At 38.3% G+C, this 288,358-nt stretch overlaps 1 protein-coding gene across 6 annotated transcripts; it reads left to right on the plus strand.

The window, feature by feature from the left end:
* The first annotated feature begins 35,659 nt into the window (after positions 1 to 35,659).
* Positions 35,660 to 222,998, plus strand: MBD5 (methyl-CpG binding domain protein 5). 6 transcript variants are annotated; one of them, XM_060106166.1, is made up of 13 exons: positions 35,660 to 35,724; positions 76,199 to 76,319; positions 158,642 to 158,816; positions 167,754 to 168,426; positions 171,897 to 171,999; positions 173,060 to 173,240; positions 178,068 to 180,203; positions 192,660 to 193,685; positions 195,304 to 195,512; positions 198,806 to 200,014; positions 210,563 to 210,636; positions 219,494 to 219,569; positions 222,551 to 222,998. In XM_060106166.1, the coding sequence occupies exons 4-13, from the start codon at positions 168,314 to 168,316 to the stop codon at positions 222,620 to 222,622; spliced, it is 5,199 nt and encodes a 1,732-aa protein (XP_059962149.1). In that variant the 5' UTR covers positions 35,660 to 35,724; positions 76,199 to 76,319; positions 158,642 to 158,816; positions 167,754 to 168,313; the 3' UTR covers positions 222,623 to 222,998. The 6 variants fall into 6 exon arrangements, with proteins under 6 accessions (XP_059962149.1, XP_059962150.1, XP_059962153.1 ...); XM_060106167.1 differs by having other exon boundaries at positions 158,645 to 158,816; XM_060106170.1 differs by having other exon boundaries at positions 192,660 to 192,986; positions 210,524 to 210,636; positions 222,551 to 222,995.
* The last annotated feature ends 65,360 nt before the right edge of the window (positions 222,999 to 288,358 follow it).

Below are 288,358 nucleotides of genomic sequence, written 5' to 3' on the forward strand. Positions count from 1 at the left end.
AACCCATCAGGCATGTAAACTTAGGGCTAGATTCTGATCTCTAATGCATAGCATGAATTGCCACATATTTTTTTCTACCAAAAAAAAAAATCCTTAGTAGCATCTGAGATTAAAATCTGTCCTTTCAAATTGATTTTATTTTTATCTAGACTAAAAAGCAAAATGCAGTGTCAGAAGAGGAAATAAAATAATTCCTGTCAAGCTGTGGGTTCTTTTTTTATATATGATTCTTGTGAAATCAAGTATTCATATATTTCTGTAATCATAATAATGGCTCTGAGAAAAAATAGAAAAAATTTTATTTATTCCTTTTAAAATAGAATCTTTTTATCGTTTTGAAATTATATGCACAAAATTAGATTGTAGGGAAAGGCCATATTATAAAAGGAACATCACCTAAGATTATAATATATGAAAAGCAAGCAAAGCCTGTTTACATAGAACATGAGATTTATAAGAATAGATTTTATATTTATTTCTATGAAAATTTAACAATGTTATTAAAACTCACCGATAAAATATTTTTTTAAAAAAACTGTCTCATTTGGGGCATTTATATATATTTTTAAGTATAGAATAATTGCATGGAAGATTTGAAGATAAAATCTTCATCTACATTTTTTCTCAGCCCAGGAAATTTAGTTCAAACTATGTTTATTGAGAACTTTTTATAACATCACACTGTGCCTAGGCATTTTTAGGGAATACAAGAAAATGAATCTGGTGCCACTATGCCTCAAAGAAGTATGTAGCTAGCAGGACAGACAGAAGCACACATGTTACACCTGGATATGAACAGAGTGGGGAAACTTTCAAAGTATAGTTTTCAACAGTAAGGTCTCAGAGAGCAATGTTGTTGTATGCCACTTATTTCAGAATTACAAGTGATCTTTAAGATTGCCCAGCATAGTGCCTGGAGCATAATAGGTATTCAATAAATGTTGAAAGAGTAGATGAACATTCTCTCATGCTTGCGGTTGGGTAGCAGGCTAGATGTATTGTGAGTCTGTGTGTGTGTGTGTGTGTATGTCAACTATCTCTGTGATTAAACTTTATTTTAGAATTAGTAATTTTATATGGATTTTACTATCTTTGTGACCTTGGACACCTCCATTTTAAACTCTGTTTTCTTCATCTGTCAAATGTGGTGATAATATCTGTCTCATAAATTTGTTGTAAAGAGTGAATGAGCTAATATATGTCAGGCCTATTTATAGTGGCTATAATAGTTTAGGTTAGAAAAAATTGTTAGATACTCTTACTGTTCTCATTATTTTTACAAATAAAGGATGGGTGAAAGTACCTCATTATGAAACAGAAGTAGTTAAACCATAACATTGACATTGCATTTTATAAGTAGCAGAATTTTAATTCCAAATGGATAGCACTTCATTTTATCTATATTAGTTGATTTTTAATTAAGGAAAAATATGTCATGAGTTATAAATAAAATAAGTTTATTATTGGATTTTATACTTAGTAATTTTGTCTTTGCAGAGTGAAAACTCAATCACTTAGGAATGATTATTTACTCTTTCATCCATTCCACAAATGTCAGCTGAGCATCTAGTGTTCGCAAGGCATTCGTAAGGTAGGCACTGTTGATAGAGCAGTGAACAAGACTAACTCCCTGCTTTCAAGAAGTTTACATTTAGTTGGAGTTCTAGTTCATTGTTCACAGACGTGGATTTACAAGTCCAGCCCTTCAGAGGTGGTTCACAGGTGGTGAGCAGTGTACTAGGCATAGATGGCATATGAATGAGGGTTTCTTTTTTTGACTCCATGAATTATAACAAGGCCAGACACCATCAGGCTTGAAAAATTACATTATAGCCCACATTCCATAAAGTTATATTTAATTGTTCTCCTCGGTCATTTTAAGGGAAAGATAAATTTTTTAGCATACTTTAAGAAATTATGAGGGCTTAGGTACAAATGAATAACAAAGTTAGGTCAGGAAGTACATGATCCCAGTTGACTCTAACTCTACTATTAGAGTTCTATTAATTCTATTATCTAGGCTACATTAAGTAAAAATAATTAAATTTCTCTCTCTGTCTTTTGAATATTAGAAAACTTTGGGCCTTGGACTGATACCTAGATTCATAGCTATTTTCTGTTTAGAACTTTTCTTCTCTTTTCCCCACCATTAATCACCTTATTGCTAACTATGATAAAAGAACTTATTTATGATTAATGATTTCATCATTATGTATGATGAAAACAGTGTACTAAACCTCAGAAAAGGCTATATGTCCTTGCCTTCTCTGCTTTTCTGTTTATTGTTTGAATGAGACAGAACTATTTTTGAGACAGACTGAGCAAACTAAGCATTTGTAATTTTGTTTCAAGTTTAATTTCTTACCAGTAGGAGGATTTGGGCAAATAGGCTTGTCCTTTTTTTTTTTTTTTTTTTTGCGGTATGCGGGCCTCTCACTGTTGTGGCCTCCCCCGTTGCGGAGCACAGGCTCCGGACGCGCAGGCTCAGCGGCCATGGCTCACGGGCCCAGCCGCTCCGCGGCATATGGGATCCTCCCAGACCGGGGCACGAACCCGTATCCCCTGCATCGGCAGGCGGACTCTCAACCACTTGCGCCACCAGGGAGGCCCTAGGCTTGTCCTTTTTGCTCAGCTGTAAAGTGCAGATGATAAAGCTCGCCAGAGAGTTATGTGATTCAGATTTCAAAATAAGAATGAGGCTTTAGAAAGTATGCATAAACTTTGATATAGCTAGCTATTGTTTTTATTGGCAAGAAATAATGAATAATTATAGCAGCAACTATTAATTAAGCATTTTCTAGGTGCCATATGCTTCATATAGATTGTTGGTAGTCCTCACAGTAACTCTGCATGATAGGAATAATTATTGCCTAATTATATATAAAAGAATATGGTCTTCAAAAACATTAACTGGCTTTCCCGCAGGTATTTGAAATAGTCAGTTACACAGCCAGAATTCAAATGCATGTTTGTGCCGATCTGAATCCAATGCTTGTTGCACCATATTGCCTCACTATTGCATGCTAAAACGCAGAAGTGGAGTGAGAAAACATATGCCTTCAATTCCCTGTTATGGCCTTACTCTTTTTACTTCTTTTTTAAAAAATTGACTCGTTATAGGCACATGTTAAATCAAATAGTATTGAGTGTCCCCTCCATAGGAATCCACCTGAAGATAACTGCTTTTAGTTTTTAATTACTTTAAATGTTCTCAAGTATTTAGCCACCTAATTGTAAATAATGCTATGTCTAGGTTTACCAATATTAGACATTATTTATAGATAGAAATTATAGATAATTTATTTATCATAGGTGATGACTTAGCTCACTTATACCACCTGGTAGCTCTGTGTCCCCCTATCTTACCAATATACTTTTAAAAATTAATGTTTACCTTATTGATGTTATATAAATATTGTTCACTGCAAAACCAAGTAATATATTGTAATTACATTTCCTTTCTTGTACAACGATTTTTATTGCCTAGGGTTTTTCTCTCTCTGTTACAAGCTTTTTACAATCAGAAAGAAACTTTCTTTTCACCTGTTTCTTTTCCTATCTCTGTCACTATTCTTTGAAGCCATGATTGATGTAAATGTTAACTTTTATCCAGTTAGTTTCTTTATTAAACTTGCAACAGGTTTTCTTGTAGACTCTGCAACCCATCCCTGCCAGAAATTCATTTTAATTCTCAAAGAGCCAATGCATTTGATTCCAAAGTTTGCCAAAATCCACATTTAAAACATCTTTTGATAGACAAAATTTAAACAGAGATCTTTGCTCTTTTTCTCACAATAAATAACTTCTATGGTAGGAGCAGTATTTTATTTTAATCAGTAAGTACTTTAAGTAAATTAGAATGGGTTTTCAGCACAGCTTAAAAATATGTGTACTGGGGCTTCCCTGGTGGTACACTGGTTGAGAGTCCGCCTGCCGATGTAGGGGACACATGTTCGTTCCCTGGTCCGGGAAGATCCCACATGCCACGGAGCAGCTGGGCCCGTGAGCCATGGCCGCTGAGCCTGCACATCCAGAGCCTGTGCTCCTCAACGGGAGAGGCCACAACAGTGAGAGGCCCGCATACCACAAAAAAAAAAAAAAAAAAAAAAATGTGTATTGATACCCTCTTGGTTAGTGGACCTCCAAAATACTGAAATGGTAGATGTCATTAACTGGTCATTTGATCCCTCAAAAGAGGTATGCTTTTGCAGCATATAGGAGCAACCAGAGAAGATGGTAGCTCAGTGAGAGTACTCAGTGAGAGTACTGAGTCCCTTTCAGGAATATAACAGCTACTTTAAATCTACTTAGTATCATTTGAAGTAAAATTTATGTAGTATATTGAGCATATTTAAAATATTTTGTAATCCCACTATACCTAATGACTTACAAAATCCTAATCCAGGGATGGAATTTTATAAAAAGAAATGAGAATGTCAAGCCTTGAAAATATGTCATGTTGAGTCTATTTAAATTATTTACTAATAAATAGCATAAAGTGAATTGCTGAGTGTGGGTCTCCAAGCAAACATTGCATCTTCAATAAAGTATGTTAAAATATACTTTCAGAGTGTCTTTCAGAAAGTAGGATTCTAAATTGAACGAAAGAGAAATAAATTCAAGATTTGCAAGACAGTGTTTTCTTTTGAAAAGGTTCATGAAGAAGAGCTATAATTAATGTGTTAAATTCTACCTGATACAGTGTTTCTTTTTTTAAAACCATGTTAAAGAACAATAGGGAAATATGAGTAGGTATACTATTTTGTATAACAAAATATATAAAATAAAAATATATATCATATGAGAGCAAAGTATTAACAGTGTCTTTGCAATAGGGTTATGTGGAGGTGGGGTGGGGGGCTGTAACTTTTATACTTCCATATCATTTGAGGTTCTTCAAGATGAGTATCTGAGTTTTTGAAAGCAGAAAAATAGAAAAATAGAGACATCTTAAAGAAATAAGTAAAGGGTAGATAAATCTGAAGGAAAAAAATAAAATGTAGCCTTTATGTCTTGTTAGTATGGTGAACTACATACCCGAATGTCTCAGGGTAAACAACTAAAAATGATGTGATAGATATAAAAATAGTGTTTGCATGCAACTGTGAACTGGAAAGGCAGAGTGGAAGATGGTGATGGTTTGTTTAGCCAAAGAGGTTAAAACAAACAAAAACAAATAACAAAAAACCTAGGTAAAAATGTGATCCAGAGAGGTATGCCTTAGAGTATTTGTTGAACCTGGTAAACCCTGGGCTAGGGTTTTCACATGCTCATTCCTTTTTTTTTTTTTTTTTTTTTTTTTTTTTTTTGCGGTACGCAGGCCTCTCACTGTTGCGGCCTCTTCTGTTGTGGAGCACAGGCTCCGGCCGCGCACGCTCAACGGCCATGGCTCACGGGCCCAGCCGCTCCGCGGCATGTGGGATCTTCCAGGACCGGGACACAAACCCGTGTCCCCTGCATCAGCAGGTGGACTCTCAACCACTGCGCCACCAGGGAAGCCCACTCATTCCTTAGTGAAAGAGGAACAGGAAGCAGTCAAACTCTAGGTTCTTCTTTGGTGGAGAGTTTAAACTTCAGGTCCCCTCAGCATAGACTTCCAAATCTCTGCACCTTCATTGTAAGAGTGCATAATAAAATCAGCCTGTCACCTTCCACAGCACTGCAAAAAAAAACTGATTGGCTCAAACCTCAGCACTGAATATAGTGAAAAGAATATCTCCCTGATCACTTGTAGCCACAAGCTGGTCTTGTGGGTTTGCTACTGAAATTCACACTACATGGTGTTATAAAAAAGAAAATTAATGCAAGAATTTACGGTGGTCCTAAGTTTAAAATCCCCCCAAGTACCTGGCAGAAGCAAACAAAAATCCCCTCTGAAGGACTCTACCTTCAATGCAGGACTCAAAAAATCCCCACAGGTAAATTTTTTTAAAAAAAACAAGTTTGCAATCAAAAATTACAAAACAAGTTGTCATAAATGAGTATCAGAAACAGTATTCAGGAGAATAAGATTAGTAAACATTTCAGATATTAAAATTGTCAAACAATATAAAACAAATGTGTTTAATAAAGAAATAATAGAAGGGATTAAGGTCACAAAAGAAGAATAATAAGGTGGGGAGACTTGACCTACCACATATAAAGATTTGGTATAAAGCTTTACTAATTAATACAGCAATATACTGGTGCAAAGGTAACTGGATTGGCCAGTGAAACAAAATAACCCAGGAATATCTATGTGGGTGGAAACTTACTATATAACAGAGCTAGTGTTATGATAAGGATTGACTTTTCAGTAAATGATATTGGGCTCATTGATTATTCATTATGGGAAAACAAACAGAAAAATGGGCCAAAGAGTTACTACATTTTAATCTGATTTTGCTTTCAGATGATCTTTTATTTCTGATCCTCTTACTTGTCTATCCACCTGCCCACTTATCTAAAGGGGCAAAATCCACTATTGTGTGTTCCTCAGTTACTGTTTTGGCAAAAAAATTAAGGAGAAAATTTAAATTGTTACACTGGAAAAGTTACCTCTAAGCTGACTCACTCTCACATCTTTGTCTACCCCCACCCAATTCATTGATCCCTTCTCTCAGCTTCTGACCTTTGACACAGTCATTACATTACATTCATTCTTCTTCTGTAGTATCAAATAGATACTACATTATCTACTTAAGAGTTACTGCTGATAGTTTTCCCCAGACATGATTCATATAAACATATCATTTTTGTGTTCATAAATCTTTTTAAATTGTACCTTTTTTCAACTGTGAATCTTTTGGACAGTATTACTAGTTATCTCACTCTTTTTGTCCCTACCACTGTTACCATCTAAATCAGTGTTTCTCACCAACGGTGCAAGGGGGTTCCCTTTTCTCCACACACAATCCAGCATTTATTATTTGTAGATTTTTTGATGCTGGCCATTCTTTTTTTTTTTTTTTTTTTTTGCGGTATGCGGGCCTCTCACTGTTGTGGCCTCTCCCGCTACGGAGCACAGGCTCCGGACGCGCAGGCTCAGCGGCCATGGCTCACAGGCCCAGCCGCTCCGCGGCATGTGGGATATTCCCGGACCAGGGCACAAACCTGTGTCCCCTGCATCGGCAGGCGGACTCTCAATCACTGCGCCACCAGGGAAGCCCCGATGCTGGCCATTCTGACCAGTGCAAGATGATATCTCAGTGTAGTTTTGATTTACATTTCTCTAATGATTAATGATGTTGAGCATTCTTTCATGTGTTTGTTGGCAATCTGGATATCTTCTTTGGAGAAATGTCTGTTTAGGTCTTCTGCCCATTTTTGGATTGGGTTGTTTGTTTTTTTGATATTGAGCTGCATGAGCTGCAAGTAAATTTTGGAGATTAATCTTTTGTCAGTTACTTCATTTGCAAATATTTTCTCCCATTCTGAGGGTTCTCTTTTCATCTTGTTTATGGTTTCCTTAGCTGTGCAATAGCTTTTAAATTTTGTTAGCTCCCATTTCTTTATTTTTGTTTTTATTTCCATTTCTCTAGGAGGTGGGTCAAAAAGGATCTTGCCAGCAGTGAGAGGCCCGCGTACAGCAAAAAAAAAAAAAAAAAAGATCTTGCTGTGATTTATGTCACAGAGTGTTCTGCCTATGTTTTCCTCTAAGAGTTTGATGTAAATTGATACAGCCACTATGGAGAACAGTATGGAGGTTCCTTATAAAACTAAAAATAGAACTACCATACGACCCAGCAATCCCACTACTGGGCATATACCCTGAGAAAACCATAATTCAAAAAGGCATTACCACAATGTTCATTGTAGCTCTCTTTACAATAACCAGGACATGGAAGCAACCTAGGTGTCCATCGACAGATGAATGGATACAGAAGATGTGGCACATATATACAATGGAGTATTACTCAGCCATAACAAGAAACGAAATTGAGTTATTTGTAGTGAGGTGGATGGACCTAGAGTCTGTCATACAGAGTGAAGTAAGTCAGAAAGAGAAAAACAAATACCATATGCTAACACATATATATGGAATCTAAAAAAAAAAAATGGTCATGAAGAACCTAGGGGCAAGACAGGAATAAAGACGCAGACCTACTAGAGAACGGACTTGAGTATACGGGGTGGGGGAAGGGTAACCTGGGACAAAGTGAGAGAGTGGCATGGACATATATACACTACCAAATGTAAAACCGATAGCTAGTGGGAAGCAGCCACACAGCACAGGGAGATCAGCTCGGTGCTTTGTGACAAACTAGAGGGGTGGGAGGGAGGGAGACACAAGAGGGAAGAGATATGGGGATATATGTATATGTGTAACTGATTCACTTTGTTATAAAGCAGAAACTAACACATCATTGTAAAGCAATTATAGTCCAATAAAGATGTTTAAAATAAATAAATAAATAAATAATAAATCAGTGTTTCTCAACCAAGGGTAGTTTTTCTCCCTAAAGAAACATTTGGCAATGTCTGGTGACATTTTGGGTTGTTATGGGTGCAGTGTAATATGAGGCCAGGGATGATGCTATGCATCCAACAATGCACTGGACAGCCTCCCATAACAAATAATTACCTCACCCAAAATGTAAATAGTGCCAATTTGAGAAGCCCTGCCCCATATAACTGCCTTTTGAGCTAATTTCTTATCATGCTTCTTTCTAATTTTGACTCTTCTGGATGTACCTGCTCTCCTAGGCCACCTTCCTAATGTAATAAAACACTCTGTTCTGAATTCTGTTACTGCAACTAATATCTAGCCATAAGATAGCCTTTTTCTTCACTGAGTCCCACAAAATAGTACAGAAAGTGGAGAATGGAGTGGCAGAAATAGGTCTGAATCAAGATAGCTAGGGCTTCCCTGCTCTCCTATATCAGTGTTTTCCCTGCTCTCCTGTATCAGTGTTTTTTCCCCTATAGATTATGAACTTAGGCAAATTAATAAAACACAGATAGTGATCCTGCCTTAGTTTCATTCCCAGACTATATGGAAGAGAAGCATTTACTGGGTGGCTAGTTATGTGTGCCAATCATTATACTAAGCCAGTGCTTTCAGAGATTTAGCTCAGTGATTCTCAAAACAACTCTAAGAGAAATCTTATTATTCTTAATTTACAGAAGAGAAAACTGGGACTTAGAAAAAGTAAACATAAATGCCTTTCCCAGTTTCACACAGAAATTGGGATTTGATCCCAAGTTTTCTAATTCAGGATTAGTGTTCTTTCTACTATCCCACTCAACCACTTTAGACTTTATTACTTGCAGAATGCCTGTTTTATCTAGTCCTTTTTAAAGACTTTATTCTGTTATCCAGAAAAGTACTGGATAATAGAATGCTATTTGAAAAATACTGTGACTTTTTAAAAAATAGGTCCTCTTTTTTTGTTTTCCTTCATTTTTTTAAAAGACTATTTTTTAGAGCAGTTTTACATTCACAACAAAATTAAGAGGAAGGTATAGAGATTTCTCATATACTCCTCAACCCCACACATGTGTAACCTCCTCGATGATCAATATCACTAATCTGAATGGTACATTTTTTACCAAGGCTGAACCTACAGTGACACAGCATAATCACTCAGAGTCCTTAGCCTTTACTCTTGGTGCTGTACATTCTGTAGGTTTGACAAAAGTATAATGACATATATCCATCATTATAATATCATACTGTTTTCACTGCCCTAAAAATTGTATGTTCTCTGTTTATTCATCCCTACACCCACCTCCCCCCTGGCAACCACTGATCTTTTTACTGTCTCCATAGTTTTGCCTTTTCCAGATATCATATAGTTAGAATCATACAGTATGTAGCCTTTCTGATCGGCTACTTTTACTTAATACGTATCTAAGATTCCTCTATGTCATTTCATGACTTAATAGCTCATTTTTTTTTAGCACTGGTTAATATTCTATTGTCCGGATATACCATACTTTATCTGTTCATCTACTAAGGGACATCTTGGTTGCCCCCAAACTTTGACAATTACAAATAAAGCTGCTATAAACGTCCATGTCCAGATTTTTCTGTGAATGTAAGTTTCAACTCCTTGGGTAAATACCAAGGATTTGCTGGGTCATGTGATAAGAGTATGTTTAGTTTTGTAAGAAACCACCAAACTGTCTTCCAAAGTGGCTGTACCATTTTCGATGCCCAGCAGCAATGTATGAGAGTTCCCTTTGCTCTACATCCTCCCCAGCATTTGATGTCAGTGTTCAGATTTTGGCCATTCTAATAGTGTAGTGGTATCTCGTTGTTGTTTTAATTTGCATTTCCCCTTTTCTTCCTTTTCCACCCTGCCATAATTCAGAGTGCCTTGTATAGTGCTATGGGTACAAAAATGCTCAATAAATATTCTTTAAAAAGAAAAAAGATACAGGTGGGGGGCAGATGGGTATAAAGAAGAAAGGTAGGAATGCCTGATTTCTTCAAAACAATGTAAGAAACCTGCCAGAGCAGTTATTTCAAAACAGAAAAGGCTAGGTTTACATTATAAATTAGGACTTTGTTTATATTTCCTTTTGACTCAAGAAGTACTGTACTTCAGAAGCCCTTATTGCTTGATGTCTTTGAATCATTTATCTTACTGGTTTTTATCTTCTTGTTGCAGTGAGGTTAAGTGTCATGATGAGTAAAGAAAGGCGAGACCTCCCATGCATTATGGACTTCCTTGTGACTCAGCATTCTTGTTATCATCACAATAAAAAATGATTGGGCTTCACTTTCATAACATTTTTTGTTTGTATGACCATTTTAATGAAAATGACAACAGTCATTTGAAAATATTCAATGCCTATGCATAATATTTTTAAAAGTTTTCAGTAGCTTACTATAGCTAATAAGATAGAGGTGTAATTGTCTATATTAATTGATTTAAAGCATACATTTTACATAATTTCTCTTCAATTTAAAGTACCTGTTAGTCATGGTTTTTTAAGAGTTGTGGTCATTTTTCAGAAGAATTATTTCCTAATTTTAATAGGGAGTGCCAAGTTCTGTATGTTTAACTTAAAACTGAGTAAATGTAAAAACATTTCAAAGGTAATATTTTTTAAATGTATACATATTCAACAATTAATACAAATGTTGATTTCTCTTAACGTTTTACTTGTATATGTCAAGAGTACAGGTCATTTTGAGAGGGGAAATACGTAATCATAACCTTCACAACTCCTGCCTTGCTTTCATCAATAGGAAATCAGGGACAAAGTATGTATTAAGTATATTAGAGAAATGAATATATTTTAGAGGTTATGTGAATGATCTTACTGAAAATGATTCTCAACTAAGTGTGATCATTTTCATTCCCCCTCACCCATGCCAGAAAGAGTTTGGATAGGTCTGGAGGCACTGTTGACTCTCACAGTGGTTGGAGGGAGCTGAGCACGACTGGAAGGCTCCAGTAGTGTTAAATTACTTGCAGAGCGTGAAACAGTCCCCGCTAACAAAGATTTTTCTTATCCAACATATCAGATGTCTGCATTAAGAAACACTGAAAGATACTGATTCATATTCTACTTTTATCACCAAGTATAAGACACTAGGCACCTTTATGAGGAATCTCTGAGAGTTAAGGCATCTCCAAGGCAAAATCTTTAAACTGAACAAACCTCTTCCACTCATGAAGATGTTTGTTGTAAAAATAACGTTTATCCATGTCACATGGCATTAGGTGTTTGAAGAATGTATCCTGAACTGTTCTTAGAAGCATTTTTCTCCAGTGTTAGCCCTTCAGAAAAAGGCCCAGAAATGAAAATAGAGACTTAATCTCTTATTATGAGGAGATTATTAAGGTTGGGATACTGAAGCTCAGCAATGACAGTTGGTTTAGATTCAGGTAAAAGGGCTCACTAAATGGCCTGGTACTTTATCTGGTAAAGGTCAAGATTCAAAGCAGAGAGAACCCAAGTAGGAGACTGTCATACTACCATCCCCACCATAGACTGAGAAAATTGATAAAGGGAATTTACATATATTGACCACCTACTATTTGCTAGACATTGGGAAAGGCGCTATGTATATATTCATTCATTTGTACAATTAAATTTTGCTATGATATACAGTAGGAAAACTGTTGGGGGATATATAGCTCCTGCAATTCAAGAACATCCAGTATGATGAGGAAGACACAGAAGCAGTCAACTGTAACTACATATGATAAGTGCTATGATATGGAGTACCTACTGGTACAGTGGAGGCATATACGTTTATTCCTGACTTGGAGAATTGTGAGGTCTGAAAGTGCTTTAACAGAGGATGTGGCATCTGGTATGAGTCTCTTTATATCATCTAATATCAAAAAAACTATGTTGTACATATTATTTCTATTTATAGATGAGACTGAAGTTACAAAAAGGCAATCTAATCTATATAAGGCCATATAATAATAATAACAATTTTTCATATAGCACTTAATCTGCAAGAGTGTTATACTAATTATTGTAATCCTCACAACCACTCTATAATATAGATGCTTTTGTTATTTCAATTTTACAATTAAGAAAACTAAGCCCAACAAGGCTGAGTAATTGTTCCAAGATCACGTATTCATAAATGTTGGGATTTGAACCAAAGCAGACAAACCATAGTGTCTGTGTGCTTAACCACTGTAGCATACACTCTCTCTCCTACTTGATCATTAAACCAGGGTTCAGAACTCAGCAGTCAGACTCCAGAACCCAGGCTGTTAAGTGATAGAATGAGATTGGCATTTTAGAAAGGTTGTTTTGACAATAGTATAAACAGTGAACTGAAATGAGACAGATTTGGAGACAGGAAGGTGAAATAGAAGAAAGAATGGCTGCTGGTCTGATCTTGGGTAGTGGCAGCTAATGTGTACAGATTCAAGAGATTTTAACAATTGGAAAGATCAGGACTTGGTGATTAATTAACATGGAATATGAAGGAAATAGGAAAGTCAGGGATCACACGAGGGCTTTTTGTTTGACTAAGTGAGAAGTTGGTAGTTGGGATGGAGAATACAGGAGGGAAAAGAAGATTTGGAGAGAAAGTTGTTAAGTTTTTCCATTCTCTTTAAATTTTATGTTGGGAATGCTCTAAGACACCCAAATGAAGATATCCAAAAAGCAGAGGCATTTTTGAATCTGGAATTCAGGAGAAAGGCCTGGGCTGTAAATAGAGAAAAGGACCAAGCAGGGAAATGTAGGATTGCCAAGCATTTTTAAAGACACAGTTGAGGTTTTTAGGTCGAAATATGTCATGGCCCAAATCTATAAAATTGTGGGGGGTGTGTGTGTGAGAGAGAGAGAGGGGAGAATGGGGAGGGAGAGAGAGAGAGAAATGGTGGTGGGGGGAAGATAGAGGGAGAGGAGAAGAAAAAGGAGAAATCTTGGAAGGCATTGGGGAGGATAAAAGATTGTAAATACTTAAAAGTTAATAAATCTTTTCCTGTTTGCCTGCTCAGCTTCGGGGTCAATTCTTGGGCTGTTTTATAATGTTGGAAGGGAGGAGAATTGAAAGAAGCTGAGAAAGCTTGATTGATTTACACTAGGAAGTTAGAAGGAGAAAATAATCAATCCAGAAAGACTGGAGGAGGATATATATTGGAGGAAAATGTCATATTGGGTGGGGCTTGGAGAGATAGTTTGAGGAATATTTGCGGGTATGAGATGAGATTCTGGGGCAGCCGTGCTGCTCTGGACAAAAGAGAATTTTAAAATCTTTTACTATGCATTAGCAATGAAATCCTACATTAGTGCTTGTTCATGAGAGTTTAGTAATGATTTAAAATCTCTTTCTGCTTTTCAGTGCTTTTTGGATATAGACTGCTGTTTTGTTTGTTTTTATCTGAACATGGTACTATGAGTCTGGCCAAAAGGTAGCTTGGCTATATATAGGTTACTTCTAATTTCTCTCCCAGAACTCCAGCAACTTCACAATTTCTACTGAACATCTTACATGACAGTTTTAGAAGTACATACAGTTCCATTGTATAGATGTATCATAATTTATTCAAATCTTTGAACACTTAGGTTGTTTACAGTTTTTTATCATAAACAATGCTTTAATAAAAAATGTTTTTCATTAGATTAGATTACTTTTTAAAAAATGTTAGAAATACACTTACTTGGTCAAAAGGTATCACATTTTAAAGACTTCTGGTTGTTATCTTCAAATTAGTCTTCCGAAAAGTTATCTCAATATATGCATATAAATGTGTGTTCATTTTTCCCCAAAGTCCCAATATGGATATTTCAAGCTTTTTGTCTTTGCTAATCTGATTGATGAAAAGTAGGATTTTTTTTTTTCATTTTAACATATTTTTGAGCCCCTGCTGTATAGATTTGACACAGGCCTAATTTCTGGGAAGAGACAAGTTCCTTATTCTTGTGGAGGTTACATTTTAGAGCGTGTGTGAGGTGGTAAGCTGAGGGTAAGAAAAATGGTTTGGGAAAGAGAAAAAATAAATACTTAAATATATTTGAAAAAAAGGGAGGATTAGAGGATAATCCAGTTGGTGGCTTGGACTAGGGTGGAGGAGGAAAGAAGGGTTTCAAGAAAAGTGAGAAAGCTTTTCTCTTTGATTTTTATATCAGAATCAGGCAAAGATAAGTCGGAAAAGTTATAGACCAGTCTCACATGAACACTATGATGCAAAAATCCTAAATAAAATATTGGTAAACTGAGGTGAGTAATGTTTTATGTGAGTGTTAGTATCTCTGGACCATTAGGCTTTATGGAAGGAATTCAAGAATGGCTCAGTTTTTTTAAAAAATCTATCAGTGTTATCTATTACATTGAACAAATTAAAGCGGAAAATTATATGATCATCGCAATAGATGTGTAAAAAGCATTCAATAAAATTCAACAATAATTATAAGAAAAACTTAGCAAATTAGAAATAGAAGGAAAATTCCTTAACCTGATAAATGTTATCTACAGAAATTAAATAAGTAAAACCAAAAACAGCAAGCATGCCATTTGAAAGTCTGAATAAAAGAAAAGGTTGCCTATTCTTCCAACTTCTCAACATACTAGAAGTTCTACCCAATAAAAAAAGGAAAGAGAAATATACAGATTAGCTAGCAAAACACAATGTCATTATTTGCAGATGGTACTGTTATCTATGTAGAATTAAAAGACCCCAGCAAGTTTGCTGGATAAAAAATAAACTCACAAAAATCAGTAACTCTCTTATCTACTAATGATCAGTCTTTTAAAAGAATCATGATGTCATGTAGCTGTCTTTGAAGCTTGTTATATATTATGTGTGATTAATAAATAACCTTAATATTGAAACAAAAAAAGATTAAAATGCTATCAGTAATAACAAAAATTATACCAAGAATAAACATAAAAGGAATGTCCTGAACAGTTTATCTGAAGAAAGTTATAAAATTATAAAGCTTTGTTGAGACATTTAAAAACACATTAACAAATAGATATATGTTGGTTTGACTAAATACAAAAAAGGTGCAAATTTTCCTCCACGTTAGTCTGTAAATATAATGTGAATCTAGTTTGTCAGGGTTTTTCATGTTTTGGGTTTGTTTTTTTTTTTTTAGGGAAAATGAATGAATTTACTGAACAGATGCTTATTCAGGGACTACCTTGTATCAAAATCTGTGGAAGCTATTGGGATACAGCAAAAAACAAAACAGGGAAATCCCTGTATTCATGGAGCTGACATAAATAGTTCCAAGCTTCACAGCTCTTCCAACATTTACTTTGAATGCTATGAGGAACAGTAAAGGAAGTACAAGGCTAATGCTGATTTGAGAGAGTAGGAAGGGTTGTGAAGAGAGGGAGGAGTAATGCAGGCTGGGCTGTCTGTATATTTTCAACTTGATTATAAAGATTTTTTTAAATTGAGGTGTAATTGATATAACACATTAAGTTAGTTTCAGGTATACAATGTAATGATTTGATATTTGTATATATTGCAGAATGATCACCACAGAAGTCTAGTTAACATCTGTCACCATACACAGTTATAGAAATTTTTTCTTCTTGTGATGAGAACTTTTAAGATTTACTCTCTTAGCAACTTTGAAATATGCAATACAGTGTTAAGTTTAGTCACCATGCTTTACATTACATCCCCATGATATTTATTTTATAACTGGAACTTTGTACCTTTTGACTCCTTTACCAGTTTTGCCCATCTCCACACACCCTGCCTCTGGCAAACACCTATCCATTCTCCGTATCTATAAGCTTGGGGGGGGGGGGTTGTTTGTTGTTTTTTCTTTTATTTTTTAGATTCCATATATAAGTGAGACCATATGGTATTTCTCTTTGTCTAACTTATTTCACTTAGCATTATGCCCTCGAGGTCCATCATGTTGTCACAAATGGCAAGATTTCATTCTTTTTTATGGCTGAATAATAGTCCATTATATATTCTTTATCCATTCATTTGTCAATGAACATTTAGGTTGTTTCAATGTCTTGGCTTTTTAAAATAATGCTGCAATGAACATACAAAAAAGAAAGAAATAGGCCCAAGTGTAAAAAATTTACAACATGATACAGGTGGCATTTCAAATTAAAATGGGAAAATTATGGATTATGCAATAAATAGTGTTGTGGCAATTTGGAATGAAATTAATACACTAGTCTCATAATTTACACCAAAATAAAGATCAGGTGGGTTAAAAATGTTGCAATTTTTCTCACCTTATTTTTCGCTATGAAATATTTCAAATATACTGAAAACTACAGGGTAATTAAGTAACTTTCAATCAAATCAAATTACATTTAATTTTGATTTCTCTCTCATTTAAGAAAAAAAATAGTATGTTACTGACAAAGCTAAAGCCCACTTTCCATCCCTTCTCCAGTCCTCCCTTTACAGAGGTAACCACTATTCTGAAATTAACATATTCAAATGCATGGATGTTTTTATGTACTTTTGAAATATATGTTGATAAACAATAGTATTCATTAATTTTTTTAAATCTTATGTTTAAATCTGCAGTTCATGTGTAGGGCTTAAATCCACCTGGAACTTGCCTTACATATGATTTAAGGTAGGGATCTAATTTTTCAATATAAATAACCTATTGTCCAGAAGAGCCCATCCTATTCCTACTGATTTTAATAGTATAGTTTCTGTGAGGTTTATTACCATTACGAAGTGTGTATGCTTTTTTGTTTCTCTTGTGAACTCTTTTTCCTATTACATTTTCAACTGTGTTTCTATTTATATGAAACTCTTCTTGTTCTTATTTTTATTGTACAATTTAATATTTAACAGACCACCTTCATGAACTATTGTATTAGTTTAATTGGTACACTGGGGTTTTTTATGTAAATAATTTTATCATTAGCAAATAATGGTAATTTCAAATCTTTTCTAATATTTGTATCTCAATTTTCTTACTTGGTTGCATTGGCTAATTCTTACAATATAATGTTGGTAAGTGTACCGCTTCTAATTTACTTAGGGTATTTAAAATAGAAGTAAAGAGTGAACTTTATCAAATAACTTGAGTCATTTATGGTAATAATCATATGGGGGGGTTAACCTATTAATTTAATAATGTATTTTATTAAATTTCCCAACATAGATATCTCATATTCCCCATGTAAACTCTCTTTGGTCATATATTTAACTTGCTTATTTTTAAAATCAAATTTCTGTGGAGGAAGAATAGGGATTTATCTTTTTGTTTACTGGTTTTTTTTATTAGTTTATGCTTTATAACAAAGTGAATCAGTCATACATATACATCTGTTCCCACATCCCTTCCCTCATGCATCTCCCTCCCTCCCACCCTCCCCATCCCACCCCTCCAGGTGGTCACAAAGCACCGAGCTGATCTCCCTGTGCTCTGCGGCTGCTTCCCACTATCTATCTACCTTACGTTTGGTAGTGTATATATGTCCATGCCTCTCTTTCGCTTTGTCACAGCTTACCCTTCCCCCTCCCCATATCCTCAAGTCCATTCTCAAGTAGGTCTGTGTCTTTATTCCCGTTTTACCCCTAGGCTCTTCATGACATTTTTTTTTAATTCCGTATATATGTGTTACCATACGGTATTTGTCTTTCTCTTTCTGACTTACTTCACTCTGTATGACAGACTCTAGGTCTATCCACCTCATTACAAATAGCTCAGTTTCGTTTCTTTTTATGGCTGAGTAATATTCCATTGTATATATGTGCCACATCTTCTTTATCCATTCATCTGATGATGGACACTTAGGTTGTTTCCAGCTCCGGGCTATTGTGAATAGAGCTGCAATGAACATTTTGGTACGTGTCTCTTTTTGAATTATGGTTTTCTCAGGGTATATGCCTAGTAGTGGGATTGCTGGGTCATATGGTAGTTCTATTTTTAGTTTTTTAAGGAACCTCCATACTGTTCTCCATAGTGGCTGTACCAATTCACATTCCCACCAGCAGTGCAAGAGTGTTCCCTTTTCTCCACACCCTCTCCAGCATTTATTGTTTCTAGATTTCTTGATGATGGCCATTCTGACTGGTGTGAGATGATATCTCATTGTAGTTTTGATTTGCATTTCTCTAATGATTAATGATGTTGAGCATTCTTTCATGTGTTTGTTGGCAGTCTGTATATCTTCTTTGGAGAAATGCCTATTTAAGTCTTCTGCCCATTTTTGGATTGGGTTGTTTGTTTTTTTGCTATTGAGCTGCATGAGCTGTTTATAAATTTTGGAGATTAATCCTTTGTCAGTTGCTTCATTTGCAAATATTTTCTCCCATTCTGAGGGTTGTCTTTTGGTCTTGTTTATGGTTTCCTTTGCTGTGCAAAAGCTTTGAAGTTTCATTAGGTCCCATTTGTTTATCTTTGTTTTTATTTCCATTTCTCTAGGAGGTGGGTCCAAAAGGATCTTGCTGTGATTTATGTCATAGAGTGTTCTGCCTATGTTTTCCTCTAAGAGTTTGATAGTTTCTGGCCTTACATTTAGGTCTTTAATCCATTTTGAGCTTATTTTTGTGTATGGTGTTAGGGAATGATCTAATCTCAAACTTTTACATGTCCCTATCCAGTTTTCCCAGCACCACTTATTGAAGAGGTTGTCCTTTCTCCACTGTACATTCCTGCCTCCTTTATCAAAGATAAGTTGGCCATATGTGCGTGGGTTTATCTCTGGGCTTTCTATCCTGATCCACTGATCTATCTTTCTGTTTTTATGCCAGTACCAGACTATCTTAATTACTGTAGCTTTGTAGTATAGTCTGAAGTCAGGGAGCCTGATTCCTCCAGCTCCGTTTTTCGTTCTCAAGATTGCTTTGGCTATTCGGGGTCTTTTGTTTTTCCAAACAGATTTTGAAATTTTTTGTTCTAGTTCTGTGAAAAATGCCAGTGGTAGTTTGATAGGGATTGCATTGAATCTGTAGATTGCTTTGGGTAGTAGAGTCATTTTCACAATATTGATTCTTCCAATCCAGGAGCATGGTATATCTCTCCATCTATTTGTATCATCTTTAATTTCTTTCATCAGTGTCTTATAATTTTCTGCATACAGGTCTTTTGTCTCCTTAGGTAGGTTTATTCCTAGATATTTTATTCTTTTTGTTGCAATGGTAAATGGGAGTGTTTTCTTGATTTCATTTTCAGATTTTTCATCATTAGTGTACAGGAATGCCAGAGATTTCTGTGCATTAATTTTGTATCCTGCTACTTTACCAAATTCATTGATTAGCTCTAGTAGTTTTTCGGTAGCATCTTTAGGATTCTCTATGTATAGTATCATGTCATCTGCAAACAGTGACAGCTTTACTTCTTCTTTTCCAATTTGGATTCCTTTTATTTCCTTTTCTTCTCTGATTGCTGTGGCTAAAACTTCCAAAACTATGTTGAATAAGAGTGGTGAGAGTGGGCAGCCTTGTCTTGCTCCTGATCTTAGTGGAAATGGTTTCAGTTTTTCACCATTGAGGACAATGTTGGCTGTGGGTTTGTCATATATGGCCTTTATTATGTTGAGGAAAGTTCCCTCTATGCCTACCTTCTGCAGGGTTTTTATCATAAATGGGTGTTGAATTTTGTCGAAAGCTTTCTCTGCATCTATTGAGATGCTCATATTTGTTTACTGTTTTTTCCTTATTTCCTGGTACATTGCCTGGCATAGAGTAGATACTCTGGAAATATTTACTAAATTAAAGAATAAGTGAGATTAGTTTTCAGTTTCTCTCATTGACTTGTCATTGTCGTATTTTATAGCACAGTATAATAGTTTCATAAAGTGAATTTAAAGACTTTTCTTCTTTCTCTAAGATCATTCAACTTATTGAAATAGCACTAGAGCTATCTGTTTTAAAAAGAGCTAGTTTTTGTTGTGATTGTTCAAGTCTAACTTTTGGGGGGTTTATTTCTTTTTTTTCTATTTTTATCACTATCTTTTTTCTCTTTAGGTTTATATTATTGTTCTTTTCTGGCTTTTTGAATTAAATGCTTGGTATATATATTTCAAACTTTATTTGTTTTTTAATAAATGGATTTAAAGCTCCACGTTTTCTTCTGAGGTCAATTGTTTCTAAACAGTCTACAATTTATTTTTTATTTCCTCCTTAATACAGGCATTATTTAGGAAAATGCTTTTTCTATTTTTTTTTTTAAGTTCTAAGGGGATATGGTTTTAACTATTCTTTTGTTGTGGATTTAGTTTTATTTCTTAATTTAGATAATGTGGTCTGCATAATTTCTACTTGAGGAATTTATTAAAACTTTCCTTATGACCTAATAATATAATCACTTTCTATGGACATCTAAATATAATACATATTCTCTGTTGATACAGCTTGGTTTTTCTGCCATGTATTTTTGACTACTTGATTGTTGATTTATGAGAGCACTCTATTCAGTTTCCCATTATGGTTGTAAATATGACTATTTCTGCTGTATTATTAAACAGTATTTGTGTGTGTGTATGTGTGTATGCACATACATATATTGTTAATAGTAAATATATGTGTGTATAGAGAGAGAACATATTTTTCTAAGTATTACTAATGTGTGAAGATTATTATGTATTTTTGGTTAGAATTTGACTTTTATCAATTGATATATCCTTCTTGTCCCAGTTAATGAATTTTGTCTTCAATTTAACAACTTTATTCTGGTATCTGCATACTTTTGTTGGCATTTTCATGGTATATCTTTTTTACTCTTTGATTTTCAGCATCTCCATCATATTGATTTAACTGTGTCTTTTTTAACTAGTATGGCCCTGGGTTTTCTTTCTTTCTTTCTTTCTTTTTTTTTTTTTTTTTTTTGCCAGAGTCTTTATCTTTTAATGGAGGAATAAAATTCGTTATTATGCATTATGACTATTGATATACTTGCATAGTTTATACTTTTTCCTACCCCATAATTGTTTAGTTTTCTACTTATTACTTTTTTGTGTATTTATTCATCTTATATTTTTCCCTGCTTTCTGTTGAACTGATCTAACTTTTCTTCTTTATTTTGGTTTTTCTTTTGATGGTTTGGAAATTTTGTATTCTGTTTTCATTTTTGCCTATGCCCATATGTGTAAACTTTTGTTTACTAATAAAGTATAGAGGTAATCAGCATATTCTACCAAAACAAACCCTTAACATGCTTGGATTTTCCTTGCATTCTCTCCACCCTCAACCATTATACATTATAACTAAATTTCATTTTGCCAATGTACAACTGTAAGTTTGCATGTAGTTTTGCTCAATATTCTTCCTTGACACTCATCTTTCCTTCAGTCTCTCCATTTTTTTCCATTTGCTAGAGTATATTTTAGTCTGACACTTAAACATCTGAGTGTCTAATCAACTCTCCTGAGTGGGATCTGCCATTTCTTACACTCCCTAGTTTTCCTCTTTCTTGATTCCCTCTCTATTGCTAGATGCTCAAGCTCAAATAATCATCCAAGAAAGGGTAATAGGAAATTCTTGTATGCCTGAAAGTCTTTTTATTCGACTTTTCATATTTGAAAACTGCGTTTGTGGTCCAGTGGTTGGGAATCTCACTTCCAATGCTGGGAGCCTGGGTTCAGTCCTCAGTCGGGGAACTAAGATCCTATAAGCTGTGTGGCACAGCCAAAAAGAAAAAAAGAAAAGATCGAAAACTGCGTTTGTTAGATATCTGATTTCAAAATCATCTTCTCACAAATTTAAGATATTGCTCCATTTCTTTCAGTGTTGCTTATCAGATGATTGATCTGTGACTTGTTTCTTCCTTCTGGAAGCCTGTAAGAGATCTTTATCTGGTGGTCCAAATTTTCATAAAGATATGTCTAATTATAGGTATTTCTTAAATCTATTGTACTTGGCATACAGGTCTCCTTAAATCTGAGGTCTTATATCCTTTTTGTCTCTGGCATTCTACCTTCTGTTATTTCTATGATTATTTTTTTCATTTCTATGTCCTTATTTTTTTCTCATTCTGAGACTTAGTTGAATGTTAACCCTTTAGAATCAGTCCTTTGTAACTCTTAACTTACTATATCCTTCCTTGTGCTTGTAATTCTACTTTTTAAAGACTTTTCTCAACTTTACTTTCTAAGCTCTGCTTTATCATTTACCACTCCTTCTACTTTCATTCTTTCCAAAGTTATTAAGCTCCCTTTTCTACAGATAGATGGCTTTCATTTTCTTTCCTTATTGTATGTTTTTCCATTTAAAAAAGTATTTCATTACTAGTATATTAAGGAAATCTCAAGAGAGAGGAAATGGAAATATGAGTTCAACCTATCATCTCATAGCAGAAACACATCTTAAGAGTTTTTGACTGCCTTTATTGTTCTTTATAAAGCATAGAATCTGCAATTTATGTTTTTATTTCCTCTTTGGAGAATGATTTTTAGTCTCTAGATAGTATTATTTATACTCTTTATCTTTAGTCAGTAGTTTCCAGTTTTATTGCCCTGTGATTAGTGGCTGGCTTATAAATTTTTTTATTTTTGGAGTTCAGTGAAGTTTTCTATGTAGTACAGAATATAATCAGTTTTGATAAACACTACATGGACGTTTGAAGAAAATGTGTTTCTGTTATATACAAAGTTATGTGCATCCATTATGTTGGTTAATCCTTTAATTTACTTCTAGATGCTTGATTTGTAAATGACTGTGTTAGAGAAGCTGTTTTCCCAAAACAATTACTTCCATCTTTTCTTGTTTTCCTTGAATTTCAAATAGCTTTCTTTTGTTTCCTTTTTAAGTGCTATGTTATTTGTAGTATAAAACTTCATAAAATATATATATATATCCTTATTGTAGATCTACACTTCTGATCAGTTTTTTTTAATTCACTTTGTCGGTGAATGTGCATTTGCTTTGATTTCCCCAAATGTACTGTTAATGTTGCCCCTCTTCCTTTTTTTGTTCGTATTTGCTTGATATATCTTTATCTTTTCCTTTAATTTTAACCTTTGCTTAGAAATTTTTAACATGTGAATCTTACAGCATATAATTTCTTATATAGCATAGAATTGCTTTCTTATAGCATAGAAAGCAGCATAGAAATCAATTTTGTTGTTTAGACTAGCCTAAGAGTCTTATTTTTCTAGACAAAGAACTGAATGATCTCACTGTTACTATGAGAAGAAATATGTTTGTTTCCATGTTCTCTATTTTTTACACTTATTTTTAGAAAACATTTCTCTTTTTTTCTTTTGTTATATCTCTCATATGTGCCCTGGGAAGTGACAGTGCTAGAATTCGCCTCTGTCCCTTACAAATATGAGCAGTTCACTGTCATCACATATACTTATCAGTGTTGGACTGTTTTTTTCTTCCAGTTTTATTTAGATATAATTGACATACAACCCTGAATAAGTTTAAGGTGTATAGCATAATGGTTTGACTTACATACATCATGAAATGATTATCACACTAAGTTTAGTGAACATCTATCATCTCATATAGATACAAAATTAAAGAAATAGAAGAAAAAAATATTTTTCTTTGTGATGAGAACTCTTAGGATTTACTCTCTTAACAACTTTCATATATAACATATAGCAGTGTTAATTATATGTTTATCTTGTTGTACATTACAGCCCTAGTACTTAGCAGGGAGGTTATACCTTTTGACTGCCTTCATCCAATTCCCCCTACCCCCGCCTCTATTAAACACAAATCTGATTTCTTTTTCTATGAGTTTGGTTTTTTATTTATTTGATTTTTGAAGTGTCATTGACCTACAACACTGTTAGTTCCTGTTATACAACATAGTGATTTGATACTCCTATACATTACAAAATGATCACAATAAGTCTAAGTTACCATATGTCACCATACAAAGATATTTCATAGTTGTTGATTATATTCCCCACACCGTACACTTCATATCCATGACTGATTTATTTTGCAACTGGACGTTTGCTTAATCTCCCTCACCTATTTCTTCTGCACCACCCCCACCTCCCCTCTGGCAACCACCTGATTGTTCTCTGTATCTATAACTGTTTATCTTTTGTTATGTTTGCTCATTTGTTTTTCAGATTTCACATATAAGTGTGCCCATCCATGTGGTTGCAAATGGCAAAATTTCATTGCTTTTATGGCTAAATAATAGTCCATTATATATTCTTTATCCATTCATCTGTCAGTGGACACTTAGGTTGCTTCCATATCTTGGCTTTTGTAAATAATGCTGCAGTGAACATTGGGATGCATGTACTTTTTGGATTAGTGTTTTTGTTTTCTTTGGATATATAACCAAAAGTGGAATTGCTGGATCAATATGGTAGTTCCATTTTTAGTTTTTTTGAGGAACCTCCATACTATTTTTCATAGTGGCTGCACCAATTTACATTCCCACCAACAGAACATGAGAGTTCCCTTTTCTCCACATTCTTGACAATTCTTATTTGCTGTCTTTTTGAAAATAGCCATTCTAACAGGTGTGAGGTGATGTTTTATTGTGCTTTTGATTTTCATTTCCCTAACGATTAGTGATGGTGAGCATCTTTTCCTGTGCCTATTGGCCATCTGTATGTCTTTGGAAAGATGTCTGTTCAGGTCCTCTGCCCATTTTGTAATTGGGTGGTTTGTTTTTCTGATGTTGACTGGTATGAGTTTTTTGTATATTTTGGATATTAACTCTTCATCAGATATATTGTTTGCAAATACATTCTTCCATTTACTAGGTGGCCTTTTCATTTTGTTGATACTTTCCTTCACTGTGCAAAAGCTTTTTTGTTTGATGTATTCCTGCTTGTTTATTTTTGCTCTTATTTCCCTTGCCTGAGAAGACATATCCAAAAAATATTACTAAGACTGATGTCAAAGAGCTTACTGCCTATAATTTTTTGGAGAGGCTATCTTTTCCCTAATGTATATTCTTGCTCCCTCTGTCATAGATTCATTGACCATAAGTGTGTGGGTTTATTTCTGGGCTCTCTCTTCTGTTCCATTTATCTCTGTGTCTGTTTTTGTGCCAGTACCATACTGTTTTGATGGCTGTAGCTTTGTAGTGTCGTTGAAATCAGGGAGCATGATACATCCAGCTTTGTTCTTCTTTCTCAAGATTCTTTTGGCTATTCAGGGTCTTTTGTGTTGTTTTCATACAAAGTTTAAAATTATTTCTTCTGTGAAAAATGCCATTGGTATTTTTAAAGAAATTGCATTGAATCTGTAGATTGCCTTGGGTAGTTATGGACACTTTAACAATATTGATTCTTCCAATCTATGAACACAGTATATCTTCCCATCTGTTTTTGTCATCTTCAATTTCTTTCATCAGTGTCTTGTAGTTTTCCAAGTACAGGTCTTTTACCTCTTTAGTCAGATTTATTCCTAGGTATTTTATTCTTTTTGATGCAGTTGTAAATGGAATTGTTTCCTTAATTTCTCTTTCCAATAGTTCGTTGTTAGTGTATAGAAATGCAACAGGTTTCTGCATATTAATTTTGTATTCTGCAACTTTACCAAATCCATTGATTAGCTCTAGTAGATTTTTGGTGGCATCTTTAGGATTTTCTATGTATAGTATCATGTCATCTGCAAACAGTGACAGTTTTACTTCTTCCTTTCCATTTTGGATTATTTCTATTTCTTATCTGATTGCTGTGACTAGGACTTCCAATACTTTTGAGATGCTGAATAATGTGTCTAGGGTGAGTATCCTTGTCTTGTTCCTGCTCTTGGTGGAAATACTTTCAGCTTTTGACCATTGAGTATGGAGTTAGCTGTGGGCTGTCATATATGACCTTTACTATGTTGAGGTAGATTTCCCTCAACACCCACTTTGTTGAGAGTTTTTATCATAAATGGATATTGAATTTTTCAGAACTTTTTTCTACATCTATTGAGATAATCATATGATATTTATTCTTCAGTTTGTTATTGTGGTGTATCACATTGATTGACTTGAGGATATTGAACCATTCTTGCATTCCTAGGATAAATTCCACTTGATCATGGTATATTACCCTTTTAATGTATTATTGAATTTGGTTTGGTGATATTTTGTTGAGGATTTTTGCATCTCTTTTTGGATTGTATTTTTATAGTTTGCTCTTTTCTTTTTCTCTTCCTATATTCTGCTATATCTGCTGAGTTTTTCTTGATCTTTTTTTATTCTAGTTCCCACTTGGAAGTTTTACATTATATTTTTACTCTACTAATGCTTTTTTCTTCTTTCAAGGTCATGAATAAAATTATGTAATAGTACCCCTCATGTACAATGAGAGATTTAACATTTTACTTACTCCCATTCTTACCCTCACCACAAACACACACACAAGTGTGTGTGCGCATGCACACATACCACTTTTTTGTTGTGATAATCTTGACTTTTAGCTTTAGATCAACATTATCTTTTTTACATTACTTAAATTTTGTTAAATGATTATTTTAACATGTTCTTTGGCTTAGACCCATGTTAACTTGGGCATATAATCCAAAGCTTTAATAGTTTTTTGGTGATACTTCTTCATTATTAAATATTTTGCATTTCTTAAATTCATTTGTTTTTTGTTTTTGTTTTTGTTTTTGTCTTGCGATACGTGGGCCTCTCACTGTTGTGGCCTCTCCCATTGCGGAGCACAGGCTCCGGACGCACAGGCTCAGCGACCATGGCCCATGGGCCCAGCCACTCCGTGGCATGTGGGATCCTCCCGGACTGGGGCACAAGCCCGTGTCCCCTGCATCGGCAGGCGGACTCTCAACCACTGCACCACCAGGGAAGCCCCAAATTCATTTTTTTTTATGATGGATGGTAAGTTTCTGAGTCCTTGCATGACTGCAATACTTTTGTGTCTTTGAAAGTGAACAGTAGCGCTAGGCTAGTTTTAGATTCTTGGGCAGAAATCTTTTACTTTTAAAAATTAATTGATTATGGTCCACTGCCTTCTATTACATATGGTATGAGAGAAGTCTAGTGTCAATCTGATGTATTTCATTTTAGATGACATGTTTTTTCTGCTTGAAACCCATATAGGGTTTTGTCTTTCCTTTATTATTTAAATTCTTTAGATTTAAATGTATCACCAGAGTTTTTTATGAGTAAGACTTCTTTGTGTAAGTTTGAGTAAGCCCTTTTATTGTGAAAATTCATATTTTCCTTTATCTCGGGAAAGTTTCTAGTATTATTTATTTGATTGCTCCCCTCCCATCTACTATCTTTTCTCCCACTCAAATTCTTATTATATTGGACCTCCTGGATTTGTCCTCTGTATGCGGGTTCTCCAGAGAACCAATGGAATATATGTATGTGTATACATACCATATGTATGAATGTATACATATTTGTATATATAAAGAGATTTTTTTATGTATATAAAGAGATTTATTTTAAGGAATTGGTTTGTGCAGTTGTGGCAGCTGGCAGGCAAGTCTGAAATATGTAGGCAGATTTCAGTCTGAAAATTCCAGCAGGAGTTGATGTTGCAGTCTTGCATCCCAAGGCAGTCTGTAAACAGAATTCATTTCTACTTGGAGGACCTCAGTCTTTCCTCTAAATGCCTTCAAGTTATTCGATGAGACCCACCCACATTACCAGTTAACTGCTTTACTCGACGTCTATTGATTTTTTTCCATTAATTAATTAATTAATTTGGCTGTGTCGGGTCTTAGTTGTGGCACATGGGATCCTTCATTGCGGCACGCGGGCTTCTCTTTAGTTGCGGCACATGGGGTCCAGAGTGTGCGGGCTCAGTAGTTGCAGCGCAGGGGCTCTCTAGTTGTGGCGTGCAGGCTCTAGAGTGAGTGGGCCCTGTAGTTGTGGTGCATGGGTTAGTTGCCCCATGGGACGTGGGATCTTAGTTCCCCCACCAGAGACCGAACGCACGTCCCCAGCATTAGATGGCGGATTCTTAACCACTGGACCACCAGGGAAGTCCAGTATCTATTGATTTTACATGTTGATTACATCTAAAAATTAGCTTCACAGGAATATCTAGACTGGTGTTTGATCAGACCACTGTGCACTAGAGTGCAACCAAGTTGACATAAAATTAACCATCATATCCTCAGAATCACTTTCTCTTTGCTTTTTATTTCTTTTCCCTTTTAGTTTGAATTCTAGGAGAATAGTCTTCTAAAACAGTCTTCTAAATTCACCTACTTGCTGCTTGCAGCATTTATTGCTTTTTAAAAATTTGGTGATCATGTTTTTATTTAAAAGCAATATTTACTGATTTCATATTTTTCATGGTTATAAACTTTCTATTTTATTTATTTATTTATTTATTTATTACGGTACATGGGCCTCTCACTGTTGTGGCCTCTCCCGTTGCGGAGCACAGGCTCCGGACGTGCAGGCTCCGGACGTGCAGGCTCAACGGCCATGGCTCACGGGCCCAGCTGCTCCGCGTCATGTGGGATCTTCCCGGACCGGGGCATGAACCCGTGTCCCCTGTATCGGCAGGCGGACTCTTAACCACTGTGCCACCAGGGAAGCCCTAAACTTTCTATTTTAATTTGAAATATTTCTTGGATAGTTATATGTTTGTTTTTAAACAAATTAGAAATTTTTTTTAATTTTTGAAAAATTGTTATTTTGTAACTATTTATTATCTGAGTATTTTTTAAAATTTTATTTTGAAAAATCTCAAAGCTACAGAAAATTTGGAAGAATAGTTTAATTAATATCATTATACTCTTCACCTAGATCAATGTGTTTTCACATTTGCCATATTTGGTCTATGTCTTATCATATCCATAAATCACTTATCATTATTTGGCTAAACTATTTGAGATTAAATTACAGACCTTGACTTTTGTCTAAATAGTTACTTCAGTAATATCTCCTAAAGTAGGGACATTCTTTTACATGACTTAAAATAGTTATTGAAATCAAAAAATTTAAATTTAACATTGATGCAGTACTGTTATCTAAGTATACAGTCTATATTCAAATTTTGCCAGTTATTTCAATACTGTCCTATTATAGTAATTTTTTTCTCCAGTCCAGTTTCCAGTCGAGAATTATGCATTGACTTTAGTTACCATCTAGGAGATTTTTTTGAAATGATATGCTCTTTCTTGACATAAATCTGTTTTACAGGGAAATATTTAGTGTGCCTCTTCAGAACAAACACCTTCTTTTCATATATATGACTTTTTTTGTTTGTTTTCTTATCATAAAGAGCAGTTGTATATGTATCCAGTGTCAGGAGTTCAGAATTTGATAAAGCTTATATTAGTCCTTTCAAAAACTTCAAACCCAGGGAAAAGGAAAGGGAAAGTTTGTCTTTTTCTAGTTTTAATATACTCAGTTGATTTACTCTTGGCTCTATAACTTCAGAAAACAATTGTGTCTTCCTTTCTTCAACATCATTCTTCAGGAACAATTTTCAGTTGTTATTCACAGTATTTATAGAGCATTTTGTTAAGCCCATCTGAGAATACAAAGTAAGTGTAAAGTCTGGTTGAATGGACAATAATCATGTAGAGAAGGCAATTAGCAGCTATGAGAAATGGGAAGAACTTATGGAAAGTTCAGAGCCTTGGGACTGAAAAGATGCATAAGATTTGCGTAATAGGGAAGAGATTCCTAGTGAGACCTCAGGAGGAATATAGATCGTTAAAGTTTGATTTTAGTATGCCACTATGAAGCATTTTGTAAAACCTACCCCTTTACTTGAATTCTATCAGATTAAAAAAACAGGCAAACAGGCATAAATTGTTCAGTTCCTCCACACTAGCAAATATGTCCTAAGGTTTTTAATATTTTGTTATTTTTCATACCTTATCTGTGGTAGTGTCCCCTTCTCATTCATAATGTCTTTTGTTTGCTCTATTCATCAGTCTGGCTAGAGATTGGTTTACATTGTTATTTTTATCATTTCCCTCCTTCTTTTTTCCTCTTTTTTTAAGGCCGTGCCATGTGGCATGCAGAACCCTAGTTCCCTGACCAGTGATCAGACCCGTGCCCCCTACATTGGAAGCGCAGGGTCTTAACCACTGGACCTCCATGAAAGTCCCCTTCTTACTTATATTTACTCTTTTTTTCACCCTTCTTTGATTGAAACATTTTATTGATTTTTAAGCATTTTCTAATTTAATAAATGCATCTGAAGTGATACCTTTATTACTGTTTTAATTAATTAAGCAGGGTTTCAAAATCAGGTTAATTAGGGTATAAGTTGCACAAAGTAAAATTACCTTTTTAGTGTACAGTTCTGAGCTTTGGTAAATGTATATATTCATTTACCCACCACCATAGTGAAGTTATAGAACCTCCATCACCCACAAGAATTTCTTTGTGCCCTTTTGTAGTCTATGCCTCTCCTCAACTCCAGTCCTTGGAAACCAATGGTTTGTTTTCTGTCCCTATAGTGTGTCTCTTCCAGATTGTCATATAAATATAATCATACCATGTGTACCTTTTGATTTTGTCTTCTTTCACTTAGTGTAATACACTTGAAATTTATCTGTATTTTTACATGGAAATTTATCTGTATTATGATCAGACTACTGGTCTGTATGAGTCTGAATCTTTGATACTTATTGAGGCTTATTTTGAAGTTTATTTTGTCCTCATTTTTCATCAATGGTCTCATATGTACTTGAAAGGAATTCTCTATTTTTTGGTGCTGTGTTCTATATACAGCTGCTAGAAAAACTTATTAATTCTGTTGTTCAAATCTTCTACATTCTTACCTCTTAGCCAAAAGAAGTACTAGTACTGCCTGGAATATCTTTTCCATTTTTCTTTGTTTTTATACCACTGAATCATTTGGTTCTAGGTGTGTCTCATCTGAGCATCATAAAGCTGGATTCATTTCCCTAATTCCAGTCTCATATTTTTTAAGGAGTTAGTTTAACGCATTTGTATTTATTGTAGACATAGACACATTTGATTCATTTTTACCATTTTATTTTGGTTTTGTTTAATTTTTCTTTCCTTTTTTCCTCCTTTCATGCTATCTGTTGAACTTATATTCTTTTCTGCTTTTTTTTTCTCCTCTGCTGGTTTGGAAGCTGTAACTTTATATTTTGATCATTTTAATCATTACCCATAAATTTTAATATACGTAAGTACTATCATATTTTCTCATAAATTTTAAAATCATTTATTCTATCCTCTACCTAAGCAATCTTTGCATGGTTTATCTCCCACCTTTGTTAATAATTTTTTCTAGAATTGTAATAACGCCTTTGTGTTTTGTTGGTTTTACTTTTTAAAAGATTAATTTGATTTCTGTGCTCAGAGTTATGTCTTATGTCCCATGCTTTCCCTCAGTGTTCAGTGTTTTCCTTGCTTTAAGAAGTAGCTATTTCAACAAACATGTCTAGCAGGTAAACTAGATCTTATAGGCCTAGAAATACCTTTATTTTGGCCTTACTACTTAATGGTAGGTAGTTTTAAATGTTTGGGTTGCAGTTGTTTTTCCCTCAGTACTTTGAAGATATTCCTCTAATATCTTTAGCATTTGGATACAATAAGAAGTCTGCTATATAATTATTATTACTTTACAGCTAATCTTTTTTTCTCTCTAACAGTATTAAGATTTTCTTATCCACCTTGATTTTTACATTTGCTCTATGTGGGGGTTGAGGTGTGGATTTATTTTCATGTATCTTTCTGTAGATTTAATGGTGATGTTGCTTTCGATCTTAGATATCACATTGATCTTTAGTACCAGAAATATCTCAGGCACGTGTCTAAACATTGCTTATCTGCCATGCCTTTTATATTCTATTTCTGAAATATCTGTTTTGATATATGTTAAAGCCTGTTCCCTCCATGACTGTTAGTCGCTGTTTCACAATTTTCACCTCTCTGTATCTCACTCTTTGTGAATTCCTTAATCCTGTTTTCTAGTTTACTGTCTTTTCTACTGTATTCAGTCTAGAATTTCTACTGTATGCTAGGATTTTCTTTTTCAACTAACATATTTTCATCTCCAAGAATTTTTGTTGTATTTTTCCATATACATCTACTCGTCTTTTCTTTTGATTTTGTTTTGTATTTTCTTTTTATTTTTATAGATGTTGTTTATTCAGTATTTCTTTGTGAATTTTAAACTCTTATTTTTAAGATGTTTTCTGATTCCTCCAAGTGTATATTTGTTCTTGCATACTTGTTTTCTTTTTTTAACTTTACATACTCTTTTTAAATTTTTATTTTATATTGGACCATAGTTGATTTACAATGTTGTGTTAGTTTCAGGTGTACAGCAAAGTCATTCAGTTATACATATACATATATTATTCTTTTTCAAATTATTTTCCCATTTAGGTTACTCCAGAATATTATAGAGTTCCCTGTGCTATACAGTATGTCCTTGTTGGTTATCTGTTTTACATATAGTAGTGTGTATATGTCAATCCCAAACTCCCAATTTATCCCCCCCACCCCACCTTTCCCCTTTTGTAACCATAAGTTTGTCTTCGAAGTCTCTGAGTCTGTTTCTGTTCTCTAAATAAGTTCATTTGTATCATTTTTTTAGACTCTGCATATAAGCGATATCATATGATATTTGTCTTTCTCTGTCTGACTTACTTCACTTAGTATGATAATCTCCAGGTCCATCCATGTTGCTGCAAATGGCATTATTTCATTCTTTTTAATGGGTGAGTACTATTCCATTGTGTATATGTAACACATCTTCTTTATCCATTCATCTGTCAATGGACATTTTGGTTGCTTCTGTGTCTTGGCTATTGTAAACAGCTCTGCAGTGAACACTGAGGTGCATGTGTTTTGTCCAGATATATGCCCAGGAGTGGGATTGCTGGATCATATGGTAGCTCTATTTTGTTCTTTAAGGAATCTCCATACTGTTCTCCATAGTGGCTGTACCAATTTACATTCCCACCAACAGTGTAGGACGGTTCCCTTTTCTACACACCCTCTCCAGCATTTATCATTTGTAGACTTTTTGATGATGGCCATTCTGACTGGTGTGAGGTGATATCTCATTGTAGTTTTGATTTGCATTAGCAGTGTTGAGCATCTTTTCATGTGCCTGTCAGCCATCTGTGTGTCTTCTTTGGATAAATATCTATGGACCTGGAGGAATCGGGCTCCCTGACTTAAGACTGTACTACAAAACTACAGTAATCAAAACAGTATGATACTGGCACAAAAACAGAAATATAGAACAATGGAACAGAATAGAAAGCCCAGAAATAAACCCACATACCTATGGTCAATTAATGTATGACAAAGGAAGCAAGACATACAATGGAGAAATGACAGTCTCTTGAGTAAGTGGTGCTGGGAAGACTGGACAGCTACATGTAAAAGAATGAAATTAGGTGGTCCAGTGGTAAGGAATCCGCCTTCCAAGGCACGGGACACGGGTTCAATCCCTGGTTGGGGAACTAAGATCCCTCATGCTGCAGTGTAACTAAGCCCACACACCACAACTATTGAGCTCACGCACTTCAACGAGAGAGCCCGCATGCTGCAAACTATAGAACCCACACACTCTGGAGCCTGCATGCCACAACTACAGAGCCCACACACCCTGGAGTCCTGCATGCCACAACTCGAGAGAGAAAACCCACACACCACAACTCGAGAGAAGCCCAAGCACTACACCTAGAGAGAAACCCTAACAGACCACACACCATAACGAAAAGATCCCACATGCCTCAACAAAGATCCCGTGTGCCGCAACTAAGACCTGGTGCAGCCCCCCCAAAAAAATAATTAATTAAAAAAATAAGGAAAATAAAGGAATAAAATAAATAATTTTTTTAAAAAAAGAATGAAATTAGAACACGTCCTAACACCATACACAAAAATGAACTCAAAATGGGTTAAAGACCTAAATGTAAGGCCAGACACTATAAAACTCTTAGAGGAAAACATAGGCAGAACACTCTTTGACATAAATCACAGCAAGATCTTTTTTGATCCACCTCCTAGAGTAATGAAAATAAAAACAAAAATAAACAAATGGGACCTAATTAAACTCAAAAGCTTTTGTACAGCAAAGGAAATCATAAACAAAGCAAAAAGACAATCCACAGAATGGGAGAAAATATTTGCAAACAATGCGACTGACAAGGGATTAATCTCCAAAATTTACAAACAGCTCATTCAGTTCAATATCAAAAAAACAACCCAATCAAAAAATGGGCAGAAGACCTAAATAGACATTTCTCCAAAGAAGACATACATACTCTCCTAATTGTTGAGGTTGTTGACTTTTTTTCTTGGCTTTAATTTGCCTCATGTACTTTGGAAATTATTTTGCAGGTTCATATTGAAGGGAAACTTTTTTCTCTATCTCTATCTTTTTCTGCTTTATCACTGAGTCAGTATGTGGCTTGGCCTGTGTTTTAGGAAGTAGACTTAGTGTCCTCTGGACTCCTGCATTTTTATAACCTTTAGTTCTAAGAACTTTTTTCAGCCTCTTTTCGTAGTTTGGGGAGTCATTCCTCAGTATAGGTATCATGCACTGAGACTGGCGCAAGTCTTTTGCTGGGTAGTTATTTTTATCCCCACCCCCATGCAGTATCCAACCCCTGGTGCCTCTGACTGCTACCAAACCTGGAACCAAACAAGTCTATGCTGTCAACCTTGCTTACTACTTTGTGTTCTGTTACATGTCAATTTTTATTTTTATACAATTATATTTTTTACTATTTTCTCTTATCTGTTATTACTAAGTATCTGAAACAGAGAAGTCTCTAAAATGTGTACTCCCACTGCCATCTTGACCAGAAGTCCTATCAATATAGTTTTTATGTAAGAATTTGGAAGTTAGGATATGAATCTTTGTCAAACCCTTCATCTTTGATATATATATAAGATTCATTCTGCTGCCTTATTTAATGCCATAGATTTGGTGCATCAGAACAAGAAAATGAACACCAATTCATATTCTATGGGCATAATTTCTAGACTCAGAGTGAATGGTTTCAAATCATGGCAATTGGTATTCACTCCCTGTGTGACTCAACCTTTCCAAGACTTTTGTTTCTTCATCTGTATTTATGAGTTTGTATCTACTTCATAGACATGTAAAGGATTAAATATGGTAATATATAAAACATTAGTATAATATATGACTTGTAGTAAGCCCTCAATGAATGTTAGCTATTATTTTTACAGTGAAGTTCATAATATGCACATTAAATTATGTAAATTCACCTAGAGCCATTCTCTTTTGTGAAATATATGTAAATAACACATGTATAAAATTATATTTAGGTATATACCCTAGTAAATGTGATTTATTGATTTGTACTTTGAAATTAAGTATTACCAAGATTGTTAACCCCCCATATTATCTTTATACCTTATGGGTGATTTAAATTAGCTTCAAAGGTAATTTTGACTACTGGATATTTTTTCCTTACAGACCGACTTTAAGACTTAATCGTCTCATCAGATATAACTATCACTAGTTATATCTAAACTAATCAGGTGGGTATTTATGACAGGCATTGATAATTATATATAACTGTGTGATAATAGAAAATCATTTGAGCTCAGAATCAGAAGATCTAGGTACACATCTGGACTCTGCCAGTCCCTGGAGGTGGGATTTTATCCAACAACATCACCTCTCTGAACCTCAGTTTCTTAATTTCTTAAACAGAGATAATAATACCCACATACCAGAGTGTTTGCAAAGGTTAAATAAGTTATGAGAATGCAATCTGTAAACTGTAAATCACTGTAGAAATATAAGCTGTGATTGCTTGCCTTCATTACAGTGGCTTTATGGAGCTCATATGGAAACCAGGTTACCCTGAGCCTATAAAGTTTGTTTCATTTGCAGTCCATCCTGTACTTTTGTAATAAGGATAAACTCTCAGAGAGGAGTCTATGAAGAATGATTGTTAGGGGATGGTAGTGATATACATTATCTAGTGTTTATATTTGACAGTTTAACTGCTGAGACCGAAGTTTTAGAATCCTTTGCTCTTTCAAACACAGCATACAATATTTAGTTCTTAGCAATTTGGAAAAGCAATAAAGGAATCCTAATTTTAGTTCTGGAGTCAGCTGAGCAGGCATTTCCTTCCCTATTTGGATAAAATTACTACATACCTTTAGTGGACTATGCCAAACTCTAAGAAGTGAGGTTTATCCTTAGTTGATGTCTCTCTCTTTTTTTTTTTTTTTGGCCTCATTGGGTCTTCGTTGTTATGTGTGGGCTTCCTCTAGTTGAGGTGAGCAGGGGCTACTCTTCGTTGCGGTGTGTGGGCTTCTCATTGAGGTGGCTTCTCGTTGCAGAACACAGGCTCTTGGTGCATGGGCTTCAGTAGTTGTGGCATGCAGGCTAAGTAGTTGTGACTCATGGGCTGTAGTGTGCAGGATCAGTAACTGTGACGCACGGGCTTAGTTGCTCTGCAGCACATGGGATCTTCCCAGACAAGGGCTCGAACCCGTGTCCCCTGCATTGGCAGGCAGATTCTTAACCACTGCACCACCAAGGATGTCCCAATGGCTCTATTTTAAGTCACAAGAAATGTGTTCCCCACCTAAGTCTCCAATACAGCTTTTCCCTTCCTTCTCCAGACTCAAATGTAACAGAAACTACTCTAAGTGGAACATGCTTTGTCGTTACCAGAGCAGGGTAAATGTTAAACTAAAATTTTAGTTCCTGGAAGCCCAGTAAAAGGTTAGCACGTAAACTTGTAGTTCCACTCAGCTCCTTTTAACCCCTTTCTTAACTGTCTTCTTAACTTTCCATGTATGGTTCAAAAAACAAAGCAGTATGAAAAAGTATTCACTGAGAATCTTACTTTGAGTCCTGTTCCCATCTGCTCCCACCATCACCCCCTTCTGGTCAAAGCTATTACTGGTTTCTTATGTATCCTGGTATCTGTTTATACACACAAACACAACAACATAGACAGAAAGATTCTTACCTTTCTTACACAAATCATAGCATACTACGTATACTGTTTTGTGCTTTGCTTTTTTTACTGAACAGTTTATCTTGGAGTTTTATTTTGTTTTCGTTTTTGTTTTCTTATCAGTACATGGAGAGCTTCTTCATTCTTTTTTAGAATACCATTCATGGTATTCTATTGGAAGTGCTTGCCATAGTTCATTTAGTTAGCCCTTCATAGAGGAACATTTGAGTTGTATTCAGTCTTTTGCTGATATAACCATTGCTACAGTTTTTAAAAATGTGAATATTATTATTTTGTACATGTGTAGGGTATCTATAGGATAAATTTCCAAAGTAGGATTTACAGGGTGAAAGAATAAGTGCATTCTTTTAAAAATAAGTTTATTGTTTCAACCACCACAAAAAAACAGAGTAGAGGCATCAGGGATGGAGCCTGTTGGAGTTGTGCAGACAGCCTGGATTTGGTCCAGGCTTCTTTACTCCCTGGCCATGTGGGTTTGGGCAAGTCATTTCCCCTCTCACGGAGCCTTGGTGTACTCCTCGGCAAAAATTGGAGACCAGGCTGTCTTAATTGGGTGATTATGAAATTAGATGAGATAATGGATGAGAATTGTCAGCATTGCCCACCTTTAAGGTCCTATGATTATCAACCTGAAAATGTCTACAACCCTGATGCCCACGTGCTATACTCACTTGCTTTGTTTTCTTATTATCATACAGTGAAACTGACTTTTTTCTTTCTGATGTCCCATACTATAAATTTTTAACACATATGTAGATTTGTGTCACAACCACCATAATCAGGATACAAAATAGTAAGTACATTTTTATTTTATTAAATAAAATAAAATGGCTAGTTGCTCTCCACAATGAAGCTTTTACACCTTCACTGGACTCCCCCCAACAATATATGAATGAGTTTTTCTCATAGCTTTGACAAAAGATAGAGTTGATTGTTTGCTGTGACTGTTGTTATAGCATTCTCCTGGCAGAGACATAAGCAGTGGACTAAGGCTGCAGCAGCTGTCTGGTCCTTCTTCTCTTGATTAAAGTTGCTTCAGCCCGGGCCTCCCTGGTGGCGCAAGTGGTTGAGAGTCCGCCTGCCGATGCAGGGGATACGGGTTCGTGCCCCGGTCTGGGAGGATCCCATATGCCGCGGAGCGGCTGGGCCCATGAGCCATGGCCGCTGAGCCTGCGCGTCCGGAGCCTGCGCTCCGCAACGGGGGAGGCCACAACAGTGAGAGGCCCGCATACCGCAAAAAAAAAAAAAAAAAAAAAAAGTTGCTTCAGCCCAAAATCTGAAGCTTAAAAAGAAAAATAAATACTAAATGGAGGCCTCACATTTTAATCACATTTGAGAGTAGCTACTTTTCCCATCTGCTCTTGAAACAAATAGACAGCTCAGTTTTCAGCACTCTGTCTTTCTGAATAACTAAGAGAAACCTAAAGGAAAGCAGAAAAAGTAGTCTGGATTGCAGTTGTGTATCTTTGAGATGATAACGGTTCTTCAGTAAATATTGCCAAGCTCAGATGCACATATATCTTCTCTTTTCTCTTCTGCCTCTTATCCAGTGTCAAAACATTTAGAAATGGATAAAATGATATTACAATTTTATATTTTCATTTGTAAATTTACTTTAAAAAAAGAATGGTATTAATAGGATTGACATGAGAAAATTGGACTAAAGTGTTTGAAACATTTTCTTTCTGCACTAAAAATGTAAATCAGCCATAGATAACCAAAATAACATTCCTTTATACTTGGTTTGCAAACGACTGTCCTACAGGCCAGATTCAGCCAGCAGGCTTGTATCATCTGTATCACATAATCTTTCAAAATGGGGAGATTTTGCATTAAAATCCAAATCTCTGGTTTCTCTTGAATAATCAGACTATCTGGCCACAGTTACACAAATTATTGCACTGCCACTGTTGATTGGGGCATGCACTCTAATTCACTACATTTCTGTATATGACTACTTCCCTTATTTTTTTCCTACATCCTCTTCAGGATACTATATAATTTAGTTAAAATTTTAACAAGTTTTAATATCAGCAAACACTTGTTTTTATTACCAGTATTTTTAGGTTTCCATAGAGTATTTAGCAGTAATATTTCAGCAAAAAAATGTAGTTATCATGATTAAACTATTTGTGCTTACAAACATGAAATCTGACATTTGGTTTAGTAGTTGGACTACTTACCATAGAAATTTCTTTTCTTCCTAATAAATGAACGTATTTTCTTAGCATCTTGGAAAACATTCATTGATTTTTATCACTTTCCAAATGATTTTTGCCTTTTTTCCACCTGATAAATTATTCCATATCCATATCATTTGACTTCTAAAGATACATATTGTAACTTTAAAATACTTTAGTTGCTGAGAAATGATACAGCAAAGTTATGATCAGAATTACGATCATATTTCTTCTGCATTTCGATCCCTGAGCTGATGAGCTGACTTACCATATAACTTCTCATTGATTTTAATCTTCCAGAATTTGCACACTTCTTTTCTATTGGGGTAAGCTTTAATCACTTGCTCACCTAACACCCTACACTCTTATTTTATTTTTTATTTTTTTTACATCTTTATTGGAGTGTAATTGCTTTACAATGGTGTGTTAGTTTCTGCTTTATAACAAAGTGAATCAGTTATACATATACATATATCCCCATATCACTTCCCTCTTGCATCTCCCTCCCTCCTACCCTCCCTATCCCACCCCTCTAGGTGGTCACAAAGCACGGAGCTGATCTCCCTGTGCTATGCGGCTGCTTCCCACTAGCTATCAGTTTTACATTTGGTAGTGTATATATGTCGATGCCACTCTCTCACTTTCTCCCAGCTTACCCTTCCCCCTCCCTGTGTCCTCAAGTCCATTCTCTATTAGGTCTGCATCTTTGTTCCCATCTTGCCCCTAGGTTCTTCATGACCATTTTTTTAAATTTTAGAATCCATATATATGTGTTAGCATACGGTATTTGTTTTACTCTTTCTGACTTACTTCACTCTGTATGACAGACTCTAGGTCCATCCACCTCACTACAAATAGTTCAATTTCGTTTCTTTTTATGGCTGAGTAATATTCCATTGTATATATGTGCCACATCTTCTTTATCCATTCATCTGTTGATGAACACTTAGGCTGCTTCCATGTCCTGGCTATTGTAAAAAGACCTGCAATGAACATTGTGGTACATGACTCTTTTTGAATTATGGTTTTCTCAGGGTATATGCCCAGTAGTGGGATTGCTGGGTCGTATGGTAGTTCTACTTTTAGTTTTTTAAGGAACCTCCATACTGTTCTCCATAGTGGCTGTATCAATTTACATTCCCACCAACAGTGCAAGAGGGTTCCCTTTTCTCCACAACCTCTCCGACATTTATTGTTTGTAGATTTTTTGATGCTGGCCATTCTGACCGGTGTGAGATGATATCTCATTGTAGTTTTGATTTGCATTTCTCTGATGATTAATGATGTGGAGCACCCTTTCATGTGTTTGTTGGCAATCTGTATATCTCATTTGTAGAAATGTCTATTTAGGTCTTTTGCCTATTTTTGGATTGGGTTGTTTGTTTTTTAGATATTGAGCTGCATGAGCTGCTTGTAAATTTTGGAGATTAATCCTTTGTCAGTTGCTTCATTTGCAAATATTTTCTCCCATTCTGAGGGTTCTCTTTTCATCTTGTTTATGGTTTCCTTTGCTGTGCAGAAGCTTTTAAGTTTCATTAGGTCCCATTTGTTTATTTTTCTTTTTATTTCCATTTCTCTAGGAGGTGGGTCAAAACGGCTCTTGCTGTGACTTATGTCCATAGAGTGTTCTGCCTATATTTTCCTCTAATAGTTTTATAGTGTCTGCCCTTACATTTAGGTCTTTAACCCATTTTGAGTTTCTTTTTGTGTATGGTGTTAGGGAGTGTTCTAATTTCATTCTTTTACATGTAGCTGTCCAGTTTTCCCAGCACCACTTATCGAAGAGGCTGTGTTTTCTCCATTGTACATTCTTGCCTTCTTTATCAAAGATAAGGTGTCCATATCTGCGTGGGTTTATCTCTGGGCTTTCTATCCTCTTCCATTGATCTATATTCCTGTTTTTGTGCCAGTACCATACTGTCTTCATTACTGTAGCTTTGTGGTATAGTCTGAAGTCAGGGAGCCTAATTCCTCAAGCTCCGTTTTTCTTTCTCAAGATTGCTTTGGCTATTTGGCGTCTTTTGTGTTTCCATACAAATTGTGAATTTTTTGTCCTAGTTCTGTGAAAACTGCCATTGGTAATTTGATAGGGATTGCATTGAATCTGTAGATTGCTTTGGGTAGTATAGTCATTTTCACAGTGTTGATTATTCCAATCCAATAACATGGTATATCTCTCCATCTATTTGTATCATTTTTAATTTCTTTCATCAGTATCTTATAATTTATAGCATACAGGTCTTTTGTCTCCTTAGTTAGGTTTATTCCTAGGTATTTTATTCTTTTTGTTACAATGGTAAATGGGAGTGTTTTCTTAATTACACTTTCAGATTTTTCATCATTAGTGTATAGGAATGCAAGGGATTTCTGTGCATTAATTTTGTATCCTGCTACTTTAACATATTCATTATTTGGCTCTAGTAGTTTTCTGGTAGCATCTTTAGAATTTTCTATGTATAGTATCATGTCATCTACAAACAGTGACAGCTTTACTTCTTCTTTTCTGATTTGGATTCCTTTTATTTCTTTTTCTTCTCTGATTGCTGTGGCTAAGACTTCCAAAACTATGTTGAATAATAGTGGTGAGAGTGGGCAACCTTGTCTTTTTCCTGCTCTTACTGGAAATGGTTTCACTTTTTCACCATTGAGGACAGTGTTGTCTGTGGGTTTGTCATATGTGGGCTTTATCATGTTGAGGTAAGTTCCCTCTACACCTACTTTCTGGAGGGTTTTTTTCATAAATGGGTGTTGAATTTTGTCTAAAGCTTTCTCTGCATCTGTTGAGATGATCATATGTTTTTTCTCCTTCAATTTGTTAATATGGTGTATCACATTGATTGATTTGCATATATTGAAGAATCCTTGCATTCCTGGGATAAACCCCACTTGATCATGGTGTATGATCCTTTTAATGTGCTGTTGGATTCGGTTTGCTAGTTTTTTGTTGAGGATTTTTGCATGTATGTTCATCAGTGATATTGGCCTGTAGTTTTCTTTCTTTCTGACATCTTCGTCTGGTTTTAGTATCAGGGTGATGGTGGCCTCGTAGAATGAGTTTGGGAGTGTTCCTCCCTCTGCTATATTTTGGAAGAGTTTGAGAAGGATAGGTGTTAGCTCTTCTGTAAATGCTTGATAGAATTCGCCTGTGAAGCCATCTGGTCCTGGGCTTTAGTTTAGTGGAAAAAAAATTTTTTTTTTCTTTTTGCGGTATGTGGGCCTCTCACTGCCGTGGCCTCTCCCGTTGCGGAGCACAGGCTCCGGATGCGCAGGCCCAGCGGCCATGGCTCACGGGCCCAGCCACTCCGCAGCATATGGGATCCTCCCAGACCGGGGCACGAACCCGTATCCCCTGCATCGGCAGGCGGACTCTTAACCACTTGCGCCACCAGGGAGGCCCAGTGGAAAATTTTTAATCTGAGTTTCAATTTCAGTGCTTGTGATTGGTTTGTTCATATTTTCTATTTCTTCCTGGTACAGTCTCGGAATGTTGTGCATTTCTAAGAATTTGTCCATTTCTTCCAGGTTTTCCATTTTATTGGCATACAGTTGCTTATAGTAGTCTCTTTTGATGCTTTGTATTTCTGTGGTGTCAGTTGTAACTTCTCCTTTTTCATTTCTAATTTTATTGATTGGAGTCCTCTCCCTTTTTTTGCTGATGAGTCTGCCATAAGGTTTATCAATATTGTTTATCTTCTCAAAGAACCAGCTTTTAGTTTTATTGATCTTTGCTATTGTTTTCTTAATTTCTTTTTCATTTATTTCTGATCTCATCTTTATTATTTCTTTCCTTCTAACTTTGGGTTTTGTTTGTTCTTCTTTCTCTAGTTGCTTTAGGTGTAAGTTTAGGTTGTTTATTTGAGGTGTTTCTTGTTTCTTAAGGTAGGATTGTATTTCTATAAACTTCCCTCTTAGAACTGCTTTTGCTGCATCCCATAGGTTTTGGGTCATTGTGTTTTCATTTTTATTTGTTTCTAGGTAGTTATTGATTTCCTCTTTGATTTCTTCAGTGACCTCTTGGTTATTAGGTAGTGTATTGTTGGGTTTTTTTTTGCGGTACGCAGGCCTCTCACTGTTGTGGCCTCTCCCATTGCAAAGCACAGACTCCGGACGCACAGGCTCACCAGCCATGGCTCACGGGCCCAGCCACTCCGCGGCATGTTGGATCTTCCCAGACCGGGGCATGAACCCATGTCCCCTGCATCGGCAGGCAGATTCTTAACCACTGCACCACCAGGGAAGCTCAGTAGTGTATTGTTTAGCCTCCACGAGTTTGTGGGTTTTTTTCACAGATTTTTTCCTGTAGTTGATATCTAGTCTCATAGCGTTGTGGTCAGAAAAGATACTTAATACGATTTCAATTTTCTTAAATTTACCAAGGCTTGATTTGTGACCCAAGATATGATGTATCCTGGAGAATGTTCCATGAGCACTAGAGAAGAAAGTGTATTCTGTTGTTTTTGAATGGAATGTCCTATAAATATCAATTAAGTCCATCTTGTTTAATGTGTCATTTGAAGCTTGTGTTTCCTTATTTATTTTCATTTTGGATATCTGTCCATTGGTGAAAGTGGGGTGTTAAAGTCCCCTACTATGATTGTGTTACTGTCGATTTCCCCTTTTATGGCTGTTAGCATTTCCCTTATGTATTGAGCTGCTCCTATGTTGGGTGCATAAATATTTACAATTGTTATATCTTCTTCTTGGATTGATCCCTTGATCATTAGGTACTGTCTTTTGTCTCTTGTAATAGTCTTTGTTTTAAAGTGTATTTTGTCTGATATGAGAATTCCTACTCCAACTTACTTTTGATTTCCATTTGCATGGAATATCTTTTTACATCCCTTCACTTTCAGTCTGTATGTGTCCCTAGGTCTGAAGTGGGTCTCTTGTAGACAGCATATATATGGATCTTGTTTTTCTATCCATTCAGCCCCCCTATGTCTTTTGGTTGGAGCATTTAATCCATTTACATTTAAGGTAATTATCGGTACGTATGTTCCTATTACCATTTTCTTAATGGTTTTGCATTTGTTATTGTAGATCTTTTCGTTCCCTCGTGTTTCCTGCCTAGAGAAGTTCCTTTATCATTTGTTGTAAAGCTGGTTTGGTGGTGCTGAATTCTCTTGGCTTTTCCTTGTCTGTAAAGCTTTTGATTTTTCTATCAAATTTGAATGAGACCCTTGCCGGCTAGAGTAATCTTGGTTGTAGGTTCTTCCCTTTCATCACTTTAAGTATAGTAATCTTGGTTGTAGATTCTTCCCTTTCATCACTTTAAGTATATCATGCCATTCCCTTCTGCCTTGCAGAGTTTCTGCTGAAAGAGCAGCTGTTAACTTTATGGGGATTCCCTTGTATGTTATTTGTTGTTTTTCCCTTGTTGCTTTTAATATGTTTTCTTTGTATTTAATTTTTGATAGTTTGATTAATATGTGTCATGGCATGTTTCTCCTTGGATTTATCCTGTATGGGACTCTCTGTGTTTCCTGGACTTGATTAACTATTTCCTTTCCCATATTAGGGAAGTATTCAACTATAATCTCTTCAAATGTTTTCTCAGTCCCTTTCTTTATCTCTTCTTCTTCTGGGACCCCTATAATTCGAATGTTGGTGCGTTTAATGTTGTCCCAGAGGTCTCTGAGGCTGTCCTCAATTCTTTTCATTCTTTTTTCTTTATTCTGCTCTGCAGTAGTTATTTCCACTATTTTATCTTCCAGGTCACTTATCCATTCTTCTGCCTCAGTTATTCTGCTATTGATCCCTTCTAGAGAATTTTTAATTTCATTTATTGTGTTGTTCATCACTGTTTGTTTGCTCTTTAGTTCTTCTAGGTCCTTGTTAAACATTTCTTGCATTTTCTCCGTTCTATTTCCAAGATTTTGGATCATCTTTACTATCATTATTCTGAATTCTTTTTCAGGTAGACTGCCTATTTCCTCTTCATTTTTTAGGTCTGGTGGGTTTTTACCTTGCTCCTGCATCTGCTGTGTGTTTCTCTGTCTTCTCATTTTGCTTAACTTACTGTTTTGAGGGTCTCCTTTTTGCAGGCTACAGGTTTGTGGTTCCCGCTGTTTTTGGTGTCTGCCCCCTGTGGCTAAGGTTGGTTCAGTGGGTTGTGTAGGCTTCCTGGTGGAGGGCACTAGTGCCTGTGTTCTGGTGGATGGGGCTGGATCTTGTCTTTCTGGTGGGCAGGTCCACGTCTGGTGGTGTGTTTTGGGGTGTCTGTGACCTTATTATGATTTTAGGCAGCCTCTTTGCTAATGGGTGGGGCTTTGTTCCCCTCTTGCTAGTTGTTTGGCATAGGGTGCCCAGCACTGTAGCTTGCTGGTCGTTAAGTGGAGCTGGGTCTTGGCATTGAGATGGAGATCTCTGGGAGGTTTTTACCATTTGATATTACATGGAGTTGGGAGGTCTCTTGTGGACAAGTGTCCTGAACTTGGCTCTCCCACCTCAGAGGCACAGCCCTTACACCTGGCTGGAGCACCAAGAGCCTGTCATCCCCACAGCTCAGAATACAAGGCAGAAAAAAAGAGAGAAAGAAGGAAGATAAAATTAAATAAGATAAAATAGTTATTAAAATAAAAAATAATTGTTAAAAAAAATGTTTTAAGTAATAAAAAGAAAAAAGATAGAAAGAAAAAAGCGATCAACCAAACCAAAAAACAAATCCACCAATGATAACAAGCACTAAAAAGTATACTAACAAAAAACAAACAAACAAAAAAAACGGACAGACCATAGGACAAATGGTAAAAGCAAAGCTATACAGACATAATCACACACAGAAGCATACACATACACACTCACAAAAAGAGAAAAAGGGAAAAATATATATATATCGTTGCTCACAAAGTCCACCTCCTCGATTTGGGATGATTCATTGTCTATTCAGGTATTCCACAGATGCAGGGTACATCAAGTTGATTGTGGAGATTTAATCCCCTGCTCCTGAAGCTGCTGGGAGAGATTTCCCTTTCTCTTCTTTGTTCGCACAGCTTCTGGGGTTCAGCTTTGGATTTGGCCCCGCCTGTGCATGTAGGTCACCTGAGGGTGTCTGTTCTCCGCTCAGACAGGACGGGGTTAAAGGAGCAGCTGATTAGGGGGCTCTGGCTCACTCAGGCCGGGGGGAGGGAGGGTTACGGATGCGGGGAGAGCCTGTGGCAGCAGAGGCCAGCATAACGTTGCATCAGCGTGAGGCACACCATGCATTCTCCCAGGGAAGTTGTCCCTGGATCATGGGACCCTGGCAGTGACGGGCTGCACAGGCTCCCGGGAGGGGAGGTGTGGATAGTGACCTTTGTTGCACACAGACTTCTTGGTGGTGGCAGCAGCAGCCTTAGCTTCTCATACCCGTTTCTAGGGTCCGCGCTGATACCCGTGGCTCGCGCCCATCTCTGGAGCTCCTTTAAGCAGCGCTCTTAATCCCCTCTCCTTGCGCACCGGGAAACAAAGAGGCAATAAAAAGTCTTTTGCCTCTTCAGCAGCTCCAGCCTTTTTCCCAGACTCCCTCCCGGCTAGCTGTGGTCCACTAGCCCCTTCAGGCTGTGTTCACACAGCCAACCCCAGTCCTCTCCCTGGGGTGTGACCTTCAAGCCTGAGCCTCAGCTCCCAACCCCCACCCGCTCCGCCGGGTGAGCAGACAAGCCTCTTGGGCTGGTGAGTGCTGGTCGGTACCGATCCTCTGTGCGGCAGTCTCTCCACTTTGCCCTCTCCACCCCGATTGCTGTGCTCTCTTCTACTACTCCGAAGCTTTCCCCCTCCACCACGCGCAGTCTCCGCCCACGAAGGGGCTTCTAGTGTGTAGAAACCTTTCCTCCTTCACACCTCCCTCCCATTGGTGCAGGTCCCGTCCCTATTCTTTTGTCTGTTTTTTCTTTTTTTTTTTTTTTTTTTGCCCTATCCAGGTACGTGGGGGGTTTCTTGCCTTTTGGGAGGTCTGAGGTCTTCTGCCAGCGTTCAGTAGGTGCTCTGTAGGAGTTGTTCCACATGTAGATGTATTTCTGATGTATTTGTGCAGAAGAAGGTGATCTCCATGCCTTACTCTTCTGCCATCTTGAAGCTCCTCCTCCTCGCACTCTTAAAATGGCTCATTTTTAAATGGTATAAGCAAAGATTGAAGATGATGGACATTGCTTTCTTTGCACTGTACCAGAACTGTGGAATGCTTTGTTTATTAGCACACTTAATTAAGGTTCACATCTCTGTTAAAAAGAAATTCACTTAAATCTGGTTTTATTCATTTTTAAAAATCAAAATTATTTTCATGACTTGTATTATTATTGTTATCTAAGAATAATTGGTACCAGGATGAGAAATTTAAATGAAATAGGAACTAAAGATTTATGGTAGCAGGCTTTCCTGGTGGCGTAGTGGTTGAGAGTCTGCCTGCTGATGCAGGGGACACGGGTTCGTGCCCCAGTCCGGGAAGATCCCACATGCTGCAGAGTGGCTGGTCCCGTGAGCCATGGCCCCTGAGCCTGCGTGTCTGGAGCCTTTGCTCCACAACGGGAGAGGCCACAATATTGAGAGGTCCGTGTACAAAAAAAAAAAAGATTTATGGTAAATAGTACGGGCATAGGAGTGAAGAGGGAAGGTTTAGTAAGACTTTATTATGAAAAATATTAAACCAAAGGCTATTTAAAGACAGGTTATAATTTTAACTGTGGGAATAACAAAAATCAACAAAGAGTGAATAACATTTTTTTCTGATGTCTAACACAGTTGATAACACAATATGACATTCTGTCCTTAACGTTTAACTTCCTAGCATGCTTTTTAAAAGATTCCTTTCTTACAAAAATATTCAGAGCGTTTTTTCAATTTTCCCAATACCCTCTCCAATCCTTTGATATTCAAATTATTCTCCTTTGTAGCACCCATTGAATCATCATCCATTTTCTCTATTTCATTTTAACTGGTATAACTGGCTTTATGTATGATCTGAGTAGTATTTAAATATCACTTTCATTAACCTCATGAAATTCTGCATTTTTTCCAGTATTGACTTGGAGTCAATTTGGATTACATTATTTGTAGCCATAAATAGCATCCCAAAAAACATATACATTTACATCATCCAGTGATTAAGGAAAGATTGACCAGCAGAACTTTGGTCATGACGGGTAAGGACAGGCTCTTTAGTGTTGAGCTGGGAAGAATATTTGAGTAGGGAACAATTAGTGAGTGATGCATACATTAGTCAGTATTTTATGGTGTGAGAACTTTTGCTTGCGTGATGAATATTCAGATAATGGGAACTCTGTTGGGTCTTTAGTCTTCTGGATATGGAACTGTGCCTTTCTGGGTGGCAGATTCTGAAGTTTTTCGAGTTTAATGTAAAAGCTTCCTATCTGACATAAACTTATCAACTATGTATTTCTTTAAGTACCATAAAAATGTGTGTGTGTGTGTGTGTAACCTTTAGACTTTGAGAAAAGTGAACTGATTTCTTCAAAGTAATAAGATGGAAATTCATTCATAGCATTGGTTAAACTAGGCTGCCAGTGTTGATACTGATATTCATTTAGCATGAATAATATTCTACCAGCCAAGAAAGATAATTTTCTATGTAATAGATATTAGACAAAAGAGCATAGCACCAGGTGACTCACTACTGCATTACAGTAGATGCTCCAAGGACAAATCCATACCAAGGAAAAGAAAGCCCTGATGACAGAACTAGATGAACCACACGTGCAGTTAACCACTCACTGCAAGGATGAATTTAGTTAATCTGTCACAACCTAATTTGTTAGAAGTGAGTCTTAAAGTAGAAATTTAAAAAATGAAATAACAGTAGTCTAGAAACGGGGGATATAATGGCCATATGTTATAAAACTCTAATTAAACAGAACTTTAAAAATTCTGACATTTATTGTTCAAAGACTTTTGAATAATGTTAAGACGAAGACTTTTCTAGGTTTCCTATATATGTAGTAAGTTCTTTGATTAGCAAATAAATCTCATTCTAACCTTAAGTGATTTCTCTTTCCTGTGAACTTCTAGAAGTTTCTTTCTCCATATTGCTCCTTTGACAGATAATTTTATGCCAACCATGAACAACTCTTCTGCTATTTTCTGAAACTTATTTAAATCTTACATTGTTACTGAACTGTTTTTGTGCTTATACCTTTCCAACCAAACTCTAAGCTTCTTATAATCCATCATACTCTCCAATTTCTATTATTACACCTTGTTAATGGTAGACACAGCCAAAATATTTATTTGATTTGGCTGATACAAACCCATTCCTTTCCAGAATAAGAAAAATTAACTTGATTCCTATTTAATGTATGGGTACAATACTTTCACGAAACTACAAAAAGCCTTTATAGCAAATTTTAACCAATACCCCATTACTAAACTTGTAATGAATTCTTCTAATATGCATTGTGAGTACAATTGCAGATTCATGCCCTAAAGACTTTCTAAGAGGATAGCATTTATGAGGGTGAGATGACGTGTTCGTGAAGGTGTTCAGAAACAAGTATTTTCTGACACTGCTGGTGGATGTAAATTGGTACAACTCTTGGAAAGCAATTAAGATATATATGTATACCAGAAGCCAAAAGATATTATTATCCCTTGACCCAATTTCTAAAAATCTATTCTAGAGAAGTATAGAAAAAGCATTATTCTAAGGAAACTGCAATATTATTTATAATAATCAACTTTGGGAAAAACCTAAATAATAAGAGTGAATGGTAATAGGCACATTACAGTACAATAATATGATGTTATTATAAATAATGTTTGCAAGGAATTTGAAACATTGACTTTTTTGTTAAAAAATGTGTAAAATTTAGGTATCCTATTATCACTGCTTTACAAAAGAAATGCATAGGGAAAAATGTCTGGAAGAAGCTATGCAAAAAAAACTAACTATTTAACAGTGATTTGTCTTTGAGTGGTAGAACTGTTTCTTTCTTACACTTATTTGTATTCTCTAATAATCCTATAAAAATCATGTATTATTTTTAGAATGCAAAAACAAGCTGCCTTTTTTTTTTTTTTTGGCGGTACTTGGGCCTCTCACTGTTGTGGCCTCTCCCGTTGTGGAGCACAGGCTCCGGACGCACAGGCTCAGCGGCCATGGCTAACGGGCTTAGTTGCTCCGCAGCATGTGGGATCTTCCCGGACCGGGGCACGAACCCATGTCCCCTGCATCAGCAGGCAGACCCTCAACCACTACGCCACCAGGGAAGCCCTGCCTTTTTTTTTTTTTAATCTATGAAGCAAAACTTAAATCATATCTCTTTGGGGAAAGACATACTTATAAAAAATGAGAACCTGGGCTTCCCTGGTGGCGCAGTGGTTGAGAGCCCGCCTGCCGATGCAGGAGACGTGGGTCCGTGCCCCAGTCCGGGAAGATCCCACATGCCGCAGAGCAACTAGGCCCGTGAGCCATGGCCGCTGAACCTGTGTGTCCGGAGCCTGTGCTCCGCAATGGGAGAGGCCACAACAGTGAGAGGCCCAAGTACCGCCAAAAAAAAAAAAAAAAAAATGAGTACCCTGTGTTTTAATAGTTTTTAGGAACTTCAAAATAAAAAAGGAAAACTAGAACTACTTTAAAACACTGAGGACCTGATCAAATTCACAGTCATTCCGCCATGACTGTTCCTCCTTCCAAGAGGCCTCAATGCAACTCATCAGACTCCTTTTCTCATCTGGCCTTTTCTCTCTCATATATTTATATTTATAATTTTATTTAATTTTTATTTTTATTTATATTTGTGTACATTCATTTATATATATCTTATATGTATATAAATTTTTATTGGAGTATAGTTGATTTACAATGTTGTGTTAGTTTCTGCTGTACAGCAAAGTGAATCATTTATACATATAGATCATTACAGAGTATTGAGTAGAGTTCCCTGTCCTATACAGTGGGTACTTACAGGCCTTCTTTTGACTTACCAGAGAGTAAGCCAAATGCCTGCCCCTTTCAATGTGGCAACTTCCAGACTCCTGCCCTTACTACCCATTATTTACTCTTCATTTCCTTCTTATGAAACCAGATAGAATTGGCCCTTGTAGCTTTCATCTAATTATGTGTGCTGAGTCCAACCTCATGTTTTAAGAAACAGACTAGTGAACTACCGAAGGAAAGCCTTACCTCTATTTGAGATGGACTACTCTTAATCTTTCTCGTGTATTGTTTAATGTCACTGACATGGGTGGTTCAAATCGCAGACACAAAACTTCGTTTTCTGAAACTCAATTCATATCAGAGTTCTAGTTCAGGCATTGTTGTTTATAATTTGCACATACTAGTATAGTTGGGCCATTAACTTTTTAAAATATATGTAACAGCTTTATTGACCTGTAATTCATATATTATACAATCCACCCAATTAAATTATGTAATTCAGTGTTTTAGTATGTTATAGCTTTATTGACATATAATTCATATCTAATACAATCAACCCAATTAAATTATATAATTCAGTGTTTTTTAGTATATTCACACAGTTGTGCAACCTTCACTACAATGAATTTTAGAACATTTTCCTCACTCCAAGAAGAAATCTATACCCATTAGCAATAACTCCTCATTTCCCCCAAGTTGTGTTCCCCACTTTGGCACACCCTAGGCAACCAGTAATCTGCTTTTTGTCTCCATAGATTTTCCTATTCTGGAATTTCTTAAAAATGGAATCATACTATATGTGGTCTTTTGTGACTGGTTTCTTTCACTAGGCACAATATTTTTAATGTTCATTTTGTAGCATATATCATTAATTTGTTCCTTTTCATTACTGAGTAATATTCCATTTATGGATATACCCATTTTTATTTATCCAGTCATCAGTTGATGAACATTTAGGTAGTTTCTACTTTTTAGCTATTATGAATAATGCTGCTTTGATCCTTTATGTACAAGTGTTCGTGTGACCATATGTTCTTATTGCTCTTTGGTATATTACTGAGTCATATGGTATCTCTATTTTTAACATTTGAGGAACTATGAGGCTGTTTTCCAAAGTGGCTGCACCATTTTGTAGCCTACCAAGGGTGTATGAGGCTTTCACTTTCTTCATATCTTTGTCAGTGCTTGCTAGTATCTTTTTTTATTTTGTTATTACCATCCTAATGGATGTAAAGTGGTACCTGATTGTGGTGTTGTGTATTTCCCTAATGTCAAGTGATGTTGAGAATCTTTTCTTGTGCTTATTGACCATTTGTTTATTTTCTTAAAGAAATGTCTATTCAGATGCTTTACCTGCTTTCAAGTTGTCTTTATTATTGTTTTAAGAGTTCTTTATATATTCTAAATATAAATTCATTCTTGAGAAGCACAGAAGTTTTCATTTTGATCATGTACAATTTATTCTTTCTTTATCACTTGTGATTTTGATATCCTATCTAAGAAGACTGCCTAACCAAAGATCACAAAAATTTATTCCTATATTTTTTTCTAAGAGTTTTATACTTTTAGCTTGTACATTTAGGTCTAAGATCTATTTTGAGTTAATTTTTTTGTGTATGGTATAAGAAACATACCCAACTTCATTTATTTTTTTAATGTGAGTATCCAGTTGTCATAGCACCATTTCTTTTTTTAAATACTATAGTTTTGTGATGTTTGAAATAAGAAAGTATGAGTCCTCCAACTTTGTTCTTGTTTTTCTTTATTCTAGCTATTCTGGTTCCCTTGAATTTCCATATGAATTTTAAGTTCAGCTTATGAATTTCTATAAAGAAGCCAGCTGTAATTTTGATAGAGATTAATCTAGAGATCAATTTGGGGAATATTGGCATCCTAAAAATATTAAGTCTCATGTTCATCCATGAACATGAGATGTCTTTCCATTTATTTGTCTTCTTTAATTTTTTCAACAATGTCTTATACTTTTGAGAATGTAGGTTTACACTTCTTTTAATAAATGTATTTCTAAATATTTTATTCTTTTGATATGTAGATGGAATTTTTTCTTCCTTTCATTTTATATTGTTCATGGCCAGTATTGGGAAATATGGCTGATTTTTGTATATTGATCTTGCATCCTGCAACCTTGCTGAACTTGTTTATTAATTTCTATTGTTCCTTAGGGAATTTATTTTGATTTTCTTTATAAAAGATCATATCTTCTGAAACACAAATAGTTTTACTTTTTACCAATACAGATGCCTTTTATTACATTTACTTGCCTAGTTTCCTTGGCAAGAAACTCTAGTACAATGTTGAGTAAAAGTAGTGAGAGTGGACATCCTTTGTCTTCTTCCTGATCTAAGGGGAAAGGACTCATTCTTACTTCATTAGGTATGATGTAAGCTGTGGGTTTTTCATAGATGCCTTTTATTAGTTAAAGAAGTTCCCTTCTTATCCTAATTTATTGGATACTTTTATTATGAAGAGATGTTAGATTTTGTCAAATTCTTATTCTGCATCTATTGAGATGATTGCCTGATTTTTGTCTTTATTCTATTGATATGATGTATTACACTAATTAATTTTTGGATGTTCAACAAACCCTACATTCCTGAGATAAATTCCACCTAGTCATGGTGTATGATCCTTTTCATATGTTGCTGGATTTAGTTTGGTACTATTTAGTTGAGGATGTCTGTGTCTGTATTCATAAGAGATATTGTTCTATAGTTTTCTTTACTTGTGATGTCTTTGTCTAATTTTTGTATCAGGGTAATAATGGCTTCAGAATGAAAGGAGAAGTGCTCTCTTCTCCTGTTTTTTAGGAACAATTTGTGAAGAATTGGTATTGATTGTTCTTTAAATGTTTGAAAGAATTCACCAGCGAATCCATCTAGGCCTAGGCTTTTATATATGGGAAGGTTTTTTTTTTTAAGACTTTTTTAGAGCAGTTTTAGTTTCACAGAAAAATTGAGGGGAAGATACAGTGATTTCCCATAAAACCTCCTGTCCCTATACGTGTGTGAATCTTTCATTATCAACATCCCCCACCAGAGTGGTACACTTGTTATATTGATGAATCTACATTAACACATTGTGGGAAATTTTTATATTACTGATTCAATCACTTTACTTGTTACAGGTCTATTCAGATTTTATATTTCTTCTTCAGTCAGTTGTAGTAGTTTATATCTCAGGAATTGCCTATTTCACCTAAGTTATCTAATTTATTGATTTTGTATTCCCTTATATTCTTTTTTTTTCTACAAGTCAGTAATATCCTCTCTTTCATTTCTGATATTGGCAATTTGTGCCTTCTCTGTCTTTTTTTTTTTTTTTTGTCTTGATTAATCTAGCTAAAGGTTTGTCAATTTGGTTGATCTTTTCAAAGAACCAAATTTTGGTTTTATTTGTTCTTCTCTACTTTTTCTAGTCTCCATTTTATTTATTTCCACTATAATTTTTATTATTTCCTTCCTTCTACTTTCTTTCAGTTTAATTTCTCTTATTGGTGTCTTAAGGTGGAAAGTTAGGTTACTGATTTGAGATCTTTCTTCTTTTTTAATATAGGTGCTTATAATTTTCCTCTAAGCACTTTAGCTTCATGAAGCTTTAGCTTCATCCCATATGTTTTGGTACATTATATCTTGTTTTCATTCATCTTAAAATATTTTCTAATATCTCTTTTATTTCTTTCTTGATCCACTGATTATTGAAGAATGTGTTGTTTAATATCTACATATTTTTTAATTTCCCAAATTTCTTTCTGGTGCTGATTTTTTATTTCATTCTGTTGCGATTGGAGAACATACTTTGATTCAATCCTTTTAGATTTATTGAGGCTTTTTTTTTTATTCACAAGATATGGTCTAGCCAGGAGAATGTTCTGTGTCCAATTAGAAGAATGTGTATTCTGATATTCTTGAGTAGAATATTTTATGAATGTCTATTGAATCTAACTGATTGGTTTATAGTGTTATTCAAGTCTTTTGTTTCCTTGCTGACCTTGTGCCTAGTTGTTCCTTCCATTAATGAAAGTGGGATATTAAAGACTCCGACTATTATTGTTGAATTGTATATTTCTCCCTTCAGTTCTGTCAGTTTTGCCTCATGTAATTTGAGGCTCTGTTGTTAGATACATATGTGTTTATAATTATTATATCTTCCAATGGTTCTACTTTTTATCATAAAATGTCCTTTATCTTTCATAATAATTTTGTTTTAAAACCTATTTTATCCAGTTTCCTTCGGTTGCCATTTGCATGAGCTGTGTTTTTCCATTTAAAAAATTTCAACCTATTTGTGTCTTTGAATCTAAACTGTCTCACCTATAGCATATAGTTAGATTTTGTTTTTTTAATCCAATTTGACAGTCTCTGCTTTTTGATAGATTGTTTAATCCATTTGCATTTAATGTTATTAATACATTTAAATTTATGTCTGAAATTTCATTCTTTGTTTTCAGTATGTCTCACATCTTTTTTTGTTCCTCTATTCCTCCTTTACTGCTTTCTTTTCAATTAAGTGAATATTTTCTCATGTAATATTTTAGTTCCCTTAATGATTTTTCATTATATTTTAAAGTTATTTTCTGACTGATTTCTCTTGGACTTACCGTGTACACCTTAACTTATCAGATTCTACTTCAGATTTTACTAACTTAATTCCAATGAGATAATTTTATTTCTATATAGCCCTATTTCCTCTTCTGCCTTTTTGTGCTGTATAAGTGTTATGCACTTAAATGTATATGTGTTACAAACATAACAACACTTTGTATAATTTTATGTCTTTTAAGAAGCTAAGAGAAGAAAAGAAAACAAGTGTGTATTTATAGTTTGTTACATTAACCTTCTTATTTACCATTTCTTTTTCTCTTTGTTTGTTCTTGTGGATTTGAGTTACAATCTGGTGTCACTTCCTTACTGCAATACAGCTTTGCTCCCTCCCTCCTCCTTACTGAGCTGGTGGGCACAGATGAGGGAGTGAGTGGGTCATGATTCAAGTGCCAGTGACTCTCACTGTTCTTACCAAGAGGTACTAAATTGTCTTGTATAATGTTTCTTCATTTACTTTGTACCCTTAGGACAATTTCCATAAATTTTCAGTGACTTTGTTTTTATAATTTCTACCAGTTATGATTGTTTTACTGGTGAGCTCCTCATCCATTTCACAAGTGGATCTTGGTCATTAACTTTTGGATGGTATCCTATCAACCTCTCTGTTCTTCACAGAGGACCTTTATTACTGTGTGAGTTATAATTTATTAATATATTGGTATAGCTCTAGAAATCAACGTCATCATGCCATAAATCACTTTATACATTACATGTCAATGAATTAAAGCATCTCCAAATATCAATAATACATGTGTAGACTTATGGCCAACAGTGTGAATAGATACTCAACCTAACTAAAATCACCTGTTTATGTAGATGACACTTTGTAAGTCATATACAAGGAAAGGAAATAAGCAATTCTGGGTCACAGCCAATCTTAGTTTTTGTCATGTTATTGTCTTCATCCATACGCAATGTAACAAAGCCAAAGGGGAAACTTTCTGCTTTCTCTGAGAGAAGATGATTCCCTAGTTAACCCAGGCTGTGCCAGCCAGGATGGGACAGGCCCTCCTTCCTTCTCCAGCAGCCATTCTCTTCCCAGAGCCTCCCTGGCAAAAGGTGATCTTTGCTCTGTACTCTGTTTAAAGAACTTTGTCTCAAGTTCTTTAGAATTTTAAGAGTTCTGAAGTTAAATTTTAACAGTTTGACTCTAAGGAGTTAAAGAATTTGAAGAGTTCTCACTTCTCCCCACTCAGTCTGCATTGGCTACTAATCCTCCACTCTAATTCACCCAAGAAAACTAGAGTAAAAGATCTTCTGGATCTATTGCTTGATTAAGCCTTCAGGCACCTGCATACAATATGTAAAAAAGGCTCAGTTTTATTCCATTTTCTTGGTAATAATTTTTCTGTTTTGTTTAATAATTGATATCTAGTCATTTCCTATTGTTCACTGAAGTGTTAATATTTCACCCACATGCAGGGTTAACAGGTTTCTCTGTTGTGTTATTCCAATTTTCAAAAATGTCTGGTGGCCTGTAGAATAAACTTAAGACTGCTCAGGAAGTCTTTTATAACGTTTCCTGTTTGGCCATAGTTTACTGATCTTGCCTCATCTCTGATCTTCTGCCTGTGCTTTACTTATACTGGGCCAGCAACTTACTACTTTCTCCGAACGTATCATTTACTTCACATGTTCATGCCTTTCCTTTCAGAGATGCTAAACCAAGTGATTGCAAAAATATCCTGAAAATAATGTGAGGTGGTAGGGCCCCAGTCCACATCTACTGAATCAGATTCTTTACAGATGATGAGTTTTTTAAAAGCTCCTTAGTTGATCATAAAGCTACTTAGGAACCATTGCTGCTCTCATTTCTCTCTTTGCAGCATCTTCCCTTTCACTTGCTTTCACATTTCCTGACAAAATCTTGTTCAACAGAAACAAGAGACAGAGACCCAACTAAAATATTACTTTCTCTGAAAAATTTTTGTCAATTCTGTCTCCATTCTTAATCTAATGGATATATGTTGTTGCTCTTGGCTAATTAGCAGTAGGGTCCTCTTTCTGTGCTCAGAGAGTTCCCTACATTCTGAATTAGAGATAGTTCCTACCTAAAAGACTTAAAATACCAACTGTTGACTTTCTCAGCCTTCCTCACATATCGAGTGCGACTCCACAAACAAGACTCTCAATCACGCATACACACAACATCTTTGAAGCAAAACCTAGAGACATTTAAAAACAGACCACAGACTCCATTTACAGAGAAGGTAGTACTAGCAGTGGCAGCTACTTCCAGTGTCCAATATAACAGAAAAGTCATTCTAGTGGCAGCATCCAGCTTGCAGCTCCCAAGCAGGAGCATTGTACACTGCTGCCTCTTTTCTGGCTGGGTCACCTCCAAAGTTGATTGTACGACTCCCTGGAGAATTCTGTGAGATGCTTCCTATCTTTTAATAATTTTTTCAGCTGAAATTACACTGAATTGGTTTCTATTGCTGGTAACTAAGATACAGGGACACCTAATAGAATAACCACCCCATTACACTTCATTCACAGGCCAATATAATAATGAATTATATTGTCTTATAGTTAATTGCCAGTAGAATATGGGTTAACTGTGTCAAGAGGGAAGGAGAGAGCATTTTAGGCAGAAGGCATAGCAGGAAGCCATATGGCTGGAAGGAACATAGAGAATACCAGCCACTGAAGGGACAGTGTGTCCAGAAGATGAAGTGAACTAATTGGTGAAAGATGTCAATGGATAGAAAGTTGTTAGAGGAATTAAGTAACTGGATCACAGTAACTCTACAAGACCATCTGAAGACACTTTTATTTTAAGTTCATTAACAATGTAAAGCTATTGAAGGTTTTTAACTGGCAGATGTTATGCTCAGATTTATATTTTGAAAAAAAATTACTCTGTCACATAAAGAATAAATTGGGGGTGGGGAAATGCTGGTTGGAATTCGCTTGTATTTGAGCTTTGCTCATAGTATTATGAGGTTCTACATTGTTCCAAGTTAATCACTGCTTTCTAGCTATGTCTTTCTACTAATTCTAAAATTTTCCTTTTGGAGTAATCCAGGGTGAAATCCTCCCTCTCCTGTCAGAGAGCCCTTTAACCTTTAAAGCTAACTAAACATGCAGAGCAGTCTGGGGCAATATTTTCTCCAAGTTTCTTTCTGTTTATAAATAGCTATTGCTAATAAAGATACTTAAACTTTTATCAAGTCCATTTAACTTCATATAGATGTATAACTTAGATTGGATTCTTTTGATATCCAGGAATTAAAGCAGTTCTGGTTTGTTTGGTTTTTAAGAGCCAGGGTACATTTCATCTTACTCTTTTAAAACTAAAAATGAAAGTATCACACTAAAACATATGCTAATAATGTGTCTTTATATTATTTTATGTATTGTTATGTATACTATGGCTATATTACAAGAGCTATTCAAAACTAAAATTAAATCTGAAGATACTATTTATATTTTTAGTTGGTCTCAGAGAATGAAACAATGATTGCACATGGCCAGATTGCACATGGCCAGCCAAATAATTACAGCTGCTACTGATTTTAATAAGTATGACCTTCTGAATTTTAGTATATCCCCCAAAACATTACAAAAGACATTCAGTGAAAGTCAACAATTTGGTTTTTCATTCATTAGTATAGTCAAAAACCTTTCAGTTTCTGAAGAATAATGTTACCATTCTAGAAAATCTTTCCAAGCAATATCCCATGAGTTTGTTTCTAAGTCTATGAGTCTGTTTCTGTTTTGTATATAGATTCATTTGTATTTTTTTTAGATTCCACATGTAAGTGATATCATACCAAAGGGGAAAGGAGGGGATAAATTAGGAGCATGGAACTAACAGATACACACTACTCTATATAAAATAGATAAGCAACAGTGATTTACTGTATAACACAGGGAACTATATTCAATATCTTGTAATAACCTATAATGGAAAATAATCTGAAAAATATGTGTACATATATATATATATATAAAACTGAATCACTTTGCTGTACACCTAAAACTAACACAATATTGTAAATCAACTATACTTCAATAATAATTTTTTAAAAAGCAATATTAAGAACAAAGGCAAGGCATTTGGTGACTAATACATGCAAAGTTGGTAGGGCGATATCTCTTAGGCCAGCCTGCTCACAACAGCACTGCAGAAACTAGGGGAGGAATCAGAGGTTAAAGGTCGAGACAGAGGAGTTTTGCAAGTTCCAGACTGGTATCTTACATAAGAGTGATTTTGTTTGCTATTGTTGACCTTGTTTGTTCAAATCATTCTGTGCTTTTTTTTGGCTGTGTTGGGTCTTCATTGCTGCACGTGGGCTTTCTCTAGTTGCTGCAAGCGGGGGCTACTCCTGTTGCAGTGCGTGGGTTTCTCATTTTGGTGGCTTCTCTTGTTGCAGAGCACAGGCTCTAGGTGCCTGGACTTCAGTAGTTGTGGCACGCAGGCTCAGTAGTTGTGGCTCGTGGGCTCTAGAGCACAGGCTTAGTAGTTGTGGCACACGGGCTTAGTTGCTCCATGGCATGTGGGATCTTCCCAGACCAGGGCTCGAACCTGTGTCCCCTGCACTGGCAGGCGGATTCTTAACCACTGCACCACCAGGGAAGTCCCATTCCATGCTTATTTTAACAAACAAAGAAAAGTGTAGAATTTGCTTAAGAAAAGTAGAAGTATATATTATTTGTCCAAAGTACGTTTAAGGTAATATGAAGCTGAACCATATGAATTTGTAATTTTTGTAAGTCAAAAATGATTGAATATGACAATTTTATGTGGTCCAACCTAATAAAACCTACCAGTGCACTATAACATACCATAACATATAGCAAATCATTGAGTTTGTCCATTCTGAGAAGATAGATATACATCTTTCTCCATTTTTTAGTATCAACAATTATATTCTATCAAAAAAATTTAGTCTTACTAGATGCCAAAAACACTTGCTGTGGACATTTTTAAAATACGTTATCAAATTTGTAAGAATTTGATGGTAATATTTTTAATGGTAACGAAGGGGCAACAGGGTATAAAATGTACTGATGAACTGGCTTAACCTATAATGTTTTTAAAGCCCTCATTGATCTCTGGGCTGATATTCTAGGATTCAGGGATTTTTCCAGAGCCGTCACAGAATTAGAGAAGATATACTCACACTGTAGATCTCCCTAGTTCCTTGGAACTTAAAATCTCAGGAAAGTTGAGGGTTAATATAAATAGTTTTTTTTTTAAGTAATTGTGGCAGCTAACACTTAAATAGTGTTTATTGTGCCAGGCACTGTTCTAGGTGCTTTACATGTATTAACTCATTTAGTCCTCACAGCAATACAGTGAAGTAGGTAGTACTGTCATTATTCCCATTACACAGATGAGGAAGTAGAGATACAGAACAGTTTGTACAAAGTTATACAGCATGTAAGTGCCTGAGCTGAAATTTAACCCTAAGAATTCTGGCACCAGAGTTGGTACTTAACCAACAGTAAACTGCCTCTCAATATAAAGAAGGTCTAGTATCATTCAGTCAATTCTAATATACTGCAAGGTTGCTATATTAATTGAAATACTAAGTTCCTTAATGGAGCTTGTCAAGTTTCTTTCCATTTTAATAGCTGCTATTCTGGACTGTTGCAATAGTTCTTTAGCCAGGATACAGATTTCTAATCTTCTCCCCCATTTCTAGGCCAGCCTGCATCCTGCTGCTAGATTAATACAAGTAAATCATCACTTCAGTCCTGTTACTACCTTGCTCAAATTGCTTTCATGACTATATTTCCACTGCCAGGAAAGGATGTAAATGAGAGCACCCACTAGGATCTGGTAGCATAGCTCACCACAAGCTCAGTATTTCTTGGAGGTTTCCTGTTTTATCTTAAAAATTTGCACAAATTTTACATCCCACTCCATAGTAAATCTGTTTGTTTTAATATAAAAATAATGTATTAAATTTAAATAAATGTTTTTAAATAGTGTTTTAAATTTAAATTAAAACTTAAATTACTTAATTCTGCAAATTTTCAAATAAAATTGATGAGCCAGAAAGGTGCTTTATATTTATTCTGGGCCTTCTAGTGTCACATGAGGTTTACATTCTCCTATTTGAAGAGCCTGGGTGTATTCAGGATAGATTTTAGGTGCCTTTGCTTCTTATTTATTTATTTATTTTTGGCTGCATTGGGTCTTTGTTGCTGTGCACGGGCTTTCTCTAGCTGTGGAGAGCGGGGGGCTACTCTTCGTTGTGGTACGCGGGCTTCTCATTGTGGTGGCTTCTCTTGTTGCAGAGCACGGGCTCTAGGCACACAGGATTCTGTAATTGTGGCTCGCAGGCTCTAGAACTCGAGTTCAGTAATTGTGGTGCACTGGCTTAGTTGCTCCACAGCATGTGGGATCTTCCCAGACCAGGGATGGAACCCATGTCCCCTGCATTGGCAGGCAGATTCTTAACCACTGAGCCATCAGGGAAACCCTGCTTCATATTTTAGAGTCTAAGTTATCTGGCCATATTCCAACCTTCCCATCTTATGACTTGCTGTTTCCCTGTATTAATCCTCTGATAAATCTATCTACCCATCCATAAGTATTTACCACATACCCTCCTAAAGATGTCATGTACTGTATACCACCTATATATATTGGCTTTTGTCCTTTCTCCCCACTTGTAATACAGGCATACCTCATTTTATTGGACTTTGCTTTATTGCACTTCACAGATATTGCATTTTTTACATATTGAAAGTTTGTGGCAACCCTGCGTTAAGCAAGTCTTTTGGCGCTATTTTTTTTTTTTTTTTTTTTTGCGGTACGCGGGCCTCTCACTGTTGTGGCCTCTCCCGTTGCGGAGCACAGGCTCCGGACGCGCAGGCTCAGCGGCCATGGCTCACGGGCCCAGCTGCTCTGCGGCATGTGGGATCTTCCCAGACCGGGGCACGAACCCGCGTCCCCTGCATTGGCAGGCAGACTCTCAACCACTGCGCCACCAGGGAAGCCCTGGCGCTATTTTTCCAACAGCATTTGCTCACTTCATGTCTCTGTGTCAAGCTTTTGTAGTAATTCTTGCAATATTTCAAACTTTTTAATTATTATTGTATTTTTTATGGTGATCTGTAATCGGTGATCTTTGATGTTACTGGTGTAATTGTTTGGGGGCACCAGGAACTACACCCATATAAGACATGGAACTCAATCAGTATTGTGTGTGTTCTGACTGCTTCACTAACTGGCTGTTCCCCCATCTCTCTCCCTCTCCTTGGGTCTCCCTGTTCAATATTGAAATTAGGCCAAATTTAGGTCAATTAATAACCCTACAGTGGCCCCTAAGTGTTCAAGTGAAAGGAAGAGTTGCACATCTCTCACTTTATATCAAAAGCTAGAAATTATTAAGCTCAGTGAGCAAGGCATGTAGAAAGTTAAAGCAGGTCGAAAGCTAGGCCTCTTGTGCCAGACAGTTAGCCAAGTTGTGAATACAAAGGAAGAGTTCTTAAAGGAAATTAAAAGTGTGAGTCCAGTGAATATACAAATGACAAGAAAGCAAAACAGCCTTATTGCTGATATGAAGAAAGTTTTAGTGGTCTTGGATAGAAGATCAAACCAGCCACAACATTCTCTTAATCCAAAGCCTAATCCAGAGCAAGGCCTTAATGCTCTTCATTTCTGTGAAGGCTGAGAGAGTTGAGGACTCTGCAAAAAAAAAGTTTAAAGCTAGCAGAGGTTGGTTCATGAGGTTTAAGAAAAGAAGCCACCTCCATAGCATCAAAGTGCAAGGTAAAGCAGCAAGTGCTGATGTAGAAGCTGCAGCAAGTTACCCAGAAGATCTAGCTAAGATAATGAAGGTTAAGAAAGAGAAAAACAAATACTGTATGCTAACACATATATATGGAATCTAAAAAAAAAAAAAAATGGTTATGAAGAACCTAGGGGCAGGACAGGAATAAAGATGCAGACGTTGAGAATGGACTTGAGGACACGGGGAGGTGGAAGGGTAAGCTGGGATGAAGTGAGAGAGTGACATGGATTTATATATACTACCAAATGTAAAATAGATAGCTAGTGGGAAGCAGCCGCATAGCACAGGGAGATCAGCTTGGAGCTTTGTGATCACCTAGAAGGGTGGGAGAGGGAGGATGGGAGGGAGACGCAAGAGGGAGGAGATATGGGGATATATGTATATGTATAGCTGATTCACTTTGTTATAAAGCAGAAACTAACACATCATTGTAAAGCAATTATACTCCAATAAAGATGTTAAAAAAAAAAGATAATGAAGATTGGTACACTCTACAACAGATTTTCAGTATAGCCCTATGTTGGAAGAAGATGCCGTCTAGGACTTTCTTAGGTAGACAGGAGAAGTCAGTGCCTGGCTTCAAAGCATCAAAGGATAGGCTGACTGTCTTGTTGGGGCTAATGCAGCTGGTGAAGTTGAAGCCAGTGACCATTTACCATTCTGAAAATCCTAAGGCCCTTAAGAATTATGCTAAATCTACTCTGCCTGTGCTCTATAAATGGAACAACAAAGCCTGGGAGACAGCACATCTGTTGACAACATGGTTTACTCAATATTTTAAGCCCACTGATGAGACCTACTGCTCAGAAAAGAGATTCCTTTCGAAATATTACTGCTCATTAACAATGTACCTGTCACCCAAGAGCTTTGATGGAGATGTACAATGAGATTCATGTTGTTTTCATGCCTGCTAACACAACATCCATTCTGCAGTCCATGGATCAAGGAGTAATTTCAACTTTCAAGCCCTATTCTTTAAGAAATACGTTTAATAAGGCTATAGCTGCCATAGATAGTGATTCCTCTGATGGATCTGGGCAAAGTAAATTGCAAACCTTCTGGAAAGGATTCACCATTCCAAATGCCATTAAGAATATTTGTGATTCATGGCAAGAGGTCAAAATATCAACATAAATAGGAGTTTACAAAAAATCGATTGCAACCCTCATGGATGACTTTGAGGGGTTCAAGATTTCAGTGGAGAAAGTAACTGTGGATGTGGTGGAAACAGCAAAAAAACTAAAATTAGAAGTGGAGCCTGAAGATGTGACTGAATTGCTACAATCTCATGATGAAACTTGAATGGATGAGGAGTTGCTTCTTATGGATAAGCAAAAAAAGTGGTTTCTTGAGGTGGAATCTACTGAAGATGCTGTGAAGATTGTTGAAATGACAATAACTTAGTTGATAAAGCAGCAGCAGGGTTTGAGAGGATTGAGTCCAGTTTTGAAAGAAGTTCTGCTGTGGGTATGGGTAAAATGCTATCAAACAACATTGCATGCTACAGAGAAATTGTTTGTGAGAGCAAGAGTCGATCAATGCACCAAACGTCACTGTTGTCTTATTTTAAGAAATTCTCACAGCCACCCCAGCCTTCAGCAACCACCACCCTGATCAGTCAGCAGCCATCAGCATCGAGGCAGGACCTTCCACCCGGGAAAATATTATGACTCACTGAAGGCTCAGATGTTTGTTAGCATTTTTTAGCAATAAAGTTTTTTAATGAAGGTATGTACATCGTTTTTTAGACATAATGCTATTGCACAATTAATAGACAACAGTAGAGGGTAAACATAGCTTTTATATGCGCTGGGAAACCAAAAAATTTGTGTGAGTTGCTTTTTGAGAATAATATTTGCTTTATTGCAGTGGTCTGGAACTGAACCTGCAATATCTCCGAGGTTTGCCTGCACCCTCTCTCCTCACTTCTGTTAAAGTGCTAATCTTTCAAGACCTAATTCATTTACTAGCTTTTCCTGACTACTCCAGTCAGGACTTTGAATTCCTGTAATACTTACTCAATGCTTATTATACAACAGGTTGCATTTTTAATATTTGTTTGACTAAGTCTTACACATAAACTTTTTAAGAGTTCAACATGCAGAGAAGCAAAAAAAAAGACATTTCTTGCAGTGGACACGGTATGTACAAAGGCACAGGATTATGAAGTAGCACAGAGTATCCCAGTAAATGCTAGGTTGTTTACTGTAGCTGGAATGTAGAATATATACTGGGAATGTGAGAAAAGTAGGAATCAAACCATGAAAGAATATATAACTCATGCTACGAAATGTACATCTCACCTGTCCCAGCCCCTACCATGATTAATGGGAATTCATTAAAGAAATCAAATAGGAAACATTTATTGTATTAGTTTTAATCAACTTTGATGTAATTTCTCTAGGTTTTAATATTCTTCATTTTCTTAGATCTTATTTTTATTTTATATACCAGTAAAGTTATTATCATATTTTTATGCAGTCTTTTTTCTTAATCTAGTATATATCCTCCATATACTCAATGTGTATACACATATATATATAGACACATATAGAGAGAGGAATTGTTCATTGCTTAAAAGATGGGATTACACACACACATACACACACACACCTGCACGTTGCATTTCTCACTCTACAGTGCTTTGTAGAAATAGCTCTATTTTTTTAATGACTGCAATATTGTGTAGTATGGAGGTACCAAAATTTTTTTAACTATTCCGCTATTTGTAGACATTCATCTTGTTTCCAGTTTCTTTATATTTTTTAAGGAGATATAGCTAAATCAAACCTTATGTTTATCTGACTAAATTTCACTGTAGTCTATGATTAATTCACCATAAACTATTAAATAATCCATGTAGGTTTGGGTATATAAGATGAAGTAAACTTATATTGATAATTTATTATCATGATACTGTCTCATATCCTCTGCTACCAAATTGGTGGATATTTAGTAGGAGTTGTTCCCCGTAGTACTATAACATCATAATGCCTGAAATAGACCCATTTGATAACTCAAATTTTAAAGTATAGTGATACCTTATATATTAAAAATAGGGAAATTACAATAATATTTTCCAAACTGAGATGTTAACAGGAATTTTATGACAAAAATGTTCCATGGTCAAATTATTTGGGAAAATACACTGAATTGAACTGGGTTCTGCACGTGTTTGCATTTCTCTAAGAGTGTATTATTCCATGAAATGCCATTTGGTAAGGAGTGCTCTACATTATTCTAAAATAATATAGACATCTGAATTGTGTTCAGACATATGAATAGATTTTCAAAGGCCATTTTTTTGTGGCACCATTTTGATAGACCTGTACTGTTGGTCCCCCGGTAGTAAAGGTCTGGGAAAGATGACCCACTCAGATCGCTGCTAATTTGTCTAAGTGTTATTCCCAGTACCCCTCCCTATAGTTAATACATCTATCAATCAATCACAAAAGCTTGGAATTCTAGTGATACTGGATTATGAAGATTTTAAAGCATACTCAGTACCTTCCTTACCTTCAGAGTTTTGCAGACTTTTCCTGTTCCATCTGCCCATAATCCTCTCTCTCTTGTTATGTTTCTGTATATTAAGATCTCAGTTTTCTTTAAATGCTCCCTTGTTTTTGAAGCTGTCTCCAGTGGGAATTAAAACCATTCCTTTTCTGATTTTCTCATACCGCTTTGCCTTTCTTTCAGTAATTTAACTTCCTGCCTTATGATTCACACAGTTGTTGTTCATGTACATTACAGTAGATGTTGTGCCATGACCTCTAGTTCATGTGGAGGAGCTCATAGACCAGCTGAGGGAGCAGACATATAAATAAGTTTATACAATGTGATGTGATATGTATTTATAATGGTACACAATGCTAGTGGTAAAAGGAATGACATGAGAAACTATGGACTAAAACGTTTGAATGTAAATTAGCTTATATAACTAAGATTTTAGCTTTATTTAGAATGTTTAAGTCTAGAACCGAAGTAGAATGTTGTACTGGTTATTGTACGTAACTTTCTCTTCCACTTAGCTTATAATTGCTCTGAACACCTGGCCTGTGTATTATTTATTTTGCTGTTTTCTATTGTATCTAGCACTCCTATAGATATATAGAATACATTCAATAAATGTTAAATTGAATTAATTTTTAGAAGCTGCTATTTTAAAAAAATTTATTCTCACAATCTGAAATTTGATATTTTATGTCTGCATATTCAGACTGCTATTTTATTCTTAATTTAAGACATAGTTATAGGGGAGGCGACAAACAACATTTTAAAATCTTTATTATTTTTTGACTCTCAGAAGCACTTTTGGAAACTGTAGACTTACTCCATGGATACTGCCTTTGCACAAAATATTTATGGAATTGCTTTTGTTCCTTAACATACTATTTTGCATGCACATACTAGTTTCATCTGAATTCTTAAACCAATTAAATGTCATGTCAAACTAAGCTTAGTGGGTCAAAAGTTATGTATGCCTTTTGGGGTCAGAAACAACAAGGAATCTTGTGTGGTACAAAAGTTAACTGTAGAGGCAATTACAAAAGAGAAATTCCAGAAATATTTTTCACAATCCTGGCATTTCTGGGCTTGGTTTACAGCCTCCGAAGATAACCATTTTGAAGGACAAAACTGACTTAAAGTATATTTATTAAAATACCACATTCTTCATAGTCCAGTTTATTAAGAAGAGTTCTTGGTTTTGTTGGACTGGAATTTAAGCATTTTATTATGTTTCCTGACTAATTATCTGTCTAATACTATTTTTAATTGGTATTAAACTTTTACCAGTGACCCTGATATTATAACTTTTTTTAATTAAAGAACAGCATTCTTAACTCATCATTTTCTTTCTTTAAAAAAATGCCATTACAGCCCAGTTTTTTTTTTTTTCATTTTGTATTGGATATTTTCCATCATGAAAAAAATGTATACATTCATGCTCATGATTTTCTCATTATTATATTCATTGTTATCATTAGGTATTGATAATGGAAGATGAGACCAAAGTCATCCTTATTACCTGATTATCTGATCCTTTACCTAAAGGAGCACAATCTAGAGATAAGACCTAGGAGATATCAGATGAAGCAAATACTATAAAGCAGCATTTATTTCAATTGCACTTATTTCGTTTCTGAGAAATTAAACAGGAGTTGAGCTAAAGTTTACTTTTGCTTTAGCCAGAAAGAAAAGAATCATCAGTCAGACTAATCCTGTAGACATGAAGAGATGAATCTATTTAAGAAAACAAGTGCCTTTTTAGAGCCTTTGAGGTCATTTGGGGTATCATTTATTTCTAATTTTTATTCTGACTTCAGAGTATTTTATTTCATACATTTATAAAATCAGCTTTTATAGGGACTAGGTACCATTTTTCAATTTCTCTCTAATTCATGTTTTACTTATAAATAATAAAATAATTGTTCTACTCTAGACTTTACTAATTAAGTCTGATAAAATTCACTTATAAGTAATTAGTACAGAATACATATTTTCAAAAGGATTCAAATAGGTTTATGGAGCATACAACTTTAAATATCAAAGGGTAAAATAGAGATTTAGGGTGTACTAGCCTAACCTTTTAAATCTGGTAGATAAGGAAGCCGTCTGAGCTGCTGTCACATGCATGACCTGGAATAATTTGGACAATTGTGCATTCTTATATTTTTTATGCAAAATATATATTTACAAATACTATCCATCATGTCCAGATTTTTAATAAGGTACTTTGATTTTTGTGAAAATAAGTTATAACTATTACAAGGATAGTATACTTTGTGAAGAAATTGGGCTTATGTTATTACAATTTTTAACAATTAACATTTGCATACTCTTTTACATTTATCCAAGATTTTTATATTTATTATCTCAGTTGATCTTAGAAACAGTAGAGATAATACTTACATGGTTGGTAGGAGTTAAGACTCATTTAGCTGAAGAAGCACTCGCCCTCTCTGCCCTCCCCTCCCCCCCTCCCCTCCCTCCCCACTCCACACACACAAGCTTAGGCTAAAAGGAGATATTGTGGTTTATAGGAAAGAATGGTCTCCAGAAAGACTAATCTGAGGCTCCCAGTTCTTATCCCCTGAATTGGCTTCATTGTCAGCTCCACACTTGGTGTCACTGACATTTTTGAGTGTCAGTGGTCCTGATCTGATTAAGTATCCATCCTTGGAAACCTCACTGTGGACAGAGGGATAGGGGGCTATGCAGACTGGCTTTGGCAGTTAGGCCCACCTCTAAAGCTGTCAAACAGGTGAGTTGGGCCTCCCTGGTGGCGCAAGTGGTTGAGAGTCCGCCTGCCGATGCAGGGGATGCGGGTTCGTGCCCCGGTCTGGGAGGATCCCATGTGCCGCGGAGCGGCTGGGCCCGTGAGCCATGGCCGCTGAGCCTGCGCGTCCGGAGCCTGTGCTCCGCAACGGGGGAGGCCACAACAGTGAGAGGCCCGCATACCGAAAAAAAAAAAAAAAAAAAAAAAAAAAAAAAAACAGGTGAGTTGTCAAAAGGAAAATTGGTATACAGTTAGCAGAAATAGCAGGAAAGCATGGTGGAGAGACAAACTTCAAGTATCCACTCCAGCAGGTATTATCATCTCCACTTAACAGATGAGAAAATGGATAGTCAGAGAGGCTAAATGACCTGCCCAAACTTAGGTCCTCTACTTACAAATCCTGCTCCAGGCTGCCTTAAAGGAAAAGGAAAGTAAGAATGGATAAGACAAAAGAGGTGGTTCCAGGTATTTATTTCTAGTTTGTGTTTTGAAGTGAACCAGGCAATATTGATTTTAGGGTGATGGTTAGGGTTAGAGTTGTTGAACAAGACATTTGTGGGAAATAAAATGTCGTAAGGTCTGTGCAAGGGAGTAGTAGGAGGTACAGTAGACATGATCCTTAACATCCAGAGTTAGGATTTGGGGATAAAAATTAAAATAGCTAGCATTTATTAACCATTCCTTATGCCTCAGGCACTGTGCTAAACACTCTTCCTATAATATATGTTAACACTCACAACATTCCTATGAAATGAGGATTTTACAGATAAGGAAGCATAAACAAAAAGATTTAATATCTTGTCCAAGACTAGATAACTAGAAAGGGTTAGAGTCAAGATTTGAACCCAGGAGGTCTAGAACCCACCACAGTGCCTGTTTTTGTTTTTCATTGTTACCAGTTAAAGTAGCAATGTTTAGTTACCTGCCACGTGCTGGCTGCCATAGCAGATATTTGTCTGGTGTAACACCTGTTTTCTAGAAACTTACCCTTTAAGGTTGGACAATACAGCAGTTCATACGCAGCCACATTTAAGAATTTAAATTTGAATTGCTAAGTTCCTACAGATCATTGTTAATGTTAATTTTATACTGTTTTGTTCTATATTTATCAGAGTTACACATGCACATAGTTTAAAAAATCAAGTAGTCCTACAAGACTTATTTTTTAAAGAACTTAGCAGTTTCCTGTTCTACACCTCTTCACCATTTTTCCAATTGCCAGAAGCAATCACTTTCGGTTCTTTTTAGGTGTTTCTTTTGGTGTTTATGAAGAACAGTATCTCTAAATAAATGATTATATTCCTACTTCTTGATTTTTTTTTCAGCTTCACATTTAATCGATTAATTTCCCACTGCTCATGTTTAAGGTGATAAGAAAGGGGGATATCTAGATAATACATAATTGGGGCTTGATGACTGTGGATTCCATAGATCTGACCATGCTGTTTTGTTCAGGAACTCCCGGTGTCAATTTATTGAGAACTTTAATCCAGTTTTTAAGCCAGTTAGATTCTCTTTAATCCAGTTAGATTCTCCAAAGAAGAATCATTCAATCTCCTACCTAGAGGTTATAAGATGCGCTGCTAGCATTTTACAAACTAAGTAGAAGAGGACTTGGGATGTCATATTCAAAGTATAAAATTTCATTCAGTTCTGTTTTCAGTAGAGTACTCTGCTGACCAGAATTCTCCAAATTTCCCAGTTTGGGAACCTTCTGTTTTACCACTCCAAAGAATAAACATTGTCTTCTGCTAGGATGATAGAGGGAGGGGTACTTGTCCAGTTGCAGATGGTAGAGAGGGAATGCAAGAGACTAATTCTTAAACAGACTTCCAACCAGCCTTGCTCTTATTTCTACCTTTTACCTACTTCCATAAGTCTGGGTGCTACCAATTACTAAGTTTCTTGGAAACTGTAATGCAAATAAAATTTTTTCCTGGCTTTATCTCCTACTAGTTTAAGATTTAGTTTGTTTGCATTTGCTAAGTCAGTTAGCTGTAGTCCTTCTGCCGTCTAGTTTCCAAATTTTGGTACTGTCATTCATCCCTCATTCTCTTTTTCTTTCTTGTTTCATGCTTTTTAGTGAAATATTTAATATTATACTGTATTTTAATGTGGTTTTGAAAGGGGATGGAATTAAGTATATGTTCAATCTACCATCCTTAACCAGAAATCAACATTATTATCTACTGAGTAGTTTTTCTTTCTAACGTGTTAGATTTGAGATAAATACCTTTTTTTTTTAATATCTTTTTCAAAAAGACAATTTCTATTTTAAGAAAATGGGAAATTACCATATCCAATCCCTATACTCAGTCTCAGAGTAAGATTTGAAGAGATTGCTGTTTATGTATCATATATTTTATATTGAATGCTTTTATTATGACACAGGCCTGCTTTCTTCACAGTGTGTGGGGATGTTTAGTACTCCATTGCCCTGGGAACAATAACTAAGAGCCATATATTACAGAGCTCAATATATTAGAGTCAGGACATGGACAAGATTATCAAAATTTCCAAATCAAAAACTGGGCAACATTGTTTAACCTTTAGAGGAAGTAATTGTTCTTTTCATTATCTTAATATATGTATACAGTGATTTTTGGTTATTAAAGACAGTGTCATGTGTACATTTCAATGTTTCACTTAATACAGTATAACAGAATTTTTGGTTGTCACACTATGTTTTATGAATAAAGATTCAGAGACTCAGAGAAGTTAAGTTACTTCCCCAGATTCTTACAGCTAGTGGGTGACAGAGGTAGAATTTGAACTGAGGATTCACTTACTTCAAAACCAATACTCTTTGGAAGTGGGCGTGTATAATAAAATCTGGAATTATGGGACCACAGTAAAGTTCCCCGGAACTTGGGGGGGAAGTCACAGAAAGGTTGCCACTGTAACCAGCAGAAACTGACGCAACATTGTAAAGCAATTATACTCCAATAAAGATATAAAAAAAAAATTGTAACCAGAAAATCACACCATTTATTCTTTGTACATTTTCACACAACCATTTCATTGAATCCTTGTAACAGCCTTATGAGCTATGTAGGTTTAAATTTTATTAAGTGTGTAAAATACCATTTGCCTATGTGTGAAACAGAATTAACTCACAAACCTCTTCTCCTGGTCCCCCCACCCCATCACTTCCATAGATAAAGGAAAACTTAATCTTACCAACTGGTACTAACTTGGTCACTTCTGAGTTAAAATTGAGTCAATTTAGGCTTTAAACTAAGATTCTTCTTCTGATCCTCTCCTTCCCTTCTGCTCTTCCCCAAGTTCCTGGGGAGACTCATATCGTCCTGATATCAGCGGATAAGCATGGGCTTTCACATTCTTCTCTCTGCTTGCTGGTCTCTGCTGAGTTACTCAGGGCCCTTGGCATTTGGGCACCATGTGCCGTCATCCGCTGAGATGTGTTTCCTCTTGCTGGGCCTCTGGACTTCGTATACTTAGTCTACTGCTGCGGTTCTTGCTGTGGTCTCCAGTTGTGAGGACCAGGTACTCTTCACCCTGTTTCCTCAAACCCCAGTCTCTTTAATGTCTGCCAGATTAGTCTTAGCCACTTTTGCACCCCTCTCATGGCAAAGGCTTCAGTAACTTTTCAGATGTTCTGCCACAATGCACTGGTACTCTCTGAATCCAAAGATGTCTTCAGATAAATCCTCCCAGCTACCTTTCTCAGTCGTCATCTTCAGTACTCTACACTCAGATACCTCAATGCTCTTTTTGTCTGGTGGCCAGTATTTTTTTCCTTTCCATGGGAAAACACCTGTTGTGTCCTCTTGCGTTCTTATCTACTCTATAGTTTTTACAGTATAAGCTTTATGAAAATAATATATAATAATGCAGCTCTCTATGTACTGAAGTGATCAATTGACAAAACATATTACATAAAGAAAGCAAGGTATAAAACAGAGTATATAACCTGCTCCATTTCTGTAAATGCATGTATAGATAAGGCAATGCATTAAACATTTCTGGAAGAATACATGAGCGGTAGCAGGGATTGCCTCTGGCGGTTGGGGGGGGGTGAGGAATAGATGTCTGGGGAACAAGACTGGATGGGAAATTTTTCACTGCCTTTTTATATCTCTCAAATTCTATATCATGCAAATAACCTATTCAAAAATAAATAAAAGATAATTATAAAACATTTATAATTTGGCTTCTTCAGTCCTACCAAGCTCCAGATCATCTGATTCTCAGCCACAGACAGAAAGTAGCTCTTTTGGCAAAGCTATCTTTTTTTCCCTTCTCTGCTTCCTGATGTGCCACTCTTTCTTGTAGAACTTTATTGAAGGCTGCATGAAGCAGCAGCCTGCTTCAACATTCTGAATTTTTCCCCTTCATTAGAAGGGAAAACACTTCAATAGGAAGATGGCCTGAGTCCCAAATATATCAGACGGTGGTTTAGCCACTTTGCTAACTTGCCAGACTAAGATAGAGGGGTCTGCACTACCCTTCACCTGACCTCTTTGGCCAGGCCAAGACTGAATTTTAGGGTCTGTTACTTGCAAGAATTTTTATTATCTGCAGGCCTATCACACTGAATAGATATTTAATTAATTATGACGCATATAAACGCATGAATGAATAATTTTTATTTACAGGAATAATCCACCTAATTTTAAATGTATTAACTAATAAGGATTTTAAAAGTCTGTATTTTAAATTTCCCAACTGTTCAGTAATTATAGCTGTCTTCTTTTCCCCTGATTTCAAGATCCAGTCAAGGATCATGCATTGTATTCAGTTGTCATATCCATTTAATCTCCTTTAAACTTAAAAAAAAGAAAAATTCCCAGCCTTTTTTGTGTCATGTTGTTGACATGTTTTAAAAGTCTGGGCAAATTGTTTGCAAGATGTCCCTTAATTTAGATTTTTCTGATTTTTTTTGATTATTAGATTGAGATTAAACATTCGTGGCAAGAATATTCCATTGGTGATGTTGTGCTTTCTCAAGGTATCATATCAAGTGTAAGAGGAGATTAGTAACACAGTAGAAAAACACACTACTATGGTTTGATGGAAGGTCCAGTTTGAGTTTTCCAATTCTACTTGCTTTAACTTTACACTAAACAGGTAATTTCTAAGTGGTTTGTACTTAAATAGACCAGGTAGCAGGAAATAGTATTATATGCAGTCCATTTGCTATCATTTTGGAACAACAAAAAGTTGCCTTTTTAAATTTATCAGGTCTTGTGAGTCTGTAACAGTTTGGGGAGCTCTGATAAAATCAACTTTCTAATTTGCAAAGCTGAGGGCCAGGTGGTAATAATATCCATTCATAGCACTGAAGTGAGAATTACTTGAGATGTTAACAGAAGTAAAATATCACTGAAAGTAATATGCTCTGTGAAGAGTCTCTATTAATATAATCAACCCCACTCAGGTATTTATCTTTAAAAACCACATATATGGCATACACTGTTGTTATTGTATCTGACACTGTTGTACTTTATGAATATTAATCTTTATAATAACCCTTCTACTTGGGTACTGTTATTATCCCTATTTACAGATGAGGAAACTAAGGCACAGAGAGGATAAGTAATGTTCCCAAGGTTATATAACAAATAAGTGGTAATGGGGGACTTCCCTGGTGGTCCAGTGGTTAAGACTCCACGCTTCCAATGCAGAGGGCATGGATTCAATCCCTGGTCGGGGAACTAGATCCTGCATGCATGGTGCAACTAAGAAGCCCACATAGCACAACAAAGGTCCCTCATGCCGCAACTAACCCGATACAGTCAAAAGTAAATAAATAAAATGTTTAAAATGGTAAATTTAAAAAAAATAGGACTTCTCTGGTGACACAGAGGTTAAGAATCCACCTGCCAATTCAGGGGACATGGCTTGGATCCCTGGTCCATGAAGATCCCACATGCCGCGGAGCAACTAAGCCCATCCTCCACAACTACTGAGCCTGCACTCTACAGCCCGCAAACCACAACTACTGAGCCCGCTTGCCACAGCTACTGAAGCCTGCACGCCTAGAGCCCATGCTCTGCAACAAGAGAAGCCACCACAATGAGAAGCCCACATACCGCAATGAAGAGTAGCCCCCGCACACCGCAACTAGAGAAAGCTTGCACACAGCAACAAAGACCCAATGCAGCCAAAAATAAATAAATAAATAAATTTATTTTTTTTTAAGTGGTAATATTTCCAACTGTTTTTCTGTGAGACCCCACTTGAAAACAGGCAGCAGCCTATATAGCTCCAGTGTATACTTAAGGATACTTTTCATTCAGCCTGTCCTTTAAATAAATATGTGTGTCTATGTTATTTCTGTTACAGAGAGAAGAGGTACTCCTTTATAGGGACTCGTAAAGGCATAGAGCATCTAGAGATTTACTGCCTCCATTACGCTGCTGGGTCTCACAGCACATGTTATGTTTTTACAGTTTCTCTCCAGAAGGTAGGAGTTGTTTTCTCTCCATGAATTCTTCATATAATTATAGTTTTCTTGTCTGTGAACTTAATATCTATTGAATATGAAAAACATCTGACATCTATAGATTAAAATGCCAATTGGGAGATTGGGATTTACATATATACACTAATATGTATAAAATGGATAACTAATAAGAACCTGCTGTATAAAATAATAAATAAAATTCTAAAATTCAAAAAATAAATAAATAAAAATAAATAAAATGCCAGACTTCTCGAAATAGTTAAGACATACAAGCACCTCTAAAGAATATTTCTATTATAAAATTAATACATGTTCATTGTAAAAAAAAGAAAAGAAGACAATATGGAAAAGTATAGTAATCTTACCACCTTGAGATAAGTACTTTTTATATGTTGTCATATGTCTTTCTGAATTTATTGATATATGTCTATATGATGCATAATAATACATATATAATTATGCATTATATTATTATATACATATGTACATATGACTAGAAATGATAGAATATAAATGCTCCTTGGCTAGAATGCTTCTTATTTAATTTTTTTAAATTTAATTTAATTTTATATTGGAGTGTAGTTGATTTATAATGTTGTGTTCATTTCAGGTGTACAGCAAAGTGATTCAGTTATACATATACCTATATCCATTCTTTTTCAGATTCTTTTCCCATATAGGTTATCACAGAATATTGAGTAGACTTCCTTGTGCTATACAGTAGATCCTTGTTGATTGTCTATTTTATTTATAGTACTGTGTATATATCAATCCCAATCTCCCAATTAATCCCTCCCTGCCACTTTCCCCCTTGGTAACCATAAGTTTATTTTCTACATCTGTAACTGTTTCTATTTTGTAAATAAGTTCATTTGTATCATTTTTTCAGATACCATATATAAGTGATATTATACGATACTTGTCCTTCTCTGTCTGACTTACTTCACTCAGTACGACAATCTCTGGGTCCATCCATGTTGCTGCAAATGGCATTATTTTGTTCTTTTTTATGGCTGAGTAATATTCCATTGTATATATGTACCACATCTTCTTTATTCATTCCTCTGTCGATGGACATTTAGGCTGCTTCCATGTCTTGGCTATTGTAAATAGAGTGGCAGTGAACATTGGGGTGCATGTATCTTTTTGAATTATGGTTTTGTCCAGATATATGCCCAGGAGTGGGATTGCTGGATTGTATGGTACTAATATTTTTAGTTTTTTAAGGAACCTCCATACTGTTCTCCATAGTGGCTGTAGCAATTTACATTCCCACCAACAGTGTAGGAGGGTTCCCTTTTCTCCACACCCTCTCCAGCATTTATTGTTTGTAGACTTTTTGATGATGGCCATTCTGACTGGTGTGAGGTGATAACTCATTGTAATTTTGATTTGCTTTTCTCTAATAATTAGTGATGTTGAGCATCTTTTCTTGTGTTTGTTGGCCATCTGTATGCCTTCTTTGGATAAATGTCTATTTAGGTCTTCTGCTCATTTTTTGATTGGGTTGTTTGTTTTTTTGTTATTGAGCTGCATGAACTGTTTATATATATTGGAGATGAATCCCTCCCTGGTCACTTCATTTGCAAATATTTTTTTCCCATTCTGTGGGTTGTCTTTTCATTTTGTTTATGGTTTCCTTTGCTGTGCAAAAGCTTTTAAGTTTCATTAGGTCCCATTTGTTTATTTTTGTTTTTGTTTTCATTCCTCTAGGAGGTGGGTCAGAAAAGATCTTTCTGCAATTTATGTCAGAGAATGTTCTGCCTATGTTTTCCTCTAAGAGTTTTATACTTTGCCACCTTACATTTAGGTCTTTAATCCATTTTGAGTTTATTTTGTGTACGATGTTAGGGAGCGTTCTAATTTTATTCTTTTACATGTAGCTGTCCAGTTTTCCCCACACTACTTATTGAAGAGACCATCTTTTCTCCATTGTATATTCTTGCCTCCTTTGTCATAGATTAGTTGAGATAGGTGTGTGGGTTTATCTCTGGACTTTCTATCCTGTTTTATTTTTTTTATTATTATTATTTTTTTTTGTGGTACGCGGGCCTCTCACTGTTGTGGCCTCTCCCGTTGCGGAGCACAGGCTCCGGATGCGCAGGCTCAGCGGCCATGGCTCACGGGCCCAGCCGCTCCGCGGCATATGGGATCCTCCCGGACCGGGGCACGAACCCGTATCCCCTGCATCGGCAGGCGGACTCTCAACCACTGCGCCACCAGGGAGGCCCTATCCTGTTTTATTGATCTATATTTCTGTTTTTGTGCCATTGCCATATGGTTTTGATTACTGTAGCTTTGTAGAATAGTCTGAAGTCAGGGAGCCTGGTTCCTCCAGCTCTGTTTTTCTTTCTCAGGATGCTTTGGCTATTCAGGGTCTTTTGTGTTGTAAAATTGTAAAAAAAAATTTTCGAGTTCTGTGAAAAATGCCATTGTTAGTTTAATAGGGATTCCATTAAATCTGTAGATTGCCTTGGGTAGTATAGTCATTTTGATAATATTGATTCTTCCAATCCAAGAACATGGCATATCTTTCCATTTGTTTGTGTCATCTTTGATTTCTTTCATCAGTATCTTATAGTTTTCAGAGTACAGGTCTTTTGCCTCCTTAAGTAGATTTATTCCTAGGTATTTTATTCTTTTTGATGTGATGGTAAATGGGATTGTTTCCTTAATTTCTCTTTCTGAACTTTCGTTGTTAGTGTGTAGGAATGCGAGAGATTTCTGTGAATTAATTATATATCCTGCAACTTTAGCAAACTCATTGATGATCTCTAGTAGTTTTCTGGTAGCATCTTTAGGATTTTCTATGTATAGTATCATGTCATCTGCAAACAGTTTCAGTTTTACTTCTTCTTTTACAATTTGGATTCCTTTTATTTCTTTTTCTTCTCTGATTGCTGTGGCTAGGACTTACAAAACTATGTTGAACAAAAGTGGCTAGAGTGGACATCCTTGTCTTGTTCCTGATCTTTGAGAAAATGCTTTCAGTTTTTCACCATTGAGAATAATGTTTGCTGTGGGTGTGTTGTATATGGCCTTTATTATGTTGAGGTATGTTACCTCCATGTCCACTGTCTGGAGAGTTTTTATCATAAATAGGTGTTGAGTTTTGTGAAAAGCTTTTTCTGCATCTATTGAGATGATCATATGTTTTATTTTCTTCAGTTTGTTAATGTGGTGTATAAATTGATTGATTTGTGTATGTTGAAGAATCCTTGCGTCCCTGGGATATATTCCACTTGATCATGGTGTGTGATCTTTTTAATGTGCTGTTGGATTCGGTTTGCTAGTCTTTTGCTGAGGATTTTTGCATCTATGTTCATCAGTGATATTGGCCTATAGTTTTCTTTCTTTGTGACATCTTTCTCTGGTTTTGGTATCAGGGTGATGGTGGCCTCGTAGAATGAGTTTGGGAGTGTTCCTCCCTCTGCTATATTTTGGAAGAGTTTGAGAAGAATAAATGTTAGCTCTTCTCTAAATGTTTGATAGAATTCGCCTGTGAAGCCATCTGGTCCTGGGCTTTTGTTTATTGGAAGAGTTTTAATCACAGTCTCAATTTCAGTGCTTGTGATTGGTCTGTTTATATTTTCTATTTCTTCCTGGTTCAGTCTCGGAAGGTTGTGCTTTTCCAAGAATTTGTCCATTTCTTCCAGGTTGTCCATTTTATTGGTATATAGTTGCTGGTAGTAATCTCTCATGATCCTTTGTATTTCTGCAGTGTCAGTTGTTACTTCTCCGTTTTCATTTCTAATTTTATTGATTTGAGTCTTCTCCCTTTTTTTCTTGATGAGCCTGGCTAATGGTTTATCAATTTTGTTTATCTTCTCAAAGAACCAGCTTTTAGTTTTATTGATCTTTGCTATTGTTTTCTTCATTTCTTTTTCATTTATTTCTGATCTGATCTTTATGATTTCTTTACTTCTGCTATCTTTGAGGTTTTTTTATTCTTTCTCTAATTGCTTTAGGTGTAGGTTAGGTTGTTTATTTGAGATGTTTCTTGTTTCCTGAGGTAAGATTGTACTGTTATAAACCTCCCTTTTAGAACTGCTTTTGCTGCGTCCCATAGGTTTTGGATCATTGTGTCTTCATTGTTGTTTGCCTCTAGGTATTTTTTTATTTCTTCTTTAATTTCTTCAGTGATCCATTGGTTGTTTAGTAACATTGTTTAACCTCCATGTGTTTGTGTTTTTTACAGTATTTTTCATATAATTGATTTCTAATCTCATTGCATTGTGGTCAGAAAAGATGCTTGATATGATTTCAATTTTCTTAAATTTACCAAACCTTGATTTGTGGACCAGGATGTGAACTCTCCTGGAGAATATTCCATGCGCACTTGAGAAGAAAGTGTATTCTGCTGCTTTTGAATGGAATGTCCTATAAATATCAATTAAGTCTCTCTCGTCTAATGTGTCATTTAAGGCTTGTGTTTCCTTATTGGTCTTCTGTGTTGATGATCTGTCCATTGGGGTAATTGGGGTGTTAAAGACCCCCCACTATTATTGTGTTACTGTCAGTTTCTCGTTTTATGGCTGTTAGCATTTGCCTTATATATTGAGATGCTCCTATGTTGGGTGCATATATATTTACAATTGTTATGTCTTCTTCTTGGATTGGTCCCTTCATCATTATGTAGTGTCCTTCCTTGTGTCTTGTAACAGTCTTTATTTTAAAGTTTATTTTGTCTAATTAAAAAGCTGCTACTCCAGCTTTCTTTTGGTTTCTATTTGTATGGAATTCCTTTTTCTATCCCCTCATTTTCAGTCTGTATGTGTCCCTAAAGCTGAAGTGGTTCTCTTTTAGACAGCATATACATGGGTCTTGTTTTTGTATCCATTCAGCCAGTCTTTTTCTTTTGGTTGGAGCATTTAATCCATTTACATTTAAGATAATTATTGATATGATTGTTCCTATTGACATTTTCTTAATTGTTTTGGATTTATTTTTGTAGGTCTTTCTTCTTCCCTTTCTCTTTTGTTCTCTTATCTTGTGGTTTGATAACTATCTTTGGTGTTGTGTTTGGGTTGCTTTTTCTTTTTGTGTGTGTATGTATTGTAATTTTTTGGTTTGCTGTTCCCATGAGGTTTTGATATAGCAGTCTATATGTATACAAGGTTGTTTTACGTTGCTGGTCTCTTTCCCACCTAGGGAAGTTCCTTTAACATTTGTTGTAAAGCTGGTTGTTTTTGTTTTATGTACTTACTTTTTGCCATATAAAGTTAGCATTTTTATGAGGTTAAATCTATAATCTTCCTCATGGGTTCTGGTTTTGGTGTCTGCTAGTACATTGGCTTTTTTTGGGGGGGGGGGAACTGTGTATATTATGGACGGTTTTAAACACAGAGTATTTGGCAGAATAGTATAATGAACCCCCATGTACCTCAGTCTGGCTTCAGTAATTAAGAACTCACAGCTAATCTTGTTTCACTTATACCATCTGTATTATTTTGAAGCAAATTCAGATATTAAATCATTAAATACTTCAGTATGCACACTGACTTTAAAGGTATTTTTAACTAACCTGTATTTTACATCTGCCATAGTTTGTCTTGCTGGAATCACTGACTTTCACTACAAGATATTTATAATGTTAAACCAAACGTCAGCATTAGTTAAGTTTATTGTTACATAATTTAGGATTTTAAAATAGCCTTTATGAGAATTTAATTATACTAAATATTTATGTTACTCCTCTCTCATTGATTAAATATACATATCTGTATGATATCTGTATAACTTTTTTGTTACTAAAGTTATATCTTAATAAAAAAACTTCAGCTTCCTTTTTTACTAAAGTTATGCCTTATTAGAATCTATAACACTTCTTATACCATGATATAAAATTTTATTTTCCTGGGCCTCCCTGGTGGCGCAGGTGGTTGGGAGTCCGCCTGCCGATGCAGGGGATGCGGGTTCGTGCCCCGGTCTGGGAGGATCCCATGTGCCGCGGAGCGGCTGGGCCCGTGGGCCGTGGCCGCTGAGCCTGCGCGTCCGGAGCCTGCGCGTCCGGAGCCTGTGCTCCGCAACGGGGGAGGCCACAACGGTGAGAGGCCCGCATACTGCAAAAAAAAAAAAAAAAAAAAAAAAAAAAAAAAAAAATTTATTTTCCTGTCCTCAGAAGGCACTATCCTAAATTGTGAATTATGTTACTATATTAAAAAGACTTTCCAAGCCTTTTGAGTAAAACTTTGTATACGCCTCTCCAGAAACATAACAGGGTTTGTTTTTTTAAAATCCTTGGATTAGATAGAATTTCATTTGTTATATGTGGTTAATATCTGATTAGTTTTTGAGCTATCAGTTCAGAAGAAAGCAATATCATCTTAGCGTCTTCTTCGGGGTTTGATACTGAATGTAAAAGTTCATCATAAGAAGTTAAGAAAGTATCTCATGATTACTAATGCCAGAAAGAGTACAGAATATCATTAGACATGATTCTTATTCAAAGAAGAAAGCTAAAAAAAACCAGAGTTAGTCTCAACTGGAAATAAGATTGTCAATACATATCAAACGCAGAGAAGGAAAATAAATCTGAACCTTCGTCATAGCTAAGTAATATCGTGTAAGTTTTTATAGTTAAGAGAGTACTTTGGGTTAATATTGCCAGATTATTTCATTTTATAAACGAGAAAATAGAAGAGCAGAGAGCTTAACTGAAGCTTATCCAAAGTCACAAGAATTTTTTTATCCAGTTTTCTCAGAAGCTATTTAAGAAGTATTATAAATAAAAGGTTCTAAAAAGTTATTATTAGCAACAATAACAATTATTCAGTGCTTACTATATAGCAATCAATCTACTAAATACTTTGAATTATTTGTCTCATTTAATCCTTACGGTGTGCTTTGAGGTAAAATCTTTTATTATCCCCTTTTATAGAGGTAAGGAATCTGACTCTAACCCAGGCAGCCCGAGACACATAGCCCTCACTCTTTTTATTTTTTATTTTTTTTCCCCCCGTACGCGGGCCTCTCACTGTTGTGGCCTCTCCCGTTGCGGAGCACAGGCTCCGGACGCGCAGGCTCAGCGGCCATGGCTCACGGGCCCAGCCACCCCGCGGCACGTGGGATCTTCCCGGACCGGGGCATGAACCCGTGTCCCCTGCATCGGCAGGCGGACTCTCAACCGCTGCGCCACCAGGGAAGCCCAGCCCTCACTCTTAATTGCTGTTATTCAGAGAAGAGACTCTTAAATCTTATAATCAGTAAGAAATTGTATTTCTCTATCAACTAAAGTAGACAGAGTTACTGGAAGAACAGAGAGAGGATTCCAGCAGTCAATCCTAGAGATAAAGCAGGAATGGAAAGTTTTGGCAAGATAGATGGCAAGAAATAACATCCTAAGGAAAAAAAAATGTGAAAGGTCTAATTAAAGAAATTTGTGGCATGATTTGACTCTAGATTATTCCCTTATTTTCAGGGAATACTGCATCCCTCAATTCATTTTTGCATTTATAAAAGTTATTTTGGTTTTCAAATAAAAAGATGGCTTATCTTTTTCATAAATTAATGAAGAAAGCAACACTCAAAACATGTTGACTGTTGCTCTAGGTTTTAATGTTTGCTGCAGTTCATGTCTAAAGGTGCACATGAATTAAACAAAAAAATGAAATCATGAAAGAAGATTTTTTTTAATGAATTTTCAAGTTTAGTTCTAAGTAGCAATCACAGTTTTAACTTGAGGCTTTTCTGGGTCATTGTGAGTAATGATTAGGTGGGATTACACACCCCAGGCAAAGCCCGAGGACATTAATCCTCCTAGACAGTCATTTATCCTCGAAATAAATGGTCCTTAGTTTGTGGAGTATTGTTTAAATTACCAGAAGGAATCAAGACTTGAGTCTGTCATTTTATCCCAAGGGTCATCTCAGGAGTCTGAAGCTTAAATATTAAGATAACTGTTTACCAAAATGAAAACCGTTGGCCGGCTTTTCATTTACTGTTGCTTTATTTTATTTTTACTGCTTTGGGGGTATTTATTTTTATTTACCCTCAGATGGAATTATGTATAAAAAATTGTAACCCCAAGAAAGTAATATCACTATTGAAAATTGTGTTCAACTGTGTAGAGCATCTATTCAGGGGAAATGGGTAAGATTTTTTTAAAAAAGATAATAAATTCCACCTCTCATTTTTGTTAGATTTTCATGGAAATTTATGTTTGAGAGAATTCTGATTTACTACTCTTTGCTAAAAACATTCTTCTAGCCCGATCTTATCATGTAAAATTATGAACTGGTTAGTGTGGCTATCTTGAAAGCCCTGAAGTTTTAAATTCGTGGATAATTATGTATTTTCAATTACCAAAATCTCCATTTCCTTCCATCCTTATAGCTCTTTGCTCTAACTCTTCTCTAAAAACTTTGTGACTTAAGTTCTTAAAATGACTCCACCCTCTTTTAAAACATATTTACATAATAGATAGTAAGAGGGAGGAAATTAACAAACTAAAACATTTACTTAACTCACACAATGTATGGAATAATAATGATGATAATACTAATAAAAAGGGTAGTGTTCTTGTAATCATCTAATAAAAGGGTAACGAGGCTTTATATAGGGTTTACTATATGCCAGTCACTATTCTAATTCACATTCTAACTCAAAACTCCATTATCATCCCCAATTTTAAATGAGGAAACTGAGTCAATAAGAGCTTAAATAGTAAGTAGTAAATTTGGGATCAGAAACCTGAACCAGGGCTTGAGGGAACCACAGTAGAAAATTCTCAGTGCTACATGGTCTCACATCAATACATATAAGGCTTTGTACTGGGAACATAGTGGTAAATGAGGTAGGCACAGTTCCTGATTTCATTAAACAGAAAATTACACAATTTATTTCATTTCCACATTATAAGGTAATGCAAGAACATATGTAGGGACCTCATATAGTCTGGGAAAATCAGGCAAAGGATCTCTGAAGAAGGGGCATTTTGGCTGAGATCTGAGGGATGAGTAGGATCCACAAGGTCAGGTGGAAATGGGGAGTAGGATAGGCAGGGACCACAGTGTGACTTTTATGGGCCCTAGACACTTTTGCCTTCATGGGCCCCTTCCTCCATAAGAATATTAAAAATTGTATTTTGTGATTATACTGGTATGAAAACAAATATGTTAGTATTGTATACTAAAACATTTTCTTTCAACGAAAAGTGTTTTTTTTTCCATATTTTAATAGAAAGTAAAACATTTTCATGGACTCCTAAAAGTATTTTGGGCCCTAGGCACTTGTGCCCGCTGTGCCTAATGGATAAGTCAGCCTGGAGGTAAATATTCGGCCAAACATTTCAGATAGAAGGAACAGCATAGGGACTTGCTTGCTCAGGAAACTGAAAGGGGGCCAGTGTAGTCAGAGCAGAGAGTGCAGGGGAGGGAGGCATGAAGTGAGGCTTGTGAGTCAGTCAGGGCCCTGTAGGCAGTGTTATTTATCCTAAGAGCTTCCAAAGGGTGTGTGTGTGTGTGTGTGTGTGTGTGTGTGTGTGTGTGTGTGTGTAGGTAGGTGGGTGTGCTTAAGTCAAATTAATATATGCACATGGTTAAAATCAATAGTTCTTTGGTTCCCCTTTTCCCACTGACGCCTCACTTCTCTTTCCACTTTTCCTTCTGATATTTATCTTCATTTATCCAGGTAAAAGTAATTTGCTTCCACCTCAAATTTTTTAATTTATCACTTTCAGGCATCATATAGTAACGCGCACACACATACACACACACACAAATAAAGGAGGCATTATAAATTCACTCACTTAACCCTACCCCACCTCTACCTTTTCTCTATCATTCTTCATTTGGTTTTATCTCTATTTTTGGTTTCTCTGTTGTAACTGTGGATACAACAGTATACCTTTATAATACCTTTATTTCTTATCCCATTAACTATAGGTGCTGCTTTGGGATCGTCCCCTCTAGCAGATGAGGACAAGTGTGTCCACATTCTCCGTGGTTCTGTTCTCAGTTCTTTCATCTTTGTATTTCTAAAATTGATGCCATTTACATCTACTTTATAACCATAATTAAGCATTTATATATTATTGTGTGAAAAGTGCCTTTGCATTTTCTGTTCCCACCACCTGGAACATCCATTCACCCACAGGACCACATTGACTGTTCCTGCCCTTCCTTAAGCTCTTGACCCAAGTGGCAGCTGCTCAGTAGGGCTGTTCCTGACCATCTTATCGGAAATAGCAACTCCCCTACCTAGGATTCTTGCTTTACTGTCTGTTGTATTTTTCGCTGTAGCACTTATTGTTAATACAAATCATATATTGTATTTCACTTAATTTTTAAAATTATTGTCACTCTCCCCATCCTTGACTACAGCTTCAAGGAGACAAGGATTATCTACTTCAATTTCTTTGATTTTTTTGGTTTACTATTTTCCCCCTCACTTTTATAATCTCAGTGGCTAAAATAGTGCCAGATACAGTATCATTTAAATTAATGATTAATTATAGTCCCAAGTAGTCTTTTTTGGTTATATTCCCTTACTTAGGCCATTTTTCAGTTTTCTTAAAATTTCTAATTGCCTATTTTTGTTTTTCTTGCATTGTTTTTCTTTGTCATATTCCCAATTCTTTCCGACTCTTCATTATGTGAAACATTCTGGGCATCTCTTTTTGCTTTTGTTGTTTTCCCTGGGAACTGCTCTTCTAGATCCTTACATCCTTTGGCCACACAACTGTCATCCTAAGGCTTCCCTTTCCTCCTCAACCCACATTTTTTCTCTTTTTCGTTGTACATCCTCCTTTAATGAAGCATATCCCTTAGCAACTTTCTAAGAAAGAATATATGGATGATAAATTTTTTGAACTTTCAAATGTTTGAATGTTCTTTATTTTATTCTCACTAGGAGTGTATCCAGGTTCTAACATCAGAAGGTGCAAGCGTGGGAACAGGGTCTGACTGGGGGAAAGGGGAGAAGTGGGGTTTGTGCATCAGTATTGGAGAGGGAGAAAAAGCATTAAAAGGTGCCACGTTCGACTACTTGCTCTACATGAGACACAGTCTAAAAACTGACATTTTGTACCACTTCTACAACTGACTGTTTTTATAATAGTCTTTTTTTTTTTTTTTTTTTGCCATACACGGGCCTCTCACTGTTGTGGCCTCTCCCATTACGGAGCGCAGGCTCTGGATGCACAGGCTCAGCAGCCATGGCTCACGGGCCTAGCCGCTCCGCGTCATGTGGGATGTGGGATCTTCCCGGACCGGGGCACGAACCCGCATCCCCTGCATCGGCAGGCGGACTTTCAACCACTGCGCCACCAGGGAAGCCCTATAATAGTCTTAACAATCATTGTGTTAAAAATTGTAGAAAGAGCCTTTGAAGCCTTTGAAGAATGTGCTGAGGATAAGCAGTTGCTGCCTATCTAACTGCTTGCCATCTGAATTGTAGGTTGTCTGGGATTCTAGGGTACAAATCATTTTCCCACTGAACTTGGATGGTGATGCTCCACAATCTTTTAAAATTTATTTGCACCAGCCTGAGTTGGTCCTTTGTAGCTCATCTATTCTTTCCTTCTGGTAACTTTTGGGGTCCATTCTTGTTTTTCTTGGTGTTTTCAGTTCCCAATGATGTGCGTGTTATAGGCTTTTTTGTGTTCATGTTGTATTCAGTGAGCACTTTCATCTGAGGAGTTTAATCCCTAGAAAATCATCTTGTATTTCTTTAGTAGTGTCCTTCCTTTTTTTCTTTTTTCTTTTTTCTTTTTTTCTTCTTGTTCTTTCCTTCTGTAACTGTTGCTATTCTATGAAGGACCACATGAGCTGAACATCTACCGTCTCTTCTTTATAATAATATTTTCTATTTCTTTTTAAATCTATTTCCAGGCAATGCTCTCAATTCCTAAAACCAAACCCAAAAAAGAGATTCATAGGAGGGTTGAAATATAAAATTAAGTTTTCATTTTCCAAGAGTCTTTCATATTCTCTTGGAGTTTTGTTTGTTTGTCTTTGTTTGTTAAAGATGAAGAGGGTAGTGATTAAGAGCACAGATTTTGGACCCAGACTGAGCTTGAATCCCTATCTCCCACTTAGTAACTCTGTGACCTTGAGCAATTTTAAATTCTCTGTCTCTGTCCTAATCTGAAATGGGGATAATAATAGTCTACTTATCTCAGAGTTCTGAGGATTAAATGAGTTTGTAAACATAAAACGTTAAGAATAAAATCTGGAATGCAGTAAGCCTTATATGTATTTGCTATTGTCATTACTATTATAATCATCACTAATACTATTTTGTGTATGATGTCTGCTCACTGTCCCTGAGGATGCTAGCTAGAGTTCTTTTTAAAATTCATCTTTTTTTCCCTAAGTTACCCATTTCCTCCAATTCAGCTTCATTTTTCTGTTTGCTTTTTTTTTTTCCTCTTTTTTATGCAGGAAGCTTTCTTTAAATATCTGGTAATTCTTGGATACAGGTTCATATATAACAGTGAGGAAATAAACAGCTGATTGGGAGTTTTGCATACAAAGGCAGCTTTTCCTGATTTCAGGTGTTTAGGGTGGCTAGGACAGGACCCATTCATTACAATCAAGAGTCCCTAAATGCCAGAGATAAAAACTATTCATAGGATTGATTTTCCCCAAGAGGAGCCCTTTGATTATTTCTTTAGGAATGCCTTGCTTCAGTGGATGTGGGTGCCAGCTGTTCCTTATACAAACCTTAAATTAACCCCGCCGTTTTCAGCCCAACCTCTCACTGCTGCTCTCATTGCTGCCCTCTCACTGGGCATCTGCGAGCCTTTGGACCTCTCTGTAGTTCCGCAGATTGATGGGTCCGATCTTAGCTTTTGCCACTCCATGTCTACTGTAGGCTGAGGTTTCCTGTGCTCCATCGCAGCATTTTTCTCTCTGTATTTTCCTGTTCACATTAATTTTTTGAAATCTCTCATCTGTTGATGGTCTGTCCCCCATACATTGTGGTGTCACTTATTTTTTATTCCTTTACTATCATTTTAGTAGGTCTTAAAAGAAGTAAAAACAAGTATGGTCTACCTCCCATCTTTAACTAGAAGTCATTGAATGTTTGTAAGTAGAAAAATGACCAGATCAAATGTCATTTGAAGTATAGCAGCATAAACTAACTGACTAGGTTTTCCTGGATATAATTATGTGATGCTTATAGGACCTAGCTTGTGATATAGATAATAAAACTAGTTATTAAAATAATGACATAAATATATGTTCTTAGACATAAATAGATCAATATTTAATGAAATAAATATTAAGCAAAATATATTTATTGTCATATTACGTAAAATATTAATATGTTATATAATATATTATTCCCCAGGCTAAAACAGAAGTAACTTTCTTCAGAAATCATCTAATCTCTACCTACTCTAGCAGTGCTTTCCATCTATTGCTGAATACCAACCTATCTCTTTTATTATTGAATATAAACTTGATTTTGCATAGAATAGCAGTAAATTGGTCTTAAACCAGCCTTTGACTTCTAGAAGCTTGTAATCCTTTTTTTGCAGTAAGATGACAGCTATGGGGATCAAAATACTATCTCATAGGGTGGCAATAATGGTTAAATGAGATAAAATATATAATTTCATTTTCTCCTTCTTCATACTGTGGACCCATTTTTAAACCACCTCTAGAATATTTCCATAACTAGAGTAAATTTGCTAATCCAAATCCCCTAACCTGTATCTATATGAAAATTTTGGTACTTTAAAGAGGATTGTTGCCAGCTCATGGAATGTTACATCTAAAAAGTGCTTTTCCTGCTTCCTTGTTGTCTTAAGCAGCTCCTTTGGGTACTCGATTAAAAGATACTTGTAAGCTTTAGTGCTGTTAAAGACATATACATTGATTATAGCCAAGTCTTTATACTATGAATCATTTCTTTATCAAAGTTCTATCTTTATAAATTCTAGTCACTTAAATGCAGTTTTTTAGTATTTCCCATCTAATTTGTTGCGCTGTCATGTGTGATTTCTCTTTAATGTTATTGAATAGATTAAGAAAAGTGCACTTAGACAAGTTGCTTTCATTTGACTCTCCCTTAAAAAGAAATATACATACATAAAAATTATAAGTGGTAGCAGAGTTTTGTTATAGATTATTAGGGTCTCTCATTTACTTCCTGTCTTTCACATAACCTGGGGAAGGGGAAAGGAGAAATTTTAAATCCAAAACCTAATAAATTCAGTAGATTTCAAGGAAAATAATAAAAATTACAGTAAAGAAGATTCCAGACTCCAGATATCTACAACTATGTGATTGTGGCTTAAAGAAATTGCAAAACCACTATGCATTTTTCATAGTTAAAATATATTGTCCACCCTTCGAGTTTCTTTATATAAATAAAAAGATTGTAATTTCAGATATCATTATTGTCATACCTATTCGCCTTTATTGTAACTGGAAATTTTCAGTATCTTCTTCTTGTCTCTTTCTGACTGTTCAGTGCTCACACACACACATACAGTGTGTGCATGTACACACACACACACATCTGAGGGAGTAGTAAAACCACAAGGCATTTTATTAAGTAATGCTCCTCAATGGTTTTATTCATTTTAAATAATAGATCAGAAGTTCATTTTTAGGGCACTACCTTCTGTTTTTATATAGGAATTATTTTTAAAACCATACTATGCTATTTTCTTTCATAATTTGAATGTTGTTATGATTTCTTGGTAGCACTACAGAAATCTTCCTGCTTGTTTTTTTTTCTATTCACAGTATTCAAAGTGAGTCATGTGACCTAGATATTGAAAATTGAGGTAGAGTGTGCTGCATTGCTGATATTTACTGTGAAACCTCAGACACTGCTTCCACAGGCTAGAATTACAGGGTGCACACCATTTAATATTGCTGCACAATCATTTTTAAAGCTGGCATTAAAATATTGTTTTAAAATATGCAATTAATAGAACATAATGCTTTTATATTCCAGTTTAAAATGCACAAATAATGATTGTTCATTTTAAAGTTTTAGATCATGCTAGATAAGACTCATTATGGATTTTTCCCCATTATTTACCTGTGTTTAGAATTACAGTAATCTACTTGTTTTGAAATCTAACCCCAATAAGGTGCAATTAGTCTGTTGCTATTTCCTAACTTGGGGTGAACTCTGTTAAATTATTAAAAATAAAATAGTATCTAGAGTCTGCAGTATAAAATTGTGCTCATCAAGAGAAGTTATTTTACCATCTGTCAGATTGGTGTAGAGCATCTCTTTCAAGAAGTCAGCTTTTACATTCAGGAAGCCATATTCTCCCAGTGTGAAAAGCTCTTTCACCGTTTAATACTTTTGTGTAAAAAATAAAACCCAGAAAGGAAAGCACTGAATGAATTAAAGCATCTGAACAGGTGACTGACTTTCAAGTCATGTATGTACTGAAAGAATCTGATTTGTTTTCTCTTTACTCACTGCAAAAATATTATAAAATAGAGGAAATAACAGATTACGTAACAACTCTCAGCTAAGAAAATTAAAGCACAAATGTGCTAAGGATCAGCTTTGTAGTTTTGTTTGTCCTCCTTTTTTTTTTTTTTTTGCGGTACGCGGGTCTCTCACTGTTGTGGCCTCTCCCGTTGCGGAGCACAGGCTCTGGACGCGCAGGCTCAGTCACGGGCCCAGCCGCTCCTCAGCATGTGGGATCTTCCCGGACCAGGGCATGAACCCGTGTCCCCTGCATCAGCAGGCAGACTCTCAACCACTGCGCCACCAGGGAAGCCCTGTTTGTCCTCTTGATGACAGAGAGATTAGCTTACCAAACTAATTCATAGGTTTCTTTATATAGCCAGGGAAAACTACAGAGTACCAGGGCAGATGACCAGAATCCGTATTGAGAAGTCTAAGACCATAAGCTGGAAACTCAGTGCCTAGAATCCAATCTGAAGTACAAGGAGAGGCAGAAATAAGTAAGAAATACAACCAGGTTTGGCCAAAGCTGGGTAGAATGAGATGCAGTAAACAAATAAACAATAAGCAAATAAAGAGAGTGGCCCGGAACCAGGACTCTAACAGAAAGTGTGGGCACAGCATATTAATACCTTTTGGGGGAGTGAGAATGGGAGGCATATCAGGACTAGAAACTTATTATAATTGAACAGTACACCTAGCTCTGATTTGTCTCCAGCTCCTGGATGAATTTACTCATCCTTTTTCCCGAATCAGTATTTCCCAAAATGGTGTTTCATGGAACAGTCTTCTAAAAGCTGTATCATGAAGGCCGGGAGAAAATATCAGTTGTCAAGTAAATCTGGAAAATGAAAATACACACACACACACACACACACACACATATATACTCTTCATATTTTTCTTTCTTGAAAATGCATAATGCCCTTATCATGTAAAAGTTTCTTAGTAGTCCTGGAAAAAAGAAATCTGTAAACCCAACCATTCCCAAACATGTTTGACCTGGAACACTATTTTGCATCATATCAAGTTCCATCTTTTAGAGCTGTGTTCTTCAGGACACCAGTTTGGGAAACTAACTGTCTTTTTTTTATAACTATTTTAATAAGCTGTTGCAAAGCCATTTTTAAAAGGTAGGATATATGCTGAATAAATGAATGAATTTGTCCAATATTTACTAATATAGTTGTTTCAACTTCACACAAGATCCAGTCTTTGATACAAGAAGGGCTCACATTATTATTTGTATAGTCAGACAAATAGGAAATCACTATAGCTACTTATTTTTAAAGGTCACTTAGTGTGTTGAGTTATATAAGCTAGACTCTACCACACAGAACCACTGATCCCATATTTGGGGCAGCAATCACTATTCATTAATAAGAGCATCAAAGCATGTTTCACAACGATTATATTGTGCTCTTAGTAATTCTTGGTAAAGAGGACTCCAACTAAAAGGGTCCTGAAGTGGTCTTGTGTTAACAAGACACACAGAACTGCCAGTAGCCAGGAGATTTATACTTTCTGTTCTGGATCTGCCATCAGCTGTCTATGAGACATTATAAAAGATATTTCTCTTCTGAAAAATGAGGAGATTACTACTTCCCAGCTAGATATTAAGAATGAACTTCTTAAAAATTCTAAGTTCTATGCTCATTCTCTACCCAATATTAATGTGAATTTCCAAAAGACAGATGTAGTATTAAAAGTTTCTGTTACGCTCTATTTTAAGTGATCTTCCAAACATAGTTTGGGAAATACAGGACTAAATATATTCCAAAATTCCTTGTAATTCTGAAATGTTATATTCAATTATTCTAAATTATATATTTACATTTTTCTCCTTACAAGAAAGAGGACGGTATAAGTTCTTTATAAGCAAAGAACTTTACCATGTGCTTGTGAGGGACCAGAGCTATTTGAAAAATGTCCTAGGTTACAGCATTATCTTATAACAACTCAACATTTAATTAGATCTTTTTAATTTTTAATTAATTAAAAATAATATATGCATGATTTTAGAGTGTTAAAGGTTTTTAAAGTTGTTTTATAGTATTGGTCTTTATGATTTCTAGATAAAATACTCTAAAATCATGAACATATTATTTTTTACTTTAAAAAATTGCATGTTACAACTCTAAGGAAATAATAGCTAAAGAAGAAATAGTTTTTCCAAAATAGAAACCGTGTTGGTTTTTGTCACTTAATTTAGTAATTCATCAGTGTCATGTGTCATCACATATTCTTCTAAAACATTTTTGAATATGACATTATAGTAACTTTCTGCTATTAAAAAAAACAAAAATAGGGCCTCCCTGGTGGCGCAGTGGTTGAGAGTCTGCCTGCCGATGCAGGGGATGTGGGTTCGTGCCCCGGTCTGGGAGGATCCCATATGCCGCGGAGCGGCTGGGCCCGTGAGCCATGGCCGCTGGGCCTGCGCATCCGGAGCCTGTGCTCCGCAGCGGGAGAGGCCACAGCAGTGAGAGGCCCGCATACCGCAAAAAAATAAATAAATAAATAAATAAAAATAAAGGGAAAATATTTTATTTCTTTGGAGGTAGAGTGGAACGTAGAATGGTTGGGATTTTCTTAAGGAAAATTTAGTTGCAAAAAATATTTGGGACAGGAGACCGTTTGAAAAGATTCTCACTGGCCAAATTTGAGACAGTTTGAGTATCAAAATAAATAATGATGATAATGAATTATAACACACTGAATAAAATAAGAATCTAACCATTAAATGAATAAATAAATAAATGAGAGAGAAAAGAAAGCTCTTTCTTAAATTAGAACGACAACTAATACAAGAGTTCAGATCGTGGAGTTAGAAAACCATCAATGGGATGCTAAAATTAGTGGGTCAAATTTTACGTAAAATACTTCCAAAATATTTCCCCACGAATAACTTTTTAACTATAAAGGAAACAATAATTTGACAGTGGAGAAACCGGTGGACATCACATTAACAAACTGATCAAATTTAACACCATCAATATTGTATTAAACTGACATTTCATGTGCCTCCTGATATGATGCACTTGAAAAGCACACAGCATTACCTCTGTAGTATTCCGCCAAAATGCATAACGCAAAGCTAATTATGAGGAAACGTCAGACAGACTCAGAATGAGGGACATTTAACAAAATACCTGGCCTGCATTCTTCAAAAATGTCAACATCAAGAAAGACAAAGAGAGGCCAAGTGAAAGGTCCATTTTAAAGGAAACTAAGAATCTTTAACAACTAAATGTAATGTGTGATAATGGAACCTGGCCCAGGGGATTTTTTAAAAAGTATAAAATGCTAAAAGGGAATTATTTAATAGTTATCAAAAATTTAATATGAACTGTGAGTTACATATATTAAATTTCTTGATTTCAAAAATTGTATTGTGGTTATATAAGAGAATGCCCATGTTCTAAGGAAATGCTTACTGAAGTTTTCAGAAGTAAATTGGCACATTGCTCCAATTTACTCTCAAAATAAGAAATTAGATAAATAAATAAGATACTTAGATGACAAAACAAATGGGGCAAAATGTAAACAATTGAGGAATCTAGATAATGTTTCTGGAGAGTTCCTTATCCTATTCTTGCAACATTTCTCTAAGTTTGAATTTATACCAAAATAAAAAGTTTTAATACTTCTTTGAACTCGAGTATGCCACTGAGAGTTAAAACCTGTTTCATTATCATGGGTCAAATTGTTCCAACTATCTAAGAAAAAAGGCCAAACCTTAGAAATGTATTCCTTGCTCTTTGTCCAAATTGATAAAATTATAAAGCTAAATTAATATGGTGATTAATCCACCTCCCTCAAGAAAAGGTAATTTATAGTGTATTTGTGAGCCATGTTAAATTCTTTTTTTTTAAGATTTATTTATTTATTTTATTTATTTATTTTTGGCTGCATCGGGTCTCAGTTGTGGCCCGCGGGATCTTCATTGAGGCATGCAGGATCTTTCCTTGCGGAGCGTGGGCTTCTCTCTAGTTGTGGTGGGAGAGTTTTCTCTTCTCTAGTTGTGGCGTGCGGGTTCCGGAGCTCGTGGGCTCTGTAGTTTGTGGCACACAGGCTCTCTAGTTGAGGCGCATGAGCTCAGTAATTGTGGCATGCGGACTTAGTTGCCCTGCGGCATGTGGGATCCTAGTTCCCTGACCAGGAATCAAACCCGTGTCCCCTGCATTATAAGGTGGGCTCTTTACCCCTGGACCACCAGGGAAGTCCCTCATGTTAAATTCTTTATGTTATATGTACCATATGAATTCAGGGTATTAATATTTTAAGTGAATGCACTTGGAGAATGTACAACAGACAGCTGTTTCAAGATACACATAAAACTTAGACTACATCCATTCTTCCCAACCTCCACCCCACGTGCCACACGCTTGTTTATTCCTCATCCTCCACTTTATGTGGCTAATTCAAGTGTAACAAGAGCTTTGTCCGGTAATCTTTTTTGCCTTCTATATTTTGTAATTATTGTCACCGCTCTATAAAGGTGATAGTTTATGTATTAAATTAAGAAAGGTTTTTTTAAAAAGACTTTCTCCTTAAAAAATTACCTAGTTTTTGATATTTTCTTTGTGTCATATATTACTATGTTTTATTTTTTAAGTGGGATAATCATTAAATTATCCTTTTAAATATTTTGAGTGCATTGCCATTTTTTAAAACCTGGCACAATATGTATATTTACATTATGTATGTTATTTACAGGTATTATATATATATTTACATAAAGGAAGTAAAAATATGTTTTACTTCTTTTACCCTTCTCAAAGTATAAATCTTGCCTTCTTTTTTTTTTTGCGGTATGCGGGCCTCCCACTGTTGTGGCCTCTCCCGTTGAGGAGCACAGGCTCCGGACGTGCAGGCTCAGCAGCCATGGCTCACAGGCCTAGCCGCTCCGCGGCATGTGGGATCTTCCCAGACCAGGGCACGAACCCGTGTTCCCTGCATCAGCAGGCGGACTCTCAACCACTGCACCACTAGAGAAGCCCCAAATCTTGCCTTCTTTGGACACATAAGCTATATAGTCTTTATACACTAATTAATATTTGTTTTCTTTTCAGAAGTTACATTTGCGACATTGCGAGTTGGCAAGTCAGAATAAAATCCAGAGGACTAAATTGTACTGTGGTTTAATTTTTTTAAGATATTTTCCGTTTAATAGATAATCAGGAGACAAAGACTGTAATAGATTCAGATATCAGCTGGTATAATTTTTGAATCCAAGAGTCTAGACCAAAAACAAATGTGTAAGAGGGGTAAACTAAGAGCAACAAAGTATGTGTGAATATATGAGTATGTTTGAAGCAGGATTTTTAAATTGTTTTGATGTTTCTGTGTAAGAAAGAATATTATTATTATTATTATTAGGCCATACCGCATGGCATGTGGGATCTTAGTTCCCTGACCAGGGATTGAACCCATGCCCCCTGCAGCGGAAGCTCAGAGTCTTAACCGCTGGACCACCAGGGAAGTCTCAAGAAGACATATTCTTATTCTTAACGTTATAAATATTGAGAGAGATGAAGGATTGTTTTCTCACAGAACATTTAATGGCTTTCTAAGTAAAGGTAAATATATAAGCATTTCAGCAAATGATTTTTTTTTCTGTTGAATCTTATTTTTTTAATTCCACCAAGAATTTTATAGTCTACATTCAAAATGTGTTGAATAAAACATGTCAGCAATATTCTTGCCCTTTTAACAACCATATAATTTCTCTGAGAAAATGGTCCTGTGTCATCATGTAAAATTATTTTATAGAGTTAAATCTTGGCACTCTTATCTACATAAGAAAGGATTCAACACCAATGTTGACCTACTTTTTTTTCTCATTCAGATTTTTTTAGCAAGAGAATAACTGTCTCACACCAAGATTTGAAACCAGAATTTTATCGTAACGTATTTAAAAAGAGAAACTCATTCTTCTTGTGTTTCTGTAATCTGAATATCAGGTTATACCATATCAACAGCCAGCAGATGGAGAAAAAAAAAATGCTGTGGGAAGCTAGGCTATAAATACTAGGTTAATTCCAGAACTTCAAGATTTTCAAAATTTTGCTAAAGCTTCTCTAAACTCTCTGATCTTTTAGTAAGAAATTCATAGTTTCGAGTGGGAAAGAAAGGCACAGAATCTCAAGTTGAGGTCTGTATACTTCAGGTGGTTTCATCATCCTCTTATACTTCCTGTGAAAGCCATTTTTGGTTTTCTAATCTCCTCATTGGTGTCAGTTCAAAAAAATCGTTCAATTGGGAATAGAAAAGTGATTTTTTCCCCCATAATACCAGTGTTGTGACTCTCTTATACATCTAGTGACTTTCCTATTTAAAAAAATCAATGTATTAAATTTACCCTTAGTAATTGAATGCCCAGTTGGAAAAGCTGCTTTGGCTTTCATTCATTAAGTATAATTCATGCACATGTGTGCCAGGTTCTGTAGTTGGATTAATGTTGCAGACATAGAAGATATAGTTCCCATTCTCAAGTTGCTTAAGACAAGCCGACTGAACCATAACAATGCAATATAATAAATATGATATAAGTAAGCACAATGTGCTATGGAGGTATGTAGTAATAGCTCCTAACCCAAAGCGGGTAGCTGTAGAAGTCAGTGATTTTGACTACCAAAGATGGGGTTAGTAAAATATGAGGTGAATTTTGTGATCCAAATCAGCTTTTTTCAAGACAAACATTAGTCTTATTAACATTACCAATGTATTGAATGTCTATGATATGTTAAATGTTACAACAAATGCAGTCTTATCATCTATATTAGATATCTTAATAATAATGAGAATTTTCCCTAAATATTTTCCCTAAATATTCCCTAATGAATATTTTCCCTAAGAAAATATTTGTCTTATTTCTTCTGATTGTTGGGCTCTTTATAACCATAAAGAGTGGTATCAGGCTTCCCTGGTGGCGCAGTGGTTGAGAGTCCGCCTGCCGATGCAGGGGACACAGGTTCGTGCCCCGGTCCGGGAGGATCCCACATGCCGCGGAGCGGCTGAGCCCGTGAGCCATGGCCGTTGAGCCTGCGCATCCGGAGCCTGTGCTTCGCAATGGGAGAGGCCACAACAGTGAGAGGCCCGCGTACCGCAAAAAAAAAAAAAAGAGTGGTATAAACCATAAAGACTGGTATATGCCAATTCAGGGCACACAGCTCTCACGTACTGTTGGCTTTCAGAGATACCCAAGGAAAACTATGGATTCATTAGTAAAAATTCATCCTTTACTACTATAAACCCAGCTCAAACTCATGTCATACTAATGATTGTTGGATCATTCCCTTCATCCTAGTGTGTGAAGGACAATAAATCATGATTACATTGTGAGCCCTCAGTGGTAGGAAAAAGCATTGTGATGTAGTGTTTCTGAAAAGTAGTAGTAACGAATTTGGAGAAACAGCCTTGAACAGAGAGGGAGATTTCCAAACACAAGAAAAAGGGAATACAGAAATTAAGATGAAAGATAAGAAGGTGAGAAAGGTTAGCAAAGAGAAAATGAGTTTAAGTGAAGTAAGGTAAGTGGAAGAAAATGTAATAGGCTCAAGAAGTTTGAGGACATTAATAGTTAAATATCATACAGAAAGACTTAATGGAAACTCACTTGTACTTGAAGTTGGGATGTTGGGCCGTCTTTCTTATTTTCTACAATTCTGTCTCTGATTTTTACCAACTCTGCTACCACGGTAACTGAGGGAAATTACTTTAGCCTTTGATCAGTTCTAATTAGCTCTCTATAGTGTAATGAAGACCTATATCTTATCTTTAGTTGCGTACTGCAGTAAACACATAGTTTAGTCGTATATAGTCATCTAATTTTTAAAAGAACTATGTGTTGATATGGCTACAGAATTAATTTTTAACTTTGGTAAGAACAGACTTTAGTGGTAAATGAAAAATTTGTTCTGTAATATCACAGGAAAGCAAGCAGGCCCAATTTTTGAATAAGCTGAACCATTCAACGTTTTCAGGAAGCAGAGAGAGAGAATATCTTTGAGAAGGTTATGTTTACTTATTTTTTATTTCCACTCATGATTTTAGTAGATCTCAGTCAATTGGGGGAACAATACCTCTTGTTCAGTGATACCATTTCATTCCAGTGAGAAGTACAAAGTGAATAACCGGATAATGACCTAACACAGTAATGATTCTTGTTGATTTATATCTCATATGGGGAAAAATAAAAACTTGTTCATCTGTATTTGCTGTTGAAAGGAGAGGTTTTACAAATACCATTTTTGCTTTCACTTATCATGCATTACATCTATTATCTTTTCAATAATTGATAAATCATAAGACTTTTTGGACCAAAGTATATTGGAACCTTTAGGATTTTGAAAATTTCAAACTGATGGTATTCATATGACATAAATGTTGATGATGGCTTAAATTTTAAAACGGACAAGCTTCTGTCTACCTGCAAGTCACCTTTTTAGGAGATTCTGAAACCAGTTACATTTACTGAAAACTCCCCAATTAAAATGTGAAGCAAGTAAAATACTCTCAATAGTCATTAGGTTACTATAATCCTTTTTTTGTGTGTTTACCAATTAGAATTATTCTTAATACTGTAATTGGCTTTCCACACCCTCCTTTTTCAGCACAGTCCTTTTAAGTGTTGAATATAGCCTTACCTAATGACATTACTGATATAATATATTGAGATACTTCATTGGGTTGGAGTGACTTACTAGATGCCAATTTGCCACACCCAGAATGTTGCAAAGCTTAGAACATGGCACACAGGCCTATTTACTTGTTCCAGACTAAATAAGTATCTTTGTGTATGTGTGTGTATATATACATATGCCCATGTATTCCTTTATTTCAATGATCTTTATTACAGCGATAGAGGGCAGAACAATTCTGAATGTATACATAGGTGTTTAACAATCCTCAGTCATCTTATTATCTTTTACAGTGTAAAAGACCCTTGAGCAACATTAAGCAATATAAGACCATATTCTGTATTTCTTGTTATGGGTCTAAGGTATCCTAATTTATTTCTCAATAAATTAGTTAGTTAACAGGTGTTTGTTGAACACTTTCTAAGTGTAACCTAAAGTTTAAAGTAATATTAAAGAAAATAAAGTGAAACCGTGGCCCCTGTTGACCTTCCATTTAAGTGTTTCCCCATAGTAGAAGAATCTGCAGGTGACCAGTCTGCTCCCTTGCCCTTGGGTTGAGGTGTGGAGGACAGAGTACATCCTCTCAGGACCCTGGGATACTGAAGAAAATGATCTTTCAGACAGATGTACAAATTGGTGCCACAGATACAAAGTAATAATAATACAGATTGTACTGTCCTCCTGAATTGTCATATCTAGCCTCCTTTCTGCCACACATACATATGACTATACTTATATTTTAGAGCATTTCTTTTTTTTACTCCTAAGTGTGCTTTTTTCTTAACATTAAAAAACAATACTATTTTAAATACTTGATCACTATTCCAGTATAATGATTTTATTTTGGATTCAAGTTAACTTCTTAGCTAACATTATTTAATGCCTGTTGTATACAAATATTATGTTAAACATTGATCCTGAATGCCACAGCCCTGGACTTTTATTTTAGCATCCTTTCCAAAGTATAATACATGTAATTAATGAAAATTCTATAAGCACCCGCTCCAAAACACCATGGTTTAATAGTATATCTTAGGCCTACTGCTGAATCTTTACTTTATTAGTAAAAAGAGAGTTTAGGGAAGAAATATTTTTAAATCTTATATTTTTGTATCGGTCAAGATTCTTTATTACAAATAACATAATTCTCTTTGACTAGTTTAACATCAAAGGAAACACAATAAAAGGTATTAAGTAGCTAACAGACTCCAGCAGGACCAGAGAACTGGCTCTGAAGTTAATAACATTTTCCAAGCATCTTTCAGGAGCTCCTCTAGCGAAAAACACTCTTTTCACTGGCACCCAGCACTTATGATGCATCCGTCTGAACACCACTACTGTCCCAGAAGAATATCCCAAAGAAATACCTGATATTTCTACCAACAAATCAAGTTATCCAAGAAGAGTTGTATCCTCAGGTTGTTTGCTTCCAGTGTCAAATCACGCTCTGTGAATTTGATTGCTGGAACCAAAGATACTTGCCTAGCTGCAAGACAGTCTCAGAATGCTAGTTTTCTGATCTCTGCCTTAAGAAGATTGGTATCATATTGTAGAAAGTTAACAAAATATAAAGGAAGTATGCAAAACGTTGTGGCAGCCAGGGTGACCAATGACACAGACAACAGTGACCTAGATTAATTTTCATGTTAAATCTTTGCAGCATTTTATATTTTTAGGGGTCAGATATAGGTCATTGTCTTTCTCTGGGAAATTTATTCCAATCTTTGCCTTCAGTAACCATCCAAATTATTTTCTCAGTAAATCACCCACCATATATTAACTTCTCTAACCACCATTCATTGTTGAACTGAACAAGAGGAGCACATCTGTGGTGTAAGGCAAGATTTCTTGCCCTTAGCACTATTGACATTTCAGATGGATAATTCTTTGTTGCTGGGGACTGTCCTGTGCATTATGGGACCTTTAGCAGCATCTCTAGCCTCTACTCATTAGGTGCCAGTAGCATACACACACACACACACACACACACACACACACACACAATGATAATTAAAATTGTCTTCAGAAATTGACAAATGTCCCCTGGGGTGCAAAATCACTGCCAGCACTGAGCTCTGCCCACCAAAGCAACACCCAGCTCTACCCACCACCAGTCCCTCCCATCAGGAAACTTCCACAAGCCTCTTAGATAGCCTCATCAACCAGAAGTCAGACAGCAGAAGCAAGAAAAACTACAGTCCTGCAGCCTGTGGAACAAAAACCACATTCACAGAAAGATACACAAGACAAGAAGGCAGAGGGCTATATACCAGATGAAAGAACAAGATAAAACCCCAGAAAAACAACTAAATGAAGTGGAGATAGGCAACCTTCCAGAAAAAGAATTCAGAATAATGATAGTCAACATGATCCAGGACCTCAGAAAAAGAATGGAGGCAAAGATTGAAAAGTTGCAAGAAATGTTTAACAAAGACCTAGAAGAATTAAAGAACAAACAAACAGATGAACAGTACAATAACTGAAATGAAAACTACACTAGAAGGAATCAATAGCAGAATAACTGAGGCAGAAGAACGGATAAGTGACCTGGAGGACAGAATGGTGGAATTCACTGCTGCAGAACAGAATAAAGAAAAAAGAATGAAAAGAAATGAAGACAGCCTAAGAGACCTCTGGGACAACATTAAACACAACGACATTCGCATTATAGGGGTCCCAGAAGGAGAAGAGAGAGAGAAAGGGCCCGAGAACGTATTTGAAGAGATTATAGTCAAAAAATTCCCTAACATGGGAAATAGCCACACAAGTCCAGGAAGCGCAGAGATTCCCATACAGGATAAACCCAAGGAGAAACATGCCGAGACACATAGTAATCAAATTGGCACAAATTAAAGACAAAGAAAAATTATTGAAAGCAGCAAAGGAAAAACGACAAATAACATACGAGGGAACTCCCATAAGGTTAACAGCTGATTTCGCAGCAGAAACTCTACAAGCCAGAAGGGAGTGGCATGATATACTTAAAGTGATGAAAGGGAAGAACCTACAATCAAGATTACTCTAGCCAGCAACGATGATCTCCTTCAGATTCGATGGAGAAATCAAAAGCTTTACAGACAAGCAAAAGCTAAGAGAATTCAGCACCACCAAACCAGCTCTACAGCAAATGATAAAGGAACTCCTCTAAGTGGGAAACACAAGAGAAGAAAAGGACCTACAAAAACAAGCCCAAAACAATTAACAAAATGGTCAAAGGATCATACATATCAATAATTACCTTAAACGTGAATGGATTAAATGCTCGAACCAAAAGACACAGGCTTGCTGAATGGATGCAAAAACAAGACCCATCTATATGCAGTCTACAAGAGACCCACTTCAGACCTAGGGACACATAAAGACTGAAAGTGAGGGGTTGGAAAAAGATATTCAATGCAAATGGAAATCAAAAGAAAGCTGGAGTAGCAATACTTAGATCAGATAAAATAGACTTTAAAACAAAGAAAGTTACAAGACACAAGGAAGGACACTACATAATAATCAAGGGATCAATCCAAGAAGAAGATATAACAATTGTAAATATATATGCACACAACATAAGAGCACCTCAATACATAAGGCAACTGCTAACAGCTATAAAAGAGGAAATTGACAGTAACACAATATTAGTGGGGGACTTTAACACCTCACTTACACTAATGTACAGATCATCCAGACAGAAAATTAATAAAGAAACACAGCTTTAAATGGCACAATAGACCAGATAGATTTAATTGATATTTATAGGACATTCCATCCAAAAACGGCAGATTACATTTTCTTCTCAAGTGCACACAGAACATTCTCCACGATACATCACATCTTGGGTCACAAATCAAGCCTCAGTAAATTTCAGAAAATTGAAATTATATTGAGCATCTTTTCTAACCACAACGCTATGAGATTAGAAATCAGTTACAGGGGAAAAAACATAAAAAACACAAACACATGGAGGCTAAACAATAGGTTATTAAGTAACTAAGAGATCACTGAAGAAATCAAGGAGGAAATCAAAAAATACCTAGAGACAAATGACAATCAAAACACGATGATCCAAAACCTATGGGATGCAGCAAAAGCAGTTCTAAGAGGGAAATTTATAGCTATACAAGCCTACCTCAAGAAACAAGAAAAATCTCAAACAATCTAATGTTACACCTAAAGGAACTAGAGAAAGAAGAACAAACAAGACCCAAAGTTAGCAGAAGGAAAGAAATCATAAAGATCAGAGCAGAATTAAATGAAATAGAAACAAAACAATAGCAAACATCAATAAAACTAGAAGCTTGTTCTTTGAGAAGATAAACAAAATTGAATAACCATTAGCCAGACTCATCAAGACAAAGAGGGAGGGGCTTCCCTGGTGGTGCAGTGGTTGAGGGTCTGCCTGCCAGTGCAGGGGACATGGGTTCGAGCCCTGGTCTGGGAGGATCCCACATGCCGCGGAGCAACTGGGCCCGTGAGCCACGGCTGCTGAGCTTGCACATCTGGAGCTTGTGCTCTGCAACAAGAGAGGCCATAGCATTGAGAGGCCCATGCACCATGATGAGGAGTGGCCCCCCGCTCACCGCGGCTGCAGAAAGCCCTCGCACAGAAACGAAGACCCAACACAGCCAAAAATAGATAATAAATAAATTTAAAAATTAAAAAAAAAAGAAAAGAAAAGGAGAAGACTCAAATCAATAAAATTAGAAATGAAAAAGAAGTTACAGCAGACACTGCAGAAACACAAAGCATCCAAGAGACTACTACAAACAACGCTATGCCTATAAAAGGACAACCTGGAAGAAATGGACAAATTCTTAGAAAGGTATAACCTTCCACGACTGAACCAGGAAGAAATAGAAAATATGAACAGCCCAATCACAAGTAATGAAATTGAAACGGTGATTAAAAACTTCCAGCAAACAAAAGTCCAGGACCAGATGGCTTCACAGGTGAATTCTATCAAACATTTAGAGAAGAGCTAACACCCATCCTTTTCAAACTCTTCCAAAAAATTACAGAGGAAGGAAAACTCCCAAACGCATTCCATTAGGCCACCATCACACTGATACCAAAACCAGACAAAGATACTACAAAAAAAAGAAAATTACAGACAAATAACACTGATTAATGTACATGCAAAAATCCTCAGCAAAATACTAGCAAACAGAATCCAACAGCACATTAAAAGGATCATACACCATGATCAAGTGGGATTTATCCCAGAGATGCAAGGATTCTTCGATATACGCAAATCAATCAATGTGATACACCATATTAACAAACTGAAGAATAAAAACCATATGATCATTGCAATAGATGCAGAAAAAGCTTTTGACAAAATTCAACAGCAATTTATGATAAAAACTCTCCAGAAAGTGGGCATGGAGGGAACCTACATCAACATAATAAAGGCCATATATGACAAACCCACAGCAAACATCATTCTCAATGGTAAAAAACTGAAAGTGTTTCGTCTAAGATCAGGAGCAAGAGAAGGATGTCCACTCTCACCACTATTATTCAACATAGTTTTGGAAGTCCTAGCTACAGCAATCAGAGAAGAAAAATAAAAGGAATACAAACTGGAAAAGAAGAAGTAAAACTGTCACTGTTTGCAGATGACATACCCTACATATGGAATCCTAAAGATGCCACCAGAAAACTACTAAACCTAATCAATGAATTTGGTAAAGTTGCAGGATACAGAATTAATGCACAGAAATCTCTTGCATTCCTATACACTAATGATGAAAAATCTGAAAGAGAAATTAAGGAAGCACTCCCATTTACCATTGCAACAAAAAGAATAAAATACCTAGGAATAAACCTACCTAGGGAGACAAAAGACCTGTATGCAGAAAACTATAAGACACTGATGAAAGAAATTAAAGATGATACAAACAGATGAAGAGATATACCATGTTCTTGGATTGGAAGAATAAATATTGTGAAAATGACTATACTACCCAAAGCCATGCAATCTGTACTAGTCAGATCCAATGCAATCCCTATCAAATTACCAATGGCATTTTTTAAAGAACTAGAACAAAAAATCTTAAAATTTGTATGGAGATACAAAAGACCTCGAATACCCAAAGCAGTCCTGAGGGAAAAAAACGGAGCTGGAGGAATCAGACTTCCTGACTTCAGACTATATTACAAAGCTACAGTAATCAAGACAGTATGGTACTGGCACAAAAACAGGAATATAGATCAATGGAACAAGATAGAAAGCCCAGAGATAAACCCACGCACCTATGGTCAACTAATCTATGACAAAGGAGGGAAAGATATGCAATGGAGAAAAGACAGTCTCCTCAACAAGTGGTGCTGGGAAAACTGGACAGCTACATGTAAAAGAATGAAATTAGAACACTCCCTAACACCATACACAAAAATAAACTCAAAATGGATTAAAGCCCTGAAATTTAAGGCTAGACACTATAAAACTCCTAGAGGAAAACATAGGCAGAACACACTATGATATAAATCACAGCAAGATCCCTTTTGACCCACCTCCTACAGAAATGGAAATAAAAACAAAGATAAACAAATGGGACCTAATGAAACTTCAAAGCTTTTGCACAGCAAAGGAAACCATAAACAAGATGAAAAAAACCCTCAGAATGGGAGAAAATATTTGCAAATGAAGCAACTGACAAAGGATTAATCTCCAAAATTTACAAACAGCTCATTCATTTCAATATCAAAGAAACAAACAGTGCAATCCAAAAATGGGCAGAAGACCTAAATAGACATTTCTGCAAAGAAGACATACAGATGGCCAAGAAACACATGAAAAGCTGCTCAACATCACTAATTATTAGAGAAATGCAAATCAAAACTACAATGAGGTATCACCTTACACCAGTTAGAATGGGCATCATCAGAAAATCTACAAACAACAAATGCTGGAGAGGGTGTGGAGAAAAGGGAACCCTCTTGCACTGTTGGTGGGAATGTAAATTGATATAGCCACTATGGAGAACAATATGGAGGTTCCTTAAAGAACTAAAAATAGAACTACCATATGACCCAACAATCCCACTACTGGGCATGTACCCTGAGAAAACCATAATTCAAAAAGAGACATGTACCAAAATGTTCATAGCAGCCCTATTTACAATAGCCCAGAAATGGAAACAACCTAAGTGTCCATCATCGGATGAATGGGTAAAGAAAATGTGGCACATATATACAATGGAATATTACTCAGCCATAAAAAGAAACGAAATTGAGCTATTTGTAATGAGGTGGATGGACCTAGAGCCTGTCATACAGAGTGAAGTAAGTCAGAAAGAGAAAGACAAATACTGTATGCTGACACATATATATGCAGCACTGTTTACAGTAACCAGGTCATGGAAGGAACCTAAATGCCCATCGACATTTGAATGGATAAAGAAGATGTGGTACATATATATAATGGAATGTTACTCAGCCGTAAAAAGGAACGAAACTGGGTTATTTGTAGAGACGTGAATGCATCTACAGACTATCATACAGAGTGAAGTAAGTCAGAAAGAGAAAAACAAATATATATTAACGCATATATGTAGAACCTAGAAAATGGTACAGACGAACCAGTTTGCAGAGCAGAAATTGAGAAACAGAAGTAGAGAAAAAACGTATGGACACCATTGGGGGAAAGCCACGAGGGGGCATGGGGGTGGTGGTGTGATGAATTGGGAGATTGGAATTGACATGTATACACTGATGTGTATAAAATGGATGACTGGGCTTCCCTGGTGGCGCAGTGGTTGAGAGTCTGCCTGCCGATGCAGGGAACACGGGTTCATACCCCGGTCCGGGAAGATCCCACATGCCGCAGAATGGCTGGGCCTGTGAGCCATGGCCGCTGAGCCTGCACGTCCGGAGCCTGTGCTCCTCAACGAGAGAGGCCACAACAGTGAGAGGCCCGCGTACCGCACAAAAAAAAAAAAAAAAAAAAGAGGGTGACTAATAAGAAAAATAATTAATTAAAGAAAAAAAAGACAGGCAAGGCTCCTGATCTCGTGTAGCTCATATTCTAAAACAGTGGAGGGTGGGAAGGAGGCAGACAATAAACAAGTAAATAATAAATGAACAGAATATTTTAAAAAAAAATCACTGCCAGTTGAGAGCCACTAAGTTACAGCTGTGTTTTTGCTTAGTGGATAGCTTACACAAATAAATGGAAGCCACCTTTGACTACTTTATCTGTGTTTCTCACCATTGATGTTGTAGTTATATGTCTCTCACTGCTTCCCCTAAACTCTTTTCATCAAAATGTAAGGAATTGTATAAATCTATAAAGGAGGTTGAAAAATTATCTCTTCTGTGTAGCTTCCTCCAGTACTTCCCTTTTGCTTTGTCTTCTGTCCCTTCTGCACAGTATAACTATTCTACATCCTCTCCCTTCTTCAAGGGTAGTCTTGACATTGGATACTTATAGGAAGGAAGGGAGAAGAAAAGGTAGTTCATATTTTCAGTTTAAACTTTGTGCCCCAGAAATTTGGTTGATTGAGTGAGTACATATTTCTTAAGCTTATCATTGGAACAAATGAAATACAAGTTTCCATTTTGTCATTACATTAAATTTACTTGAAAAGATGTTCCCAGGATACAGAAATTAGCTGTTATGTAGTCAAGATTTGGGATAGAGCCTGGAAAGCCTCTTTAAAAAATCTTCCGATGTTTCCTTTTGTAATTCAGAGCATGCACAGGGAAATATAGGTGAGCCACATGAATTGCCTTTTTCTTTTCATGCTTATTGCAGTATTCATTAATTTATATATATTATCACTCCTTAAAAAATAGTTTATATGAGTAAGATGGTTTTATATATTAATCCTTAACTATCCTAAGCAAAAATAAAATAGTAAAAGAAAATCAGTTTAATGACATTTGGTTTCCTGATAAATTTCAAAGTTGACATGAATCATATTGCTACTTTTTCAAATTAACTTGCAAAATTGCTAACCTGCTTTAAGAATTTAGGAGCGTGCTTTTCCAAAATTGAAAAGTGACATCTAATTTCCTTATTTTATGCATTTCTTTTACTGCTTAATAAGTTGTAGCTTTGCAAGTATAAGAACATTATTAAGTTTCTTTTTGTATTGCTTTTAAATAGAATGAATAATTCAGATTTTTATAAGAATAGTTTCAGTTTTTATACTGTATCATAAATAGCTCATCAGCAGTGTGAAAGAGATTTTTTTCTCCTTGCCAGAAATACTTAAGTTTTTTCTATTGTTAAAAAAGAAAGAGAAATGTTGATGTTATTCTGTCTTGAAATAATTCACTAATTCTAAACAATACATTTTTATTTATTAATTTTGGCTAACTTTAGCTTAATGTATCTCCAGAGTGTTTATTATCCTAATTTCATTTAGAATTTGTTATAGCTCAGATATGTTTTAACAGTATATATAGGAAAAATACTTATTTACAAATGTGTGATTAGGTAATCACAAACATATAATTTTTTGCTATCCGTTGACCTATTTGGAAAGTAACAAATATTTTGTGGCTTACATCTTCCTATTTTTAATATTAGCGAGGCTAGAATTTTACATAATGCATCAAATGAAAAGAATTTGGAGAGTCTGAGGTATACTGTATAAAATATAATTACACATAAGAAATTGATATTCATGTTTTATTATTTATGGTTAAAATTAAAGAAAATATTTAATTGGAAAGAGAAGATAATACATTCTTGCTCAAGTCTGAATTATCATTAAATTTTTTAGAAACTATTAATTTTTTTTTTTTTTTTTTTTTTTTTTTTTTTTTTTTTTTGCTGTACGCGGGCCTCTCACTGCTGTGGCCTCTCCCGTTGCGGAGCACAGGCTCCGGACACACAGGCTCCGCGGCCATGGCTCGCGGGCCCAGCCACTCCGCGGCATGTGGGATCTTCCGGGATTGGGGCATGAACCCGTGTCCCCTGCATCGGCAGGCGGACTCTCAACCACTGCGCCACCAGGGAAGCCCGAAACTATTAATTTTTATTATAAAATAATACTATTTTGAAAATAGTGGAATAAGAAAATCAGAATGAAGACCTCCATTTCTAGCAGTGTAACAGATTGCTCTGAAGGGCTGTCTTAATTGTAAACAACCAAATCTTGCATAAAACTTAATATTATTTCATTGTTATGTTCCACAAGTTGAAGTAAAACCTCAACAAGCAAGGAAAAATAAAAACTTGGGCTGAAACTAAAGCATGAGCAGTAAACATACAAGACAGGTGGATTGTCTTAATGGCAAATGAAAGTAAAAACACTTAATCCAGAAAGAAACCTATAGGCCAACAACAAGATAAAGAAGCTGGAAGAAATTCTCACTTAAAGCCCCCAGGTGGGGTTTTTTTCCTCCTGTTTTACTTACAGATTATGTCAACCATATATGTGTTCATGATCAAAGTCCAGCAAACACAAGGAAATAACCCATTGTGAGTGAGATTTAGCAGTATTGACCTAAAACAAATAGACTGCCAGTTATTTCTCCAGGGAAAAAAACGGGGGTTAATTTGGGATCAGCAGAGAAGTGCAATTCGGAGTCTGCATCCATGGTGAGCCACATGCAAGTCTCCACAAAACAAGGAAAGGAGAACTCCTTTATAGAAGAGAAAAAGAAGTTGGAAGGGCTATAGTAAACTAAGAGTTTATGATTGGCAGAATTGTTGCCAGGAAAGAAGAGAAGTCTTTCTTCTTCCTCTAGGCTCTGCCGTCATCTCAGAGCATGAGAGCTCCCTCTTCTGGTATCACGACTCTGTTTAATTGAGGTTTCTGTTTATTAATTTTGACAGTAGAAATGACAAATTACAAATTTAGATCCCCAAGGACTGCAGATACTGAAATTATCTGATGTAGAATATGTAAAAGCAAACCTGAAATACTTTTAAAAATAAGCTAACAGAATTGAACTTACAAGTGGAAAATTTAATTGTCGAAATGAAAAAGAAATCCTCAATGGATAGGTGTATTAGTCAGTATCTAGTCAGAAAAACAAAAACCATTCTAATTATTTTATACAGAGACGATTTAATACAAGGAATTGGTTACACAGGTTATTAGAAAGGACCAGGAAGGCAAAGAGAGGATGACTGGCAGAGCAAATAAAAAGGAAAAAGGAGTAATAGCCAGAGCTCAGAAGCTGCTAACATTTCTTGGTTGGAGCCTGTGATCCTAGATTCACTGAGATGCTGTTGCAGTCACTTTTGGATCCACCAAAGTGGTGTCATCTCAGCCAGAATTAGCAAAAAGTCACACTGCCTCTTCTCAAAATGCTGGGTTCCAGAATCACCTCTTCCCTGTTTCCCAAATAGCAACGCTTTCTTTATAATCTGCAACTGGTGTCTTTTACTGGAAGAATTCAATAGGAAACTTGTCAGGGGAACCAGGCATTTTCAAACTCCTCACCTCATACAATACTAAGCAGAGCATAGAACAGTGGAAACAATGAGGTCTTTAAGAGTCAACAGACAAATAGTTGGCAGAATGGGTTATGTATCAGTTTGAACACAGCTGAAGGGAGAATTGGTGGGTTAGATGGGATGTTTTAAAATGACAGAATATATGAGAAAAACAAATACATTGAAAACATGAAACAAAGGTAGAGATTTGTAGGCTTAAATGGGAAATTCTGAGACTAATCAAAGCTTCCCACAGAAAACATAGAGGAAATGAAGGATAGACAGTATTTAAAGAGCTAATAACTGATAATTTTCCGGAAATGGTGAAGAATAGAGTCTACAAATAGCAGAAGCACAAGATGTAACAAGCAAGAAAAATAAAAATAAATCCATATCTTGAGATTGTATGGTAAAACTGTAGGACATCAGACAAGAAAAGGTAGTAAAAGCAGCCTGAGGGAAACAATGAAATGGACAGCAGACCCCTCAAAAGCAACAATGGAAGCTAGAAATCAATGGAATATCTTTAAAGTGCAGAGAGAAAACACTTGTCAACCTAAAATTGTGTGCCTAGCAAGTCGTTTTTTCAAGCCAAAGTTCTAAAAACTGTGAACAACCAAAAACAGTTTACCAGGAACAGACATAAACTAAAGGAACTTCTAAAAGTAAATGATTAATTAAGAAAAATATCATTAAAATGACAGAAAAAGAAATAATTTCAAAGTCAAATATATGATGCTAGAAGTAATGATGAGTGAAAAAGTTAGCAGATAAAATAAATCCACTAAAATCTATATAAAAACCATTACTACTAGTAGTAATAATAGATATTATTATTTAACATTTCAGGGGTTGAAGAAAATGGAAAGAATGTAATGTTAGACATCAACAGCATGAAAGCCTGGGGAGGGATACAGCAGAGATTATCAGTACGCATAGTAAAATTTCCAAGGAAATTAAAAGAGTATAAAAGGAGTGTATGAGGGCAATTCCATGGCAGTCCAGTGGTTAGGACTCAGCTCTTTCACTGCTGGGCCTGGAGTTTGATCCCTGGTTGGGGAATTACGGTCTCACAAGCCACACAGTGCAGGAAAAAAAAGAGAGAGAGAGAGAGAGGGTATGATATCCAGTCCAATAGAAGGGAGAAAATGGAATAAGTTCCAAACAAATAAAAATTATGCCAATCAATTTTTAAGGCAAGAACAGAGTTTGTATTTTAAGCATAGAAAAGTGGAGCCAATAGAAAGCAAAAGGTGTAAAATAATTGAAACAAGTCTAAATACATTAGCAATTACAAACAGTGACACTCTGAAAACAAAGACATGAAAAAGTTAAAAATAAAAGGTAGTAGAAAGTTATACTTGGCAAACACCAAACAAACAAAAGCTGGGGCATCAATCTTTTTTTTTTTTTTTTACGGTACATGGGCCTATAACTGTTGTGGCCTCTCCCGTTATGGAGCACAGGCTCCGGACGTGCAGGCTCAGTGGCCATGGCTCACAGGCCCAGCCGCTCCGCGGCATGTGGGCTCTTCCCCGACCGGGGCACGAACCCGTGTCCCCTGCATAGGCAGGTGGACTCTCAACCACTGTGCCACCAGGGAAGCCCTGGGGTGTCAATCTTAATGTGACAAGCATGACTAGAGATAAAAAGAGTCACCACATAATAATGAAAAGTTGAGTTCACTAGAAAGATATAATATATAACATGCTCCCTGGTTTCAAACTATATTACAAAGCTATAGTAATCAAAACAATATGGTATTAGCGTAAAAACAGGCATGTAGGTCAATGGAACAGAATAGAGATCCCAGAAATAAACCCATGCATGTATAGTCAATTAATTTACAACAAAGGAGCCAGGAATATGCAATGGGTAAAGGATAGTCTCTTTGATAAATGGTGTTGGGAAAATTAGACAGTCTCATTCATGAAGAAGAATGAAACTGGACTGCTTACATCATACACAAAAATTAACTCAAAATAGGTTAAAGATGGGCTTCCCTGGTGGTGCAGTGGTTGAGAGTCCACCTGCTGATGCAGGGGACGCGGGTTCGTGCCCTGGTCTGGGAAGATCCCACATGCCGCGGAGTGGCTGGGCCCGTGAGCCATGGCCGCGGAGCCTGTGCTCCGCAACGGGAGAGGCCACAACAGTGAGAGGCCTGCGTACGGCAAAAAAAAAAAAAAAAAAAATAGGTTAAAGACTTGAACACAAGACTTGACACCATAAAAATTCCTGGAAGAAAACATAGACAGTAAGCTACTTGACATAAGTCTTGGCAATAATTTGTTGAATTTGACACCAAAAACAAAACAACAAAAGCAAAAATAAACAAGGGGGACTGCATAAAACTAAAAAGCTTCTGTACAGCAAAAGAAACTGTCAACAAAGTGAAAACACAACCTACTGAATGGGAGAAAATAATTGCAAATCTTACATCTGATAAGGAACAAATATCCAAAATGTACAAAAAATAAAATTTAAAAATAAAAATTGGGCAGAAGATCTCAATAGATACTTTTTCCCAGGAAGACATACAGATGGCCAACAGGTACATGAAAAGATGCTCAACATCATTAATATACAAGGAAATGAAAATCAGACCACAATGAGATATCACCTTACAGTTGTTAGAATGGCTGTCATCAAAGAGTAAAAAAATAATAAGTGTTGGCGAGCATGTTGAAAATGGAACCCTTGTGCACTGTTGGTAGGAATGTAAATTGATGCAGCCACTATGGAAAACAGTATGGAAGTTCCTCAAAAAAATTAAAAACAGAATTACTATATGATCCAGCAGTTCCACTTCTGAATATTTATCTGAAGAAAGTGAAAACATTAATTTGAAAAGATATATGCACCCCCATGTTCATTGCAGCATTATTTACAATAGCCAAGAGATGGAAACAACCTAAGTGTCCATCAGTGGATGAATGGATAAAGAAAATGTTGTGTACATGTACAGTGGAATATTATTCAGCCATAAAAAAGACTGAAATCTTGCCATTAGAGACAATTTGGATGGAACTCAAGGGCATAATGCTAAGTGAAATAAGTCAGAGAAAGACAAATACTGTATGATTTCACTTATATATGGAATCAAAAAAGAAACAGAAATCAAGCTCATAGATACAGAGAACAGATTGGTGCTTGCAAGAGGTAGGGTTTGGGGGGTGAGAGAAATGGGTGAAATTTAAACAGAACAAAAACAAGTGTTAGAGAACTGACATGCCTAAACTTCCCAACGGTCAAGCCAACTGAAGAGTTAAAAGGATATATATATAACAATATTAAGCCTCTATGCCCATAAAAACATGACTTCAAAATATATTAAAATATTAAAATTCAATAAACTTGAAGAAAGTGATAAATTCAATACCATAATAAATGTTAACATAGATTTGTCTGAACTATGTACCCAACAATTAGACAGTATGCATTCTTCTCAAGTGATTACTCATTTATAAAAATTCACCATATTTTTTAACCACAAAATGTCAATAAGTTTCAGAGAATTATCTTGCAGACCATATCTTCTGACATATAAATAAAAGTCAATGGCTAAAAGATAAATTTTTAAATGACTATACATTTGGAAATTTAAAGAAAAAAGACTTTTGAATAACTCATGAACCAGAAAGGAAATACTTCTAACTGGACAAAAACTAAACATTTCAAATGTATAGGGTACATAACCTTAAATGCTTACATTAGAAAAGAAGGGAGGCTGAAAGTCAATGACCTAGGGTTCCAATTTAATGACTTAGAAAATGAACAATAGCTTTAAAAACAAAAAGTAAGAATGAGATAACAAAGAGCAGAAACAAATGAAACAGAAAACATTTAGCAGGTGGGATCAACAAAGCCTGAAATTCCTTCTTTTAAAACACCTATGAAATAGATAAACCTCTGGAAGTTTAATCAGTTAAAAATTAAAGAGAAAAAACAGAAATAAATGATATTATCAGTTTTTTTAAAAGGTACACACCTACAAATCAAGTAGAGATTAAAGGATAAGAGGATACTCTTAACAACTTGATACTAATAAATTTTGAAAACTTAGGTAAAATATACAAACTCCTAAGAATTATCACTTACCAGAAGTGACTCAAGAACCAGATGAAAACCAAAATAACTCTGTAATCATTAAAGAATTAAATACTTTGTCAAAACCTTCTCATTTAAAAAAAAAAAAAAAAAAACCACTTCTGGCAGAGTTACAACTGACCTCTGACATTTCAAATAAAAATTCTTTCAAACTTAAATACTCTTCCAGAGAAGAGAAGAAGAATAAATATCCCCAAATTCAGCAAATACATCTATATCAAAACCTTAATATCCAAACCAGACAAGGACAGCAAGAGAAAATAAAAGTATGATTCATTCTCACTCACAAATGTTAATATCAAATCCTAAACAAAACATTAGCAAACTGAATACAACAATGAATAAAAGGAGAAAATACATCAGGACTAAGAAGGGCATCAAAAGAATGCAAATGTGGTTTGACATTGGGGGGGGGCATCTGTATGTGTCATTTAGCATATTTACAGGAGAAAAAACGTGGTCATCTCAATAGATTTTTTAATAATTTAGTTGACTCATTCAACTAAATTGGAGGAGGAATAAAACCTCTTAGCAAAAGTGGGAAAAAAGGGAAGATTCCCTAACTTCATAAAGGGTATCTATCAAGAATATGTAGCAAATATTATTCTTACCAATGTAATACAGACATTTTCTTTAAAACTGGAACAAGACAATTTAACATTGTAGTGGAGGTCAGAGTCCCCACAGCAAGAACAGAAAAGAAATATCAAGTATAAGCATTTGAAAGGAAAAAATAAAACTGCCTTCATTTGTAGATGACATGATTGTCTACATGGAAAACTCAAAATAATGAACAGGTAAACTGTTAGAAATAATATGAGAATTTAGCGAGTTGACTGACTATAAAATCAATAGACAAAGATAAGTTGAATTTCTAATGTTAAAAAAGTTAGAAAACATGCTGTTTACTACAGCCACAAAGACTTAAAGTACATAGAAATAAAATGAACAAAAGTACACAAGATCTCTATGGAAAAACTATAAACTTTATTGAGCAACAGTAAAGATCTAAATGGAGAGTTGCACTAATATATTAGATTCAGTATACTCAGTTTTTTCCAAATTGATTTATAGATCAATGTGATGCCAGTGAAAAATTGTAACAGGATTTTTTTTTTTTTTTTTTGCGGTACATGGGCCTCTCACTGTTGTGGCCTCTCCCGTTGCGGAGCACAGGCTCCGAATGCGCAGGCTCAGTGGCCATGGCTCACGGGCCCAGCCAATCCGCGGTGTGTGGGATCCTCCCAGTCCGGGGCACGAACCCGTGTCCCCTGCATCGGCAGGCGGACTCTCAACCACTGCGCCACCAGGGAAGCCCATAACAGGATTTTTAAGGAATTCTACTTCGGAATATCTACTTGATATTAACCTCTCTTGGAATTCCTTTTTATATTTCTATAAGAAAAGCAAGAAAAGGGTCCTGAATAGGAAACAGACATAGTCATAAATCACATAAGTCTGTAAAGTCTGCATTTCAAGCCAGTAAGTTGAAACTCCCAGGACTCTTTAAAAACCTAATAATGGAAGAGACCAAAGAAAACATTCCAAGGTTTCTGAATATTTAATCTTAGATAGTTGCAAGTTATATTTCAAGGTATTTTTTATCTTCTATAAAGGACTTGGAGAAATGTTGATTATTTTTTAGATGTTTAAGAAAACAATGTTAAGGAACAATACTTACTAGGAAAAACATCTGTATCTAAAAACAGTTTTATCACATGAGTTTATATTTCAGCACACAAACAAAAAAAATTTACAGGTTTAATTTGCAGCCAGCTATATTTTTGACATATTTTTGCTTTACTAGACTGAATGACTAAATGACTTAATATTTCTCTCTGCACTGAATGCAAGGAATTTTACCAACTACCCAATAATTTAATGTAATTTATACTGTTTAAATCTCTTTTTCCTGCCTGAAAGTAAATTTTGACTCTAGAATGCTTTTCTTTTGACATCACATATTTCACAAGTAATGGACTTTGGGGGTCACCTAAAACAAAAAATGGGTTTCTTACCAGCAGATACCATTCCCATCTAATATGTTCAGTCTGCCTGATTTTTAGTAAGCATGTAAGAATTAATGGAAGTGCCCAGATATTTTTACAATAGGCTTCAATTATTCTGTATTTTTTCAAAGCTTAATAGCCTGAAACCTGATAGATTGATAAAGTTGTGGGATAAAAGCAAATATTTACAAATCATTATTCTGAAAGATGATATTCATTTGTTTCAGGTTTTGCATTTCTTCCTCAAGGGATGTAGATATATAACATGTATTCTCTAAGGGAATGTTTCTGTTGACCTTTATATGTATCTATTTTTTTCAGTTCTCTCTGAAGTATTGAACTGTTGAAAAACAAATAGAACATTTAAAAATTTTTTCCTGTAGCATCCCTCAATTTGGTGTACTATGTTATATAAATTTCTGTTTTACTTTTTTATCATAAAGTAGAAATTACTTCATTGGTTTTTTTTTCTGAATATAAAAGTGGTGCTACTTATTGCAGATGTCTTTTTCTAATAATGTAGAAAAAGTTTATATTAGAACGGGTTTTCTGGAAGATGTAATATCACATTTTATTATTGCCATAGATATTTCTGTAATAAGAGCAATGTAGACAACACACAGTAACATAACATAATTCCAAATTCCAAATCTTTGTTATGGGATTTGATTGGTTTTTATTAACAAAATCAACTGGGGAACTGCCAAATACTCTATTTCTTTTTTATATTTTAGACCAGTGTTCTTCAATATGTGGCATTTAGACTTCCACTTCTATCAAAATTACCTGGAAGTGCTTGTTAAAAAGTACAGATGCCTAAATGCTACCCTATAGTTTCTCAGTTAGAATACTGTCAGTCTGGCCTGCACATATGCATTTTAACAAGCAGCACTGGGGATTCTTAAGCACTCTACAGTTCCAGAACCACTAATGCCCACTATAGCCTGAAAACTGAAGAAACTTTATTCTCTGCCTTTTTTGGTATACTTCATCTTCCAAGTTACTACTTTTTTTTTTTTTTTTTTTTTTTGTGGTATGCGGGCCTCTCACTGTTGTGGCCTCTCCCGTTGCGGAGCACAGGCTCCGGATGCGCAGGCCCAGCGGCCATGGCTCACGGGCCCAGCCGCTCCGCGGCATATGGGATCCTCCCAGACCGGGGCACGAACCCGTATCCCCTGCATCGGCAGGCGGACTCTCAACCACTGCGCCACCAGGGAGGCCCACTACTTTTTTATTGAGGTATAATTGATATATTTTATATTAGTTTCAGGTATACAACATAATGATTCAATATTTCTATATATTACAAAATGATCATCACAATAAGTCACGTTAACTTCTATTACCATACATAGTTACAAAAAATTTTTTTTTCCTTGTGATGAGCAGTTTTGAGATCTACTCTTTTAGCAACTTTCAAGTATGTAACACAGTATTAACAACTGTAGTCAGCATGTTGTACATTACATCCCCACGACTTATTTATCTTATAACTGGAAGATTGTACCTTTTGACTCTCTTCATCCATTTCACCCACTACTGACTCCCCACCTCTGGCAACCAGCAATCTGTTCTCTGTATCTATAAGCTTGATTTTTGTTTTGCTTTGTTTTGTTTTGTTTAAATTCCACATGTAGGGAATTCCCTGGCAGTCCAGTGGTTAGGTCTCTGCACTCCCACTGCAGGGGGCACGGGTTCGATCCCTGGTCGGGGAACTAAGATCCCACAAGCCGAGTGGCATGGCAAAAAAAAAAAAATTCCACATGTAAGTGAGGTCATATGGTATTAGCCTTTGTCTGACTTATTTCATATAACATAATGCCCTCACATTCCATCTATGTTGCCTCAAATGGCAAGAATTTTTTTTTTTTACAGCTGAATAATATCCCGTTGTATCTTTATACCACATCTTCTTTATCCATTCATTATCTATTGATGGACGCTTGGGTTGTTTCTATCTCTTGTCTATTGTAAATAATGCTGCAATGAACATGAGAGTGCATATGTCATTTCAAATTAGTGTTTTCACTTTCTTCAGATAAATACTCAGAAGTAGAGCTGCTGGATTATATGGTAATTCTATTTTAAAATTTAAATTCTATTTAAAAATTTTTGAGGAACCTGCATGCTGTTTTCCATAGTGTCTGCACCAATTTATATTCCCACCAACAGTGCCCAAGTGTTCCCTTTTCTCCACATCCTTGCCAGTACTGTTTTTTTGGGGGGGGGCGGGCAGTGTATGTGTGTGTGGTTTTGGTTGGTTTTTTTTTTTTTTTGTCTTTTTGATGATAACCATTCTGACAGGTGTGAGGAGATATCTCATTGTGCTTTTTATTTGCATTTCTTTGATGATAGTGATGTTGCACACCTTTCCAAGTTACTTCTTAATGCTATTATATCTGCATTATAGCCCTTAAACAGCAACTCAAACCAAGGAGAAGCAGCCTCAGCTCCAACTCTCAGCTAAATGGTCTTCCCTACACTAGTTTACCTGAGGAACTCCTCTTCATCCTTTACAGCCTATGGCTGCCCAGTGTTTGTCTGTCAGGTCTGGAGTACAGATAGCATTTGTAAAAATCTGTCCCATTCTTTCTTGTTACAAAGAGTTTAGGAATTATTATCTCTTGATTTATTTAAAGAAATATTTTAGTCCAGTATTAACTTAGGGGATAATGTTTACAGTGAAAGATTTGCTTTCATTCTTTAATTCAGTGTAACTGCAAATTGGAGCAGCTTTTAACTAAGTTAAAAAAAAATTCACTGCCCTTCAGCCTCTTAAATACAGCTTGTAATTCTCTACCAGGGGTTATGGTATATTTCTAAATTTTAGCTCTACATTACTAGGATTTAGTTAGTTCCAGAAACCTTATAGGCTATAGGCCTTTTGATATCCTTTTTGTTATGTAGAGACCAAGGGAGGTAAAGATAAAGACCTTCCAGCAGGGGCTTCCCTGGTGGCGGAGTGGTTGAGAGTCCGCCTGCCGATGCAGGGGACACGGGTTCATGCCCCAGTCCGGGAAGATCCCACATGCCACGGAGCGGCTAGGCCTGTGAGCCATGGCCGCTGAGCCTGCGTGTCCGGAGCCTGTGTCTGCAACGGGAGAGGCCACGACGGTGAGAGGCCCACGTACCGCCAAAAAAAAAAAAAGACCTTCCAGCAAATTATTCAACTCTCACTCCTGTAAGAGTTTCTGGATAAAAGAAGGAAACTGTCAGCATGTTTTAGAGAATTGAGAAGTTTGACAATCCTGTGGGAAGTATTCCTATCTAATCTTTTAAATGTATGTCCATCTATGTTTTCCATAGTTTTCGGAATCTCCTCTTTAATTCCTGTGATACTACAATAAAGAAATAAATCACCTCCAGAGTCAAAAATCTGAAATTAAGGAAAGTAAACAGTACACTACTCAAGCTTTTCTCTTCCCCTACCCAGTTAAAATAACAAAATAGAAAAGCAACATGGTCTGTAATTAACATCTCCCTTTTCCAAAGGCATTGCTAGCCTTATGTCATCCTCACAGGTTAGCAGGGAGTATACGTTGAAGCCATGAGAAACAGATTGTGTACCCCCAGCAGTCAAAACAACGAACTGCTAATTTCATTGGTTCCTATGCATTATAAACCAGTGCTTCTAAGTTATCCTAACAGGTTAACCAGACATACCAGATTTGGGGGACCAATGGCAGACATCTCCTTGTCCAGGACTCCATTCTCTTCTCACTTTTATCCTGATTTGGGAGGTCTGATTTTCCTAGCCTGAGAAGTTCACCAACTTTGAAAGAAAAAGTTCAGCCTCCTCTAAGATGAACTGGAGATAAAGCAGATGTTCTTAAGTTTCTGTTCAACCCTAACACACCTGAGGGATTAATAGCAGTGACAAAGTACAGTGGCAGAGGAGGGGAGGTTGGCAGATTTGGAGTAAGAAAAGGAGTTGTTGAGACCGCTGAGGATTCACTGTAGTTTTGAATTGCAAGGAAAAGGTCATGCTTATAACTTTAAGGTAGATATTTAGGCAATATTAACTTATTACTGTCTAGTATATTATTTACACTTTTTACTGCTTTATGTCAGAAATCTTCTGACTTAAGATTTTACAAATAGCAAATGCATTTTTGCATTAACAAACATATGAGGTCATATTTTTGCTTTTCTTCCATACTAAATTCACCGTGGAGCTGGATTGTTTTTTGCAGTGTTATTTCTATCTGACTAGCTAAAATTATATTAGCTTCATAAATAACTTGGGTAGATTTTATTCTTTTTGTATTTTTCTGGATCAAATTACATGAAATAAGAGTTCTATATGTCGTAAAATTTGGTCGAACCTACCAGCATAGCCATCTGGTCCTGGGGTTTCTTCACAGGTGTGGTCTTTGACTGTTACTTCAATTTCTATATTACTTATTCAAGTTCTTTATTTTTTCTTGTAATAGTTGTGATATCTTACATTTTCCTGGGAATTTATTTATTTATAAATTTATTTATTTCATCTCTATTTTCAAATACTTTAATATATAGTTGTTCATAATACCCATTCTCCTTTTTTATTTTTATTTATTTTTTTTTTTTCTTTTTGCGGTATGCGGGCCTCTCACTGTTGTGGCCTCCCCCGTTGCGGAGCACAGGCTCCGGACGCGCAGGCCCAGCGGCCATGGCTCACGGGCCCAGCCGCTCCACGGCATATGGGATCCTCCCAGACCGGGGCACGAACCCGTATCCCCTGCATCGGCAGGCGGACTCTCAACCACTGCGCCACCAGGGAGGCCCCATTCTCCTTTTTTAATCTTTTGGTGTCTGTAGTTATTTCCTTTTTTTAATTCTGTATTTTGTTTGTTTGTACATTCTCTTATCTTTTTTCAGTCTTGCCTGAAGTCTGCTTATTTTATTAATCTTTTCAGATAATCAGCTTTTGGGTTGCTATTCTTGTTTATTACTATTGTGGAGGTTGTTGATGTTGTTCTCTACATCACCTGCCCCTATATTTATATTTCCTTCCTTCTTGTTTCTTTGGGCTTGCTCTGTGGCTCTTTTCCAACTTCTTTAGCTGGATGCTTAACTTCATTTAGTTTTTTTGTTTTTGTTTTTGTTTTGCAGTATGTGGGCCTCTCACTTTTGTGGCCTCTCTCATTGCAGAGCACAGGCTCCAGACGCACAGGCTCAGCGGCCATGGCTCACGGGCCTATCCACTCCATGGCATGTGGGATCTTCCTGGACTGGGGCACAAATCCGTGTCCCCTGCATCAGCAGGCAGACTCTCAACCACCGTGCCACCAGGGAAACCCAACTTCATTTAGTTTTAATCTTTTTTTTTTTTTTTTTGATAAATGTTTGAGCTATGGACTTCCTCCAGCTCCTTCATCAACACGTGTCCTTTCTTTCTTAGGATCACTGAGTATTAGATTTTCAGTTCTGTTCAAAGCAACCCTTTTCACTTGACTTTTCCTTTCCTGACTCCTCCGCAGCTTTGCTTTTAGTCCTTGTCTTAGTGTTGGAGTTTGGGATTCGAGGAACAGAAACTCATTCACATTAAGAGAAAAGATGAGTTAATGTAAGGGTACCAGTGAACCGTAACTGGAAAGTTATCAGATACCAAAGCAGTTCTCTGTGTCACTCCTTTAGAGGGACATGGCCTCTCTTGGAGCCTCCACCTCTCCCCCCACACATCTCTGTTCTCTTCTGTTTCTCTAAGATCTAACTTCCTTATGCTCTACCTAACAGATGATTCCATCATCCACTCATGGTTTTTATTTTGTCTGACTTCAGCTTTAACATTGCTCATCACTGCTGCACTATGCCTTCTTTTTTTTAATCATTACTCTTTCCTCTGAGTTTCCACTGCTAATCAGCCAATTATTTCCATATTTCTTAGTTCATACTCCTAACAAAGAGAATCCATTTGGCTCAATTCATCTTTTCTTAATAGATCATTAACCAATTTATATGCCTACTATAGTCAATCACCTGTATTGAGGGGTGTGAGCAAGACACTTTCCCTTAGGGAACAGGCTCCAGCTGTCTCTGATAGTTCTCTCGTTCTTATTTATTCAGTTTCACTCCATTAGCTCCTTCTCCTCATACTTTAATTTTGTTTTGTCACTCTAAAAAAATACTCTTTTGATCCTGTTTTTGTCTGGCTACCATCAACTCATTCTTTTTTTCATCTCATCCATTGTATTCAAAAGAACAATATTTGCAGTGTTCATATCCTTGTCTCTCATTAACTTCTCATCCCACTGAAATTGGGCTTCCTCTTTTTTTTTTTGTTTTTTTTTTTAGCTTGAAACAACATTCATTTATTATCTCACAGTTCTATAATTCAGAAGTCTCGTATGGTATGGTTGGATTCTCTTTTTTGTTTGTTTGTTTGTTTTTTGGGTTTTTTTTTGCTAGATTACCATTTTTTAATTTTTTAATTTTTATTTTTTTTATTAGTTTCTGCTTTATAACAAAGTGAATCAGTCATACATATACATCTGTTCCCACATCCCTTCCCTCATGCATCTCCCTCCCTCCCACCCTCCCCATCCCACCCCTCCAGGCGGTCACAAAGCACCGAGCTGATCTCCCTGTGCTCTGCGGCTGCTTCCCACTATCTATCTACCTTACGTTTGGTAGTGTATATATGTCCATGCCTCTCTTTCGCTTTGTCACAGCTTACCCTTCCCCCTCCCCATATCCTCAAGTCCATTCTCAAGTAGGTCTGTGTCTTTATTCCCGTTTTACCCCTAGGTTCTTCATGACATTTTTTTTAAAATTCCATATATATGTGTTAGCATACAGTATTTGTCTTTCTCTTTCTGACTTACTTCACTCTGTATGACAGACTCTAGGTCTATCCACCTCATTACAAATAGCTCAGTTTCGTTTCTTTTTATGGCTGAGTAATATTCCATTGCATATATGTGCCACATCTTCTTTATCCATTCATCTGATGATGGACACTTAGGTTGTTTCCAGCTCCGGGCTATTGTGAATAGAGCTGCAATGAACATTTTGGTACGTGTCTCTTTTTGAATTATGGTTTTCTCAGGGTATATGCCTAGTAGTGGGATTGCTGGGTCATATGGTAGTTCTATTTTTAGTTTTTTAAGGAACCTCCATACTGTTCTCCATAGTGGCTGTACCAATTCACATTCCCACCAGCAGTGCAAGAGTGTTCCCTTTTCTCCACACCCTCTCCAGCATTTATTGTTTCTAGATTTCTTGATGATGGCCATTCTGACTGGTGTGAGATGATATCTCATTGTAGTTTTGATTTGCATTTCTCTAATGATCAATGATGTTGAGCATTCTTTCATATGTTTGTTGGCAGTCTGTATATCTTCTTTGGAGAAATGCCTATTTAAGTCTTCTGCCCATTTTTGGATTGGGTTGTTTGTTTTTTTGCTATTGAGCTGCATGAGCTGTTTATAAATTTTGGAGATTAATCCTTTGTCAGTTGCTTCATTTGCAAATATTTTCTCCCATTCTGAGGGTTGTCTTTTGGTCTTCTTTATGGTTTCCTTTGCTGTGCAAAAGCTTTGAAGTTTCATTAGGTCCCATTTGTTTATCTTTGTTTTTATTTCCATTTCTCTAGGAGGTGGGTCCAAAAGGATCTTGCTGTGATTTATGTCATAGAGTGTTCTGCCTATGTTTTCCTCTAAGAGTTTGATAGTGTCTGGCCTTACATTTAGGTCTTTAATCCATTTTGAGCTTATTTTTGTGTATGGTGTTAGGGAATGATCTAATCTCATACTTTTACATGTCCCTGTCCAGTTTTCCCAGCACCACTTATTGAAGAGGCTGTCTCTTCTCCATTGTATATTCTTCCCTCTTTATCAAAGATAGGGTAACCATATGTGCGTGGGTTTATCTCTGGGCTTTCTATCCTGTTCCATTGATCTATCTTTCTGTTTTTGTGCCAGTACCATACTGTCTTGATGACTGTAGCTTTGTAATATAGTCTGAAGTCAGGGAGCCTGATTCCTCCAGCTCCGTTTTTCGTTCTCAAGATTGCTTTGGCTATTCGGGGTCTTTTGTTTTTCCAAACAAATTTTGAAATTTTTTGTTCTAGTTCTGTGAAAAATTGGGCTTCCTCTTTTATTATATTCCTGGAACTGCTCTCATCAAGGGCACCAGTAATCTCCTAATTGTCATATCCAGTGGAAATTTTTCAGTCCTTATTTCATGGCTGTTCTTCAACACTTGACATTCACGGCAACTTTCTTCTACAAATATTCTACTCCCTTGGTTTCTGTGAGTCTGCATTCCATGGTGCTGCTTGTAACCTTCTGACTATTCTTGCTCTTTTTCTTTTTGCAGGTTTTTCCTATGCCCTCCACTTAAAATGTTGATATTCCCCAGTATTCATACTTACCCATGACTCTTTTTCTCTGTGTTCTTTCTATTTTTATGGTTTCAACTATCATATATAAACTATTGATTCCAAAACTCCCATTTCCAGGCTAGACTTCCCCACTGAACTTCAGATTCATATATCCAGGGATGATCTTTGGGCATCTCCAAGTCAACATAACCTATACTGAATTTATCATCCCTGCTCCCTAATATGTTCCTCTTGTATTTTTTGTTTCATTTGTTGGTATAGCTATTTATCATCCAGACAAACTAGAAGTATGAAAGTCTTCATAGTCCAGGGTTGGGAAACATAAGACACACATGCTTATTACAGGCATAGGATTCATGAGCATATGCTGACACTGCCTCACCCCATTCTCATAATAGGTATATGGCTCTCATGGTTGTTTATCCTAATGAGGTTGGATGACATCACAGAATCCTTTTCTACATGGTGTTGTAGGCAACTACTGTCAATCAGTTACGCTTAGTATCCGGCTTATTCTTCACCCAGCTCTTTGTGCAGTCACCTTTAGGACTACATCAGGAGCTTTCTTGTCCTGTGTCTTCTGGGTGGGTTTGCTGGGAGGCATCCACAGAAGATCAAAAAGTGGAAGAAGAGTGATACTGATATTTATTTTTATAGGTGTCGTCACAGTGAAGGACATAACTCCTGTCAATACCCTCTTCAATTCCAGAAACTTCTCTTTTCTGACTTAGGGGTGTAATGGGTCTTTGGTATTGCCAGCCCTGGGGTCATATACTATCCCTTGCCAGTTCCCCTAAATCTACCCCACATCTTTGCAGGTAAAGTTTTTCACAAATTACCCAATTTGAGTGTACTGTTGTCCTATTTTCTGCTGAAATCCATGCTATATCAGATAGCATGTGAATTAAAACATTTGCCATCCCTTTCCTAGACTTCTTACATCATCCTCAGGCCCCACACATCCATATAATAACTAAGATTTGCTTATTTCAGAACCCAAATATTGCTCAGTTGTATTCCTTCTCTCTAGTCTCATTCTCAGAATCCTAGTTCAGGCCCACAGTATCTCTCTATGAGATAAAAATGTATGAAATGGAAAAGGATTGATATTGAGGCGAACTATTTAACAAAGGTTGCCAACCCCTGGAAAACTGATTACATGGCCTACTTGATTATATTTGGTTTTATTATTCTCTGGTTAATTCACGAGTGTGTATTCTGTGGCCCCTATACTTTTGCCTTCTGCTCCTTATATTTTAAAAGATCATTGTTTGGGGGCAGGGGGTTGTTTTACTTATAAATGTAGGAATCTTTTGTCTAATAGAATCCTCTTATATAAAATAAAAGTGGAGCTGGTTCTTGTTAAAGTAAGGTTAGTACTTCAGACACAATAGGAAAATTACTGCTCAGCATCTATTACCAGTGCTTAATAATTATTTTTCTCCTATTTCCTCCAGCTCTAACTCTACTGCCATCCTGGCCCTGTGCCAAATTAGCATGTATAAATATTCTCACCTGACCTTAGCCATGATACATTAATAAATAGGCTGTTCCATTTTGCTAACTGAGAGTTCTACCTGTATTCACCAGGGTAATCAGAAACTGGTTAAAATGAGATCCTGGCTCTCATTCTATCTGGGGGAGATGATTTCTCAAGAAAGATTCTCATTTCAAAGGCATTTGGAAAGTCTATCTATCATAAGAATTTACTTATTCTCATTTTTCTATGAATTAAAGAAATTTGATGAGTGAAATATGGAAAATTTTACAGTTTGTCAGAATTCCCCATTCTTTTTCTTTATAACCTTTTTTTTTTTTTTAATTTTTGGCTGCATTGGGTCTTCGTTGCTGTGTGCGGGCTTTCTCTAGTTGCGGCGAGCGGGAGCTACTCTTTGTTGCGGTGTGCGGGCTTCTCACTTCAATGGCTTCTCCCGCTGCAGAACGTGGGCCCTAGGTGAGCGGGCTTCAATAGTTGTGGCGGGCGGGCTCTAGAGCGCAGGCTCAGTAGTTGTGGCTCACGGGCTTAGTTGCTCCACTGTATGTGGGATCTTCCCGGATCAGAGATCAAACCCATGTCCCCTGCATTGGCAGGAGGATTCTCAACCACTGCACCACCAGGGAAGTCCACAGAATTCCCCATTCCAATGTAGGCTGAATATCACTCTCTGATAAGTATGATCCCGTTGGCCCTTCTACCAACTATATTGTACAGCAAGATTTTATATCATATACTGTAAATTATATCTCCTCCATCTTCCACTTGATCTTATTTTTTAAGGTGGTTTTTTTAAAATCCCTTTAAGGATATTAGGATCCTAATTCTGTTCTGCAACCATCAACCATTCTTCCATCTCAGAGTTTCTTCATCCTAGTTAATGGAAAATGGTTATTTGGATAGGATTGCAGAGAAGAAGCCTTTCGATCTGCCAATAGAGAATTCTAATAGATTGAACTTGGACATTGAGTCATAAATCTGTAGTCATTCAGTCAATAAGAATATATACGACTTTTGAAATGTCATCTAGCTCTTATTTTAGCATCTGGTGCACAAGCTTTCTAATGACTTTTCCAAATACCTTCTTAAAATCAAATTTACTAGGGCTAGAGTATTTTTCAGATCTGCCAAGCAAGCGATACTTTCAGGAAATGACTGAGGTTAGTCTAACATGACTTGTTCTTGGTAAAGATGAACTAGCTCATAGTTATCACTGTCTTCCTTTCTAAACACATGTAAAGCTATCTGTTCATTAGTTCCTTCCAGAACCTTGCAGAGCTTAAAAAGCACGATTTAAAGCCTGACTGGTTTATAATTTGAGATCTCCACATTCTTTTCCTTTTCAAAAAAATTAGAGTTTCATTATCTAGTCTCTTATCATCTCTTCTAGTCTCTGTAGTTCTTCAAAGATTACCATCATCCAGGGCTTCCCTCGTGGTGCAGTGGTTAAGAATCTGCCTGCCAATGCAGGGGACATGGGTTTGAGCCCTGGTCCGGGAAGATCCCACATGCCACAGAGCAGCTAAGCCCGTGCGCCACAACTACTGAAGCCCACATGCCTAGAGCCCATGCTCTGCAACAAGACAAGCCACCGCAATGAGAAGCCCATGTGCCACAACGAAGGCTAGCCCCAACACGCTGCAACTAGAGAAAGACCGCATGCAGCAACGAAGACCCAACACAGCCAAAAATAAAATAAATTAATTTTAACAATATATTTTTTAAAAAAGGATTACCATCATCCATCCAGTCATTTCATCTCCAGGTTCTATCATTCATTTCTTTCAGGCAATCATGTAGGTCAAACCCGTGCCCCCTGTAGCGGAAGCACATAGCCTTAAGCACTGGACCGCCAGGGAAATCCCTGTGATTTATTCTGTAAAAAAATTTTTTTTGTTTTGAAATAATTTTAGACTAAAAAGAGAGTTATAAAAATTGTGCAGAGCATTTCCATGTAGGCTTTACCTACCCTACCATAATGTTAACATCTTGCATAGGGCATAATCAAGTGATCAAAGCTAAGAAATTAATATTGATGCAATATTATTAACTGAACTGTAGACTTTATTCTGATTTCACCAGTTTTTCCATTAATGTACTTTTTCTTTTCAAGATACAGTTCAGGGACCGACATTACACTTTATTTTCATGTCTCCTTAGTCTCCTCCAATTTGTTAGAGTTCCTCAGTCTCTCCTTACCCTTCATGCCCTTGACCCTTTGAGTACCAGCTACTCAGGCATTTTCTTTAATGTCCCTCAGTTTGGGTTTATCTGAAGTTTTGTCTGATTAGATTGCCATTATGCATTTGTGGGACAAATATTTGGAAATGATGTCCCCTTCTCAGTGCATTCTAGCAGGTGGCGCATTATGTTGATATGTCTTTCTACTGATGATGTTAACCTTGATCACTTGGCTTAGTGGGTGTCTGTCAGGTTTCTCCACTGTAAAGTTACTATTTTCCCCCTTTGTAATTAATAAATATTTGGAAGGAAATACTTTTATGCTATGCAAATATCCTGTTTCTTCTTATACACTCGTCCTATTTTTAGCATTCATTGATCACGCCTGCCAGAGTTATTACTGTGGTGTTCAAATAGTGATTTTCTGTCTTCCTCATTTCTTCTGGATTTATTGACTTATTCTGTAAGGAAGAGCTGTTCCTTTTATTTATTTTTAATGGTTTTATTGTGATATAGTTGACATACAATAAACATATTTAAGGAGTACAGTTTGATGTTTTAACATATGTGAAACCATCCCCACAATTAAGATAACTAACATATCCATATCCACCAAAAGTTTTCTTATATTTCTTTATAATTTCTACCTCCCTTATCTCCGCACCCTCTTGATGTCCTCAAGCAATCACTGATTTGTTTTCTGTCACTGTAGATTAGTTTTCATTTTCTAGAATTTTATATAAATGGGATAATGCAGTATATACTCTTTTTCATTAGGCACTTTTCGCTCAAGATGATGACTTTGAGTTTTATTCTTGCTGTTACATGAGTCAATAGTTTTTCGTTTGTTTTTCTGAGTTATATTCCACTATATGGATATACCACGGTTAGGTTATCTATATGTTCACCTGTGATGGATATTTGGTTTTTTTCACTTTGGGCTATCACAAATGCCCCTTCTACCTTTCTTTTGATTAGTGTTAATAGAATTTATCTTTGTCATTTCTTTGCTATCTTTAAAGTATGATTTTTGTAGGCAGCATTACTTTTTATTTTTTACAAAGTCTGACAACCTCTGCCTTTTTTTTTAAACATCTTTATTAGAGTATAATTGCTTTACAATGCTGTGTTAGTTTCTACTTTATAACAAAGTGATTCAGCTATACATATACATATGTCCCCATATCCACTCCCTCTTGTGTCTCCCTCCCACCTTCCCTATCCCACCCTTCTAGGTAGACACAAAGCACCGAGCTGATCTCCCTGTGCCATGCAGCTGCTTCCCACTACATATCTACTTTACGTTTGGTAGGGTATATATGTCCATGCCACTCTCTCACTTCGTCCCAGCTTACCCTTCCTCCTTGCTGTGTCCTCAAGTCCATTCTCTATGTCTGCATCTTTATTCCTGTCCTGCCCCTAGGTTCTTCAGAACCATTTTTTTTTCTTTTTTAGATTCCATATATATGTGCTAGCATATGATATTTGTTTTTCTCTTTCTGACTTACTTCACTCTGTATGACAGTCTCTAGGTCCATCCACCTCACTTCAAATAACTCAATTTCCTTTATTTTTATGGCTGAGTAATATTCCACTGTATATATGTGCCACATCTTTATCCATTCATCTGTCAGTGGACACTTAGGTTCCTTCCATGTCCTGGCTATTGTAAATAGTGCTGCAGTGAACATTGTGATACATGACTCTTTTGAAATTACGGTTATCTCAGGGTATATGCCCAGTAGTGGGATTGCTGGGTCATATGGCAGTTCTAATTTTAGTTTTTTCAGGAACCTCCATACTGTTCTCCATAGTGGCTGTATCAATTTACATTCCCACCAACAGTGCAAGAGGGTTCCCTTTTCTCCACACCCTCTACAGCATTTATTGTTTGTAGATTTTTTGATGATGGCCATTCTAACTGGTGTGAGGTGATACCTCATTGTAGTTTTGATTTGCATTTCTCTAATGATTAGCGATGTTGAGCATCCTTTCATGTGTTTGTTGGCAATCTGTGTATCTTCTTTGGAGAAATGTCTATTTAGGTCTTCTGCCCATTTTTGGATTGGGTTGTTTGCTTTCTTGATATTGAGCTGCATAAGCTGCATAATTTTGGAGATTAATCCTTTGTCAGTTGCTTCATTTGCAAATATTTTCTCCCATTCTGAGGGTTGTCTTTTCATCCTGTTTATGGTTTCCTTAGCTGTGCAAAAGCTTTTACGTTTCATTAGGTCCCATTTGTTTACTTTTGTTTTTATTTCCATTTCTCTAGGAGGTGAGTCAAAAAGGATCTTGCTGTGATTTATGTCATACTGCGTTCTGCCTATGTTTTCCTCTAAGAGTTTTATAGTGTCTAGCCTTACATTTCAGGGCTTTAATCCACTTTGAGTTTATTTTTCTGTATGGTGTTAGGGAGTGTTCTAATTTCATTCTTTTACATGTAGCTGTCCAGTTTCCCCAGCACCACTTATTGAAGAGGCTGTCTCTTCTCCATTGTATATTCTTCCCTCTTTATCAAAGATAGGGTAACCATATGTGCGTGGGTTTATCTCTGGGCTTTCTATCCTGTTCCATTGATCTATCTTTCTGTTTTTGTGCCAGTACCATACTGTCTTGATGACTGTAGCTTTGTAATATAGTCTGAAGTCAGGGAGCCTGATTCCTCCAGCTCCATTTTTTTTTCCTCAAGATTGCTTTGGCTATTCGGAGTCATTTGTGTTTCCATACAAATTGTGAAGTTTTTTGTTCTAGTTCTGTGAAAAATGCCATTGTTAGTTTGATAGGGACTGCAATGAATCTGTAGATTGCTTTCGGTAGTATAGTCATTTTCACAGTATTGATTCTTCCAATCCAAAAACATGGTATATCTCTCCATCTGTTTGTATCATCTTTTTCTTTGAATTTTTGAATTTTATTTATTTTTTATACAGCAGGTTCTTATTAGTTATCCATTTTATACATATTAGTGTATATATGTCGATCTCAATCTCCCCATTCATCACAGCACCACCACCACCCCCCGCTGCTTTCTCCCCTTGATGTCCATATATTTGTTCTTTACATCTGTGTCTCAAATTCTGCCCTGCAAACTGGTTCATCTGTACCATTTTTCTAGGTTGCACATATATGCATTAACATATGATACTTGTTTTTCTCTTTCTGACTTACTTCACCCTGTATGACAGTCTCTAGGTGCATCCACATCTCTACAAATGACCCATTTTCGTTCCTTTTTATGGCTGAGTAATATTGCATTGTATATATGTACCACACCTTCTTTATCCATTTGTCTCTCAACAGGCATTTAGGTTGTTCCCATGACCTGGCTATTGTAAATAGTGCTGCAATGAACATTGGGGTGCATGTGTCTTTTTTTTTTTTTTTTTTTTTTTTTTTTGCGGTACGCGGGCCTCTCACTGTTGTGGCCTCTCCCGTTGCGGAGCACAGGCTCCGGATGCACAGGCTCAGCGGCCATGGCTCACGGGCCCAGGCGCTCCGCGGCATGTGGGATCTTCCCAGACCGGGGCACGAACACGTGTCCCCTGCATCAGCAGGCAGACTCTCAACCACTGCACCACCAGGGAAGCCCGCATGTGTCTTTTTGAATTACGGTTTTCTCTGGGTATGTGCCCAGTAGTGGGATTGCTGGGTCATATGGTAATTCTGTTTTTAGTTTCTTAAGGAACCTCCATACTGTTCTCCAGAGTGGCTGTATCAATTTACACTCCCACCAACAGTGCAAGAGGGTTCCCTTTTCTCCACACCCTCTGCAGCATTAGTTGTTTGTAGATTTTCTGATGATGCCCATTCTAACTGGTGTGAGGTGATACCTCATTGTAGTTTTGATTTGCATTCTCTAATAATTAGTGATCTTAAGCAGCTTTTCATGTGGTTCTTGACCATCTGTATGACTTCTTTGGAGAAGTGTCTATTTAGGTCTTCTGCCCGTTTTTGGATTGGGTTGTTTGTTTTTTGAATATTGAGCTACATTAGCTGTTTATATATTTTGGAGATTAATCTTTTGTCTGCTGATTCATTTGCAAATATTTTCTCCCATTCTGAGGGTTGTCTTTTCATCTTGTTTGTAGTTTCCTTTGCTTTGCAAAAGCTTTTAAGTTTTATTAGGTCCCATTTGTTTATTTTTGTTTTATTTCCATTTCTCTAGGATGTGGGTCAAAAAGGATCTTGCTGTGATTTATGTCATGGAGTGTTCTGCCTATGTTTTCTTCCAAGAGTTTTATAGTGTCTAGCCTTACATTTAGGTGTTTAATCCATTTTGAGTTTATTTTTGTGTATGGTGTTAGGGAGTGTTCTAATTTCATTCTTTTTTATGTAGCTGGCCAGTTTTCCCAGTACCACTTATTGAAGAGACTGTCTTTTCTGCATTGTATATCCTTGCCTCCTTTGTCATAGATTAGTTGACCATAGGTACGTGGGTTTATCTCTGGGCTTTCTATCATATTCCATTGATCTATATTTCCATTTTTGTGCCAGTACCATATTGTCTTGATTATTGTAGCTTTGTAATATAATCTGAAGTCAGGGAGGCTGATTCCTCCAGCTCCATTTTTTTCCCTAGAGACTGCTTTGGCTATTCGGGGTCTTCTGTGTCTCCATACAAATTTTAAGATATTTTGTTCTCATTCTTTAAAAAATGCCATTGGTAATTTGATACGGATTGCATTGGATCTGGGTAGTATAGATTGCATGGCTTTGGGTAGTATAGTCATTTTCACAATATTGATTCTTCCAATCCAAGAACATGGTATATCTCTCCATCTGTTTGTATCATCTTTAATTTCTTTCATCAGTGTCTTATAGTCTTCTGCATACAGGTCTTCTGTCTCCCTAGGTAGGTTTATTCCTAGATATTTTATTCTTTTTGTTGCAATGGTAAATGAGAGTGTTTCCTTAATTTCTCTTTCAGATTTTTCATCATTAGTGTATAGGAATGCAACAGATTTCTGTGCATTAATTTTGTATCCTGTAACTTTACCAAATTCATTGATTAGATCCTGTAGTTTTCTGGTGGCATCTTTAGGATTCTTTATATATAGTATCATGTCATCTGCCAACAGTGAGAGTTATACTTCTTCTTTTCCAGTTTGTATTCCTTTTATTTGTTTTTCTTCTCTGATTGCTATAGCTAGGACTTCCAAAACTATGTAGAGTAATAGTGGTAAGAGTGGACACCGTTGTCTTGTTCCTGATCTTAGAGGAAATGCTTTCAGTTTTTCACCATTGAGAATGATGTTTGCTGTGGGTTTGTCATATATGGCCTTTATTATGTTGAGGTAGGCTCCCTCTATGCCCACTTTCTAGAGAGTTTTTATCATTAATAGTTTTGAATTTTGTCAAAAGCTTTTTCTGCATCTATTGAGACAGTAATATGGTTTTTTTTCTTCAGTTTGTTAATATGGTGTATCACAATGATTGATTTCCATATATTGAAGAATCCTTGCATCCCTGGGATAAATCCCACTTGATCATGGTGTATGATCCTTTTAATGTATTGTTGGATTCTGTTTGCTAATATTTTGCTGAGGATTTTTGCATCTACATTCATCAGTGATATTGGTCTGTAATTTTTTTTTGTAGTATCTTTGTCTGGTTCTGGTATCAGGGTGATGGTGGCCTCATAGAATGAGTTTGGGAGTGTTCCTTCCTCTGCAATTTTTTGGTAGATTTTGTGAAGGATGGGTGTTAGCTCTTTAAACGTTTGATAGAATTCACCTGTGAAGCCATCTGGTCCTGGACTTTTGTTTGTTGGAAGATTTTTAATCACAGTTTCAATTTCATTACTTGTGATTGGTCTGTTCATATTTTCTATTTCTTCCTGGTTCAGTTTTGGAACATTATACCTTTCTAGGAATTTGTCCATTTCTTCTAGGTTGTCCATTTTATTGGCAGTTGCTTATAGTAGTCTCTAAGGATGCTTTGTATTTCTGCAGTGTCTGTTGTAACTTCTCCTTTCTCATTTCTAATTTTATTGATCTCAGTCCTCTCCCTCTTTTTCCTGATGAGTCTGGCTAATGGTTTATCAATTTTGTTTATCTTCTCAAAGAACCAGCTTTTAGTCTTATTGATCTTTGCTATTGTTTTCTTCGTTTCTGTTTTACTTATTTCTGCTCTGATCTTTATGATTTCTTTCCTTGTGCTAACTATGGGTTTTGTTTGTTCTTCTTTCTCGAGGCATAAGGTTAAATTGTTTATTTGAGATTTTTCTTGTATCTTTAGGTAGCCTTGTAGTGCTATAAGCTTCCATCTTAGAACTGCTTTTGCTGCATCTCATAGGTTTTGGATCATTGTGTTTTCATTGTCATTTGTCTCTAGGTATATTTTTATTTCCTCTTTGATTGCTTCAGTGATCTCTTGGTTATTTAGTAACATAATTTTAGCCTCCATGTGTTTGTGTTTTTATGTTTTTTTCCCTGTAATTCATTACTAATCTCATAGCATTGTGGTCAGAAAAGATGTTTGATATGATTTCAGTTTTCTTAACTTTACTGAGGCTTGATTTGTGACCCAAGATGTGATCTATCCTGGAGAATGTTCTGTGCACACTTGAGAAGAAAGTGTAATGTGCTGGTTTTGGATGGAATGTCCTATAAATATCAATTAAATCTATCTGGTCTGTTGTGTCATTTAAAGCTTCTGTTTCCTTATTTATTTTCATTTTGCATGATCTGTCCATTGGTATAAGTGAGATGTTAAAGTCCCCCACTATTATTGTGTTACCGACGATTTCCTCTTTTACAGCTGTTAGCAGTTGCCTTATATATTGAGGTGCTCCTATGTTGGGTGCATATATATTTATAATTGTTATATCTTCTTCTTGGATTGATCCCTTGATCATTATGTAGTGTCCTTTCTTGTCTCTTGTAACATTCTGTATTTTAAAGTCTACTTTATCTGATATGAGTGTAGCTACTCCAGCTTTCTTGTGATTTCCATTTGCATGGAATATCTTTTTCCATCCCCTCACTTTCAGTCTGTATGTGTCCCTAGGTCTGAAGTGGGTCTCTTGTAGACTGCATATGGATGGGTCTTGTTTTTGTATCCATTCAGCAAGCCTGTGTCTTTTGGTTGGAGCATTTAATCCATTCACATTTAAGGTAATTGTCGATATGTATGTTCCTATGACCATTTTCTTAATTGTTTTGGGTTTGTTTTTGTATGTCCGTTTCTTCTCTTGTGTTTCCCACTTAGAGAAGTTCCTTTATCATTTGTTGTAGAGATGGTTTGGTGGTGCTGAATTCTCTTAGCTTTTGCTTGTCTGTAAAGCTTTTGATTTCTCCATCGAATCTGAATAAGATCCTTGCCAGTAGAATAATCTTGACTGTAGGTTCTTCCCTTTCATCACTTTAAGTATATCATGCCACTCCCTTCTGGCTTGTAGAGTTTCTGCTGAGAAATCAGCTGTTAACTTTATGGGAGTTCCCTTGTATGTTATTTGTCATTTTTCCCTTGCTGCTTTCAATAATTTTTCTTTGTCTTTAATTTTTGCCAATTTGATTACTATGTGTCTCGGCGTGTTTCTCCTTGTGTTTATCCTGTGTGGGACTCTCTGCACTTCCTGGACTTGGGTGACTATTTCCTTTCCCATGTTAGGGAAGTTTTTGACTATAATCTCTTGAAATATTTTCTTGGGTCCTTTCTCTCTCTCTTCTCCTTCTGGGACCCCTATAATGAGAATGTTGTTGTGTTTAATGTTGTCCCAGAGGTCTTAGGCTGTCTTCATTTCTTTTCATTCTTTTTTTCTTTATTCTATTCCGCAGCAGTGAATTCCACCATTCTTCCAGGTCACTTATCCGTTCTTCTGCCTCAGTTATTCTGCTATTGATTCCTTCTAGTGTAGTTTTCATTTCAGTTATTGTATTGTTCATCTCTGTTTGTTTTTTCTTTAATTCTTCTAGGTCTTTGTTAAACATAAACATTCTTGCATCTTCTCGATCTTTGCTTCCATTCTTTTTCCGAAGTCCTAGATCATCCTCACTCTCATTATTCTGAATTCTTTTTCTGGAAGCTTGCCTATCTCCACTTCATTTAGTTGTTTTTCTGGGGTTTTATCTTGTTCCTTCTTCTGGTACATAGCCATCTGCCTTTTCATCTTGTGTATCTTTCTGTGAATGTGGTTTTTGTTCCACAGGCTGCAGGATTGTTCTTCTTGCTTCTGCTATGTGTGCCCTCTGGTGGATTAGGCTATCTAAGATGCTTGTGGAAGTTTCCTAATAGGAGGAACTGGTGGTGGGTAGAGCTGGCTGTTGCTCTGGTAGGCAGAGCTCAGTGAAACTTTAATCCTCTTGTCTGCTGATGGGTAGGGCTAGGTTTCTTCCCTGTTGGTTGTTCAGCCTGAGGCGACCCAACACTGGAACCTACACAGGCTCTTTGGTGGGGCTAATGACATACTCTGGGAGGGCTCATGCCAAGGAGTACTTTCCGGAACTTCCACTGCCAGTGTCCTTGTCCTCATGGTGAGACACAGCCACCCCCCGCCTCTGAAGGAGACCCTCCAACACTAGCAGGTAGGTCTGGTCCAGCCTCCTGTGGGGTCACTGCTCCTTCCCCTGGTTCCCGATGCACACACTACTTTGTGTGTGCCCTCCAAGAGTGGAGTCTGTTTCCCCCAGTCCTGTTGAAGTCCTGCAATCAAATCCTGCTAGCTTTCAAAGTCTGATTCTCTAGGAATTCCTCCTCTCGTTGCTGGACCCCCAAGTTTGGAAGCCTGATGTGGGGCTCAGAACCTTTACTCCAGTGGGTGGACTTCTGTGGTATCAGTGTTCTCCAGTTTGTGAGTCATCCACCCAGCCATTATGGGATTTGACTTTATTGTGATTGCGCCCCTCCTACCATCTCACTGTGGCTTCTCCTTTGTCTTTGGATGTGCGGTATCTTTTTTGGTGAATTCCAGTGTCTTCCTGTTGATGATTGTTCAGCAGTTATTTGTGATTCCAGTGCTGTCACAAGAGGGAGTTTCCATCTGTTTGTATCATCTTTAATTTCTTTCATAAGTGTCTTGTAGTTTTCTGCATACAGATCTTTTCTCTCCTTAGGTAGGTTTATTCCTAGGTATTTTATTCTTATTGTTGCAATGGTAAAGGGAGTGTTTCCTTCATTTCTCTTTCAGATTTTTCATTATTAGTGTATAGAAATGCAAGAGATTTTTCTGTATTAATTTTGTATCCTGCTGCTTTATCAGATGCATTGATTAGCTCTAGTAGTTTTCTGGTGGCATCTTTAGGATCTTCTATGTATAGTATCATGTTCTCTGCAAACAGTGACCGTTTTACTTCTTCTTTTCCTATTTGGATTCCTTTTATTTCTTTTTCTTCTCTGATTGCTGTGGCTAAAACTTCCAAAATTGTGTTTAATAATAGTGGTGAGAGTGCAACCCCTGCCTTTTAATTGGGGTATTTAGACCATTTATGTTTGATATGGTAATTGATTTGGTTAGGTTTGTCTATCATTTTGCTGTTTGTCCCATGTTTTTTATTTTGTATTTATCCCATTTGATCTTTGTTCTTTTCCCCTTCTCCTTCTATTTTCCTTTTTTGTGTAGTATAAACTTCATGTTACATTTTTTAAAATTTAAATTGTTAATTATCTTTAAAGATATTTAAATGCAAGAAAAAGATTTGAAATATTTAGCCAAATAATTTCTATTTCTGGTGCTCTACAGTCCCTTTGTCTTAGATCCAGATTTCAATCTGGTATTATTTTGCTTCTTCCTGAGGGACTTTCTTTATCATTACTTAAATTCTTTCAGCTTTGTATATCTGAAAAAGTCTTTATATCACCTTCTTTTTTTTTTTTTTTTTTTCCCGGTACGCAGGCCTCTCACTGTTGTGGCCTCTCCCATTGCAGAGCGCATGCTCCAGATGCGCAGGCTCAGCGGCCTTGGCTCACGGGCCTAGCCGCTCTGCAGCATGTGGGATCTTCCCGGACTGGGGCATGAACCCGCGTCTCCTGCATCGGCAGGCGGACTCTCAACCACTGCGTCACCAGGGAAGCCCTCACCTTCATTTTTGAAAGATACTTTTGCTGTCTGTAGAACTCCAGGTTGACAGATTTGGGGGGATTTTTTAGTACTTTAAAGATGAGAGCTCACAGTCTTCTCACATGCATTCTTTTCAGTGAGGAATCTGCTGTCATCCTTAACTTTGGTCTTCTGTACATAACACATTCCCCCATCCCTCAGCTGCTTTTCAGACTCTTATTTCAAGCAATTTGATTATGATGTGCCTTAGGGTAGTTTTCTTCATACTTTTTGTGTTTGGGATTTATTTTGTTTCTTAGGTCTCTGGGCTTATAATTATCACTAAATCCAAGAAAATTTTAGCCATTGTTTCTTTAAATTTTTTTGTTCCTGCTTTCTTCTTTCCTTCAGGAATTCCAGTTACACATTTGAATTACACTTGAATCACCCCACATGTCACTGACACTGTCCTTTTTTTTTTTTCAGTCTCTTTTCTTTGTCCATTTCATTTTGGATAGTTTCTATTCTTATGTCTTCACATTTACTAATCTTTTCTGCAGTGTCTAATCCACTGTTAATCCCATTCAGTGTATTTTTCACCTCATAGTTTTTGTCTCTAGAAGTTCAATTTGGGTTGTTTTTTTGTTTTGTTTTGCTTTACTATCTTGCATATTTCTTTATATTTTTCTATCTTGCATATCTCTTTTACAGTTACAGTAACTCTGCCAATGTTACAGTTACAGTAACTCTGCCAATGTTCTTATCTGCTAATTCTAAAATCTGTGAGTCTGGATCAGTTTCAATTGATTGATTTTTTTAATTGAAATTTTTATTCATTTAATTGTAGGTTCACCTGCAATTGTAATAAATAATACAGAGAAATCCCATGTACTCTTTACCCATTTTCTGCCAATGGTAACATCTTGTAAAACCAGTGTAATATCATAACCAGAATATACTGATACAAAGCACTGACCTTGTTCAGATTTCCTTGATTTTACTAGTACTCGTTCATGTGCGTGTATGTGTATTCAGTTCTGTACAGTTCTATCCCGTGTGTGCAGTTCTGTCCCATGTGTAAGTTCTGTTCTCTGTTTCTAAAATTTTGTCACTTCAAAAATGTTAAATAATGGAATTATATAGTATATAACCTTTGGGGATTGGCTCTTTTCACTCAGCATAATTCCCTGGAATTTCATTAAAGATTGACTGGTTTTATGCCTCACCACATGTTTTATTTTCCTGCTTTTTCCATGTCTGATCATTTTTACTTCATGTTAGACACTGAATTTTTCCTTCTTGAGTCCTGGGTATTTTTATATGCCTTTAAATATTCTTCAGCTTTGCTTTGGAGTGCACTTAAGCTACTTGGAAATAACAGTTTGATCCTTTTAAGTCTTGCTTTTAAAACTCATTAGGTGGGACCAGAACAATGTTTAGTCTAAGTCTACGTATTCCCCACTATTAAGCAAGACACTTCTGAGTATGCTACTCTGTACCTAATGAATTATGAAGTATTCTAGTTCCCAGCCCAGTGTGAATGCCAAGTGCTATCCTCTCTATCCTTTCAGAGAATTATTTCCTCAGCCTCAGTTATTTTCCTCACATGCATGCATTTATCAGTGCTCTGAGGGATGCTCAAAGGGAGCCTTCCACAGATATCTGCATTTCTCTCCCTGTGGCTCTCTCTTCTCTGGCATTCTGTCCTGCAAATTCACACTGCCTTGATCTCCCCTGACTCTTCAGCCACATCTCCTCAACTTAGTCTGCTGAGCTCCAACTGGGTTCACCCTCTTTGCACACAGAATAGAAACTCACTCAAGGCAATAAGCTAGGGCATTTCTAGGGCTCATCTCCTTTGTTTCCTATTTCTGAAAGATCACTGGCCTTGATTGACTGATGTCTAATGTCTTAAAAACCATTGTTTCATATATTTTGTCTGGGCTTTTTTTTGTTATTTCAAGCAAGTGGGCAAATATGACCCCTGTTATTCCATCTTGGCTGGAAGCCAGAGTCCTCTATGATTTATTCTTAATCAAATTTATTTTTTCATTTTGATATAAGATTTATTCTCTTTGATCAAGAAAACAGAAACAAAATTGAAATTTAATTGTATTTTAATTTCATTTTATTATTTCAGTGTTTATCCAAATGAAAGTCTTTCCCTGAATCTTCTTCTTGTTCCAATCATAACTTTAAAAGTTCCTTTTATATCTTTAGGATTTTTCTAAAGCCCAATTCATTCTGTACTTGGTAAAAGTTTTTATATTTTTCTTGCATGCCTTTTCATTTTTCCCTTCTTTTCTTTCTACTTTTCTTCCTTCTTTCCATTCAGTAAGTATTTATTGAAAGCCTATAACGTGCCAGATGCTGTGTTAAGCACTGAGGATAACTTATGGAAAGGATAGACAAAGTCCTTACTCTGTTGTTTAAATTCTAGTGATGAGAGAAAGACAATAAACATAAACAGATTATTTTAGTTAGGAACATGTACTATGAAGAAGATAAACAAGATGGCATTTTGAGGTGATGTTTGAGCTCAGATATTAGAAGAGTTTAGGAGAGGGTACAGCAACTGCAAAAGCCCAAAGTCAAGAATAAGTGTGACATATTCAATAAACTGAAAAAGGACACAACTGGAGAGTCATTTGCAAAGAAGAGACTGGTACAAAATGTAGTCAGGTAAATATCAAGAAGTCAAATCACATAAAGTCTTAAAGGCTTAATCTTCGGTTTATATGACTTTTCTTTTGCTTTTGAAACATACCTCTTTATACCTAAGCCACATGGAAAGCTCCCTGTTCAACCCCTTGAGCCTCTACATAACTCTCTGGTTTCTTCATCTTTGGGCTTAGGCTGGTTGTATGGTCATGGTCAGAGTGTCCTTTTTTTTTTTTTTTTTTAAACTTTCTTTGCGTTCCTTATAATAGATGCTGACAGTGCACTTTTGTCTGTCTTTGAATACTTTGAAATATGCTTTCCCAAAGTGTAATACACCTTTGTGACCACACCCAGTGTGCACTTCCTAGGCTATTACAATCTCCAAGAGAACATGACCGATCTCTCCAATTATATTTCAATTATACCTATTATTATTATTCACAGTTAAACACAAAGAAGTACTTTAAAGAGATAGTTGTGAACAGGCATCCAAAATTTTGTCAGGCTCTCAGCCTTTATCACAAAAACTTCTATCAGATTGCTTCTCCCAATCCATTCTTCTTTTTTTAATTTTTTAAAATTTTTTTTTTTTTTTTTTTTTTTTTTTGCGATACGCAGGCCTCTCACTGTTGTGGCCTCTCCCGTTGCAGAGCACAGGCTCCGGACACGCAGGCTCAGCAGCCATGGCTCATGGGCCCAGCCGCTCTGCAGCATGTGGGATTCTCCTGGACCAGGGCACAAACCCGTGTCCCCTGCATCCGCAGGCGGACTCTCATCCACTGCGCCACCAGGGAAGCCCCTAAAGTTAATTTTTATTGGAGTGTAGTTGATTTACAATGTGTGTTACTTTCTGCTGTACAGCAGAATGAATGAGTTATACATATACATATATTCACTCTTTTTTAGATTCTATTCCCATATAGGTCATTACAGAGTATTGAGTAGAGTTACCTGTGCTATACACTAGGTTCTTATTAGTTATCTATTTTATATATAGTATCGTGTATATGTCAATCCCAGTCTCCCAATTTATCTCTCCCTGCTCCTTCCCCCTTGATAACCATAAGTTTGTTTTCTACATCTGTGGCTCTATTTCTGTTTTGTTCCTAGGTTCATTTGTACTATTTTTTTGGATTCCACATATAAGCGGTATCATATTTGTCTTTCTCTGTCTGACTTAACTTCACTCAGTATGACAAACTCTGGGTGCATCCATGTTGCTGCAAATGGCATTATTTTGTTCTTTTTTATGGCTGAGTAATATTCCAATATTCCATTGTATATATGTACCACATCTTCTTTATCCATTCCTCCATCGATGGACATTTAGGTTGCTTCCATGTCCTGGCTATTGTAAATAGTGCTGCAATGAACATTGAGGTTCATGTATCTTTTCAAATTATGGTTTTCTCCAGGTATATGCCCAGGAGTGGGATTGCTGGATCATATGGCCCAATCCATTCTCTTTTTTTTTTATGTTTATTTATTTGGTTGCACCGGATCTTAGTTGCAGCAGGCAGGCTCCTTAGTTGCGGCATGCATGTGGGACCTAGTTCCCAGGCCCCCTGCATTGGGAGCATGGAGTCTTAACCATTAAACCACCAGGGAAGTCCCCTGGTCCAATCCATTCGTAACACAGCAAAAAAGAGATACCTTCCTAAAGTGCAATTAAAGTCTTGTCAATCCTATGCTTATACTCTTGAAAGCTTCCCGTTGCAATTAAAAAAAAATTCACAACATGATTATGAATAATGATGCCCTACATTATTCCCTCCCAACCTATTTCTCCAGCCTCATCTCATGCCACTCCCCACTTTCCTCATTACATTTCAGCAACGTGGATCTTCCTTCAGTTTCTGGATCACACCCAACTCTTTTCCAGCTCTGGAATTTTGCACATGCTCTTTCCTTTGCCTAGAATACTCTTGCCCATATTCCTTTCTCATGGCCAGTTTCTCTCTCATCTTTCAGGTCTCACTTAAATTTCATCTCCTCAGGGAGGACTTCCCATCTCTCTAAGGGAGATCTTTCCTATTCCTCACCCTTGTTCTCCCTTAGGTCCTTATTTATTTCTTTCATAGCATTTAACATGGCTGCCAGTTATTTTATTTATATATTCACTTCTTGATTTTTGGTCTGTCTCCACCACTGCATTGTAAGCCTCCCAATTGTAGGATTCCCAGTGCCTACAACTATGTCTGATATGTAGTAGGCCATAATGAAGGATTTAAATAATTTCATTTGATTTTATACCTAGTTCATATACTTTGGAATGAATGAATGAATAACCATATTATAAACAAATCATAAAACTTAGAATAAAACTGACTTTTCAACAAAGATTTTCTTTAATACTGAAGTATTAAAAAGTCCAATGAGGGAAAGGACATATAGGTATTGTAAAATTCTCATTATCTGAATTACTGGTTCAGTGTGATGACCCAATTACTCTAAACACATCTATAGCTGAACAAATGAAAAAGATTAAGAACAGTATCATCTCACAAAATGCATTTTTACTAAATATAATTTCATTTTTAATTGTTAATGGCAAGTCTTCTTTTTGTATTTTATAAGAGTAATCAAGACTTGGTATATGAAATTTCCCTGTGGCTTTCTGGTATTTTATATATATATGTGTGTGTGTATGAATATTTATATATTTATATGTATAGTCATATATATATGAAGTAGATTGAAGCTACCAAAAATTTTCCTAGAAAAATAGAATTTATACAGTAGTGAGCTGTTTGTGATGTCTGATATAACACCAAAGTTGAAAATATGAAATAGTATGGGATTTTATCTCTTTATTATTCAGCATTATTTGCATAATACAGTTAAAGCACTTGTATTACAATATCCTGGTGTTTTTTTCAAACAGAATATTTTTGTCTGTTGAAAAAAAAAAGGGGGTGGGGGGGTGTGGAATTCCTTGGCAGTCCAGTGGTTAGGACTCGGAGCTTTCACAGCCGTGGCCCGAGTTTGATCCCTGGTCAGGGAACTAAGATCCCACAAGCCACACAATGTGGCCACAAAAGAAAAAGATATTGTCTGTTGAAGTGTTCATACTTAAAATATAGAAATTATTGCTGCAGTCGTCTTTTGAAATGTTCATACCTGAAACATTAAAACTATCATTGCAGTCTCATCTTCGGATTTATTTATTGTTTATTACTAGTAACAAATGACCTGATAATATAAATTTGAAATTTACTTGAGGGTTTCAGGATTATTTTCTTATAAATTTGGTAAATTCCTTTTACTTGTCCCTCTTGTTTTCAGTGTAAAAATTCATAGCTATGTTTTGTTGTTACCTGCTGTGTTTAATAGATGACTTATATGTCAGCATCTGTTTTTTTTGTTTGTTTGTTTTTTTGCGGTATGCAGGCCTATCACTGTTGTGGCCTCTCCCGTTGCGGAGCACAGGCTCCGGATGCGCAGGCTCAGCGGCCATGGCGCACAGGCCCAGCCGCTCCGCGGCATGTGGGATCTTCCCGGACCGGGGCACAAACCCGTGTCCCCTGCATCGGCAGGCGGACTCTCAACCACTGCGCCACCAGGGAAGCCCCCAGCATCTGTTTTCTGATTCTAATTTGGATATCTTTCTGACAAAAATAATGAATCAATAAATAGTATTGCTGCTCAGCTATGAACTAGAATTAGTAAATGCTCCTAAAAGTTACATAACTTATTCCAGAAACTTTGGCTCTCTAGATCACTAGAGACTAGTTTATTAGTTTACAGGTTAATCTGAGTCATCAATATCCTTCTTGAAAACTATAAAAATAAAAATATTAAAACATATCCCTGTTGAAGGTTAGAAACAAAAAACTTCAATAAAGAGTAAAGTTTTCAAACAGTACCTATAGTTAGAACTAAAAAAATCTTTATCTTTTTATTCTGCACCTTTGCTTCTGTCTCAGGTTGCCATGGAAATTTTTTCATTAACATTAGATTGATTTTTCCAGAGATGAAATTGCTTACATAATCTCATCTCCTAATATTCCTAAAGCCTCCTAAGCCAACTTCAGTGGTTTAACCTCCAAGTTCCAGATTCCTAAGAATTTCTGCCGTGCTGAGTATTCTTGAAACTCAAATGTAACACACTGATGTGTTCAATGTTAATATCAAGGTTACTGCCATGTTTTCATTCTTGGTCCAAAAAAAGTGTTTTAAACATTTTAAGTCATCAAGGAAAAACTTTGAATTGTAAGCTGAAGCATTTCAAGGATGTTTACCTAATAAAAATAAAGAAACAAAATCAGATGCTTTTATAGAGGCTTATACGTAGTATTCTAGGCTTTTTTGCTATAAAATATTAAAGTTCAAGTTAATAAACAAAGAAAACAGTATTTGATTTGAGTAATTGGACCTTATACACCTCTACGTAATATGTTAAAATTCGTACCTGAGTCAGTTCTTAAAAGTAGAACTTCACCTTGTGTAGACTGCCAAAAATAAACATAATTTTGTCCTAAGTACTTGATTGCTTCATGCCTCTTGAGTGAAGATCCCAAGTGGTTTCCGAAAGTTATTCCTCAGGTTTTGAGGGAACATACCTTGTGTTACTTGTTTTTGAGCACCTAGATTTTTAGTAGATACTCAGTACATGTTTCTTACTAACATGTAATTTTAGTCTAAGATAAGATACAAAAGGCACCCAAGGAAGAAAAGGTTGAAAATTCATGGCATTTGATGTGAAAAGGAACCCAATTTCACCATCAATAGATACAAAAAATACTATTATACATCCTTCTGTATGATATTTTAATGTAGCTTAAATGTTTCTACTTTTTTTTAGGAAGTAACTTTTTATTTTTCTTTATACAAATACAATTTTTTAAAATTCTGCATCTTTTTTTTTTAAGCCCAAATTTTATTATAAGATTCAGTGAACATAACTCTGTTAAATTGCTAGCACAGTTTCTCACTCTGTCACACACTGTTCTTACAGACTGACAGTGCTCTCTAGACCTCACTTTGAATAGCACTTAGTAGTTAAGTGATCATTTAAAGTTAGGGACGGTACCTAACTTTTGAGCCTTACTTTCTTTATTTGTCCAGTGGAACCAATAACACTTACCCTGGCATTGTCAGAATTAAATGAAATCATTGAAGTGTCTGTCATTGCCTGGCAGATACTGTATGTCTATTAAATAGTAGTTCATTAATTACCCTCCAATGCCTAGGGAAATTCATAGGAATTTGATTTCTTTTCTTTCCTGCCTTTAGCAAGTCTGTGCATCACAGCCAACTGGAGATCTGGTTTCTTTCAGTCCGACCATGGTGTTTAGAGTCCTTAGGCTTAGCCTGGGAATGTTCATTGTTACTGGCTGGCCTTTGCTTCTACGCCTTTTCAGTAAACAGCATTCTATCCTGATGATCTCTCCATAGCAGTACATTAGTGATCATCTCCATTCTAAATGTTTTTACTTTTAGAATATGTTCTTCAATTCATTTTTCCTCACTTGACAGTATGTCTTAGAAAATTTTCCATATCACTGTAGAACTACCTCTTTTAACTGTTGTATTATCTTCCATATTATGAACGTTTTATTATTTACCCATTCCCTAGTTAATAGGCATTTAGGTTGTTTTGTATTTTTCATTCTAATGATCATGGCTAGTGATCATTTTACATAATTCTTTGTGCACATATTTTACTATTTTTCCAAGCGTGATAAAGAAGAGGAGCTACTGTTTCAAAGAATATGCATATCTTAAGTTAATATTGATGCTGATATATATATCTCCTAAAAGGAGGTAAATGGTCCTTCTACCAGTAGTTTGACACTAGCTGTTACACCATACTCTTGACTGAACTTGCTATTACCAGTCTTTTAAAAATGTTTACACATCTTAGGAGTGAAAAGTGATACTTTCTTATTGCTTTATTTTGCATTTTCTGATTACTATGAAGATCGAACATCTTTTCTTAAGCTTACAGGCCTTTTGGCATTTCCTCTTCTCAGCCTATCCATATTTATGGTCCATTTTTCTTTTGGGCTTTATATCTTTTTTTTTTTCTTTTCTTTTTTTTTCCTTTTTTTTTTTGCTGTACGCGGGCCTCTCACTGCTGTGGCCTCTCCCGTTGCGGAGCACAGGCTCCGGACACACAGGCTCCGCGGCCATGGCTCGCGGGCCCAGCCGCTCCGCGGCATGTGGGATCCTCCGGGATCGGGGCACGAACCCGCGTCCCCTGCATTGGCAGGCGGACTCTCAACCACTGCGCCACCAGGGAGGCCCTATATCTTTTTTAAATTGACTTTTGGAAGTTACTTATACCTTCCAGATACTAATTTACTAATTTACTGTTATATATGTTGCAAATATTTTCCCCCTATCATTTGTCTTTTAAGTTTTTTGGTGATTCTTTTGCTGAACAGAAGTTTTAAATTTTGATGTAGTCAAATGTAACAGTCTTTTTCATTATTGCATTTGCTTTTTGGATCTCCTTTAGAAGGCTTTCATAAATATAGTTTAAATAAACATATTCTTTTATATTGTCTTACTGCATTTATGTTTTAGCTTGATTTAGTTTTTGTTTTTGACTTATGTCTTGAATCATCTGGAATGCATTTTTGTAAATTATATGAGTTATGAAAGTAACTCATTTTTTCCCCAAGTGAGTATACAGTTGTCCCAATGCCATATATTGAACTGGCCATCCCTTTCCTACTGATTTAAGATACCACCTCATAAAAAAAAATAAAATAAAATGCCACCTCTATCATCAACTAAATTTGCATATCTATGGGTTTATTTGTGGCCAGTCTCTTCTATTATACTACTTGCCTATTCTTGTACCAATACTACAACTTTTTAATATGTTTTCCTATTTGATAGCACAATTATCCCTTTCTTGTTTTTGTATGTTAATTTCATACTTAGCTACCTTCTAAATACCTTTGTCCTTGGTTCTAATAATTTTCCAGTTTGGGTTCTTTAGGAAAATGATCATGTTGACTTCAAGTACTGACAGTTTTATTTCTTTATTTCTATTAATCATACCTCATTTAATAGTTATAAGTCTTACTAAATATTCAAGACCAAGCCAATTCCACATAAACACCTAAGAAGGGACACATTTTTATCAACTTCTCCAGAAGGTTTTATCCTTCTCTCCCTATCCCTCTCCCAAATTTTGTCCTCCATTCACGCAAGATGGATTGGAGTTTTCTTTCTTTCTTTCTTCCTTCCTTTTTTTTCTTTCTTTATTTTATTTTCTTTTTTTTAAATGAACAGTTCTTTAAGCTTGAGTTACTCCAACCAATATATGGGGCTAGGGGAATTAACAAGGTAGAGAAGCGATTCGAAAGTAGAATAGCCCATTATATTAATCTTTTCTGACCTGAAGTCGAATTTTTCTTTCTCTTTTATTTATTGGGGCATTTAATCACTTTGCCTTATAATCTTCAGAAGTCTATGTTTTGTCTCCCCAACATTTTAACTCCTTCTGATTAGACTATTTCTCCTGCCTCATATACTCACAGTTCCTTTCCTCCTCCCCTGATACCTGTACTGCATGTCCTTTAACTTCATATAAACCTGTATTCCAGCTTAGATTCTGTGTTCCATATTTCAGTCACACAAGTGCCATATCTCAGACTTCATTGCCCCTCTATCTTTTGCCCACCCCTCTTCAAAACCATGGTCCTATTTTATTTTTGTTTGATTTTCTTACATTTTTTGAAATAATTTCAAACTTACCGAGAAGTTGCAATAGTGCAAAGAACTCTATTCGCACAAATTCAGCAATTAACATTTTGCCATATTTCCTTTATCATTCTCTCTTGCCCCACTCTGAGTGTTTGTGTATATTTTTAGAATAGTTTGATATTAAATTGCAAAACTCATATAATCTGTTTTGTTTTTATTTTTTCTGTGCCTATACTCAATAAGCCAGAAGTCCAGCTCTGTCCATACTGCTGTCTTGTCTGATAAGTCATGTTCTGGTGAATAAGTTCACCTTTTGGATTCTGCCATAAATTCATGATCATTGACCTCAAATTGGCTTTCACCGCTACCTTTATATGAGTGACTGTTTTTAAATTTACAAATACAGGGATGTTTGGGGATATCATTTTGTTATGACGTTCTGTATGGAAATTTGATCAGATGATACATTGTGTGTGATTTCATTTGTCTGGAGTCACTGAGATTTCCTTTATGGCCAGCTATTTTTACTTATTTACCAAATATTTACATAACGCTTACTATGGGCCAGGAGCTAAGTACTTTACAAATCTTCACTTATTCAATTTGCTCAACACTGTGTGGTAGATATTAGTATTATCTTCATTTTGCAGATGAGAAAACTGAAGAACAGAGATGTAACTTACCCTAAGTCACACACCAAGAGGTAGAGTTGAAATTTTACTTTCAGCAGTCTGGGTCCAGAATTTGTGCTCTTAACCACAATTTTTAGGGATTTCCCCCCAAGATTCTGCTCTTTTCCATCTTGTTCAACCTCACTTTTTAAGAGGCGGGTATTAAAAGTTCTGCTTTCAACTTAATTTTCATGGAAACAGTCATTCTCTTTTTATATTTATCTTTCATTTGTTTACAAAATATTTTATTAAATTCCTAAATGACACCAGCAAGTGTTATTGACTCAGACAGCATTGGAAACAACACAACTGATATTCAAAAGCATATAATTCAGGTGGTAAGAGCAGAAGTAAGCTTTTGCCTGTTTTCAAATGGAAATGCTGTTTTGATTAATTCAGTGATTTGTTTATGTGGAGGTCAGTTTAGAGACTTTCCTCTGTAGTTCAAATCAGAATATGTTCTTTAAGTAAATAGAGGCAAAATCACTGAAAAGTTATTTTCCATCTGACAGATGTCATTATCAGAAAATAAGTACATAGGAATGAAATTGCATTTGTAAATTAAGATACTTGTAGACCAGCAATGCTTATATTAGAAATGTCATGGATCTATGATACCAAAGCTGTTTTTAGCTTTATGTGCATAGAGATTCATCCTATGGTAGGAAGACTGACATGTTTTTTTAAAGCCGTATTTCTGATACTCCCTAGCACAAGTTCTTCACTTCAATCTGGTCAGGCTCTTCCCCCATCCCACGGGTATCTAATCTCAGTAAACATATATAAGATTGAGCTGAAAACATTGAAGTCATCTTTATAAAATATTTCTTACTTTTCTAGCTTATGTAGAAACGATAGCATTGGAATGACCAGGAGAACATCTAGCTCAGAGGAGGTTCTTTGGAGTTTTCCAAACGTTGGACACAAATTTACATTTTTAAATTATATTAAGTATTTTAACACAGTCATAAAAATAACATGCCCACTCACATGTGTTATACCAAATTGTAACACATGAACATATCATGAAACAAAAATAAACTGTGCTGCTAGTTTATATTTTTATGAACTGCTGACTAAAGCCTTGCCACCAATTTCCCTGTAGATATTTGAACTTCTTATGAGTATGCATTTTTATTTTTGTTTTTAGTTGGCCTTTTTTTTAAAACTTGAGTCCATTATTATATCTCCAAATCAAATTATGCAAGCAAGAGAATAGCTGCAGCATATGTATGCTCCATTAAATAAATATAAATACGACATAGAGGAGTCTTCCTGCCATGTATCCTTATCACTCCTTAACAATTCTGCAATGGCAAATTAATGTGATAATATTGTATTAACGAAAGTCTTCTTGCTTAATTTAAGTTTTTGGTAGTTCTTACCCATATTTTGTATTCATGACCAAAGACATGAGTAATTATTAGATATAGTCATTCAATTTTGGAAACAGGATTTTCTTTACTTCCCTTCAAGCTTCTAGACCATTTTGATTGCAGCAATTTTAATATTGCCAAAGCCAAATTTGCTATTTTTCAAAAAAGTTGCCATTTACAATAGCTTTTATGTGGTAATCAGAATTGTCTCAATATTATAAAACCAAAACAAAGTACAGAAATCAACTTGTTGATGAAGATTACTTAAATTGCAACTGTCACCAATATCCCTTGGTTTCATATGTTTTATTAATCAAAATAGCCCATTATTCTTATTGATGGATTTTAATAAGTAATATTATAAGTTGGTCTTCCAAAATCAATTATTACCAACAAATCTTTTTCTGCTTTTTATAATGGAAGTTCCATTTAGATTTTATTAGACAAAAGAGATCTACGGCTAAAATAATTTGAAAACTACTGATCTAGTTCAGTCCATTAATCTTAACAAATTGAAAAATTAAAGCTCAGGTTACATATCTTGCTCAAAGTTATAAGCTGGAAAATTGTAGATACCAAACTTCCTGTTTGTTCACTGTTCTTTCTATTATGTGTTATCTCATCTCTGAGGTCCTATAGTACATTTAGTTTATGCCATGCCATTTAGCATTTAATGCCATGGTTTGTATACAGGCATTCATTTATTTATTCAACAAGTAATCTTCTGTGCGCCAGATACTCTTTTTTTTAATAAATTTATATATTTGTTTATTTTATTTTTGGCTGCATTGGGTCTTCACTGCCGCACGCGGGCTTTCTCTCGCTGCGGTGAGCGGGGGCTACTCTTCGTTGTGGTGCGCAGGCTTCTTATTGCGGTGGCTTCTCTTGTTGCGGGGCACGGGCTCTAGGCGCGCGGGCTTCAGTAGTTGTAGCACGCGGCCTTCAGTAGTTGTGGCTCGCGGGCTCTAGAGCGCAGGCTCAGTAGTTGTGGTGCATGGGCTTAGTCGCTCCGCGACATGTGGGATCCTCCTGGACCAGGGCACGAACCCGTGTCCCCTGCATCAGCAGGCGGATTCTTAACCACTGCACCACCAGGGAAGCCCATGCCAGATACTCTTTTCGACACTGGAAATAGTCTCTGAATCTAAAAGTTGAGCTGAAAATAAAATAAGAAAAGTAGATTCTACTCAGCCTTCATTTGATTTTGGTTAAATAAATACACACCTACAATTAATCACCTCGTGTATCACTGATTGGTTTTAGCATATCATTAAGAACTTTTCTATTTGTGATTGTATTTTAGGGGAGTAAAAAAAAGTTCTCTAGGTGAGAAAAACAAATAATTCAACTCAAAGCACACTGTTTTCATACCCAGTACCTGATAATGTAAGTACATAAAACAGAATATGGTGGGGCTTCCCTGGTGACGCAGTGGTTGACAGTCCACCTGCTGATGCAGGGGACACGGTTTTGTGCCCCGGTCCGGGAGGATCCCACATGCCACGGATCGGCTGGGCCCTTGGGCCATGGCCGCTGGGCCTGCGTGTCTGGAGCCTGTGCTCCGCAACGGGAGAGGCCGCAGTGGAGAGAGGCCCGTGTACCAAAAAAAAAAAAAAAAAAAACAGGATATGATAAGGGCTGTTACATGCATGTAAGCAATACTGTAGAATGAGATAATAACTCTAAGCAGGAGACTGGAAGAGGCTTCATGGAGGAGTTGACCCTGGAATTTAGTTAAAGGACAGAAGGTTGCTTTAAGAAAGTGAGAGGAAATCTTTCTATGCCCAGGGAACAACACGTGCATAGGCATAGAGTTGTGAACAGTTGTGGCATTTCCAAGAAAGATTAATGCATTAGAATACTAGGATGTCTTGAGAGAAGTGGTGAATAAGCATTTTTAGGCATCATTATATGTTTGAACAACGGAAGTAATGAAATATGAGGAATTTTTATATTGTACACCAGGTATTCCTCATGCGTCTACCTGTTTCTATTCCTAAGTTCTTTAAGAACACTGATGGTATTTTGTACTTGCCCATTTATGGTGACAAGTGCAGCGCCATACATGGCAAGGGCTCTGTATATCCTTACTGATTAATTACACTCATCATTCACTCAACAAATATTTTTGGCTCCAGCCTGTGTAAGATTCTATACTTTGTGCTATGAGAAGTAAAAAAAAGTTGCAATACAAAGCCAGCCTTCAAGAAGCTATTGAGCCCAAAGCACAAATTAGTCTGGGATAAACCATAATGGGAAAGAATATTAAAAAAAGGATGTCTATATGTGTAAAACTGAGTCACTTTGCTGTACAGCAGAGATTGGCACTACACTGTAAATCAACTATACTTCAATTTTAAAAAGTTTTTTTAATTAGCAAGGGTTTTTGTCAGTTATGGTAACTAATACATCCATATGTTCACAGAGCTTATGTTCTTATCAGAGGAGACAGACAATAATAGGATAAATAGTAAAATACAGTATGTTAGATAGTGGTGAATACTAAGAAGAAAAGTAAAGTAGGAAAAGAGAGAAATTGATTATCAGACAGGAAAAGGGAAGGTAAAATTATTTAATTTCTCTTGCCTCAGTTTCCTCAACTCTAGAAAAGAAAAGGTAGTTGTACTTACTTACAGGGCTGTGACAAGGCTAAGTCCCAGAAGATGGTAGGATGTCAGCCAGTATTATTTATACATTTGGCCAGAATAACTTTAGCACAACAGTCATCTTATTTTCATCATTTATGGACTTGTTTTATTTTAAGACATACTTTTATTAAAGGATATACTTCCAAACAGTTTTGAACTACTTTATCTATAGAGGAAGGCTCCCTCATCCATATCTTGTTTGTTTTAGCTTCTGCTTCCAATGCAGTCACATCTAATATCACTTTCTTACTGAAGTGAATCATCATTCTTTCTTAGTATTTCTTCTACAGAACAATATTTGCTTATCTGGATGTCAGGGCATCATTTTCTATTTAAGGCATCAGGCAGGCATCAAGATCTTCCTGTGGAAAATATTCATTAATGTCTCATCGCTTATCACATCTCAAGGTTAACAGGTCTAACAAAATGAGACCTTTATGCTTGCTTACCAGCTAAAAATGAGTACCATAATGGGATTATTATTGCCAGATAAATATAAAATCTTCAATATTAATCTTTTGGAACTAAGATCATTTGCTTGGATTTGGTAAGGTTTCAGGTCTCCTACTAACCTTTCTTTACCTGTGTAACCTCTGCACATCCTTGGATGTATCCTGCTTCCCCCTTTCTTTGATCCCTGAAAACTGGACTAGCTCTTTCTTTGTGTTCATTTAGCGCTCCGTACTTATCCCTAGCACAGCTGGTGTCACTCAGTGTTGTAAGTAATCACCTGTTTACCTGACTGCCCAACTCCCTACCCTCCACCTCTCAGACAGTAAGCTCCTTGAGCTAGGGGGATGATGTTCTCTTTATGTCTGGGCCCCAAGTATCTGTTACAGTGCTTCACATGTAGTTGATTCCCAATAAACTTAAAACATTAAATATAATGCCAGGAGTACCTTTAGTACATAAGGATTATAGAAACGTAGTTATTTAACCTTGGTCCCACATCCCTTAGTTGTTTCTTTGTCTTTCTTGGCTGCTTTCTGAGGAATAGCATTGCTCAAGCATGCTGCTACGCCCTGTCCTACACAGTCCCCTGTCCTGCTTTGGCCCAAAATCAAAAAGAAAAAGAAAAAGGCCAGATATCTGGAAAGACCTCAAAGGTAGAGAAGCACCCCATGGAGTACTGTGGTCCAGGATGTGATCCCTACTCTTGCAATTTAAAAAAATTGACTTCGCCATTCCTCTCAAGGGTGATGGGCCTCTAGGGTCTGACACAGACCATCTAAAATTTTTTTTTAACATCTTTATTGGAGTATAATTGCTTTACAATGGTGTGTTAGTTTCTGCTGTATAACAAAGTGAATCAGCTATACATATACATATATCCCCATATCTCCCCCCTCTTGCGTCTCCCTCCCACCCTCCCTATCCCACCCCTCTAGGTGGTCACAAGGCACTGAGGTGATCTCCCTGTGCTATGCAACTGCTTCCCACTAGCTATCTGTTTTACATTTGGTAGTGTATTTATGTCCATGCCACTCTCTCACTTCATCCCAGCTTACCCTTCCCCTTCCCCGTGTCCTCAAGTCCATTCTCTACATCTGCGTCTTTATTCCTGTCCTGCCCCTAGGTTCTTCAGAACTTTTTTTTTTTAGATTCCATATATGTGTTAGCATACGATATTTGTTTTTCTCTTTCTGACTTACTTCACTCTGTATGACAGTCTCTAGGTCCATCCACCTCACTACAAATAACAATTTTGTTTCTTTTTATGGCTGAGTAATATTCCATTGCATATATGTGCCACATCTTCTTTATCCATTGATCTGTCAATGGACACTTAGGTTGCTTCCATGTCCTGGCTATTGTACATAGTGCTGCAATGAACATTGTGGTACATGACTCTTTTTGAATTATGTTTTTCTAAGAGTATATGCCCAGTAGTGGGATTGCTGGGTCATATGGCAGTTCTAATTTTAGTTTTTTCAGGAACCTCCATACTGTTCTCCATAGTGGCTGTATCAATTTACATTCCCACCAACAGTGCAAGAGGGTTCCCTTTTCTCCACACCCTCTACAGCATTTATTGTTTAGATTTTTGATGATGGCCATTCTGACTGGTGTGAGGTGATACCTTATTGTAGTTTTGATTTACATTTCTCTAATGATTAGTGATGTTGAGCATCCTTTCATGTGTTTGTTGGCAATCTGTATATATCTTCTTTGGAGAAGTGTCTGTTTAGGTCTTCTGCCCATTTTTGGATTGGGTTGTTTGTTTTTTTGATATTGAGCTGCATGAGCTGCTTGTAAATTTTGGAAGATTAATCCTTTGTCAGTTGCTTCATTTGCAAATATTTTCTCCCATTCTGAGGGTTGTCTTTTCATCTTGTTTATGGTTTCCTTTTCTGTGCAAAAGCTTTGAAGTTTCATTAGGTCCCATTTGTTTATTTTTGTTTTTATTTCCATTTCTCTAGGATGTGGGTCAAAAAGGATCTTGCTGTGATTTATGTCATGGAGTGTTCTGCCTATGTTTTCCTCTAAGGGTTTGATAGTGTCTAGACTTACATTTAGGTGTTTAATCCATTTTGAGTTTATTTTTGTGTATGGTGTTAGGGAGTGTTCTAATTTCATTCTTTTACACGTAGCTGTCCAGTTTTCCCAGCACCACTTATTGAGGTGAATGTCTTTTCTCCATTGTATATCCTTCCCTCCTTTGTCATAGATTAGTTGACCATATGTGCATGGGTTTACCTCTGGGCTTTCTATCCTGTTCCACTGATCTATATTTCTGTTTTTGTGCCAGTACCATACTGTCTTGATTACTGTAGCTTTGTAATATAATCTGAAATCAGGGAGCCTGATTCCTCCAGCTCTGTTTTTCTTTCTCAAGATTGTTTTGGCTATTCAGAGTCTTTCGTATTTCCATACAAATTGTGAAAAATTTTGTTCTAGTTCTATGAAAAATGCCATTGTTAGTTTGATAGGGACTACATTGAATCTGTAGATTGCTTTGGGTAGTACAGTCATTTTTACAATGTTGATTCGATATTTGCAAGAATTTAATTTATAAACCAGGTGACCTGTTTGTTGGTTGGTTTGTTTTCATTGTTTGAAATACCTGTATCTGATATCTAAGTCACTAACTTAATGATATCAAAGCCCCTATGAAATCCTTCAAATAATCAGAGGGTTGTTCAATGCCTGTGGAAACAGAGCAAAATGAGTTAAACTGCACCAAGGATTATTTTACCCACGCTGAGGAGCAACCTTGTCCTTGTCTTCCTGATGGCTAGGAGAAAATTAAGTAAGGGGTAATAAGGTCTCAAGTATACTTTTGAAAGTCCTTATAAATTTTTTCCTTATTTGCTAAAAGGAAGCAGTTTTAAAAGTCAGGGGAAAATGTCTTTTTGTAACTCAATAATGGTAATGTACAATTTGGTTTCATAATTCTTTGATCCCAACATTAGGTTCCTAAAATAATGATAATGTGGTATTGCTGACAATGGTGCTAAGAAAGAAGGAAAGATAGAGAATTAAAGTTGGATGAGCATTCTCTGTACCCTCTGACTCCTCTAATTCAACGATCACCAGAGTCTCAGGGTCAAATCAATTTCATTAAGAAGGTTGACTGTGTGTGCTTGTGGTTTTAGCTGGCTTACTGGTTGGTATTCCTTCATATACTAACAATGAGTGAAGATCCACTACAGAGTAGAGAGTTCATCCTCTACCCTTGTGAAGAAACAATGAAGTATAGGTTAAATGGTCATTAAGAGAAATAAGTTGTACCTCTTGTCAAGGTCTACAGTCTGTCCTTCAAGCCTTACCTCAAGGTCCTTTCTATTCCAGAAGGTTGGAAACCCAAGTGCCTACAGAGGCCAGGCTGGTGGGAATGAAGCAGGAAGCCACTGCAGTGTACTGGAGAGCCAAGTCCTTTCTGAAGGAGCAGCCACTGCTCCGATCCAGATAATTGTTGCAAGGCAGGAATGCTGACCTAGTGTTACCACATTGTCCAGTTTCTCAGGTAAAGCAGGAAATGCAAATTTTCATGTGACATCTTTTGATTTAAATATTGTCAACTAATTCACTTGTATTATTATTCTCAAACTGTACACGTGCCAGATACTTCCACAGGTGGGATTTGGCCCAGAGCCCTCGTGTTTGTAATTTGGTTTTATATTTTGCTTACCTTTTTGTTAAATTGAAGACTTTATTTTCTACAGGTTTTGCTTTTCTTCAGCATGTTCTCTAAAATATTCTATGCCTTGTTTTGTGCTATTGAAACTACCTTCCTCTCCAACCTGAACATTTTGTGCATAAGCTTTCTTTGGCTGCTATATTTTCTCTGCCACCATCAGCATTCCACTGAGCAGTCAAATGCTAGATGGAGTCTCCTTGAGACACTTTTCTTATGCCACCACTAAACATCTACAGGTATTACTACTTACTCATTTCCTTCCCGATGTGTAAGCTAAATAAACACAGTAAAAGATCATGGGACTTAGAGATTGTATGCTTTGGGCTCCCCCTTCTAGAATTTACACAGAGACTGTCTTCTTTCTCTTGCATCTTGAGAACCTTATCAGATAATTAATTAGACTATGGTTATCCTTTACATTTAATTATGTTTGCTGGAGATGTTGATTAGACTTAAGTGTTCCTAGATATTTATGCATATAAAGAGACAATGTATTTGTTTCTTCAATGGCTGAGGAATCTTCCTATTTTCACTTTGAGTAACTTGATTGTCAGTGTTACAGGGGGTGGGTGGGAATCATTACCTCTGTGTGGAACTAATTACTCCAGGTAGGAACTTGGCATCCATTGCCAGGTGAATTGAAGAATGCTAAAACATTTTTTAAGTAAAAGAGTACATAAACATTAGTTGTTTCAATATGTTGTACAACCCCCAGATGAACAAAAATCATGATTGTTTTATTCTTAGTACAGTTTTGATTTTAAAAAATTGATATGCATTCTTTTTTTAACAATGATTTGACCTATTGAGCTGCCTTGAATAGCCAAAACACTAGTAATTCACAGACAAAATGTGAAAATAACCCCTTAAACTTGCTTAATGCACTCTTAAAAAGATTATGTAAATGTAAGCAAGTATTTTTTATAAATAATCTTTATGAGAAATTTTACTATACCATAGAAAAGCAAAAATAGCCAACTATGGGGCTTTCCTGGTGGCGCAGTGGTTGGGAGTCCGCCTGCCGATGCAGGGGACATGGGTTCGTGCCCCGGTCCGGGAGGATCCCACATGCCGCGGAGCGGCTGGGCCCTTGAGCCATGGCCGCTGAGCCTGCACGTCCGGAGCCTGTGCCCCGCGGCGGGGAAGGCCACAGCGGTGAGAGGCCCACATACCGCAAAAAAAAAAAAAAAAAAAAAAAAAAAATAGCCAACTATGTTGATGCCAAATATACAGAAATATATCATAAATCAATTTTCCCTCAGAGTTATCGTGAGTTTATTAATTAGTTTATAAATGTTCTGGTGTGACCTGTTATTACACTTTAAAACAGTTCTCTGAATTTTTTTTAAAGAATATGTACTTGGGAGCTGTGATTGTTCACTTTTTGGCTTTTAAGGAAGTAAAATGCATCATAAGCATTTTCTACATGTACATACAAACCCTCACTTTCCTTCTATATATATTTTTGTTTGTTTGTTTTTGTTTGTTTGTTTTTGCGGTACACAGGCCTCTCACTGTTGTGGCCTCTCCCGTTGCGGAGCACAGGCTTCGGATGTGCAGGCTCAGCGGCCATGGCTCACGGGCCCAGCCGCTCCATGGCATGTGGAATCCTCCCGGACCGGGGCACGAACCCGTATCCCCTGCATAGGCAGGCAGACTCTCAACCACTGCGCCACCAGAGAAGCCCCCTTCTATATTTTTAAAGGCACAAGGGAAGCTGTAACTTGAAGTTAGGTGCCTCAATTGCTTTTTCTTTGTAGTCATGTAGAATGACGAGCGCAAAGAAAAAGCTCAGTTATGTGTAGTAATGCATGTGAATTCCTGAATATTATAAGGGGGAGTTATAAAGAGAACTAAATTTAGACCTGGAAAACCAAATAATGACTGGAGAAACCAGGGAAGGCCTCTCTGAGGAAGTGACATGTAAACTGAGATAAACAGTAGTTGGTTTAATGAAAAACATGGGGATGGCAGATGACATTGCAAGCAGAAAAGTAAGGGTGATAGCCTGAGGCATTTTAGAACCAATCAAAGGGATAGCCTTAATTTTTCTTTCTACTATTTAGGTCATTCAGTTTAATGTGGTATTCTTTCTGACTCTCCCTATCTTTTTCTCCACTTAGCTAAAACAGAAAGAGAAATAATAGCATAATACTAGGCACAAAGCTTGTGACTATTTCCAATAAAAATCTTCCCTAATGCTTTTAAGTATTGGGGAAACATTAATTAGCTGTTCTATGGATATAACATTTAATTTTCTTGGAAATAATAGTTTTCCTAATTACAGATCCAACACATTTTTATTATAAAAAATTTTTTGAAAATATAGAAAAGCAATGAAGAAAATAAAAGTCACTCATGTTCCTGCTATCCAGGGACAAGCACGGGGAAGATAGTACTGTTCTATTCCTATATCTACATAAACAGTAGCATTTTTGTAAATGAAGATTTATAACTATACATGCAACTTTGTCATGTGTTTTTTCACCTGACAATGTCATGGACCTTTTCGATAACATGATTTTAATAGCTATGTATAAATAATAACAACTTAGATATTTATTATGTGCTAGGTACTAGTTTAAGACTTTTAACTTACTGTATCCCCAGAACAGAACAGTTCTATAAAATCTCCATTTTATAAGGAAAGAATTTTTTTTAAACTTTTCCAAGGTCACAAGCAATTAAAATGTACAGCTACATAGCATCTCAGTACTGTACTTAATTTAAATAAAACCCTATTTTAGACTTCTAGATCATTTCCAGTATAGTGTTTGGCTATTTGAAATAATACTCATGATTCTGTGGGTTGGAAGTCTAGGCTTGGCTTAACTGGGACAGCTCATCCCTGTTCCACATGGTGCTGGCTGGGCTCAGTTACATGTTTGGGGCGTCAGCTGGACTAGCTGGACCAGCTGGACTTTTCTCTCTCCACAGAGTAATAAATCCCAATTCCTGATGGAAGGAACTACAAAATATTTGTGGCCAATTGCAATCTACTGCATTCAGCACTTAATCCTCCAAAGGCTTCTATGTGCCGAGAATGTGTAAGTTGCTGAACGTTGGTAACATGAAATGGCCTGTGTAAGTAATCCTCCTGACCATAGATGGACATAGGTCAGGATGCTTGTTACCTTGACTCTGAAGACTGGCCTCATTCTCAGGAGCCTATCCCTATACCTTCAGAGTTTGTGAAAAAATGTAACCTTCCACGTGAATGTGATCCTCATGCACAGTTTTTGAATGTTTACACTCTTCTGCACTGAAAGGGCAAGGACGTTTGAAACTAGAGAGTTTTAGTGATCAGAGCAGGAAAGATGTGCATGCGGTATCCTGATACAACTGTATAAAGCAGGTGTAAATGTACTGGGGTACTTTGGGGTGAGTAAGTAGAGCCTGGCAGAGGCATTAGGTCTCTTACAAAAGATGTATCTGAGAGGTATGTTTTGGAAGAGGTGGCTGCACAGTGAATATAAGAACCAAATGAAAATAATAACCAGAGTTAAAATGAGGCTACTTTTTGGAAGGTTTTTTTTTTTAATGAAAGAAGATATAACTGTAAGATAAGTGTGCTCATAAAAGTGCATAGCTTGAGTAAGTAGGTGAAAGGTGAAACAAATGGGAAGGTTGAATGGGAAGGCTGGTTAAATACTTTTAAGGAACTGTTTAAATAATTGATATGAGGATGAAAGATCACTGAAAAGGGAAATGTCATTCAGGGTTACCCTAACAAGCATAATTTAACTTAATAATGATGGAAAGATGATGAGTATATCCATTCATTACCCAATCAAATGATAACGTTGTAGCCAGTCAGACATTACTCTTCAAAATGCTAATGCTTATGTTATTTCTTAATCCAATTATACCTGTTGTTGCGTGTACATACTGTTTTGGAATTTAAGTATAGAGGTAGGTTTTATGTGAGCCTTTTTTCTCAATTGGAGAACATGAGGCATTCACCCTTGCAAATGTCAGAATGGAGGAGACTTCTTTTTTCTATTTTTTTAAATTTTTTTATTGAAGTATACAGTTGATTTACTGGAAGAGACTTCTTAACTTTGAATATTTCCTGAGTTAAGTTTATAATCATTGTATAAAAAGTACAAAAGATAACTTATATAACATTAAATATTGGTGTTTTACCTAATTTACATCGTCTCACCTTGGTAAATCAATAGCTCATTCAGGATTCATTCTGTCCTACTGTGTATCCAAGTAATGAGCACAAGATTAATGCGTGATGTCATTATAAGCATTTTAATAGAATTTACTCATAATATCACATGACTTAAAAATCAATTCATTATTTTTACCATTAATCAAGTTTGTGTGACATTATTCAGAAGAATGTATGGTTTGGTGTTATTCAGAAAGATTTATGAAGATTACCTACTTATTTTCATGATGTCATATTCTCTGATATTTAGTCTTCATGGTGTTTTGGGTGTAACTTTTAAAATATACACTTATCACTGCATAACATAGTGAATTTATTCTTAGGTTGACAAGAATGTCAGTAAAGCAGATAGAGAAAAAAGGTCTATTGCATTAATTATCATCCTGTTGAAATACAAGTTTCATTTTTATATGGTTGCATTCATCTATTTTAGTGGTTCCATTATTAATCCAATTAAAGTGTATATATAAACCATTTAAATAAAACTCTGATGCACTTTACAAATAAAGTATAAAGTTAGCATATTGTTTTTTATGCTGTGGCCCCTCCCATTGCGGAGCACAGGCTCCGGAGGCGCAGGCTCAGCGGCCATGGCTCACGGGCTTAGCCGCTCCGCGGCATGTGGGATCCTCCCGGTCTGGGGCACGAACCCATGCCCCCTGCATCGGCAGGCGGACTCTCAACCACTGCGCCACCAGGGAAGCCCAGCATATTATTTTTTTTAGAAGCCCTATCATACTTTTGCTACACAGAAGTTATTACTCAGAGATTTTGAGATCATTAGGGACAAATCTAGAGCAAAAAATATCCTTTGTATTTTTTGTCAACATGCATAGTCACCGGCTTCTATTGACTTCTTTTAAAAACTTTTCTTTCATTTTAGACGCCTGTGTTGCTAAAACTTTACAGGTCTACGTCGTAAAAATCAAAATATAAAGCTGTATTGGCTAACTAGAATGTAACCATTGTAGTAACTTGTAACTAGTCTTCATCAAGTATTTAAGCACCTCCTGTAGGCCAGGGGTACTACACCAGGAAGTGGGACTATTGGAGGAACCTAGAGAAACAAGTCCCTGCTGTGAGGAGTTTACATTCCTGTGGAGAGAGATAGGCAATAAACAAACAAAAAATGATAAGAAAAAAAATCGGGTAATAAGAGGTATCAGTGAATTAACAAAGTTTCAGAGAATACCTAGGATTTACAGTGTGGTCTCCTTGAGGAGGTGACATCTAATTTGAATTCTGAATGAAGCCAATGAAAAGAAGTGAATCAAGTCACTAAAATTCAATTCACCAAAAGTCGACTCTCATAGACTAATTTGCATATTGAAAGGTGGTTGGAAAATGAAATTGTTGGTAGAATGGTGGCAGATATTCTCAGAACACATACACACACACACACACACACACACACACCTTTTTGAATTTTGTTATTGCTACCAGAAATGTTTAAATTAACATTTAAATGTTTAAATTAATTAATTTAATTTAATTTTAATTTTAATTATGTTCTAAGTATAAGATCTATCCCTGATCCTTAGTATTAGTGAGATGGAGGTGCCTTTCATATTACAATAACTTTTCTGTTTTAACCTGTGTCTACTGGGCTTGAACCAAGCCATATAAACAGGGTGTGTCATAATGGAATCTTTGGGGAAGGGGTGAAGGGAAAATGTTGTGGATATGTAGTTTTTATGTTAAATTTGGAAGAGAGGAGAAACTGGTGTTTTCATCATAAAACTAGAAAAATAAAACTTGACTAAATCTTGAATGATTGGTCTATATAGAAGATAAAGTTATCAGAATCTCGGAGGCAAATAGAATAGATTTTAATATTCAGCAAAAGAGGGCATGCATGGATTTCAAAAGTTTGAGAAGCATGGCAAGAAAGCTTGAAAGTAAGGAAAATGAGAGCTGGTCCAATCTAAAGACCAAAGACCACAGAAGAGATTTCTTTAGGAAAAAGCAAGGTAATAAAATGAGCATGAAAATGGACTGTAAAAAAAAAAAGTTTCACTCATCGGGGTCTGTTGCTATTTGGCCAAACTGGGAGTCCAGGATCACACAAAATTCTTATCTCTGTCACATCTTTCACTAGCACTGGGAACTCCACTGGGCTGGAAACTTCTTGAGGACAGGAACTGTCCCTTCCTTGCTCTCTCCATCCTTTCTCATCCCGCTCCCTGCCTCTTTCCTTTCTATTCTTCCCCACTCAGCAGCTTTTTTTTTTTTTTTTTTTTTTTTTTTTTTTGCCACACCGCCTGCAGGATCTTACTTCCCTGACCAGGAATCGAACTCTCACCCCCTGCAGTGGAAGTGCAGAGTCTTAACTACTGGACCGCCAGGGAAGTCCCTCAGCACCTCTTTAGTACCAAACACAAATATTCCCTGGGGCTTTGGATAAACTGGTGTCTTACCATCTTTGTAATCCAGAACATAGCATAGTGCCTCGTACATAATAGCCACTCATTAACTGTTAAATGAAACATGAATAAAACACATATGTGATCAGCAGGGGTCGGTGAATGGGAGACAGAAATAGGAAGCTGTGCCTGCAAGCAGGTCATTTCTTTGAGAGGCATAGGCCCAGTGGAGTGGGCCCAGAAATGCAAATTAGCACCCTGAGTCACTATTGAGAATGTACTACTTGGCACTATCCTTTACACCCCACATTTTTCCCAATAAATTTTTGCTGGTTTTCCCATTGCCTGCCAGTGTTTCCCACACCCATCCCCATGGTTCCTGACTTTCAGCTATTATAGTATTTGCTTCATTACAACACCTTTAATCTGCCTCAGAGCCAAGGCTGCAATAAGGTGTATGCCTGAATCATGATGCCTTTTACTATAAAGCATTCTCCTGCTTTCCCAATGAAGAGACCTAAAAATAGATTTGGGGCCAACTTAAATATGTAGACTTTTAAGAATGCAGATTGAGTAGTTTTGTGTATACTTACACTATGTGTTGATTGAGTTATACATGCATGTATATTTAAAACAATCTAAAATATTAATTTTTATTTAAATTTTTTAAAGTTTTAATATTATGATATGAATCTTAAGTCATTTAACACAGTTTTTGAGGAACTTCCCTGGCAGTTCAGTGGTTAAAACTTCTTGCTCCAATGCAGGGGATGTGGGTTCAATCCCTGCTTGGGGAACTAAGATCCTACATGCCACATAGCCAAAAAAAAAAATTAACAACAAAAAAAAGTGATTGGATTAACACACAACTTTCTAGTTGTCAGGTCATAAGAGGTGATAAATATGTTTCTATTGTCAGTTAGAAGGAGGTTGTATGTAAATATGTTTTTATTGTCAGTTAGAAGGAGGTTGTGTGTGTATATGTGTAATGCCATAATTATGGGTCTATCTCTGTCTTGCAATTAGAAAGTTGCAAGAGCAAGCAAATTGTTTTAACTGGAGTAAGTGGATCAAGTTGGAAGAAGAAAACACGTTGAGTTTGACATGTGATTTTGACAGCAGAGGACATAAGAGTGGTTTAGTACACTTACCAGTTTATTCTATTTTTAAAAGTGTACAGCTTAGAACAGTATGGAGGTTCCTTAAAAAACCAAAAATGGAACTACCATATGATCCAGCAATCCCATTACTGGGCATATATCCTGAGAAAACCATAATTCAAAAAGAGACATGGGGGCCTCCCTGGTGGCGCAAGTGGTTGAGAGTCCGCCTGCCGATGCAGGGGATACGGGTTCGTGCCCCGGTCTGGGAGGATCCCATATGCCGCGGAGCGGCTGGGCCCGTGAGCCATGGCCGCTGAGCCTGCGCGTCCGGAGCCTGCGCGTCCGGAGCCTGTGCTCCACAACGGGGGAGGCCACAACAGTGAGAGGCCCGCATACCGAAAAAAAAAAAAAAAAAAAAGAGACATGTACCACAATGTTCATTGCAGCACTATTTACAATAGCCAAGACATAGAAACAACCTAAGTGTCCATCGACAGATGAATGGGTAAAGAAGATGTGGCACATATATACAATGGAATATTACTCAGCCATAAAAAGAAACAAAATTGAACTATTTGTAGTGAGGTGGATGGACCTAGAGTCTGTCATACAGAGTGAAGTAAGTCAGAAAGAGAAAAACAAACACCGTATGCTAACACATATATATGGAATCTAAAAACAAACAAACAAAAATGGTTCTGATGAACCTAGGGACAGGACAGGAATAAAGATGCAGACATAGAGAATGGACTTGAGGACACAGGGCGGGAAGGGAAAGCTGGGACTAAGTGAGAGAGTAGCACTGACATATATACACTACCAAACGTAAAATAGATAGCTAGTGGGAAGCAGCCGGATAGCACAAGGATATCAGCTCGGTGCTTTGTGACCACCTAGAGGGGTGGGATAGGGAGAGTGGGAGGGAGACGCAAGAGGGAGAGGATGTGGGGATATATGTATACTTATAGCTGGTTCACTTTGTTATACAGCAGAAACTAACACAACATTGTAAAGCAATTATATTCCAATAAAGATGTTAAAAAAAAAGAAAAACAGTGTGCAGCTTCTCAATTTTTCATCATTAAATGTAGTGTTTATATATTTACATATGTTTCAGGCTACATTATTGGAATTTTGAAGACATGAAAACATCAGATGAACCAACCTGCAACATCCTGGATTCAGATTGGAAGATGAAGAGAAAGTTTAAAGAATGTGGCCTATAAAGGCGGGTAGTACCTGGAAATATTAACTGACTCACACTGTAAAAATGAGAACAGTTTCTAAACAATAGAGGTTATTTTAGTCCAACATCAAGTTTCAAGACAAAATGTTGAACTAAAAACTTACACTCCTCCCCTCCCCCACTTCAGACAGGTACCAGCATTGGTGAATATGATTTTCCTTAGTCAGAAGCACTCGTTTTTACCCATGTAGACCATCCTTAGGAATTAAATATTGGTTATTTAATGTAGATTATAATGGGAAACTGATTTTTTCTACAATGGCAGATTTCAAGGACTTGGTTCCAAACTGAGCCGAAGCTTCCCAATGCATTTTGTACAGTCTGGGGAAAACTGTGCTGCATTGGCCATTTTTGAAGGCCATGATGCCCTGTAATATAAGGATATCATCTTATTGCTGATATCTTTGGGGAGTCCCAAGCAGACACAGAAAATGAATGGAGGCAAGGAGTGTGACGGAGGGGACAAGGATGGAGGTCTTCCAGCTATACAAGTTCCTGTGGGTTGGCAGCGTCGTGTGGATCAAAATGGAGTGCTTTATGTCAGGTGAGCCCTTATTATTACCTGCGCTACCTCCAAGTTTGTGGTCCCCAGGTGAAGGAGGTACAGTCTGTTCCTCTGAGAGTGTAAATATTGTAACTGACAGCACCTGAAATCAATTTGAATAAATGATCTTCGTGCTGGATATATTTAAGTGTTTTTATTCTGTACTGTTTTGCGATGTAAATTGCCTTAGATTACAAGAGAGGATTTTTATGCATTATTTGTGTTTATATAAAATGTCATCCTGCTTATCTCTCTAACAAGGATAAAGAAAAATAGGAAGATTTCTAAAAGAAACACATGAGCATCGTTACTACATTCACAGGAGAACGTAAAATACTGAAAACAGACCCGATGTCTCCTGACAATATTTTTGTGTCCTTCATAGTGCTTCAGCTGGCTATTCTGATGTAAGGTTAAGTGTTTTTATCTATAGGCAGTTTCAATTATTAGTTTCTTAATGCCTGATATAACTAAAAATAATTTCCCTATTTTTTCTGTGCAGTTTTTAATCTATTCCCTGCATATAATAGTAAAAGAAAAAGTCATGATGGAGTCATCTCACAAGTAAAAATCATACAAATTATATATAAATGCCTGCTCTCTTCAATTTTGACAGCCTTTATTACGTTGAACAACTTGAATGAAGTAACTGAACTGTTGGCAAGAAGTTTTAGTCTTATTATTAAATAATTGGCACCTAAGTTCCTTACTTTGTAGTTTATCAGTAAGTATATGATTAGAATACCACAAATCTTTCTTTGTGATGTAATAAGAAAAACTATTACAAAGAGGACTTTTTAAAAGATATCACATTGCATCATTACATTAATGTTGTTACTTTCATTGTGGTTATTTGTACTCAGATTCAATGGAATTCTCATTTGTGCAAATATATATTTATATAAATGAAGAATTTTCCATTATATAAACCCAAATGATTTCATACTATAACAACTCTACTGTCAGTTCAGATTCTGTCCTGGGTTGGTTGGTTGGCTGGTTGGTTGTTTGGTTTGTTTTGTGGAAGGTATTTCTTGATGTAAACTTAATGACCAATTGAAATTCTTTTGCACACGTGTTTTTTGTTTCTGTAATATTCAAGATATGCTCTATATTAATTGAAGTGAAGGGATAAGAAAGCAGGGAATGTGGAGCTCACCCCATGGTAGCTTAGATGGATGAGGACACACGGAATAACCTTCTCAAAGTGTTTCTATTGTCAGTGCTGTTAACAAACTGCCAGAAATACTTTGTTATCAATGTATCAATAATATAGCAAGATATCAGTGTTAATGTTCATATTTATGGTTTTTCTAGTCTGTAAGGAGCAAATATATATTCAGCTTAGAGCAAATAACTCCAAAAATCTTGATAATTTAGTTTTGGGGAGATTTTGTTTGTTTTGTTTTTGTTTTACTTCATCTTTATCCCTATGAAAGATAAATCAGCTTTTCAGGTTGCTGAGAGTTAGGTTAAAGCAAATTAAGTCTGGGAATCTGTCAGTTATCTTGCTCATGACTTTTCCAAGTCTGAGTAGACTTTACTATCTGTTAGTATGAGTTGGAATTCTCCCAATCCAAATCTGTACACTAAAGATTATTTTGGAAACTAACTTTGCCAGATAAGGTAAGACACCTTCAAATAAATTCAGCCAGCATGGGTTTGATTTGTTTGTATATAACTGGTTAAATTACTGCTTGAACATGTAGAAGAGGCTAGCCCTCCTTCTATAGCTTCCTTTGCAATGTGCAGTTTGCTTATAATTTTTAGGTTAGTCTCCAGCTGCTCCTGCCTCAGGGTGGCATTGAGGCTGCACATTAAATTTCCCACCTGCTTCCAATCTTCTAAGCTTTATCTATGCCATAAGACTTGTAACTATTTTTATGTTAATTATTACTCCCAAAAGTTAATTAAAGAGCTGCAACTAAAGGAAAGAACCCAACTGACTGATTGAGAGGAAGTGTTTTTAAAATGTCTAGAGTAGAGTGCTTTGATAGAATTCAGGAATTCTTGTCTTCAAGTTTAATTTTACAATTAACTGCCTCTAGGATTCATTCATACACTTTTTTTAACTGTAACACATTAGACAGTTTCTTTTCATAAAATTCATGAATTCTTCACATAACTAGTGATTTTGTTTTATCAAAATTACCAGACCTCCAAAAACGTCTTGCTGCCCCTACCGCTATGGTGGAACTCCAGTCTGTAATATGGGAATTATTATTCTTTGCATATCATCTGAAAAAAATTGTTAGCCCAAATAAATGAGAGAGTTAACAAAGTTGAGGATTTTAATTGTGATTTTCTACATGCGTAAGTCACTTATATGGTTGTCCATAAGTAAAATATGAATTGCATTTTAAAGCTGGTTTATTTAGAGACACCAAACTACTACCTGTGTTTTTGTAGAAGCAGAATAGTCTACCCCCGGTAATGTAAAACTTTGTTTATGAAATGGAGATATCGTTTCTGGTTAAACTTTATCAGATGGCTTAAGTGAAAGTTTTGGTAAATAGTCATAAATAAAAGATATTCTTGAATAAAAAGTATATAATAGTTTTCAAGACATAATATTCATGCAAGCTGTAAAATTAGTACATTAATAATACAAGTCCTAAAATGCAAATCGCTCATTTTAAACTAATCCTCATTGTAAATAAACATTAGAGACTTATCCTGTCATCAGAATTAGTACCTAATCTGTACACTTAAATTTGATCAGTATTCACATATCATACTAACTTCTGTGACCCAAAGAGTAGTAACGTTGAGAGCACTACCCAATCACCAGCCGCAAGGCCTGCAAGGCACCTTTCTGCCACCTAAAACCCTATCTCCTCAAGAGTTCCCCATCCTTATAAGTACAGCTTGGATCTTCAGTAGAATTTGAGGTGGGCCACACTGATCTATCTTCAAAGAAACACATGAATGAGGGAGGAAAAAGAGAAGCCTGTTTTTACACAAGGGCAGCTTGGTTCCAAACTCCAATATTAAAGGGAAGAACTTGTTAGCTCGAATTTTTGTAAATTTAGTGACTTTCTAGTTTGACCTCCAACGTGTTCCTAAATTTCAGTTTTTCCTCAAACAGCTTTAGAAGTAGATCTTCTAGTTTAAAATGATAATGATTACTTTCATGTTGTTTTCTTGTTCCTTTCTTACCTGCTCTTTCTTAAGAATACATTTTTCCCATCCTTAGTCCACTCTTGGTTGTCAACATACTTTTATTTATTTTTCTATGAAGATCTGTATTTTTCTGAGAAATATTTTGGTCAGAAGAAAGAGTGATAGTGTTAAAGGCTATAATTTATTAGCTAACATAATACTGACAAAGAAAATGCTTTTCCTTAGTAGGAAGATATTTCACAGGAAAAAACCCTGTGAAGGACAGTAAGACTATAAATTATGCCGTTTTTCATATAATATGTGCAGTCAGAATTATTTCCTGATGTTTTTTTAAACTATTTTCACAGTCCCAGTGGGTCTTTGTTATCTTGCTTGGAGCAGGTTAAAACATACCTGCTTACTGACGGAACATGCAAGTGTGGCTTGGAATGTCCTCTTATTCTTCCCAAGGTAACCATTTCGCAATAGATGTATCAGCAATTTTTCATTTTTTAGGTGTTTCATATATTTGCTTTTCTCATTTGGCATTTCATTTTTATATTACTTCTCCAATCATTTATACATTTTAAAGTCTTAAATTATATATCTTTTGCATGCATTTTGGAATGCTTAAGGATTGTGGAAAATAGTTCAAGTCCAAGAGTCATTTTCAAAGGTGACAAACCTATATTCATATTAAATATTTCATCAAAACCCCTTTTGCACCATTTTATTACAGCTATACCCATGCTCACTATTTAATAGTGCAGTATTTTTTCCCTCCTGCTCAGTCTGCAATGCTATTTTTAGCACTGGTGTTGATGGATCTGCCACAAATATTTCTTAAATTACAAAGCTGAACCCTCATAGCCAAAAGTGAAAGTGTTTTACTCCTTTACAAGGTAAAAAGTAAAATCATTTTAAATGATAAAATATTTACTATAGAAACATGTCATTGTTTTCTGGGTATCTATAATAGTCCCAATCATAGGACTAGAGATTAATAGACAACTTTTTCTTTTTTGTGTCACCTCATTCACAAAAAAGCACTTGAAACAGTTTGTAAGTATATGCACAATAAATATTTTTTAAAATAGAGTAGTAGATTTTTTAAATCAGTGAAAAGGTCATATTAATATAGCAATAAAGTAAAGCCAAAGAAAAAGTTAGCATATAGCAATGTCAGATTTTAGGGTTTCTTAACTGTACTTCATCTGTTTTTGTACTGTTATAACATCAGGAAGTATCTAAAATTGGGAATATTATCAGATACTATTCCTTTCCATGTATTTATCTTGGCTATCTTAGAATTAGGATAATCTTCATTATTTACTCTGCCACTAAAAACCATGAGTTCAGCAGAAGTATTTATTCCATTATATATAAAGTTGCTTTTCTTAAATTTAAAAACTTGAGAAAGTTTTATTCAGATTTATGGGTTAATCTATGCAAAACTTTTTTTTTAACAAGGGGATCTTTTTACTTAATATTTTTACAGACATATTTTAAACGAAGGCTGTGCTTTTTCCAGGTGTTTAATTTTGATCCTGGAGCTGCTGTGAAACAGAGAACTGCAGAAGATGTTAAAGCAGATGAAGATGTCACAAAGCTATGCATACATAAAAGAAAAATCATTGCAGTGGCCACACTTCATAAAAGCATGGAAGCCCCACATCCTTCTCTGGTGCTCCCCAGTCCCGGAGGAGGAACAAGTATGTAATATGGTGAAGGTTTTAGGGATTTTTCCTCCCCCACTCCTCTCCTGGAGGAGTCACTAGAAATCACTTTGCCAAGCATTTTCTGAGTCCACTTTTCAAACATGCACAATGCATTTAAAATTATGTATGTTTTATCATTTTATTGCAAATAACAAATTAGTTCTGAAAAATTCCCATGAAGTTGTCACCCAAAGTTTCCTATCCAAATCATTTAGTTAAATGAGGAAAATAAACACTGATTAGCACATACAAATGCTATGGAGATACATAGAGCTGAGCTAACAAAAGAGAAAGTGCCATTGGTTTTTAGGAAACAAATGTAGGCTTTTTCCTAGGGCTGTATTGGAATGCGTAGTATTAAGTCCTTAAATGCAACTAGCAATGTTATCAAGAACTGGCAGTGTTATTCTTTCAGTCATTTAATAGCTACATATTGAACACCTACTAACAAATCACCTTGCCAGGAATTTTTTATACCTCCATCCAACACATACATGCACACACGCTTGTATGCACACACGAATTTTTTAAAAATTTCAAAGCTGCAGAAAAATTACATGAACAGTTCGAGTACCCTAGATTTACCAGTTAACGTTTTGTTTCAGGAGTTGCAGATATTGTGACAATTCACCCCTAAGTATTTCAACACACATGGATGTTCTCTTATATAAACCACAGTCTAATTATCACGTTCAGGAAATTTAAAACTGCTATGATAGTATTATCTAATATGCAGTCTATATTCAGATTTCTCCAGTTGTCCTAATAATATTCTTACAGTTTTTTCAATCCAATCTTTTTTAAAATCCAGGATGCAAAGATTGTGCAACTGCAAAGAGACATTACTTTTCTTTAATCTACATCAATTCCCCAGTCTTTTTCAATCTTCCATGACGTTGATACTTTTGAAGAGTCTAGGCCAGTTTTATAGATGTTCCTCAATTTTGATTTGCCTGATTGCTTCCTCATATTTATATTCAGGTTAAACATAGTTTGATACGAATACTGCATAGGTGATGTTATATCCTCATTAGGAAGCACATAATGGCAGTTTATCCCATATTGATGACATTAAGTTTGATTTCTTGGTTAAAATTATGTCCATTATTGAGGTACATTTTCCCTTTATGATTTATATGTAATTTGTGGAATTATACTTTGAGGCTGAGGAACTTGTTTTTGTAAGGGCTAGAATATGAACTCTCCAAAATACTACAATTAGCTTAACACTTGAATAATAATTCTGGATAAAATACAGCTGAACACCAAAGCATTTGTTTATGAAAGGTAAGTAGCATTGTTCTGCAGAGTTCTGAAAAATAAGGATGAGGAATATAACCTGTAGTGATCAGAGAAAGCTTTATGGTAGAACTTGGATTTGAACCAGCCCTGGAAAATGGTAGGATTTAGACACATAAGGGAAATAAGAAAATTCTTATCTAGAATGAGTATAGCATAATTAAGAAATGATGTGGAAACTAATGTGACTTGAGTGGAAAATTAAACCTGCATAGGTAAATTGAGGCTAAATTATTGATAGTTTTAGATACAAAGAGAAGCAGCTGTGACACCAAACAGGCCATGAAAGAGTCACACTTAGGGGCTCCCCTGGTGGCGCAGCGGTTGAGAGTCCGCCTGCCGATGCAGGGCACACGGGTTCGTGCCCCGGTCCGGGAAGATCCCACATGCCGCGGAGCAGCTGGGCCCGTGAGCCATGGCCGCTGAGCCTGCGCGTCCGGAGCCTGTGCTCCGCAACGGGAGATGCCACAACAGTGAGAGGCCCACGTACTGCAAAAAAAAAAAAAAGAGTCACACTTAGAACTCATGTGAAGAGGGTAGGGAAAGACAGATTTGGCAGTTATTAGCAGAGACCTCCTCTCCAATAACCCTCTAACCTTTAAACTTTAACAGGAATGATCAGAAAAAATTGCTCCACTAAGGTATGTAAGAAAAAAATATATTTTAGTGAATTTTTCTTTTTCTTTAATGAGCTATGTTTTTTAAATTAAAAGATATAGCAACAACTTAAAGACATTCAACAGTAATAAATTATTTAAAATTTATCATTAGCCTGCCACCTTGATGTAAGTATGTTTTCATTTTTGCATCTTACCTTTCACATGTGTTTGCACATGCTCATTTCTGCTGCCATTCTCACTTCACATCATATCAAACCATTTCAGCTCTGTCTACAGAGTCTGCCTTGTTTCCTTTTTAATGATTGGAGCAGAATCTTGGTCTAGGTCCTTTGTGCTACTCTATACATACAAGTTTCATTATTGAAATTAAAGGTAAATATTTAACTAGTATAGGTATAAGAGGTATATCTCCACATCCTTTTAAAATGATATACTTTATTGGATTAATTTCTACTCTTTTACCAACTTCAGACATAGCATTTATTTCAATTTTCTAATTTTAAATTATATTAAAAGGTTGGGATTTAAATAAAGATTAAGAAGACTCATGTAGTAGTTTTCACCTCTCTTTATTTTACATGCATAAACATACAACACCTCTTTCGAAAGGTCTATTTAATATACACAAAAGCACTTGATGAGTACCTAGCATTTACATTTGCCAACTCTTGTAATACTTTAGTTCCTAACTGCAACATAAGAGCAGCATGACTTCTGTTTGTTTATCTGTTTAGTATTTCTTTTATTTTAAAGATGGTAACTATTTTTCCCCAGTATGGAAGAAATCCTTTCTAAACGACAGCTACTTTCTAAATTCTGTTGAATGTAAAAATGCCAATGTCTATATTTTAAATCATTGAATTGTAGATAGCTACATAAATGAACAAGAAAAGACACAACTTGGTGGTTTTATTACTAAAGAGGACACAGTCAATCCCGTAATAATGTTAGTGATGTTAATACAGATGACTATGTTCTCACTATATGCCAAGCTCAGTGCCCCAAATATTTTTCATATGTTATTTCCTTGATTACAAACTTTAAAAATCTTTCTTTAACAAGAAAATGAATTCAGTTGAGTTTATCTGCTGCAATTTTCTTTTATGATTGGTTCTCAACTTTTCATATACTGTATTATATACAGAAATCACTCTATCAAAGAATCTCTACCATGCCAGAAACAGAAAGCCCACATTTCCCAAGAAAAATATATGTTCACTACATTCTCTTACTTCTTGATTGTACACTACCAAGACTTCTGTTTATCCCAGGTTGAGAACCACTGACTTAGAAATTGTTATGTTATGATTTGACCTGTATACTACTCAGCAGGTAGGAGAAGTTTATTTATCTTAAATGTGTAATTATCCATTTAAGTAAATATACCTCTGATTGCAAATGAATCCGAGTAAACTTGCTGATATGCTGTAAGTCTAAGAATTGGGATGGCCAATGTATAGTATAAATAGTACCACTCTCATCTCCTGTGCCTCTAATAGACTCATTGGCATTTTCTCATGGAGTCCAGCTAGAGCTCAGCACCCTTTTCAGCATAGCTCTCTAAGCAGCCACCACCAGTTGATGGGAATTGGCATATGAAACTAATTTTATTTGCCATCCCTGTTTTAGAAGTCACAACCTTATAAAATAGTTAAACTTCCTTAGGGGCTAAAAAAACTTAAACCTAGAATTCTGACATCAAATGAAAATTCTGTATGATGAACCAGGTTGCTCTTGTTGCCTGTATTCTGTCTGATCTCTGAAAGAACTGAAAGGATTCCAAAAAGCCAGCGAGGGAGCAATGCACCCTGTAAAAAGAGAATACTCAATTGGAGCCCAGTACTGAAGATTTTTGCACTCTGACTAAATTTTGTGTAAGAATTCTATCCTAATAAAAGAATTGCAGTCTTTTACCTAATTTGGTTGACTGGGGCTGGTTTTACAACAATGACTAATTAATGGCAAAGAAATTGAAGTGTTAAAGTATTACAGACTTGATATGAAGTTTAGCATGATTGTTTAACTTCACTGTATTTACTGTTATCACTCCCTTTGTAAAAGATTCAGAATCTTATTTACTTAATTCACAAAAATTAAGACTCTGTTACTCTCACAGTGAAAATATTGGGATGAGGAAGAGTTTTTGTAGCTGTCCCGAGGAGGTTTTAGTAAAGTTATACAAACCTTTATAGGGCAACAAATTTTCTGGTGAAAATGGCAATTCATTTAAGTCACTCAAGAAAATATTATGCCACACAGATCACAATTTTCTGTTGTAACTGTGTTCTTAGAAAATTCAAATCCAAAAAATAGAATCATCAGCATTTCTATCTGGGCTGTCATTCTTGATTTTGCATATTATAAATATTATTAGAATGGCTAATGTCAGTATGTACGGATTCAGATCCCCATCCTTTCTCAACAGACATGAGGGAAACAAGCATAATGAGCAGTTATTGAGAACCTTTGGTCAACTAAGGGAGAATAGTGTGCATCTTTTACAATCAAAATTTATTGTAGAGTACAGAACTTTTTTTTGTTTTTTGGGGGTTTTTTTTGCGGTACGCGGGCCTCTCACTGTTGTGGCCTCTCCCACTGCGGAGCACAGGCTCCGGACGCGCAGGCTCAGCAGCCATGGCTCACGGGCCCAGCCGCTCCGCGGCATGTGGGATCTTCCCAGACCGGAGCACCAACCCGCGTCCCCTGCATAGGCAGGCGGACTCTCAACCACTGCGCCACCAGGGAAGCCCCCAGAACTTTTTTTTAATTGCAAAGAGTCACAGCTTCTGTTTGCAGATTTCTTTTTTCAGATGCCCTCCCTTCCCCATTTCCTTCCCTCCCTCCATCCTAACACAAAAGAATTGAGACTACTAACAGATTTTTTTTTTCTCTTTCACATCAGATGCAACTCCAGTAGTACCTTCACGGGCAGCAACTCCAAGATCTGTAAGAAATAAGTCTCACGAAGGAATTACAAATTCTGTAATGCCTGAATGTAAGAATCCTTTCAAATTAATGATTGGATCATCAAATGCCATGGGAAGGCTATATGTACAAGAACTGCCTGGAAGCCAGCAACAAGAACTCCACCCTGTCTACCCCCGGCAGAGATTGGGCAGCAGTGAACACGGACAGAAATCTCCATTCCGTGGCAGCCATGGAGGCCTGCCCAGCCCAGCGTCGTCAGGTTCCCAGATATATGGAGATGGCTCAATCTCTCCAAGGACTGACCCACTTGGAAGCCCTGATGTTTTCACAAGAAATAATCCTGGTTTTCATGGAGCTCCCAATTCTAGTCCTATTCACCTGAATAGGACTCCTCTTTCTCCCCCTTCAGTAATGCTACACGGTTCTCCTGGACAGTCATCCTGTGCAATGGCTGGAAGGACTAATATACCTCTTTCCCCAACCTTGACTACAAAGAGTCCAGTAATGAAAAAACCAATGTGTAATTTTTCAACTAATATGGAAATACCACGAGCAATGTTCCATCACAAACTACCCCAAGGCCCACCTCCCCCTCCTCCACCTTCTTGTGCTCTTCAGAAAAAGCCATTAACATCTGAGAAAGATCCACTTGGCATTCTTGACCCTATTCCTAGTAAACCAGTGAATCAGAACCCTGTTATCATTAATCCAACTAGTTTCCATTCAAATGTCCACTCTCAGGTACCTGTGATGAATGTAAGCATGCCTCCTGCTGTTGTTCCTTTGCCAAGTAATCTCCCTTTGCCAACCGTAAAACCTGGCCACATGAATCATGGGAGTCATGTACAAAGAGTTCAGCATTCAGCTTCAACCTCCCTGTCCCCTTCTCCAGTGACATCCCCAGTGCACATGATGGGGACTGGAATTGGAAGGATTGAGGCATCGCCCCAAAGATCACGCTCATCTTCCACATCATCAGATCACGGAAATTTCATGATGCCACCTCTAGGACCCCAGGCCACTTGTAGTGGTATTAAGGTTCCACCCAGGTCACCAAGGTCAACAATAGGGTCCCCAAGGCCATCAATGCCATCAAGCCCTTCTACCAAGTCCGATGGACATCATCAGTACAAGGATATCCCTAACCCATTAATTGCTGGAATGAGTAATGTACTAAATACCCCAAGCAGTGCAGCTTTTCCTACTGCATCTGCCGGAAGCGGTTCTGTAAAGAGTCAGCCTGGTTTGCTGGGAATGCCTTTAAATCAGATCTTGAACCAGCACAATGCTGCCTCCTTTCCAGCAAGTAGTTTACTCTCAGCAGCAGCCAAAGCACAGCTAGCAAATCAAAACAAACTTGCTGGTAACAACAGTAGCAGCAGTAGCAATTCTGGAGCTGTTGCTGGCAGTGGCAACACTGAAGGACATAGCACTTTAAACACCATGTTCCCTCCTGCTGCCAACATGCTTCTCCCAACAGGTGAAGGGCAAAGTGGTCGAGCAGCACTAAGAGATAAGCTGATGTCTCAGCAAAAAGACTCACTGCGGAAAAGAAAACAGCCACCTACCACAGTGTTGAGTTTGCTCAGACAGTCTCAAATGGATAGTTCTGCAGTTCCTAAACCTGGACCCGACTTGCTAAGGAAGCAGGGTCAGGGGTCGTTTCCCATCAGTTCAATGTCTCAGTTACTACAGTCTATGAGTTGTCAAAGCTCTCACTTGAGTAGCAATAGTAGCCCGGGTTGTGGGCGCTCAAATACTGCTTTGCCTTGCTCTGCTAACCAGCTGCATTTTACAGACCCCAGTGTGAACTCCAGTGGTCTTCAGAATCCACTGACACAGGACGTACCTTTAAGAGGGGAAGCCGTGCACTGCCACAATGCAAACACTAACTTTGTTCACAGTAACAGTCCAGTCCCAAACCACCATCTTGCAGGTTTAATAAATCAGATTCAGGCTAGCGGGAACTGTGGGATGCTCAGTCAGTCGGGCATGGCCTTAGGAAATTCATTACATCCCAATCCACCTCAGTCAAGAATTTCAACGTCCTCCACTCCAGTGATACCAAACAGCATTGTTAGCAGCTATAATCAAACAAGTTCTGAAGCAGGTATGGTTTTATTAGAAAAAAGTACCCAAAGGTACTAAACTTTTATACGTTTTTTTAAAATTTATACCAAAATATTTATTATGATAAGAAATGATCCTTTCCCCATTGTGAAATTCTCATCATTTCTTTAGTATTTATAATTTTATTTACAGAATGCTAGGGATTTGTCTCTTAGAAAAAATAACAGCCAAGAGGATTCCATGTGTTTCCGTTATGTGTCAACCTGTGTCATTTTGAATTTTGTTCGACTTTCAGTTGGTTCTATAACCATTGGACTCGAAACTACAAAAGAAGCCATAGAAGGCAGGATTTCCTGGTTTCCAACTACATGAGACGTACTTGGTCTATGCCAATATAAAAGCTGTTTCCCCTAGCTCTTGTTTGTATTCAGGTAAATGAAGCTCATTTGGAAAACCCCCAAAAAAGGGCAGAAATACATGGATTTTTTGTTCTTGCTGCTGACCAGAAATAGGTGAATGGATAGGAAAAGGTAACTAGAAGTTGTATGAAGTAGAAAGCTGTCTTCTAATGTGTTTTCTTATCCTAGTTTGCTATCCTTTATTATTATTTGTTTGAAAAAATTCATAAATGGATATTGGCTACTCCCTTTTTAAAAAAGGTAATAATTTAAGTTTTCCAATAAAAAAGGCTTGAAAACCTGATTTCCAGAATTTTTGATCTTGAAATTATTTTACAGTTTTCTTGGAGAACTAAACCATTGTTTTTACCATTGACATTATGGTATCTCTTTGTCCGCTATTAATGAAGGAGACAAATTTATTTAAAAGTAGACACATTAGAAAGAACTATATTTTATTTCAGTAGAGTCCTCAGAAATTGTTACAAAAAACCGTAAAGAAGCACTATAAAGATAAATTCATTGAGACGTCAGAAAATTTGACTATAAAAATAATAGGAAGAATACCCAAAACCCAACAATAATGATTTGAGAGATTGGTGGGAAATGACAGGGAGGAAATAAAAGATGATTGTAGAGACAATATTATTCAGCTATGAAAATAGTGGGCTTTTAAAACCAGATTGCTACTGGAAGTGGGAAAACTGCTGAGGCTTTTAATAATCTATTGTATAGATATATATAGACTGTGTTATACCACCATGCTGGAAAGGCATTATGACCTACATGTCTTTGTTGCTGATAGTAAAATCAAGTGTTTTCCTTCCTGGTGTCACTACTTTTACCTGCCATTCTCCACAACTTGTGCTATGTGTTATGTTTTGATGTCAGTATTTAATGAAGAATTCTTCATTGACCTCTTCTGTTAAAAAGAATATAAGGTGAAGATGATAATTGAAATGATTAGTGCCTTCTTGATATTCTTAGTCTAAGGAATCTCATGAAACTATTTTTTACATGTTTAACAGGATTCTTATTCCAAAGGGGCTTCCAGCTTTTCAATGACTCATATTCCTTTTTAGATAATCCCAAACAAATGAAAATTTAATCTTATGCATTTAGCAGATTAAGGTTACATAAGATCAGTAACTATTTAAAAATACACTATATTTATTAAGCATACCTTCAATCATTTAGATGAGGCGTTGTTAGTCTCATTGTATTATATCTTTCAATTTTGATACCCCTTACCTCAACTTACTTTGTTTCAGGTCTAAGTTCATATTGCAAAGTGTACGTATTTTATTAATGATGTATTTTAATTTATCTATAATGGAAAAGACCAACATTTATTTATATTCTTGTTTCTTCTGATTGTTAAGTTTCGACTTATTTTATATAGTCTTAGACATGTATTTTCTTGTTCCATGCATCTCTGTAAAACATCAGATCTGGATTGCCAGTGCTGGGAGTGTCAAAACACGCATGTTGAAAATTTACTAATATAAGTAAAGTGTTAGCATATAAATAGCTAAAAGGGATGAGAATAAATATCTAGTAATGATATGGATGTGACCAGTCATGTGTAAGCTAACAGAAAGCATATCCCTGATAAAAATCTAGGTCAATAAGAACTTTTTAAAGTAGTAAACCTAATAAAATTAAATACTGCTTAATGTGCATAGCTCTGATGTGCAGCTGGTAATAAAAATGGGTAGATTTACTAATTAATATAATTCTTTTGATGAGCTGAATATTGAAGAGGTCTCTAATATCATGTTTCTTTTAGATACACAGTGAACTGTGTCAACTGAATGTACTGTTATTATAACTGCTTAGCCTTAATGTTTATTTTCACTGACATTTATTCATCCATCAAATACACACCAAAGCTGGGCTTTCAGAGTGAGACAGCTGATGACAGTTATAGCTATCCCTTTAAGTTTTGCTGAGTATTCCTAGCATACTAGTAAGACATTAGAAGAAAACCACATTTTATTCTTAAAATGTTGCTTTTAGCTGTCATTGAGTACCTATGATATGCCAGGTGATTTGCCTGTATTATTTCTAATTTGTGCAGTATTCCAAAGTATAAGGTATTCTTGTCCTCATTTTACAGATGAGTACATTGGGCCTCAGAGAACTTGAATAACTGTCCAAGGTCATACATAATTGAATTAGGATTTGAACTCAGGTTCATCTGATTCTAAAATCCATTTTCTTCCCAGCTGCGTAAGTTCTTCATTTGAAACATAGTTGTGAAAAATACTGTTTTCACTTTCAAATCTTTAAAAATACCCAACAGATAGTGAATCAAAGCATATCAATACATGTTAGGAACCACGTTTGTAAACTTTTGATGCACTTTTAGACAAAAGTCAGTAATTTTGCCTTCTCTATTTGGACTCTAATATCCTAGTGTACAATAATTAGGATGTTTGTGCCAATGCAGATGAAATGTCCACAGTATCAAAAGAACTACCCCTCCTTTGTGAATCACATTTGGTAACCTTTATTTGAATGAATCTGTATCACCTCACTCAGATAAAAATGGGTTTCCTAGTGGGTGATGTGTCAATAGGCCTTTGGAGAAGGCAACTTTGCAGACGCTAGCCCTGCCATTCCAGGTGTGATAGCACAATGAGGGTGAAAGAGACCCACAGGTAACATGGCCCAACTCTTCCTTGTGGTAATGGAACATGAACAGAACTCAAGTGACCTCCTGCTCAATCCAGTGCCTTTTTTCCCCACTCTCCTAAGCAGCAGCTCAAAAATGTTACATTAAGACCTATTTAAGACCAGAAATCACTCTGAAAACATTTAATTCGATTGGCTATTTGTTTTCAAAAACTTCTTTTAAAGAAAGTTTTTCTATCATAAACAGCCCAAATATTCATTTTTAGGCCTATATGTGAATACCAGTCCATATTTTAAATGTATTAAAACTCATATATGAGAATCGGAGGCAAAGTAGTAAAAAAAAAAAAATCAGATTAAAGATACGAAATGCTTAGAAAACATTTCTAAAACTTAAGAATATACAAGGTTTTATTAATTCTATTTGGTGTTTTGAAATTGCCTTTCCACTAAAGCTCTCTAAACACTTTGCATTGTAAAGTTTACAGGTTTCTATTAGCTTTTTGGATATGAAATTACAAGTGAAGTTTAATATTTCCATGTAACAGATTTAGAAAATGACCAGTAGGATACTTGGTGACATTCCTCAAGCTGTAAAGCAAAGCTCTGGTGGATCTGGCAACCAAACCCCAATCAGTTCCTGATTCTCAGTCCAAACACTCAAACTGCTGAATGCAGGTATGTTCTGAAATCCATCACTCGTGTACATTTAAAGCAACTTTCAGTTTATGAAGTGAGATAAGTTTCAACACTTAAGTGGTTCCAGCACGTGTCCTGTGGTGTTTTGGTTTAGGGAGGAATTCAAAATCAAGTACCCCTGACTGACAAATTTCATCAAGTCCATGCCTCTTTGGGCCTCTGACTGCTGCCCACCTGTTTACCATAGAACAAAAACACACATGCCAGTAACCTGGGCCTCTGCAGAGGACCCAGCCCTGTCAGTGTCCACATGACAACCCATCCTTCCATGGCCCTGTGGGTTTTCACAATTTTCAAAGAAGCAAAAAGATTTAGATTATTCTGCTAACCAACTTAATAACTGAACCTTACCTCCCTCCAGTATGATACAAAGTCATTAAATATAAATTTTTCACTTTAAAATGCCTTTTATATTCTCATTTTTTTTAATAAAAAACATTTAATCAACTCTTCTAAAACACATGAAAATGTAGTCCTGTGAAAGGGCAGAGTATGAGTTTGTACCAAAAGAGAAAATAATTCAATCATTTATTTGCCTTAACTCTTAAAGATATACATTGACTAACAAGAATATAAATAAACCTATGAATAAATATTTGCTCATGAATATTTATATAAATATATATATATTTTTTAACTCTGGAAAAGAAAATGTTTTTTTCAGCACAAAATACATTTGATTGAAACTCAGTGCAGCCACTAATATGGTAGGTATAAGAAAATTAGAGATCACAAAAGAATGCTTTGGATAAAATATTGCAAAGTGCAAGCTTGGTTTTTTGTTCTATGTATTTATTTATTCTCAGAGCATGCCAGTAAAGAAAATAAAGGGAAATTGTCATTCCCTTCATTTGAGGTTATAGTTGCAAAAAGATTATGGGTTAAAAATACTCCAGGATGGATTGTTCTATGTTAGCTGTCTCAGGATGTGGGACATTTGTGTGGAAATAAGCCTCTAGTCTTTTATAGACGTATGTAGAATGAAAAAAGGCAGAGACTCCTTTAAGGTTGTGACTGAATTAATAATAATTGCTATTGAAAGTATTTCCACTCAAGTTTTTAAATGCCTAGATTTTACGCCTCACCTGATTGATGCATAGGCTTCTAAGTTGAAACTTGCCCTCTGCTCTTGTTTTTTAACCAAATACCAAAACTATATTAAAATCTTGATTATGTGATAAAAATCTATGTCTATTCTTTTAGTTAAATTTTTGCAAAATGAGCCATTTCTTCTTTGCTGTAAGTTATTTTTACAACAGGCAGTGTCTTGCTGTTTAAGAAGGTTTCCTAATATCAGGGTTACACCACTTGCTTTGTTTACATATTCCAGGTTTAATGTTTCCTTGTGTACAAAAAGAGGAGTTAAAATATGTTTGAATTTAGACACTGAGTCTATGTAATCAAAGGTGATAACAACTCAGAGTGGTGTGATATGTTTGCTGATTCAATGATCTATTTTGTACCTTTCAAGAAATAAATTGTCCCAGTGTGCAAATTGGGAGAATTTTATTCTATTGCAACACACTAAGCTCACTTATAAAATCACTAGAAATCCTTCAATTCTCAAGGGGATGCCTAAGCTATTATTTACTAAAATCAAGTGGTCTAAGAACATTGAAGCAGCTTCTAAAAGTACCTAAATTCTAGGCAGTAATGTTAACTCTACAAAGACTTGACTCATTAAAAATAATGCTTAAACATTTTCCTAGTGTCATCAAAATAGATTTCATTTCCACCTGCATGGAGTACGAAATAAATCAAATCATAAACTTCCTACCTTCAAGGAACTTGTATCAAACAACATTAATGCTAACAAAGCAAAGAGTAGAGTAAAAATTATGTTCTAAGAATTATACTTCTTGCAAAGTCAAAGTAACAACTCACCTTTTTACAGATTAGGAATGGAACTAGACAAACAGAAGTCTGAAGGATTTGCTGAGATACTCCTGGGGTAGGAGCTAGTCCAGGGAAATTCTAAATATCTGTCCAAGACCCATGGGTACAGGTATAAGAAAGAGTAGTATTTATCACAAATGCCCCAGAGCGGAGCTCCTGTGCTGCACGACTCCACAGGGATACCTCTCACATTAGAGTCTGATAAACATGCTTCCTGGAGCACAACTCCATAGACCATCCCCCACACAGTTGAGCAACTGAGAGGCCTGATCCTAAAGCAGTGTTTTCCAAACTTATTTTTACTTTTAACCACGGCAAGAAATTAACTTGCATTCCATTTAACTAGAGATATATTTTTAATGTACAACAAAAGTTTCCTGAAAAAAACACTCTGTGTGATGCACTCTGACATTTTAGATCCCATTCTATCTTATCCTGTCTTATTCTATTTCTTTTTTTTGTGACAGTCATGATCTACCGAAATGATTTCACCACCCACCAGCAGAACATGACCCAGCACTCACATGTATAAGTTAACAGAAACAGTTTCCACAAAATAATACCCTAGCTATGCAATGTACTCTTTTTTTTTTTTCTTTTCTATTTCATTTATCAAAATATACTGGTTTGGGGGCATACTAAATCGATTTTACAGTCTTAAATAGGTCTAAGCACTGTCTTAGGATATTCATAAGGTAATTAACTCAGCAAATATTTATTGAATACCTAGTATGTGCTCTGCACTGTTTAGCACTGAAAATAAAATAGTACACAATGGAAGGATACAAAGTTAACTTCATAATCTAGAATCTCTACTTGCTCTGCTCATTGAACAAAATGAGATAAACTTCCAGTTGGTATATTGATGGATGGAGCATTTTAACTGTTATTCTAGCATATTGAGAGAACAGAAATCCTACCAAGCAAGAGACTTAACCTCTTCTCTCAGCATTTGCTTCCTTACAATAAATATTAAGAAAAATGTGATAAAAAGCATTTGTAAAAAAAAAAAAAAAAAAAAAAAAAAAAAAACTTCGTTACTTGAGAAACTGAAAAATCTCAAGCAATTTTTTTCATTTCAACAGTTTTCAGAGTAATTCTATGTATTAATAAAGGAAGCAGAAGTGATCAGTAGTAAAACACCCTTTTTTTTGTCTGACCCCATCACCACCCAAAGACTGGCCTCGCCTCCTCAACACAGTCATAATCACTCAGACCTCATATTCCAAGATTCAAGATACAGTCCTTCCACTGTTCTTTACTCTTCCCTAAGAGGTTGGCCCTGTTGAGGGTGGAGAGTATTTCCTCAGATACTGCCACTGATCCCTTTCCCCTCTTCCTTTTCTCCTAAGTTGTGTTGGTTTTGGGTCCCTCCCTCGCTTCCTTATGGAGAACAAATAGACACTAGTTCCTAGGGCTTCCTGCCTACTTCTGGTAAAGGAATGCTAGGAATTTACATCAGGATCCAAAGCACAAAGATAGAGATTGGTATATTTTTGTAAATACATATTACCATGTCATTACTAAGGCTTGGGAAAATAATGTCTTGTTGGAAGATCTAGACCTCATAAAAGTTATCTTTCAATTTTTTAAATCCTTTAAATATAGAAGAGAAAATTTTACTATTTCCATGGGGTTGAAAAGTGAATTATATTTATTAGACTCACTAGGGCATGATATTTTCTCCTGTCTCTAGAAGCATTCGTTTTTATTAAGGATTATCATTGACCCTGTTTGCAATTAAAGTACACTTGCCAAAGCAAATGATAAAGGTCAAATAGTGAAGGAGTATGTTTCATATGATATATTTCTTAGGTTCTTGAATTTATGGATAAAAAACAGTATTTGGGCATATCAATTAAGAAAAAGTTTTCTAGCATTAAGTAGTATTTATTCAAAATTGAAGCTATAGATCAAACTGGTAAAATGACATTTTAAAAGCACCTATTGGTCCATATGGAACAAGCTTTATGCCCTCTCTTGTACACATACAAAGACATGTACAACACTATTATTAATACTTAAGGGCCAACCATGTGAGAGTTTAGCATGATATGAACAATGACTCTTCTCAAAGAATATTGGTGACGAAGAAGAGAAATAACTCTAAAGAAGTAGACATTACCTTTGTTTTGAAAAGCAGTGTTTACAAAATGAGGCAAATAAAACACCTCAAGAATGAAATTGTTAGTAATAGGTAAATATCCTTTAAAAATCCTTAAAAAAAATTACTGATGCTATTTCTGTATACACACACATATATAGACACACACACACACATCATAAATTATATGTGTGTGCAAAGAATACTGTTTATATCTGGAAATCTACCCCACTGGAAAAAGCTACCACTGTTGTTGCCTAATTGTACTGGACTATCTCAGTGATTGGGTGTCTAGGCATGTGATCTCACACCAGTAAAATTTATTTGGATGGCTTTCCAGTCTTATTTCTTACTTCTTTAAAAGTAACAGAAACAATGAGAAAAAGAAGTTATGCCAGTTCATGGTGCTGCTGGCTGGTGTGAAATAATAATTTTTTCTAATTAAAGGACTTCTCCAACTTACTAACTTGTTCGAGGCTCCCAGCTGCCTTTTAGTTATTTAACTGCTAAATGTTTAGTGAATAGTTTGCTATTTTAAAAACTCTTTTAAAAAAAACTGTCTCCCTCATTAGATTAAGCTCAAAACATCTTAGCTGCCAAAAGAAAAATCAGCTTTAAGAAAACTTTTTCCCCACATGCTTCAACAGACCATAGGTTTTTATGCAGAACTATGAAGTAAGTTCACCAGAGAATGCCTGTTCAAGATTGAGTGCTTCAGAAATAAGCAATTTCCAGTTTCCCTCCTGCCATAAAAATTCACGATCCTCTTTCAATGACCCCAAGCATTAATGAGTTGACTTTAAGAATTCAGAGTACTTTGGGATGGATGTCTTCCTCCATAAGATTATTTTAACTCCCCAGCACACCTGGGAGTCTTCTAAAGTAACTTGACATCTTTCAGCCATCTCCTTTCCAGCATCCCTTATCTCCTGGCATTGGACCAATCATACCCTACAGAGTCAGTTTTCACTTTTCTCCACAAATGGGTGGTATTCTCTCCTCCACATACACACTTGCCACACACACACACAGCATCAAGTGATCTGATTCCTAGAAGTTGAATGCAAGTTTTACGATCTTAATAGATTGATTCAACCAACATTTTTTGAATGCCAACCACGTGTCAGAGACTCTTAGGTCTTGAAAATACAGAGGGAAATAAGACATGATCCTTGCCTTTAATGGTTTAGAAAGATGATTTTAAATTTCTTCACTGCTTGTCTAAGGCAGCAGGTTTAACCATGGGTGAGAGGGCTTGGGTGTGTAGGAAAGCAGCATACAATATTTTCAGTCATATTTCTTTATTCTGAGGATACATTACCCTCCATACACTTTATTATCTCCTTGCCTTTTAAAAAAATTACTTTGCTTCTGCTTAGAAGCCTTTTCTGTCTCCTTTTCCACTCTCAAATCCCAGATCAAATGTTACCACTTGCTTAGTTTTTCCTGACACCTTCAGTTTTACAATTGTCCCCTTGTTATATACCTGCTGTTGTTCCTGGCATATTGCCTTGTAGTTATACTAGATACATGAAAAGAGCTTTAAAATTTCCTGGTTTGTAATAAGCTCTCAAAAAATGTATATTTGAGAGAGACAGGGAGATCTGTGTGTTTATCACGTTGCCTAAACCCTGAGTTCCTTAAAGAAAGGGCAGGGTGTTGTGTTGTTGTTGTTTATTTGTTTGTATCACTATTTCTACCCTTTTGTTCAGTAGAGTGTACTTGATTGTTGAATTGGTGTGTTGAAAATTAGAGAAAATAAAAAATATGCCTGATCCGCATATTACCCTTAAGAAGCTTGTGGTATTCACCCCCTTCTTGTTTGTAATGCAAAAATATACCCAGAGTATCTATGTTTTCTTTATTGTCATTCCTCAAGCATATTTAGATGGAGAATTTTTAGAATAATGTCCCCAAATGACTACTTTCATGAATCCTCAATATGGATGTTTCTCTCTTACAAAATAAAGATAAAAGAATAATAACCTCTGCAGAAATCCTTCATCTACAAAGCCTTGTCATATACACACTAGTGTATTTTGAAAATATACTCTGACTGTGATTAAAGGAATGGGTGATCTGTACATTTAAATATGCCATTATTATTTAACAGATAGGGAAAAAAGCCATAGATAGTGATTACTAGTAAATAAGAGTTTTTATTAGCTTGTTTAAAAAGATGGATTCCAAACGCAAATAATCACATACCTATTTAACGGAAATAGCAGAAAGATTTAAGAAGCAATGAAATGTTTAAGGTGTTGATTGTTTTATTACAAATCTGAATTAATATTTAAAGAATTGTATACCATATGCCTACTTCGGCATTTTATCTCCTTTAAATGAAACGCTGAGAGCTTAAAAAAAAAAAAAAAAAAAGACCACAACACCTAGGAAAAGTTGCAAAGTCGTGCTATAGAGATATATATGTTGGATATGCTGATTTATACTTACTACTATTACCATGTCATCACAACTAACTGCAGCTACTAATGTCAATAATAATGATGACAATGATAACTCCTTTTATTTGTATACTTTTACACATTGCAAGCCTTTCACTTACCTATTTTTGAGTCTCACAACAATCATGCCAATGAGTTTCCTTAGGAAAAATTCAAAGGTAGGAAAGTTTCATATGCAGGAAGATGTCCATCCATGTGTTATATATAATGAAGAAAAAATCAAAATATAAATGCCAAACTTTATTGGATCAATAATATGATCAATCCATATGCTACATGGTTAAAAATATTAGTATGGAGTTTTTATGTCAGGAAAAATTATTGTGTTAGTCTGTTAGGAGGAAACAAGAATAATATATAGTTATATTTGTACTACTATTACAACTATGGAAACATTTCTGTGTATTTGAACAAGGCCTCAAAGGTAACGTGGTCAAATATAAAGTTTGTTATTATGGCATATAGCACAGCAGTAAAGTGTTTGAATTATTTTAGATTTTCAGTAACACTGGTATTGTTCATAATAACATATACATGTTTAATATTTTAATAAATTAAGTGTATGTGCTTATAATATTTGCCAAATGCATGTATTAAATAAAACAATGCATTTCTTTAGGGTAAGACATTTTTCCAAAAAATGATTGTAGTTTCCTTCAACAGAATGTGATTCTCACCCTCCCCACCCCACCCCTTGTGCATCTGGATCACCAGGGGTGATTTCAAAGAATACTACTGCCCAGGCTGTACCCCAAGAGATGAGTTTTCAGCTGGTCTTGGATAGGGTCCAGACATTGGTTTGTTTGTTTGTTTTTTTTTTTTTTTTTTTTTTTTTTTTTTTTTTTTTGCTGTACGCGGGCCTCTCACTGCTGTGGCCTCTCCCGTTGCGGAGCACAGGCTCCGGACACACAGGCTTCGCGGCCATGGCTCGCGGGCCCAGCCGCTCCGCGGCATGTGGGATCTTCCGGGATCGGGGCACGAACCCGTGTCCCCTGCATCGGCAGGCGGACTCTCAACCACTGCGCCACCAGGGAAGCCCTGTTTGTTTGTTTTTAAGTTCTCTAGGTAATTATTTTGTGTAGCTTGGATTGATAACAACTAAAACAATTATAATACACAACTGAAATTTTATTATTAAATTCCCTGAATTTAATATACATTACTTTAATATACATTAAAATATACACCTTTAGCATACATAAGACTTTCAAGGTTAAGAATGCTATTTGGGTGAAGACTGGTCTGATTTAAGGAATCATGAGTATAAAGTATCTTTATGCTATTAGAATGACAAAGATTTAAAAATAATGATAAAACACAGTGTTGGTGAGAAAAATGAGCACTGCCTACATTGTTTATAGAAATATAAATTGAATATATGTTGATCAGCTTCACTGGAGGCAGTCTGACAATGTGTATCCAGAGCTTTAAAAATATGTAAACGCTTTGTCCCTGGAATTCCACTTTTAAGAATTTTTACTTAGAAAATAATTGAGCATATTGGCAAAGATGAGTTAATAAGAATGTTTATCATAGTGTTGCTTGAAATAGTAAAAGATTGTAAACAATCGAAATATCCACAACAATGGATTGAATAAATTATGGTATATCCATACATGATACTAGTAAAATGGATCTATAGTTAACATGAAAAGATATTCACAATATATTGATAAATGAAAAAAAGTTGCAAAACAATATGATTCCATTTTTGTTAAAAAATATATGTAACATGTATATGTATGTCTGCATATGTGTATACATATAGGTGGGAAAAGCACAGAAAACTATACACTAAAATATTAATAGTTATCTACATAGGTACTTTTTATTTTCTGTTTTGTATTCTCATGCATATTCTATTTGGGGGTTTTTTCCCACTAAAAGAAAGTACTGGTATTATAAATATAGAACAAAAACTTTTTTTTAAATGTAAAAATATATTTTGAAAAATGAAGCATTGTTACTTTTATCTACCCAATTGAATGGACTACAACACAGCTTCCCCCATTTCCACCTTGTCTGGTTGTGAAAAACAAAATATTTGATAGTTAGAAACAGGTATTGCTTAAAGTACTAAGCTTCTTCAATATATTCATGTTCAAAGTAGGTCAAGAAGTATGAAGTCAAACTAGTTTCATTAACATGTCAAATCATCTCTAACTACAGTTTATCTGGTTAGAATCTACAGAGAGGACATGTAACATATTAATTGAAATGTATCTTGATGTATTTTTATAGAGTTGTCTTCCTTAACATCCATAATTAATAAGTGGGTTTTTTTCCCTTTATTTTAGGCGGTTCAGGACCATCATCCTCCATAGCCATAGCTGGCACCAACCACCCTGCCATCACAAAGACAACATCTGTCCTTCAAGACGGCGTCATAGTCACCACCGCAGCTGGAAACCCACTGCAGAGTCAGCTGCCCATTGGGAGTGATTTTCCTTTTGTTGGCCAGGAGCACGCACTTCATTTTCCATCCAACAGCACTTCAAACAACCATCTTCCACACCCCTTGAACCCCAGCCTCCTCAGTTCTCTACCTATCTCTTTGCCAGTGAATCAACAGCATCTCCTAAACCAGAATCTATTAAATATCCTCCAGCCTTCAGCAGGAGAAGGCAAGTCTGAGATCAACCTCCACCCTTTAGGTTTTCTCAACCCGAATGTAAACGCTGCTTTAGCTTTTCTCTCCAGTGACATGGATGGGCAGGTATTGCAGCCTGTTCACTTTCAACTCTTAGCAGCCCTGCTTCAGAACCAAGCCCACGCAGCTGCCATGCTTCCCCTGCCATCTTTCAATCTGACCATCTCAGATCTTTTGCAACAGCAAAATACCCCTTTACCCTCATTAACACAGATGACAGCCCCACCAGACCATTTGCCAAGCAATCAGTCAGAGAACAGCCGAGCTGAGACCCTTTTAACCAGCCCCCTGGGGAACCCTTTACCAAGCTTTGCAGGCAGTGACACTACTTTTAACCCCCTGTTCCTCCCAGCTGTCACTGGGGCCTCAGGATTAATGGCCTTGAATCCCCAGCTGTTGGGAGGTGTCCTGAACTCGGCATCGGCCAACACCGCTAATCATCCAGAGGTTTCCATAGCAACTTCTTCCCAGGCAACCACTACCACAACCACTACATCATCAGCAGTGGCAGCACTGACTGTCTCAACACTTGGTGGGACAGCAGTGGTGTCAATGGCAGAAACATTGCTGAATATATCTAATAATGCTGGGAATACACCTGGTCCAGCTAAACTGAACAGTAACTCTGTGGTGCCACAGCTACTTAACCCTCTACTGGGGACAGGTCTGCTTGGTAAGTTAAATTTTTTCACAAATTTTTACAAAAGAAACGTTTTTCTAATTCATTTTCTCCTTTTTAAAAAAACTCCATTTTGTCACACTATTTTTAAAAATGTTTTTGTGATGTCACAGCTTGCTTAAGGAACTAAATATAATAACACCCACACACAACCATAGTTATACAAACATGAAAATGACTTCTTCCTTTTCCCCTATTCTAGCAATACTAAATATCATTTTAATCTGCTTTCTCTTCTAATTTTGATGCCACCTAAACCTAACCTACCCATCATTCTCTTAAGCCAAGTAGTCTTATTTTTCAAATAATTAAAGCACAGGTGCACCTTAAAAATAACATTTATTTGAATTTTAGTTGGTGTGGCATCACAGGGTTAGTATGAGCAGCTGCACTGTGGATGAAAATGGATTGAGGAAGTGTTTTTCCATGTGATCCCTAAATAAACAAAACTAAATGCTTATCCAGCAAAATAAGAAACAAGGCATAATAGCATTCAAAGTTAAAGTTTGCCCAAGTTCAAGGAAACAGAAGGCCCCAATAGCTACTGCTAGGTTTTCTCAAACAGTATTATTCTTTAGAACTTTGTGGCTTAAAAACAAAATGCTTTATGTAGATTATCTTATCTCAAAAAATTTAGAAAATAATTTCAAGTATATTCAACTGTTTGATGTGAGTAATTGTAATATAAAGTACAGAGATAATGTCCATAAAGTCTGGAAACATAGGCAAATATGCATGATATTGTCAAGGGTATCTTCAGTATCTTAAAAAATATATGTTTCCAGATTTCATGGACACCTTTACAAAAAAGTTTAATTAGTTCTATTTGGCAGTCAAATCAATGTAGTTAAGTAACCTACAAAGCATTACAGATTTACAGATTTCAAGCTATAGGGCAATTTCTATGATGTTATCCTCAAAATAATTTCAGTGTAAATTCAAAACAAGTTAATTTTGAATTTTGAATATAAATGTAGTTATTAACTAATCCTATCTGATTATATAATATTTATTTTTAATGACTGTGACAATGAATCCTTTTGTATTATTAGCTTTCTTTACAATTTTAGTTTTAGGTAACCAAAATACAAAATACATATTTTGTATAAAAAAATACATATTAAAACAAAATACATATTTCTAGACCAAATCTGATTTTATTTGATGGTATTTATTGATGACTGTGGCTTGAGAACTAAATTTTGTAAACAGGCCTGATCAGACCCACTTGTTTTAACTATCTTGTCAAATACTTATGCTTGCTAAAGCAGTTAGGACTAATTTTAACTTTTAATTGTAGTTGCTCTAACAAAAATGGTTTCAAGGAATTCTGTAACACTGAAGATCAATATATAAGGATTGGCTAGTGGATAGACCAAAGACTTAACTCGTCTCTCCATGATACAAAATCAAAACACTAATTATGAAAGATTAAATTAAATAATAAAACTACTCTTTCCTAACCACTTAGTAAGACTTTGAGGAGAAAAAGAAAAAAGAATTACAATGTAAGTCTAGTTTTTAGTTTTTGTTTTAGGAATCCTCAACAAAGATAGGCATAGGACCTCCAAAGAATCACACTGACTTATATTTTATGTTTTTCAAACTATAGGTGACATGTCCTCAATAAACAGTACTTTGAATAACCATCAACTGACTCATCTACAGTCGCTGTTAAACAACAATCAGATGTTTCCTCCAAATCAGCAACAGCAGCAGCTTCTTCAGGGGTACCAGAATCTCCAGGCTTTTCAAGGACAGTCCACAATTCCTTGCCCAGCTAACAATAACCCCATGGCTTGTCTGTTTCAGAACTTTCAGGTACTCTCCTTCCCTGGGTTACTTTAGTAGAAAACAATATTTACTACTTGTTTTACTTAATTGGGGGGGAAGAGACGAAAGAACGTAGTTATGTACCTTTTCACCTTTACTTACTATTATTTCTCAATAATGAATATTGTTAAACATTCCAGTTTTTTGTGTGAAGCATTTTATTTTGTCTGAAGCATACCACTGGTCCTTTTGGAGCTGTTTGTTAGTGAAAACTGATCATGTTACCCTGTTAAACCCTTTTGTGGTTTCCCATTGCTCCCATGATTAATATCCACATCCTTAACATGCTTACCCTGCCTCACTCTCCAGCCCCAGCTCTCACCATTCTCTCCCTGGCTTCAGCCACATGGTCTTCTTTTAGTTCTACAAACTGAATAAATTCGTGGTAGATTAAGGAGCTGGATGGAAAGAGTAACGCTAAATAAATACATGAAAAAAATATAGAAGATTTTAAAATAATCTTGGTGTAGAGAAGGCTCTTTCAGCAAGACACAAAACCAGGAAGTCAAAAAGAAAAGAGGTAACAGAATTGAATACATAAAACTTTAAAATCTGTTTGACCAAAGGTATTCTAAACAAAGTTCAAGACAGGTGGCAACCTGGCAGAAAATACTTGCATAATAATAGCAAATAATTGCCATTCATAATATTTTTAAAGCCCATACAAATTAGTAAGAAAAAAGATAATTGATTAGAAAAATGAGCAATAGAAATGAACAGACAATTCAGAGAAAATTAAATAATAATTAGTAATAAACATGAAAAGAATAATCAGAGTTATATAAATTACAACAGTACTATGTTCATCAGATTGATGATATCCCTTGCTGACAGAGGCGTGGGAAAATGTATTCTTTCAGATATATTGTTGGTCTGATTGTATGCTGATATAGTCCTTTTGGAGGGTAATTTGATAGTTCAGCAGTTAAAATATATATATATATATATATATATATATATATTTACATATACATATATACACACACCTCCTTTGACCCAGAAGTTCAACTTTTATGTATCTATTTTAGAGAAATCTTCAAATGTGAACAAAAGGGCACAGTCTAGAATGTTCATCACAACTTGATTTGTGGCGTCAAAAATTAGAAACCACTTAAGCAACCATCAGGAGGGAAATAGTAAAATATGTTATGCTATATCCATCTATCTAGTAGTTTACAAGATTAGGTAGATTTATATAATCTGATATACAAGATCCACAAGATTACAGAGCTCCAATACTGTAGTATTATAGAACAATACTAAAATACAATACCATTTATGTCAAAGAAAGAAATAAGGCAGGAAGAAAGGAAGGAATGGAAGAAAGAAGGGAGACTAGATATACACCTACACACCTTAAGGTATTAAAAACAAGTCTGCAGGGATGCACTAGAACATTGATTACTTCTGAGAAAGAAATGGCATCAGAGTGGCATGCAAAAATACAGATTTGGGTGGGGAAGTGATTAAAGCTTTTCTCTTTTTTGACAATGAGAAAATGTTCATATATGTCTTATATAATAAAAGAATTTAGAAGGAAAGAGGACGTGCTCAACCATATCACTGAGTAAATAGGTAGATAAAGCCTGAAGGGACTCCATTAGATTAGATTTAGCAGTAAGAGCATCACCAGTGACTTGGTGGAATGCAGTTTTGGTGGAGTTGTGGGAGCAGGAACCAGACTGCAATGAATGTAAGGATGAGAAAAGAAAGAGTATGGATTACTCTTTCAAAAACTTAACTATGAAGAACATATGAGAAACAAGGTAGTGCCCCAAGGTGGGCGTAGGTTGAATGCAAACTTTTAAAATATGGAAGCCATGCACATAGGTGAATGCTAAAGGAAAGAGACAAAAAAAAAGTGGAAGAGATTGAACATAAAGAAGAGAAGGGGTAACAGATAAGGCAAGATCCCTGAGGAGAGGCTTGGGATCCAGAGCATGAATGGAGGACAACTCTCAGAGAGTAGAAGGGGCTCCTCTTACACTGGGAAGCAGGACAGGATCAGGGACACATATATTGCAGAGAAGTGTGTGCTGCCAGAAGGCAGGGAATAGCAGAGTATAAGAATTATGAGAATTCTTAACCTGTGAACTTCATTATCTCTAAGTAAGGTCATTTACTAAGAATACTGTGGGATATGGTATAGCAGCTGGCTTGAGGAAGTAGATAAATATCTGAATAGTTGTGAGAGGGAGTGATACCTAACCAGAGAATCATAGGATTGATGGGAACGTAAGCCCCCAGCTGTGGTTGGAAGCCATAAGTTCCTGTGGATAGATACTCAGCATCCTCACTGTACATATAGATATATAAGGTAGGGAGTTAAATTAATCCGAGATTGGGATTTTATCTGATAGGTGTAGACAAGGGGAGAATGGCATGAGAGTAGTTATGTGCTGATAGATCCCAGGTTCTGGTTTAGTAGGAAAGGATATAAAGACAGGAAGGGAGTGATCATTGTGGGGGAAAAATCCTAAGTATCAAGGGTCTATAGCAGCAATTCTTAGCTGAGGTTGGTGAAATTAGAATAACCTGTGGACTTTTTCAAATTGTACTCATCATTCCTGTCCTGAGTATTGATATTCTTCCCTGGTGGGCATTCCCTCCCTTCACCTCTTCCCAATTAAGCATCACCTCTGTAGCAAGCCATTGTCACTGTTGGCAGCATGGGGGTGTCCCTCAGGCAGAGGCCTGGTAAGGTTCAAGAGTAGGCATTACTACCCTATTTAAAGACTTCAAAAATTTGGTGTCATATCAGAAATAGTTTATTGTTAAGAAAAGGGTATATGTATTTTGTTTTGTTTTATCTTATATTGTATTTCACTTACATCAGTAGAAATATCAGTGAGTTAGAAATCATTTTTAAATCTGCTTTCCTTTTTAATTTGAGCAGTGCTGGTGAAAGACTTGTTTCTCTCTTTGAATTCCAAGTTGCAAAACCTGTAATGACACTAAAAACATGGAGTCATCACCTGGAAACATTTTGTATCCAACCACCTCAACTTTAATTTTCCTAGAGAGTGTTTAGTAATGATGATTTTTTAAAAAAATCTGTTACATGTTTTAATCAAAGAAACAGTACCCAAATATAATCAAGACATAAGCCTTTCTATACAGAGTGACTTTTAATTTCATTTTTGAGTCTTGTTCTTTCTTTATATTGCCTTCCTTGTTATATTTGTTTGTCTTCTGGTAAATCTTAAAATTATGGTCTTTCTCTTTAAGGACTTGAATATTTTTTTCTCTCTCTCTCACCGCTTCCTGTCTATTTCTTTAAGGTGAGAATGCAGGAAGATGCAGCTCTCCTAAACAAAAGAATAAGCACTCAGCCGGGGCTCACAGCACTTCCCGAAAATCCAAACACTACACTTCCACCTTTCCAAGATACATCTTGTGAGTTGCAATCGCGGATTGACCCATCTCTTGGTCAACAGGTGAAGGATGGCCTCATTGTGGGTGGCCAAGGTGATGCTTCCATAGATACTATTTACAAAGCAGTTGTTGATGCAGCCAGCAAAGGAATGCAGGTTGTCATCACCACTGCAGTCAACAGTACAGCTCAGATCAGCCCCATTCCAGCTCTGAGTGCCATGAGTGCCTTCACTGCTTCAATTGGTGACCCATTAAGTCTCCCCAGTGCTGTCAGTGCGGTCATTCATGGACGAAACATGGGCAGTGTTGATCATGATGGTAGGCTGAGAAGTATAAGAGGGTCTCGGCTGCCCAGCAATCTGGACCATGGGAAAAACTCAAACAAAGGAGATGGGTTTGAATATTTCAAGTCGGCAAGTTGCCACACATCTAAAAAACAGTGGGATGGGGAGCAAAGCCCTGGAGGGGAGCGAAACAGGTGGAAGTGTGAGGAATTTTTAGATCATCCAGGCCATATCCACAATAGTCCTTGTCACGAAAGACTCAACAATGTCTCTACACTGCCATTTCTGCCTGGGGAACAGCACCCAATACTGTTACCATCAAGAAACTGTCAAGGGGATAAAATTCTGGAGGAAAATTTCAGGTATAATAACTACAAAAGAACTATGATGAGTTTTAAGGAGAGACTAGAGAACACTGTGGAAAGATGTACACACATCAATGGGAACAGACCTCGACAGAGTCGGGGCTTTGGAGAGCTGCTGAGCACCACAAAGCAAGACCTGGTCCTAGAGGAGCAATCTCCGAGCTCCTCAAATAGTTTGGAAAGTTCTCTGGTCAAAGACTACATCCATTACAATGGAGACTTTAATGCCAAAAGCATTAACGGGTGTGTACCTAGCCCTTCAGACGCTAAAAGCATTAGTAGTGAAGATGACCTAAGGAATCCAGACTCCCCCTCTTCAAATGAATTGATACATTATAGGCCAAGGACGTTCAACGTTGGCGACTTGGTCTGGGGCCAAATCAAAGGACTGACTTCCTGGCCTGGAAAATTAGTAAGAGAAGACGACGTTCACAGTTCTTGTCAACAAAGCCCCGAGGAAGGGAAGGTATACCAATCTTTATCCATTGTCAAATACTAACCTTTGTTCAGATATCAATTATTATTTTTTGTTATCATCACTTTGGATTCTTCATGACTCATTGAGGTCTCACAAACTTCTGGAGCATAAGATGAAGAGGGGATTGTTGTAGTCACCAAAATGTCGTATCATCAAGGGGTGAGTTGTGAAGCATTCGTAGATCCCACTAGGGCTCAGGGTGGCTCTAAGCCAGGAACCAGATTTTCAGAATTCTGTTAACTTTGCCTTCCTTCCTTGCATGTACCTAATTCTTCATTCATACACAGAGAATGAAGGCAAATGGCAATGATGGGAGAAAAAAAAATATGGTGGTTGCTGGAAACCAGCAGTGTGGCAGAGGTAGGGGTCCTCCCAGGAAACCAGCAGTGTGGCAGAGGTAGGGGTCCTCCCAGGCAGCAGGAAGTGCCAGGGGACTGCATCTCTCCCGTATGCTGATATGTGACACATAGAGCTGGCAAGAGGGTAAAATTGGGGTGGAGTTGCAGCCATTTCGGGAAGCAGCAGGTAATATCTGAGTTCAGAATGGAGTCTCCTTTCAGGAAACGTTCTGGGTCTTTATAACATATGGAAATGTTTAACCCCATAGTCTGGTTCTACTTAACACAATCTGATCACATAAATTAAATGAAAACTTCTCCATGAAACTACCATTCAATTTAGAGGAAATTAGTAGGAGTCTTCTGAGCTTCTTTTTCCCCCTCACAATTGGTAGAATTGACTCACTAGGCAAGAAATATGCAGAATGTTTAAAGTAGATAGAAAAATTTATATCCGAGCAGGAGGAGATAATAATGTACATTCCCCACATATGATGAAGAAACATGTAATTTTTCATCTCCTTAGGAAATAAAAATTCCTCTTACAGGTATATATTATTCTCTTAAAGAGTATATTGTATAAAGCTCTTTCAACTCTGCTCAAACCTCCACTGGCATTTAGGTTTCATGGCAAAGGAAACCAAAAGCATTCTTGCCAGCACAATAAAAAGATTGTCTTTCTCCAAATGACCAGGAGGTCCTTTAACCCGTCGCTTATAATGCCTAATATATACTTGTCAAGATACACTCTGGACATAATGTTTCTACCTTTGATAAGAAAATGAATTCCATACTTCTATTCACAAAACATTTTATTCTCTCATCTCTCTGAGACCAGACAATCATTCTTTAGGTTGATAAACCTAAATATTTTTGACAGTTTATTCAAAATATAATTAGAAACAGCAAAACTGGGCTTTTATGATATAAACGGAACTGCTACACATACATGATGTAGACATTAAACTGTTTTATAATCTCTGTGCAAATGAAACCAAGTCTTTTTTGCGTGCCATTTTACCAAAAAAAGCTTAACTAAGGAAAAGATTATGGCCTCCCTTTCCTGGAAACATTCTTCCTGTCCTAAATGCCTTGTCTAAATATCTTTTTATGTCCTCAGGAGAATAAAGGCATGTACTTTCAACACATTTCACATTAAACAGTGGTCCTAATCTTCTGCTTAGTCTGTGTTAGCAAATTCCTGAGATTTGAGTTCCTCACTGATGTTTGAGGAGATGCACTTTAAAAAAAAAATCATTATCTAAGAGTCCAAGAAACATTTATTTTACTTTATTTAAATAATCAACTGATTTTCAGTCACTATAAAAGTGTTTCAAAAATCCAGATTCTTCTTCTTTATTATAGACAATAGGTGGATTCCTAATAGAGAGCATAAAATTGTTTCTGTAAATTCAAATATCCCCCTTCCCATTGGCTGACATTGTAATTTTGCATTCTCAAAACTTTGATATCAAAATCTTGATATCATGATACACTAAAAATACTTCCGGTAAATCAGAAAAAGTAATTGAAAGCAAACATTTAGCGGTGAAAAACTGAAAATTTATAATAAAATATTAATGATAACACATGAAATATTTATCTGTCATTAAAAAGCAAGGTATAAGAGCCTTAAAAGCTCTAGGGCACTTAACATTTTAAAAAACCTCTGGTCTTTTCAGGACCTACCTCACTTTTGCACATAAAAAAACAAAGTGCCATTTCACAAACCCTTTTTTCCCCCTATAGTTCACCAAACAAAGGAAGGGCTTCCTCATACCTTATTTAATGATGCCCAGCTAGCCATACCCTGTTCTCAGTTGATAATACCAAGAAAGGTGAAATTTCAAACACAGATCTCTCTGACTCCAAGCCACATGTCCTCTGCCTGATGTCTTGGTGATCCTGGTCCACCTAGAAAAGTTTAAACTATGGTTAATATCTGTGTAAGACAAAGCATGATCTATTTGAAAAGATCTCCTGTAAAACATGTTTTACAGTAAAATTGGTTTAAAATTGTGAACCAATTATGATGTAAATTTTATTTACATAGAACTCCTTAGTCCTCACAATTTTGGATAAAGTCTTTCACGTTTATAACTAGACTTCTGCTTTTAGAAAGGTAAGCAGTGTATTAGGTTTCCTTCCATATACTGCCTGACATTTTAATGAAGTCAAGAGAGGAAGACAGAGACTGACTTCATAAACCATTTGTTTATTATAGTAAAATCTTATTAATTCCGTCTTGCTGATGTGGAATGTGGGACTATTTCCCCCAGTATGTGTCTCTGTAGTATCTCAGAAGAAAAGGTTCGCTAAACAGTTTTCTTACACGTGATTATTTAAAACCTTCTTAGCCTCTCAGATTTTCATACTAGTATTTCTGTGTCCACCCAAGTATGTAACTTAATCCAAGATCCTGTCAGACCCCACCAGATAAAATCTGTGTTAACTCAAGTTTTAGAATAGATTTATTATCTTACCTCCTCCCATCCCTCACATCTCACAAACTTATCATTTGTTTTCTGTTACAATCTTTGTTCTCAGCAAGTCACTTCAAATCTTTTTTGGAAGCAGGCAACGTAGAAAAAATAATAATAATTAATGAACACGATTGCAGGTTACTAGTTCAGAGCAAGCCAGGCACCTCTCATGTTTTCAAGTTGCATGAGTGGTCTCTGGACTGAGAGGTCAGGGCTGTGATTGGAGCAGGCACTGAGATCTCCAAGTTGTCCATAACCTGATACTTTAGCCAACTGTTTGTCATGATAGTAAATGACTTGGTCAGCTTATGATTTTAGAAAGACATTTTTAATCTTCCGTGGGGTGTTAAATGTAGCAGAATTACTAATAATGCATTAGAAATGTCCTGCAATTTCTGAGATTCCTTTCTAAGAGGTATGATTTCCAAATATCAAATACTGTGTGAACACAATCCTCGGAGAACTAGAGAGAAAGCCAGGTGTGGCAAAAAGAGGCCTGGGCTTCGGGCATTCTTGTGTGAGCTTAAACGCACCTCTGCCAGTTACCTAAATGGTCCTGAATAGGTATATTAATCTCCAGAGCTGAAATCTCCTCACTGCTCAAGTGGGAATATTAATTCCTACTCAGAATGATGTTTAAGAATTAAATGCATTACCATAAATAGATGGTACACAAAAGAGGCTCAGTAAAAGTTAGCCTCCTCCTCTCTGTGGTCTATATTAAACAACCTTATGTATATGTGCTGTCGAAGCAAGCACTGTATTAAACAACCTTAGGAATTTGGATTCCACCATTATAGAACTGTGGTCATTTGACCTTCATTATTGTTTACCTATGCATTATCTGTGTAAAAAGGGCTTACTAACCAGGTTGGGGGTGAAAGGATAATAATAACATATTTAATGAATGAAATAGTTTATAACTATTTTTTATGAACCTCAGGACGTTGCATACAAATTGGCATATCTGATTATAAATTACTATTAGCTGTTCATTTTAAGCAGGAGTTCTGCTTGGAAGCATTTTAAAGCACTTAGTTTGTTGAGTGAACTTGAAAGTCCCCCTCTCCTCAATGTTTCTAAACACTATAAACTCAGACTTTCTGCCTCTACCTTCCTACCCCCCAAAACACTCAACAATATTAATTAGTAGAGATTTTTAACAGTCTGTGAAAAGTTGCACTGAATCACCCCTATATAATACTGTCCCAATATTGAAGCTATGTGACAGCACCGAAGGATGTCATGTGCCTTATATGATACCATTCAGGAAGTGGTATCTCCTTACTAATTCATTTTTTCCTTTGACTATCAGTTTGTAACGAAGTACATTCTAGAAGATATTTATACTTTTTCTAAAGAAGTGGTACAAGCTTCTATCTGAGCCATGAACCCTTTATAGTTTCAGATTTAGTGGCCAAGAATAAGACCTCAGTGCTTAGTCATGGCTGGAGAAATGTACTGCCAGATCTTGGCACAGTATTAAGGAATTCTTGGAAAGGAAAATGGCTTCCACTGGCGTTATACCTATACACTATGATGTACAAACATTTTACGCCTGTGCAACTATGGGGGGTAATGGTTATCTTTATGTATTTATTTCAATAACTATTTTAAAACAGGAAAAAATGCTCTTTTTTTCTAAGATATATTTTGTAATTATCATCCGCCATCTTTGATCTTACATTAACTAGCCTAAAAGGATTGACTATCAAGTAATAATCAAAAAATAAAATTCCTATTTTTTTCTGAGTAGATTATTTTTACTCTTTTTGCACACTGTCCCATTGGTCTTCATATTTAATTGTTACATTCGATGTGTGTTCTGACTCAAGCCAAATTTAGGAAAGAATTTATTTCTATATGGGCACCAAAATGTTTCCTTTCAGTGAAATGTTTGTTGTTGTTGGACAGGTAGAGACATCTCCTGATTACCCAGAAAAGTTCTACATGTTGGTTCAACATCACCTGGTTAAATGAAGACGTTTTTAAAAGCAGTGGGTAGGGTGCTCATTCTCTAGACTCACAATTTGACTTTTTTCCACATGGTTATATTTGACAGGTAGAGATTAAAGTAGCTCTCTGAATGGTTGTTCAAAACAGAAAGAACTCATCATAATTAAAACTCATGCCAAATTTTTTTTGAGACAATCACTTTCTGTATGTCAGTTCAGTATCACATGCACTCACGTTTTGATGGTATGGAGCAAAACCAGAGATAGCTTACAGTGGCATTCTGGGGATGTGTAACTTAAGAAATTGAGCCTGGGAACTAAATTTGGGAGGTATGCCCTCCTGTGAGGTTTAAACACTGTTACTTTGAAGAACATTCTTTCTGGGCTTGATTATCAGTGTTAACTATTTATATTCTTTGGTACTATCATTCTCTGTTGAAAGTGTTCTTTGTGTATTCCCTTTGCCTTATATATTTTCTTAACCACTTCTGGAAATGAATTATTTTCTCTATACCCAATCAATATCCACAATATTTGGGCTGCATTTTGGCTGGTGGGGTGGCTGGGGCAATCAATGCTCTGTAGCAACAGAATCTTTTTGAAAAAGGAGCAAAATAGTTTTTGAAAAGGAATAAGCAAGATAAAATCCAGGCATACAAAGTCAGTGCCTGATCAAAATTTGAAAGGTAATAAAAATGAAAAACTAGGTAACACCAAAAATATGAATATTAGGGAAAAGACTAAACTGAGTACAAAGCTTAGGTAAACTTTAGTAAATTGTGGAATACCATGAACTTTTTTTTTTTTCTGAGAAAGATTAAAGAGGAAAAGGAGGACTGTCTCCATTCATAGATAACTGAGACCAAGCACAGAGTTCTTGAGCTTGTTAATACAGGTGTCATATGGTTAGTAGCAAATGAAATCTCAGGTATGAGGCAAATACATGCTTCTGTTATATGGACTTTTAAACAGTGTATCCTTAGAAGTACAAGTTTATTCAAAACATTTAATTCTATATGTCATATGGCTCTATATGAAATGTATTGTCATACTTAGAATAGATTTACTCTGGTCCTATAGTATAGTGCTCTAGTACTTAAAAACGTTGCTATCTGAACTGAAGAGGAAAGGAAGCCAAGAAAAAGCCTCAGATAGTGCCACTGACTAAAACTGTAATAATGTGGATTTGCTTAATCCCTTTGAAAAAAATTGTGGTTCACTTTATGGATTTTTCCTTAAGTACTATTGTTGGAAAATTAGATTCATCCTTTCTGTCACAGGTGAGTCAACTTTTTACCCCCAAATTCTTTGTTTATCATTAATTCCCATACTTGCAAAACTGTTGAAATATTGCACTTAAGTTAGCAAGACATTTTTAGCTTGAAGATTAAAATAGTTACTATGAAAATAGTTATTATTTAATAAATATTTGAAAACAACAAACCTAATAAATGCCTCCTATTTGCTTATTGCTTCAGAACTGCATTTCCCAGACTTCAGCTCAAGTCACATGTTACCTGTACTATTAGTTAGAATTTTTCTTTAAATTCAGTTACTCATTTATTTATTTATTCAACAAATATTTTTGGCGCGTATTATGTAGGCACTATTCAAGCCACTTTAAAAATAACTCCTAGTCTTATTCTAAGACACATGTGAAATCATAGGTATAATGTTTTCATATTTTTCTAATATAAATTTATATGGATATATAACTATTAAAAATGATTAAAGGTCTGTCCATGTTCCACCTAAAACAATTTCACATGCCACCGGTGGCACTTTGGGAAAGACTGTTTTGGTGTTTATAAAGCACCTTCCTATTTATAATCTTTTTAGATCCTCTCCATAAAGATGCACACAATTATGCATAATAATTAATGCAAAATAATTATAATGCAAAATAATGCTCAGGGAAGTGGCATTCCTAAGGGCACAAGTCACAAGCAGTTAAACCAGGCCCCAACCGTGGTCTCCTAACTCTAAGCTTAGTACTCTTTGCATGATACCATTCCCCCAACAACAGGAGCTGATGACACTGTAGAAATGGGATGGGAAGTGAAGAATGAAAAGGGGTGACTGAGGTCAGCTGTTTTATCTCTATTAATGAAATCTGTGACGTGGCTCTGCTCTATCCTTTGACCTTTGTGTGACAGCTTTGCCTCAGCACTAAGTACCAGCAAAGTAATCACCAAGAGATTTAATCCTGTTATCAGGGATTAAAACCTGCGGGGGATTTTGACATCTTCTCTAGTTAACTGGCTCTATTCAAAAGTGATCTAGGATCTTTGGTCCAGGTTCTTCTAATACATACTATACCTCGCTTTCAGAGGGTCACTTTGGCTCTCTGAAACGTTTGTGTCTCCTTTTGTCATAGACTGACTTCTGAGATACATTACATGCTACTGTGCTGACCCCAGATCAAACTTAGTTAAATTACCAAATGTTTAATACGTGCCTTTTGAACAGAATAAGCAACCAGAGCTTCAGACTTGTTCAGAAAACTCAAACTTCCACCATATAATAATGTCTGGCTCTATGGGTATGTTTCTAACCCTATGGAACAGACTACAGGACTATTTATGTCAAAGAATTCTTATATCTAAAGAATCTGAATGAATGAAAGAAGGGATTTAGGATTCAACATATGTGTATATTGATACATGAGGTAATATATGTACTATAAATACATATAAGTTCTGGATATCTTTTTTCTAATTCTACAGTGACATATGTGCAGAGTTATACCATGGTAGCCATTACTGTTAGCATCATCACTGTTAGAATGAGAATATGTTGGCAGATTATTGGTAAAGATACATGATAAAGTTCTCCCCCAATTTCTCACCAAGATAGGAATCAACTTTTGGAGCTTCTGCCTTTTGCATATACAAGAATATAAGATTATGAAATTACAGATTAAAATAGTGTCTTAAATTACTTGCTCCTTCAGTGTAAGTTTTATTTTAAAATATGTATGTGTTTAATCTTTTTAATGTTATATTTATGTATTTGATTCCCAGTACTTTCTTCATTTACAAGTTAGCTAAGTAATTTATGAGGGAGTACTCATTAAATCATTAAATATGATTTCTATTTGACCAGACATGGAATTTATTTTGTTGTTCCCTGATACGTTTGGTGGGGGGGAGTTATCTTTAAAGACTTTCTTGAATATTGTGTAAGTAGATGAATATTTCCCCAGAAAAAACACACCCACTTCTTGTATTATATTTCATAATACAGAAGAGCACTAAAATTGTGAAACCAAATAAACTAAACATTTACTTGTGGATATGTATGATCTTGTCATCTCAGAAATACAGAGTGATGTGTGTCTTATATTTAGTTTCAGAAAGCACCATCATTGCTTTCTCTTTCAAGGTCATTGAATCCTTTATAAATAATGTAATTTATTATGAGCTACCATAGAACCTGAGAGGCATATTTAAATGAAGAAATCATGGTAGAGAATTAGTTCAAAAAAATCACCAGAAGATTATCCAAGCATAAAAAAATTTTTGAAGATAAGTTTGAGCAAGTATCATCTAAGTATCTATAAAACTATAATTGGATTTAAAATAATTTGACCTAATTTTTTGAGTATATGTGTATATACATATATACCTACATGTGTATATATGTGTGTGTATATATTTATATATATACCTATATATATTATGTATATTTCAATGTATATTAGAGTTGGTGTGGTGGAGAGAGTTTGCTTTGGAGTCAGATCTGAGTTTCAGTGCTGGCCATGTTGCTTAAACTCACTTAGTCCCATCTGTAATATGACAAAACAATACTAGTGTGCAGTATTACCACATTAAATAATAAAACAGTACTTTCTACATAATAAATGCACAAGAAATGCTTTTAGTGCCCTTTATTTCTTAATTAAAAACAAAAATAGGTGATTTTTTTAAAGTAGTTCAACCTAACTTAGTTTTTAAAATTAAGACCAATTGGGTAAGTTTTCACTGTGATGTGTTGCTTTGTTTCACTGTGAATCTGCTTTCTGTTGCCTGCATCAATCCCTGCTGAGACCTCTCACTACACCAGTTTGTGTCTAATAGAAGTTTATGTTACAGAAGAGCTTTCTGCTTGCTGCCAAGAAAATAATTTAAATATAAGCAGAATTAGTATAAATTACATAAATGTAATGTGTGAAATATCTTTCATACTTTCTTTGTGTGAGTGAATGCAAGATAGAACCTCATTTCTAATGTGAAATGTGAAAAGGTATCCAGGCACCTTTTTTTAAAAAACAACACATGGATATATTCATCTTACTTAAGCTTTTCCAGTCATCCCAATAAGACATTTCATCACTCCTGTAGAATTGTTAGTGGAACAAAGTTCTCTCTTGTTCTGGCACAATAGATTAGGTATCCCCAATGAACGTGTGTATATAAGACATTTGGATCCTTTGGGACAAAATACAGAAGTCATGAAAAGGAAAATGTTTCCATTATTTGACTGTTTTTCTCATTGAATAATTAGAAATGCTTGTTTTCAGACTTGATAATGGAGACCCTTTGTTAATCATTACTGTGTACTAGATTTGAAGGGGTCAAAGAAAAATTATTTATGAATGGTGTTCATGAGTCAGGAAGATTTAAAGACAAAAGTTAATCATTTCCTTGCTTATTAGTGTAAATTTTCTCACCCACTAGGCGTTTTGGCAACCTCTGAATTTTTATACAAAAGTAGTGTAGGGGTGAGGGAGAAACTGGGTTAAGGGATGGTGGGGGACTTACTTTGAAGCTATATTTACACAGCAAGCAGTACTGTTTCTACTTAGATTGTGTTTAAGATCAATAAAAGTAGCAGTGTTTTTCTAAATGTGTTTTTATTCACATACAACATTTCCTATTTATTAATTGCTTTTCTTAGGAGAAGTGGCTTCAAGAACCATGATAGAGTTTATGAGGGGCAGGTGGCAAAGGCTGCACCTCCCCTTCCCCACTAATCCCCCAGCCACCATTTAGTGGCACGCTGCGATGAGATAGCAGACGTCACATAACCTAGGCTGGCGGGGGAAAGCAGGACAGGGGAGAGGACACGCCCATCAGGTGTAGCAACACCCTCTTCCCACATCATTAAGGAGTACGTGCAGCTTAGTGCCCCACTCATTCTCTGGCCTCTGCAGAGCCTAACGCATACTGAGTAACACTAGCTGCTCTCTGCTTAGCTAAGTGTTCAGCGTGACTTGTTGCATTTTAATTCTCACAGCGATTCTAGCAGGAAGGTAGGTATTATTGTCCTCATTTTAAAGAGGAGGAAACTGAGGCTCAGGAAATTTAAGTGTTTTATTCATGCTAGAAAGTGAGGAGGTTGGATTCAGACTTCCATCTGCTGGCTCCAAAGTCCACCCCCTTCACTAACCACCGCTCTTGTTCATCCCTAATAGAATACAGCTTTGCCGAGCATCAGGCAGTGCAGAAAGCAAACCAGGATCTCTTGTTTATATGATTTTGTGAAATGAAGGTTATTTAAATTCCAAGTTTTGCCCTTAAAACATTATTTTGAAAATGTTGACACTTTTGAAATCCAGTCTTTCATTTCCCCTGATGTTGCAGCCTGGGAGCCGCAGAATCAACCTCTGCTGGAGTGAGGACAGAGCATTTGACAGGGCAGTGAGAGTTAAGCCTCCCTTCCCCCAGTGCAGCACCTGCTTGTACAGCAGGAAAATAAACACACTGTTAACAATTGCAGGTCTGGGTAATGTGGTTTGGTCTTCATGCCTTCACTCAGGTGGAGCCCGAGAAGTTGAAGACACTAACAGAAGGTTTAGAAGCTTACAGCCGAGCCCGGAAAAGGAACAGAAAGTAAGCACTATTTTCTTTCTGTTTTGTTTTTCAAGGATATAATTTACTGGTTTTCCTTCAAAGGGACAATGAAATCTCACTGATTTTGTCCATCTTGGTTCTTGCCTAAGTACTGCTTAATAGTTATCATCCAAGAGGACCATTATAGATAAATTAGCTACACAGAAAATATTTTCTTAAAAATTTATACTGTGTGGGGTTTCCCACTTCATCAGCTCTTTCCTTACTCCTTCCGTCTCCATCCCTCCCATTTAATGGGAAAGAAAATATGATTAATATTCTCAACATGTAGCAATTGGTCTCTGAAAGTGTAGCAAAAGTATATCCCTTTGTAATTCAAATACTTTGGGAGGGGGAATACCCCCCCACCCCTAGTTGTATACATGTGAATAACTTTGGCAGATTAACTGTTAGTCAAAATGATGGTAAATAATTATTTTTTCTTGGGACAGGGGCAATAGGCTTTCTTTGGAATTATAATAATAAGTTGAACTTTGGGACATTACTATTATTCAATTTTTTCTAGATCTTTGTAGTCTGAGTAAATGTAGTATGGACAAGTAGATAATGTTTGAAATACAATTTGTAATGCAATGTAGTTTTATATATCATAACTATTATTTCATTTTAAGGTAGAGAACTATAAATGTGCTTCTGTATATGTACATGGAAAGTTATTTTAAATATATATATAATCAATACACCTGTTCAGTTACTATAATTTTCATATTATCCAACATCTAAGAATTATGAAAACATAATGATTAGTAGTGTATCTTGTATAAAAGACTTATATAATGATAATAATATCTATTAAAGGGCACTCATTCTCTTAGTGGTGTCTTCAGTAATTCTTGCCAGAGCTAAAATTTTAGAACTCACCAAATCTTGGGGAGACTCTCTCCACCTCACTAGAATGTCTCAAAAAGATGCCAGCTGCAAGGAGTAAACTCCTGTGCTCCTATGTTCAGGACTCCTTTGGAAGGTAGCAAGTTGGCACTGGTTGTGGTGAGGACCAAGTGAATTGCCAGATTCACTAAAGATAAGGCAAACAGTGAGGCAAGTCCCCTCCCCTCTATTCTGACTGCAGTGACCCAATGCAGAGCTTAGTAGTAGAATAAAGCCTATAAAATTCATACAAGGTCTGGATGAAAGGAGGGAAATTGCAAACTACCTACGTCACAAATTTTCAGTGGGCCATTTGCTTTAGAATATTCAATAGTACTTGTTTGTTTTTAATTTTTTATAAATTTATTTATTTATTTATTTATTTATGGCTGTGTTGGGTCTTTGTTGCTGTGCGCGGGCTTTCTCTAGTTGCGGTGAGCGGGGGCTACTCTTCGTTGCGGTGCGCAGGCTTCTCATTGTCGTGGCTTCTCTTGTTGCAGAGCATGGGCTCTAGTCACACAGGCTTCAGTAGTTGTGGCATGTGGGCTCTGTAGTTGTGGCTTGCGGGCTCTAGAGCTCAGGCTCAGTAGTTATGGCGCACGGGCTTAGTTGTTCCGCGGCATGTGGGATCTTCCCGGGCCAGGGCTTGAACCCGTGTCCCTTGCATTGGCAGGCAGATTCTTAACCACTGCACCACCAAGGAAGCCCGATAGTACTTGTTTATTGGATGTAAAATATCCCTGAAATCTTTTCTTCAGTGAGGTATGCCAGTTAGCTGGATTATGTGCAATATATCCAAAACTGTTGATAACACAGAAATAAAATAACTCCTCCAAATATTTAGATATACTGCCTTGAAATGAGCTGTATTTTCCCAATAAATTTGCTATGAAGCAATTTCTGAAAGGTAATGAGTAACAAACAGCAGTTTAAGCATTTTTCCTCAAAGCCAGTTTACTATTTCTGGTGAACTTATATGAGTCCTAAGTGGCATTATCTAAAGGAACTCTCATGAAACCATAAACTTAAGAGTATGGACTGGAGAGGTAAAAGACAAAAATATGAGCAAAACAGCTTTGTTTATCAGACTGTTGTCTAAGTAGACTGACTTGCCTTATAAATGCCTAGTAGAATACTCTACATTTTGCATATATGATTTAAAATCCATTTTTCTATTCTCCCAATTAGAAGATGGGCCAGAATTACTGAACCCATTTATAGATGAGGACACTCAGACCAAAATAGCTTAAATAATTAGTTGAAGGTTACATAATGATAAATGATATATTGAACCCAATCACTTATTTATTTATTTAATCATTTATCTATTCTCCAATTTAAGGAGATTAATTTAGCAAAAAATCTGTGCCAACCAGGCACAATGCTATAGTCCCTGGACATCACTGTTTAGTGAAGGAGGCAGATGTAGAAACAAATAATTAAGATGCTAAAGTTGCAATGACAGGAATATGTATAGTATATTTTGGGATCACAGAGAAGTGGCATTAAACTCAGGTAATGGAAGACGTCCTAGAGGAGCTAATAGCTGAGCCAAGCCTTACACACTGCATAGGTATTAGCCAGACAAAGGAAATGAGGATGATGGGGTGGGGGTGGGAAATAGCATTTAGATAAGATCAGCAGTTGGATTTAGGGGACAGGAAACTGTAAAAGATGCAGCCAAAGATATAATCAGGAGCCAGACCATAAAAGGCCTAGTAAGGCCTCATGGGTCTTTATGTTATTGGAAGTGCTTGAAGGAGACAGGTGGTTGGATTTTCACTTTAGATATAGCTATATGGAGGATAAATTTTAGGAGAACAGTATTGGAGACAAGGGCATCCATTTAGGAGGCCTTGTCAGAGGACAGGGGAGGATGAGGACTCAAACCAGGAGGGGAGCCATGAGAATGGAGAAGGAATATGATCAAGATATATTTAGGAGGTAAAACTGACAGAACATCATGATGATTTGGTTGGAATGTGAAGGAGAGCAAGCAATCAAGGACAACTCTCAGGGTTTTAGCTTGGATGACTTCATGGGTAGTGGAAACTGAAGTGGGGAACACAGGAGAAAACTGTTGAGTGCAGTGTGAGGTACCTGTGATCCCACAGGTACAAGTCTGAAACTGGGAAGAAGTGGTATTTGATTATGTAAAATTGACTGCAGTCACATATTACCAATTTGAATAGTGGGCTAAGGATTGAACGCTGGGGCACTTGAACATTTACTAGAGATAATGAAGGAGATGGGAATAGTGATCAGAAAGGAGGAGGAGAACCAGGGGGTAGGGGAGTTGGTTTTTGACCTGAGTTGAAATCCTGTTTCCATCACTACATAGCTATGTGTACCCTTGGGTATGTTATTTAACCTCTCTGAGCCTAAATTCTTCATTTCTAAAATGGGGATATTAATTCCAACCTCTTAGAATTGTTATAAAGAGAAACTTAACGTAGTACTTGGCACGTGGTATTTAGTAAACAGTTATTTTTATTGTAAAGATACAGTTGAAACAAACAAAATCATCATGTATTTTTGCCAGTTGAAACGTTCTATCACCATATTAGACGTTTAGAGCATTATGTAGTCATTTTAATTCTCAATATCCTATAATCAAATCAAACTGTACAATAAATAAATATCTTTAAAGTGACGTGCTTATTACAGCCTAATCACAAAAGAAATATTAATGTATTTATTGAAGAATCACTCAGGGTCATTTTCTACTTAAAAGAGGAAATAGCTTCATTAAAGAAAAAGATTACATAGCTTTTAGATATGTTATGATTTTAAGTAAGGATCAAATCTTCTGCCTATATGTACATATATATTTGTTCAGTAACCTTATTTTTATGAATCTGGAAAGTGATAAAGTAATAACATAAATCACACTTTTACTTTAAAACCAAGAAATGATACTTATTGTATTAAATTTTCTTTATCTTTTAAAACTGAAATATAGTTGGTTTACAGTATTACTTTCAGGTATACAACATAGTGATGCAATATATTTATAGATTAAACTCTGTTTAAAGTTATTATAAAATACTGGCTATATTCCCTGTGCTGTATGTTATATCCTTGTATCTCATTTTATACCTGGTAGCTTATATATCTTAACCCCCTTCCCCTATCTTGCCCTTCACCCCACCCCCTCCCTACTGGTAACCACTAGTTTGTTCTATGTATCTGTGAGTCTGTTTCTGTTTTGTTAGATTCATTTTTTTTTTGTTTTTGTTTTTTAGATTCCACATGTAAGTGAAAACATATAGCATTTGTATTTCTCTGACTTATTTCACTAAGCATAATACCTTCCAGGTCCATCCATGTTGTTAAAAATGGCAAAATTTCATTCTTTTTTATGGCTGAGTAGTATTCTCATTGTATATATATACCACTTCTTTATTCATTCATCTGTTGGTGGACACACTTAGGTTGCTTCCATATCTTGGCTATTGTAAATAATGCTGCTATGAATATTAGAGTACATGTATCTTTTTAAAGTAGTGTCTTCGCTTGATATATCGAGCTAGTTCTCCTCCCTCCAGATGTGGTCAGGGATACGCGCACTGGCAATGGCTGCCTCTGCCCTGGTCAGAGGGTCTGTGCGGGCTCCATTCCCTCTAAATGTGTGCACTCTCACTGGCAATGGCAGCCCCTGCCCTAGTGGAGAGCAGTGCCAGAGCGAGAGGGGCTGGAGCAGGAACCCAGTGAAGGCTAGGGAGTGTGCTGGCAAGCCAGCCAAAGCACCAGGCTGTTTCCAATATGCTTTCTCTCTGCTGTGTGTGTGGTGTGTGTGTGGTGTGTGTGTGTGTGTGTGGTGTGTGTGTGACGGGGGGGTAAGCAAGTCTGTGCATGCACTCTTCAAGAGCGGAGTCTTGGTTTCTTACAGCCCTCCAGTAAGCCCCACTTGTTTTCAAACCAGCTAAGGGGTTCATCTTCCCAGTGTTGGACCCCAGGGCTGGGATGCCTGAATGTGGCTTGAACCCCATGCTCCCCAGGGAGGATCTCCAAGCTGGTGATACCCCCTCCTCTTCTGTGTGCGACTCCCGACCAGATATCTTCTCCTCCCTTCCTACCAGACTCCTTTATGTGGACCTTTCTCTACAGTCTTTGTTGTAGAGGAGTCATTATTGCTAGTCTCCAGGTCATTTTCAGCGAGAGTTGCTCAACAAGTAGTTGTATTTTTGATATATTCATTGGGGCAGGGGGTGGGGTGTGCAGGTAGGTTCAGTGTCCTCGCACTCCACCATCTTGATCTCTCAAGTGTTGAATTTTCTTAAATGTGCATACTTTCCCTATGGATTAGGTTTTAGAATCCAAGTTTCTTGACATTTATATCTTACCCAAGTTTGTTCTGTTCTACATGAAGTGAGTTGCTTAAATTCTGAACTGATAGTCCAGAGCAACGTGCGCTTCTCATTTTCCTCTATTTCTCATACCATTCACAGATGTGTACCTGGCTTTTTTTTTTAACTAATGAGGATAAGGGTAATGTGTGACAATGTAGGCAGTGAAGGTAAGTGGCAATTATCTCCATTAATAACTAGAAATGTGATTATATGAACATCTATTGCTTAATCAAGTAGCTTTTAGAGTGTCCATCAGTAAAAATGTTTATTATTAAATGTCAGTGGGGAAGAGAAAATAGTAGAAGAGACTCTGTAAGGAGGCCCTCTGGACTAGAAGACTGAATTTTGACTAATTTTTCATTTCATGGACTCATGGAGCTTTCTCTTCCTCTTTTAAGCTCATTTTTTCCTGACTTGACCAGCTAGTGTAAAAATTAGTATGCAGATTTGACATCTGGGAAACTCTCTTTACCTCTTGATTCCAATGATGTATTCATGTAATTTCCTGCACCACGTCTCCATATTTATTCTCTCTTCCAAAAGTAGTCATTTCACCCTCTAATAACTACTTAAGTTTGTTAAAGGAAAAACATACTAATTACCTTAAATTGATACAAGGTGTTTATAAACATTTTAAATATCTCGTTGAAGAATGAAATAACAAACTCCTAAAATTTTGTCTATTTATTCAACAAATAATGTTGAATTATTTTTATTCTTTAATGGTGATGTCACTGTAATTTTTCATAGTTAGGGAAAACATTTTTATGACTCTATTACTTTTGAAAACTATTTGTAGTTAAATATCCATCTTCTTCGCTATAAAATTGCAGTTGGTTTCACCAATTTTCCCTAAAAAGTCATGAAGTATTGCATACAAACAGTTGTCATAATACCTACTTCATCAGATTGTTATAAGGATTAAATGAAGTAATGTATATAAAGATTTAATACAATTCTTGGCACATATAAACTTTTCAATAAATACTAGCTGTTTTTGTTATTAAAGGTGAGAGAACCAAGATTCTCTGATTGTTTTTCACTGAAATATTTTACCTCTTTTTAGATATTTAGAACTTTTACATAGTCAATTAACCCATAAGATAGTAAATAAACCCATAAGATAGTAAATAAAAATGCATAACAAATATCTTTTAAACTTATGTTCATACTTTTAAACAAAAGAAATAGTAAGGATAAAGCTATTTAACACATTACACAAGGTGTAATATTGTCAGGCAACTGGGCAGTTTGTGATACTGTCAAGACGTTTGCTAAACAGTCCACAAAAGGGGCCCCAGCCCAACCCCAGCTCAGCTTAAATTGCCCTACAGAGTCTTGGGATTGGATTCCTATCCAGTCACCCAGAATCATGCTTAGCAAACTCCTCACTGGGAAAACAACTCAGTCTGACTCCACAAGATGCCCAGGGCCCCTTAAAACTGGAAAAGGTAGGTAAATAAAAGACAGTATGTGAATAGATTATATCAACTTGGACAGTACTCAAAAATAGCAGTAAAAAGGAAAGAGAAAAGTTGCAGAATGGTAGGTATATCAGGACACCATTTGTATGATATATATATAAAAAACAAGTAAAAGACAATACTAGGTACTGTTCATGGATATATAAAATATTAAAACACACTGTAAGAATACACAACACAGTTAGTTGCATTTGGGGAGGAGGGTGGGAGAGTATGGGACTAGGAATTGATAACAAATGGGAACTTCAGCTTAATTCTTTTATAAAAAAGAATTAAAGGAAATATGTAATTTATTAACAGTATTTTTGGAAATGGGTTTGATAGGGATTGCTAATTTATTCTATGCACTTTTCTGCATTGTTTACATTTCTAAAAGTAAGTGGGAAGAATATAAAAGCTAGAGGCTAGCTTACAGGCCAATAAAAGGTGGGGGAAGATGTTGGTGCTGCATTGCCCTTATAATTTAGTTACAACCACTACATTAATCTTTCCTTTCAGTTAAACTGACTTAAGTGCATATATATTTCCCAAAATATGGAGCCGTTGTTTCAGCTTTAGACAAATATTTTTATTTAGTAAATATATGGAGCATCCACAAGGTGCCTAGCAGTACACTACTCAGGATTATATACAGAAACTAAATGTATGAATTTTTCAGTCCTGGTGTATGAGGGTAAAACTTGGTGAGGGCTGTGGTAAACCAAAAGGCCTCATCTAAAAGCATTCCACAAGGGCTTCTCTGGTGGCGCAGTGGTCGAGAATCCACCTGCCAATGCAGGGGACATGGTTTCAAGCCCTGGTCTGGGAAGATCCCACATGCCACGGAGCAACTAAGCCCGTGCACCACAACTACTGAAGCCCGCACGCCTAGAGCCTGTGCTCCACAGCAAGAGAAGCCACCACAATGAGAAGCCCGCGCACTGCAACGAAGGGCTAACCGCAACTAGAGAAATCCTGCGTGCAGCAATGAAGACCCAACGCAGCCAAAAATAAATAAGTAAAATAAATAAATTTATAAAAACAAAAAAACATAAATAAATAAATATTTTAAATAAATAAATAATAAAAACATTCCACTAAAGCTCAAATATGTTTCTAAACATGATGTGAGCCAAACCAAATGGGTCTGTGAGCCAAAGTCTTCTACAACTGCAAATTTCCAGTCTCCATGTAGATGCTGGGATAGGACTTAATTCTTTGGAAAGCCATGCTAACAGCCTATTTTGAAAAGGTTTGCCTCTGCAGCTTTTCTGGTAATTGTTGTGACAAGATAAATGAAATGAATCACCTTAGTACTCAGAATAATTGGGTAATTATTTATATGCATCAAGAAGGAAAAATTAGAGTGGACATAACTATAGACATGGATAGTGTAGATTTGCCTGATTTTAGTAATTAGTTCAACAGCTTCCTAGATAAAACTTTCAATCATGGCAGATGTTCCATGTGTTATAGTACATGTGATGGTATGCTGAGTGGAGAGAAAAGGTCAGACGAGTGATAGACACTCTGAGTCCATCATTCTTTATTTGCTCAAATAGTTATGTCATTTTGGTTTGTGCGGGTGGGGGAAATGTGGCAGAGCCTCAGGTGTAGCGAGTTGAACTGTTTCCCACCTGGAATAAATGTGTACCAGGATTTCAGCCTTCACTTGCTCAACTCCTGAAGCCAGGACGCTCCAGAGAGGGTAGAGGGAGCTCCCTAGTGGCCAGAGCCTGAAGTTCAGAGCCCTTCCTCTGGCCACACAGCCGGACCGCCTGCAAAAGAGACAAGCCAGAACAAAAGGCAATGCAAAGCAGGCTGGACTCTAAGAAGACAAGCTACATCTGTGGGAAAAGAGACCTATGGCCCAGCTTTCTTGCAAAATCATCAGACTACGGAAGAAACATGTGGAAGGGGAAAGAATCCGTTTTCCCCAATCATGTGTTCAATTTTTTTTCTGTAGTTATGTGACTCTATCATTAGTATTCAGTCGTGAGAATCCCAGAGTGTTTTATCATCTGAATTATCAGATGTGAATATAAATTGACTTTCTCTTGTGGAATGAGTACTTCTGTTCTCTGATTAGGGAATTACATTGAGATTTTGTTTCTTTAATTTATTAATCTGATGTGTTGTTTTCATTAATTCCAGAAGTGGAAAGCTAAATAACCATTTAGAAGCTGCTATTCATGAGGCCATGAGTGAACTGGACAAAATGTCTGGGACTGTAAGTTAATTTATTTTTCCACTATATTATGTTTCTTTGGAAATAAATTGTATTATACTTTTTGGTAAAGTCTCTTAAGTACTGTCAAGCAACTCACATAGCAATACTAAATTACTAGGCTCAGAAAAAGACTGATATCAGAAAAGATTAAAAATAACTTAAGAAAAAATAAGCTAGTGGTATTAACTATGTTTTTTTCCTGAGATAAGTACCTTTTTTTCCCCATATAACATTCTTTTAAAATGAGAGCAGCAAAATATTGAGGTTCAAATCACGGCTTTTACATTTGACTCCCAGAAGAGCAGTGATCATTAGTGTTGCCTAAGTATTCAGTAATATAAATTTCACTCTGCCCATAAAACAAAAAGGGAAATTGAACATAGGGTCAAGATCAAGAGTATATAGACCTCTCATTTCCTTTCTACTATTACGTAAAAAAATAAAATATTTGGCCCCAAATTCTGTTGTTAAATTATTTACCACTATAACCACTGGTTTTAAAGAAGTAGAGTCTACTTTTTCTTTACATTTTTTTGGGATGGTGCATATAATAGTGTTGAATGTGAGAAGTTTACTCATCATTCTCTAATTTATATATTGGATAATGTAAATGCTCAAAATATAATTTTGATAATCTCTAATAAATGTGAATTATCGAAAGCTACTCAGCAATGAAAGGTAATTTACTTTTACTTGACACTGTGTTAAGAAGGTTATCTGAATCCTAACAAGTCGTCTAGTGGCTATTGAATGACAGATGAGTTATACGTTCATAGAGTGTTGGGATTGGTATGGACTTTAGAGATTTTGTGATCCGACACACATCATTTCAAAAGTGGGTAAACTGAGGCCCTGAGATGTTAACTTTCCTGGTAGAATTATAGGAAAATTCTGGAGCAGAGATTATAAACTCAAACGCCTTCTAGGGCCAGGCAAATAATATCATTAAGTAAAAGGGGTCAGGTATGAGTAAAAGAGCAATTTCAGTGGATTAAGGAATGCCAACCAAGATGCACTGGTCAAGGTAGGCTGTGTACCAACTCTCAGTCTTAGAGGCTCAACACCATAAAAATGGTTCCTCACTTGGGTCTCCTTCTGGCTGAGGAAGGGCTTGCTCCACACCATCATTCAGGGGCTCAGATTCTTTCTATTTCTAGTGTCCACCCTTCCCTAGGGCCTTAGAGTGCTCCATTACATCCTTTGCATCCAGCCCAGCAGGGGAGAGAAGACTGTGTACACAGAGGACACCAGGATAGGTTTTGTGGGCCAGACCTGAGAGCTCATCACTTCTGCTAACTTTCCACTGGCCTGACCCAAAGACCATCATGTGGCCTTCTTAATTCAAGGGGACTAGTAAATGTGCTGTACACCGTGCCTGCTCAGGAAGAAGAGAAGTGGGTTTGGCAATATCTCGCTAGCCTGTGTATCAGGACATTTGGCCTTTGTGGCCAGCAGGCAGTCAGCAGTGCTGGGGACCCTGGCGACTTGGGGGCTGTGCTCTGTCCAGAAGGAGCTCCTGTTTCCATGCTGCAGCACATCTGAGCCATGTGAGGAATTGTGTCAGTGTTGCAAGATCTTCCCATTTTTCATGAGACGCTACAAGTCTAGAAGTAAAATTTCTCATTTTTTAGTGTTGCCAACTATTTTTGAAATATTAAAACACCATATAGCTAAATAAAATCCCTTTCCAGGCCACATTTGATCCACAGGTTACTAGTTTGCAGTCTTGAATAAAGGCTTCTTTCCTTAATTTTAAAAAGGTTTCAGTTGGCTCTTTATCAGAGACTAGTGGTTTTAAAGAATGTATACGGAAGGGTTAGGAGGATGAAGCAGTGTGAGAAACTCATAGGTGTTATTTTTGAAATATAATATTTTTTAAAGTTTTCTGTAGTTGACTCTGAATAGCATTGGCCTTTGCTTTTATCTAAACATTACCTTTAAAACATGCATTTGAGCCAACTTGTAGTGGATCTTGAGAGCTGATTCTGCACATCTCTTCCTAAGTCTGAGTTCTGTGACATCCCATTGGTAGCCTGACATTGGCCGCAGTGAAAACATGGATTATACCACAGAGATTGCCATATGCTACAGTGGGCTTGTGTCCCTCCACAGGGAGCTGGTTGTTAAGCATTTACTACACCATTGCCTTGGGCGCATCCTGCCTTTCCTGGGTCCTGACCTTGCCTCCTCCTATCTGTATCACAACAGCCACAATACAACGTGGGGCACCTGATCACCTCCCTTGCACTTGTCCTCTGCCCCTCAAAACCATACATGCTGTCTGATACCTGGGAACCAAGTGCTGCTGCTGCTCCACCCCATTCGATCTGATACACAGCCCTAAATGCGGCTAGTTTCTGCATTTGTATATAAAGATGAGTTGTATGAATTGCTCTTCCCAGACTACACAAGCTTAGATTAGCCAACAGATGGTAGTGGTATTCTGTTTTCCATCCAATACTTCTCCTAAGTAAACCTCCTTGGGCTGAGTTGTGAGCATGTTTGTATTATCTTTGACCCTTCTTAGCAGTTATAAAATAAGTACAGTGATGAAATAAAGAAGAAAATATATTTAGTATATATTTATCCACTTTTCCAGACTTCAGTGAAATCAGTGATCCAGGGAATCTCTGATGGGAAACGTCTTATTTTTGTCTTAAATGGACAGCGGGGGTAGCAACTGCAAGTCCCATTTCCCACATTGATTTTTTTTTCCAGTTCGTCCTCTGTATTCCACTAGTTGTGGGGGTCCACAGAGTGTTGCTCTGCTTGTTAGTTTCCAAGATTCCTCATCCTCTGTAGTGACTGTGGGCACGCTGTGATCTGGGCCTTGGTAAAAATTTTAAATGCCTCAGGATAGCAGTGATAGAAAATGAGGGCCAGAGTCTGTTCCCCACCCTGTTTCTTTATCAGAAATCGTATGGTGTTTGTGATTTCAATCTCTGTTGTTGTTGTTTTTTTCCCATCTCTTTTATTTCCAGGTTCACCAAATCCCACAGGGAGACAGACAAATGAGACCCCCCAAACCCAAGAGGAGGAAGATCTCCAGATAACAGGGACTACTCCACCAATGCGCAGTGTTTATTAAAGGAATGTGCACAGATATAGCTGTATATAAGTATTGATATAGCCACTGTTATATCAATATTTATACTATGGCAGATGGTTAACACCGCCACAGGGTGCTAAAAGAAACAGTGATACAATATTTTTTTTTTTTGATCAGGAAGGATAATGAATGCTGGAAAACCAATCAGAATCCCTGAATGATGAGAGTGATAGTCAAGAGATTACTGAGAAACTCTTTTTCTATAATACTAAAATTGTGATTATAAGAAATAGTCCAAATGTTTCTGAAGAATTTTCCATGTTGTATATAGAAAATGCAGAATTTCATGGTGATATCAAAAATGTAAATATTGTACAATATTGTCATGTACAAGCATACCTAATGCACACTTTATCTTTTATTGTACAAAGAAATAGTGTACAAAATTCTTTGGTTTCTATGGAGTACACCTACCAGAGACTACAAGTGTAAAGTGATAAATAAAAATACAACCTAAATGCTTTTCTATGATAATGTAAAAGATGCTGTTTTTGTATTTAACAGCAGAGAAAAGGCATGATAATGTATTAACTGAATTATGACATACACTGCACACCACTGAGTGTCCATTTATATTGTCTGTTTGGAATGAACCTTGCCTGGAAGCACTGGACTTGATTTCGGGTTTCTAGGAAATGGAAACCTTGCAGATTTCTAAAGGGACAAGGGCTCACAGGTCTAAATTAAGAATTCAGAAACTGCAACCATTTGTTGCATATTTTTTTTACCTAAGTTTTAAAGTAGAATAGGTTTTATAAAAAAAAATCTTAGATGGGATATTTTACTGAATCATTTCTGTAGTTAACATTTGATAGCCACCTCTTGAACTAGAAAGCTTATGCTGCACCACCACTAACGCTCAGAGTTGAGGTTTTTTTGCAGACAATACCTGACAAGATAAAACTTTCTATTTCCATACATGGAGGCAAAGCCCCACTTTGAAACCATTATCAGAGGTAAGGTTGATTATAATTCAGTTTTTCTATAGCAGCAAAAATAAGTACAAATCATCAAAACAAGTTTCACATCCATTCATCAGTATTACTTACACCAGAAGTTAAGGTGGCTTACGAAATTATTATCAATGGTAATTTTTTATCAGTATTATGTAAGATATCAGATTTATTTTATTTAAAGAATTATTTATACCATTAACAGATTCTTATATATATTAATGTGGCTGAAATGTGCAGGTTGAATCTATTAACCAAATTATTTATATTATATTAAGTAAAACAATGTGAAACAAATGTAGAGAGAAAATACTACATTGCAAGTATACAAACCTAAAACTGTGAGCCATTGTAAAGTACAAGGTTATTAATAAGAAATGTAGCACAACATAAATGTCTTCTTTTCACAGTTTTTGTGGTGGTGGTATAACCCTATCTCCCAGGCAATTGAGCCAAGTTTCAGGCCTTCAGCCTGAAATTGATTGGATTGGATTCAATTGATGGATTGTCAAAGGAAGGGATCCCTTATCCCTTTATTCTTAGAGCCACCAACCCCACCTCCAAACCCTTAACCCTCTGGAGAGCACTGCCTCTTCCCCTCACCTGGGATTCCTTCCACAGCCTACTGCTTCGGCTTCTGGGAGGCCCTCCAATGGCAGACTCTGAACCCGTTAAATGCCCACCACCTCGCTTCTCTTCTCTCATCCACCCCTCCAGCTCCTCTGTCCCATGATGTAGCAGAGTTCCAGTCACTCAGGAAAAAGGAGACCAAGGTCATTCCTCTGTTTGGTTTCTCGGGGCCACAGCACAGAGCACTGCACCTGGGCTCACTTTTGATATCAACAGCTCTTAGTTCTTCTCCCAGGTCTCCTGTGTCTCTCTGTCCTTTCCATTCCCACTCTCACGCCTACCCCCAAGCCTGATGGAATGCAACTGGCTACACTGGGCTTCATGGCCTGGAGGCAGGAACCCTTCCTTCTGGGGGTAGGTTGAGTTTGTCTTTCCTGTCATGGCCGGATTTCCTGCCTGGTCCTTCCTGCAGTCACCTGAAGTAACCTTGTGTACTTTAGTTGACTATTTTTGTTATAAGTTGATGTATTTGGTATGTTTAAACCATTAATGTTGTCCTTTTTTTGGTACCAGTCTGCTTTTCTACTGTTTTGTCTACACGGTTATTTTTATTTACAGATTCACAGCATATGTGTGTTTGCGTGTTGGGTGTGTCTGCGTGTATGTGGGTTTTTGCGTGTGTTGATATGTAGCTTTTTTAGCCTTTGCTTTTTTTGTCTTCAGACTGAGTTTATGTCTGCCAAGCCTTCTTTTTGATATTTTAAACTAATTAGGTTTCTGCATCCCTGACCCGTGTATACTTTACATCAGTAGACCATGTAAAGTATGTTTGTGCCCGTGATTTCACTGGTTGCTTATGGCTTGATGTGGGTGCTAGGTATTGTTTCAGTCCACACAGGTTTGGTTTTTTTTCTTTTTTTTTTTTTGCGGTACGCGGGCCTCTCACTGTTGTGGCCTCTCCCTTTGTGGAGCACAGGCTCCAGACGCGCAGGCTCCGCGGCCATGGCTCACGGGCCCAGCCGCTCCGCGGCATGTGGGATCTTCCCAGACCGGGGCACGAACCTGTGTCCCCTGCATCGGCAGGCAGACTCTCAACCACTGCGCCACCAGGGAAGCCCGGTTTTTTTTTCTTTTTTTCTCTCTTCTACAGTTCTGTGGTTTCATGTAAGCAGTTAATGTAAATATTGTTAGCATTACAGGTCATGCAGTGCTGTAACATTTTTTTTAATGTTGCACCTACTTTACAATTAAAAAAATCGGTCACTCGTACTTGAATTTTGCCCATAGAGCCATTTCTTTCTCTTTGTATTAAAGCCAATTCATTTTTTTAAAATGAAGGCTAGCCCTTCTACATTAGTACATTTTTTTATTCCCTAAAATAAACTTTTTTTTCAACAAATCTGAGAATGGAAACAGAATGAAAAAATTTTGCTCTTTTAAAGAACTTAATAGTCCCTAATTTTATTTTGTGCCCTTTAACAATCTTAGGAAGCACAAGGAGAATAAATTATACCTTTAGGTGTTTTTTTAAGATTATTTCAAATGAGTGAAATCTAACTGAGCAGCACTTATTTAATCTGTCTTGTTTGTAGCATTAAAAGCAATCATGGTTTTTATTTATTTAAGGAACATTTTTGGTTTGTACTTTTTAGTCCTATTGTGCATGAAAATTCTGAGAAGAATATTCATCCCCTGTGATATCGTGGGCCACTTTTAGTCTTTTATTTGAACCCTGACTTTGAGTTATTTGCTACGTCTGTTTTTTAAGTAAACACAAGCTTCTTTTTTGAATGTAACACTGCAGAATTTTGGGAGGAGTGGAGGGTGGTTGTTCTACTTTCCATAAGTTTTATGAAGATTTTCAGCTGACTTATCCCATGAGGTGATTCATTTTTTCATTTCAGACCATGATAACATATTGTAGTTAACTTTGGTCATCTTCCATGCAGTTTGCAAAGTTCCCTTGTAAGTCACAAGTGGTTTCGCATTGAGATTTTAAAATCTAAGATGCTTAAGATGCTGGTGACATTGTTCTTTCTGAAAAGAAAGACAAGATTCTAGACCTTACTGAAAATCTGATATCTTGTTTACTTTGCCATTTATGCCCAAGTGATGTAATGCAAGACTCAAGGCTTTTCAATGTAGTGTATAAAATGAGTTATGCATTACTTGACTCATTTGGGGACTATGAACAAGTACTATCAACCAACCAGAGCTGTAATACTGAATTATTGTTTATCTTTTTCTTTCATTCACTCTATCACATTTGCATTAGCCAAAGAGATAAGAAAATTAGTAATTCATATGTGTAAACAACCCAGAAGTGAATATTAAATCAGTGAGCCAAAAAGCAATAAACAACTCAAGCATGGGAAATCCTGCCAACAGTGGGCAGTCTGATATAGAAAAAATATATAAAAAACATTATCTTCAAATATGAAAGCTTAATTTGTATCTACTGTAAATATGTATTATCAGCCTTATCTGCTTTTATACACACTGTGTGTGTACCTCAGTGACCTTTTATAAACCGGAAAAATGGTTGATTTAATAATTTGTTATGTAAATACAAAGTTGTCTATAAATTGGAAAATTTGATGCCAGATGGCTTCACAATATACAAATGTGTTTTGTAACATCATGCCTTTATGGATTAAGTATAAATACACTGGATTGTCTGTGTAGCAGAGTAGCAATTTACATTTCACCTGCATATCAAATGGATATTTTTGTCCAAATGGTTATACCCTTAGAAAAAGAAAATGACCTGAACGGTTTCAATGTGAAAAACAAATACGGTTTTGAATTCACCAAAACTCCTTTTCACACTCAAGAGTCTATTCAATTCCACACTAAATGCCTTGTATTATGATATTTCCATAGGAGATTCATTGATTCAAGACTGGGATCTACCTAGGAAACCTCCCCAAACTGAATAATTCTACTTTAGAGACAGGCTGTGCATCTTAATTTCTAAATCACAGGCAGGGGAGAACCACAGCCTTCTTGCTGCTTTTTAATGTATTCTTTTCTGCTTTGTTTCCATACATCATGGAGAGCACCACACAGACAAAGAGGGCCTAGTTCTGTGCACCAAGGTATCTACAGAGTGTCATCTCCACTCAGAGCTCCTCGGCCTCAGCACTGTTGACATTTTGGGTGAGCTCATTCTTTGCTCTGGGGCCTGTCCTGTGTATTCTAGGATGTTTGGCAGCCTCCCTGGCCTCTACCCACCAGATGCTAGTAGCATCCCCTCCAAATTGCGACAATCAAAGGTGACTCCAGACATTTCCAGATATCTCCGGGCGTGGGAGTGGGGGGCGCAGGTGGGAGACAAAGTGAGATTCAAAAACCACTGCGTTAACGGAATCAGTTCTGGAACATATGTCTGTGTAAAATATGGGCATGTTTTGCATGCTGTAATCAACAGGAAACTGATTCGTAGATCAAAATCCAAAACAAAATCCATGCCAAAGGAATGCTTCTCAGTCCATGTTTAAGAAAGTGCATATACTAGCTTCAGTTTCATCTTGAATACACTTGACACTTTTGATTGTAAGATTCACCCAGGACAATCCTGTTGTTTTTTTTTTAATTTATTTATTTACTTTTGGCTGCATTGGGTCTTCGTTGCTGTGCGCGGGCTTTCTCTAGTTGCGGTGAGTGGGAGCTAATCTTTGTTGAGGTGCATAGGCTTCTCACTGCGGTGGCTTCTCTTGTTGCGGAGCACAGGCTCTAGGCACACGGGCTTCAGTAGTTGTGGCACGTGAGCTCAGTAGTTGTGACTCGCGGGCTCTAGAGCACAGCCTCAGTTGTTGTGGCACGCGGGCTTAGTTGCTCTGCTGCATGTGGGATCTTCCCGGACCAGGGCTTGAACCTGTGTCCCCTGAATTGGCAGGCAGATTCTTAACCACTGCGCCACTAGGGAAGCCTGACAATACTGTTTTGAGAACTTCCAGGTAGGGCTTAGAATTACCTAGTGTGGTTCAGAGTTTGCGAGAAGACTGATGGGCCACTTGGGTGGAAGGCTTCCCGGTGATAGTGCAGCTGTCTCCCTTGAGTCAAGATGAGGAATGTGGCTAAGTGTATGTATGTATGTATACATCGATGTACTTTAATAGCTCTCTACATCAGCCTGGTACAGGTATCTGTGGTTTTTGTGTGATCCTCTTTGAAGTTCTGACAGAAAAGTTCAATAGATCTTGGAGATGTCATTGATACATTTATTAATTCAGTAAACATTTGTTGAGTCCCACTCTATGCCACAACCTATATGCAGCAATGTGAATAAGGCAGACCCATTTCCTGCCCTCACAGAGCTGCTAAGGAGGAGACCACTTAAACATGTAAGTACGATAAAGGGTGATAAGGGCTGGGATAGGGTACACATCACAGGCCCCTGACCTAGTTTAAGGGGAATTGAGGCTTGAGTGAGGATCAGGAAAAGATGCATAGAGTTAGACAAATAAGAAGTGTGTGCCTTGTGGGAGAGTAAAGGAGAGCTTGTTATGGGCAGAGAGAAGGGCTTGTATGAGGCCTGGAGGTTAGAGGAAGCAGGAAAGAAGAGCGGCTAAAGTGCATAGTGCTAGGGGGAGTATGGAGAGAAGTGGGGCAAAGAACAGAGCGGGGGTCAGGGCATGTCCTGTCAAGACCGCACTGTAGGGAATTCCCTGGCGGTCCAGTTGTCAGGACTCCATGCTCTCACTGCTGAGGGCCCAGGTTCAATCCCTGGTCGGGGAACTAAAATCCCATAAGCTAAACCACATGGCAAATAAATAAATACATAAATACATAAAAATAAAAATATTAAGAAGAAAAGAGACCGCACTGTCGCGTGATGGTAATGGGGACCATGGCAGGGTTTTAAGGACGGGCATGATATGACCAGGTTTGTGTTTTAGAAAGATTATTCTGACTGAAGGTGAAGAACAAGAAGTTGGAAGGGGACAACATCAAGTGCAGCATTTTATTTTATTTATTTATTTATAAATTTTTATTTATTTATTTTTGGCTGCATTGGGTCTTTGTTGCTGCGTGCAGGCTTTCTCTAGTTGCAGCGAGCAGGAGCTACTCTTCGTTGCAGTGTGGGCTTCTCGTTGCGGTGGCTTCTCTTGTTGCGGAGCACGGGCTGTAGGTTGCTTGGGCTTCAGTAGTTGTGGCTCACGGGCTCTAGAGCGAAGGCTCAGTAGCTGTGGTGCACGGACTTAGTTGCTGCACAGCATGTGGGATCTTCCTGGACCAGGGCTCAAACTCATGTCCCTTGAATTGGCAGGCGGATTCTTAACCACTGCACCACCAGGGAAGTCCCCGCAGCATTTTATTTTTTTTGTGGTATAGCTGATTACAAGATTACGTTAGTTTCAGGTATACAACATAGTGATTAGTGATTTGAAGATATTCATAGAATATACTCCATTTAAAATTGTTATAAAATATTGGCTATATTCCAGGTGCAGCATTTTTAAAAGGAAAATTTTTAAAAGATCTGAGCCCACCATAATTCTTCATATTACATTTGTTGAGCAAGTTCCATCCCAGGCTTGAGGTATGTACATAACTATGTTTGTGTAAATTCACACTAAGAGTCATGAAAAAATGCTATTCAGTACACTTACGGTTACTGCCAACATGATTCCCTATGTCTCTCACACAAATTAGTGCTCTATTGGTAGAGCAATAATGTTTCTACTTTGATGATCAGAGGTTGGGAACGTTTGAAGTCCCAAAGCATTTTGTTAGATTGTTAGGAAGCAAGGCCTGCTTCCCAGAATGCACAGGTAAGTATAGGTCAGGTCCAGGCCCTCGGCACCATCCCTTCATCCTACACACCTCACTGGAAAACAGGAAGCTGCAGAGGAGCATGCGAGATGTCAGAGGTACCAGGTGAGCACCAAGGGTTATGAAAGCACAGGAAAGCGGGACCACAGGGAGTCAGGGCCCAGAACAAGGCCATCTGGCTACAAGGACCTCTGCCCCACGGCAGGGGGACCACAATGGCCTTTCATCATCCATTCCAGCCAGTGTTTATGTACATGCCCTTCAAAATATCCCCAACCACAATTAGTCACCTCCTACATTCAATGAACATTGAACTCGAGGGCTTTTTAAAGCTAATTATCTGTTTTAAAAAAGGGGGGGCCAGAAGCAATTCTATGATCCAGATGCCAGCAAACAGCCCTTCTCTCTGGCACAGGGTCCTGTACACAGGAAATGGAGCCTCAACAGAGAGACAGCCCATTATAACGTTTACAAACTGGTCCTTGGAGGGGGATTGTCTACATTGAAATCTAGGCTGTACCACTAAATAGTTGTTTGACTTTGGGCAAGTTACTTTATCTGTGCTTAGCCTCCAGGTCTAAGAAAGAGGGATAATAACAGCACTTCCCTCATGGGGTTGATGAGGGATAGAATGAGATAATGCAGATAAACTCTTAGTGCCTGGCACATAGCAGGCACTCAGGGACTGTTTATTGTTTTTGTTTGTTTGTTTTTTGCGGTACGCAGACCTCTCACTGTTGTGGCCTCTCCCGTTGGGGAGCACAGGCTCCGGACGCGCAGGCTCAGCGGCCATGGCTCACGGGCCCAGCCGCTCCGTGGCATGTGGGATCCTCCCGGACCGGGGCACGAACCCGTGTCCCCTTCATCGGCAGGCAGACTCTCAACCACTGCGCCACCAGGGAAGCCCAGGGACTGTTTATTGTTAAGCTGCAGTTTGAAAGTTTAAATTAGAAAAGGGAACTTATTGCCAGGGTAAGTTTTTGTCAAACATAAGGAGGAGTTGTGTGTAAAGTTGCTGTCTCCCCAGGAAGCCTTTTAAAGGTAGAGTGGTTCCCCTGTCCAGGGCAAACTGCAACACAGAAGCCCTCTCTGGTGCACGCTGTCCAGCCCAGTTTCTGAATCTGCTTCCCGGGGTGTTTCTCAGATGAATTCCGTTGTCTATAATGCCACATGCAGAAATGGACCAGCAAAATGATGTCCCAAGAAACTAGTCTGGAAAATGATTTCTCCAAGAAGAGCATTGGCTGTGGTAACCAGGACAGAAATGGAACTTCAGCCACAGAGTGAAGTTAGAACTGGCTCTTCAAATAAGTAACTCAAGATGTGAAAAGTTTAAACAATTTATAATCGGTCAAATCAGAGAATGCAGCATTTAGAACAGGGAAAGGTGTATTTGACTTGAGAGGCTGAAATTTGGTGTCCTTGTTCTTGCCCCTGACTGGCTCCGTGAATTAGGACAAACCCCTGAAAAGATTCTGGGGCCAGACTCCTAGGGTGTGAGTCCAGTCATTCAGTAGCAGTGTGACCTCAAGTAAATTACCCTCTAAGTGCTTTAGTTTCATCATGTGAAAGGGGGGCTACTGGGATCATAACATTTTTTGAGGATTAAATAGATTAATTGACATGAAGCATTTAGAAGAGTGTAGGCTTGGAGTCAATGCTATGCAAGTCTAGCTATTGTACTGTTATTACTGTTAATAATAGAAGTGGAGCCTCACTCAGTTCCTTCATCCACAGATGGGAACGACGAAACCCTCACTTATCTTGAACCAGTCTTCTTGGGGTGGTCACTTGAGGGAGTCCTGCTCTTCACATGGAGCCATTTATTTCTCTTCCCTGATTTCAACATAGGTGCTCTTGAGAGGAGTAAGCCTTTGAACCAAGCAAGTGTCAGGAAGTTCCCCAAAGATTTGAGAATATGGAGGGTTGGAAGAAGAAGTTCATAACTCTCCTAGGATGAGCCTGTCCTCAGACATGCATGAAAATGAAAAGAGATAAATACACGGAGGCATGCTTTAAAGAGGAGAGGAAAGAACTAATAATCTGGTAGTATTTTTCAGCACTATTAAGGATTACTATTTGTTTCTTACTTGGAAGTTTATATCTAAATACTATACCTAGACTTTTTTGTCTAGGTACAAAAAAATCTAGGTATAGTATTGAAGTATATGAAAAATACTTTTAAGACTGAAGCCTTAGGCACATCATGCTAAAAGAGGGGGCAGAATTTGTCAAACACTGGTGAAAGGAGTAGGTTTAGCTGAACACTTAGTTGCCAGGGGCAGGGCCTCTCCAGGGTTTCTTGTCTTCAGCTCCATGGGCCTCTGCGGAACGCTGATTATGGGGAATGTGGCCAGGATGACTGGTCACCTGGGGCTTTGGTCCCTGGACTGTGACTGAATCCCCCCAGAACATAGCTCTCCCCACCAAGTTAATCTTAAATAGCTTTCATGGTCAGGAAAGATATCCTTAGGAAATCTGAGATCTGTTACAGTTTCTGTCCCCCTTTTCCAATCAAATAGGGATCATCTAGAATCGGTAGGTTCCTTCAAATTTCAAAACAAGCATGGAGGTTAGGAGCCTGTGATTTCAGGCTGAGTCTCATTGTTCTGGTTTATTTGGCACAGACTGGGAAGCAAAAATTCACAGGAGCCAGGAAAGAAAGCATGCAAGGACTGGTGTGGAGTAATATACTGGCTCTCTCTGGACAAGCCATCTGTCTAAACAAGAGCAGGCAAAGCTGAAGAGAGATTGTTCCCCCACCCCACCTTTCTCTTTGCTTCCCAGCTCTTCCCAAATGTCCAAGGTGATTACGGAGCAGGTGAGGCATCCTGGGAGGAGGAGAAAGTGTGTGCACTGTGTTTCTGTGCTTCGTAAGGCAACCAGGTTAGCCAAGAGATCAGGCCATATAGCAATGGCCATTCTGAGGAGCTCATAGCTTTCTGAGTAGAGAACAAAATAAAAAAGAGATGTGGCTCCTGCCTTAAAGAATAACTTTCCTTGTTCCAAAGCAGTGGTTTCCAAACTTTATTATCAGAAATTCCTATCAGTAAAATAAAAATAAAATTGGGGACATACTATATATAAGTATACCTGTGTGTGTGTGTGTGTGTGTGTGTGTGTGTGTACTATGTGTACTACTGAATTAGTACATTATGTGTGTTACAAAACACCCAAAATAAAAATTAGGAAAGACTGAGATGAACCAAACAGAAATAGAAATTTTTATTTTTTCCCTCTTTCTCACTCCAGTAGATTATCTTGCACTGTGCCTGGGGTGTGTGCACTCAACTTTGGAGATCACTCTAAGTGATGAAATACTGGGAGGTCATGGCATGTTGCTCCAATACCAAAGGCAGCGATGGAACCACACCATCAACAGGAGCTCCTTGAGGAGGGACCCAGTTTTTCTTATTCAACTTTCTATGCTCAGTTCTAATTAAATGGTAGGTAAAGAAAGAAGAAAGGAAGGAAAGCGTCCTGAAAACCTGATAACTGACGTGGAATCCATGTTATATATTAGGTTATATGACTAACCTTGATCTTTATATAAGCTCAAAGTGTCTATCAAATCTATCTCTCTGGCTGTGAGACAGGGTCACCTTCTCAGGAGAGTTTCTGATCCATGTGCAAGGGCCAGACTGTAGGCCCCACACTGCTGCTCCCACCCTTGTAGAAGTGAGAGGACACGCCAATGCCATGCTCACTTACCTGGGCCAGGCACCCTGAGTGTGTGCATGCATGTGTATTCTATGCACTCCCAGCCCCAGGAAAGTTCTCGAGCTTTCTTGAAAGCCCAATGTGTGTGGTTCTAGGCAGCTCATTCATAAGGTCATAGTATTGTAGAAAAGGAGCTGAACCAGGCTGTAGTCTCAGCTCTGCTGTGTGACCTTGGGCAAGTGCCTTAACATCTCTCAACCTGAGTTTTCTCATCTGTCCTGAGGGGAACTGATGTCACCCTACCTGACCCACAGGGTTATCATGAAGTTCACATGAACATGCTTATGAAGATATTTTTCAAAAAATGCAAAACATAGTATCTTGATGTCATAAGGTATTTAGACTTATGTGTTAAGGTCTTTTCAAGGCCCAAAGACAAACTTTTCCTAGAAATCTTGGAGTTAACTATCCTGAGAAACTATCTCTTGAGGAGACCAGCTCAGAGGGATACTGGTTCATAGTAGATTTCTAATCTGAACCCAGAGTTCTGGAGGCTTCATAAGCCTAAAGAAGAAACCAAATGGACAATGGTGACTCCCATAAAGCAATTTGGGTAGATTTCCATTTTTCTAGATAATGCCAAGATTTCCAAGGGAGGAGATTTGTCTGTTCATTTCTTCAATAAATATTTATAGAGCATCTTATCTCTGAGATAAAGGCCCCTTCCTCAAGGGCTCTTGTTCCTGAACATGAGAAAAACTTGTGAACAATCATTGCCATACACTGACAAGAGCCACAGGCAAGATGTGACTTACAAACAGCTTTGGATACTACTGGGAGGCTTAAATATTGTGGAATCAGGTAAGTGACTTATGGAAGTACAGGAATTCAGGCATTTCCAGGAGAGGTAAAGGACATTCAAGAGAGAGGGAAAGAAGTACAAAGACCAGGGGCTGGGTGGGAGATGGAAAGAGGTAGAGAATAGCGTGGTTTTCGGGAACTCTGAGGGATCCTGTAAGTCTTGAATGTGATGTCCAGGAAGGAGAGAGGTAGACAATAAACCCAGAAAGTAAGCAGAAGCCAGCTCATGGTAAAAGTGTGGTGCCAGCAGGTCTTTTAGGCCAGCAGAACTTGGAAAGCCGTTCGAAACATCTTAAACCAGATGAACGACAGCCATCCGTCTATACACATACCAACAAATATTTGTTGTGCACTTAGCATGTGCCAGCACTATTCTAGGATACAATGGTAACTATGGCTGCCATGTTCCTACTCTCACAGAATGGATAGTCTACTGTCAAAGATAAGAAATTATTAAAGTGTAATGAGTATTATGATGGCCATAGGAGTCTATGGCACCATATAATGTTGTTTTACAAAGGCCACTTGTCAATATGCCTAAAAATGAGGCCATTTAGATGATACGTAACTCATATGTTGTTCTGCAACTATGACGTTCACCCATGAAAACAGCTAGGAAATAATAAAGAATATAAGTGGCAACTCTGGTCAAGATTCACCACTGCTATATCCACATCACCTGGGTGTGCTTACCCCAGGCTTAGCTAGATGGCTATCATCTGAGGTGTTGGTTGCAGTCAGATGGTGCCTGCAGAGTCATAATGAAGGTTTCCTCCCCACATGTCCAGTGGCTGATTGATGCTGGCTGTCAACTGGGACCTCAGATGGCACTGTTAGCCAGAACACATGGCTTCTCCATGTGCTCTGGGCATCCTCACAGCATTGCGTCTGGGTTCTCAGAGCAAGTGTCCCAAGACACATTAGAAGGAGCCAGCGGGAAGTTGCACTGCCTTACTAACCTAGCCTCCTAAGTCACATGTTATTGCTTCTGCCCAATTCGTTTGGTTGGAAGCAAGGCCTTAAAGCCATCCCATATTCTGGAAGAGGGGAATTTGACTGCCTGCCCTGATGGAGTGACAAAAATTTGCAGACACATTTAAAGCCACTACATAGGTTTTCAACAAAATATGTGATAGGAATGTAGTCTCTTTGCTGGTATAAATATTGCTAAGATAAAAATAATTGCTAATATTTGGGGAACACTTATGTGAGAGAAACGATGCTAAGCACTCTACGTGTTGTGAAAATTAAATGACATACCACTCCCCATCCTATGGGACAAGTACTATTTTTTCCCCATTTCACAGATCTAGAATCTAAAACTGAAAGATTTCAGGTAATTTGCCTTTTTTTAAAATTTATTTTTATTTATTTATTTTTGGTTGTGTTGGGTCTTTGTTGCTACACGCGGGCTTTCTCTAGTTGTGGTGAGTGCGGGCTACTCTTCGTTGCGGTGCACGGGCTTCTCATTGTGGTGGCTTCTCTTGTTACAAGCCTGGGCTCTAGGTGCGCGGTCTTCAGTAGTTGTGACATGTGGGCTCAGTAGCTGTGGCTCACAGGCTCTAGAGTGCAAGCTCAATAGTTATGGCGCATGGGCTTAGTTGCTCTGTGTCATGTGGGATCTTCCCGTACCAGGGCTTGAACCCGTGTCCCCTGGATTGGCAGGCAGATTCTTAACCACTGAGCCACCAGGGAAGCCCCTAATTTGTCTGTTTTACCCAGATTGAAAGTGACAGCCCCAGGAAAGGAGCCCAGGTGGGCTCAGGGTCCAAGCACTCATCCACTAAGCCAAACTAACCCATTTCCTCAAGGCTCATATATAAGATGAAGTTCAGGTATTTGAAATAGATTTCTCCAAGTTAATGAGTGAATGTATAACCGTATCCAACCTCACATGAAAAGCATATTTGTACAGTTCATAACAAAATGGAGAAAATGTCTTCCTGGTAGCTCTTATGCAAAGGTTTCTGGAGGAAGGAGGTTGGCTTTAAGAGAAAGATGCTGTGATAATCCTTTTGTGGAGTAGAAGGGAGACGCCCCAGCCACGTTGCAGGGCAAGAGAGAGCGTCTTGGAAGAGGAGGTGCTGACTCTTGTGGGGGAAGGATGAAGAAAGAGGCAGGTCTCCCACCCTTCAATCCACCCCATTTCCCACAGGCAAATCAGGGGGAAATTTTAGGAGAAGAGACTTATCTAAAGGATATTTCCTTCTTGTAAAGAGATTTACAGGAAAGATGCTACTTGCTGTGCAACATGAACTCCCTCCATGCCTCTGAAAATTTTCAGTGAAATTGCAACAACTCCTGATGAGTTTTGGTGTAGTTCGATTTATTGTTATAGCTAGTTTAGGGGCTGAGTTTTGTATCACAAATGGCTCAGAATCAGCCAGTGCTCAAAGAGGGGGCATTAACTTCCGGGGTCTTAAATCTTGCCCTCTAACAAGTAGTTCATGTCCCTGACAAAGTGCTGGAATTCATTAACTAGTTGCAGTCCCACTAAGGCCCTCTTCATCCTTGCCAGGAATTGGCATCAGACTCAGTCTGTTCCAGAAAGAATGAATCTCCTCGACTGAGCATAAGCTTACTGACTGCCTACAACACTGATCATACCCAGATACTAACAAACCTGGGTGACATTAAATTCTGGATTAAGGGGCTGTTCACCTTGTTTTGCCCACTCTAGATACCAGGAATCTACCAGGAAGGTAGGTCCCACTTGGTCCAGACACATAACAATTCTTCAATGAGTCTATGAAACCAATTCCAAGTACTCACTGAGACTAACCCAAAGCTCTATGGTGAGAACCAGGTAAATTACACGGTTGTTATTCCTTTGGTCTCAATCCCAGAAAAAGGATGAGATTTGGAGACTGGAGCTGGGCAGAGCTGAGCAGAGCTGGAGCTGACCTGCAAGAGTCATGAAACGTGAGCAAGAAATAAACCTTTGTGGTTTTAAGCCACTAGGATTTGGGGATTGTTATAAAACACTCATAATGTAAATTACACACTTACTGTGTGGAAGGCTTTGTGGAATATGGAGTTGTACAAGATGTAGTCTCTGACTTCTAGAAGCTTACAATCTAAGAAGGTTAGACACCCAAGTATCTTGTAAAGCAGCAGAAGTAGCCAAGATGATGAGTGAGGCAAGAGGACCATAAGGACAGTTAGCAGCATGGAAAGTCAGGGGAGATTTCATAGAGGAGGGATGATTGGGAGGCTCAATGATGCAGGGAATGCAAAGAGAAAAAGGACCTAGGAGATGTCTGTGGATTTTGTTTCTAGAAGACAAATAGGGGGCTCTGAGGAAATACTTCCAGGTGAGGGGGTAGAGGGGGCAGTTAAGGGGTAAAGGAGGTGGAGAGGAAGCAAACCCATCAAAAAAGTTTACTCTTTCAACATGTGCAGTGAGAGAAACCATAGGGATAGGGGAAGTCAAAGGACTGTGACATTTGCAGGATGAGGCAGCAAGCATACTTGGGGTCTCCACCCTCCCTACTCTCCCTCCTCATAGAGTCTACCCTGCCCACTGTGCCTGCTGAGAGGAGAGGGAATTGGCCAACACCAGGCTCCCAGCCTCAGATGACTGGGCCGAAGGGGGCACCTGATTTGAGGAGGACAACCCAAGTTGTGAATGACATAATGCTTCAGTGACCGGGCTCAAAAAGATGACTGGGGAGGAAACTTGCACAATCCTCTTAGATAGCCTCATCCACCAGAGGGCAGACAGCAGAAGCAAGAAGAACTACAATCCTGCAGCCTGTGGAACAAACACCACATTCACAGAAAGACCGACAAGACGAAAAGGCAGAGGGCTACATACCAGATGAAGGAACAAGATAAAACCCTAGAAAAACAACTAAATGAAGTGGAGATAGGCAACCTTCCAGAAAAAGAATTCAGAATAATGATAGTCAAGATGAGCCAGGACCTCGGAAAAAGAATGGAGGCAAAGATTGAGAAGATGCAAGAAATGTTTAACAAAGACCTAGAAGACTTAAAGAACAAACAAACAGAGATGAACAATACAATAACTGAAATGAAAACTACACTAGAAGGAATCAATAGCAGAATAACTGAGGCAGAAGAACGGATAAGTGACTTGGAAGAATGGTGGAATTCACTGCTGTGGAACAGAATAAAGAAAAAAGAATGAAAAGAAATGAAGACAGCCTAAGAGACATCTGGGACAACATTAAACACAACAACATTCTCATTATAGGGGTCCCAGAAGGAGAAGAGAGAGAGAAAGGACCAGAGAAAATATTTGAAGAGATTGTAGTCGAAAACTTCCCTAACATGGGAAAGGAAATAGCCATGCAAGTCCAGGAAGCGCAGAGAGTCCCATACAGGATAAACACAAGGAGAAACATGCCGAGACACATAGTAATCAAATTGGCAAAAATTAAAGACAAAGAAAAATTATTGAAAGCAGCAAAGGAAAAATGACAAATAACATACGAGGGAACTCCCATAAGGTTAACGGCTGATTTCTCAGCAGAAACTCTACAAGCCAGAAGGGAGTGGCATGATATACTTAAAGTGATGAAAGGGAAGAACCTACAGTCAAGATTATTCTACTGGCAAGGATCTTATTCAGATTCGATGGAGAAATCAAAAGCTTTACAGACAAGCAAAAGCTAAGAGAATTCAGCACCACCAAACCATCTCTACAACAAATGATAAAGGAACTTCTCTAAGTGGGAAACACAAGAGAAGAGAAGGACCTACAAAAACAAACCCAAAACAATTAAGAAAATGGTCATAGGGACATACGTATCGATAATTACCTTAAACGTGAATGGATTAAATGCTCCAACCAAAAGACACAGGCTTGCTGAATGGATACAAAAACAAGACCCATATATATACTGTCTACAAGAGACCCACTTCAGACCTAGGGACACATACAGACTGAAAGTGAGGGGATGGAAAAAGATATTCCATGCAAATGGAAATCACAAGAAAGCTGGAGTAGCAATACTCATATCAGATAAAATAGACTTTAAAATAAAGAATGTTACAAGAGACAAGGAAGGACACTACATAATGATCAAGGGATCAATCCAAGAAGAAGATATAACAATTATAAATATATATGCACCCAACATAGGAGCACCTCAATATATAAGGCAACTGCTAACAGCTATAAAAGAGGAAATCGACAGTAACACAATAATAGTGGGGGACTTTAACACCTCACTTACACCAATGGACAGGTCATCCAAAATGAAAATAAATAAGGAAACAGAAGCTTTAAATGACACAATAGACTGGATAGATTCAATTGATATTTATAGTACATTCCATCCAAAACCAGCAGATTACACTTTCTTCTCAAGTGCGCATGGAACATTCTCCAGGATAGATAACATCTTGGGTCACAAATCAAGCCTCAGTAAATTTAAGAAAGTTGAAATCACATCAAGCATCTTTTCTGACCACAATGCTATGAGATTAGAAATGAATTTCAGGGAAAAAAACGGAAAAAGCACAAACACACGGAGGCTAAACAATACATTACTAAATAACCAAGAGATCACTGAAGAAATCAAAAAATACCTACAGACAAATGACAAAGAAAACACGACAATCCAAAACCTATGGGATGCAGCAAACGCAGTTCTAAGAGCAAAGTTTATAGCTATACAAGCCTACCTCAAGAAACAAGAAAAATCTCAAATAAACAATCTAACCTTACACCTAAAGGAACTAGAGAAAGAAGAACAAACAAGACCCAAAGTTAGCACAAGGAAAGAAATCATAAAGATCAGAGCAGAAATCAGTGAAACAGAAATGAAGAAAACAATAGCAAAGATCAATAAAACTAAAAGCTGGTTGTTTGAGAAGATAAACAGAATTGATAAACCATTAGCCAGACTCATCAAGAAAAAGAGGGAGAGGACTCAAATCAATAAAATTAGAAATGAAAAAGGAGAAGTTACAACAGACACTGCAGAAATACAAAGCATTGTAAGAGACTACTACAAGCAACTTTATGCCAATAAAGTGGACAACCTGGAAGGAATGGACAAATTCTTAGAAAGGTATAACCTTCCAAGACTGAACCAGGAAGAAATAGAAAATATGAACTGATGAATCACAAGTAATGAAATTGAAACTGTGATTTAAAACTTTCCAACAAACAAAAGTCCAAGACCAGATGGCTTCACAGGTGAATTCTATCAAACATTTAGAGAAGAGCTAACACCCATCCTTCTCAAACTCTTCCAAAAAATTGCAGAGGAAGAAACACTCCCAAACTCATTCTATGAGGCCACCATCACCCTGATACCAAAACCAGACAAAGATACTACAAAAAAAGAATATTATAGACCAATATCACTGATGAATATCGATGCAAAAATCCTCAACAAAATACTAGCAAACAGAATCCAACAACACATTAAAAGGATCATACACCATGATCAAGTGGGATTTATCCCAGTGATGCAAGGATTCTTAATATACGCAAATCATTCAATGTGATATACCATATTAACAAATTGAAGAATAAAAACCATATGATCATCTCAATAGATACAGAAAAAGCTTTTGATGAAATTCAACACCCATTTATGATTAAAACTCTCCAGAAAGTGGGCATAGAGGGAACCTACCTCAACATAATAAAGGCCATATATGACAAACCCACAGCAAACATCATTCTCAATGGAGAAAAACTGAAAGCATTTCCTAGAAGATCAGGAACAAGACAAGGATGTCCACTCTCACTGCTATTATTCAACATAGTTTTGGAAGTCCTAGCCACAGCTATCAGAGAAGAAAAAGAAATAAAAGGAATCCAAACTGGAAAAGAAGTAAAACTGTCACTGTTTGCAGATGACATGATACTATACATAGAGTCCTAAAGATGCCACCAGAAAACTGCTAGAGCTAATCAATGAATTTGGTAAAGTTGCAGGATACAAAATTAATGCATTGAAATCTCTTGCATTCCTATACACTAATGATGAAAAATCTGAAAGAGAAATTAAGGAAACACTCCCATTTACCATTTCAACAAAAAGAATAAAGTACCTAGGAATAAACCTACCTAGGGAGACAAACTTATTCTATGAGGCCACCATCACCCTGGTACCAAAACCAGACAAAGATACTACAAATAAAGAAAATTACAGACCAATATCACTGATATTTATGCAGAAAACTATAAGACACTGATGAAAGAAATTAAAGATGATAAACAGATGGAGAGATATACCATGTACTTGGATTGGAAGAATCAATATTGTGAAAATGACTCTACTACCCAAAGCAATCTACAGATTCAATGTAATCCCTATCAAATTACCAATGGCATTTTTTTTACAGAACTAGAACAAAAAATCTTAAAATTTGTATGGAGACAAAAAAGACCCCGAATAGCCAAAGCAGTCTTGAGGGAAAAAATGGAGCTGGAGGAATCAGACTCCCTGACTTCAGACTATACTACAAAGCTACAGTAATCAAGACAATATGATACTGGCACAAAAACAGAAACATAGATCAATGGAACAAGATAGAAAGCTCAGAGATAAACCCACGCACCTATGGTCAACTAATCTATGACAAAGGAGGCAAGGATATACAATGGAGAAAAGACAGTCTCTTCAATAAATGGTGCTGGGAAAACTGGACAGCTACGTGTAAAAGAATGAAATTAGAACACTCCCTAACATGATACACAAAAATAAACCCAAAATGGATTAGAGACCTAAATGTAACACCGGACACTATAAAACTCTTAGAGGAAAACATAGGAAGAACACTCTTTGACATAAATCACAGGAAGATCTTTTTGGATCCACCTCCTAGAGTAATGGAAATAAAAAAATATTTTAAAAAATGAGACCTAATGAAACATCAAAGCTTTTGCACAGCAAAGGAAACCATAAACAAGATGAAAAGACAACCCTCAGAATGGGAGAAAATAGTTGTAAATGAATCAATGGACAAAGGATTAATCTCCAAAATATATAAACAGCTCATGCAGCTCAATATTAAAAAAACAAACAACCCAATCCAAAAATGGGCAGAAGACCTAAATAGACATTTCTCCAAAGAAGACATACAGATGGCCAAGAAGCACATGAAAAGCTGCTCAACATCACTAATTATTAGAGAAATGCAAATCAAAACTACAGTGAGGTATCATCTCACACCAGTTAGAATGGGCATCATCAGAAAATCTACAAACAACAAATGCTGGAGAGGGTGTGGAGAGAAGGGAACCCTCTTGCACTGTTGGTGGGAATGTAAATTGATACAGCCACTATGGAGAACAGTATGGAGGTTCCTTAAAAGACTAAAAATAGAATTACCATATGATCCAGCAATCGCACTACTGGGCATATACCCAGAGAAAACAATAATTCAAAAAGACACATGCACCCCAGTGTTCATTGCAGCACTATTTACAATAGCCAGGTCATGGAAGTAACCTAAATGCCCATTGACAGATGAATGGATAAAGAAGATGTGGTACATGTATACAATGGAGTATTACTCAGCCGTAAAAAGGAACAAAATTGGGTCATATGTTGAGTCGTGGATGGACCTAGAGACTGTCATACAGAGTGAAGTAAGTGAGAAAGAGAAAAACAAATATCTCATATTAACGCATATATGTGGAACCAGAAAAATCGTACAGATGAACTGGTTTGCAGGGAAGAAATTGAGACACAGATATAGAGAACAAATGTATGGAAACCAAGGGGGGAAAGTGGCGGGGGGTTGGGGGTGGTGTTGGGATGAATTGGGTGATTGGGATTGACATGTATACACTGATGTGTATAAAATTGATGACTAATAAGGACCTACTGTATTAAAAAATGTGCCTTCTTGATAAAATGTTTAAAATAAGTCAAAAAAAAAAAAAAAAAAAAAAAAACGATGACTGGGGACAATCGTGTACCTTCTCATAGGAGTCCTGAGCCAAGAGAGACAGCTGAAAGATATTCTTTGGGAATGGTTCCTTGAGCTGAAAATCGGGTACAGGAGAATTAAGTGGCCATTATCCATTCGTGTGCATACCAAAGTCATGAGGACCCACAGGAAGTGGCTGGGAAAGGAGAACAAGAGAACAGCAGATACAAGGATAGAAGTGGAGAAGCCAGGAGTAAGGGATGACAGTAATGAACCTATGGTGCCTCATGATGTAAGTCTTTACATTAATATTACCTCATTTATTTATCATAACTGTCCTATGAGATGGGTGCTATGATTGTCCTCATTTTACAGATGAGGAACCCAAGACACAAAGAAGTTGTACCCAAGACACAAAGAAGTTTTGCCCAGGATGACTTGCAGGAAAGCCATGATATAAACTAAATAGGCTGGCTTTTAGCCACCTTGATCACTGCCTCTTAAAAGGGAGATGAAAGGTGCTCCCTGAAGCCCCTGGGAGTCGACCCTTCCTAAGGTCAGGCACTTGAGTTTCATTGGATTTCCTGAGATCATCTGAGCCATCCAGAGTGGCTTCAGTTCCTGGCAACCAAAAGAACTCAAACCAAATCAGATGGGAGACTTGAGCTTTCTGGGTGAGAGAGACTGCAAATGTTAGAGAGAAAAGGGGATTGTTGATGGAGCAGACCTGCAAGGAAGCACAAAGGGGTGGGATTAAGGATGAGAGAGAGATTTTTCTTGTCCCATAGCCAGGACCATATGGCTTAGTTTCACCATCAGGCGCCCGCAGTGCCAAATGGCAAGTTAGACAACTAAGCAAACCAAGAGGAGTTACACATAACCCAGGGGCTGTGCCTTGCTGGCTGACCCAGCCACTAATGGAGCCGGTGAGACTGGGCCTACATGACTCCTCCTTTCCGAGCCCTAGTTGCTCTGTCAATAAAATTAGGATGATGATAAAAAATGGAGAGCGTGTGACTTTCCAGGACTCTGGGGAAACTACCGAGGTACAGAGAGAGCATCACGGTAGGACTGCCCCCTGTGGCAGCCAGACCCGGGGTCTCGAGCCAGGTTTTCCAGAGGCTGTCTCGGAGGTAGAAGTCTGAGTGCAGGCAGTTTATCAGGGAGTGCTCTCAGGATCAACACCTGTGAGGGGTGAGGGCAGCCAGACTGAGCAGAGGGAGAAGTTGCAGCAAAGGCAGCAGCCAACTTCGTGGGGAACTTGAGCTAGGATGGCCCCGAAGACTTGTCCCAAACCGAGGCAAAGAGCTGTGCCTTTGAACCCCACACCCTTCGAGAAGTCACTGGGCCTGGGATGCCCTGTTAGGTGAGGCAGCTCCCTTGAGTCAAGGGCAGGTCCTGGGGAGAGACTCAGCCGTGAGAGCTTCAGCAGGCAACATCCTGTGCAGATGCGAGTGGGGAGTGAATGCCTCAGCCTTGAAAGGGGGGATCTGGGCAGCATCCCACAGCACTTGCTGCACAAAGAACTGAACACCACTTGTCAGAGACCAAATGAGGCAGGGAGCCTGGGCTTTGGGAAAGTGGGGACTGAAAGCGGCCAGGAGGAGACGGCAGAAGTTTGTCTTGTACTGATATGATCTCGCTGTGTCCCCACCTGAAATCGTCAGGAAAGTACATGACCTGTGAAAATGCTGCATGTGTCTGGATGTGTGTGGAAACTCTAAAGAAAGGACTCCTGTGTCTAGTCTGAGGCCAAGAAGCCCAAGAAACTTAACAAAAATTCAGAGAGAAACTGGAGATAATGAGGCAAGGGAACTTTAGGGAGGCCACAGAATTACAGTTTGGGACAAGTTTAACCTAAATCTCCAAAGGGCAGGGAAGTCTCAGGTGTGTCATATTAGGCAAGGGCACTTTTCCCGGCCTTCAGCGGGGTTTTAAGGATTTCAGAGCTTCCAGAGCGAAATAGAAACTGCTCTCTGCAGCACGTGTGTTCCCAGCCCACTTCTGGGCTGTTAAGTTACTGAGAATTGTACCAGTCCTGATTCTGGGGACACACTATGAAATGAGTGCGAGGATAAGCCTCTGCCCAAAGCATCCTCACTTCAGGGGAGCATGCACAGAGAAAGGCCATGTGAGGACACAGCAAGAGGCATTTGCAAGCCAAGCAGAGAGGCCACAGGAGAAAACAAACCTGCCAGCACCTTGATCATGGACTTCCAGCCTCCAGAATGGTGAGAAATACATTTCTGTTGTTTAAGCCACTAAGCCTGTGGTGTTTTGTTATGGCAACCCTAGCTGACTGAGACAGGGAGACAGGTAACCAGGAAGCAGGGGGCTGAGAAGGATGGTGCAGGAAGATAAACCCACCCACGTGTCCCCCATTTTCTCTCTCATCTCTTTCCTGCCTCACACGATCTGACCCTGGAGGGGTCAGTGGCCAGGGGACACCTGGCAGAGACATGTTTCTAAGGCTGCATGTAACTCTGGATGGAAAAATGTATAACACTGGAGACCAGAGCCTCCCAGACTCCTTTGCCAATCGGCTTTCAGGCCGGAGGTGACCGGCTGCAGGCACTTGAGGAGGTAAAGGGAAGAGAAGCAGCTTCACACCCATGCCTCCTTTGCTTCCTGACACTTGTTTGCTTCTTGTTGGCTATTGTCATGGTCACTGACCTGAATTCAGCTTTCAAGGTAAATTTGTTTCACTGTAATACTTTTGGTTCCAGTTTGGAACTTGGGTTAAAAGTATCACCCAGTTTAAGAAAATGTTCAACGCCCAAATCAGAACTGAAAACAAGGAAGGTGAGAGTTTGCTCTCTGGGCCTCCTTATCTGGAAAATGAGGCAGTTGTACTAGATTTGTGGTTTTAAAAAAAGTTTTGTTTTTTTAACCACAAGAAGGCTTTCTTCAGAGGAAATTTTTCCAGGAAGTAGAAACAAGGGAGGTACATATGAGCTGAGTTGCTCAAATCAAAGGGGAAGGGTGAATTCCAGAATCCTGCCCACCGAGGTGAGGCTCTGCAGAGCAGGGTCTGAAATCATTTTACTATCATCTCTGAAATCCTCTTCCAGCCTCTAGTCTGTGATCTCTGAGGACTTAGTGGTCTGAGCCGGTCACCTCCTTGCCACACTGTGGGGAGAGAGTGGAGCTGGGGCCCAGGGGAGGGTCCTCAGCTGTTTCTCCTAAACTCACCATCCATCCGTTCACTCCCCATGGGGGAGGGAGGGCTGGGCAGGGAGAGAGGCCAGGTGAGGCCATCTAGCTGAAGCTCCTCCACAGAAAACCAGGAGGAGTGGCCCCAAATGATACATCCTGTGACCCAGGGCGGGGGAAGCCCACTCACCTCCCAGGACAAAACTGCCCTGTGCTGTGTATGTTGCTGTCCTTTCCTCCTGACTTCTTGCTGCAGGAAAACCCTTGCTCCCTTTGTCTAAGACTCTAGTGTCCCTAAAATGTCTCCCACAGGCAGGCATCAATATGCCCCCGAGGAAGTCTGGCCCTGGAGAGAAGTTGAGGGGACAAGCAGTGTCTTTGGCATGAGTAATGCAGCCCCCAGTGTGCTCTGAATTGGCCTCTTAGGACATTCCTGCATATTCCAATGATGCTGTCCTTGGTCTAAACATCTCTGGAAGAGCCTGCATAGCCATGGGGTGAGGGTAGGATATCTTTTAGCTTCATAGTCACCTCTTATGTTTGACTCCAAATGCTTTCACCCAGCTAAATTACCCACTCTATCCACCAGACTTGCCCGAAATGACTTTCTGTAGTTCTTAAAACTAAATTTACCTCCTGAATGATAAAGACTCGCTGTCATCAAAGTTACTCCAAAGACAGTGGCTGAGGCAAATCTAAAGCGGTCTTCAAGGGGCATCTGAGCAGTGGCTATGAACAAACACCTTGAGAGGGGAAAACTCTCCCCTAGGTACAGAACCTCCAAATGTGTGCATGAGAGAATGTGACCTCAGGGCGACATGATGCATGTGCCTTAACAGATGCAGTCAGATCGAAAGCGACTGTGTGATTCAAGCTGGGGGCGCCAGAGATGCTGAGAAAGACAAGACAGACAGAGAAAACCTCCTCATAAAAAGTAAGAAGAATTCGTTTAGATAAAAGAATCCTTTAAAGAAATGTAACCAGTTCTGGGTCTTAAAAAGGCTTAAATCAAAGGGGGTGAAACAGGGCAATCATTTGCAATTATGAAATGCTTGTAAAATATTAAATGTGTTATATTTAATTTTTAAAGTGTACACTTCCATGTTTCGTTTTGGGTTTGGTTTTCATCTTTTTTTAATTGAAGTATAGTTGATTTATAATGTTGTGTTAGTTTCAGGTGTACAGCACAGTGATCCAGTTATACATTTTTTTTTTTTTGGATTCTTTTCCCTTGTAGGTTATTACAAAAAATTGGGTATAGCTCCCTGTGCTATATACAGTAGGTCCTGTTGGTTATCTATTTTATAATAGTAGTGTGTATCTGTTAATCCCAAACTCCGAATTTATCTATCCACCCCCCTTCCCCTTTGGTAACCGTAAGTTTGTTTTCTCTGTCTGTGGGTCTATTTCTATTTTGTAAATAAGTTCATTTGTATCTTTTTTTTTTTTTTGGATTCTATATGTAAGTGATATCATATGATATTTGTCTTTCTCTGTCTGGCTTATTTCACTTAATTTGATAATCACTGGGTCCATCCATGTTGCTGCAAATGGCATTATTTTGTTCTATTTTTATGGCTGAGTAATATTCCATTGTATATATGTACCACATCTTCTTTATCCATTCCTCTGTCAATGGACATTTAGGTTGCTTCCAAGTCTTGGCTATTGTAAATAGTGCTGCAATGAACATTGGGGTGCATGTGTCTTTTTGAAGTATGGCTTTCTCCAGATATATGCCCAGAAGTGGGATTGCTAGATCACATGGTAGCTCTGTTTTTAGTTTTAGTTTTTTGTTGTTGGTGTTTTTTATTTTTTTTTGTATTATCGTTTTTTAAAATTCTTTTAATTTTTTAAATTTTTTATTGGAATATAGTTGATTTACAATGTTGTGTTAGTTTCTGCTGCACAGCAAAGTGAGCCAGTTATACATATAAATATATCCACTCTTTTTTAGATTCTATTCCCATATAGGTCATTACAGAGTATTGAATAGAGTTTTCTGTGCTATATATTAGGTTCTTATTAGTTATCTATTTTATATAGAGTAGTGTCTATATGTCAATCCCAATCTCCCAATTTATTCCTCCCCCTCCCTTTGCCCCCTTGGTAATCATAAGTTTTGTTTTCTACATCTGTGACTCTATTTCTATTTTATAAATAGGTTCATTTTACCATTTTTTAGATTCCACATATAAACGATATCATATGATATTTGCCTTTCTCTGTCTGACTTCACTCAGTATGACAATCTCTAGGTCCATCCATGTCGCTGCAAATGGCATTATTTCATTCTTTTTTAAGGCTGAGTAATATTCCATTATATATATATATATATATATATATGTAATATTCCATTATATATATATATATATACACTGCATCTTCTTTATCCACTCCTCTGTCGATGGACACGTAGGTTGCTTCCATGTCCTGGCTATTGTAAATAGTGCTGCAATGAACATTGGGGTTCATGCGCCTTTCTGAAGTATGTTTTTCTCTGGGTATATGCCCAGGAGTGGGATTGCTGGGTCATATGGTAGTTCTATTTTTAGTTTTTTAAGGAACCTCCATACTGTTCTCCATAGTGGCTGCACCAATTTAAATTCCCACCAACAGTGTTGGACGGTTCCCTTTTCTCTACACCCTCGCCAGCATTTATTGTAAGCCAAATTATTTTCTTAAAAAAGCATAAGAAACTGGATTAACTAGCTGTGTGATCTTGGGCAAGTCATTTTAACATCTCAGTGCTGCAGTTTCTCCATTTTTTATATAAGGGAGTTGGACTCCAGACCCTCTAAGCCCCTTCCAGCCTGGGGTTTATTCTCCACAACATCCCTGAGATTCCTCTGAGAGAAGTCCTTTGTCCCAGGCACTAGGAGGACATACAGCCTGCTGGGTGAGGAGCCACACAGCCACTCCGCTGGGAGGTTGAGCTCCCCCAGGTGCTGCCAGGAGAAGGCAGAGATTGGGGACCTGCAGAGCCTTCAGACCTACTCTCCTCCTCCCAGGTCAAACGGAACAAATTACTTTTCCCTGTGGCCCGATTTCCTGTGAGGGACTGTTCTCTCCTAACCTTCTCCTCTTCTTCACCCCCTCAAAGGGCTTGGACTTTCCAAAAACAAGGGCTTGGCCACCTGCTTGGGAAGAAAAGAGAGAGAGAGCAGTACACACGGAAGGATCAGGAAAGCCAGTCTTTTTTTTTTTTTTTTTTTTTTGCTGTACGCGGGCCTCTCACTGCTGTGGCCTCTCCTGTTGCGGAGCACAGGCTCTGGACACGCAGGCTCAACGGCCATGGCTCACGGGCCCAGCGGCTCCGTGGCATGTGGGATCTTCCCGGACCAGGGCACGAACCCGTGTCCCCTGCATCGGCAGGTGGACTCTCAACCACTGCGCCACCAGGGAAGCCCAGGAAAGCCAGTCTTTGCATCCTTCACAAGTCAGGGAGAAACCTGCCAGAGGGGTGTCCTTACATCCCCCGCCTTTTCTCACCAGCTCTGACTACAACCAACAAAGAGAAGAAGAAAGAGAGATAGAGAGGACAGGGGAGGAGGGAGAGAGGGAGGGAGGGAGGAAGGAAGGAAAGAAGGAAGGTCCGCTCACAGGTGCTCTACCACTGTGAGCATGGGCAGCCCAAAGTAGGGGGATGGGGTGCAGACACTGGGCTGGGCACGAACACCTGGCTCTTAATCTAGGCTAAGAGTCTCCCAGTATTTCTGAAAGTACCAACCCCTAGTGAAAACTTTTTCTGAAGGCACCTGCAATATGTGTGTGTTTGTTTATTGACACGTCCTGCGTTCTAAACTATAACTATTAAAAATATGGGTAGAACATACACTAAAATGATACAATTAAGCTTTTTTTTTTTTTTTTTGAAGATGTTGGGGTAGGAGTTTTAGTAATTTATTTATTTATTTTGGCTGTGTTGGGTCTTCGTTTCTGTGCAAGGGCTTTCTCTAGCTGTGGCAAGCGGGGGCCGCTCTTCATCGCAGTGCGCGGGCCTCTCATTATTGCGGCCTCTCTTGTTGTGGAGCACAGGCTCCAGACGCGCAGGCTCAGTAGTTGTGGCTCACGGGCCTAGTTGCTCCGCAGCATGTGGGATCTTCCCAGACCAGGGCTCGAACCTGTGTCCCCTGCATTAGCAGGCAGATTCTCAACCACTGCGCCACCAGGGAAGCCCACAATTAAGCTTTTGCACAGCAAAGGAAACCATAAACAAAATGAAAAGACAACCTACAAAATGGGGGGAAATATTTGCAAATGATGCAACCATCAAGGGCTTAATTTCTAAAGTATACAAACAGCTCATACAACTCAACAATGACAACAAAACAACCCACTCAAAAAAATGGGCAGAAGACCTAAACAGACATTTCTCTGAAGAAGACATAGAGATAGCCAATAGGCACATGAAAAGATGTTCAATATCGCTAATTATTAGAGAAATGCAATTCAAAACTTCAGTGAGGTACCACCTCACATCGGTCAAAATGGACATCATTAAAACGTCTTACAAATAACAAATGATGGAGAGCATGTGGAGAAAAGAGAACTCTCACACAGTTGGTGGGAGCCACTATGGAGAACGGTATGGAGGTTCCTCAGAAAACTAAAAATAGAATTACCATACGATCCAGCAATCCCATGCCTGTGCATATATCCAGATGAAACTATAATTCAAAAAAGATACATGCACCCCTATGTTCATAGCAGCACTATTCATAATAGCCAATACATGGAAACAACATAAATGTCCATCAACAAATGAATGGATAAAGAAGATGTGGTACCTTGAGGACACGGGGAGGGGGAAGGGTAAGCTGGGACGAAGTGAGAGAGTAGCACTGACATATACACACTACCAAACCTAAGGTAGATAGCTGGTGGGAAGCAGCTGCATAGCACAGGGAGATCAGCTCGGTGCTTTGTGACCACCTAGAGGGCTAGGATAGGGAGGGTGGGAGGGAGATGCAAGGGGGAGGGGATATGGGGATATATGTATATGTATAGCTGATTCACTTTGTTATACAGCAGAAATTAACACACCATTGTGAAACAATTATACTCCAATAATGATGTTAAGAAAAAAATACCTATGTGTAGGAGTTCTAATATATTCTCTGCATCCTAGCCTAAGCCTTGGGGCTTATCACTTAGGGTATGTAGACCCCCTGGACATACACAGTGATGTGCCGGAGACACTGGAAGCCACCATAGACGTGCCACATCTTCAGAGAGCATCCATTCCACTCAGATGCAAGTAACTCAAAATATAGATGTGAACCCAGCTATGTTATAGAATAGGATGTACAATCCACGTGAATTTTTAAAGTCAAAGAGGAGGCTTGGGAGATAGTTATGTTGCTGTGGGAAACCCTGGGATCTGGGTCAGATCACCAAGGTTCTGGCTTCTTCTGAGGCTGGGGGCACTTGGCAAAAACGTTTCCAAAGCAGTGTTCCAAGTGGGAGCAATTAGGCCCAAGGATGAGATGGTGCTGGGGGTTAGGGTGTCAACATATGAATTTTGGTAGAGGAAACAATTCAGCCAATAACATAACTATTTTCTCAGCTTGGTTAAAATGAAGCAATAGGAGAAAAGAGAACCAACCAGCTCACTGTGTGAAATGTCATAAAGGCTTCACTGGGGCCTGATGTGAATGAGAGAAGACTGGCCCAACTTGGCCACTTCTGGGCAGGACCCAGGGGTGACCAGCCTCTACTAAGGGCCTTCTCTATAGCAGAATACTGATATGGGCTGAATGTTTGTGTCCCTTCAGATTCACTTGTCAAAGTCCTAACCCACAGTGTGATGGTGGGGCCTTCGGAAGGTGATTAGATCATGAGGGTAGCGCCCTCGTTATGGGATTAGTGTCCTTATAAGAAGAGCCTAGAGAACTTTCTCTCTCTCTCTCTGCTGTCTAGCATGTGAGGACATGAGAAGAAAGCCATCTGCAAACCAGGAAGAGGGCTCTCACCCAAACAGAAAAGAAACCACCAGCACATTGATCTTGGACTTTGTAGCTTCTAGAACTGTTAAAAATGTTTGTGATTTAAGCCACCTAGTCTGTGGTCATTTGTTACAGCAGACAAGCTAAGGCAGACTGTGAGAATTCTAGGGGTGTGATGACCCAATCACACATGTGCAAAGGAAGAACCTCCTTGATCACAGTTTTGGCCCCATTGCCCAGTGAGTAGAGCCGTCTGAAGGCAGCAGCTGTGCAGGGCCTGCAGGGCAGGTTTTCCAGGGGGCAACTTCCCCAAGAACGTGCCCCCAAATTCTCACTGCCCCACTGACCCCAAGGCAAGTCCCCTTCCTCAAGATGTGGTATTGCTTGGACACTGTGCAGTCCACTTTTGAGGTCTATGTCACTGTGGTGGCCCGAGTCTCTGAGGGTCAATGGTGAGGAATCGCTTGCTGAACCGGCAGTGGGGGTTTGCCTGGGAGCTGACACCAGGAGCCACGTGTAATGCTGGTAGCAGCTCTGCGCAGCCCTAATCTAGTTTATGCAAACCCTGTCGTTTTGCAGCCCACAAGGAAGGCTAGGAGAAGGGACTTGCTTTGATCTATTATCGAAGAAGATTTTGCACCTATGTGAGAACGGCTAATGCTAAAAATATTGCTGTTTGGGAGAAACATGAGCCCATCTGTGCCCTAAATTCAGATATTTTAAATGATATTGTGGCATCCTGGAACACTCAGCATTAAACAAACAAACGTGAAACTCCCTGTTTCATTCTTCAAACGAAGACCAAATGAGGGGAGAGCAAAGCACCCAAGTGCTTGTGCAAGTTTCCTGCACCTTTCCTTGTGTGGAGTCCTCCACGACCCTGTGCTCCAGCGTGGCCGTAGCTGCCAGAAAGCACAGCAGTGCTGTCCTGCTCAAGGTCCCGCCACAAGGCTCTGCACACGAGGGCTGGGGTTTGCCAACTTTGCTTCAGAAAGAAGTTTCTTCCACATTCTGCTCCAGCCCACAGGACTGGGATTCGAGTCAAGAGTCAGAGTCTGAATCGAAGCACTGCCTCCTACAGCTGTAAGGGATTGGCTGGGGTGAGCTTTTAACCTCTGAGTCTGGATGTCCCTGTTGGTAGGGTGGGAATCACAGTATTTGACTTTCCCCCTCGTGGGGCTTTTGTGAGAATCAAATGAAGTGGTGCAGGTGAAATTACCTGTAAACCATAAAGCATCATATACCTTTTGGGGGACATTTTGGGAGTTTTGTCACCCAGCATATTTTACCTCTCCTTCTAGTAACAGTGTAATTGTTATGCTACAACCTAATTTCCTCTGGACAACCAACCTCATCCCACTGTTAGTCCCCAGGCTGCAGGTGGACTTGACCCTTCCCCCAGTCCCAGAAGCTAGGGGTGTGGCTCAAGGCGTGGCTGAGGAAAGCCTTGTCTCCTCTAGCCTCCTCCTGTGGTGTATTGGCCCTCATAATCCTTTCCAGTGCCCTCCAGTGCGCTGTCCTGTGTTGCAGAAGCCGTGCAGCTAAAAACTACCTTTTCCCGACTCTTCTATAGGCAAAGATCTGCACTCAAATTATAATCCAAAATTTCCCACTGAAACTAGATTTGGAAGGCAGAATTGCAGAAGAGATGGTGTCCCTATGACTTTCACGTCTTCTGCAGGCATACATGCTCACAGAGACGCTCTCTCCTGCAGCAGTGGTCCAGCATCGGGTCAGTCGTGTCTTGAGTTTGAGAAGTAGGTTGGTGGTAGTGGTAGTGGTGCCATCAGCCTCCTGGTCTCCCGATCCCTGATTCACAAATATGACAGGTGGTCTTGAACTCACCTGTTCTCATGGTGGCCTCTGGATCCCCCCATCTCTCCCGAGAAGGTCAGTTCTGCTGTATTCTGGGAGTCACTTCTAAAGATTCAACCTAGAACATTTCTTCAGACGATCCAACAATTTTGTAAGCTCCTGGTACTAACGTTAAATCCCTCTCTGCTCTAAATATCTAGAGTGGCTTCTGTATTCTACCAGTGAATACCTACCTGTACATGGTACAGATGACATGGGTACTTCAGACCCCATTTAGACCAAGGAGAAGATCAGATCACAGAATTTCATTCAAACAGTTAAGAAATACAGGTTAACTTTCTGATGGACTCTTGGAGGTTTCGAGGCCAGAGCAGCTGGCCGCAATCTTGCCTCCACAAGAGGTCGGAGAAAAACACCAGCACGAGGGGGCCAAGCCAAGAGACGAGAGAATCCTCATCATGACACCATTTGAGTAGCTGACTCAAGGCAACTTCTTGTTCTTGTGACAAACCTATCCTTGGGCTTTCGAGTTACGTGAGCCAACAAATTTCTCCTTCTGTCTAGGACAGTTGGAGTTGGGCTAGTCTGTCATTTGGCCAAAACATAACTCATCAGGCATAATGACCATCACAGGAGAGAAACCCCAGAGCAGCAGTGGTCAGAAGCATATAGATCACACGTTCTCAACGAGGGGTCAGCCTCAGCATCACCTGGGAACATTTTACAAGATACAAATGGACAGATCTGGGCCTGGGCCTTCCAGATCCCAGGAGAGGATTTCTGTCAGGTGAGGTGGTCCTGTGCACCACCGGAGAACCTGGCTGCTATGGATCAACCCACAGGATCCATGGCTGTGGATTAAAAAAACCCTTAGAATTAAATCACTCAGTACTGTAACCACCAGATGAGAATCCTATCAAGTGAAAGGTTGCAGCCCAGCTTGTATGAGCCAAAGCAGCTGGGCCATTTTTTAAAAATTGTAATAAATAAGTGAATACATAATCAATCCCTTGAGTGCCAGGTCTCTGTTCTGTGTGCTCCCAGAGCTGTGCTTTTTCATCTTGATTCTATGCCCCTGAAAAGAAAACCAGTGTAGGGGAAAATGTTGACAGACTGTTGTCTGTGACGTCAACCAACAGAAAAAGCTAAACGATTGATGCTCGTTCCAGAAAGTGTTTCTACTGTGGGGTTTGGGAGGTGCAAATTTAAGTAACCCTTCCTTTTCTGGAATAAGTATTAACTATTTGATACCAAAAGCCACCTGAGGAAGGAAAGCAAATGTTTTGATGCCTGCAATGTGTATAAGACGTGACAGTGTTGGAAACAGCCCTATGGAGTGAACAACCGCACAACTAAATACCGACCAAGCATTTCTGAAGTGCCTGGCCAGGGCTTGGGTGGCCAAAGATAGACCAGACATGCCCTGTTGGGTCAAGAAATTTACCGTCTCCAGAGAAACAGGCTTGGTGAAAGAGCATAATCATTTAATAGAGGATTTTATCTTTGCAATCAAACAAAAATTACTTAAAGGCAAATCTGAATAATAAGCTGGGTGATCAAACCAACTGACTCTAAAGTATGACTCACAGGATTGTTCTGAAATCTGCTCCCCAAAATACTTCTGCAAATACCATGAGCCTCTTGGAATGTGCGTGTAACCTCCTGAGGTACCACTTTATTTTTATTTTTTTATTGTGCTGTAGTTGATGTACTATATTATATAAGTTTCAGGTGTATAACATAGTGATTTATGATTTTGAAAGGTTATACTCTATTTATAGTTATTATAAAACATCGGCTCTATTCCTTGTGCTATATACAGTGTATCCTTGTAGCTTATTTATTTCATACATAATAGTTTGTGCCTCTTAATCCCCTACCCCTATCTCTCTCCTCCCCACTCCTCTCTCCCCACTGGTGACCTCTAGTTTGTTCTCTAGATCTGTGAGTCTGTTTCTTTTTTGTTATATTCTCTAGTTTGTTGTATTTTTTAGATTCCACATATGTGATATCATACAATATTTGTCTTTATCTGAGTTATTTTACTAAGCATAATACCCTCCAAATCCATCCCTGTTGTTGTCTGAGGTACCATTTTAAAGGGGCAAATTCATTCAATGTATAAATTCCAGTTTGTTTGTTTTTTTTTTTTTTCTTTTGGTTTTGTTTCCAGGAACTCATATAGGCAAAAGCGATCATGTAATTAAATGCTTGGTTGATGGAAGTTTTCTCTAAACTGAATTTCCCCAAGCCTTCCCTGGATGTGAATATTTATTAGGGCACATAAACGTTAACAGTAAATTATCCTGGCCCATTGCCTCTGACCAGGCATCCCCTTTATGTCTCCCTCTGGCTATTGCTGGAGTCTCGTCTGCGTGAAAGAACAATCTCGTCTCTCTCTCTGGCCCCTCACTGCTGACTGCCGCCCATGAAGCTGCTCATGACCATTTTGGCCTGACCTCTGGGAGCACTGCCTTCCTTTTGAGCCTCTATATTCCCCGCAGACCTGGGCAACCCTGTGTTGTATTTCATCCTCTGGATCTGGTTCTCCAAAGTCCCTGCTTCAAGCAGCTCACTGACGGTCTGCAGCTTCTTTCTCATCCCACCCCCTCCTCCACAGGGCAGGGGGACCAATGCCACAATATCCAGCTCCATCCTGCCTCCCCTCCAGGCTCTGAATCGAAGCCCACATCAACTCCTCTCTTTATGCCAACAGATCCCCGAGCTGCCTGCTAGCTCATGAGTCCACTGGACGATGACTCCCGACAGGTTCAGCTACATCTAAAATCAAGGTGAGGCGAGGACCTTGAGAAGCTAGGTTCCCCTCTGTCACCTCTCTTGGTTTCTGACAGAGCTGACTTCAGGCCAAAACTTACATTTAATTAACAGAATGGGGTATGGGCAGGCGGCCACTGCTCTCAGTTAAAAAGCTCAGAACCGTGTCTGCAAGTGACTGTACGATCAAGACACACTGCATAGACTCCAGGGGCAGGGATGGTGGTCAACAACATGGCAAGGCCGGTGGACATGATGGTACCACGGATGCTGTTTACCAGGGTTTCTTTTAGGGACTCCTATTGTGGGGGATGCTGACATCCTGCTCTATAAAGCCTGTAATGTTTTAATTCTTTTACAGAAAAAAAAAAAAAAGGCTTTACCTTATGCCGTTATGGGGAAAATTAAAAGGAATTCCAGATGTGAGGCGTTAAACTCTCACATCTCTTCCTCACCACCCAGCCGCCTTCTCCCAGCAACTTCGTAGAGCTGTACACTTTATCTGAATATTTGAAGAAAATGATATATTTCTATTAAAACCAGCATGAATATATTATGGAGTCAGACAGAAAAATTCATGAATTTTTAAGATAGAACAGGAGACTTGAAAGAAATTTCATCTCTGCAGCTCCAGGGCATGCGTTACTCTTGTTAGGGATACTTCAGCAGAAGTTCTGATGTGGGTCCCAGGAAGGCACCAAAAGCTTCCTTGCTGATGACTGACAGGGTTGGCTTGTGTGTTAGAGAAATCTCTCTGAAGGCAGCATGGTGAGGTGGGAGGAATGGAGGCGAGGTTCCTGAGCTTGGCCCTGGGTAGTAATTGTACGCGTTGGCTCTTGGATCCAGAGCCTCCTGGGTGCCAGGGAATCCACGTGCATTTCTCTGCAGGTCCCCTACAAGCCCATGTTACCAGAGGACAGTGAGCCTCAGGGAGCTAAAGAGCTCTCAGCCACAGGGCCTGCTGCATCTCGCCACCCTGCCCCTTCTGAGAAACCGTCCCCATGCTTGCAGCTTCTGGCCTTCCCCAGCTCCAACATGACAGGCTCCCGGGGGCCCTGTGGCCTGGTCACCTGAAAGAGGCCATGCTGCCTGAGCCACCCGACAGGGTCCAGGGACCTGGGCTCCCTTGGCCCTCGCCTGCCCCGACCCGAGCCCACACTCCCAATCCACCCCATCGGTGACCCACCCCTGACAGCACAGTGGCAACCACTCCGCATCTGACTCCAGTGACAGCGAGCGACCTCATGGTGTTTCCAGAGGGACACACGGCAATGAGTTTCTAGTGGTCGTGGCTGACCCTGAAGAGAAGGGGGTGTTCTCAAACCCAGAGTGGAGCTGAGGCTCACGGGACCCTGAAGAGCCTGGCCCGACGGCCTTGTGTGGTGGGGGAAGGGTGTGACCCCGGGTCACGTTTCCTTTCAGGAAGCTGAGCTGCTCCAGAGGCCTCAGAGAGAGAGAGACCAGCAGTTCCCCACACGGCCCTTCAGCGGCCCCCGCCTTGGGCATCGTAGCTGTGGCTTCTCCCGCCAGACGTCTGCCTGCAACCCAGGAGCGGGCACTGACGTGGGGACTTGAAACGCCCCTACTTATCACCGAGGAAGCAGGAGAAGGACAAGGACCCTCTCCCCACGCGGGCTGTGGGTGAACAGGAAATGGCTCCAGCCTTTCTTCCTCTCCGCCTTTGCTTTCTGTTTCAAGTCTGTGGTGTGTACCTTTGAGTCACACCAAACATTTTAGAGCGAACAGTGGGAAACAAGTATACTTACGAGAGGAGGGTCCTGTATTCTAATAAACCATTTTCTCTCTGTAAGGCAATAGCATTGCTTCCAGGTTCCAGACTGGATTCGGATCCATCGACCTCTGTTTCTTTCCGTGATCTGTCCCCTCGAGCGGGAACTTGGTAGATGTGAAGCTCCGTGGATGCTTAAGGGGCCAAATAGGGTCTCGAGGGGTCAGCGGGGCCGCACTTTTGGAGGCCTCAGCAACGGCTACACCGGCAGGCAGCCAACCAGTATTCATTGCCTAATCGTTGATTATGTGCCAGGCATTGTGATAGGTGCTTGGGATGGAGCGTGGAGCAACGTGGACAAAATCTCTACCCTCCTTAAGCTTAAATCTAATTGGCAAGAAAGATATTAAGTAAAAGTTTCCTGTAACTGTGGCAGCGTAATAACTGTGCTGCTTATTACGAAGGAGAAGGACATGATACCGCAGGCACAGGTAAAGAGGATGGCGCTTGGCTGGGGGTGGGCGATAGAGTAAGAAACGTTCTCCCCAAGGAAGTAACAATGAAGATAAGACCGAAAGGAGTGGGCTATGTCCAAATGAGGGGGTGGGGGGATGGAGAGCAGACAGCTCCAAACTGAGGGGTCAGATTACGTGGAAAGCCCTGAGGTGAGAGAATGGGTGTGTATAAGGAATTCAAGATGTCCAGGATACTAGAGCAGAGGGGGCAAGGGAGGTACGGAGGGAGGTCGGCAGAAGCAGGGAGGACGTGGTTGGTAGTGGGAAGAAATTTACAGGTTCTGGGCAAGGAAAAGGCACTGGCAGATTTGCATTTTTTGTTCATTTGTTTGGTTTTGTTTTGGTCACCCCCTGTGGCTTGTGAGATCTTAGTTCCCTGACCAGGAATTGAACCCGCACCCTCAGCAGTGAAAGAGCAGAGTCCTAACCACTGGACCACCAGAGGTTTCCCAGATTTACATTTTTATTTTTATTTTTATTTTTTTATATTTATTTATTTTATTTTTATTTTTGGCTCTGTTGGGTCTTCGTGGCTGCGCATGGGTCTTCTCTAGTTGCGGCGAGGGGGGGCTACTCTTTGTCGCGGTGCATGGGCTTCTCACTGCAGTGACTTCTCTTGTTGTGGAGCACGGGCTCTAGGCGCGTGGGCTTCAGCAGTTGTGGCTCGCGGGCTCTAGAGCGCAGGCTCAGTAGTTGTGATGCACAGGCTTAGTTGCTCTGTGGCATGTGGGATCTTCCTGGACGAGGGCTCAAACCCGTGTCCCCTGCATTGGCAGGCGGATTCTTAACCACTGCACCACCAGGGAAGCCCCCAGATTTGCATTTTTAAAGGAGCACTCAGGCTGTTGTGGAAAGAATGGAGTTGGAAAGGGTGGAAATTGATTCAAAGAATCGGTTGGACTATTGAAATCGTCTGAGTGAGAGACAGTGATGATTTGCAAAGGGATGGTGGCAGAGAAACTAGAAAAGGGAGGATGAATCAACAAGAGGCTGAGGAGTAATTGGGTGAAAAGTTGGGGCTTGGCTGCATGCGTTGGGTGTGGGCAAGAGGAGAGTCCTGCATGACCCCTACTCTGAGGATTTCCGCAGTTAAGTATTCATTGCTTCCTGAAATGTTCAGCACCAGCTCCCATAAAAGCAGAGATGCTCCATTCAAGGGTGCCATCTTGGATTTCAAGTCCACTTAAGAAGGATGAGAAGTGTGGGACACATGAATGGGTGAGAAGCCCAGCAATTCCATCTCTAATGTGTGGGGAAAGCCAGAGCCTTCTGAAGGCTGCAGACCCTACCCGGCCACCTGTTCCTGTGAATGGCCTTTCTCGACATCCCTTAATTATAAAAATGGATTAGCATAATTTCTGTGATGAATATTTTGCCATGGAATGGGTTCCATTGTATTCCAAAGACGATCCACAGCAGCAAGGGCTGGGCACAACTTTCCTGCTGGTAGCACTTGGTCTTGTGTCTGGAGCTTCATGTTAGTGGCATTCAAAGCAGGATGGTCTGATATAGGAAGAATTGTCTCTCTAGGCTCAAAATAGTGCAGGGCATTCCAATGCCTCCTCCTTCTGATAGACCTACTCCTACCGCTGCCCTTCCTACACTGTCTGCTTCCTGCTTCCAAACAGTGGTGGTCACTGGGGGACAGGGGGCTCCCTCCCTTTAGCATAGTCCTCATTTCACAGTAGTCAGGACGAGTGTTCACTGAGCACTGCATCTGTTAGGATACTCTTGGTTATATACGTTCCTGGCTGAAAAAATCAAATTTGCACAAACAACAAGAAAAACTGTTATATCATGTGATTGGGAGTCCAGAGGGAGAGGGTGGACTTCAAGGTTGTTTGATCCAGAAGCTCAGTACTCACATCAAGGATTCAGGTCCATGTCTCTGCTCTGCTGTTCAGCATGTCGGCTTCATCCTGAGCTGACTTTCCTCTAGGATGTAGCATGGCTGCTGATGGCATTTGGGACCACCTCCTTCCTTCTGGCAGGAGAGAAGTGCTGCTTCCAGCAGCCCCCCAGGAGAGTACAGAGGAACCTTCTCAGAAGCCCCAGCAAACTTCTCCTGCATCCCATGTCCTTCCAGAACCAATGATTAGTGAGAAGGTTGGGCTCGCTCTGATTGGCTGAGACAAATAGGACTGGAGGTGGAGATGGGGTCACCTTGCCTTGATCACAGGGGCTGTGTGTGGAAGAGTGGACACCTGGATGGAATCAGGGATTCTTTTAGGAAAGAGCCAGGGAGTAAGAGTTGTTGGGTAAGCAACTATCAGGCTCTGACTGGGATGGGTACTTCAGGGGCTGCAGGAAAAGAATTGTGATTTTTAAAAACATTTTATTATGGAAATTTTCAAACGTATAAAAAGTAGACAAAACACTGTAACAAATTCCCACGTATGTATTGCCAAGCCTTAACAATGATCAACTCAAGGCCCTTTTCACCTATTTTCCTGCCTGCTTTCCTTTCCAATTCATTATGAAGCAAATCTTGAACATCATATTTCTTCATCCAAAAGTATTTAAGCACGTATCTTTAAAAGACAAAGGCACTTTTTTTTTTTTTTTTTTTTGCGATACACGGCCCTCTCACTGTTGTGGCCTCTCCCGTTGCGGAGCACAGGCTCCGGACGCGGAGGCTCAGTGGCCATGGCTCATGGGCCCAGCCGCTCCGTGGCACGTGGGATCCTCCTGGACGGGGGCACGAACCCACGTCCCCTGCACCAGCGGGGGGACTCTCAACCACTGCGCCATCAGGGAAGCCCGACAAAGGCACTTTTTAAAACCAAACCACATCATCATTATCTCACCTAAAATAAGTAACAGTAATTCTTTAACATCATCAAATTATCCAGTCAGGGTTCAAATTTCCAATTGTCTCGTATGTGACCAAAATTTTTTTTGCAGGACTGCCCTGGTGGCGCAGTGGTTAAGAATCCGCCTGCCAACTCTGGGGGCACAGGTTGGAGCCCTGGTCCGGGAAGATCCCACATGCTGCAGAGCAACTAAGCCCGTGCGCCACAACTACTGAGCCTGTGCTCTAGAGCCTACATGCCACAACTACTGAAGCCCGCGCGCCTAGAACCTGTGCTCCGCAACAAGAGAAGCCACTGCAACGAGAACCCCATGCACCGCAGCAAAGAGTAGCCCGCGCAACTAGAGAAAGCCGGCGTGCAGCAACGAAGACCCAACGCAGCCATTAATTAATTAATTAATTTAAAATAATTTTTTTTGCAGTTTGTTCAAAGGTAAATTCTTAGAGATCAGCCTCATCCCCCCTTTTATCTTACAAGATAAAGACAGAGATCTGGAGAGATTAAATCACTTACCCCAGGGCCCTCAAGTTTTACTTGATTGATTGATAATTCTATCCTGCCTCTTTTCATGATGTGTTTGAGGCAGGTGATTACATAGTGGAAGACCTATAATTCATTCATTCACTTAGCAAATATTAGTAGACATCAGCTATGTGCAAGGCACTTAATGAGGCCACTGCAGTCAACAGCACTTGGATCTGTAATCAGAGAAACTGAGCATTGATTCTAGGGTTTCTGCCTATGAGATTAGGCAAGGCTCCCTACCCATCTGCCATGGTTGCCTGAAGTCCCCAGGAGAGGCAGCTTTTGGATTAGAGTTGTCCTGGGGACCCTCATGAATATACATACATATTATTCTAAGAGACAGTTGTTCTTGTGGGCTGTCCACATTGAACACTTCCTATTTGGGAGGAATCCTAAAATAAGAGGAATCCTAAAATAGGAAAACAGGCTCCACTTTCTACTATAGAAACAAAATTTATGGATGGTCTTTTCCCCACCTCCAGACAGCTGGAGAGAGACACGGGACCTGGTGCTCCAACCCACTGCTGCAGCACTTGACCGTCAATCCTGGAGAAGTGGCCCAGGCCAGCTGGAGATTATCCACAGGTGCCGTGATCACATCAAGTCCAAAGGAATGGTGCCAAGCGTCCAGGGTCACCAGGGGCAGGAACCAAGAAGATGGTTCCCAAGAGTCATCTCTGCTTGGCCTTGTTTCCCACTGAAGCCTGGTTCGTGCCCTCTGCCCACACACTGTGAACGACGCCTAGCCGTTCAAGTAAGTGACTTTTCTGCTTAGGTGCCTAGAGTCACTTCCTGCTCTGGGCAACCGAAACCTCTAACTCAGTTGAGAATAATCATCTATTAACAACTTAGTTCTTTTATGTTGTTCGGACTTGCTAGCTATTAGGAAACAAAATGAAACACAGGGTAGAGACATTTTGATGGACACTGCCAGGGACATGAGAGGTTCAGAACTCACTTTTGTCTAGAAGTCAAGGGTGTTAGCCCAGGATGCTGGGTGACTAGAGGTTGTAGAGAAACCATCACCTCCTTTCCAAATCTGCTGAGGGACGACCCTAAAAAATAGGTCAGTGTTTTACAACGATCTGTGCTAATTACAGCACTGTGTGTGGGAGGAGGCGATACATGATTCCCTAGAACCCCGGATGGAGACATCTGCTCCACCAACCCCAGCTGTTTCATTCTTGGCTGGAACTATGGCTAAAGCCCTCGGAGCAGAGATGGGCAGGATGGCACTGGGGAGTCTAGCTGCTGTGAGTTCCTGTCTGCCTCTGAGGGAGCCGGGAGGACCTGGGCTGTGCCTGCTCCCCACTGTGGGGTGGGGTGGGCAGTGCCTGGCCAGGCCCTGGGCTCAGCTCCCCCAGGAAGCAGCTCTGCTTCTCCAGGCAGTTCTGCCAGCCCCCGAGCTGTGGTATCTCTCAGGCTGGTCTCGGGTCCACAGCTCAGGGGACCTGGCTCCAAATGCCACAGCCCTGGGCTCCTCCCATGTGCCCTTCCACATTTTAAACCAACCTGAAGCAAGACCATCAGCCTGCTGGTCAGAACACCCACTGCCCTTCTAGCCTCATGCAGGAAGTTGCTTCATGAACTCGAAAATAATTACTCGCAGAGATGAGATTTCCTACACTGAGTCTGTAGTTTCCTGTCCTTCAGAGCGTGCCTCCCACCCTCCTTTCCCATGCCTCTCACCATCCGTGTATCCTTCTGGGCTCAGACACCCACTTTCCCTCTCCACCAACTCAATCCTTATTCTTGCCCTACTTTCTCTTCCCTTCCCTTTCCTTTGCAAGACTTCTTTTCTTCCAAACCCATACTCTTGTGCCCAGTATTGTTTGTTTGCTTTCCGAAAATGTTTCCACTTCAAGAGCAGTTTATGACCATCCCTGGCTCTCTCTCATGCTGGACTGTACTGAGGCCCTCACCCCATTTCTTCCCAGTCTGATACTGTTATAGTTGAATTGTGTCCCCCTAAAAAAAGATATGTTGAAGTCCTAATCCACAGTACCTCAAAATGGATGTTATTTGGAAATAGGGTCATTGCAGATGTAATTAGTTAAGATGAGGTTGTAGTGAAGTAGGATGGGCCCCTACTTATAACGACCCAATCCAATCTGACTAGTGTCCTTATAAGACAACCATGTGAAGACACAGAGACACAGGGAGAATGCCATGTGACAGCCAAGGCAGGTATTGGAGTGATGTGGGTATAAGCCAAGTAACACCAAGGATTGCCAGCAATCACCTGAAATTAGGAAGGGGCAAGGAATTGTTCTACAGTTTTCAGAGGGAGCGTGGTCCTGCTGATGCCTTGATTTTGGACTTCTGGGCTCCAGAACTGTGAGACAATATGTATCTGTTGTTCTAAGGCATCCAGCTTGTGGCACTCTGTTGTGGTGGCCCTAGGAAACTAATACAAACGCCATCAGGAAGATCCCAGGAACTTCCTTCTAGAGCCTCTTCCGCTACCAACCCTGAGCTTTACCAGGCTCCCAGTTCTTACCTGAAAATCTCCTCAGAGCAAATAAGAGTGACATTTCCATAAGTGAAAGAGCTCTCTAGAGGTTTGGATTCTGTGACCCATAATATCCGAGGTGGTTGGTTGACCTTCACTGCCCAACTATGTTTCCCCACCCTACTCCAGCTGCTTTTTTCCTTCGCATTCAATCACTTCCTAGCATCCTCGATAAGGCTATTATGGATTATGTGCCTTGTTTGCTGCCTGCCTTCCCCCTGCTAGCTTGTAAGCTCCATGAGGGCAGGGGTCTGATTTGTTCACTGGCACAAAGTAGGCATTCAGTAAACCTTTGTTGAATAAACAAATAACTGAGCGAGGACCTTTCCACTTCTGACCACATGGAAGGGCTACAACTCCTCTGCAGGAGATGGTGGGGGGGGAAGGTGGCAGGGCTAGGGACAGTGAATACTGTGTTCGGGTGACTGGGAATGAAAAGGTCATTCTTCACTCGCCTGAGGAATTCAAGAGAGAGATACAGCAAATGCAGGGCCAACCTCAGGTCTTTTCCATCTTGCTGTCTCAAGTTCCCTACTGCTTGAGGGACTTAACAACCCCTGACTCTCAGTGTGATCCCACCTGGAGTGACAGAGGCCACCCAGGTGGTTGCCATCCAGCACTCCAGCCTGGGGTTCCCAAGGGCCACCTTGGCAGGCACAACCAAAAGTTCTGATGGCTCCACACTGGAACAGGGAGGCTGTGCAAGAACCCTGGCAGAGCCATGAAGCCCACAAGCTGCATGTTTGGAGGCTGGAGTGTTCTCCCTCAAGTTCTAGAACTGACGCTGCACATGCAATTCAGCCCCTACACTTTCGAGGTACTGTGCCAGATGTGGTGGTAAGGGAGGTGATGGAGGACATCAAGATAAATAAACTTGAGCTGAAATGATACAAATGAACTTATTTACAAAACAGAAACAGACTCACAGACTTAGAGAACAGAACTTATGGTTACCGGAGGCTGGGGGTGGGGGTGGGGGAAGGGTGGAAGGAAGGGATAGTGAGGGAGTTTGGGACTGACATGTACACACTGCTGTATTTAAAACTAATAACCAACAAGGACTTTCTGTATAGCACAGGGAACTCTGCTCCATGGTATGTGGCAGCCTGGATGGGAGGGGAGTTTGGGGGAGAATAGATACATGTTTATGTATGGCTGAGTCTCTTTGCTGTGTACCTGAAACTATCACAACATTGTTAATCAGCTATACTCCAATATGAAATAACAAGTTTTTAAAAAATAAATAAATAAAAAATAAACCAGAGCCTGCACTCTGAAGACGGTGAAGGCCTGTCTGGTTGGGAAGCTAAGACTTGTCCATAGAAACACATTAACAACTCCAAGGCAGAAATAGGTGCCATAGAATCAGGCAGCTTGGGAGGGCTATTGGAGTTCAGATCAGGAAGATGTCAGGATGGGTGAAGGGAGAGAATGATTGTTGGATGTCAAAGGACCTAGAACCAGGCCTTGAAGGAAGAGGAGGAGTGGAAAGGCATCTCACAGGGCTGCAGTGTGAGCAGAATTGTGAGCTGGGGCTTGAGCATGAGTTTAAAAGACACTCAGCCCCTGAGCAGAGAGAGTGTATGAGCCAGCTAATAATTCCAGGCAGACAGCACCAGGGGGACATCAACAACCATGTCCTGATGTCCAGAGAGATGCAGAAGGGCTGGGTTCTGAGTTAAAGAGGGAAACACCAGCCTTTTAGCTACTTGGATAAATAACATCCTGATAGTTTGGTAATGGGTGCTTCAAATAAAATACAGTGACAGAGGAATATAGTATCAGTCAAGTTATCATTAAAAATACCAGAAGGCAGTCACTGGCAGCGTTGGACCCGAAATACGATTCCCTTGAGGAGCTGACGTCACCCACTGCTGGCCTCTTGTTCTCAGGCTGGTTTGTGCTTGTTAATTCTCTGGAGTCTGCAGGGTGAGATGGGCTATTTAGATAGTAGCTCAAGGGGGACCCCTCTGAGACCTTGCCTGAGCACACCTTCCCCAGTGGCCTTTTGGGAAATGGACAGTGTAAGTTTAATGAAGGGGATGTGATGGGAGAAGAAAATCAGCAACGAGGAAATAATCTTGTGACAGTTAATATGGAACCAATTTCCAAGAAGAGATGAGCATGTGCCACCAAGGTGGACAGGATAGAATAAATGGATACAAGTCTTAAAATCTGTTAAATCAACCATCTTCACAGTAGGCAATTTCTTCTCTTTAAAATGACAATTATAGGCAAATTGATAACATACTGGAAAAGTTAATTGACGTTTTAGATGTCATCCCAAGGCAAAAAACGAGAGAAAATACATTGCTGGCATAAGCTTCTTCCACTGAAGTTTGTCAAGATGACATTCCTCTTGGCAAATGAAGTGCCTTCATGTTTCCAGACTCAACTCGTCCGTCTTCAATTTCAACTCAACTTGTTCAGCTGCTGCGTCTCTGGGTTCCTTTTGCCTCCCGCCGAGGACAGGCTCCATCCAGACACTCATTTGATCATTAGGCGTTTAATTGCTGGCACTTTTGCCACTTCCTGGCAGTCTCAGGGATCTCGTGTGTGAAAAAGTGGGCCAAATGTGTAGATCTTCTTTGTTACCCGTATCTCTTATGACTCTGCAAGTAGACAGAGGTGGAGTTTTTAAATGGGGAGTGGGGTGAGATTGCGGGGCTTATGTGCTAACCCCTGTCCGAAAGATCTGCGCAGATTGCTTAGTGCAGTGCCTGGCATATAGTAGCAACCCATGAATACCTGCTAGCTTCCTGAAATGACCGGAAGTAGTGGAGGGGCGACGGAATACAGCAGAGACATTTCATACACAGACGCAGACTTACAAAATTCAGCGAAAAATGTGCGGAGCCAAGAAAGAGGGGCAGGGGGATTTTTAAATGGCCATTTAAGTGCTTTCAGTGCCTCTGCCCGCGCGTCCCGCACTGATGTGAAGGAGGCGAGAGAGATGGGGCTCTGCTCCGCCCTCAGGGTCTCAGCTCCTGCCAGCGCCTCCCGGTGTGAGCCCCCACTGCTAAGTATGATCCTCGAGTTTAAAGAAATGTACTTTTTATACAATATAGTGCTTAGACGTAAGCCAGCCCCACATCTGGTGTTTGACCAAAGAAACACCAATTTATCCTTACTTGGCCAGAAGAAAAATGTGGTTTTCCCACTGGATGTTTTGAGAGATGGTGCGTTGGTTTCCAGTGTGGCACCAAAATACCACCCCATAAGCAGTATTCAGAGGCCGATTTCAGAGACTTTGAAGAGAGATGTTGACCACGTGCAATTTTCGTCGTGTGAGTGATCCGCAAGTCAGCTATGACACCGCCGTGTGGGGGACACTCTGATCAGCCCCGACTTAGCCTACTGTCCACTGTGTCAGCCCGCCTCAGCCCCGTTCCCCCCCTTCTAGGGAACTGTGCTTCTGCAAATCCACCACCATTCTCTCTTCCATCTGAAGTAACTAGACAGAGAGGGGAGGAGGGGGCAACGGTGAGGAGGGAAGTGTTGGAGCTGAGTCAACTGGTAGGGAGGAACTAAGTCTTGTCCTGCTGATCCTTCCCAAGCCCTGCGTTTGGTCCTTTCCACCCGGCACAGGCTTAAAAATTCCAGACAAGAGAAGCAAGCCTCTGTGGAAGAAACCCCAGGCATAGTTCTACCTTAGTGACATCCTTGGAGAGCAGGCCAGTGGCCTGTGGCAGGGATGCTGACAGGGCCACCCTGTCTCAGTTTGAGGGGCACCAGGGAACTGTCCTCATCTTGAGTCCTTGGCAGGTTTCAATGGAAACTTCCACAGCAGCAGCAGCAGCAACAACAGGCACCTGGGTGTTGAGCCCAGCCTCCATCTTCCAATGGCGGCTGTCTTCAAATCCAGGTTCAAGTACACCTGAGGTTCTACAGACTTTTCAAGGGGGTAAAAGTTCACGAATGATCTAAAGAGAATCCACTTCCGGAGTCTTAACTTCCAAGTACAGATTTCTAAAATTATTTCAAAAAATTTCCCATGTTCCCCTCACCCATCGTACTCTTACATGTAGTTTGCTCTGGAGTGTAAAAACCTCCTTGAGCCAGAAAAGGGGGAGACTGACATATTGGTTTCTGGGGAGCTTCTTTAATGATTCATCAAGGCATCTTTGCCCCTTACGGCTTTCTGTCCTTCCCTGTCTTCTACGTATTTCTGTTAGGGGTGAAGTGTGGCCCCTATTGAGATGCTCTAAATTTAGAGCAACTGAAGCAGGATAGGTTAGTGGTGCTAAATTCGTTACATGATTTCTTTCAGATTCAGTCTGCATTATTCAGTAATTAAACCTATCTTATCAAACCATTTCATGAAATATTTATTCTAATTATAGTTCATTCTCATCTTATGAAATGTTTAATCTTTTATAACTCCTAACAAAAATAAACTTTCAAACTAAGGATGAAGCATTTAGACGTCAACTTTAATTTTTGCAAGGGGGTATATACTTCTTTAAAGTTGTTTTAGGAAGTACATGTGTAAAGCTATTGGGAGACCATCGACCCAAGGACTCTCCGTGTTCCCCATGCTTATCCCATTCATGTAAGCGCCTCCCATGTTCTAGAGCTGTGCTGTCCAAGATATAGCCACCAGCCACATGTGGTTATTTAGGATTTGAAATGTGGCTGGTATGATTAAGGAATTAAATTTTAACTTAGTTTAATTTTAACTGTAATAGCCACATGTGGCTAATGGCTACTATATTGGACAGTGCAGAGGTATTTCTATCATCATAGAAAATTCTATTGGACAACAGTGGTCTAGAGTGTCCTAGAAACTAGACATGGCCTCTAGGGGTAAGTGTAGCTCCAGGCAAAGCTGCGACATGGCTAAAAATATTTAATTTTTTGAAAAGGTAATTCAAGCACATGATGCAAAATTACAAAAGATACAAAATGGCTTATAGGTTATATTCTATAACCACCATGCTGGAGAGACCACATTCAGGAACACGGGTCAACACTTCCAGCTAAGTCATACTTTAGCCACAAAAGCCAAGGCACTGGACTCAAGTGTGATGAAGCCATCTTGATTCATTACCTGTGACTCATGAAAGGGGCTTTACAATTTGAAAAGTTGGTAAAAAGTTAGTACTAGCTACTTTTAAAACTAAGCAATGAAAAAATGAGGTAATTAGTAATCCCAAGAAAAACAAAGTTGACCCATAAAAGAATAACATCCTATATGGTTCAGCTGTGAGTACTTAAGTCATGGTAATGCAAACACTGAACACTGATTTAGCCAAAAATGGTGATATGACTGACTACACTGGGAGGATGGAAGGGGGGAAATGTGCATGAGGTTGGTGAAGGAAAGCAATCAAAAGTGTCTAAAATTGAAGAAGCTAAAAATAGCTGTATTGTTTAGAAGTACAGATATAAATTACAGAAGAAACAGATGGGAGATACTAAAGCATGGGTATATGCCAGTGGGCATAATCCAATAGAGAGGGAGATGCTGACGGAGGGTGATTGAACAAATGAGGGGAGGCCACTCAGCACCAGTGGACTGATGGGCCTTTGACAGGGGACGGACACACTAACCAGAGAGAAGGAGAAGAGGCCAACAAATGTAGATGTGTAGATTTAAGGTGGAAAAGTGAGGGAGTTCACATCTGATAGTTTTTCTCTTTGCTCATGAAATTATGAGCAGAGTTCATCAGCTAGAGGAAGAAGCAGGAAGGGTTGTGGGAGTTTTAAAGATAAAAAAGGTATAGAAAAAATGCTTCAAAAAATATGAATGCTAGTTTACCAGAAAAATACAGTAAAATTGCCTAGCTGTTGTGAGTACCCCTTTGAGGTTTGTGATCATGAACTTAAAGTGAAAACAGTCTGCTGACATGGCTTTTCCATAGTAACATTAAATTACTTGAGGGCAGATATGGAGAAATGGATGGTGTTTTGTAGGATGCTATAATAGAAGGGGAGGGAATTATTAGCATGAGGGTTTTTGAAAGGAGTATGTACAGTGATGGACCAGGAACCCTAAGCTGGACAAGAAGAGTGAACACAGGTGGTAGCTGATGGATAGTAAAAAGTGGTGGAGCCAATGGAAGGGCGATCCCAACAGAGTTGAAGGATTGTTACAATGGACACTCGAACAAGTGCGTTGTAGGAGCAGAGGCTGTGGAAGACAGTGGGCATTTGAGCTTGCAGAGGCCTGACAGACTCTGAAGGTGACAAGGTTCAGACTATGACCTTGAGGTGGAACGGAGGAAGAAAAGGTCATTAGAGATGAGAAGGTCGAGGAAACTGAGAAGCCAGTGTGCTGGATGGAGCATCGGTATGGTTAACTTCACTGTTGACATGAGCCATGCAGAGAGGAAGATGGAGAACAGGGGGTGTAGCCCTCAGTGAATGAGAACACGTGGTCTAGTCTTAGAGTCGGACAGCAGGACCCTCTAACGGGCAGGGGCTTTGTGAGAGGCCATAAGACTTACACTCTAGGAGCAACAATGGAGAACAAGCAGGCACCAACACTACCTCCTGGCCTTGAAGTCTGTGGACTCTAAGAGATCAGACAGGTTCTGCCAGAAAGAACGGCAGGAATAGTGTCCTCAGGACCAGCCAGGCTCTAAGCAGGGCAAGGAGGGGCAGGGGAAGCCGTTACAGGCTGAGATCAGGGAGTTGGGGGGCAGGGTTGTCCAGAAGACACAATGGGAATGTTTGGGAGGAAATGGAGAGGAATGGTGGGAAATTGGGACAAATCAGGTGATGAGCAAAGCAGGAAAGGAATGCAACTCCAGGTGGCAATGGATGACTGGAAAGGTCTGCTCTTCTGGTGGTGACAGAGGAAAAGAAAGTCAGATCTTGTCACTCCCCTGCTTAGAATCCTCCAATGGCATTCCACCAAACAGAATATAACTGAACTCCCAACAAGGCCCCACAAGGCTCTACATCAGTTGTTGTCAAAGTGTGGTCCCTGGACCAGCGGCATCAGCATCACCTGGACCTTGTTAGAAATGTAAATTATGGGGCACCACCCAAGAGTGGCTAAATCTGAAATTCTTGGGGTGGGACCCAGCAATCTGTGTTTTAACAAGCCCTTCTCCAGGTGATTCTGATGTATGTGAAGTTTTTGAGAATCACAGTTGCACGTAATCTGGCCCTTCCCTACCTCTGACCTCTCTGACCTCTGAGTTTCCTAATTGACTAGGTTTTAGCCACACTGGCTTTCTTGCTTTCTTTCTGTTCCCAAGCTCATACTCTCCTCCGGGCCTTTGCTCTAGCTGTGCCATCTGCCTGGAGTGTGCCTGCTCCAGCCTGTCTCATGTCCCCTCTCTCTCGTCGTGCAGGTCTTTATTCAGAGAGACCCTTCCTGAGCAATGTTTCTCACCCCCAATTGTCTTCTAATCCATGTGCTCTTATTTCTTCCAGCATTTACCACTTCCTGAAATCTTTTGTTTTAAATTTATGTCTGTCTCCCCCACTAGAATGTAAAGTGCATGAGAACTGGGAACTTCTCTGCCTTTTTACCACTGTGTCCTCAATATGTAGGACAGAGCTGTTGTATAGTGGGGTGCTCAGTAATTACTTTTGAATAAATGAAAAAGGATGGGATGAATCCTGGTACTTCTTTGACTTTGAGGTACAAGGGACACAGATCACTTGGGGATCTGTTCAAATGCAGATTCCTCTTTGGGGGGTCTGGGGTGTGAGCCCAGATTTTGCATTTCTAACAAGTTCTCAGTGTCTGGTTCAGAGAGCTCACTTGGTCTCAAATACTTGGTAGTTTGGCAGCTTCCAGGCAACATCCTGGACATCCAGTCACATTTGTACTGATTCTATTTTAACTATTCTCTGGCCAGGAACAATGGTAGTTTTCCTGAACCAGCTCTCCTTGGGGAGGAGAGATGTTTGGGCTCTTTCCAAAGATTACAGAATAATGAAAAGATGCTTACTAAGGAGGCTACTGCTTTTACAGGAGCAAAGTTTTGCTGAGAATAAGTCCAGTTTTTCCAAAGTAATAAAGAAATGAGAGTCTAGATTATTGCAAGCTGTAGCTAATCAGCTAACTATAAAGTGAGGAATTATTAAATCTGTTCCCGACTAAATTGTTTGCTAGGAAAGCCGACAAGAAACAGCAGAGGGTTCGGTATGCATTTGGCCTCTTCTCTTTCCTGCTCACGTGCTCTGGGGTGGCATCAGCAAGGGAAAACAGCAAAAGAAGGAAGTCTGGGCTGTATTATCTGAAAACTCAGATAGCAAACACTGCAACTGAAGACCACAAGCATCAGATAAGCGTTTCTCAGAATACATTCTTAAGACATGATAATTCATATGCACTAAACAGTTATTTCATCAAAAAAAAAGTTTGGAAAATGCTGGGTTACGTAAACACAAATTAGGATTCCCAGCTGCTGTACTTCTCAGAAGCATCGACGTGCTAACCTACTTGTAGACTCCCCAAGGACTTTCAGTACACAGCACCTTCTAAGAGTATCTTGTAGAACCAGTGTCCCATGGAGTGAACCTTGGGAAAGTCCATTGGATGAGGTTGGCTTCTATTTAAGCATTTCTCAAAAGAGGAAGGCTAAGCAGAGATGAGAAATAGGACCAAGGAGACAGGCACAAGGAAGTGGTTTGTCACCAGGCCCCTCACTCAGCCTTCTGCTTCCCAGGGATTTCCAATTTGAACGAGCCACCTGTGCCCGCATTCCCTTAATATCTCCCCTTAACCTCCCCTTCTTTATCCCCTGTGTCCCATTCTCTCCCTTAATCTCCCCTTCTTCATCTCCTGTGTCCCATTCTCTCAGAGCTCTGTTAAAAAACTAAAAGAATCACCCACTGTTGTGAATTAATTTGAATATCCCTCCCAAGGGTATTAGTATATTAAAGAGGATTTATGGAGTGGTCCTACTCGACCCAAAGGAATGGTTGTCTGTTGAACTATCAGGCTGGTGGGAGTGGTTTCTGACTGAGGAATGCATCTATACTTACTGAAGGATGTCTGCTTCCAGGTCCTGGAATTGAGGGGCGGGGTTCTTGGCTGGTGAAGAAACCGCTCTATCTCCATCTGCCTTGTTCTGTGAAGTTTGGGGGGTAAGCCCAGCATGCTATCATTGTGTACGCTGTCCCCACCCCACCACCCCAAGCTTTAATCACTTCTCTTCAAACTGGGACCCTGGGGGATACTTGCTGCAGTCCCAAGTAATACTTTACAAGCACAACATCGTTTTTAGCATTTTGGGGTAAAGACCAGTTTTACTCCCATACTCTGTTTATGTGATCTTTTTGAATCAAAATTTTTTCTAAATATTTTTCTGCCTCTGAATTGTGCTCATTTTGACCTTAACAATACGTTTCTCACCAAGCATACAATCAACAGCAGCACAGCAATGAAGAGTACAAGCGTTGCTGGATGAACAGTTTCGCATTTATTCTTCCATGATTTGGATAAAATATAACCTGGGAAAAAAAGATTTTTTAAAAAAACAATCTATGAGCTCCTCAAGGAAAATGACCAATGTCTCATTCCCATCTGACACCCCAGTGCTAAGTGCCTAGCATATAGCAGGTTTAATAGTTATTTGCTGAACTGAATATCCAGTTATGTTACAAAGAATTGTTTCTGTTTCACCTTTTTGCTGTTATTTCAGGCCCTCTCCCTGTTTAACGTGGTGATTGACTATAAATCTCTACCCATTTTGCTTTCCTACTATTTGCCAACCAAGTGTGAGCACGTAGAATATGTCATGAACATTTTTTTACCAAGATTTTTCAAATTTTGAAAGCTTTTTTTTTTTTTTTTTAGGCACTAGGATATTTAAAGCCAATTTGACCATCTCTGCCTTAAGGCAACATAGAACCAATCTAATTCTCCATCAATTAGTAGGCTTCCGGCCACTAACAACATAACCCCAACTCAAACTGAAATAAGCCATATAGAAATGTATTATTTCACATGACAGGAAGAGTGGGACCACCTTCTGGGCTGGTAAATTGATTCATTGGCTCACTAGTTGACTCAAATTGGTGTCAAGACTGATGCTGCAGTTGCAGGCATCATGCCCAGACATGCCCAAGTCTGGAAGAAGGAGAGGGACGGAAGGACCATCTCTTTCTGTGGCTCCCTCACAGGAGCAATGAACTGTCCCAGAAGGCCACTGGTTTCCCTCTGACTTGGCCAGAGTTAGGAGACTGCTTGGATGAACCAGGATCCACCCCAGACATCATGTGAGACAGGCAGGAAATGGGTGGCTCATGAAAACTGGGTAATGTGAGTTGAGTTTAAGAGCAGGACTATTGGGACTTCCCTGATGGTCCACTGGCTAAGACTCCACACTCCCAATGCAGTGAGCCTGGGTTCGATCCCTGGTCAGGGAACTAGATCCCACATGCCACAACTAAAAAATGATCCGGCATGCCACAGCTAAGACCCAACACAACCAAATAGATAAATATTTTTTAAAAGAGTGGGACTATTTACCAAAGTGTGGAGAAAGCATAGAGAGACCACAAAAATACCATGGCACCCCGTTCCCACCAGGGCAGGTAACAATGGGGACACCATTACCGCCTGTTTTAGTTTCCTGCAGTTACTGTAACAAATGACTACAAACCGGGGTTTAAAGCAACAGAAATTTATTCTCTCAGGGTTCTGGGGGCTAGAAGTTGGGAACTCCCTCTGGAGGCTCTAGGGGAGAATCCGTTCTTTGCCTCTTTCAGCCTCTGGTGACTGTGGCGTTCCTTGACTTGTGGCCGTATCACTCCAGTTCTGCCTCCGTGGTCACACTGCCTCCTCTCTCCTACCCGTCAAATCTCCCTCTGCCTCTCTCTTATGAGGAAACTTGGCATTAGATTTAGGGCCCACATGGATAATCCAGAATTATCTCCTCTTCTCAAGATCCTTAATTACATCTGCAGAGACCTTTTTTCCAAATAAGGTCACATCTTCAATCCGGGGATGAAGACGTGGATGTCTTTTGGCGGCCACCATTCTCTGCCCACTTCACCACCCCAAGGCCTGCAGGGGTAGGGCAGGGAACACAAAGCCAGAGCTGTGTGGAGTGAGCCTTTTGAAGGAGTCAAGACCTCCTGAAGAGAGACACAGCCAGCCCACTGGGAGGAAGCCAGGGGAATCAATACCACAGCCACATGCTCCTGTCTCCCTTTGATCTCCTGCTGGTGTCCCCCACTAGCCAAACCCAACCAGAGCTTTTGATGTTGTCCATGAAGGTCAGCCTCCCAGGGCTCAAAGTGAGGAAGAGAGAAGTGGGTCTGGAAGGGCAAAGGGAAGATATGGAGCACGATGCACACAGCACTGAGGCTTCTGTAGGAAGGAAGAAGGGGCAACAAGCCGTGCCCACCAAGCCCCCAACTCACTGGCCCACAGCCCATGGACTCTTTGACATGGCGCACAGTTTACAGGAAACCTGTGCAACATTTACATAAACAGTTACTGTTCTCCCTGTTTACAAAAGCAAGGCACACTGGTTATAGAAAATATGGAATGTATAGAAAGATGTGAAGACAATAAACATTACCCACAAATGCTACTATGCAGAGCTAACCATTGTGGACACTTTGCCGACTTCCAGTTACCACATTTCCATGTGTGTATCTGTGTGTGCATTCAACAAAATGAGGGGAATCTGTATGTAGTATTTGTAATACAAGCTTTTTTCACTTACAGATACATCATGAGCATTTCCCATCTACTTAAATAGTCTTAAAGAGCAGCATGGTTTAGTGGCTGGGTAGTATTCCACGATATGGCCATACTATCCTTATCTAGCGTTTCAGGTTTTGAAATCAGGTGCCTGGGATGGGGCTGGGCTGACCACTTTGCTTTGAGCTTCACTGTCTTCCTTTCTCTCTTCTGCCCCCCACCTTCCCCGGAACTGCTTCCCAAGAGATTCTCCTGCACCCACATGACCTCCTGATAGAGGAGCACCCCTCCTGCTGGACCCCTTATCCAGGTGCGTAACAATGAACTTGCGGCCTCCTTGTTTACCTTCATACCTCTTCCCACCCTTGCCAACTTCCCTGTTAGCTGTACCTTGCAGAAGGCTTCCTATAGTAAAACATTCTCAGCTTAATATTACCCCCTCCCTAGGTTTTTGCAGCTGTCAGTAACAGTTTCTTAATATCCCAGAAGAGTCAGTTTTGGGAATTTGGGGGAGAGGCAAGAAACCCATGTCCCTCTGCTCTGGTGAAGTCCTAGGCTTTTTAGGCTGAGACCTGTCCCAAAGACGATTCCTTGAATTTAGGGACAGATCTCATGCCTGAAGCCTGGCCAGCAGGTCTCCCTGCAAGCAACCTCAGCCTCTGTCTCCCTCCCTTTCTGGATATGGCCCAGGCCATGGTGCAGCCTCCACCAGGACCAGCAGCCCTTGCTCTGTCCCCAGAGGTGTCCACAGCCACCCTGTGAAGAGCTCAGGTTTCACAGCCTTTTCTTACCAGAAAGTTTGAACAAACTCAGGACCCCGCACAGCTGGGAGTCATTAACCAGGAATCAAAGGGCAGCATCAAGGGGAGGCGGGGCCTTAACACACTCAGCCCCCAGGAGCTGATGCATCAGCCTCCAGGCAGAGTTAAGGGGCCCCAGCTGGATGTCAACATGCCCTGAGCAGTGGGGGCAGGGCTGAGGGGTGTCCCAGCTGCTTCATCCTCAGGACGGGTGGCTGAGGGGGCCCTGCAGGGATGGAGTGGCTTCCCCTTATCCCTTGGTCACCAGTCCCTCTGCTAGAGTCCATTCCATTGCCTTGGCTTAGAAACCTCACTGGGCCTCTCAAGAGGTCAAGAGAAAGCGAGGACAGACTCCTAGCAAAATCAGGGCTGGTCAGGTGGTCCCAGGCAGAATCAACGCTTCAGGCCGCCAGCCAAGCTGCACCTTCTGTTTCCCAGGGCTTGTAGGGGGGCCTATAAAGAATTCAGCTGACCCATAAGGCTTCAGTTCTACCTATCTGGATTCTTAAGAAGACTAGGTGATTCTTTTTTTTTTTTTTTTTGCGGTACGCGGGCCTCTCACTGCTGCGGCCCCTCCCGTCGCGGAGCACAGGCTCCGGACGCGCAGGCTCAGCAGCCACGGCTCACGGGCCCAGCCGCCCCGCGGCACGCAGGATCCCCCCGGACCGGGGCACGAACCTGCGTCCCCTGCATCAGCAGGCGGACTCTCAACCACTGCGCCACCAAGGAAGCCCGACTAGGTGATTCTTGACTCAACTGAAGTTACCTCGCTGCTGGACTGGAGGGCTTTTACGGTTCAAACTCCTCTTGGGAACAGCCCCACCAGAAGCCTCCTTGGGCAGGCAGGCCTCCCCTCTGCCACCGTCCCCAGCAACCCCCCCTCACTCCCCAAGTCTGCCCTGTCCCAGCGTCTTTCCAGCTAATGCTCTCAGCAGCCCCCTGCCTCCGGGCTACGCTTAGAGTCATGTGCTCTCCACAGAACCCGGCCTGGGACGAGTCGAGCCGCCAGCCTCCCACTTCCTCCATCCCGGGGCCCTGTGAAGCCTGGAGCTCTGGAAGGGCTCGCAGCAGCGGCCTCTGTGCCCCTCAGGAGAGAGAAGCTGGAAGGACCAAGAATGTGCTGTTACAGACCAGACTTCCTGCCCCAGGTGCCCTCTGACCTTGGGTAATTACAGCTTCCGGAAGTGGTTGGCTCCCCATCTAGAAAATGGAGATAATGAGCCCCTACATCTCGGGGCTATTGAAGGTTTAATTGATTCATGGTGGCGACACGGTTGGGAATCCTGGCCTGGAATTCAGCGGAGGCTGCTCATCAACAAGGTCAACAAAGGTAAGGGGGTCTGATGCAGGCCCGGAGTGGGAGAGCTGGCTGGTGGCCGGGCTCTCTCAGCCCCAAGTTCTTCTCTGCCCCAGATTCTTCAAACTGTTCCTAAGTGTTCTGCTACCAGAACCCTCTGTCTGGCCAGGGCGGTCTGTTCCCGGCCCCCTCACCTTGCCCCGCCCCCCGCCTAGAGTACCCGCCCCATGTTTCCCAGTCTAGTTGATTCAAATCATACCCTGCTGAAATCCCACCTTGCTTTTAGGCCTTACTGTTCCTACCATAAGCCCTATTTGATTTCATTTCCGTGATGTCCCATAGATCAAGTGCTTCTCACGCTCTAAGGTGCACGAGATCTTGTTGAAATGCAGGTCTTGATCCAGAAGGTCTATGGTGGGGCCTGAGATTCTGCATTTGTACCAAGCACTTGGGTGATGCTGATGCTGCTAGTCTGAACGACACACTTGCAGGGCCAAGCCACATCTTATGCCCTGTACCAGTGGTTTTCAAAGGTCTTTTTCGTAGCACAGACCTTTATTTTTTTTCCAAATGAGATCAGTATGTCTTTCATTCAAATGTATAAGTTCAAACTTAATGACGTTTACTTCTAAAGTCAATCCTTTAGGCTGTTTGATAAATACAAAAATATAAAACCGTGTTGTGGATTACAGTTTGTAGTCTGTGTCAGCCTCAGCTTCCAAATGTGTTTCTGTATTTTGTTGAGAAAAACCTTGATACACACAAATAGTTAGAAATGGCTAAATTGTTTGAAAATAATGACTTATCTAGAAATTTTAGGATATTCTTCAAGGGGGTAATCTTGTTAAGAAATTGTTCTCCTTTACAATCACTACGCTAGGAAGATTTAGTCCAAGTTCTCCACAAAAGCATTTAAATTGGCAGCACAAGTTAATCCTTTGGTGAGTACAGTGTGTGAAAATTTAGTATGTAATAATTTTCAGCATATCTGTTGTTTTATTACTATTTTAAAATAAAGTGTAGGGCTTCCCTGCTGGCACAGTGGTTAAGAATCCACCTGCCAATGCAGGGGACATGGGTTCGAGCCCTGGTCTGGGAAGATCCCACATGCCGTGGAGCAACTAAGCCCGTGCGCCACAACTACTGAGCCTGAGCTCTAGAGCCCACAAGCCACAACTACTGAGCCCACGTGCCACAACTGCTGAAGCCCACGCGCCTAGAGCCCATGCTCTGCAACAAGAGAAGCCACCGCAATGAGAAGCCCACACACCACAACAAAGAGTAGCCCCCGCTCGCCGCAACTAGAGAAAGCCCACGTGCAGCAATGAAGACCCAATGCAGCCAAAAGTAAATAAACAAACAAATTAATTAAATTAAATTAAAAAGTGTAAATTTAAAAATGAAATTCAAATCAAGGTAATTGTATTACCCTGGAGCAGGTTTCTCAACCTTGGCACCACTGTTGTTCTGGGCTGGAGAATTCTCTGCTGTGAGGGCTGTCCTGTGCCTTGTGGGATGACTATCAGCTCCCCTGCCCTCTACCCACCAGACGTCAGCGCCCTCCCCCAACAACGTTGCGAGAACCAGAAACATCTCCACTCTGTGCCACATGTCCCCCATTTTGCCAAAGGGCAAAATCATTCCACTCCTTGAGAGCCACTGTCCTAGAGGAGCTAGGACTCAGTTTGAAAACTAATGGTTTGTAGCCTCCATTTGGCACTTTGCCCGTCTGCCTTATGTTTTTATATGGCCCCCTGTAGCAACTGTCAACCCCTTGTGAGCAGGACCATGAAGGAAACTTCAGCAAACACCCTGTGAGCAGTGACTCACTCAGTGGGGATACTTGGCCAGTGTTTGTTCATTGATTGATAGAGTTACAAGTATCGGCCCTGGCAGCCTCATGTAGATATTTTGTGAGAAATCTGAGATAAGGAATGGGAACATGTTTTGAAAGCGTGAACATAAAATAAGTGTAAGTGTCAAAGTGCATTTGTTCACCCAAATATCTCATCAGCCTATCCCTCCCCCCACCAAATATGAACAATGAAAAATTCTTACTTCTTACTTCTTTACTGAAATTTTCTTTATTCTCATGGAGTGGTTTCAGCTCTACCATTTATTAACTGTGAGGCTTTTAGCACGTTACTTAATCCTTTTGAATCTCACTTTGTTCATCTGTAAACTAGGAATGATGATATTCATTTCAAAAGACTCTTTTGAGGATCAAATGAGGTAATATAGGTAAAGTACTTAACCACCGGAAGAAGTCACAAAGGAAACACCTAGTAAATGTGAGTTGTTGGTTCTTCCTTTGGTGTGTCTTTAAATATTCCCTGTCTAAAGAGGAGAGGTGGCAAAGACAGTATAAAACAGCAGATAAGCTAAATATCTTGTCCATTTAGCTTTGGAAAGTGTCTTTCACTCAGTCCACTTCTTCTACTCATATACACACACATCCCCGTACCCACCCAGCCCCTCCTCTCCATCCTGCATCCAAAAAGGAAGTTATCTTCCCCACTTGTACACCCTCTGTCTCTTGAATCACCATCATCCCCTCAGTCACCCAAACCAGAACCAGGGAGTCTCTCTTCTCTTATGGATAAGCTCTCCAAGTTCTACTGATTTCACTTTCAGAAGGTGAATTGCCATCCCCTGGAGTCCTGATTTAGCTCAGGCCTTCATCAGTCCTACTCAAACTATTGCTGGGGGTCTCATAATTTTCCCACTGTCCAGTCGTGGTCCCTTCAAAACCCTTCTCCACTGTGTTTCTAAGCCAACATTCCCCTGCTCAACACCATTCAGTGATTTATCACAGCTTAGAAAGATCAGATTCAAGTACCCAGACAAGATACACAGTGTCCTAGCCTAGGCCCAGCTCTCAGCCTCATCTTCCTCTCCTTGCCCTTTACTCTACTGCTGGTGCATTCTGCACAAACCATGCTGTTCTGCATATTAGACTTCAGACACATTCTTCCCCTTGCTTGGTATGTCTGTCTCCTTCCTACTTGTCTACTTGGAAACTCCTCTTCCTCCCTTGGTGGAATCCACATCAAGGCATTTTTCTAACGTACATTTGCCACGTACTCAATGACGTGAAATGCACTCAAATGACATGAAGCTCCCTGCCCTTTCCCCCACCATTCTTGAATATATGAAGTAGTGGATTAATACTCTTGTTTCATATTTACGTCAAGAAACTTAATCAATAGAAAATTCTGCACATAATGTAACAACAAATATGACAACAAATGCTAAGTGTGTGGACTGATGTCCTTTAGGGTGCAATCACAGCTCCCCCACTGTTGATTCTGCATTATTTCCTGGGTTGACATGTGAAACTATGGGGTATGTATTCAGTCGTGGCCTCTCAGCTTCTCAGTTTTCTCAGAAATCCTGTAAATGTTCTCATTCTGGCTCCTGTGAGACCCTGGGCAATTCACCTTCTTTGGAATATATAACTCACTCCTTCCCCAGGGGAGAAGCCTCTCTCTTGGCCCACAGAGGCAAGTGGGGGACCCCACCACCCACCCTAGGGATCTGCCTCCTGCTTCTTCCCTCCTTTTTCCTCTTCCTGTCCCATCTTTTATCCTCTCCTCTTCCCTCCCCATCTCTTGGGGTTTGTTTTTCCTCTACTTTTATATCTACCTGGCAAGATGGAAAGATACCCGTCACAGGAAGGATAAAAGCAGATGTTCTAAAATTGTCTACCAGCTAATGCGTATTGAACACTTAATACCTGCCTGGGACTGTGCTAAGAGCTTCACACGTGTTAACTCATTCAGTCCTCACAGTAAGCCTGCGAGACAGGACCTTTCATTTCCCCCAGTTTTATAGATAAGGAATCCCTGACACAGAGAGGTTAAGTCACTTCCCCAAGGCCCCACAGCCGACAGGGAGCAGAGGCAGAGTTGGACCTCTATGTGTGACTCCAGGGCTCACACTGCCATGATCCTTTCAGTGAGTCCTGCAACAGTTTTATGAGCTGTATTTTAACATCCCACTCACCTGTCTACTCTATGAGTCTTCGTGACCACCACTTCTTCAAAGGAAAAGCAAACAAAAAACCCAAAAAGAATAGAGAAAAAAGAAAAAGGATAATTTGGTTCTTCCCATGCAGTTTCTGTATGTGCTTTCATCATTACATGTGCCACACCTTAATGACAGGACTTTAGAATGGTGCTTTCTCAGCCACCTTTCTATCCTAAGTTAGCACATAGAAGTTTTTCAGGGTGGAGAGATTTTTCTAGAAGCAGCCTGATCACAAAGTGATATTCATCAGCTCGTTCCACCACAGCAGTGTTCTCGTTTCATCTCTTCCGTGGACCAGCTGACTGAAGCCAGAGGACTGAACAAGATCGCTGGACCCTCCAACGGTAGAAAGGTGAAAGGACATGGCTAACGAGGTAAAGGTTCAGAAAAGTGTTCAAGAAAAATATCTGCGCCATGACAGAGCACAGTCCTGTGTCCTTCTGTTGGACCAGAAGGCTTCCTAAGCCTGAGGGTGGGCATGTTTGCTGGACTGCAGCCATCCTCATGGGGTAAAACCATTTCTAAATGAAAATGAACTAAGAGCTTTCTGGGCTGCCATAGAAAATGTCCCCTTTGGGGCTAACGTTGACCAGACCTGGGTGTGAGCTGGCGAAAGCAGCGTGGGTGTGTGTGAACGCGTTGCCTGGGCTGCGCCACCAGGCACACCTCGAGAGTGTGTGGTGGAGCTTCTCAGCATCACCACATCCTGGCTCTGTTAGTGCTAATAGGGGCAGAGTGGCGCTGCTGTTGGGCCAGCTTGATAAAGCCTTCTGAAAACATCCCCATCCCGGTGCTCAGGAAAGGAGTCAGAGAATGATGCCAGGAAGAGAAGAAAGGAGGGTCAGGACTGGGGAGCCACAGAGGGCTGAGCAGGGCTCCGCTGGGCTAGCGCTTATTCCTCTAACTGCCTGTTCCTGCCTTGAGATGCAAAACTGTCTGCTGGAGGAAAAGCACATTTGATAGCTCAGCCTTTGTAAGAGAGGAAAGGAGAGTCAGTTTATTAGGAAATTGATTGTAAGACCAACGGGATGCTGCATTGATGCATCTTATGGTAAACTGGCCCTTTAGTGACCTGAGGATTCTCAGGTGGCACAGAGAGCGTCCATCCTACAGACCAGTCCTTCCCTGTGTGACAGGAAGCCAGGGACAGGCTGAAGTAAATACCTCCAGTCATCTCCTTCCATGCAGCAGTTGGCACTCACAACACCCTACTTACTGCCTGAGAGGAGAAAATTATGATACAAACCAAGTGGCAATCTCCTGCCACTGTTTCTGGGGCCTGGACAGTGAGCACTGAGTGGGGAGGGCATTGAGCAGGCTGACGGCAGGTGTCTTTGAACCTACCTGTGCTCCCTGGTTCCCTCTGTATGATTGCCTGGTGGCAGGGAAGCAACAGCAGCAATCCTTCATTTAACCTTTTTTTTTTTTCATTCTTCGACTTGCCATTTGTCCCTACTCCAGTGTTAACCTTAAAACATGGAGACTTCTACATTTGGGGCTGTGGAAAATCTGGCTAAAACGTACACAGCCACTTTCTCACTTTGTGCTGGGCCCCCAAACCACAAGGGTTATCTTCTGGTTCATTCATTGTCTCTAACTTTGTTTCTGGTCTGCTCTAAATGTCTTTTTGGTGACTAATAGACTATAAAGTCACATTTAAAAAGTTGAAGAGAGTTGAAATATGAAGAAATGGTTTTGAGGTTGATAAAGCTTCCTTTTAGATGAGGCTACGTTTTACTGTACACTGCTAAAAATATATTTTAAAAGAAAGATGTTAAGCCATGTCCTGCTTAGGAAATATCCCTTAGTTTCTCTTTGAGGAGACATTTAAGAGCAGGTGGAAGGAGCACTTTTATTTTCATTCCTGGCTGTAGTTACCTCTTTCGCTGATTGCTTAACAGGAGACCTCTCAAGGATGCCACAAAAGGCAGAATAATCAGCCCAAAAGAGTGATGTAGGATCCTCAGGCTTCAGGCTCTATGAGAAAAGTTGAGAGAGATGGAAAATGTCTGGGCCTGTGGAACGCCTGACTTCACTCCTGCTGCTGTTGCCCTAAAGAGCCAACCATTAGCAAGGATGCAAGGGGGTATTTCTGAGATTTCTCTGCTGTCTTTCAGCACTCCCTGCCCTCAGCTTCCCTTTACCTCTCAAGGATGCAGTGGTTGGTATCCACAAAAAAGCCGGTGGAGCCAGCTTCTAAAATGTCCAATCACCAGGACTGTAAGTTGGGTTTCCTAGGCAACAGACTGGCTGATGAGGTTTTGTGTGCAGGTGATTGTTGGGGTGTGCTCTCACAAACAGCACCGTGACAGAGTAAGGGAAACAGGAGGATGGAGGGAGAAGTTCAACTGTGTTGTGGAGGCCTGAACTCTGAAGCTGGGAAGACCCTCCAGAGATGTCTCCAACTGAGGCAGGGAGGCCAGGCCTTTGGACCCTCATGTCAGCTAGATCCTGGCTGACCAGCAAGGGGTATAACTTTGGGTGAGGTAGCTTCCTTCAGCCAAGGGCAGTTCTTGGGAAGAGACTCAGCTGAAAGCCAAGCCACCAGCAAACAACACTTCCCCAGCAGCTGGAGAAATGAGTGCCTGAGTCCTGAAGAGGGATTCCAGGGCATGCACCACAGCATCCAGGACAGTCCACCCCTTGTGAGTTCAGTATACCTTTTAGAATAATACATTTGTCTCATTGCAAACATGTCCTCCACTTTCCTCAGTTCCCTGGGAAACTTAAAGTAAGGTTAGTGACACAAACCATAGCCCCCACTGCTATAGCTGATCTTGATACAACTGATGCTTATCATCTACTGGCCATTCTCCACTTTCTTCAACCTTAGCGAGCGTCTCTGCTAGTCTGCGTGTCTATCCTGTTGGGGGAAATCAGGAATTTGTCCCTGAGGTTTCTGAGTCCCTGGACAGAGCTGCTGCCCTTTTTGATTTACCATCACAATTGGGCAGAGGACTACGAAACAGAGACAGACTCACAGACATAGAGAACAGCCCTGTGGTCCCCAAGCGGGGAGGCGAGGTGGGGGAAGGAAGTATTGGAGTTTGGGATTAGCAGATGCAAACGATTATATATAGGATGGATGAACAACAAGGTCCTACTGTATAGCACAGGGAACTATATTCAATATCTTGTGATAAAGCATAATGGAAAAGAATATAAAAAAGAATGTATATATATAACTGAATCACTCTGCTGTATAGCAGAAATTAACCCAACATTGTATATCAACTATACTTCAATCAAATTTTTTTAAAATTGGGCAGAGGGCCATCCAGAGATACCCAGTGGATTACCTGGGTGCCAAACATAATCTACCTCGTCCATTGTATAAAAGTAGTCTACCTACTCCTGCTGATTGGGGTCAATTACCCCTGTCAAGAGAGTAACCCGTCTGCTGCTCTGCTGGCCTCTTTGCTCAAGGAGCCCTAGTGAACAAGTAGCAGTCATAGATTAAAGCTGAATGGGGGACTTCCCTGGTGGCTTAGTGGTTAAGAATCCGCCTGCCAGTGCAGGGGACACGGGTTTGAGCCCTGGTTCGGGAAGATCCCACATGCCGCGGAGCAACTAAGCCCGTGCGCCGCAACTGTGGAGCCTGCGTGCCACAACTACTGAAGCCCACGCGCCTAAAGCCCGTGCTCTGCAACAAGAGAAGCCACCCAGCGAGAAGCCCGCGAACCGCAACGAAGAGTAGCCTCCACTCGCCGCAACTAGAGAATGCCTGCACGCAGCAACAAAGACCTAAGGCAGCCAAAAAAAAAAAAAAAAAAAAAAAGCTGAATGGGACTTTTTCTGTGACTCCTGATAGAAGAGTTTCTCCCTCTGGGAACCAGGACCTCCAAACCTGCAGGCAGAGATTTGCAGGGGCTATAAGCATGCATTTCCCAAGTGGATCACTGGGAGTGATGATAAGCACAGCCATCCTCTCCCACCCCTCCCCCGGCCCCTTGACTCCTGGACCCATGAATTCTACCTACTGGAGATACAGCCCTTCATAATGGTCGTTATTTTAGGGTGCATACTGCATCCTAGAAGATGGTATCCTTTCTAAGCTGGCACCTTGGCTTTGTCATCCTATTATTCAATCAGGTTGGCAAATTCTGGGTGGAATGGTATATAATAGAATCAGTGGATCCCATGGTCATGTGTCCACAGCATGCCTCCCTGGCTGTAAAATGAGTTCCCTCGTCTTTTGTGTTACTATGCAGGATTCTGTGTTGGTGTATGAAACATTCTGGAAGCCCTTGGACAGCAATGTTGGAAAGGCAAAAGAAAACCTGTGACGTGTCCATACCAGTCAAGAGGAAGCACTGACCCTTGCAGAATGGGAGGAGTCCAGTGTAATCAGCTTACCACCAACTGGTTGGTTGGTCCCCACTTTATGGGTAACTCAGCCCTGTTCCTGTTGCCCGTTGGTTGGACATTCAGCAGTGGCAGTAGCTAGACCAACCCTGGTGAGTAAGAATATAGATTACCTATTGTATTTTTTATTGTTAACTAATAAGCTTTGGGGGTTGTTTATATTAATTTTACTGTTTTCAGTTCACTGATTTCTCCTTATATTTTTATTAATTCCTTTTTCTTGCTCTGCTTTATTTAGTATTTTGTTATTTTGTTATGGCAGTTGTTCTTTTTCTGATCTCCCTGGCCACTCTTCTTTTTCAATCAGCATATCTCTTGAACAGCTTGTCACAGAAAGCTCTTGGGTCAGGTATCAGCCCAAAACTGCAGAGTCTGCTGCTGCAAAGGCTCAGAATGACTTCCCTTCTTCCCTTTCCCTCCTAAGTGGATAGTCATTCCTAGCTGGATGTCTTCATCTTGCTCTAACTCAGGAGGCTAAACTGTTGTCAGGAAGGCATCGAGTTTCCTTGCTAGGACAAGAGACCTGTTGTACTTTTTGTGATTTGTGTGTGTGTGTGTTTGCTTGACATCCTTGACTCTTCCCTTGACTTAAAAGGAAAGTAATAGAGAACATAATTTTGGATCTTAGGGCCCAAGGCGTAGCTTCCTATGGATAGCAACAAATGGACAGGGGGCAGGTCTGGATTGTCCCAAATGCACTACAAGTATCTGCAGTTCAGCTGGGGAGGGCTTTCCTTTAACCTGCCTAAGCTTCAGTTCCCTGTTCTGTGAAATGTCCTTGCTGGGTCACTGTGTGGCTTGGATGAAATACCTTCCAATTGCACTTGGCACTTAGTACTTGCTCAATAAGTGTTTGCTGTAGGGACATTATTATAGTAACGGGCTCTCTACATGGTTCTCAAGCCTTCCTGAGGGCGGTTAGTCACCTTAGTCACCTCACCATCCACCCGAACATTGAATACACTCAATAAATGCTTGTGCAGGCTAACTGACTAATTTCTATTGGGGGAATCTGGTATCCCTGAAAGAGCCCAGACCTGAATTTTATAATGCAGCCCTGGGCATGGGTGCAGTTAGAAAGTATCTTACTCAAACACATA

The sequence above is a fragment of the Mesoplodon densirostris genome, chromosome 8 (assembly GCF_025265405.1).
Source record: "Mesoplodon densirostris isolate mMesDen1 chromosome 8, mMesDen1 primary haplotype, whole genome shotgun sequence".
NCBI classification, from domain to species: domain Eukaryota; kingdom Metazoa; phylum Chordata; class Mammalia; order Artiodactyla; family Ziphiidae; genus Mesoplodon; species Mesoplodon densirostris.

Coding starts and splice junctions, on each gene's coding strand:
- MBD5 (XM_060106166.1), top strand. CDS start 168,314: ATGAATGGAGGCAAGGAGTGTGACGGAGGGGACAAGGATGGAGGTCTT. Junction 180,204..192,659: donor TCAAACAAGTTCTGAAGCAG/GTATGGTTTTAT, acceptor CCTTTATTTTAG/GCGGTTCAGGACCATCATCC. Junction 195,513..198,805: donor GTCTGTTTCAGAACTTTCAG/GTACTCTCCTTC, acceptor TATTTCTTTAAG/GTGAGAATGCAGGAAGATGC.